This window comes from Perca flavescens, chromosome 14, assembly GCF_004354835.1.
Source record: "Perca flavescens isolate YP-PL-M2 chromosome 14, PFLA_1.0, whole genome shotgun sequence".
NCBI classification, from domain to species: Eukaryota; Metazoa; Chordata; class Actinopteri; order Perciformes; family Percidae; genus Perca; species Perca flavescens.
Window position 1 is genome coordinate 18,030,600 of NC_041344.1, and position 271,784 is coordinate 18,302,383.

General features: G+C 40.2%; 20 protein-coding genes, 1 long non-coding RNA gene and 1 other non-coding gene across 34 annotated transcripts in view; 17 read left to right on the plus strand and 5 right to left on the minus strand.

The window, feature by feature from the left end:
- rbm24a (RNA binding motif protein 24a) overlaps positions 1–6,024 on the plus strand; it is a 10,901-nt gene extending 4,877 nt beyond the window's left edge. Inside the window, exon 4 of the mRNA XM_028597587.1 lies at positions 3,402–6,024. Within this exon, the coding sequence (XP_028453388.1) occupies positions 3,402–3,747 (346 nt within the window). The 3' untranslated portion in view covers positions 3,748–6,024. The remainder of the gene's footprint in view (positions 1–3,401) is intronic.
- A 2,039-nt stretch (positions 6,025–8,063) lies between these two features.
- On the plus strand, positions 8,064–31,954 carry cap2 (cyclase associated actin cytoskeleton regulatory protein 2). Its single transcript, XM_028596812.1, has 13 exons — positions 8,064–8,405; positions 13,780–13,907; positions 14,028–14,128; positions 15,492–15,569; positions 22,490–22,633; positions 24,972–25,057; positions 25,200–25,305; positions 28,522–28,702; positions 29,639–29,802; positions 29,919–30,042; positions 30,130–30,212; positions 30,565–30,705; positions 30,843–31,954. Exons 2-13 carry the CDS (start codon positions 13,790–13,792, stop codon positions 30,924–30,926), a joined length of 1,410 nt encoding a protein of 469 aa, XP_028452613.1. The 5' UTR covers positions 8,064–8,405; positions 13,780–13,789; the 3' UTR covers positions 30,927–31,954.
- aunip (aurora kinase A and ninein interacting protein) lies at positions 31,809–34,767 on the minus strand. The gene is made up of 4 exons (XM_028596813.1): positions 34,544–34,767; positions 33,931–34,044; positions 33,554–33,710; positions 31,809–33,359 (listed from the first exon to the last, which is right to left on the minus strand). The coding sequence occupies exons 2-4, from the start codon at positions 34,021–34,023 to the stop codon at positions 32,569–32,571; spliced, it is 1,041 nt and encodes a 346-aa protein (XP_028452614.1). The 5' UTR covers positions 34,024–34,044; positions 34,544–34,767; the 3' UTR covers positions 31,809–32,568.
- An 86-nt stretch (positions 34,768–34,853) lies between these two features.
- Positions 34,854–39,985, plus strand: vps28 (VPS28 subunit of ESCRT-I). The gene is made up of 10 exons (XM_028596814.1): positions 34,854–34,920; positions 36,040–36,103; positions 36,226–36,254; positions 36,519–36,556; positions 36,742–36,831; positions 36,935–37,040; positions 37,187–37,288; positions 37,670–37,723; positions 37,802–37,893; positions 38,795–39,985. The coding sequence occupies exons 2-10, from the start codon at positions 36,064–36,066 to the stop codon at positions 38,913–38,915; spliced, it is 672 nt and encodes a 223-aa protein (XP_028452615.1). The 5' UTR covers positions 34,854–34,920; positions 36,040–36,063; the 3' UTR covers positions 38,916–39,985.
- A 702-nt stretch (positions 39,986–40,687) lies between these two features.
- On the plus strand, positions 40,688–51,434 carry mapk15 (mitogen-activated protein kinase 15). 2 transcript variants are annotated; one of them, XM_028597481.1, is made up of 15 exons: positions 40,688–41,200; positions 41,530–41,686; positions 43,101–43,199; positions 43,773–43,802; positions 44,736–44,826; positions 45,100–45,230; positions 46,019–46,182; positions 46,369–46,508; positions 46,591–46,648; positions 47,514–47,651; positions 47,875–47,980; positions 48,122–48,440; positions 48,753–48,883; positions 49,001–49,153; positions 50,448–51,434. In XM_028597481.1, the coding sequence occupies exons 2-15, from the start codon at positions 41,597–41,599 to the stop codon at positions 50,640–50,642; spliced, it is 1,845 nt and encodes a 614-aa protein (XP_028453282.1). In that variant the 5' UTR covers positions 40,688–41,200; positions 41,530–41,596; the 3' UTR covers positions 50,643–51,434. The 2 variants fall into 2 exon arrangements, with proteins under 2 accessions (XP_028453282.1, XP_028453281.1); XM_028597480.1 differs by having other exon boundaries at positions 40,688–41,686.
- Positions 51,435–52,367: 933 nt separating this feature from the next.
- On the plus strand, positions 52,368–68,128 carry grinaa (glutamate receptor, ionotropic, N-methyl D-aspartate-associated protein 1a (glutamate binding)). 3 transcript variants are annotated; one of them, XM_028597217.1, is made up of 7 exons: positions 52,368–52,515; positions 61,839–62,163; positions 62,675–62,790; positions 62,891–63,091; positions 64,589–64,717; positions 65,453–65,596; positions 66,279–68,128. In XM_028597217.1, the coding sequence occupies exons 2-7, from the start codon at positions 61,875–61,877 to the stop codon at positions 66,426–66,428; spliced, it is 1,029 nt and encodes a 342-aa protein (XP_028453018.1). In that variant the 5' UTR covers positions 52,368–52,515; positions 61,839–61,874; the 3' UTR covers positions 66,429–68,128. The 3 variants fall into 3 exon arrangements, with proteins under 3 accessions (XP_028453018.1, XP_028453020.1, XP_028453019.1); XM_028597219.1 differs by having other exon boundaries at positions 62,678–62,790; XM_028597218.1 differs by lacking the exon at positions 52,368–52,515 and adding an exon at positions 59,285–59,385.
- An 812-nt stretch (positions 68,129–68,940) lies between these two features.
- Positions 68,941–74,672, plus strand: si:ch211-199g17.9 (synaptonemal complex central element protein 1). 2 transcript variants are annotated; one of them, XM_028597534.1, is made up of 10 exons: positions 68,941–69,080; positions 70,102–70,146; positions 70,228–70,293; positions 71,633–71,707; positions 71,924–71,971; positions 72,151–72,205; positions 73,239–73,328; positions 73,435–73,498; positions 73,631–73,697; positions 73,995–74,672. In XM_028597534.1, the coding sequence occupies exons 1-10, from the start codon at positions 69,065–69,067 to the stop codon at positions 74,096–74,098; spliced, it is 630 nt and encodes a 209-aa protein (XP_028453335.1). In that variant the 5' UTR covers positions 68,941–69,064; the 3' UTR covers positions 74,099–74,672. The 2 variants fall into 2 exon arrangements, with proteins under 2 accessions (XP_028453335.1, XP_028453336.1); XM_028597535.1 differs by lacking the exon at positions 71,633–71,707.
- On the plus strand, positions 71,350–71,482 carry LOC114568833 (U8 small nucleolar RNA). Its single transcript, XR_003694330.1, has one exon. It is a non-coding gene; the product is annotated as a U8 small nucleolar RNA (small nucleolar RNA).
- A 110-nt stretch (positions 74,673–74,782) lies between the features above and the next one.
- fam83hb (family with sequence similarity 83 member Hb) lies at positions 74,783–88,115 on the minus strand. Its single transcript, XM_028597533.1, is given in 9 exon segments — positions 74,783–76,419; positions 77,154–78,826; positions 78,829–79,436; positions 79,588–80,136; positions 80,241–80,365; positions 80,511–80,675; positions 81,627–81,959; positions 82,090–82,246; positions 87,716–88,115. Coding segments are annotated over 8 exon segments (3,597 nt in total). The 5' UTR covers positions 82,213–82,246; positions 87,716–88,115; the 3' UTR covers positions 74,783–76,398.
- A 6,778-nt stretch (positions 88,116–94,893) lies between these two features.
- LOC114568331 (receptor-transporting protein 3) lies at positions 94,894–96,556 on the plus strand. The gene is made up of 3 exons (XM_028597897.1): positions 94,894–95,032; positions 95,445–95,616; positions 96,136–96,556. The coding sequence occupies exons 1-3, from the start codon at positions 95,017–95,019 to the stop codon at positions 96,479–96,481; spliced, it is 534 nt and encodes a 177-aa protein (XP_028453698.1). The 5' UTR covers positions 94,894–95,016; the 3' UTR covers positions 96,482–96,556.
- Positions 96,557–97,572: 1,016 nt separating this feature from the next.
- On the plus strand, positions 97,573–118,805 carry LOC114568001 (ankyrin repeat and IBR domain-containing protein 1). 3 transcript variants are annotated; one of them, XM_028597321.1, is made up of 21 exons: positions 97,573–97,764; positions 101,234–101,565; positions 105,709–105,880; positions 105,990–106,121; positions 106,864–107,052; positions 107,145–107,262; positions 107,408–107,628; positions 109,300–109,388; positions 109,492–109,636; positions 109,923–110,083; positions 110,618–110,706; positions 111,078–111,208; positions 111,345–111,479; positions 111,655–111,741; positions 111,888–111,954; positions 112,063–112,208; positions 113,136–113,314; positions 113,509–113,560; positions 113,723–113,779; positions 113,935–114,058; positions 114,609–118,805. In XM_028597321.1, the coding sequence occupies exons 2-21, from the start codon at positions 101,378–101,380 to the stop codon at positions 116,090–116,092; spliced, it is 3,966 nt and encodes a 1,321-aa protein (XP_028453122.1). In that variant the 5' UTR covers positions 97,573–97,764; positions 101,234–101,377; the 3' UTR covers positions 116,093–118,805. The 3 variants fall into 3 exon arrangements, with proteins under 3 accessions (XP_028453122.1, XP_028453124.1, XP_028453125.1); XM_028597323.1 differs by having other exon boundaries at positions 111,084–111,208; XM_028597324.1 differs by lacking the exon at positions 113,723–113,779.
- A 749-nt stretch (positions 118,806–119,554) lies between these two features.
- On the plus strand, positions 119,555–124,754 carry snrpd1 (small nuclear ribonucleoprotein D1 polypeptide). The gene is made up of 4 exons (XM_028597590.1): positions 119,555–119,712; positions 120,403–120,479; positions 120,834–121,025; positions 124,531–124,754. Exons 1-4 carry the CDS (start codon positions 119,699–119,701, stop codon positions 124,605–124,607), a joined length of 360 nt encoding a protein of 119 aa, XP_028453391.1. The 5' UTR covers positions 119,555–119,698; the 3' UTR covers positions 124,608–124,754.
- Positions 124,755–128,064: 3,310 nt separating this feature from the next.
- Positions 128,065–128,627, plus strand: LOC114567584 (uncharacterized). The gene is made up of 3 exons (XR_003694202.1): positions 128,065–128,179; positions 128,295–128,360; positions 128,547–128,627. It is a non-coding gene; the product is annotated as an uncharacterized LOC114567584 (long non-coding RNA).
- A 2,675-nt stretch (positions 128,628–131,302) lies between these two features.
- On the plus strand, positions 131,303–134,319 carry ggcta (gamma-glutamylcyclotransferase a). Its single transcript, XM_028597213.1, has 4 exons — positions 131,303–131,637; positions 133,134–133,279; positions 133,365–133,497; positions 133,620–134,319. Exons 1-4 carry the CDS (start codon positions 131,392–131,394, stop codon positions 133,740–133,742), a joined length of 648 nt encoding a protein of 215 aa, XP_028453014.1. The 5' UTR covers positions 131,303–131,391; the 3' UTR covers positions 133,743–134,319.
- Positions 134,317–143,970, minus strand: adnp2b (ADNP homeobox 2b). The gene is made up of 4 exons (XM_028597212.1): positions 143,648–143,970; positions 142,729–142,850; positions 138,436–138,537; positions 134,317–138,220 (listed from the first exon to the last, which is right to left on the minus strand). The coding sequence occupies exons 2-4, from the start codon at positions 142,834–142,836 to the stop codon at positions 135,509–135,511; spliced, it is 2,922 nt and encodes a 973-aa protein (XP_028453013.1). The 5' UTR covers positions 142,837–142,850; positions 143,648–143,970; the 3' UTR covers positions 134,317–135,508.
- A 2,413-nt stretch (positions 143,971–146,383) lies between these two features.
- On the minus strand, positions 146,384–153,014 carry azin1b (antizyme inhibitor 1b). 2 transcript variants are annotated; one of them, XM_028597895.1, is made up of 11 exons: positions 152,836–153,014; positions 151,892–152,035; positions 151,270–151,468; positions 150,939–151,112; positions 150,531–150,703; positions 150,177–150,390; positions 149,864–149,938; positions 149,368–149,533; positions 148,998–149,107; positions 148,009–148,226; positions 146,384–147,901 (listed from the first exon to the last, which is right to left on the minus strand). In XM_028597895.1, the coding sequence occupies exons 3-11, from the start codon at positions 151,369–151,371 to the stop codon at positions 147,826–147,828; spliced, it is 1,308 nt and encodes a 435-aa protein (XP_028453696.1). In that variant the 5' UTR covers positions 151,372–151,468; positions 151,892–152,035; positions 152,836–153,014; the 3' UTR covers positions 146,384–147,825. The 2 variants fall into 2 exon arrangements, with proteins under 2 accessions (XP_028453696.1, XP_028453697.1); XM_028597896.1 differs by lacking the exons at positions 151,892–152,035; positions 152,836–153,014 and adding an exon at positions 151,774–151,880.
- Positions 153,015–156,999: 3,985 nt separating this feature from the next.
- Positions 157,000–167,854, plus strand: atp6v1c1b (ATPase H+ transporting V1 subunit C1b). The gene is made up of 13 exons (XM_028597503.1): positions 157,000–157,187; positions 158,863–159,043; positions 159,130–159,197; positions 159,400–159,485; positions 159,705–159,799; positions 160,233–160,324; positions 160,584–160,682; positions 161,118–161,186; positions 164,895–164,987; positions 165,435–165,528; positions 165,874–165,971; positions 166,120–166,243; positions 167,598–167,854. The coding sequence occupies exons 2-13, from the start codon at positions 158,912–158,914 to the stop codon at positions 167,694–167,696; spliced, it is 1,149 nt and encodes a 382-aa protein (XP_028453304.1). The 5' UTR covers positions 157,000–157,187; positions 158,863–158,911; the 3' UTR covers positions 167,697–167,854.
- Positions 167,855–170,268: 2,414 nt separating this feature from the next.
- On the plus strand, positions 170,269–174,019 carry si:ch211-215i13.3 (brain and acute leukemia cytoplasmic protein). 3 transcript variants are annotated; one of them, XM_028598165.1, is made up of 3 exons: positions 170,269–170,595; positions 170,831–170,975; positions 172,778–174,019. In XM_028598165.1, exons 1-3 carry the CDS (start codon positions 170,457–170,459, stop codon positions 172,995–172,997), a joined length of 504 nt encoding a protein of 167 aa, XP_028453966.1. In that variant the 5' UTR covers positions 170,269–170,456; the 3' UTR covers positions 172,998–174,019. The 3 variants fall into 3 exon arrangements, with proteins under 3 accessions (XP_028453966.1, XP_028453967.1, XP_028453968.1); XM_028598166.1 differs by having other exon boundaries at positions 170,831–170,955; XM_028598167.1 differs by lacking the exon at positions 172,778–174,019 and adding an exon at positions 172,210–172,241 and having other exon boundaries at positions 170,831–170,955.
- A 991-nt stretch (positions 174,020–175,010) lies between these two features.
- spire1a (spire-type actin nucleation factor 1a) lies at positions 175,011–208,455 on the plus strand. Of its 3 annotated transcripts, XM_028597544.1 has the most exons (19): positions 175,011–175,567; positions 179,550–179,581; positions 188,290–188,550; positions 192,905–193,030; positions 195,760–195,834; positions 195,988–196,152; positions 196,402–196,488; positions 198,707–198,836; positions 200,594–200,641; positions 200,975–201,126; positions 201,837–201,918; positions 202,033–202,175; positions 205,041–205,064; positions 205,726–205,755; positions 206,656–206,793; positions 206,903–206,973; positions 207,401–207,428; positions 207,588–207,751; positions 207,853–208,455. In XM_028597544.1, exons 1-19 carry the CDS (start codon positions 175,216–175,218, stop codon positions 208,121–208,123), a joined length of 2,379 nt encoding a protein of 792 aa, XP_028453345.1. In that variant the 5' UTR covers positions 175,011–175,215; the 3' UTR covers positions 208,124–208,455. The 3 variants fall into 3 exon arrangements, with proteins under 3 accessions (XP_028453345.1, XP_028453346.1, XP_028453347.1); XM_028597545.1 differs by lacking the exon at positions 205,041–205,064; XM_028597546.1 differs by lacking the exons at positions 205,041–205,064; positions 205,726–205,755.
- klhl38a (kelch-like family member 38a) lies at positions 202,045–218,389 on the minus strand. 2 transcript variants are annotated; one of them, XM_028597549.1, is made up of 5 exons: positions 218,199–218,389; positions 214,695–216,051; positions 214,368–214,473; positions 213,640–213,852; positions 202,045–202,268 (listed from the first exon to the last, which is right to left on the minus strand). In XM_028597549.1, the coding sequence occupies exons 2-5, from the start codon at positions 216,048–216,050 to the stop codon at positions 202,207–202,209; spliced, it is 1,737 nt and encodes a 578-aa protein (XP_028453350.1). In that variant the 5' UTR covers position 216,051; positions 218,199–218,389; the 3' UTR covers positions 202,045–202,206. The 2 variants fall into 2 exon arrangements, with proteins under 2 accessions (XP_028453350.1, XP_028453349.1); XM_028597548.1 differs by lacking the exon at positions 202,045–202,268 and having other exon boundaries at positions 212,930–213,852.
- A 3,976-nt stretch (positions 218,390–222,365) lies between these two features.
- On the plus strand, positions 222,366–243,522 carry fam91a1 (family with sequence similarity 91 member A1). Its single transcript, XM_028598100.1, has 24 exons — positions 222,366–222,680; positions 223,542–223,626; positions 224,378–224,529; positions 226,133–226,190; positions 227,900–227,967; positions 228,500–228,613; positions 229,201–229,291; positions 230,049–230,111; positions 230,454–230,560; positions 230,882–230,920; positions 232,690–232,802; positions 233,211–233,320; positions 233,895–234,007; positions 234,097–234,183; positions 234,295–234,424; positions 236,278–236,426; positions 237,015–237,149; positions 238,159–238,272; positions 238,552–238,624; positions 239,352–239,498; positions 239,949–240,050; positions 240,249–240,372; positions 240,488–240,557; positions 242,869–243,522. Exons 1-24 carry the CDS (start codon positions 222,609–222,611, stop codon positions 243,052–243,054), a joined length of 2,502 nt encoding a protein of 833 aa, XP_028453901.1. The 5' UTR covers positions 222,366–222,608; the 3' UTR covers positions 243,055–243,522.
- Positions 243,523–248,322: 4,800 nt separating this feature from the next.
- On the plus strand, positions 248,323–250,298 carry lratd2a (LRAT domain containing 2a). Its single transcript, XM_028597758.1, has one exon. It carries the CDS (start codon positions 248,853–248,855, stop codon positions 249,675–249,677), a length of 825 nt encoding a protein of 274 aa, XP_028453559.1. The 5' UTR covers positions 248,323–248,852; the 3' UTR covers positions 249,678–250,298.
- The last annotated feature ends 21,486 nt before the right edge of the window (positions 250,299–271,784 follow it).

The following is a 271,784-nucleotide window of genomic DNA, read 5'->3' on the forward strand; positions in this document are numbered from 1 at the left end:
GAGAACCTTTATTTAGCCTTGAACTTTAATGACCACTGGGTTGTGTGAACATTCCAGTAAAGACACACAGACACACACACACACACACACACACACACACACACACACACACACACAGTGTGAGGACTTGTTCTTCACACACAGAACAAGTCATCACACACACCAGCATGGCTTCACGTGTGTGTGTGTGTGTGCCCGCGCTTGTGTGTGTGCACTTGTATAGTTTACCAGACCATCCCGTAGATACAGTAGTAGTGGGAAATCGGAGACAGCAAAGGTACAATCCAAAAGAATGCACTGAGCTTGATGTGTTTGATTTCGAGAGCAGTGGAGATGGGTACATACCACTGTCTGGAAGTCCTTTTTTTAAATGTTAAAATAGTTTCTGTCTGAGAAGCAGTCTCTACAGTCAATCATATACAATAGCTGCTGATAAAACTGTGCAACTGAAAGTTTGGGGGAATGTTATGCCACATTTCCACTGCATGTTATGGCATGGTACAACTCAACTCGACTCGCTCTTTTTTGGTCTTCCATGAGCAAAAGTTGTGGCTAGTACCTGGTTCCTGGTGCTGTTGTTGGTACCATCCTGGTTGAGGTTCCAAGCGACCTGAGCCGATACAAGAAGGTGAAATTAAAACACTGCAGACCACGGACTGGTCAGAGAGAACTGTCACTAGTGCGACACGGGACATCCTGCACAAACGGCCATTTTTAAATAGCAAAGCTACCATCATAAGCAACATTTTTATTTATTCATTTTTATTCAAAAATGGCAGCCTGCAAAACTATGGCATACATTACATACACTACGCCATATAATTGATGAAGTGCAGACGTTCCTCTGTTTGGTGACAAATGAAAGGATCCAGCGAGTGTTACGTTAAAGATGATGTCACAGCAGTTTTAGGCAGTGTCCCTATGGCGATCAGCTCAGAAACCCGCCTCACTGAGGGGATACTGTCCACAGTGGAAAACGAAATAAAGAAAAGCATCTGATATCAAAAGTGAGTTGAGTCGACTCGAGCCGAACCATGGCATTAGATGTTTCATTATGTCATTTATGCCGAGTCATAATAGACAGTTTTTTTTTTAAGTATAATAATTGATGCGGCAGAACCAGAGATGTCGTCTTTTTTATTCCAACAGGCTATCAAGGTCTGCTAAGCTTCATATCAAAAGACACACCAGCACCCTTGTAGTCTTCAGCCCCCAGTCAACATTGAATTATTATATGTCACACAGCTCTATTTGGAGCCACAAAAGGCTTTATACAACTTTTTTTTTCACATATGCAGTGAAACTCCCCAAGACCTGTAAACAGATTTTGAGTTTCCTTTTTAGTCAACATTGCTTTATGAAGACTCAATTTTTAAATTTAACAGGTTGAAATCAGTACCATACAGCCATTGTTGTTTGGGGTTAGATGATGTCTCTAAAATCTGCCTCACCCTGCTGAGTTTCATTAGCGCAGGTTTCAAAGGAGAGTTTTAGTGTCACAATGTTGTTTCTGAGGATTTTCCAATTAGAGTAACTTTGGAGAAAACACTTATCTTTCTTTTCTTGGGGCATTTCTGCCTTTATTAGATAGGAAAGCTGAGACGTGAAAGGAGAGAGAGAGGGAAGACATGCAGGAAAACCGTCACAGGTCAGACTCGAAACCTGGACCTTCTGCGTCGAGGAATAAACCTCTGCATATGTGCGCCCGCTCTACCAACTAAGCTAACCGGCCACAAAACACTTACCTTTAAATTAAGACATTTTGTTACTGGCCTTCAAAAATTGGTCTAACCTGTGTTTGTGTTTCACATTGACCTTTGGCCTTTACTGACAGCCATACCAAACCTCTACACTACATTGCCACTTATTCAGTTTATTTCCTCCCTTTTCTTTTGTGTGTCTATTCAGTTGAGTGCTTGTGCTGTGCCCTTGTTGTCGTTCTGTAATCGGCTTAGTCGAGGTGGACTATTTTTACATATTTCTTCCTCTCTGATGCCTTGCTGTTGTTTTGTTTTCCCTGTTTTTCTCCTGGCGCACTGTTTTCAGTTGAGATGTGGATTGGATTGGATAATGGAGTGCTCACAATAGGGTTGCCACGATAGATCCTGCCTTTCAACCTTTAACATTTTCTGCACCTCCTCTCTTCTTTCCCAATCCAGACTCAAAAAAGTGACCACCTGATGTTTATTCATGCAGACTCGACTGATTATATTTGGTTTCCGTGATTTTCTCTCAACAGAGTTTTGAGCCACGTTCATTTAAACTCACCTACAGTCACATAGCTGTTGTTTGAGCTTTCTGCAACAAATTGTTTCTGTCAAGACTGATGCTTCTCATTACATTTGAATTAAAGTGACATTGAATTTCACTCTACTTTTATCTTTAGTTAAGTGGAGGGAGGGATGTTTTTCAGGACACCAAGGATTGAAATTCACATTCAGAGCTTTCAAGTTTTTTTTTTCTTCTTGCTTCCACCTACAGTCAAAAGTTGACACTTCACTTCTTTAAACCATTGGTGTAAATTTCCAAAACTCCCCTCACGCTTGCTGTCAGACAGAGTTTCCAGACCTTATAGAGTCTGGGGGGGAGGGGGAGGGGATAAGGCTATGTCATGGAGGGCAGAATGTGCTCCCTGTTCATAATTGTTTATTTAATCAAAACATCCCTCTGGGTGCGGAGCCTAGTCCCAGCTCCCCCTGCAGCCTCCCCAGCTCTTTGTCCCGACACAGAGGGGGAAATGGCCAGCAGCGTCCCTTTTTGAAAACTGTCCAGCTGTCAAAGTGGCAGTGACATTTTCACAATGCTTCCCTGGGCTCATCTCCTCTGTCCGCACCCCCGCCCCCCAGCACTGTAAGCCTCCCCTCCCTCCCCTCCATCCCCTCCCCACCCACTCGCCCTCCAGCAGGCAGGGGGACGGCAACAGAGCCAAATCCACATGTGACAGACAAACGAGCTGCAGGTTTCAGATCCCAAACTTTTTCTTTCTTCTTGCCTCTCTGTAGCTCTGCCTCCACATCCACAAAACTGACCAAAATAGGAAATATGAGACCGGTTCCCATGTTGTAGCCCATAAAGACCATAACATCATCACCACCTCCGAATGTAATCATAGATATGTGATTTTTCAGTAGATGTGAGTGACCCAGAGGTGTTAAAAGTTTTGCTTACCTTCTAGTCTTCTTTTCCCAAAAATATTTCTATTTTGGCAACCCTATATTGTTCTAATCCCTACTAGCAGGCATTTCCTTGGTGTTCTTGACTGGTGGATTGGACTGGGGCTGGGTGGTGGGCGGGCGCTTGACCGCAGTGTGATGGAGTTGGGTTTGGTTTTTAGGGTGGGTGCTATTACTCTCAGACTGGGTGAATCAAACTAACCTGTCATATGTGTGTTTGTTTCACAGCATCCCGGCCCACTACGTGTACCCTCAGGCCTTCGTTCAGCCCAGTGTGGTCATCCCTCATGTGCAACCTACAGCTGCTGCACCTGCCACCGCTTCCTCCCCCTACATCGACTACACCGGAGCTGCCTACGCGCAGTATTCTGCAGCCGCAGCCAACGCTGCCGCTGCATATGAGCAGTATCCCTACGCTGCATCCCCTGCCGCCGCAGGCTACTTAGCTACTGCTGGCTACGGCTATGCAGTCCAGCAGCCTTTAGCCACAGCTGCCCCAGGCTCAGCCGCCGCTGCAGCAGCAGCCTTTGGTCAGTACCAGCCTCAGCAGCTGCAAGCCGACCGCATGCAATAGCAGCCACTGCAACCACTGGACATGCAGAGAGAGGAGGCCTGCACCCGGCCACAGCTGATTAGTCAGAAGGAGCAGCGAAGGAAAAGGAAGAGGGAGTGGCCTTAAGGGTGGGTGTGTCAGCAACTTAGAGGCAGAGTTGCTTTAAAAAGGTGATGATGACCATGATGATGGTGGTGGTAGTGATGATGATGATGATGATGGTGGTGGTAGTGATAATGATGGTGAGGTGGGAACCTTTTACAGTAACTTTCCAACTTGCTGTGCTTCAACCAAAAAACGAGAAAATGAAAAAAAGTCGCAGAACAAATATGGAAAGTGATATACTATTATTGTTGTTGTTATTATTATTATTATTATTATTATTATTATTATTATTATTATCATTACTATTATCATTGTAGTAGAGTACTTATTTCTAGAGAAGAAAAGCAGGAACTAATCCCTGTGGTTGGTATAGGTGTTAAACTAAGCCTTTAAGTCCTATTGCTGTCTTTAACGTTAGTTTAGGAGACTGTTCTCTTTTTTTTTTTTTTTTCAGTTATTTGATGCCCTCATAACATTTATATTTATTATTGTTATTATTACACATTGGGGGCTCTTCTTGTTCTTTTTGTCTTTTCAAGTGCAGTTTTTGAGTTAATATTCTGATAATCAGGGAAATGGAACCGTTTCCAACGTGTTAGCTATTATTATGTGACCTCTGTCGGGAAGTCGAGGAGTCGTAACTTGTCGCGTCACACATATTTGAAGAACTACCTTTTTATCTTCCTGATGCTGAATGTCCCTTTTTTACATTATGTCTTGACCTCTTGACCTATGCAAACAAATCACCAGGAGAAAAAAAACAACAAAGAAAAGAAACTGAAAATGTCATCAACTCTGACTTGATTCTTGGACTAAAGGGGGACTTGGCAAACAAAACAAACGCACTGACAAAAGGAAAGAGGTTGAAAATGGCTTCAGACAATGAGAAACACTAAATCAGTCCCTTTTCCACATGTTTCACCTACACAGACACATGCATCCAGAGTTGCACACATAGCAGTCAAAGACAAAGGCAGCACAGTTGTGTTTCTCTCTGGCTCTGGGATGGAGAGAAAGAAAAAGAGAAAGAAAGAGGGAGAGAGCAGCTGCTGGTGGGGGTGGACAGAGCCGCTCCAGCGCCACACAGACGGATCACTCTGGAAAGAACGCATCACTTGTGCTCGTTTGTTGAGCTGTCACATTTTAATCCCTGGCCAGGCCCATTTGGGAACCAACTTCACACCCCTACACCCAACTCAACAGGGTAACAGAGCCCCACAGCAGAGCCCCCACCCCCCCAGTCATGCAGCCCTGCAGCTGTCAGCACTTCCACCTCCGTGCTGCTGTAGTCTGGTGTCAGGTACACACTCACAAACACACACACTTTCAACCAAAGCCACCCCAACAACTGGTCTGCCTCATGTCTGTCAAAATCACCAGGTGGGGTGGGAGAGAACGGGGGTTTGACTCTTTGACGTAATGTTGGCCTGTGTGCCTAGATTTTTACTGCTATTTAAGTGAGAAAAAAAAACAGAAAAAAGAGAATTCTACTATTTAAGATATTTATTTTTGGGGGTTGACTATTTTGACGCTCTGAGAGTAGAGACTTAGTGGCGGTACTGTATTAATAATATTATGTACTCATCTCAAGGCATATATAAGTTATTGATTAGTTTTAGTAATAATAGAACTAAAATAATTATTATTAACATACTCAACCAAAAATGTCGATGTAGGAGTTATTTAAGATACTGTTATGTGCACTGTACTTTTATTTTTTATCTTTTCGATTCTTTAGAACATGACATGAAATATTAGCTCAATGCCTTTTGTAGGGAAGAAACTTTATTTAAATGCAGGCCTGTTTGCATGCAGATTGTACTCTGCCTCTTCTGTGTTCAGATGAGAGGATACAGTAAAAATAATAATTTCACAAAAAACAAGCAAAAATGCTGCTTTCTCCACTAGAATGTATAGTTGTCGTCAAGGTTTCAGTAGCTGTGCTTCTTTTGCTTAATATTCATCAGATGGGCTATTTTACACTGTTGGGAATTTTTATACTTGAACTATTTCTTACAAGGGAAATATGAAAAAAAATGACAAAAAAACTTTTTAAGAAAGCTTTTCATTGTCACTGGATGAAGGCATGTAAAATGTTTCTATTTAATGCAAAGGTCCTGTTTATATTAAAACCTTTACTTCAGAATTTCAACACCATTTACTTCAAATTGGAATAAAATGTTCTATATTTAACAAGCTTGGTGACATTTATTTTCATTAAGACTGCAAAAAAAATGAGGTTTCATGTCCGGTTATTTCAATGGGACTCATATGGTGATCTTTTTACACACATCGAGTAACATCTCTCTTTATTTAGCTTAACAAGGCTGTTAATGCTACCAACCTAGCTGGCTAAAAAGCTAGGCAGGTTGTGAGAAAGGATTATTACTCAGTGTCAAAGTGACAGTGTTAGCCTTGCTAGCTAGCTGTTGACTAGAGTGACCACACAGAAAGACTGTCTGTCTGTATTTTTGCTCTGCACAGAGTTGTGTCTTTCTCTGAGAAACATCTTTTAAATCAATTCATGGTGGGTTAATTATGAATCAACCAGCTAAACTTAGCTGCTGCCGCTAACACTGTCTCTTCTAGCTAGGTAGCCAGCAAGGTAGCATTAGCAACCTTGTTAAACTAAATAAAAGCAGAGGATAGTTACTGTCTCTGTGTATTTACGTCAGGAGCTAGATGGTTGATTAGGAGACAGGTATCGTGATTGGCTGAAATGTGTCATGAAAAGTGACATGAAATAAAACATTGAGACAAAATGCCATTATGAAATAAAAACAGACTTTTAAAAAAGGCTACTTTGAAATAATACATTTTCATATAAGCTCTTATAAAACTTGTATTATGAAGTGTGTGTGTGTGTGTGTGTGTGTGTGTGTGTGTGTGTGTGTGTGTGTGTGTGTGTGTGTGTGTGTGTGTGCGTGCGTGCGTGCGTGCGTGCGTGCGTGCGTGCTTGTGTGTCTTATTTCTCTGCCTGCAAGGTGACAAACACACAGATGCTGCACAGCTCCTTCTCACTGTGAAACCATTTTGAGAAGACATTATTTGAAACATTCTTACATTACAGTCACACCCACAGTTTACATGGATACATCTGACACATAATAAAGTCTCTCAGGACTCAGACCATCAATGATTCATTCACTCTCTAATCAATAAGTCACGTTATAAAGAGTGTGCTGCCGTGTCTCTGCCTTCTTTTACTCAGCTCCAGGGAGTATTTTTGTCCGTGGTGAAAAATAAAACTGTAGGTGGATGATCGTGACACAGCAAGTCCTTATGGGTGAACTCAGCTGCTATCATAGCATCTGACCTCATGATATAATAAAAGCAAAACCTGTTGCTTTATTAAACTGATGATGTAGAGCTGTAATAGAGTTCTGATGAGACTTTAAAGGGGCACCCAAGATCAGTTTACTCGTCATGGGGAGTACTACTCTTTGAGAACAGTTGTAGTCTATAATGTCTTCTGTGGCTATGAAGGTGCTTTTTAAAGTCAGTACAACTTTCTAACTCTCTATAAAGTGTTTATGAGTTGTAACAAGTGGCCATGTTAATGAACAGTAAATAATCTGCCAAAAGCTTCTGTCATCAGTGTTAAATCGATTTGGTATTTAATTACAAATGTATAACAGAAAGACTGCATAACAGGCTGGGGGTGTGGGGTCTAATACGTTCAGGTCATATCATTCAGGCCATATGAGGTGTCAAGTGGAGAAATTAAACATTCACGTCAGCCTCCGAGTTGTAATTCTTAGTCTGAGATATCAGGGATTTCTGGATTGTGATGTCGAGATCCAACTTCAGGGAGCGTTCCAGTTGAAATGTCCGACAGGGAACTCGGAAATTACAGTTCAACTGTTCAACGCTCCATTAGGCTTAAGTCAAAATATCTTGACCGTGGCTGCACCATTTTTTTTTTTTTTCTTGGTTTCTCAAATTTCAAATTCCAAAACTTAATACAAGTGCAATACTAAATTGGTGGAGAACTCCTTTAAACTTGGTTGATCTGGAGGCATTATTGAATTATCATTATTAAATTGTATTGTGTAGCCTACCTGTTGATACCAAAGACTCTTAGCATCCAGGATGTAAAAGCTAATTTGAACCTACATCAGCAGCTGATATAATAGGCTACTGCAGTTATCATGTTTAAGGGGATTTCTAAATTGGGGGTCAAACCTTGGCAGTCGATAGGGATGACTTCCCTGTAAGTTCAGGTCCATTCCCTCAGGAGAGACCCGTGTAGACTTCGCCACAGCCTCAATAACTCGTCTATTTTTAGCAGGGCTGTCTAAGGCTGCCATGTTGCCTGCGAGGTAAGTGCTTGTCCGCCCCAAAGGAGATACTGCGGCACTGAGTCACGGTCCTCTCTGCACGCTGTGAGGCTTTCAGGTTCACCGTGTTGCTTAATTAGGACATCCCGGAAGAGTCACGGTGCTGTGCGCAGCTGAGTGACGGGGCAAGAGGGGGGACTGCACGGCCGCAGCACACAGCCACAAATCCGTCCCGGGATATTGACAGTCCCAACAAAACATCAGCTGAAATTTACTGTGGACCAGAGGAGGGAGGTAAGATGTTTCTATACTGACGAGGTTCTAACTGAGTGTGAACTTTAGTTAATTTTCGGGGTGGGGCGGAGGGTTAAAATTGAGTGTCCGACTGCGCAGAAATGTCCACAGTCATCTTCACCTGCTCCCTGTGCGCCATGTTTTTTTTTTTAATATTTAGCACGCAGTAAAAGAGCACTGTGTTGATTTCGTACTGATTGTTTTCTTTCATCTCGTTTGTTCCTTTCGAGTAACTGTTATTGTTGTGGCGTGAAGCATCATATCTGAGGGGCGGTGAAAGTCCTGTCAGCATGCCAGCAGTGTGTCAAGTTTTATAAGCGTCATCTTTTGCCTGCACGTGCCTGCGTGATGAGCAACTGTAATCAGACTATATGAGTTTCAGCCTGTTAATATTATAAATTACATAGGCTGTAGATGTTTGAAGTTTAAAAATCATTTCTGACCAAACAGTTAACAAAACAATCACCTCGAGGTCCATTTAGTAGCTTTTGGAGCTTTTAGGCTATATCATGGCTCCTCCATGTTAAGGATGAGTTTGGTTAAACTTAACTTTTGAGCCAACATTGACAGGAAGTCCTCAGTGCTCAGAAAAAAATTAATTAAATGAAAATTAGTCTCGCATTGCCTATATTGTCTTTATCCACAACGTTCCGGGATTGTTCAGATGCTGCCGGAAATTCCGCCTGATGTCTTTAATTTTTGCCGGATGTCTGCTAACTTGTGCTTTATTTGTTTTGGCATTTTAAACTCCGGTCGATTTATGAAGACTATGGTTAACTGCACCTCAGATCTCTGCAGGGTAAATCCAGACAGCTAGCTAGACCTGTCCAATCTGAGTTTTCTGTTGCACAACTAAAACAACCTTTGTACATACACATGTTCCACCAAAACAAGTTCCTTCCCGAGGCTATTTTGAAGACGCGCTGGGGCTCGTGCGGTGCTAAGCGATATCAGATAGTCTAGCTAGCTGTCTCAATTTACCCTGCAGAGATCTGAGGAGCAGTTAACCGATAGTCCTCATAAATCGACCGGAGTTTAAAATGCCAAAACAAAGAAAGCAGAAGGACATCCGGCCAAAAAGAAGTACAGACGGCAAAATTTCCGGCAGCAACGGAGCAATCCCGGAAGTGGAAGGTTGTGGATATAGACTACGCAGACCTATCTTCACAGTGCTGTGGAGTAAGGTCTGGCTGCACCACACATACATTCTGGAATAGGAGAAAAAAACACTGTGTTGTTTGCATTTCTTTAAACCAATCACAATAGTCTTAGGCAGCGCTAAGCTCGGACGCAGCGATGTTGGCTCTGCAAAATAGTCTCGGGAAGGAACTTGTTTTGGTGGAACGTTTGCACCCCACAAAAGAAAACGCAACTTAAAATATCAAGTGATGTTAACTTTTCACACAATACAGTAATGTGAGCTTTTTAAATTAGCTGTATACATGGTTAAACGTAATTTGCTCTTACCAGTGTTTCGCCATGTGTACTTCGTCCATAGCAATCCCACCAATCCAAGAAAGCAAACACTTTAATCATAGTCACATTTAATTTTTATATTTGAATAATGTAGCATGTTTTTTGAATAATTATACCTAGTTGAGCCATGAATGACAATATTTGTTTTAATCAATTATATAAAATTCCAAGTACAAGAAAATTGCTTGTCCCCACGGGCATGTATGGAGGATTAAGAGCATGTTTTGAATTTAAAAAGATATTTTTCTCCCATTTTAAATGCAATGATGTTTACAACAATATCACATTTATAAAGTGGATAACATAACAAAAATACAACTAAATATTATAAATAATATTATTAAAATGTCTGTCCCCTGGTGGCACGTCACTGGTGTCACCATTTAACAATAATCCCTATTCTGAAAAAATCGGTATGTAAAAAAAAATGATTATACAAATGGATTAAATTAAATATTTTAGAGTGTTTAGCATGATTAGCAACATGTGGTTTGAGGTACTGTAGCTTCCATTTTGTAAAATACATATTTCATAAAAACTGTTACTGGTGTTACCGTCACTAGTGTTACTGCTCCTCATGGTAACACCAGTTTTAACAAAATTTACAAAAACCCATTAAGCTCTCATTTATGTGGATTTATGAAGCCAAAGTGTTAACTAATAATGTAACCTGAATTTTAAATGTAGGAAAATTAAATACATTTTAAGAATTCCAAAATGTGTTATTCCAAAAGTGGGTGTTTCTGTAAAATGACTCAGATCATCTATATAGATAGGCTGCTGTAGCCTATTAGGGCTGGGTGATATGACGATATTTCGTCAAACCAATATAAAAATGGCTATCGTATATACAGTATTTGTCTGTATACAAAAAGGCTTTACCATGTGGTTATTTTCATAAGGACTATTTATTTATTGAACAACCAGAAAAAATTATATATTGGGATAGATATCGTTATCGAGATATGAAATTACTGTACTATATCGTGATAGAAGATTTTGGCCGTATCGCCGAGCCCTATAGCCTATAATTGCATTACATATCATTTAGCCGACGCTTTTATCCAAAGCGACTTACAATTAAGTGCTTTCAACTGTGAAGGTTCAAACTCCAGACAACAAGTGGTAAGTGCAAGTACATTAGCTTGAAATAAGCAAAGCTACAAAGAGCCATATGAAAGTACAGGTTCAAGAATTCTTTTTTTTATTATCCAAGGTGTAGTCGGAAGAGATGTGTTTTTAGCCTTCGGCGGAAGATGTGTAGGCTTTCGGCCATCCTGATGTCGGTGGGGAGCTCGTTCCACCATTTGGGAGCCGGGACAGTGAACAGTCGGGATTTCGTTGAGTGATTAGTTCTCCCTCGCTGTGAGGGGGCAGCAAGCGGTTTGGCTGATGCATATAATAAAAAAACAAACAGTTAAATTAAACCGTGATTTATTTAAATCAACAACAAAAACCAAGATGCTACAGCAGTTTTTTTGTAAGTGGATATAAAATACCAAGACTTTCACCAACAGCTCATACTGATGATATCACAGCTTCCTGTTTTAGTGGCTGTATGAACGGCTGTAGCTCTTGTAGCATTAACACAGTACCGATAAAACAATTATTTGCTGAATTTACTAAAATGTATTTGTACAGTGCAGCGCAGGACGTTGAGACCTACATTTGAATACCTTACAGTAGGCCCATAGCAGCTGGCTGTGGCCCAATATAGCCCCAAAGATCATGCGTAGACATGCAGGTCAGGGTGAAGTCAGTAATATCTTTTCACTGCAGGAGCATGTGTGCTTTCTCAGCTGTTGGTTGGGGTCTTTATGTGTCAGACGCTGTTGCCCACCTGTCTGCAGGAACAGAGGGAGGAATGTGTTCATTTAGTGGGGTCTACTAATCTCTACTTAATACAACAGCTGAACATTATTGATGGATGAATTCCATTAACGGCAACATTGTGTTGTTGGTCTGGTGTGTTACTTTCTTTGTACCACTCATGGTTTAAACCCACTCTGGCTGTTTCCCATTAAGTTTCTGCAATGGCTTGAGTTTCTGTAATGGGCTTACATTGAGTGTATATGAAAAGCTAAAAGAGCATCATTGGCCATGGTTTGCATTGCAATGCAGAATTTGGCTGGTTGACAATACAATCAGTGCAAACGCTGGCTGTTTCTGTCTCATGGTTTTTAAACACATTATATATTGAGTGAGACAGTGATTAAGTTAAGTGTTTGGGACTTTAGCAAATAGAGTAGTTGATTATCTGTCCTCTATCTAATGTATACAATTATGACAACTATGGGGCTCCAACAGGTGATTATTTTAATTATTTATTATCTACCTTAATACCCTCTGCTAACCACCTTACTACAGTGGTGTACAGGTGTACTCCAGGACAGAAAATGTCTTGTTGGCTACAAGACTAACTAACTAATCTTGTATAGAGGGTGAAAAAGTGGTACCAAAATGCAAAGACTAATAATTTGATTAAAATTAGTTTATCACAGTTTAAACTCAAGAAATAAACTTGATCCAAGCAAATGTCTTGGATAGCTGCTTCATATCTGACTTGTTGTACATGATCAGTCTACATTGATGACATGCTCTCCAGGTTTCAGAGCTGTTGTGACCCAGAGAGCAGAAATAGCAGCTGAGTCTTGCGACAGGCATCTGGCACCGAGGAGAGGTTTCTCCAGAGATGACTCGATGACGCCCATCAGGACATGTTTGCTGCTCATAGCACATAATTACAAGACATAATTTACAAAGATTACAGACAGGGAAAGCAATCTAGTCTACATAGCTGCCATATTAATGTGACACATAGCCTCCTGTTTTTTTTTTTATAGATAATTTGTGAAGCAAATAAAACAGATTATAACTCACACTATTGGATTGTGTGTTGGACATAAAAGTAGCATGTGCCAGATTGGAAAGTTACCTAGCAGTAGTTTGCGTAAACATGCAGTGGGTTGCTAGATTGAATTCCACTCTGTTGACCAATTGCCTGCGTTGCCGCATGGTGAGGCATATGGCTGGTCAGTGTTAAAGAAAGAGACACAATATGGTCTGTGCCGTGTTTCAGTGGCATTCGATCACAGCTGGAGATTTGTTTACCTCATAACAGGGAGCTAACTGAGTTTGGCTACAGTCTATATAATCTTGTATGTGAAATGTCCAATCTGTGTGGGTGTCTCAAGTGTTTCATCTCTAAATGTCATCATGAGAATTTCCAGGGTCATTGAGGTCACTCTTTCAACATCAGCACAGGTGATCTGATAGAGTCACTCTGACTGTCAGACTGTTTCACCATTTTTGTGGTTATATATGTGACATAATGTCTGTATATATTAATTTGATTTGATTATTTCACTTTGACTGGAGCAGAAAACATGTCTTCCTATTGTATGTATCTAAAGGTACTGTATATTCATCAGGTATCATTCCAGGTTTTCTTAAATTTTTCCCCCACTGCACTCAATTATCTGTTTTTCCTCTCAGCCTGGCTCCAGTCTCTGTCCCTCCATGCAATTGTGTGATACGTGCATGTGTTCATGGCAGAAGTTGTAACGGTTGGACAGGACCAGACAGCTCAAACAGAGAAAGTGTTCACATAAAGCCTATTGCATTGGCTACATTTAGTTTCACTTTGTAATGACATGGGCCAGTTTTTCTTAAACAGTGAGCAGCAGCATGGGGAAGTTGAATAGTGATTCTGTCATAAATAGTGATCCTCTGATCAGGACCCAGTACTGATCTCTCACCTCCCTGTTGAGAGAGGGGAAAAAAGACAATTTTATTCTGCGATCAATGAAGTGAAACATCGTACTGTATCACAAAACTAATACCAAAGATTAGAAAGGTCACAGTACAGCTCAAGAAACAATTCTCTTTTTTTTTTTAGGTTTGTCACCATGGAAGGTTTAATGGAGAGGCTGGAGAGAGCTGTGACTCGCCTGGAGAAGATGTCCGTCACGATGCAGGCGTCCAGCGGAATGGCTAACGGGGGCTGTGTCAATGGCATCGATGGAGGCAAGTCTGTGCTCAATCATACTCAGAGGTTTGGGAGACAGAGCAACAAGTTAAACAGGCACTGGGTACATTTAAGTGAAAGCTCAACATGAGAGCAGTGATGTCTCCCTGTTTTTCCAGGTTTGTCTCAGTGTGTGGAGGCCTTTGACCTCCTACTGAGAGGTCCGATGTCCGAGTACATGAACAACAGCCGAGCCATAGGAAGCGAGGTGGAGAAACATGTAAGTTAAGTAATTGTAAGTTATGTAAGTGTTTGATTAATTCACTAAAGTCTCTGCCAACTGTGTCCTTCTATTGTTGAGTTGTCAAAATCCAGATGAAAGAAGAGAGGAGTTAATCAAAATGTTGATAGACTCATGAGTGGCCTTTTAATTATTACAGTGCAACATACAAACTGCATGCAGGCACTTTTCAGGGCTGGTTTGCCAGTCTGCTGTTGGCAAAAGCAACTATTAATGTAAACCTCAAGTTGATCACTGGCCCTCGTGGCGGCAACGTCTCATTTGAATGTTTGCCCTATCAACTTTCAATGGAACTTTCTGTGCCTACCATGGTGACCACTGGTAATGGGGAATCAGGGTTTGATGGTTCGAAGGTGGATTGCTCAAAGGAATGAGCCAAGCTATTCTCTAAAGGGAGCACAGATGAATACAAGTGGAGCAACTAGTGCAGGCAGTCTGTGCCAACCTTTACTTGATTGGATGCACATTTATAAACAAACATGGATTCTCCTGCTTTAGATCCCATTTAGAGGCATTGGAAAGCTGAAGGATAGTGATATTTGTGTATGGGAGGTCCATGGTCCAAAGTTTCCTGTCCTCTACAAAGCCAAGGATGGGAGTATAATTGAACTTTGCTCTTACTTTCATTTATCAAACTGCTAGTGGAGCACCTTTTCCTATTTGGTAATGACCCATACTCCCACTAGGACTGCAAGTGTGTGTTTGTGGTAGGCCAGTTGCCAATAATAGCTGTGTCATGTCCTTTGAATATATTCAGAACAACAAGGAGTGCTCCAAAACAGAAAAGTAAAGGCAGGCAGAGAGAGAGAAATCAAAGTAAAGTATTTCTTCCTCAGTACCTCAAAAGAAGATCTCTATCTCTGCTTCCCAACGGGGTGAGAAGGAGGGGGAGTGTGTGAGCGAGAGCCAGGGGTAGTTTCTCTAAGTTTGCAAAGCTCCTTTTATGGAGAAAGCCTTCCTGGTGGTTCCCTTGGCCCGCAACTGGAGGTCTCAAACACATACAGGACACAGCTGGCTGGGACTAACCAACACTGTGTGTGTGTGTGTGTGTGTGTGTGTGTGTGTGTGTGTGTGTGTGTGTGTGTGTGTGTGTGTGTGTGGGTGTGTGGGTGTGCGTGTGCGTGTGTGTGGCTACACTTTCTTTGTATGTCTAAGAGACAGATTCACTGCCTAGATTTCAATAAGCGGGAGAGAACCCACAAGGCGTAAACAAAAGAGAATGAAAGAATGTCATGCAAATCAGGGGACTGTAACATTGTCTTTATTCAGTATAAAAAATATAGAATGTGTAGCATGTATTATAATCCTAACCTATCTGACTTTGGTTCTTTATGATCGACAGGCGGAGATGGTGAACAACGCCCTGCAGACTCAGAGAACCTTTCTCAAAATGGCTGCCGTGCATCAGGAACCTGCACAGGTACAACATGCTGAAACCTACTGGTGATGGTGTGACAGCTGTGCGGTCACTGTTGAATTAAAGGGATCAGTGATTCCAGTGTATTTTATTGCAATCTTTATTCTTTGGCATCCAGCACCAATCCCACAGAAATTTTGTGAATGTGCACTTATTCTGTCGGGTTAAGATCAGAAAATTTGGCTAGACCTTTGATTATATAATTCATAATAAATAAAATGATTGAAACCATTACTATAGCAAATATGCCAATGTGCCAGTTATTCCTGACACTTTCCCCTTAACTCTGAGGCCTGTGCTAGAATGTAAAACTATAAGGTTTGAGGCGCCCTGGTGGCTTTACTGTTAGTCCTCCAAGCACGCCGAAGGAGGGTCTGGCTACACTGCACATAGCATTCGGGGATCGGAGGAAAATGTGCTCTGGTTTAATGAGCCGCTGCAAAATAGTCGTGCGAGAGAAAACTCAGATTGGACAGATAGTCTAGCTAGCTGTCTCAATTTACAATGCAGAGATCTGAGGAGCAGTCAACAATAGTCTTCATAAATCCACCAAATTTAAAATTCGAACACAAAGAAAGCGGAAGGAAACAGAAAATACATGCATCTGGCAGAATTTCCTGCAGCACCGGAGCAATCCCGGAAGTGGAACGCGAAGGATATAGACTTCTTTACTGTTAACTAAATCAAAACAACTTTAACTTAAACAATTAAAAACGTTATTTGATGGTGTATTATTAGCAATATAAATCATCTGTGCCAACCATCACTGTCATTAACAGTTAAAGGAGACATTATTATGCTCATTTTCAGGTGCATACTTGTATTTTGGGTTGCCACTATAACATGTTTACATGCTTTAATGCTGTAAAAACACATTCTTTTTCTCATAATGTCTGATTATACCTGAATTCGCCCTCTGTCTGAAACGCTCCATTTTAGCGCCTGTTTCTCGAAAAGCTCAGTCTGCTTGAAAAAGTGAGTTTTTCATGATGTGTATCCTTTAAGGTAACACCACTTATCGTCCCACTGTCATTATTAATGTTTACAGTATGCTCTTTGTTGGTTTTATAATAACCAACACAAAGTGGTGGAAATACAGTAATAGTACCATGTGACTTGATGTCATCGTTTTGATTGGCTGCTGCTGTTTGTGCTCACAGCAACAAAACCTTGCAGTTAACTGCATCAGGTGATGACATGCAGTTACAAATTGCATCAAATGTTTCCCATTTAACATAGAAGTGACCTGTATCTCAGTGTTGTGTGTCAATGTGTGGGTCAATGACGTGACACCTACATTTTCCGTCTGAATGCATTTTCTTTAGTTAAATATATATGTAGCATCTCTCCCATATATTTATTCACTTTAACATTTCAAAAATCATTAGTTATTTGTAATTTATCTGGTATTTAAAGGTCCCATGACTGAGAACCTGTTAAAAGTGTTAAAGTGATGGTTCGGAGTTATTTCACCCTAGGGTCCTTTGCACCATGACCTCGAGCCATACACCCCCCCAGAAGCTTTTTTCACCTGGGTCGAACATTGGGAGAGTTAGCGTAGAGTAGCGTTATCAGCTGAATAGCTTAGCGCAGGGGCTAATGGACCCACGTTTGTATCTCGTAAGTTACCCCACTAACAATGCCCAAAATGATACCAAACTTCTACACTAGTACAAATAGGTTATGCACTCATAAAACGATGGATTGGAAAGTTTGTAAGTACACCAGAAGTTTATGAACACCTGCCTGCTCTCTTCTGCTAGCTGTTGCTGCTGCTGCTACCTGCAGTTAGGCGAGTGCTTAGGGCCGTCTACAAATTACTACACCGAAAAGAAATACAACAAAAATATTTATTAATTTAATGATTAAATAAGGTAATGTCTCCAAACTTACCTCAATTATTACTTGTCTCCTGCTAGTTATACTAAAGCACTTACTTTAAAAAAAAAGTTCAATTAATAAATATTTTTGTTGTATCTCTTTTCGGTGTTGTAATTTGTAGATGTCCCTAACTGCAGGTAGCAGCAGCAGCAGCAGCTAGCAGAAGAGAGCAGGCAAGTGTTCATAAACTTCTGGTGTACTTACAAACTTTCCAATCCATCGTTTTATGAGTGCATAACCTATTTGTACTAGTGTAGAAGTTTGGTATCATTTTGGGCATTGTTAGTGGGGTAACTTACGAGATACAAACGTGGGTCCATTAGCCCCTGCGCTAAGCTATTCAGCTGATAACGCTACTCTACGCTAACTCTCCCAATGTTCGACCCAGGTGAAAAAAGCTTCTGGGGGGGTGTATGGCTAGAGGTCATGGTGCAAAGGACCCTAGGGTGAAATTACTCCGAACCATCACTTTAAGCATGTTTAAGAAAATTATTTATTTTAAGATAATTCACGGTTGCACCACATGACTTTTTTTTTTTAAGGCCTGTTGAAAATCCTTATACGTCATTGACCCGTGTCCTCCCCTCCTGTGTCCCCCAGCAAGCCAGGCTGTTCACAGAGGGATTACGCTGCTCTTTGACTAAGAAAACGCTAATACAACACATTCCCAACATGTTCACGTATAGAGAAAGGGGGGTGGGAGAGAAAGCTGTGTGTGTGTGTGTGTGTGTGTGTGTGTGTGTGTGTGTGTGTGTGTGAGCTGATATGATATCATTCCATTGGCCTTCCGTGTGTGTGTGTGTGTGTGTGTGTGTGTGTGTGTGTGTGTGTGTGTGTGTGTGTGAGTGTGTGTTTTACAGAGTTCCATGGAGCCAACCAGGAAGTGATTACTCCCTATCTGTCCGGTCATTGGTTAAGAGGCTGTGAAAAGAGCTTTCAGTGATTGTCAGAAAAGCAAACAAGGAAAGAATGAGAGTTTTACAGAGAGAGAGGGACTCACCCTAGAGAAAGGAGGAGAGAGATATAAGGGAAGAGGAGATGAAATTCTGTATCGCTGTTGGCCAAATAAACCCCAAAAACAATATGGAAAAGAGCAGAAAAGAATTGTATCAAGTCTTGTCCCCTTTCCAAGTATGGAATTGTCATAGAGCGCTTCTTTCATCTATTTTTGAATATTTCAAACACATACTAGGGTTTTCTGTCCATTTTCTACTAAAGACTTGAGATTTGAGCCTTGGACTCAAGTCACAGACATAAGGACTTTAGATTTAACTTGGCAGCTTTGCAACTTGACCCCTTTTCAAGATTTTACCTTGTCTGGAACAATAAAAAAATCATTAACACAGTGCCAGTGGGCCTTTAATAATTATCAATATTCAGGTTTTTCAGCAATTCAAGCTGAAAGATGAAAGAGCTAATTTATTTTCTTAGCAGTCTTTTGTGTTTATGTCATAATGGAATATATATATTGTGAGTGTTTATATAATCAGACAACTTAAGATGGTTGTATGAATGCAAAGTTGGTTGTGTGTGGGTTAAAAATAATGTGCATTGACAATATAGCCCTATATCTAATTGTAGGTTTGATTAGGTTGGACCAACACTAGGAGGAAAAGTTTGTGTGACTTTAACTAGTGAAGCCTCTCTTCACACACACAAACACACACACACACACACACACACACACACACACACACACAGATTACAAAGTTCTGGTCTTTCTCTGCAGCACAGCCCCTGTTGTGTTCTCTGACTTTTTATGGGCATGTTCTATATTTGAGCCTGGTGTGTGTGTGTGTGTGCGTGTGCGTGTGTGTGTGTGCGTGTGCGTGTGCGTGTGCGTGCGTGCGCGCGCGTGTGCGTGTGTGTGTGTGAGTGAGTCTCTGTGTGTGACAGACAGACAGACAGACAGACAGATAGATAGAGTGAAAGAAAGTATGCCTCTCTCTCATGTGACCTCAAGTTGGCCTGTTCATGTGTGTTAGTGTGTGTCTGGCAGTTCAGACACTGTAGACTTTCACAGTTACAGTTGTTCTCCCATTGTCGCCCTCCACTCTCCACCTTTGATCCACTGCTTGTATAGGAAGGCTCGGACGCTGTGCTATTGTAACACACTTCCCATCGAATAATGTGAGCCGACATTTTTGATCCTTTTGTCAGCTCATTCTCTTTCTTTCTGTATCTGTCTGTATCTCTGCCTCAGACAGTTGACTTCTAAGCCATGTGGCCATACATATATTTTCTTTTATCATTTTTTTGTTGGACTGAGATCTGCCTGTGGAGCAATGGAAATTATGAATCACTTAGCTGATTTAAGTCATTTTTCTTTAGCGTAGTTCAGAGATTATCATCAACTGTGCAGTTCAAACGATCAGTGAGCAATCACATTTCATTACGCTATGAATTTAAGGAGCTGCGTTAGTTCAGTCTGATTCTGATGAAGTTCTCTTCTTTGTGCTAGGCTAACTGTTTGCTGGCACTAGTTTCATAAAGCTAGCTCAGCCCAAAGGATAGCTCCTTCGCTCCCAGCAAGGTAAACACTTTGGTTTTTATAATTAAAAAAATAAATGTTTTTTGTATGGACTAAACAAATGAAATATAACATGTTAAATGAGCTTTAGAGGTGCTGGTAGGACAGAGCCAGGCCAGCTGTTTCCCTTTGTTTCCAGTCTTTATGCTAAGCTAAGCTGGCTGCTGGCTGTAGCTTCATATTTAGCTAGCGTACAAACATGAGAGTGGTAACAATCTAATCGTATTCCCTAAAAATTGTTCCTTTGAATTGTTTTGTTTAGTTTAAATAGACCCACAGTAGCACTGTATATTGATTTAAAAGGGAGTAGTTAGACATTTGTTAAAGTTTTTATTTGCTTTCTTTCTTTTTTTCTTTCTTTTTCTTTCTTTTTCTCTACAGGCATCACATGATTAGCTTAGCTTGGCTTAGCATAAAGCACGGTGGAAACAGCTAGCAAAAAGCAGGGTGGAAATGTTAGCTATACCAAACAGCACATGGACTTTCTAAGAGATGTTTTATGTAAGAACAACCTAGATGTATCTGTGCTTAGGAATATCTCTGTTTTTGTTCCCACAAAAGCTGTGGTTGAAGATTTATAGAAAACATAGCTTGTCCTGATATGGAAAATTGACTCCTCTTCTGACTTAATGCCAGCATGTAAATTTGCCAGAACATTTACAGATTACAGTGCACTTGGGAATACAGCTAATATATTTGTCTCTCTTCACACTGACTCACAGAATACAAGTCGTACTTTCAGTGGGAGCCATGATGACATTGTTGTTGTGTGATGTAGAGAGGGATAGACAGCTCTAATGGACTCGAGGAGTCGGCAGATCTCTTTTATTATTTTCACATAAATAGTACAGTTGAAACGATCAGTTGATCTATCTGTTAGATAAATCTGCAGCTATTTTGATAATTGATTTGTTGTTTTAGTCTTTTTTACATGCTAATTCCAGACTCTCAAATGTGCAGATTGCATGCTTTTCTTTGTTATTTATGATAGTAAACAATATTTTGGGTTTGGACATTTAAAGGCCTTGGGAATCCACAATGGGCATGTTTCATGATTATTGAAAACTTTATAGAAAAAACATTGAATTGATTAATTGAAAAAATAATCAGCAGAATAATCTGTAATGAAAATAATCGTTAGTTGCAGAAATAGTGGAGAAAGATGGAACAGGGTAAATATTTAAGTGCTGAAAACTGAAAGAATAAACTGAATAACGAGGGAGAAAGGTGATTGAACAATGATCCCCTAATATGTTTTTTTGTGGTTCATGATTGACACTTAAATTCATGTTACCTCAAATCATCCTTACATTCCTACTCAGCAAACCCAAGACATATGTACATATATGTACGTATGGTATCTCTATTGGACAGGGAAAATATATTGCTTCAAAGCTGCTCGCACAGAGATATCAACTGGATTTAGTAAAAATAAAAGCAGCCGGAGGAGCAGAGAAAGGAGCATCTATCTCAGCTTGTGGAGATCATGTGCATCTGATTGGGAAAAGAATTTGTTGGCAAAAAAGGAGAATGTCTACTTTTGTTTTGATTGCACCTTTGTACACACACATAGGAGCTGCATTTTCATATACACCATGACTTCACACTTCACACCAACATTTATATATATTATATACAAAAGATACACAAAAAAAACCAGATATGTTTATGTACACTCAAACACACACACACACACACACACACACACACACACACACACAAATGAACTGTGTGCTGTGGAATAAAGCATAAACTTTAGCAAAAGATACTTTACCATACATCAGGTATATGACAAAGGCTGATATTATCAAAGCAAATATACTGGCTTATCTTAATGCATGTAGCTAGGCCTACTTCATAAACAGAGAAGTGTTCTCCAACTTCTCATCTGATTAAATAAACACTTTTTACAGCTCATTAACAGTAAATGTTTCACATAGCAGCCATTTCACTGCAGATCAGAACAAGAAAACTGAAGCAGAAATTCCCCAGTGAAACATTGTGTTCCTTCCTGAATCTATGTGTGTGCGGGTCCATGTGTGATAGGTAAACTGTAAACACTGGAGGAGCGGTATGCCTTACAAGGCCAGAGGGATCTCCCCATGAACCGAGGAATGTTTGTAGGAACAGAGCGGCGGGGAGGGGAGCTGAGGGCTGGGAGATAAGCTATACTGTAGCTGAGATCTGGAAAATCCAATGGAAAAAAGCTCTGGCTAATAAAATTAGTTACTGTCCTGTAGCCTAGTTTAGGAATTACTGACTGTCACCAAGAACAGGCTGGGTATGGGTGGGCACGTAAACAACGCTGGGGTTGTAAAATCAAAAGTATTTGAAACATGTCAAAGAAGAAGTGCTAAAGAAGTGATTTTATTTAAATGTAAAATGTTTACAAGTCCCAATCTCTTACCACCCTCCCTAGCTCTTCCATCTTGCATTCTCCTATCACAGTGACATTTCTTCCTTTTCTCCTGCATCCTTCTGCCGTCCTAATTCCCCCCTTCTTCTTCTGCAGACGGAGCTGCAAGACCTGCTGAAGCCAATTTCGGATCACATCCAGGAGATCCAGAGCTTCCGTGAACGAAACCGTGGCAGCAGCCTCTTCAACCACCTGTCAGCCGTCAGCGAGAGCATCCCCGCTCTAGGCTGGGTGGCTGTGGTAAGGAGAAGTACAATTATGTACTTTCATGCACACAAACACAGAAATGTAAAGAAGAAAACACATGTAAGAAGATGCCTACTTGAGTACTTAAAGCGGTGATAGAAAGCAAAACCGATTTTACCTTGTAGTTGAAAAACGACAGTTTGGAGGGTAAATAGGACATACATAGAACCTCAAAATTCCATTGACACCTCTTTCCTCTGCAAATCTCACAATTTAAAACTGCTGCTGAAAACAGGCGAATCTCAACAAAGCTCACTGTTAGACGTCAACTATGTGGCTGTCCTTTATTTGGCTCTAGTCTCTAGTCTTTGTCACTCCCCAACATTTATATAGGCTACACCACTGACCTGAGGTCAGCTTAGTCTTCTGAATCTAGGTCACGCAGATCTCAGAAATTTTATACATTGTTTGTCTGCTATTTAATTACTAAATTCACTTCTGCGACTTTTTTATGGGAGAAATCAACTATGTAGAGGTCAAATATGGGCCGTTTTACGAAAATTGATGGCTAATTGCAAATTTTGTCCGACTGTGTGTCGGAGTTCACAAAAATGCATTCAATTTAAATCGGACACAAGCTTTAGCTTTGTAAGACCTTAGGGTTGCTGTAATGTGGCGTGATGAAATTCAAACCGTAAATATACTATAGTTATGCCGGCAGCCGGCCAGCTCCGCGGAGCCCTGGTAGTCCAGTAACCCAGAAACGGTGACTTTGCCTTGGGTATGGAGCACAGCCAGCTGCCGCTGTCTCGTCAGATTGTATGGAGCTCCTGAAGTCCAACACGTCTTACCAAATTTGCAATTAGCCATACATTTTCATAAAACTGCCCATATTTGAGCTTATATAATTGATTTCTTGCATAAAAAGTCTCAGAAGTGAATTTAGTAACGAAACATTGCAGTGTCTGAAATATGAGACCTGCTGTCTCGTCTCCAATGTATGTGTATGTGGTTCGCTCAACCAATCAGCGCACTGCTCATCTAAATATTCATGAGCATACCATATTTGGAAGAAAAACTCTCGTTCCAAATAGGGCCAAAACACAGGGATGCATACGGCCCATAGAATTGCACCCGGGCCATTTTCAGCCCAACCCATGTTACATACCCTATTAGGAGACCTTAAGGAACAGTGTTAAATACCCTATATAATCATTCTAAAAACTGACATACAACAAGCAAGTGCAACAACATACAACATAGAATGCAAGCAAGTTTACTTGACATGTTGATAAAATGTCGCGAGTACAGTATTCAAGTTTATTAAGGTCTCCTGCGATTATGTGAACACCATCGCGTTGGGCCAGCTGCTGTTCGTTTATGGTGTCCAGCAGGAGAGAGAGCGTCGGGTGGAATATACATAGCTGTAATGAATCACTACTGTTAGCTCTCTCAGTAGAAAAAAAGGCCGGCATCTTACAGACATGTACCTGAGGTCAGGGGAACAGTGTTTATCTATAATTTTCCTGTTATTACACCAGTTCTCATGCACGTACATACAGATCCCCCCCTCCTCTGCTCTTACAGTCCTCAGTCCTGTCCCAGCGGAGCAGAGTGCAGCCTGCTAGCTGCATGCTAGCATCGGGTATCCCCGAGTGAAGCCAGGTTTCAGTGATAATCAAAACACAGCAGTCACAAACATAGCGATTTCCAGCAAGTTGTAATTCCAAGTCGTCCGTTTTATGCACCAGGGATCTGGCATCGGAGAGATACAGGCTCGGTAGAGTTGGCTTGTGTGCTATGCTAGCTTTAGCATAACACTGGACCTGCAGCCCCGCTATTCCTCTCCCTCCTCCGTCTGCACGACCTCCTAGACCCGACAACAATCCACAAAGAGCCCGGCGGTCTTGCTATGACGTCTGGGATGTTGTGCGTGTAATAAAAGACACTCGAAATAGATATCTGGTCCTGGTCACCGATGTCCAAAAGGTTCTGGCGGGCGTAGCGGATGTTCGCAGAACCGACAGTAATTTGTGATCGAGATTTAATGGGGCGCCACCTCCCAAACTTGCATTGTTGGTTTTTACAGCGGCGTCCCCCCCTGCTTTGCTATTGGAATGATTCGCCCTACTACAAAATGACTTCGAAGCTGTTATATTAAGGTACAAATTTTGCATAGTGTGCCTTTAAAGAATCTGGTCAGTGTAAGATGCTGTCAGGACGGCACTTTTCAAAACAGGTCTTATCAAACATCACCCTAATGTCACAATGCACTCTTTACTCTCAAATGAAGGCAAATGTGCTGATAGTCAGATATGTTCTCAAAGGTCTGTATAGGACTGCTTTGACCTCACAGTGCTTCTGTTTTCTAATGAGCTTTCATGTCTCTCAGTGTCAGAAGCCAGGGCCATATGTGAAGGAGATGAACGATGCTGCTACCTTCTACACCAACCGAGTGCTGAAGGACTACAAGGAAACGTAAGTACTGTCCATCCTCACATCCCCTTTTGCATCCACTTCCTACCTTTGCTCCTTCCTACCTTACTACTTACGCCATGCTTCTCTCTGTTTTCATCTGACCATAATATCTTTGTCTCATCAACTTGCCCTTTTCTCCCAGCGACAGACGTCATGTAGACTGGGTGCGTTCCTACTTGTCGATCTGGAACGAGATGCAGTCCTTCATCAAACAGCACCACTCTACAGGACTGGTGTGGAGCAAGAGTGTGAGTATAACATACTTCTTCTCTCAAAGTTAACAATACACTTGCCTAAAAACAATACATTACTCCTGTAACAACTTGTGTATAATCTTAACTGTGTTTTCATTTAGTTTCTATTCGCAGGCCGTGATATTTTTTATATCAGAGCTCAAATTAACTTCCATTTTTAGTTATGGAGCCGGTTACATAAACCACTGCAGAGAGCATGAATAAATGAATGAACAAGATTCTCTCCAGTAGCTGCACAACCCAGTTCTCCATAGAGCTCACAAAACCTCTGTCACTCCCACACACACTGTTTATGGATGTCTCTTCTGGGACTTCTCTGGACTCACACTCACTAGATCACAGAGATTATGAGAGTCTGAAACCAAATCCTACCACACGCACATTACCTTATTTTATTATGTCTTATTATATTAATTCACTAAGGGAAAGCTGTAGTGCAATTTCACTCTTAACATAACAGTAGTTACATTTTGGGAAATACACTTATTCACTGTTATTTGATTAGATTTTAGATGAGTAGATCAATACCGCTCTCATGTCTTTACGGTAAATATAAAGCTATAACCAGGAGACTGTTTGCATAGCTTAGCCTAGCATATAGCAACTAGACTGGAAACAGGGGGATACAGCTAGCATGGCAATGCCCAAAGGTACATTTGTATCTCTTTTAATTAATTATTATTAAGTTTAAAAAGGACAAGTTGAGGTTTTACGAGGGATTATGTGTGGGACCATTTCTTGGCCTGAAACAGTGACTTCCTGAAATACTGGCAGGCATGTTTTACCTGTTTCAATTCATTATGCCAAGCTAAATTAAGCTGTGAGCTGTAGCTTGATAGTTGCCATACAGACATGTAGAGAGTGGTATTACTCTCTCAGCAAGAGTGAAATAAAATAAGATAACATGAAAGTACATAAGCGTATTTCCAAAAATGTGAAACTGTTCCTTTAACATTAAATGACTATGTTAAAACATTAGGTTAAGCTAATGCTCAACAGCTGTCCATGCATGTGTTTTCTCCATGCAGAAACTTGAGAGTTTGTAGTGGCTGTGTGTGTCAGCTGTTGTCCCTGCTGTCAGACGACAGAGCTGAAGTGTGTGTGAGGGACACAGTGTGTGTGCGTACAACGACGGGAGTGTGTGGTACCAACAGGTGGTCCTCAGGGTTTACTTGAATGGAGGTTTTCTTCACAGAAGAACCCCGACAAAGAGTCTGTGTACACACAGTGCGGCGTAACCTAAACCGCAAAGCTGGTCCCCCTTTAACGCAGCCGTCATCTGCTGATCAGATAGGGCTTTAGTGACACGATTATACTCTGACATGCACAGGCTGACATATGGAGGAGGCTTTACACACACACACACACACACACACACACACACACACACACACACACACACACACACACACACAAACAAACACAGACAGTCACATCAGTTATGCTTCAGATCAGGCTCATGGCAAAAAGGAATTAGAGAATTAAGAATTTCATTAAAAAAAAGACTGAAATCAATAATATTCTTATTGATTGTCATATTTTTAACAATTTCTGTCACTGAGTTATTCACGGTTTTTTCAGACTGTCCCCTCCGTGCTCCGGCAGGCAATTTGTGGCAGCACAAGTAGTACATAAGTACATTCCAGATGAGAAAATGGGGGTGTCTTTTCACCAAAAAGTAATTAACACAGTCTAAAGCAGGGCTGCAAATAATACTTTTCATTAATGATCAATCCGACAATGATTTTCTCAATGAATCTATTCATTCTTTGGTCTATAAAATGTCTTAAAACAGTGAAATCACAACTTCAAAAATCCCAAAGTGAAGTTATCAAATTGTTTGTTTGACCAACAGTCTAAACACAAAACAATTCACTTTACTGTCACATATGCCAAATAAAAGCTGCTTATAAAATGACTTAAATGATTTATTGATTATCAAGATCGATTAATTGTGACCAAATGCCCCTCAAAATCAAAAAAAGGGTCAGAATTGCCCTCTCACAAAAATTTTACGTTGTCCTCTACTTCGGACAAACCTGTTTGTGTACACCCATACACAAACACAAGCAAGCATGAACACAAAGAAGCAGTCAGACAGCTTTACAGCCATGCATGAACACACACACATGCTGGTTCTAATACAGTGGTATGCACTGAGCTGTTTAGCGTAACAGGTCAGCATTGTTCAGCAATGACATTCACGACACATGTACCTTGTGTCAAAGATCAAGTAGTCTCAGCTGTACTGTAGAAGCACGTAAAGTGACAGTTGAACCACTGTGATAGGTGTGTGTGTGTGTGTGTGTGTGTGTGTGTGTGTGTGTGTGTGTGTGTGTGTGTGTGTGTGTGTGTGTGTGTGTGTCTGTCTGTTTGTCTGTCTCTGGCAGCTGTGCAAGGTCTTCAATCCACACGTGTGTGTGTGTGTGTGTGTGTGTGTGTGTGTGTGTGTGTGTGTGTGTGTGTGTGTGTGTGTGTGTGTGTGTGTGTGCTTTTCCTCACTGTAGAAGTCGATAGATGTCTGTGCACTTTTACTGTACACGGCTCTGTTAAACCAAAGCTTCTATTTATTGTAGACACATTAAGGTGGACTAGAGATGACCAGAACACTAATTACAGGACCTGATTAGCATAGTTATAAACTTATACTGCTCAGCCAGCAACACTTTTCAAAGCCACAAACTTCATTTGAAATTCTAGCAGAGATGCAAGAAGTTTCCAAAGAGCCGAAATATTTCAGGTAAATATTTTTGGGAAATGTATATAAAATAATGCACGAGATATCTAGAATATTTCCATTTGTTGAATTGGTGTAGACCATAGTCATGGGTCTGAGCATTTCACCCAGTGTAAACATCATATAGCTTCAATAAAGAGCTGGAACAAGCTGATACAGTATGTATGTGGTAGCCTACTAACAGGTAGAGAAAGTAACAACGTTAAAGCTGCTAGTAAATAAAAGTGCTTCCCCACCATCAAAGCATCTCTTGGCACTAAAGACTAAACATTTTTTTTCAACTGCTTGTACTGAGAGGACAATCACATACACCATGGTCTGCTGGTAAAAAGACATGAATTCTTGTGCAACATTCCCCCTGCTGGAGAGATATGTTACTACAGCTGTTATTTTACAAAACACCTCTCAATAAAAGCTCACAAAGCTAAAATGCAGTGTTGCTTTCTAACATTTTTTCTTTCTCCACCCTCCAGGGTCCCATCGCTCCTCCTTCTCTCTTTGACCCCCAGTGTTCCCTCCTGTCCACCTCCCCTCCTCCCCCCGGCCCACCTCCAGTCTTCACTGATGATGACTCCAAGCCTCAGGCGGGCAGTGCGCTGGCCCAACACTCAGAGCTATTTGCCCAGCTCAACCAGGGCATGGACATCACTAAAGGTGGGTTGAAGAAAGATTACAGTATACAATATGCATGTGTACAGGGCCATACTGTAGCTACTATAGATGACACAGATGCTATTGTGTCCTGTGATATTTCTGTGAATATGGGAGGTTTTAATCAAACAAATAGGACTTTACATTCTACAATTAAACATGGATTTTTTTTTTTAAAGCCCATTCAAGCAGTTCTTAGACTAAATATTTTAAAATGTGGTTGTTTTTAGGCAGACAACTAAATTGTAAAAGGGGTTTGATGTTTTCCACAGGAACTACACCTTGTAAGGAGATACAATTTACAGAAACTGTATTGAAACTGTTCAATGTTTTGAGTTTGGTTGTTGGCTAAATTTTCTTAGATAGTGCTGAGGGAATTAGGACGGCGGAACGGCGGCGGAGTCATTAGATTTCCATTAAAGTCAATGTGTGTATTTCCACTGGCTGCAGAACGGCTGCGTTCCGACTGCGTCCCAGCTCCGGCGGTCCGCAGCCCTCCGGAGCTGTTACGCAGAGCTTCTATTTTTGCTGGACGCCGGAGAGCTCCGCAGCAATTCAGCACACGGCAGACAGTGCGGGACAGGAAGTCGAGCACAGACACAAAATAAACATCCGGTTAATTTTCAAAATAAAATACACCGTGCTCACGACGGATCATATTTCCCTGCACTACACCTTGAAAACACAGCACAGAGTCGTTTCCCCTGTACTCCTCTGGATGGAAACAAACTGTTGTTGGTTTGTGGTTCTATTCTATGTGAATTCGCAAAATCCTGACCTAGTGGGTATTGATGGACGGCGGAGCACGCAGCAGACACGCAGCGGAGCCGGTCCGCAGCCATTCTGCATTCAGTGGGAATCCAGAGTCAGCATGTCTAAAATCCTTGCTACATGCCTGCATGTGCATTAATCATTTTCCCTCATGGTTTCCAACTGTAGGTCTGAAGCATATATCAGATGACAAGAAGACCCATAAGAACCCCAATCTGCGTTCGCAAGCTACACCGACCAAAACAAAGTCCCCAGGGACTGTGAACTCGCCTAAGGCAGCCGTTCAGAAAAGACCCCCTCTGCTGGAGCTGGAGGGGAAAAAATGGAGGGTGGTACGTAAAATGTTTGCTTTGTCTTTAAGGGATTATTCCCAAAGGAAGATATACTATGGTTTTATATTGTGGTAAGTCTAATATTATTGAATGCATCTGTTCCCTTGTGGTTGCAGGAGTACTTTGAGCAGAAACACGACCTGATGATTGAAGAGACGGAGCTAAAACAAGTGGTCTACGTCTTCGGATGTAACAACTCCACCTTGCAAATCAAGGGCAAAATTAATTCCATCATCATAGGTGAGTGGTCTGAAAACCAACTGAAAATGTGTGGTGAAATTCATAATTTCTGATGATGCCTATTTTTACACGTATTGACTCTCTCAGACAACTGCAAGAAGCTGGGATTGGTTTTTGAAAACGTAGTCGGGATTGTGGAGATAATCAACTCAAAGGCAATTCAGTTACAGGTGAGAAAAACATTTACAGAATACAATGGCTTCAAAAGATGCACAAGTCAGTTATTTATGTTGAACATACAATACAGTAGATCTGAAGGATTTTAGGCTATAGCAAATGTATTCACATTTCAGAGTAACAGCAATATTAATTGCCTCTCATGGCTACCTAATACTAGTTCTGTTGGAGACTTTTTGACTTGTTGCTTTGATGTATGGACCAGCTGTGTTGTATTCTCATTTAGGTATCCCATATTTTATGTTATCCTCTGCTAAAACATCATTGGAATCAGTTTTGTTTGTTTATTTTTAGATGAGTGCAAATTATGCCACACATCAATAAATGCAAGATGTCTTTCTATAGGTGTTGGGAACGGTTCCCACCATTTCCATTAACAAGACAGAGGGCTGCCAGGTCTATCTGAGTAAGGACTCCCTCAACTGTGACATCGTCAGTGCTAAGAGCTCTGAGATGAACATCCTGGTACCACAAGATGACGAATACGTGAGTGTCTGAGATAAAGGACAAGGAGAGTGTTGGATCTCTGAATGTGTGTGAATCCAGTATTTTCCTGAATCTTTCATGTGTGTAGTTCTCATTTCACAGCTGCATTTACGGTTTTCTTCTTGGTTGTCCTACAGAGGGAGTTTCCGGTACCGGAGCAGTTCAAGACTGTTTGGGATGGCTCCAAACTGGTGACAGAACCCACTGAGATCGCAGGCTGATTAATGCGTCCTCACCACCAGCACACAAATCATCATCATTGATTTAAATCGCTCCGTCCAAGATATACAAGGGATTGCTGCAACAGATTCACTTTTGGTCCGCTTGTTGTTCCTATATTTGTGATTTCATGTCTTTATAGCACTTTGAGAGCTGTTGATTAAGGTGAACCAAAAAGTAGGTTGATTATCCCTCTCTTCAAAACACATCCCAGAATACAGAATAAATGGATATATCAGGCTTAAGTCCCACAAACTGTAACGTATTTAACTTTTCTTACATTTCTGTGCCATGGCAATACAAGCATTTGCGTAATAGAATATGTAACTGTTGAAATATAAGCAATTATATTTCAACATTATTACGACTGTACTCTATCTACATTAACTGTATGAGAGTTGAAGCACAGTTTAGACTACAACAGCAGTTTCACATTGTTTTCCAGAAAAGGCTAAAGATTACATAACCTGCACATATGACATTCAGTGGCCAACCAGACAATAATAAATTAAGTGTAGGACTATTTGGTCTGTCTTCTAACAAAACGTGTCTTAGTTTCTAAAAATGTGTATAGTGCATGGTAGTCATGTAGCACTGTTGCACTAATTGAGTGAAGTTTATGCAACACTGCTCACTATATTTTGCATTGACGGCAGATGTCACAGTTGCTAGCGTATGTACAGTATAATCAATCAGCTCAGACGAATGTAACAATGTCAGGTGTTCTGCAGAAGGCAATAAATCAATTTAAAAATAGTAAATTTAATACTTGGCTACTAGTTTATCTGAATATTTAGAAATCAAGTTATAAGCTCTGCATTTGTACACCTTTAAAGACTAACAGTAGTAGTAACTTGAGCACTTACTCGTCTCTATATTACTTTGTCCTAACATGTAGCACATGGCACCAGCATAAGATAGAGAAGATAGTGTGAACACCAGAAACGCTTTTTAAAACTTTTAATTTACATGAAGACAAATTGATGTAACTGTGTACCATTTTTTCAAATAAAATCAAAACTCAGTTCTTGCTTGTTAGTGTTATTGCAAAATAAAGCTGCACCTTGCAAGATATTTCAGCATCGTAGAGACCAAAAACAAGAAAATAATACCTGGTATCACAAACACAAGCAAACTCCAATATGGAAAACTGTAAGTAGACTGAGACATCCGGGAAAATACTAAAGATTTACAGGTAAAGAAAGGTAAGACAGTCACAGAAAATATATCAATAGTTTTAAAGTTGCTAAAAGTAAATCAGTCAAGTCATTATGCAAACAAACAAGATATATAAGTTTATAACAACTGATTTCAAGCTCTAGTAGCACAGAAAAACATATTTTTTAAAGTAGAGATCAATTATCTACATCCAGACTATATGACATTTCAAAGGCTCCTTTCAGTGTTTGATCACCATATTTCCCTGAGAGTCTTGAGAAAAGAGCATCTCGTCTTCCTCCTCCTGCTCTATCAGAGATTTGTAAGTGCTCTTTCTCTCCGTCCCAGAGCTGATGTTACTCTGATCTTTGAGAGGACTCCTGGCTTGCAGACCTCTGTGTGCTATTACCCTGAAGCCCTCAGAGTCCTGGGTGAACAACATGGCCAGACTGTCCTCATCAACCTCTCTGCAGGAGAGCTGCAGTGCTAGTTTTTTTTTGGAGGAGAGCTGCTTGGTATTTTCCATTTGAATGGTGACTCAAGGTTTGCCTTTTTATCAGCTCTTTTCCACAGCTGCTCTGGAATACATTTTCGAGGTGATGCCGTTATTGCTTCTGTCCATTTATGATTTGAAGGAGGCTCAATGTGAGTGAGAGGTGAGTGCTTTCGTGGGGACTTAAAAGACAAAAATCTGCTGTTTTCTTTCTCATCATCCACCTGAGAAGAATGAAAGTGGTTTTGAGTCGAGGTCCTCCCTTCCACATCAATCTGGATACCAAAGGCTTCCTCACTTTGTAGGCTGTTAAGGAAACTCTGCTTAGAGTCACTAAAGTTCTTTGCTGTGATGTTTTTCTGGTTAGTTGGGTAAGATTCACCTTCAAAATATTGGCTACAGGTAAGCAGCGGGTCCTGACTCCACGCCTGTGGAAGAGGTTGACTGTCACCTGTCAATGAGGATGCTGCAGTGAGCCTCCTCTTACTCTGCGGTGGGTTTATCTCCTCAAACTGCTCTTCTTCAAACTCGTACACGTTTTGAGAAGGTGTATGGCTTGCAGCCGGTTCCTGCCATTCTGCTGCTTCAGGCTCAGTCACATTTTCACTTTTCCACGCATGATCCACACAAGGCTCACAGTTATAGAAGTCTCTATCTATTTCACGTCTTCGTTTTGTCCCCGATACTACAGGGGTGGGTGCAGTTAAGGCACGTGTGGACGAGGTAGATGGTGAAGAAGGCCGCACTGGATCCATTGTTTCAGAAGTAGACATCTTATTGAGAACTTTAGGCAGAAGGTATAAACAAATGTTATGTTAACAAAAAAGAAATGGAATGTGTCAATTTATGTATTCAAGCAACTAAGTCAATGGTCTACTGCAGCTTTATCAGCTTCTGACTGATTTAGTTGAAGATGACAATACTCATGACAAGAAATGTCTTGACAGCCTGATGACAGCAGAGTTTTTTGCAACATACCTCTGCGCTGAGGTGCGAAGAAGGTTGATATAGAGCTCTGTTTGGTCTTCGGCATCTCCATTTTGGTCTGAGTAAAGTTGAGAGCCACAGCCAAATTGTATGCTCTGCTTCCAGCGAAGGGATTCAGCAGTTTAGAAATAGGACGGGCAAGTCGTTTCTGAAACATAAGATTAAATTGTGATCCTACTAATATACTCACGTACAATAACCGTGTAAGACGCTCTGGATAAGATGATATTACTTACTAATAATGATATACTGTAAGTGGTTTAGTGTGTTATTAACATCTGCTGTGAACAATGTATTAATTCACTGCGGTTTTGAGAGGTAATGAAATAGCCATTCAGTCAGAATTTAAAGCAAGTTTCCACAATTACCTGTTTAGCTTTTCCTTTCAGTTGCACAGTGTCCAGCCAAACACCACATTCGTCTTGAGCAGAGGTCTGCTCTGCTGGTTTGGAGGTCTTCATGGTGGAGAGTGAAGGACAGATCTATACAATACATTCAATAAAAATATAATGTGTGAGTGGTAGAATAATTTAGATATTTAACTGATATAATAGGAGCAATACTATAGTCCTGTAATGGTTGTGTTTTAAAGACTTGTATGTCTTTACTGTTAAAGCTTTAATGAAGATTGAGAAAAACTGAGCCACCAGCAGCTAACGTTAATCTAGATTTATTGTAACGTTAACGGTTTGTTGAATGAATGAATAAATGAATGTGTCCTACATCAACGTTTATTGTTTTAACTGATATGCAGCTTGCTATCAGTCCAATTTTCCGTTGACTTTTCTTAATATTAGCTAAATCACAGCAGCATTTTACCATCATAAGTCACAAAACTGATGTTGACCATAGATATGAATATATATAGATGTTGACTAACGCTAACGTTAACTGTCGCTAACAGCTAGGTGGTATTTAATAATCACAGCCTTACTTTGGTTCTCCATGTAGCATAAATGATTAAATCATATTTGAACTTACCTCATAAACTTGCACAGGGGTGTTTTCAACTTTCCTTTGCGCTTTCTTAAACTCAATTTACAACCTTTGGTACATAAATTCGTCCTCGTTACTGTTTGTTTGATTCTGGCGCCTCGACGATGGGCTGCCTCTGATGTTTGACTGAGTGAAAATTATTAGATGTGTCAAGCCTAAAAATATGTTCTTTACAGCAACAGCTCCTTTAAAATGGAAGATATGAATAGCCTTAATAAAGAGTACATATGTTTGATACACCAGTAATAATCTTAAAATGTATTAATGTTTAGTGAGGCACAATGGACACCTAATATTTTGACGTCTGCGGGTCCTCGCAGGAAGGTGTGTTTACATTGACGTCACACCAGTTTGCCGAAAGGGTAAGTAAAGTGTCTTTTAATTTCGTTGATTAAACACTGATATTAAAAATGTTGCCGGATTCTTACCTGTTACCACAATAATGGTCACTAATATAAACTTCAATGTTCACAAACAACTACCTGTATGGCCCAGTTATAATAAATCTTTAAGGAAGTGCTTACGAGCTAGCCTCGACAGCTAACTTCGGGCTCGCTATTTTGGCAAAACAAATATTGAAGGCTGATGATCGGCTTTCTTTAGCTAAAATGTTTTCCCTTTAGCTTATTCTCCGTGAATCAGCAAATACCTCGAGTAAAACAACGTTTTTTAACTCGCGCGGCAGCATTGTACGCTTTTGTATTGTTGTAGCCAACCTGTACTTATCGGACTTATGTTCTAAACAGCGAACACAGTCTGCCTTTTCATATGGTAACACTTATATGGTGTTTATCAGTTAAATTGAGAATAACGAACGTCAGGATGTCGCCCATAAAGCTGGATTTAAAAGAAACTAAGGTTGAGAATTATTTCTGATATGTCCCTTTTTAAAATTATTGAAACATAATTTGAACCTGAATGGTGGGGACCTGTGTAACTTGATCCAGTTAATTTATTAAGTTGCAGAGCTATAAATACCTCCTAACACATATGTATGTTTCTTGTCTATGCACCAAATCAAATTCCTTGTATGTGAAAACCTACCTGGCAATAAACCGGATTCTGATTCTGATACCAAAAAGTAGTAGATCTTATAAACCATTTGTGGCTTGGAAGTTGTATTAATGGTGTTTCAGTCTAACCGTACTCTCCTTGGATCTTATCAATATTAAATGCTAAAAGTGATAATCCAGAAAATGTCTTCTATTCATTCTAAATACCATTGAGCACTGTTTCTGTTGTTACACTACCCTGCAGTATAAAAAAGACAAGTTCCTTAATTTAACACACATTCAATATCAATAATACTTTGAGAGAAACTCACCTATAAGTCAGGACAGTCCCTACTACATATAACAACATTTAAAAAAAATTGTATTCATTAATAGTGGGAACGTGTTTTGGGTGGTTGTTTTGGTCACAATTATTAGTTATGGTTAATGGTTAGTTACTAGACACATTGTAACTTAAATCTTTTTCAGATCAAGTTCTGATACATCAGCATCATGTTCCATGGGATACCAGTTACAGGAGGGGTGGGAGGAGGTAAGACATTCAAATAAATTTAATGTCTAGAATGTTAGTTATTTAAATTGTTCAATCATCCTCCTTTCAACAGTAAATTACAATTAATGTCACTTAAAGCATGTCGTTATTTTTTCCCACAGCTCCTGCCAATAAGCCTGAGTTATATGAGGTAAATGGAACTACTTTTTAATGCTTTAATTAAGGCTTGGCAAATAGTTATTTTAATTTACACCTTAAAAAAACAACCAAATGGAACTAAAATGATCTGATTATTTTCACTTTTTCAAGTTGTTCACTGAACTGTTCCTGGAAGATAACCAAACTTACCATTTTCATGGATGCTACTTCTACAACAAATGTTTCAATCAAACTGAAAAAAAAAATAATTTGATTGCATTAGTGAAGGCCTTCACCACAATTCATGCCTTTTCAGGAGGTGAAATTATACAAGAATGCAAGAGAACGAGAGAAGTAAGTGTCATATATATTACTAATTACTAGCCTATTATGAACAATAGTAACCCAGGTATTTATAAAATATATAATTTATTTAGTCAGGAAATAGCATTGAGATCAAGATCTCATTTGCAAGTGAGACCTGAGTACAAAACAAAAACTAGTGTTGTAACACCTCCTTTTTAACCCTGTTTCTGAAGGTATGATAACATGGCAGAGTTGTTCGCTGTCGTCAAGACCCTTCAGGCTCTGGAGAAGGCTTACATCAAAGACTGCGTCACACCTAATGAGTGCGTCTTACTTACGTTTATATTTTGTGTTTAAAAGACTGAACATTCCACCTGTGACTTTGATTGTATGTGTTTATTAAGGTGCAGGAGTTGTCTGTTTCAGGTACACTGCTTCCTGTTCAAGGCTGTTGGTTCAGTATAAGGCTGCTTTTAAACAGGTGCAAGGCTCCGATGTGGGCTCCATTGATGATTTCTGCAGAAAGTACAGAGTGAGTTCTCTTTTGGAGCACAGATGATTTTATGACTCATTTGACTTTGTTTGCAAACATTTTTAAAAATGGGCCATGGAATTGTTCTATCATATTTTTTTTGTTTTTCTTAGTAAGGATGTTACTCTTATCATTTTGTTTCCTAGCTCGACTGCCCACTAGCAATGGAAAGAATCAAGGAGGATCGACCAATCACCATCAAGGATGACAAGGGCAACCTGAACCGCTGCATTGCAGATATAGTTTCTGTACGTCCTCTCTATCATATTAAACAGTCAGCGCAAATGGGAAGCTTATTTTGGAATTGTGCCAGATTAAAACTTGTTGCAGTCTTATTTAAAAAAAAAAAAAAAAAAAGAAATTGATTTAGTGGTTGAAGTGGTTTCAGGTAATTTGGCTCATCCTGTGGTTACTCATTGAATAATGTGAATGAGTGTTGCCAGCCATGTCCACTGCAAACTTTGATCTCAACTCATAAAATCCGACAAACTAATAAATCTGTGGACAGGCAGTGTGATTCTGGCAAAGAATGTGTGCCCTGTTTGTGTTGTCGCCAGTAAAAATCATTTTGGTTGTTGGTCATTGTGGAAGTTGGAAAGTATGTTGAGCATTGTCTCATTGTCTTTCAGCTCTTCATCACCGTGATGGACAAGCTGAGACTGGAGATCAGGGCCATGGATGAGGTAAATAAAAAAGTGTAAAACTTACATAACAGACAGACTAAAAACAACTGATTAACTGATTATTTTCTATTGGTCCAGATCCAGCCGGACCTGAGAGAACTGATGGAAACAATGAACAGAATGAGCAACATGCCTCCAGACTCAGAGGCTAAGGACAAAGTCAGCCTCTGGTTAGTTCCACTGGGCCACCCAGTTTACAATGTTTATGTTTAGCCTTGTGCCAGTTCAGTGTAGGATGCTTATTTTAGCCACAATGACACACACGTACATGCGTGATGATTGTGTCCACAAGTTAAACTAATACTACTTTCACTGATGAATATTCCTTCAATCCATGTATAATCATTTGCAGTAGACTATTTCTGATGGGTAAATGCTGTGGTGTAACGATTCAGACAAAAGCTGGGTCTAGAACTGTAGACAATTAAAATCCTGCTAACCTATTTCTTTTTTTTATATATATATATAATACTGAGTTTTTTAAGTGGTAGTCGTGTAAAAATATATTGTTTTTGTACCTCAGATAGATCAGAGATTGTCGGCTGTTTAAATTTCTAGATGTTGTTTTCGATTATTTGCACTCCTTATGCGTGGGGCATGGAGCAACATGTACTATTTATTTGCATCTTTGCATCTTTGCAGTTGAGAAAAACTGAATTCATGGCTCAGGGGGCTGCAAGTTGACAAGTTGTATTATGAAAAATCAATAAGTGGAATTTGACATTTCCTTGACTGCATGTTTAACTACTTTATAATCACATTTCTACATAGATCCCCAGTAGTGTTAACTTAAAGATTATTATTTGTTGGGCATTTATAGGCCTTTATTGACAGAACAGCTGAAGACATGAAAGGGGAGAGAGAGGGGGGAATGACATGCAGCAAAGGGCCGCAGGTCGGAGTTGAACCCGGGCCTGCTGCGTCGAGGAGTAAACCTCTATATATGGGCGCCCGCTCTACCAACTGAGCTATCCGGGCGTCCAGTAGTGCTAAACTTATGCCAGTCTGCGATAAGTCTTAACAGCTTTGTCCTAACTCTCATCTACCTTGATTTGTATTTGTTCTCATCAGGTTGACCACCCTCAGCAGCATGTCCGCCTCAGATGAATTGGATGATAATCAGGTGCGCCAGATGCTATTTGATCTGGAGTCAGCCTACAATGCATTCAACCGCTTCCTCCATTCCTCCTAAAGCAGCTGTCCATCAATGATCCATCTGTCTGAAATTCTGACTATATATCTATTAATATCTATTAAGTTAAAAAAAAGAAACACTCTACTTTCTCTTTCTGGCTATTAGTAGGGAGAGGATTTCTATCTGGGCAGGTTTTCTGTCTCATATCCTCCCAATTCTTACCTGCTGTTTGCTTCCTATGTCCTTTATTTATGTTGTGTACTATTCAGACTTCATCGCCTTGCATACTACACTGTGTCTGACTCTGGTACATCCTGCTGCCTGCAGCCTTGCCCACCAGGCCCGCCCTGTGCTGCAATATGCTCCATAGGCCTCTTTTCTAGACAAACCTGTGCGATAAATCCTTTAACATGGCTTTTTATTCTGCCCCAAAACGGTTTACTTCTAACTTTGTACTGTAATATCAAAAAGGTCTAATTTTATACTTAAGTTTTGCATAGCACCAACAAAGAAGCATGATACAATTATATTTGGCAAAGTCTGCACATGACGAAAAGGTTGTAACAGCCAAAGCCTTTGTATTATGGGAAAGATAAATATTTTTCTTTTCTTTTTGGTACCCTAATTCTATCCAATGCCTGCCAGTTGGGGTCAGATGAGCATTTATTTGTTCTGTATACCATTTCGTTTTTCTATCACCCATATTTTTACTGCAGAAATCTGAAACAGTTTTTGTAGATAGAATAAAAGAAGCTGAAAGACCGTCAGTTAATGGAAAATAAATGCAGCTGAAATAATTGTTTGGACTTTAAGATAAAAATTGAGTTATTTAATGATTATATTGAAACTATGGTGGAAGGACTTGTTTGTGTACATTTTCTAGCCCTTTTTTCTGCTAACATACCTAATCAATGTTTCCTTAATAAGTGAGGGTTTGGCCACGTGAAGTGGGTAAAAGTGAGTTGGACACATCCCATGCTTATTGTGCTTGCTAAATATGTTTCAGCCCTCAAACACTATTAGGGGGAACATGTTTATTAAGATGTATCATTGTAAATAATAGTTTTGATTTTTAAACAAGAGCATGTAACACCTTTTTAGAAATAAAGATGAAAATCTACCTCTAACTTCATCTGTGTTGTGCAAATAAGATCGAATTTGTTTAGAGTTTTGTCTGTGCAATGTCCAAAACTATTTAACTTGTGACATGTTTAGAAATATAATAAGGGTAGCAAGTGATGTAGAAGAAATTAAGAACTTTGCCTAAATAAAATAGTCTGAAGTAGAAAAGGTTCGCTGAATTAAATGAGTAAATATCTGGTCAAAGAATGAGTAAACAAGACTAAGAATCTGACTGAATGTTCAAATACCCAGCTCTAATACTAACTGGCCACAGGATTTTTGTCTGTTATAATTAGCATAATATAATATATTTTTGTAGGACGGGTCCACAAGACAATAAACACAAGACCCATTTTAAGTCATTAAAATGGGTGATTTGTGGTGATTTCCTATCAAATGTTCTGCTAATAAGCCCACTTCCTTAGAACTTAACGTCCCCAGTTTGCAATTCAGGGGTTTCTGTTATAAAGTTGTGGTCTCTAAACCCAAGTTCAAATGACTATTCAGTCTTTAGTAAAAGCACATTTGCTTTATTGCTTATTGCTTTGGACGTAATTGTAGACGATCGACCAAAATATGTAGCCTACTATTTTAGTCTGCACGCGGCACGCCCATCAGTTTTATTTTTCCCAGGTTAGTCATTTACTTTTGCTGCGGTTTCCTCTCTGAAGTTCCATTTAATATTAATGGGTTAGCCAGTGTAGATCACAGAGGCCTAGCTAGTTGACGCACCTTTCTGTTTTCTACTTGCTTGTTGTGAGGACTGGTCCCAACAGCCGTTCATCATCAAACAGACTCTACGAGGAACTTAATTGAAATTGGAACATTTTGATGAAGGCGATGATGAAAATGTGTACAATTATAACGGAGGTCTTTGTATAATCCCAGCGCCTCAACCATCGTCTTCAACAGCACTAATGTCCTCGAGAGCCAAATGTCCATCTCTGACTTGTACGAATGAGTGTAGCCCACCGACTGTTTGGTGTAGCAAGAAAGATAGAAAGGTGTTTGTTTTAATTCCCCTTGGTGTAGCAGGACGTGTTTGTCCCATAGACAGTATATAAGATTGTTATAAATATATAATTATTCTCGTTTATAGAGCCATGGGCGGCTCCTTTAAGAACCCGGCAGCAGCGTATTGGTTACCAGGACGACAAATAATGACAAAACTCTACGGCTCATCTGTTTGCAGCAGAAGTGTGGGAGTATCCAAACTTGCAGTAAGAATTGACTTTCACTTTGAAAGATAACAACATATTCTGTACAGTGCAGGTTAAACAGTGTGTTTTCAGTCACTAGCTAGATGAGATAGAGTTTAAAACGAACCTGCTGCTTTTGGACCAACATTGATTGATTGAACAGTAGGCAACGCGACGTTCTGACTACAACAGAAGGTCGCGTGTGGGTTGCCAGATAAGATACAAAACTACAGAAATTCTCGTTAGTTTCAAGCTGCAGCTCTGACGGAACTGGCGCCGCAATTCAGTCCTCTCTACCAACCGTTTTAACACCTGTTTCCTGGACATTCAAGACCATTGATCTCTTTCAGGAATAATCAAAGTAGGCCCTATGGTGATGCTTTCTGCATGAGCAGAGGAACGGACTGTTGAAAGAAAATGAGCAAAAATTATGAATCAACAAATGTGTCTGAGGTGGAGGACCACATTTCTCTGAAGTATGACATCAAGAAGAGACTTGGAAAAGGGGTGAGTGACTTTTTGTCTCTACTGGATTTAATGGAAATGTATTTCCCCCAGGCTATACAATGAATAACAAAACTCCTCATTGCACCTGCATTGAATTGACATGAATCCCTGTTTGCAAAAATGTTGTGAGTTGCCAAACTCTTTGAATGCTGTTCTGGCAAACACCCCTCTTTACATCAGATTCCTCTGTACATGTATATTTACCACATCTTTAAGCCCCCTCTGTACTTTAGCCTTAAGAAAAATTCCTAAAATTTTCCAGACTTAAGATCCTCAGTCAACACCAGTTTTGTAAGCAAGGGATTTATTTACTTTGGCAGGACAAACTCTTTCTTTGTAGATCAGCTGATGTGTGAGGACACTTGTTCCCTTGAGAGTCCAAATCCCTTTTTTTTCTCTCTCCACTAGGGTTGCCACTGGGCTAAAAACTGCCTGCTTTCTTTCCATAGACTGTCCACTGAGACTCATAAATTGCTGCTCTGCTTGCAATGGCCAGGTGGTGACTGCCACGTAGACACGTCATATTTTCTAACTAAATACCTGAGGGCAGATGTGACTCATGTTACACGGCTGTTGAACCTGTTTACAGTAGATTGTTGGGATAATAGCGTTCTGTGCAGTGATGCTTCAGGGAGCCAAACAATAGTAAACAGCACTGTGCTAATTGGCTTTAGAGAGACAAGTGCTTTCACAGTAGCAAAACATTTCTGAATTTATAAACTGTTTTGTTTTGAAACCCAGTTTCCCCTGTAAATGTGCATCCCTGTCTCTTCTTTTGAAGCCAAGGTTTGACAGATACAACAGTCACCAGAGTCACCAGGGCTCTGATGCACTGCCTCCAGTGACAGTGCTGCTCCTTGTGTCTCTACAATAACAGTGTTCTCTAATGCCCTGCCTCACTGCTGCCTCTGTTATGCTTGACTTCCCCGCCTTCATCAGCACCCTTCCTTTCCCTTCACCACAGACACAGAGGTCATGTCCACACCTGTTGTTCTAGGAATATGGTGATCGGAAGTGCATGTTTATGTTTATGTTTTAAAAAGGTATTGTGGGTTAAGGCACATACTCACATGTTTAGAACTAGGTGTCCTAAGATGTGACATTTTATATGCCAAGAAAAAGCAACCATGAAGAGAAACTCTTGGACAACAGCTGAATGAATTAAACATGGAAAATAAAAGACTCAATATTATTAATTCAGTCTCTATTATCTGTATGGAGCAGCTGCTTGGACCTTTTTTCTAAAATTCATGCTACGGCCCTGACCACAGTGTTTCCCCAATTTAGTTTTCTATATATCTTTTTACCTGCTTGACATCCTGCAGTTAAAACTATACTAATGCTTGACAGAATATAAGCCACCTCCTGCATGGAGAAGAGGTGACCTGATACCAGTATGTTGTATCTCTTTCAGGCTTATGGCATTGTATGGAAAGCAGTTGACAGACAGACAGGCGAGGTTGTAGCTGTAAAGAAGATCTTTGATGCCTTCAGGAACAGGACAGATGCCCAGGTGTGTGCTTGATGTGACAATGAAGTAAAGTCATTATTGTACCCTGTTAATGTTTTTCATATCTTAATGTCATATCTATGTAGCCTAATGGTTCCCAACCTTTTTGGTATGTGACCCCTTAGAAAATAAGCAATGACAACTTGCAACCCCTTGTCAATGGTTGCATACGACAACTGGTTCTGCCCAATTTAACCAAAAAGGGATTATTTAAATACAATTTCTGAAGAGGTCAAATTATCCAGCAATACACAATACACAAGGTAGCAATTACTGGAAGGTCTGAAAAAGATAAATATAATTTTGTGTGGCAAATTTGTTTTTCTTCTTTCCTATTCTGATAATTGTCTCGCAGTGGTTTCCAAATTGGCTCATTCAGGGGCAGGGCTAGACTACCCCCTGTGCAACCCCACCTTATAATGCTGGAATTGCCCCTGGGCTCACTTGCCTGTTTCAAAAGAAAGACAAGTTTGGCTAATGATTAAATGGAACAGGAGGCTTGTGTGTGCCGAGTTTATGGCCCGGCATGTTGCTTGTAGAGTTCATATCCTAATTGTCATTTTCTTCCTTTTGCAGCGGACATTCAGGGAAATCATGTTCCTCCAGGTAACAATTATAATTGTGTTTGAGCGAAAATAATAGCCAACTGACATACTTTCATTCTTTTAAATTTAAGTCCCTAAGGTTAATAATTTCGGTCCCACTTTGTTTTCATCATTTCTGTCTTTGTCCGATATGTTTCTGAATAAATGTACAAAATATTAGGGACACTTCATGATATACAGTGATTGTTGTGTCTGAGGATGCTGCACCTACTCTAACTATTTAGTCAGTGAATGAGCTCCATTGCCAATTCTACAAAAAAAAGCCAACTCAATAACCAGAAAATTCAATTTATACTCCTTTTTTGAACGCATTTACAGATAAATTGCTGTATTTTGAAAGTCTGCTCCACTGATGCTGCTACAGTAGTTGTGCTATGCCATTCCTACTCTTGTACTGTTTATTTTTCCATTACTGTTTCGTCAAAGTGAATTGCTTTATAAGTAAAAACATGCTGGAAACAGATTTTCCAGCTGTTTAGTTTCCTGTGTGAAACCCATTGAGCAATGACACTGCTGGTGCAGCATGGTAAAAATTTGACCGTAGAAAACTTAAACTTTAAAGGTAAAGGTACTTTATTATTATTATTATTCAGAAGGAGATTAACAAGGAACAGCAAACATGTACCTGTCTCACTTTGCTTTATATCAACACATTCCTGTTTGACTCTTTATCTGCCGACCTACATACTGTACGTGCAACTTTCAGCTGTGCCTCTGCCCCCTAATCAGCTGTTATCATCTTCTAGTGCTATGCCAGGTGTTGTGGTAATGGGATTTACAGTGACCAATATGTAATCTCTTTTACATAAAACTTTCCCTGTTGTGTACTTTACACAATAACTGTCCGTTGTTATAGGTCGAACAGTAGACAGGATTTTGTTTGTGTTTCTGTGTGTGTGGTTTCTGTTACTAAAAATCTCTTTTCTGTGTGCAGGAGTTTGGAGATCATCCCAACATCGTCAAACTTCTAAATGTCGTCAGAGCTCAAAATGACAAAGACATTTACCTCATCTTTGAATACATGGGTGTGTGTGTGTGTGTGTGTGTGTGTGTGTGTGTGTGTGTGTCCTCTCTGCAGTCTAATCCATGATTGTACACCAGCACAGACCTCCACGGTTTCTCTCTGGCATTTCATTTTCGGAGCCTGGTTGAAAATCATTGTGTATATGATTATGGAGGAGCATGTGTTTAGCAACCCTATTCCAAAATCACAAATAACTGACGACAATTTACAATTCAACCTTTGGTAGATGTTAATGTTGTATTATCATCCACTTTTGCTTTCTGCTTTGTACCAGATACCGACCTGCATGCAGTGATAAAGAAAGGTACCCTGCTGAAGGACATCCACAAACGTTATGTGATGCACCAGCTCTTCAAAGCTATCAAATACCTGCATTCAGGAAATGTTATCCACAGGGACCAAAAGGTACGCCAGGTGGAGAATATAAAGCATTAGTTGTGAATCTATTTATTGGTATCATAAGTGTATATGTTTTGGAATCATAAAACATATCAGAGTAACAAAATGTGCTCTTATTTTGATTAAAAGAAATCCAACTCATATTGCTGCACATATTAATGATTTCCTTTATCTTTGTTTTGTGGTTGCTGAATACTTTCTCGATTTAATAATAATCGTTTCGGTCAATTCATTTTCTGAAAATAGCGAAAGATGCAAGTCACAATTTCCTAAAGCCCAAGTTGAGGTCTTCAAATTGCTTGTTTTGTTCGACCAACAGTCCAAGATCAAATGGTATTTAGTCTACGCTGATATAAAACAGAAAAGCAGAAAGTCCTCACAATAAAGAAGCTGTAACCAATGAATGTTTGTCATTTTTGCTAAAAAAAAATGACTTTAAGGATGAATAGATTATCAAAGTAGTTGCAATTGATCAAATAATAGAATAATTGTTTGAGCCCTAATGTAAATCTAAGCCATTTTTTTTCCAAAATACTGTCTTCATGTAATCACTTTCAGTAACTCTTCCACAAGTCTGCAGGAAATTTGCTGACATGGCTACACAAAACGGCTTCTGATCCTAGAGCCTAGAATTTCATCCCTCCTTCACTCCTATTTGTCTGCTATTCCAACTCGGTTCATTTCTTTTCTCATACCTTGGTCGACCTGCTCGATTTGACCTCTCTGTAAATAAGTGAAAACCAAACTATTGTTGCCCCTGTGAAGAATGTTTCTCTTGTTTGTGTTTCCAACAGCCATCCAACGTGCTGCTGGACACCGACTGTGTAGTCAAGCTGTGTGATTTCGGCTTGGCCAGATCACTCAACCAGATCCAAGAGGACAGTGGGAATCCAGCACTGACGGAGTACGTGGCGACGCGGTGGTACCGAGCTCCTGAGATCCTGCTGGGATCCACGAGGTATCAGCTGTGATGAGCATCTGTTAGTTAGTATCTGTACTACATCTTCTTGTGCTCGTCCGTCACAGCAGTTGATTTAACAGTGATGAAGAAGGCAACATTTGAAACATTTTAATTCAGAGAAGAGAATACTTCTTTGGAAACATTAGTGTACCAGACTGTAAGAGGAATACATCTTGTGCAAAGGTACACTAAAGGCGTGGACATGTGGAGCCTTGGCTGTATCTTGGGAGAGATGCTGCTGGGAAAAGCCCTGTTCCCAGGAACATCCACCATAAACCAAATAGAGAAGATCATGAGTGCCATACCCCACCCCAGCCCAGAAGGTGATTAAAGAAATCATACTTTACTTTTAGTAATTGACAACCTTCATCACTATAAATTAATTAAATGCATTTTAATTTTCAGATATTCTCGCAATCAAGTCTGAATACGGATCTTCTGTCATTCAGAGAATGTTACTAAAGTAAGAAAAAAAAATTATTATTCATGTTGTGAAAATTTATCAATGGAGAGGTTCTTTGTTCTTTACATGTACATGTAAATCTAAATAAACAATAATGCATCTGTTGAATTTCACTTAGTCAACTCACATGTATTACTTTGTTTATACGTGAACACAGAGTGTGCACAGTTGCTGATGATGCTATGCTTCTTTCCGTCCTTGTCACTCCTGGGACAGAGCTAGTTTTGGGAGTGACGATAACATATTTCCTTCCTTCCGTTATCAGAACATGTAAATGGAAGTGGGGTTGATTACCAGCTCAGAGAGCAGGAGCAGTGATTGTTGCAGAGATGCAATGATGCAGCAGTGACAAAGCAAAATCATAGACTAAACTAATCTATCTATCTAAATCTACTAACTAATAAGCTTCAAAAGGCCACTTTGTTAAAAAAAGGTGTGTTGGATATGCACACAGACACAAGCAAACACACACACACACACACACACACACACACACACACACACACACACACACACACACACACACACACACACACACACACAACAATACTCACACATTCCACTGCCTTTCTTCCGCCTCCTGCTTTTTTGTATTTAAAGGGAAACTCCACCTATTTTACACATTAAAGTCGGTTTACAGGTCTTGGGGAGTACTACTACATATGTGAAAGAAGTTCTCCGAGCAAATTGTTAGTGGTTGGAGATTTAGTTGCATTGTGGGTAATGTAGGCGCCAGGTTTTGACAATGAAGACAAATGCATGGAATTAAAAAAATGTAACTGTACAACACAAGTCTGACGATGTTACAGCAGTGCAATGCTAAATCTCTGCAGGAGCCTTTAAAATCTCACCCTTCCTTCACCAGAACACAGGTGCCTTTGGAGGATCTTCTCCAGCTGTCTGTGCCTCCTGATGCTCTGGACCTGTTGAAAGGTTTGCTAGTTTTCAACCCAGACAAGCGGCTCACTGCTGAGCAAGCCCTCCAACACCCATATGTAGCCAGGTATGAAGAATCTGAAGAATTCAGATTAGTTAGGATGAGTAGCTGTGGTTTCCCACAAAGAGATTGTAGAGATATTTTTTTGTTTGTTTTTTTATTCTCTTCTCTTTTGTTTGCTTAGTTGAACAGTTAAAATAACTTATTCTGAATGCTTTGATCAAAGTTTGTATCATAACTTTATTACTATTTTGTGCTATAATTTATTTAAATGTTTCTGTCTCTTGAGGTTTCATAATCCAGCCAGAGAGCCAGCTCTTAACTATGATGTAGTGCTGCCAGTGGATGACGATGTACAATTATCTGTTGTTCAGTACCGCAACAAACTTTATGAGGTACAAAATGATGCATAAATGTTCAGAAAGCAACATTGATTTTAATCTTTACACAGTAGACCACATTACACACAAGTGTATTGCAAAAATATTATAATACAGTATATAATACCCTAATTGTCCTCTGTTTTTAACCTGCAGATGATACTGGAAAGGAGAACTAATCAGGGGGTGCTAAGGCTGATCCACCCAAAGGATGGAGGCTGTGTCAGTAGCATTGAGAAGCCCCATGTGAAGGACAAAGTAGAGAAGGACCCAGTGGCAGTGGATGGGTGTGGTGACCGCGGAGGGAAAACGCAACATGAAAAGACTAAAGAGACAAACGACGTTCCTTCCAATACAGGCGTCACCAAACCTGGGCCTGTGAACGTGTCAACCCCACCTGCTGTGGAGAAGACGAGTCCATTATCTAGTCCTGGCTTGGGAAAACTCACATATAACCCCATCACACATGCCCCAAGTATGTCTGAATTTTATTTTTCGCCACAGGACTGGGTATCAAACCTTAGTACTTTTTTGGTACTGATTAAAATATGTTCGTATTACATTATTAAAAAAAACAATGTTCTGTTCAGATTTGTAATCTTGCATTTTAGTTAAGAAAAGTTTTTGAATTATTGCCTGTGTTTAGACACATTCTGAATGAAAGTGATAGTTTTGGTGTAAAACATTTTTATATTTATTAAAGTAAGGTATTTAAAAAGTATTGTTTTGTTAAGTCCCATGCGTTCACAGTGAAAGGTAGAAAACACAAACTCTTTTCTTTATTCAGATGGTTTTGTTCGGAGTCCAGCTGGTCCTCCTAATTACTACCCCTCCACTGCAGCCAACAGGAAACTAGTGGGACAGAGCAGTAATGGAGGTGCAGCAACATCACCAACAGAGGGCACCAATACTGATGCAGTAAGCAACTGACCTCAGTCTACTTCCTTTTTTTAAAGTTTTGTTTTCTCTCCTACTCATGATCTCTCTGTGGCTCACCCTGTATGTTGCTCTCTCTCTTACCCCTATCCTCACTAGACCATGGACCAGATTTTCCGGCGTGGTCGCTCAGCTCCTGTGACCCACAACCGCTCCTTCTCCTTGACCCTTAACCAAACCCAGAACAACCCGTTGGTTCGCCAAGATGAGCCATCCCTGTCCTCGGGGCTATATGTTACATCTGCACGCTTGGTTAGTCCACCACACCTCAGGACATGTAAAATATGACTCAATGCCAGGATGCAATTTCAGCCTATTTTAATGCTTGATGAAATATTGATTTAAACATAGAATCGGGGTTCAAAATTAACTTTTTCATCCACTAGCCAAATGGCTAGTGAATGTTAGCTAGTGAATGTTTAGATTACTATTGTACTATTGTTATTACTATAGTTGAACCCTGCATAGAATGCATGAAAATATATGGAGATGTTAAAGCTTGGTGGCTTAAGAGATAGGCAAGGCAAGGCAAGGCAGCTTTATTTATATAGCACATTTCAGCAACAGGGCAATTCAAAGTGCTTTACATAAAACATTAAAGAGCAGTTAGAAAACAATTAAAAAACAATAATAAACAAATTAAAAACATTAAAAGACAAGAATGAAATTGATAGTGCAGTATAAGAATAAAAGTTACAGTGCAGTATAAGAAATTAAAGTTAATAAAATAGATTATTTAAAGAAAAGCAACATCAAAAAGATAGGTCTTTAGCTTAGATTTAAAAGAACTGAGAGTTGCAGCGGACCTGCAGTTTTCTGGGAGTTTGTTCCAGATATGTGGAGCATAAAAACTGAACTCTGCTTCCCCCTGTTTAGTTCTGACTCTGGGGACAACAAGTAGACCTGTCCCAGATGACCTGAGAGGTCTGGGTGGGTCATAATGTAGTAGCAGATCAAAAATGTATTTTGGCCCTAAACCGTTTAGTGATTTATAAACCAGTAAAAGTATTTTGAAATCAATTCTTTGAGGCACTGGAAGCCAGTGTAGAGACTTCAGTACTGGAGTGATGTGATCCACTTTCTTGGTTTTAGTGAGGACTCGAGCAGCAGCGTTTTGAATCAGCTGCAGTTGTCTGATTGATTTTTTAGGGAGACCTGTAAAGACACCGTTACAGTAGTCAAGTCTACTAAAGATAAAAGCATGGACAAGTTTTTCCAGATCCTGCTGAGACATAAGCCCTTAAACCCTTGATATATTTTTAAGGTGATATGAAATTTAGGTCTGAGTCCATGACTACACCAAGATTTCTTGCTTTGTCTGTTGTTTTTAACATTGTCGTTTGAAGCTGAGCGCTGACTTTCAATCGTTCCTCTTTTGCTCCAAAAACAACCACCTCCGTTTTTTTTTCATTTAATTTAAGAAAGTTTAGGCACATCCAATCATTAATCTGTTCAATGCACATATTTAATTGTTGTATTGGGCTATAGTTCCCTGGCGATAAGGTTATGTAAATTTGTGTGTAACTTTCTTTCTCTTTCCATGCAGAACCAGCGCTCCACCTCTCAGGTTCGTGAGGCTCTGCCACCGACACGGTTCAGCAAGAAAGTATTTCAGAGTAACTGTAATGTGGCTGCTGCAGGCGACCCTCGAGCCAAACTCGGCAGCTATTCCCAGGCCTATGGTACCATCAACAAGACTGAACTGGACAATCTGCTTCGAAGCCGTCCTTACAACCAGTAACTGCTGACATGTCACATGTGTTTCAACACTCAACAAGATTTGCACAAGTATGTTAGGCACAAGGAAAACTGAAAGACAACTTGGAAAAAAAAAAAACCTGAAGACTCTTACACCTCTTGTATACTATGTAAATTGTATCCACGGAGACATGTCTATCGCTGTCCGAGTCTGTAAAAATTCCACTGACTTTATATTGCATTTATCGAATTGTACCAGCAATTCATGAACATATGTATATACTGTATGTGTAGTTGCTTCAAAAAGTTTTAACTCAACAAGGCTGGATTACCAACCAGGAAAACCCCAGAACTTCAGGGGCCCTGAAGGCCCATTTTAGGTGTCAGTAGGTTTGTGGTCATTTACAAATTTCTTTGGGAACATTCACCTTTTTAGTACATTATCATTTGAAATGTTGACTTGGCTACATGTCTATCCATAGAGAGAGATTCACATGCTAAATATTCCTAAATACATTTGTGTTCTAAGTAAGTATCACAAACAGTAAGCCCCTGCTGATAATCGCCTACAAATACTTTTTGCCCCGGGGCATACTACATGGTCAAACCAGACATGATTTTTCATGTTGATCTATGTAGCTAATGACCTATTGGCTTAATGGTTTATGTAAATTAAACCAGTTGGTTTCAGATAATATGCAATATATAATATGCAAATTGTTTAAACAAGGAATTGTTTTACAATTGTGTACAGAAAGAAAACGATTAGTGTTTCTTGATTCCAGTTTATAATGTTGGATATTGACATGGATGACTGTGACAACCATAAGGTTTAATAATAAACAGAGGTGGAAATACTCAGCTCCTTGCTTTTTACCTGAAATATTTGATACTTTTACCTCTTTGGTCCTCAAACAGTTATTTGAATAAGATTATTAAAAGTCTAGAGGGCAAATTGCTTTTTGATGAAACTACCAACAACTCATGGGCCCCAGGTAGACACAGCTTTTTGTTAGAGGTAACAAGCCAAAAAGGCTGGAAACCATTGGTCTATTCTTAAACAATAATTGTATTGTAAAGGCTTACTGTATGTGTTTTTTTACATGTACATTTGAGTCTTAAGGTATTGTAACTACAGCTATCAGATAATTGAAGAGGAGTACAAAGTACAACAGTGGTGGAAGAAGTACTCTCTTATCTCTTAAGGTAGGTAAAAGGTAGAAGCAATACAACAGTTTCGAAATATTCTATTACAAGTCCTGCAAAAATTATATTATATATATATTAAATATATATGTCACTTTAATGTTGCTGCTCATATCGTAAAGGTAGTGCTTTTAACAAATATGTAGTCTATATGCCATTGCCTAATCTATGATACTATTCATTTATTTAGATTTTGTATTACTAATCTAAATATGCAAACTAACTCCAGCTGTCGGATAAACGTGGTGGATTAAAAAGTGGATAAACCTCAAAACCACTGCCTCAAAATGTTACGTAAGTAACGTTACAGTGACAGTGGTGTTATGCATCATGCAGAACCCAGATCTATTCTAGATCTTTCGATCGCAGTATTTGTAAAGCCAGTAAACTGCACAACGTTTTCTCTCTCTCATATGACACTAGCGAAAAATACTGCGTCAGTATCATAAAATAAATGTTATAATACAATACATCCATTGTCAGTTGGATAAATTGGTCATTTTGCGTAACCATGGATCTACGGTAACAAGAACACGCGGAGATTCCCACACATCACGTGACGACGTAGTGTGACGTCGTCAGCTGCTCGAGCCAGTTGTTCAGTCCAGACCGTTATTATTAAATATCCATGGTCCAGACCAGGAGGAGGAGGAGGGAGAGTTAACGTTAATGTTAATGTTAATAGCTACTCTGAAATAAACACATTAAAGGTACGTGTGTTAGAGTTTGGTGGGAGTACGTTTGCCGTGTGTGTGTGTGCGGGTGGGTGTTGTAATGTTAGCGTTATTGTATGCTGGTTGTGCGGCTAGCGAGCACCGCTTTGGCTAGCAGTTGTCACTGTCAACTGTCACAAGATAGAAAGAGGTGATTATCAGAACAGATTTTATCAGCAGAACGGCACAGCTAACGTTAGATACAGTAACCTTAACGTAAAGTCACGAAGAAAATAAATGTGGCTTGGCAGCTTAGCGCCGTAAACGTGGTGGCTAAACATGACATAAAAGATTTAACATGGCGAGCAGGGATAATGAATATCCACAGCCGAATCATTCACAGTTGATCAATATTTTTCTACAATGGCGGTCTTGCTAGCTTGGGGTTAGTATTTGTGAGTTTGATGTAACGGATATTCGCAGTGTCGCAGTGTTTATATGTGCGCTGCGTGAGGCCCAGAGGGAGGTGCGCCCTCTGCAGGTGCACCATGAAAACGAGGCTCGCTGTTTTCGATTCATAGGTTTCTGGTGTGGTTTCCAGTCACGCTTAACCTCTAAATGCATATCGTATAATCACTTTTTTTTTTTCCAGACCGGTGATTAAGTGTAGTCTCCCTAGTATTTCTGTGTGTTTGTAAATTTGTTTAAAGTAATTACATTTTTCAAGCACAAATGCCAAACATTTTGTGGTCCTAGCTTCTTAAATGTGAGAATGTACTGCTGTTCTCACTTTTATTTCATTGTAAACCTAATTTCTATGATAAGACGAATATCTTAACAATGTTGAGACATTAAATGTCACATGATGTCACATTGGCTTTTAGAAAATAGTGACAGACATTTTTTTTACTTTATTTAATAGACGATTGATCAATTAGTCTAGAGAATTATGCAGATTAAGCGAAAGCAAAAGCAATTGTTCGTTGCAGCCCTAGCCCTATTCCTGAGCTTTTCTTTGATATCAATAATGTGATCAATTTTGATTACAACAATTTATGCTTCATAGTGTATTTAGCTAAACAAGAGGTGGTTTGTTTTACTAAAATGATTTGTAATGTAGATATGATCATGGCCTAGCAGGTCTTGGTCCTTTCACTTACCTAGAGATTGGTATAGTGGTATATGTAATTTAAAGTCATGATATTGATGAGGGCTAAAACATTTACCGTTATTCTATTAACTGATTAGTAAATTGGCTATCTATTTTGGCTAACTATTTAGATAATGCTGACTATTACCTAGTTCCAGCTTCTCAAATGTGAGGATTTGCTGCTTTTCTCTAATGTATTATTTCACCTTAATATCTTTTGGACATGTAAAGATGTCACCTTGGGCTGTAATAGCCCGTTTTTACAATCTGCTGGCATTTTATTAGGACTGCAGGTAATGATTATTTTCCTTGGCGATTATTCTTTTGATTATTTTTTTGATTAATAGTTTAGTTGTTTAGTCTAAAATGTCAGAAAATTGTGAAATGTTGATCAGGTTTTTCCTAAGCCCAATATGACATCCTTAAATGTATTGTTTTGTCCACAACTCAAAGATATTCAGCTTACTGTCAAAGAGGAGTGAACAAACTACAAAATATTCACATTTAAGCAGCTGGAATCATAGAAATTTGAAGAAATTGAAAAAAACGACTCAAACTGATTATCAAAATAGTTGCGATTAATTAAATAGTTGACAACTAATCAATTGACTTTGCAGCTCTACATTTTATAGACTAAACTATTTACTGATTAATCAAGAAATGTGCTGATGAATTGGTGATGGAAATGATTATACGTTTTCAGCCCTAATATATTTTTGTAGTGGTAAATTTGACAGAAAGTCAATTGAGAAACTGTTCATTGATTAAATAACCAGACCTTTCTGTTTACTGGCTAAGCCAATGAGTAAATCCCTGCCAAATCACGGTACCTCAACTTGGGATAGATGCAATATTACAACAACAATATTAATGCACCCATATCCTGATTCTATGAAAGCCTATGTGTTGTTGCTATCTCAACTTTAGGCCTTCTTCATGAATAATCCACACACCTCCAAATATACACAGTCTCCGTTAGCCAAAAATTGTCCGAAGGATATACCTGAGCATGACGTTCATCAGCTCAGAGAGAAATAGCCTCTCGGTTCTTCCTTGACAGCTTGTTACCAGGACGTGCATGATGTCATGCCGAGCAAATTAGTTTGCTCTCCTTATAATAAAACTTTACAGTGAGGGATTCTGAATGAACATTTTCTCATAATGTTGAGGGTCATTTAATGGAAGAACAAGATGAGTAGAGACAAGCGAGGACACTAGTGGATGTTTCTGCTGTTGTGTCACCATCCAGCTGTGAAACAGACTTAAACTAAGTCCAGGATTATTCAATTTATATTGCAGCAATGGAAATAACTGCCTCATCCCATAAAAAGCATGTATGTGCTTATTCTGTTTTGCTAGTATTGGAGAGAGGGGATATTTAACATTTTGGAGACGTGTGTTTTGCTTACACTTCAGTTCTGTTTGGAAAGATTTTGAGTTCAGTGGTTTTATATTGACCAGACAAGAGAAATAAAGCTAAACTATAATCTTGTTAACACCGCCTCCTGAATATGACAACTGCTGAGCACAAGATATATAGTATATATATATATATATATATATATATATATATATATATATATATATATATATATATATATATATATATATATATATATACAGTGGGGGAAATAAGTATTTGACCCCTTGCTGATTTTGCAGGTTTGCCCACTTACAAAGAATGCAAAAATCTACAATTTTAATCATATGTACATTCTAACAGGGAAAGACAGAATCCCAAAGAAAATTCCAGAAAATCACATCATATGAATTTATTAAAATTGATAACCATCTGATGAGGAAAAACAAGTATTTGACCCCCTGGACAAACAGCAAGTATTCTGGCTCCTACAAGCCAGTTAATCTTTCTTTAAGACACAGCCCCAATCCGAACCAATTATCTACATCAAATACACCTGCCTCACCTCGTTACCTGTATAAAAGACACCTGTCAACACCCAAACAACCAGCATCCAACATCACCACCATGGGCAAGACCAAAGAGCTTTCTATGGACATCAGGGACAAGATTGTTGATCTGCACAAAGCTGGGATGGGCTACAAGAGAATCGGAAAGCAACTTGGAGAGAAAAGATCAACTGTCGGTGCAGTTATCAGGAAATGGAAGAAGCACCACACCACCGCCAACCTCCCTCGGTCTGGGCCTCCACACAAGATCTTGCCACGTGGGGTGTCCCTGATCATGCGAACGGTGAGGAATCATCCCAAAACCACAAGGGGGGAACTGATGAATCAACTGAAGGCAGCTGGGACCACAGTTACAAAAGAAACGGTTGGTAACACACTACGCCGTTATGGATTGAAATCCTGCAGCGCACGCAAGGTCCCCCTGCTCAAGAAGAAACATGTACAGGCCCGCATGAAGTTCGCCATTCACCACCTGGACGACTCAGAAGAGGCCTGGAAGAAGGTGATGTGGTCAGATGAGACCAAAATAGAACTTTTGGCCTCAACTCAACTCGTCGTGTTTGGAGGGCAAAGAACACCGAGTACAACCCAAAGAACACCATCCCCACCGTCAAGCATGGTGGTGGCAACATCATGCTTTGGGGTGCTTTTCAGCCAAGGGGACGGGACAACTCCATCGTATTGGGGGAGGATGGGCGGGGCCATGTATCGTGGAATTCTGGACCGACATCTCCTTCCCTCAGTGAGAGAGCTGAAGATGGGTCGAGGATGGGTGTTTCAGCACGACAACGACCCTAAGCACACCGCCAAAGCAACAAAAAGAGTGGCTGAAGAAGAAGCACATCAAGGTTCTGGAGTGGCCTAGCCAGTCTCCAGACCTGAATCAATTGAAAATCTTTGGAGGGGAGCTTAAAATTCGAGTTGCCAGTCGACAACCTCGGAACCTGAATGATTTGGAGGCTGTCTGCAGGGAGGAGGGGCCAACATCCCTGCCGAAATGTGCACAAACCTTGTCACCAACTATAAAAACCGTTTGACATCTGTGCTGGCCAATAATGGCTTTTCTACAAAATATTAACATGCTGTTTGTCCAGGGGGTCAAATACTTGTTTTTCCTCATCAGATGGTTATCAATTTTAATAAATTCATATGATGTGATTTTCTGGAATTTTCTTTGGGATTCTGTCTTTCCCTGTTAGAATGTACATATGATTAAAATTGTAGATTTTTGCATTCTTTGTAAGTGGGCAAACCTGCAAAATCAGCAAGGGGTCAAATACTTATTTCCCCCACTGTATATATATATTCATATATTCATTTAATAAAATATATGTCCTGTTATTATAAAGAAGAATTAAGACAGCAGTAGTATGTTGACATTCTATGCCATACCTACCTAAAGTGCAGCCATCTGTCACAAGGCGAGGTGTCTGCAGGTTTGACATAGCCAGAGCTGCTGCTGACACGGCGCGTCACCATGATCTTTTCCAGACTGCTGCATCTGCTGGCAGATACGCTGACGGCGACTTTATGGGGGATTTATCAACAAGGTGGTCAAGTGGCAGTTTTAAAACCGGACTGTCATTGGGAGTCTGTTATTGGTGCATTTTGTGAAGCAATCCTGTGAAACGTTTTCCTCCCCACAGGTTGCAAAACCGCTACCACCGAATTATGTGTCATCATGTAACCGTGACACAGCATTTTATTTTTGATAGCACTCAGTGAATGAAGTCCTGTTGGTTTGTAGCTTTTAGACAAGTATTGTGTGTGCGAAAGTTGTATACTCTCTTTAATCTTTAAAATTAGTGTTATTTTCATTTTATTTATCCTAAGTCATCCTCAATCAAAGATCACAACTTAGCCTATTACTTAAACTTGTTGCGCCGCCACATGTTTTAACACGCTGACCTCTGTGTAGGCCCCAGTGCTTTGTGCGGCTGTTCTTGTTTTGTCACTGTGTTTCCTGGTGGTGCTCAGGCGTGCACATAGCATGTTGTTTATGGGTTTGTCAAGGTATTGTGCTAGCCTAATTGTGTTAACATGGGTCTCTGGCTAGCCAACTAAGCCCCCTAATCTAATTCCCCTGGCGATAGCTATCAGCTGAAGCCAGGGATAATGACACTGGTCTTATCCATCTAGTGTCGGTTTGTCTTTTCTAAGAGGATTTAAAATCTACCAAATAATGCTTGTGAAACTGTACAAACAGTGCCTTGAACTGACTAACCATTCTTAAAAAAATTAAACTATGACTGTACAGTATTCACTTTCACCACAGACATGGAAGTGAAACTATTGTGGTTGTTGAATTGATCTTGTGCACTTGTGAGATGAGTGGCACTAACTTTTAATGTTTGTTTCTGAAGAGGCTTAACCTTTTTTTTATTCTAAAACATTGTTAGTTTTCTTTGTGCAAGACCAGGGTTTTATTATTATCAATAACATGTCTTAATGTATCAATGTCTTAAGTAGAGCATGTGAGCGGAGCAAGAAGCGGTGAGAATTTCCACTCCTTGTTCTGGTCTTAAGACACATAGCATTTGTTGTCAAAATATCAAAGGAGAAAAATGTCTCTGTTGACCAAGCCGTTGTGACTTCATGCATATTTCTTTACTGCGTGGTGTGTAACTATAGAGGTAACCCCTCCTAGACAGCCCAGTTCAGATTAATTCCGTTCTAAAAAAAAAAACCAATTGAGTCACTTTTGTTAAACATGATTTACAAGATCATCTTAAATTTTTGCTACAATTTGAGAAAATGAATATAAATAAAGACTGGGGGATAATTCAATTATTGCTTATTGAATTTCTGCAAAATCATACTTTGATTATATTATCTCATCATGTTATCATTCCACAAATGTCCAAATTAGTCATTCATAACAAGCTGTAATTATAGATTAACAAAGTTCAGGGTCCCCCCCCCCCGAAAAGTTGTTAAACCCGGTGGAAATTGTCTATTTTTTCTTTTTTTTCGACGAGGGCCCGGCTCGGGCCAGTCACAGGCCGATGGCAGCATTAAGGTAGAGCCTTATAGTTTCTGTGATAACAGAATCATTGATGAAATCGGTCCGTATCTCTCTTATTTTGTTTTATGTGATAATAAACTGAATTTTATAGACTTAAAGATTAATCAATTGATGGGGGGGAAAAAAAGACCTAGAGCAGTTTATTGCTTCTTCCATCCATATGATTATTTTACATGTGATTTCCGGCTTATTGCCCGGCCCTAACATGGATGGCAAATTTGTTCAAGACCTGAGATACAAACTTAAATGCTTTACATGGACATTGGACAGGGAGGGGATCACATGCTTTGACTGCATGTGTCACGTGACGTGATTAGTTAAGGACTCTTAGGTTTTTCGGTTACATCTCTGGGTTCACTCAGATGTGTGATGCAAGCAAACAAAACCTTTTGTAGTGTTACAGAATCCATTCAGATTAAGAGAGTGATCGTATAAAATAAGCCGATTGACTACAGTACAAACATTTCACTGACCGATAAATTAATTTTTCAAGTAATTCAATAAAAGCTGCTGTACTCAGTGTACTATATGCCCCATTACACAACCATTGTTGTCCTGAAAGCCAGGAGGGATTTCGCTCCTCAGATAATGATTGTAATCTGTTATGAATTAAATGGAGACTGTCAGTATGTAGCTCAGCCAGCACTCGCCATGTTGTCTGCTCTCTCCTACTGTACTTTCCTAGTGATGGACAGACAGGAATCATGAGGACACACACTGGAGTCTGGATGCATTAGCCAAGGCGAAATAGAGCAGTGTTGCATAACGCTTACGGTGTGGTCTGAAAAGAGGGAGGAGAAGGATAGAGGCGGTGTAAGAAACAGTAAGCATGATTTTTAGCTTTCCAATCTGCCACTGAATGGATATTTCTGTACTTTAGTTTATACATTTATACAGTTGGTGGTGGTTTGTGTGTGAAAGAAAAGGCATAAGGACTGAGAGTATGTTGCTTGTGTTTGTATATTTATGCATTATGTACACAGCTGTACTGTATACATACAGTAGCTGTACTTTAAACAACACAGGCCTGTGTACCACTGTAAAGTCTGTGTTGCAGACTCAAGCTTTTCTTTTAAAGTCAGCAATCAGGAGAATGGCTTTTTTGGCTCCTATCCCTCAGCAGAAGTTCTCTTGCAGGCTTTTTATATAAAACCTGCACAGCACATTTGAAAGTACTAATCCATAGGGGTGTGCAAAAAAATCAATTCACATTCGTATCATGATTCAAGCTCTACCGATTTGAACGAATTGATTCATAGAATTCCAAAAATCAATTCATATTTTTTTAAATTAAATTATTTTTTTAATTGTATGTCTACTGCATTCACATGGAAAAAGTAACTACATGACTACATTTAGATACTGTGAAACGTTTTCTTAACCGAGAATCGATTTTGAATCGAATCTTGACATTTTCTGAATCATGCACCCCTACTAATCAACCTTGTAAGTCTGACCTCACTTGCAGAGAGATATCTGTTTTCTAGTGTGCAGCTTTGTGTCATGCATGTAGATGCTTCATTAGCATTCTAGATTGCAATGTAAACCTGTTGACCTGGGTTGTGCAGGGGCCTGCTGGGTGGAGGGACACTGCAGTAAATGGCCAATATGTCAGGCCTCTTCCTGAAGCAAAGCAGATTAATAATACATTTGGTTACCAAGGCACCACCTGCATCCATGGTAACATTGTCCGCGCTTGTCAAGTGTGAACAGTGTTTGCCGTCTCCTCGTTTTCTCTGCTGGTTAAATCCATAAAGCCGGTGTGTGGGATTGGCAGTTTTATGTAGGTGTATATATATATATACTATTTTCTGACAGTTTATAAACCAAATGATTGATGGAGAAAGTGTAAAAAATAATCTGCAGATTAATTGATAATGAAAACAATCAGTAGTTTCAGCCCTAAGTGACATTAATTCAAGTCAAATTCTAAACTCTATTATATACACCCAATATGAACCATTATATAGCGTAGTCACCCAAATAGAACTACATTACCTGTCTAAATGCACCCATTAAATCACACCGTCAATACAAAGTAGCACATAATTATTATTTTACTTTTTTTTATATATATATATATATAATTATTATTATGCAGTGCATTGTGCAGTCAGCTCTTTCTAGGACCTGCGTTTGCTTCCAATGACTTCCATTTGCAGCCATTGCCAAAGATGTGTGTTTTCAGATGTGCCTGGATAGTCAGCCATAACAGTAACCCCTCCCCTAACTTCTTCTCAGAGCAGTGACGCAAGTGTCTCATCTGGTGTTTTTAGTGACTCTCTGACCTGTGGCCTATTTATTCCATTAGATCACAGCTGCCCACTGCTTCTCACTGAACTCATGAATAACTCATAATTTCTTTTCTTCCGACCATAAACCCAGGGTGTGTCAAGACATGTATCTCCGGTTTCATTATCAACACTTCACAGTAACATACCACATTACTGATAAATCAACACATTCAAATCTCAGAATTAAATGTTTTGAATTGAATTGATTTCAAATATTTGAACAAAAAATCTAAAAAACGAACTAACTAAATTGACTAAAATCACTTAAATCACAACCATTTCAAGGTCTTGATTACAGCCAGGTGCTCTTCAACCCCTGTAACCCCGGTCTCTTCCTGGACCTGTGCATTCTCCACTACTGCAGGTGTTGCAGCAGTCTTTTCGTAGAAAGGGCCTGTGGTGGTTGCTCTCTTTTTTTTCTATTTTCAGCCATTTTCCTCCTGATCCCCCACAGCCTAGCTCTCTCAAAGACCCTGTAAGCATGGACATTTCAGCATTGTTACTTGTTCAGCTTCTTATCAATAATACCATGTAATGACCAATCAAATTTGATTTTTAGAAGAGTGATATAGCATATTTTAGCAGAATAAAAAGTCCCAAAAAAGGAATGTAAAACAGCATAAAATGATAATATATATGATATATAATATATGAATTCGAGTTTGCGAAAACAAAAAGGAAAAGTGTTGTAGCTCTCCGCAATGCCTCTGTCCTCTCTTCCTGCAGCATTGTTTATTTGCCAGTCAAATCAGGGATATGCAGTGATTGTGTCTTTGCCAGCGTGGCCTAGATAGTGTACAATCATTTATTTTTCTCTGCTTACTTCTGGGACTTTTGAGATGTCAGAAAGATGTTGAAATTGTGTTTATATTTTTACTGCAAACATTTAGATTAAAATCTTCTTACCTGTTTAATGTATGTTTTTGCTGGATACAGATGTCTTTTAGGCAAACTAATCCTGAGTCTACGTCTCTTCTCATAGATTGTTCTAGCAGCAGAGTGAGCCTTCCCCCACACCATGTCCCAGGAGAAGAGTGGATACCCTGTTATGGGTGAGAACAACCCACTTCATAACAACGTTTATGGACCCCCTCAGCCAGGTTTCGGCATGCCCCCTCCCAACTACAGCCAAGCCCCAGGAGGACCGTACCCACCAGCAGCCGGCTATGGACAGCCAGGCTACCCCCAGGCAGGCCCAGGTTTTGCCCCTGGTCCCTACCCTCAGATGCCTTACCCACAGGGACCCTACCCACAGGGGCCTTATCAGCAAGGGGTCGCACAGCCAGGCTTTCTCAGTGACCCCTCGGGTGAGTGGTTAAACCAAAGATGTGAGGCATTTATGAATAGACTTTTCCCTTTCTAGGCCACCTTAGTCTTTGTTATTAGATACCTGAATGTATCACAGAGGCGATAAATCATGACATAGCCAAATAGTGGGCCTGTAACTCTACGAAAGTGAGTCATGTCTTTTGACTCTGCTTATGCTCCATCCACAAAAATGTACTCAGCTAAAGTCGTGTTCATTATTACTTTTTCCAAACTTTTCCTCTTTGCCCCATTAAGGTGTCTCACTTTTCCACGTAAATGGATTTACACACTAAACTGTGAATACTAGAAGAACTGTGTACATTATCCAGGTCAACAGGAAAACACATGGCTGGCTCCAGTTTAGATCAGACTCAACACAGATGACCGGGAAATCAATGAGAAGATCAATACTACAATCGCACGCAGACGCCACACACACACATGTCCATTTGTTTAGCTTAGTTGTGCTAGATTAAAAACACAAACTGTCGTCCTATTGTCGTTCACCAGAAGCTGTCGGCAGTGCTGGTTACCATGGTGATGTGCCTCCATCTTACTACGACAATGAGGAGTTCACCAACTCTGGCTTTGAAGACAAGAGCATCCGACAAGCCTTCATCAGAAAAGTAGGTCCTTTACCGTTTGAAGAAGATTAAATGTGTCTGATGAAGAAGCAAATATGGCATTGCATACAACTTCACCTGCTTCATTTCTCTTTCCCACCAGGTCTTCATGGTTCTCACAGTGCAGCTGATGATCACTTTCTCCTTCGTTGCAGTCTTCACTTTTGTCAATGAGGCTAAGTTCTTTGTGCGACGTAATCCATGGACATACTATGTGTCCTATGCAGTCTTCTTTGTGTCTCTAATCGTCCTCAGCTGTTGTGGAGACTTCCGCCGCAAGCACCCCTGGAACTTGGTTGCACTGGTAAGACATTGCCCTAATACCAAATCATTAAAAAATATGGATTAGCCACTTAAAATGATAAATAAACCAATTCACGCACAGTGTGTGTACCATTTGAATGAACGATGATTAAAATTTTTCGACAGAAAATATGCAAAGCAAGCTGAAAGTGAAAGCTGTAGGTGATCCTGAGAATCATGATCTGACCGAAGGCAGGGTTGTAGTGGAGGCTGCACGTAAACACTGTTTACCCACCTTTCAAATTCTGAAATAGAAACATACTTTATATCACTTGACACATGTTCATGCTAAACTGTGCTCCCTCTGTAAGTTCCTCCTGTAATTTCTAGGATCGTTTGTTTTGTTTTCCACTGAAACATTGTACCCCAATGTCTATTGTAGAGCTGCCACGGTTAGTCACACACACACAGTAAAGAAAATAAGCACAGCAGAAACGTCAGATAGGTAGGACCTCCGTGTTTAACTGTATATCTTAAAATGTTATACTTACGACTTAAAATGACAACAGAAATAAACAAGTTTGCCGGTTTCACATATCTCAGCAATTAAAATCAATGGGCAGTTTTCTACCTGGAAGGGATTTTTGTGTTAGAGCGACATCAATGGTGATTCGGTCTATAGATTGGTCTTGGTTCAAGATATTTTTTTGAGACAGAATCAAAAAATTTAATCTGGATCAAATTGATACGGAAATCCCATGTTTTGCTATCCAGGATCACCTGATCCATCTTACTTTTATGACAGTTTTTTAAAGGAACATTGGATTGGATCACTGTGATCCAAATAACAAATTTCAGGATTACCAAATCCTGTTTACCAGAGCCTTAAATGGAACCAACAGTGTAGCCTACTGGCTTAACAAAGAACAACAGATAAGCACAGTACCGGTTGTGATGGTCAAATGAAGCTTTGTGAACCACTGTCTTTATTTGCTGTGCTCACTAGATGGCGCTCTCTGTTCAAAGAAAAAGGTTAAATGAATGGCAATTTAATGTGCTTTCAACCCTTTGTTGAACAGAGAGCACCATCTAGTGGGCTCAGAAAATAAAGACAGTGGTTCGCAAAGCTTCATTTGACCATCACTAAGTACCGGTGGCCACAAATAGCCATTGTTTGTTTTTAATTTGAAGAAACAGAAACACTGTAATAAACAAACATTTTACATTCCTTATTTTTTTTTTTGTTGTTTACCATATTTCATTAGATGTGACATGCTTCATATATGCTTCAAATATGAAGAAATCTATATATCATCAGTAAACATTGATTCCCGGGAGCGTCCCACAATAGTCAGGATCACAATCGGATTACATGGTCTGATCTTAGTTCAGAATCCCTCTTTTGCTTTTGAAAAACCCATTTCCAAGATTTGATCCAATCCGTGATCCGAAATCCCACTGGATTACTTTTGAAAAACTGGGCCCTGTGGATATCTAAACCATGTAAAGTGGGTCATAAGTGATGTTAATTTGATTGTGTGTTTTCTTTGTCTTGCAGTCCATCCTGACCCTGAGCCTCTCCTACATGGTGGGCATGATCGCCAGCTTCTATGACACCGAGACCGTCATCATGGCTGTGGGCATCACTGCAGTGGTCTGCTTCACTGTCGTGCTCTTCTCACTACAGGTCAGAAAACGCACAAAAAAAGCTGCTTGAATAAATTTATTGAAATGTCTACAGGTAAAACAAAGTCGCTATGGTTCAAAAGCTAAAGAGAGAATTTCTTTTGATTTGTTTTTCACAGTAAAGTGTGCAACATTAAACTCAAGGCACAAATGATTGTTTCAGGTATTATGCTGCGTTCCAGGCAACCCGTAACTCGTGTTTTCACAACCTTCTACCAGTGAAAGTGCCCTGGAACGGCAGTCAAACCCGTAACTTACTACCCGTGATCTCGTACCAGATCGTTGTACTCCCAGTTACAGTTTTTGACGTCACACACACATAAACAACAATGGCGACCCCCGTTGAGGCTGTACAGACGCCGTTCATGAACAGTGAAAAGTAGAAATAAATAGACATAAATAGGCAACGTAAAGTAACCTAGATAGCTAACGTCAACGTTAGGTAGCCGCTAGCTAGAAGGGTTTGTGGTGACTTTGCCTGGAAAGCTACCAACTCGTGAGTCGTGACTTGAAGTCGTAACTTACGGGCTAAAAACTGTGTCTGGAACGCAGCATTAGTTAAACCCTCAGGCGTAACCAGGGAAACTGAGTTATTGTTTGTAAAAACTTTGGATTCCAATTGTGAAATGCATTTAAATATAAATTAATGGTTTCAAAAATGTGTTATTTGGCAATCAGTCCCATACCTTTGCTCATATATTTTCCAACATTTTTTTTCTTTCCTTCTTCACCACAGAGCAAGTATGACTTCACTTCCTGTCGGGGCGTGCTGTTTGTGTGCCTGATTGTGCTGTTGCTCTTCTCCATCCTCTGCATCTTCATCCGCCACAGGATCCTGCACATCGTCTATGCCTCACTGGGGGCCCTGCTCTTCACCTGCGTAAGTTTCACACTCTAATTGTGCCTGTGGCTGTTGCTTGTATTCAGTTTTTGGCGTTGTGTTAAAAATTCCAGATTTTGTGCAACCGTAAATGTCATATGGATGTCATACTGGAGCAAGTGCCATATATTTCATGGAAGGTATACTTTCCAGTTGGGTACTTTTAAAATGTGTGGGGTAATGGCGCCCAGTTGTCTGGATACAGTTACTAGACAGTCATCGCCATTATCTCACCATACAGATGGTTTTCCACCATTCAGTGAACTTTATTCTGCTCAATAAGTGATAATTACATCCGCAGAATGTTTAGTGTAAAGCACAAATCGGTTAGGAAAAAGATTTATGCTTAACAAGAGGAAAGTGGGACGCTAACTTGGTTATTAGTATAGTATAGTATATGACCATGCATCATGAGTGCCAAACTCAACCAAAACAGCTGGTAAAACACTATAAACATTATTATAGAGGGTAAAATAAGTCTTTTGGGACAACACAAGAGGTAGGCAACTTTAGATGAACAAAGAAGGAGAAGATGTCATAGAATGCATTTGATGAAGGCCAACCCTGCTTTCTTTGTCTGAGCCGTCTGCATTAGCAAATTATTTTGCTAGTCATTCATCTTAGATCTTAATTGTAGACATCTCTTAAAATAACTAATGCCGACCTTGTTTCTTTTCTGCAGTTTTTGGCTGTGGACACTCAGCTTCTCCTGGGCAACAAGAAGATGTCTCTGAGTCCAGAGGAGTACATTTTTGCTGCCCTCAACCTCTACACTGACATCATCAACATTTTCCTGTACATCCTGACTATTGTGGGACGCTCCCGGGAATGAGGCTGCACCATAGAGAGAACAGGAGTGAGATACAGAATGCCTCCTTTTAATTATGAAATTTTGCTAACATGCTCTATAACTCAAACTTTTTCTTCACTCAGGCAGTTGTGCTGTGGAGCAGATGCAGCATGTCATAAAATCCAGCTGAGGGACACTATTTATTTTATTCAAATCTTGCCATTAATGACAGAAGTATACTTCCTCCTTCCTTTTTATTCAATTCTGATCACTCTGCTTGCTGTTACTGCCCTCTGCTTCTACTAACACGTGGCTACATTACCTATCCCCCAACTACCAGTTTGGCTCTGCTCATACAGTGTAAAAGTTGTTATCCTGTGGATGCCTTGCTGCAGAGATTAAAAGAGAAAAATAGAGGGGAAGGTATCCGTAGCGCCTATTTATGATGCAAATCAGCTTTGCCTGAAGAGAAGTTAGTGCTAGAAATACCTTCCTCCTTCAATCTGTCTGTTTTCCCCAAACATATCTCTTCCTTTGAGTCCGCTGGTGTAAAGTAACTCTGCATGGCAACACAACTTTAGATGTGTTATGATTCTTTAGAGCTACCAGAGGAATACCTTTAGCTTGCTTGTCACATCTGTAAATAGTTAAGTGTATTACTGTATATGATTCCAGTAACCCCAATCCCTGCCCCGAAAAGGCATGCTGGAGCGATTCGTATGGATGTTGCTTTTTGGGAAAGATTTGCTCTGATGTCAAGACTTCACTTACCCAGTATAGTAACTAAACTCTTTTAATGGCAAAAGAAAAGATACATGTTGGATGTATATGACTAACATGACCATGACTTAATATCCATAAACTATACTTACAGAAAATATTTTCAAAAGGAAGAAAATGTATGTTCTGAAATGATTTCTATGATTGCAAAGCTGAGATGTCCCCTTACCTTTTTCCTTTTTGTCATTAGTGTCCTCACTAATTTCCTCTCATCTGGTCATTAACGTGAAGTGAAAATGTAGTGCTGTATTTATTTTTTCTCATTTCAACTAATGTGAAAGGTTGAAGTATTGGAATTTCTGACCACTTCTATACCAAGCTGATCCAAGTTTTCACTTCTAACGTGAAGAAGTAGATGGACGACGGATTTATAACCCATCGATTGATTGAACTTAATGTAGATAACGGGTTGCTTTGAGGCTGCTTTAAGAAAGTGTTGAGGAAAACAAACTTGCACTGTTTGGAAATTTACAAAGACTTTATTACTTAAGGTGATTGTGAAACCATCACATACTGGTTACACTCTTAAGCTAAAGGAATCAATATGCACTGGAAGCAAAAAATATACTCCCTGCACATAAACACACACATCTTGAATGCTATATTTACCATTAATAATTGAATATGTACCTTATGTTTTGCTTTTTCAACTCCTGCATGAACCTTTCCTCATTTTTCATGTGCTGATAATTCCCACTGTACAGGTGTTCCTGTTTTGGAGAGAAACAGTGTTGTTTGGCAGCCCTATTAGACTTTCTTTTTTTTTTTTAACTCTTGTGTTTTTATCTAACTAACGTGTACTGTACATAGAACTCCTTTAGTGGTTTGATGTGTATAGATAAAGAAATTGTGGGGCGTTGTAGGTCTGTTTGCATTGTACAGTATATTTGCATTAAATCAAAATGGAACCACATTCCTCTACACTGCTGTTCGCTTTTCATTAAAACTGGATACAATGTGAAGGTGTCAAAGTTTTATTCATTTACACAATCCCTTTGAAGACATGTTTCTGATAAAACTAAATGCCATAGCTATACCTTGTAAGTTAATGTATAAACATTGTTGCCATTGCATAGGTTATCAGCCATAGAGCTGAGACATTTTATTTATTTATTTTTAAATATAATGGCCCACTCAGGGCATTTCTTTACATTTCTAACCAAAGTTAAGGAATCCTTATTTTGAGTTTTGTTGTGTTCAAAATATTGCTAATTCAGCATTATAATTATTTAGTCTTTAATATTGACAACGGACTCAAAAATCAAGTAGGCCTATAGGTCAGGTTTAAGGCGTATGAATAGTGGATACATTACAGGCCCAAATTGTGACTTAAAAAATGAAATGTCCTTGAAATGCAAATTAATTTATTGAATGAAGTTATTTCCATTCAGCAAAAATAAAAAATAATGTCGATATGTAAATAATGTGGACATTTAAAATATAAATCGCAGATATGCTTTACCCTGTGTTAGTCGAGAGGAAGTTATTATTCGTTACCTCCGCCGAGTATATATATGTCAATGCCGCCGAGGAGGGTTTTTGGCCCAGCTTGTTTGTTTGTTTTTATATCAGGATTACGGAAAAACTACCTGCCCGATTTTCATGCTAGTTGTTGATGAGTCTACTTTTGTAGACAAGCAGTAATGGTTTTTCTTCCAGCCTCTGGCGACAACAAGTCTATGAAACTGTCTGTAACTGTACTTTTCCTGCTATAAATCAATACATAAATATATAGTATTTTTATATTAAAAAATATGCTACTGTGGGGGGTGCAGACGCACTGTGGCGCCAAAGGGGTTCTGGTTCCGTCCTCGTGCACATATAGGTGCACACGTCCCTTGAGATAAGGACCGTTAGGACTCTGGATAGTGAAGAAAAGACTCTTCTGGCTGGATAACATGAGCGAATTGGCAGGTTAGACGGCGTAAATTTAAGTTGAACTATACTATATATATATATATATATATAATTATAGTATCAAAAGTATACTGATTTTAAAATGCCTACAATGATTATTTTAGAAAACATTTAAATTACTGCATAAATAGCAACGTTAGCATCTGTTGGCTCTGTAAGGCTAACTTTTAATAAAACGGTGGTAACCTTATATACTGTCTATGGTGGTAACAGCATTGTATGCAGAATAGAGACTATAAAGACATGGCTTAATGTCAGTATCTTCCTTTATAGCTTGCTAATCATTTAAATATTACCGTTAATTAAGTGTCATTTTAACTTAATTTAAATTGCAAAGACATTGATGTTAGCTAAAGGAGAAAGGTTAGTTAACTTATATTTGTGCTATCTTAGCTTAAAACTAGCTATGTTAATTTTAATGTTACATTATCTCAGTTTGAGCCCATACCGGAAAATTGCTGTAACGGTATTGTTTTTAGCTAGCTAAAATCTTAGCTAGCTAAGTAAATTAATTTAAACCCACCTAACCTTTAGCCATGTATTTTATTAGGACAACCTTAAGATAATCCCTAACATTACATGGAGTGACACGTTTAGCTAGCTAGCTAGCTAGCTCAGTGGTTCCTCAACCTTTTCATTTGAAGGACCCCTAAACTGACACAAGTTAGACCACGGACCCCCATTTGATAAGAATGTTGCTTTTAGATGTTTTATTACAGAAGATATATGAAACACATTACCAAAATAGTCATACATTTTGTCATTGTGTTAGGCTACTTATGGACCCTTTTTCCTGGGGTCTCCCTCAAGGACCCATTTGGGAACCACTGAGTTAACATAAACCCACCTAACTTTTAGCCATGTAACTAATAAGGTCAACCTGAAATTTAACATAAACATTACATGCAGTGACACGTTTATCTAGCTAACATGTGCTGTAGGCACATTGGAACATGATGGGAAGTAAATGTTAAGACAAAAGTGTTTCACTTATCTAACATTTCCTTTTATTTAACAGGATTCAACATTGAGGACTTGATTAATGTTACACCAATGAATGGAGGTAAACTTGCACAAAGTACAAATTAAACCAATCTTTAAAATCCCTAAACAAGGCTGATATATTTTCATGCCCTGCTGTCAGGTGGAGGAATGCAGCAGGAGCCCAAAGTTGAACAGTTGATGGGCAAATTAAGAAGGCTGCAACAAGGTAGTGTTTGATTGACCTTATGCCGTTTTTGAATTGCTAGTAAATCAGATATTTTGAATTCTCATGTGCACATAATGAGGTACTTCAGAGGACAGTTATAGGGTAGGTATGCAGGCCAGGTCAGACCTAATAGCGACATCTTTCGGACAAAAGGGAGATGTTTTGTTGCACTTCCTTTGTATATTGGATCTTTTCCCCTTAATTTGGGACAAAAACAGTGCAGAAAATGCTTCACGTTTTCAATCTACTGCAAAGCATTTCGGTCAAGCACAAGGTAAAAACCATAGATCTATCTATGGATATATACATTGGCATATATAAAAGGATATAAACAGTGCAAAGGGACGGCTGAGAATTCACTGCCGCACACCTCCGTCTTCGCGTCTAATTGTGCCTGTGTCGCGCATGCGTGGAGCTGTGGTACGATTCTTTAATAAATCGACGGTTAGCGCATTATTTAGCTGTTGTATTAAAAGATTAACCATTTGATCAGTACGAATACTGTACTCATAATTATGTATTCGCTATTCTGTACGAGTCGGTCAGAAATTCAACTGGTGGTAGCTAACCTAGCGAAAGCAGCATGTGGAGTTAACATCTTGACATGTTAGTTAGTCTTTGTGAAGCTACACTTCCACTTCCGATGGTAAGTCGCGCAGTGTTTTTCTTTAATTACATCAAAGCCAGTTTTAAAAAAAAAGACGTGAACCGCGTATATGTGTCCTATAGTGGTAAACTGATCGTATAATGTGTCGTAACTCTTTAACACGGAGGTCTGAGATTGAAAGTAAACTGTGGGAATTTGCACCAATGAGAAGGCTGGTTGTGCTGTCCATATGCTAATGAACACGCGTTTTCTTTTAGGTTTAACAGAAAGAATAGCATATAAAAAAAAAAGATCGTTACACATTAACATAGTAAGAGTTCGAGTTTAAGCAAAAACACATTAAACTGCATGTAACAAGTAAAAGTTGAACTCGACCACGGGAATTTAAAACCGTGAGTAAGACGGCTCTACGCACTGAGCATAACCGTTCTTACGTCAATGATTTGGTATCTTCAGTGAGGTACATCCTTACCTGTTACTCCCACCAAGGAGTATCAGAACATGATGAATGGAGACTCATGAGATATGATTAATATCTCCATCTTGTAGGGAACAGCAACACCCTACAAGACCCATTCTGACAATTTTGTGAACAATAATAATATGTAAATGTTTATTGCTGTATTAGTTCTAAAAGTTAATATGTAATTGCTGAATCTAGCTTTTGTGTTATCACCAAACAACAAATATAACAGTTGTCGTGCTGCAGTTACACTGTTTGTTTTATTCAAGGTAAAAGAGCCCTGGAAGAAGAAATTAAGGAATTCAAATCTGTCAGTGACTCTTTGCAGAAAGAGCTGGAAACTTGTAAGACACAAAATAATCTCTAATAATTGTATTTGATTCACATACAACACACTTATTGTACTTGCTGTATGTTGCTAATATGTAGTCAAAAACCTACTAAAAGTATATCGTAACTGTATTTGCTATCCTTTAGACAACTATTTATGCCACATGTTATTTACCATATATGTTTATTTTATCATAGTATACTATTACTAGGCATTGTTGTTTTTACAGTACAAACTGAAGTTTACCAACTGGAAGGAATCCATAAAGAAAAAGAAGGTACATACTCAAACAATTGTACATGTGTAATTGATTATAGCTTAATAAATATGCCAATTTAAGCCATGCAGAGTAACATTTTTTGGTTGACTAGGTCTGAAAACAAATATGTCATCTATTGTATATACACAGCCAATACATATGAATAATCTGATGAGCTGTGTGATGATTTTCTCCAGAGTTGTGCAGGAAGCTGCAGTTCCAGTGTGAGGAGTCTGAGCAGGACTGTTCCAGGTGAGTTCTGCACACTAACCAGATAAAGAATATTATTTTATGTGTGTTTTTCTGAAGTCTGAACATGACCCATCAACATTTTCTTTGTGTAACACTAGATGGCAGCAACTTATCAGAATCCTGGATATTTTTTTCTTTGAGAAATTGTCTGATGTCAAATCTTACCTGTATCTTTGGATCTACTATGACATGTTGAATTGGTTTTCTTCAGTCCATTTGTACTGAATATTAAGACATTTTGCCTAATTTCCTAATTATATATTAATTAACTTTTAATAACAATGTACCATTTTAATAATGCATGCTAATTCAGTAGCATATATTGAATAGAGCCACCTCCACCAAGATGGTTGGATATAACATTAAGATATGTACCTGTGTCACTGAATTTATAAAGCCTAATGAGAGTCTGATTGCATCCTGGACATCAACAAAACATTCCCTTCACTTAAAAGACTTTTGAATTCGATATCTTTGTGGCTCTTTGTTTTTCCTTTCCTTTCCTTTTTTGGACATCAACAAAACATTGCCTTCACTTAAAAGACTTATGAATTCGATATCTTTGTGGCTCTTTGTTTTTCCTTTCCTTTCCTTTTTTGTTTTATGCTTGTATATGTTGTCTGTATTGTTTACTTTCATTGTTATAACTAATCAAATCAAAAGCACACTTTTTATATATGTGGTCATAATAGACTGCATTTAAATACAGTGTGATTGATTGTACCATACACAACATCCTTGGGTAGTACATAGCTTTTGTGTACTGTCAAAGGATTATGTGATGATGCTATGTTGTATCCAGTATTACACACAGCAGGTTAACATTGTAATAGACTTATTCTTAAGGGCACATTAGCTGTTGTCGATTTACTATATATGTATATGGGATCAAATGTTGTCATGAGGAATATGTTGCAGTCTGTGATGTACAGTAATCACTGTAAGTCTAGGGTGAAATGATGGTACTGGTGGAAATCTTTTATATTTCAAGATGTTTTTATCTTGTATTGAGTGAGTTGTGTGTGTTGTGCAGGCAGTTAAAGCAGAACAAGAAAAGTGAGGAACTTCTGGAAGAGTACAGATGTGAAATCCAGGAATTCAAGCTTAAACACCGGAAGCAGCGGTACCTATTAACAGTGCAATGATATATTACTTTATTTTTTTTAACATATTGAACAACCTTGTAAATGTCAAAAAGAAATTAACTAAAGTCAGCCCTGTTTTTGCAGGATGAAGTTTGAAAACCAACTTCATCAGCTGATAGAGCAGCATAAGAATCTGCACACTGTCTTTGTAAGTTTATCTATTTGATATCAAAATGAGTTTGACATCTATAATTTTTTCCCACATCTCTAAATTAGAATGATAAAAATGTGACTCATTGTTGATATTGTTAATGATGTTGTCCTTCAAATTGTAACTTAGACTCCAGAAAGGCTCCCAGAAGAAATAGAGAGTGCTGGGAATACGAAAAGTCAGCTGTTATCAGCTGGTAAGTACCCTCTCATAATTTATGTCCATCCTTCTGCAAGCAATGGACCTTTTTCACAGCAGACATTTTGACTTGTCATAGTAGGAAAAGCACAGCTGAAATTGATAACCTTAACGATGGCTCAATGCAGCCATCATTAATGGTTTTGAATACACCTGTGGTTTTCCTATTATGACATGTCAACATGTCTGCCGTGAAAAAGGTCTATTCAACATTTATTCTTGAACATGCATTATTATAGTGTTTTTTTTCCATGTCCAACCGCTTTGATCTCGTCTTTTTCTGTGATTCTTACAGAACAAATTAAGTTGGCTCAGCTGCACCGCCTCGATGAGGAGCTAGAAGAGATGAATAAACAGAAGCAGCCAGTGACAACAGCTGCAGAGACTCAGGAGGAGTAAAACTGTTCGTAGGTCATTTTAAAGAATCGGAGGTAACAGTCTCTTGTTTTATTTCCAGTTAGATGCACTTTGATCACTTTTTGTCAAGTGAAAACCTTAAATCTCACAAATGGCAGCTTCTGGGTTTCATCAGTCCAGGTGTTTCAGGATCCTTGCTAACATGTATGGCAAAAAACTAAAACTTTAGTTGACCAAAAATAAAAATGTAAACAGAATTTTAGTCACAATTTCAACTACAATTTATACCAGTGACATCCAAGTAAAATGTTTGCCTACCAAACTCTGTTAATTCCTGTCCTTGGCTACTTTTCTGTAAGTACTTCATGCTTTTACATTCAGTATTCTGTAAGGCATGGGTTTGTTTTGATGTATTTATGAAACCAGAAATATTTTACCTTGTTACTGGTAAATAGTGTTTTTCAAGTGCCTGTAGTAGTATCCTGTATGGTACTATCATCTTACTTAAATATTGAAATATTGTGTATTGACATAATATAAAGGTGTTAATATATCTAAAATAAAATAAAGTTTTTTAACAATGTTGTGACATTGTTAAAAACCCACACATGGGTCACATGGGTTTATTTTATGAATCTTAAAGAGCCTATAAATAAAAACAGTACAACTATTCACTACAATATACACACATACTGTATATACGTATGTGCACACAGCCACATTCAATTTCAGTTGGAAAGAGATTTAATAAACAACTTTTTTGCAGTATTTCAAATACAATGTAATACTATCTGAGGTTTAAAAAAAAAAAGAAGAAAAAAAGAACACGTTGACCCCTGTGCAAATTATTTCCCCCTAATTAATGCCAATTTGTTTTTACAGCCAAGACCACATACTTGCATATTAATTACAAATAAACACGAGGCACTTTGATAGTACACTGAGGGTGATCACTATCTAATTTGTCATTTAGTTTATCAACAAGCCCTTTTTATATTAATATGTACAATATAATCCCTTATAGCAAACAGTGTAACCCCTGAAGTGTTCATATAGCAATCAATCCTCCAATCATTTGATGTACTGTAAAAAAGAAAAACACAATAAATGGTTTGATGCCCAGTCAAGCAAGCAGCCTGGGAACTGTACCGTATAACTAAATCTTTGGTTTGCTAGTGTTTACAGACCAACAAAGGAGTTAGCAGTCCTGCGTAGGGCGTAGGTCTCAGAAGTGAAGTAACTTATGAAAGGAGGCATGGCCCTGCTCCAGTACTGCAAAATGTAGCTTCCCTTTTTTCTCTTCCTTTCCTTTATGCAGTGAACTTATTTAGAAGTCAACATACAGAGGAACAGGGGCACATTTGTTTTAAAGTGATTCAGGGCAACTTAAATGCTTTACATTTTTATTTACATGAGACAAACACTAGTACACTTACATTTTTTAACTTAACTCCTCTAACCATGAAAACCTACAGTCCCCTCTGAATGGTTATCTGACATCTTCAACCTTTATGAAGGGTGTCCAAACCCTTAATAGAAAGGCACATAACACTCTTGAGAGGGTAAAGTTCACGACTCTACTTTCTATCGAAAATCTGCCTCAACATTAAAATTAGACACATTCTCACATTCTGATTTTGTCTTACTCTTCATTCTCTATAATCTCACAGACATTTCACTCTTTGTCAATTATTCATGTCATTCCTTTCCTCTTCATTTTCTTATCTTTGCTTTCTGTTTTGGGTTAATAATAGTCCTAACTTTGGTAATACCCTTGGTGGGCCATTGGCACACAATGAATCCACAAAGACACTTTCTCCCATTCAGTTTAAAACAAGTCCCAGCTACACAGACACTTGCAGAATCACACAACACTTGTACACATGCAGTCATACACCGCCATATTTTTTAACTGGCATGGATCTATTTTCCATCCCTCAGGTGCAATATGTACTGTCTTTCTTTTATCCTCTCTCTTACTCCCCCAGTCATGTTTATACAAGTTCAGTTTTATGTTAATTGCCCTACCTTTTTCCTGTTAGGTGAAACATTGGCCCATGCAGCCAGAATGCAAGTAGATTCACTCTTCTTTCTCTTAGTCACCATATAAGGTCACAGTAGTTCCAGGTCTTGGCACATAGGCACATTCCAAACCCAATGACTTCAGTTTATTTTCAGTATTTTTATATATTGTCTTTTCAAGTTGTATTACTTTGTGTGGAAATCCAGGAAAGGCTGGTGTTGAGTACTTTGAGAGTGTCGTTGGCACACATGGGCAATGGGTGTTTTTGATCATCTTGCATAAATAGTTCCCATCTAAAAGGTGCCTCCTCCATCTTTCGTTATCCCAGGTTATTCCCCATCTATTAAGAGAACAACAGGGTTAACAGTGAATGCAGTGAACAGTTCATGAACCTCTTTCCGTCTGTCATTTACTATCAATATTATGAGGGACAGTGCTAAGTATCTTCTGCTTTTCTTAAAGACACTTACATTTAACCAGTATACCAATAAAGGTAGAACCAAATTCAATAATAACAATCATAGTTGTACTAGACTTTTATTGTGTATATATAAAGCAATGAACATTAGCTTGTCCACCAAAATTTATTTTCACAGCTTAAAAGCAGACACTATTTTAAACATTCATTGTTTGGGAATAAAAACTACTTTCAATTATGCAAACTACTTAATTATTTCTGTAATAATTATAATATACATGATTGTTTATATATATATATTTCAAAGACTTATTTCCATTTTCAAACTGACTGAACAAACTCTTAATTCAAAATCAAACATTTCGCAATACCTAAACATGAGTTTAAACATATCTGGTAATTTTTATGGCTCAGAAAGTTCCAAAGAGATTGTTGTTTCATATTTAAGTGTACTGTATACTGCTGCGTCTGACTGACTCAAACAATACAGGATTTATATTTTAAACAGCTGGCTTTTTGTAATGTAATTTAATCTAAACCCCTGATTCCCCTAATACGTCTACTTAAGTTGTTTACACACCTATCGCTACTTATGCCTTAGTTCATATCTCTTTCCCATCCACGCTGCAAGTATCATCCTTGCAGTGATAGACTACCTCAAAGCGGCTGTAGACCTTCTTTTCCTTCCTCAAACTCTCCATCCTCTTCAGCAATCCCTCCCGCTCCTGGATGTTGCCTGAGGGACGCAGAAATAGATTTTTCTTGATGGAGTTCTGTCCCTCCAGCCCCTTCTCCCCACCGTCACTCTCTTTCTCCCCTCCTGTTTCTTCTCGCTCGAGTCGGTTTTTCTGGCTGTTGGCCGAGATCTGCTCTAGAATGACTTTGGTGTCATCTCGTAGGTTGCTACTGAACAGAACAGAGCTGCCCGGGGCCTGGTATCGAGATGGGCCTGATATGCCGGTTGATGTTTTGTGATTGGCTGTGATTTGGTCGGCAGTGGTGGATTCTTTATCTCTAGCTGATGAACTCAGCTTTTTGCTTATATCTTCAGTGATCTCTCTGACCGTGCTCATGCCCCTATCGTCTCCTGAAGATTTCTTCTCTTTATCCTTGGGCCCCAGTAATCCCTTTAGCCTCTGCGTCTGCTTCTTCAAGAAGTCAAGTGTCTTCCCCTCACCCTTTCCCTCACCAAGTGTGTTGATGGATGTATTAGATCCCATAACTTTTTGCAATCCTTCCCTGGAGTCATCACGTGGCAGAGTTGAAGAACTTTGAGAGCGACTCTTTTTCATTTCACTCTTCTCTGCATCAGTAGCGTCTGTGGTCAGAATCTCTTCATCACAGGAGATCCGACGGGGATTTAGTCCTTTGAACTTCAACGGATCCTTCCTGAAGATCTTAGGTGACGGAAGGGGCTTTAGAGACTTGAATATATCCTTCTTTTGACCATCTGATGCATTTTCCTCTTTTTGAAGTGGAGTTGTCTCTGAAGGCTTCAGGTAGCTTGCAGAAGGCTTTAGTATGGGTGGTTTTGAGGAACTAAATGAAGATCTGCGAGTGAGCTCTGCCAATTTTGCAGATATGTCTATCTTCTTTGGTTCAGGTTCGGCTGAACTAACAGTTGGGATGTTTGGAGTCATTGCAGGTTTTAGGGGAGGTTTATCAGAAAGGTCTGGCTTTTTTTCAGCAGGCTCTGGGGCTTTGAGCGATAACTCTGTTTCCATTGTTGAGGCTTTTCTTTTGGCCGCCAGGTCTTTGAAATACTGCAGTCTATTTGCTGGGTCATTCATGTTCATAGATAATGATGTTGTGACATCAGATTTCTCAAAAGTTGGTGTCGTCTTTACCTCTTTGTTGGTTTTCTGAGGTTCCTCTTTTGCTTTAATCTCATCTTTTAATTGAATCCCCCTTTCCTCTTGCTGTCGCTCTTTCTCCACTTTTTCTTTCTCCTCCCTTTCTTTCTCCTTCTCCCTTTCTTTCTCCTTATCTCTTTCCTCAGCCTTCTTTCTCCACTCAAAAGGCTCACGAGACAATGACCTCCTCTTCTCTAGGATCTGGGCCACAATCGAGGAAGTGCGCACTGAGTTTAACTCCTCGTCTTCCTCTGTGGCTGGTTTTAGGCCCAGGCTACCACTGTGCATCTCTGCCTTGGATGATGAGAATATAAGCGAGGAACGCAGACGAGAGTTACGTTGAAGGAGTGGATTAACCCGTGTACGGAATGATTCATGTTTGGACAGGAAGAGATCTTGAGTCTCTTTCATTCCAACCCACCTCCCTTGCTGCAGAGTCCCTTGACTGTTGCACTCCTTGGTTGTTGTTGGGGCAGGTAAGGTATGGGCTTTCCAAACCGTGGTCTCAAGATGTCTGGTCTGGGTTTGGGGGGAACATTCGGTGGCTCCTTTATTCCAAAGCGGGGAGCTGAGTTTTCAGTGGCAGATGGCTGCTGAGATGGAGGAGGATCTTCAAATGCATCAGGCCCCAAAGGTTGAGTCACACCTTCTTCTCCACTGTCCTCATAAGTGCTAAGATAGGAATGGATTCTCCAACTTCTCATGCCTTGCTTAGCATCTGCATCTTCATCATGCGCCTGATCAGGTTGTTTGGCAAACGGTTTCTTCTCTGCAGGGTGAGGCTGTGTGGGTGAGCTCTGGCAGGCATACGCCTGACCTATGGTTGGTCTCCTATTGGTGGAATCTCCTCCATACCTTCCAGCTAATGGAGGTGCCTGGCACCCCTCAGGTCCTCTCAAGTCCTCAGATGAAAAGTATTCTCGGTTATACTTTCCAGGTGGAGGCTCCCGATCTGAGCGAAAGCTTGAATCTGAATACTGGTCAATGGAGAGTTGTGGAGGACAACCTCGAAGTCTGTCGTAGTGTCCCTTGCCAGAACCCGGCCCAGGCCCTTCATTGTAGTAATGGCTAGTTTGGGTCTGCTCCCTGTGAAGAGAATACGGAGGTTGTTAATTATTTGATTATAAATGTATTGTTATGTGTAAATACATATACTGTACACATAAGTTGGTGATGCATGTGATGATTCTAAATAATTCAGATTCCAAACAGTTGTAGATATTAAAGGGTTAACTACCTGTGAAAGTCTGTCTCATCCAAATTATTCATGACTCTGTGCTTCATGTATTGCCTCGAAGAGGAGTAGTTTTCCTGGGTTCCCTCTGCATAGCTGTGCCTCTTGAAGCCACTGGTACTTATCTCCATCTGCCTGGAAACTATGGACCTTCCCTGCTCCAGGAACGACTGCTGCAGACGAAACTGTTGCTGGGAATACTTTCCTATTGTAATTCCTGCCCCAGGTTCAATGGTGTGACGAAATGGATCGTTCCTCCGGAAAGGAAGGGCAAGGTTACGATCAGCGTCTCCATAAGAGAAGGCAGAGGGAATCTCAAGCTGCCTTCGGTAACCTGTGGGATTACGCAAAGACTGGGTCCTCTTTAAACCGAACTGGTTGCCTAAGTAACTGCTGGAGTCAGAGAGAGCAAGTGCTCCATCAGATGGGTCAATAACTAAAGGCTCTGACTGAGCAAAGAGAATGCGAAACTCTTCATCAAAGGTGGAAACCAGCTCCCCGAGGAAGAGGTGGGCGATGCAGCGGTGGATCTTCTCATAGGACCACATGAAACTGTAAGAAAATAAGAAAGAATGGTGGAGGCAATTAAAGTACTGGCATTTACAGAATGAATGAATGAGTCTTAGGGATTTAATGAAAACAATTAAATGACTGACCTGTAGTTGCCACTGAGTACAGCTTTGCAGTCAGCCAGTAGGAAACGATCTTTCACCTGCCCCTTAAATGATTTCCCCGTACGGGAATAATAGGTTATTCCTGCCACAGTCCTGACACGCAACATCTGTAAAAACAAATTTCAATCATGTTATGGACACACTTAGTGGAAATGATGTGTTATAAATAAGTAAATAACACAATAAATGCCAAAGGATAGACAACAGTGAGCCCAGTCTTTTTGAGAAAATGTAATGAAAAGGCAATCTCACAGGATGTTGGTCCAAGTTGACTTTGCAGTTGAAGACCATAGAGACAAAGTGATGGACTTCCTGCTCATCCAGTAGAATATAAACAGGAACGTGGCGTGCTGCTGCGTCCAAGAGGTCCGCAAAAAGGTCAACATCTGTAAACTTGTCCATCACCACAGCAATAACCTGAAGCAGAACAGCAAACACAATAAAACTAGTCAAGGTTTAGTCAGTGTACTATGGTCTTTATTAGTTTAGTTTTATAATTACTTTAACTGAATAGGTAATATAAAATTGCAAAATGTGAACGTTTACATCATTTGAAAGAACTTTGGCCTTGGCTGTTTATCAGCAATGGAAGATAAAACATTGGACATTTTGCTCTCAACCATATAACTGAAACAAAATGGGCATTTAACTACACTTAGTGTATCAGCAATACAATGTATGTTAATCTCTACTAAATTTACACATGGCATAGAAAGATGAATGACTCCTGTCTCAGAACCTGTCTTCTATATGCATGTTGAAAGACTGGTATGCCGGAACAGAAGAGTCACACTTGTAATGTTGTTACACTAAAAGAGACAAACATGTACTCTATACACAAAGACAGAAATGGAGGACAGACAATGACACGGCCCACATCAACAGGTTTGACTGCCTGTGACATAATGTTCATTTTGTGTTAATTATATTTTGAATTTAGCTAAAGGCCTGCCAGTAAGAAATCCGTATGCAAGGGAGTGGTAGCAAAGTTGGCAGTGGTAGATAGTAAGATTAAACTAACAATGAGATAGCATAACCAACACATACACTAGTCACTGGCAGCCGTTTATCTCAACTTTTAGTGTGATTTGTACAGTACAAACTGATAAGACAGAAGAAATGGTGTGTTAATTTTTTACATCATAGGTTTCCCACCCATCCACTTTTAGATTAGCTATGAAAAAGTATGGTATGTGCGTAGAAACAAAAGCATTGGTGGCATTTTTGTTGTTGTACGCACACTATAGCTTGGAATTTATGTACGCAGAATGCTTTGATCTTATCCTCAAATACAATTTTTTCAAAATTACCTGCTGAAAGCGAACCGGATATGTAGGTTTAAGTTTCCCATCTCTGCCTTTTACTTACCTGGCGTGCATTCTTAATGAGTCTCCTGGCCTGCTGCTTGATGCTTGGCATGTCTGGGTCGGAGGGGTTGACTAGAGTGGTGACCTCTGTGGGCCCCATGAAGCTTTGCTGTGGCAGTGGCCAGCCCAGGTCCAGCCCCGGGGCAGCCAGGTCAGACTGCATCGGCCAGTAGGTGTCGGAGGAGCCATCAGCATCCTGACGTCCCTCATGGTATGTCAGCTCTGGGACGCTGGAGGTCTGGTTGGGCGTCTGGATTGTTGACTTAATGAATTCAATTTCCGACTGTGCCAGGAAACCGACCACATCCGCGGACTGGAGGAACTCATAGTAACCCTGTTGAGCAGGATACACACTCAAATTCATGACATCATTAAACCAATATATCCGTCATTTTAAAGTATTTTAAATAAATATTCATTACATACACACATAAAAACGCTCAAGTAGAAAAATGTAGTGTTACCTGTATGTCATTTTCTATCAGAGCATCAATAGCTAGACGGTACTCCTCACGGTAATGTGGGGGCAGGTAGTTTGGGTCGAGGGGGTTATCGCCAATCGATGAACTCTGAGATCGATGTGCCATGGTTGGAGAGAGGGGTGGGGTCAAAGGTCAGGGCCTGGGTGAGGAGAGATAAGGGAGGAGGAATTTAAACCTGTGCAGAAATAAAGAAAAGCTCAGTGAGAGAAAACATTTAAAAATGTGATGGACAATGCTCTTACCAACTTATTAAAGGTCCCATGGCATGTCATAGGACCTTTTTAATATTTTTATTTGTTCAGGTTTATTTGTTCAGGTGTCTGTAGAGTTTGAGTGTTTTAGAGAAATAAAATTACATTCACATTGCTTTTGTAGTTGCAACTAGATAACACACCACTCTTCCATCAGTGATATACAATACTCATAATTCAACTAAATATTCCTCAGGGTGGTGAGAGGAAGAATGCTTTATGTCAGGATACACAGGTAGACAGATTACCTATAATGCCTTACACAAAAAGTCTATTGTTGCTGACGCCTGTGCAGTAAGTTTAACGAGTATGCACACCTTAACCGGCACACAATACCACATGCTTATACTCTGGCAGGCGTTAACAGTTGTGACAGATCTCCAAGAAAAAAAATTATTTCCCAGCCAAGGGCCACGTTTCTAAGTTTACAAGGCAAATGAATGCAGTCAGTGCAGGTTCTTCTATGAATCACTAATAAATAAGTTGAGGTTGATGGTTTGTTCTTATTGCCATTAATATTATATTTATTATACATATATTATACAAATACAAAGTAAATGCGGCACACTAAACTTAAAATAACTGTTGACAACGTATGTCATATAATATTTGACTGGATGACATTGGACAATAATAAAGAACAATACAAAGACATAGTTTGCAACTTTAGACAAAATACTTAACCCCAACACATCATCATTTTCTGTCTTCTGTTGTTCACCATAAACTAAATTTTATAGTTAGAATCTGTGATTGAAAGATAACATAACTTCTTATTCATGGCATCACACACTGCTGAATTGCTCTTTTTTGTAACGTTACAGTTGTATTAAGTAACTAAATATCCTGCTTTTGATAGCACCAATGATTAACTGAAATTCAATCTGGCTTGTGAGAAAATTACATAAAGGTAAGAACAACAGGATATAAAAAATACAATGGGAGTTAGAGAAAGAAGGGAGTGAAGTGAGAGAAAGGGAGGTGAGAGGGAGAGGTGGGAAAGGCATTTAGAGGTGTATAGACAGGTTCTCTCATATCTCTGCTCAGTAAATCTTCACGTTGGTGCGTCATGCTTCAAGTAGCTACTCAGACCTCAACCTTTAAAAATTCTGGTTCAGTCATAACACACACACATTGATTTAGGAGAGCATGAGTATTCTATTTGCTGTGCCATGACTTGAACTGCCTTAAACTTAATTGGAGGTAGTGAAAGGAACATTGTAAATATCAATTTGTGAATGTGTAATAACTGATTGTTTAAATGAGAAAGAGAGGGTGGAGAGAGTTTAGGATTCACTTTGCAGATTCACAGAATCAGATTCACTTAAGAGCCAAGTTCAACATTATTCACATAATTTCATATGTGGATGAATCAATTTATTAGATACCAATTCTCTCAATCTAAGCCCAAAAGATCAGCCACCATTGAAAAAACAAGATAGATGGAAGGCATAGACAACTTAGTTGGACAAACAGAAACTGTACAACAAGGGAGGATATACTAATTAGAGCTGCAGCGAATGCTTTTATTCATTATCAATTAATCTGCAGATTATTTTTTTTACAAGTAATCAATTTGGCCATCCAATAGTTTGTCTGCCCACACTTTAAAACGTAAAGATGTTCAGTTTACGATCACATAAGAAAAAGAGAAGCAGCAAATGCTCACAACTGAGCTGTAACAAGGCAATGTCTGGTGTTTTTGTTAGAAAAAATAGTTGGTTAACAAATAAAAATGCTGATTAATTTCCAAATAATTAACTACTACTTTCAGCTCTAATAACAATAGCTGGTTCGATCCACTTTTGCCATCATTATTTGGCATCTGTTAATCTGCTTTCAAAAGATGACGTAGACTATCACTGACAAGGCTGGATTCCATCCCACAACACAGTCCTGTGTTATTATGCACCATCAGCTGAGCCAGCCAGGACACCCCCTCGTTGATATTTAATGTGGTGCTGACAACTGCACACTGGACGGGTCATCTGATGGGGGAGATCTGGGTTAACAAACAATTCCAGTATCCAAAGTAAGTTGGTGAAACTCTTTAATATCAGGAATATACATGTGTTCCTTCTGCACATTGCGGCTGTGGTTGAAACAGGAAGGGTTTTTGACTGCGGATATATCACCATGGAAACGTACAGTCTTAGGAACTATGGTTGATTGACAGCCTGGCTAACCTGGGATCGGAGTGGGAGGGTGAGCAGACGTTTTGTAAGGTTGTACCTGCTTTAGAAGTGTGTGTGTGTGTGTGTGTGTGTGTGTGTGTGTGTGTGTGTGTGTGTGTGTGTGAGACGTGTTTTCTGTAAACTTCCACACACAATTGAGGGATCGGGGGTGATTGCAAAGGGCCCCAAGTCCTAACCCGCAATCACTTGGAGACACTGGTTTACTCAGAGGCCTGGTGAGTCACCGGGTAGCCCGGCCTGGCCTTGCCTGGGGATAACTTGCAACATAAATGTCTGTGGTGATTCATCTGCTGGCAAAATGGCTGACATCCTGTTTCCTTACTCAGTTTGAGCCATAGAAATTGGGCCTTTGCGGTTGTGCTGTTCCAATTTAAAAGTTCCATAGTGGGCAGGGAGTCGTGTTGGACGGACACGTTGCTTGCATGGAAGAATTTTACTCCTGCCAAGTTTCTAAAATGGGAAAAATCACAACTACTTTGATGCATTTTGTTTTGTTCTTTATTTTTTTTAAGACTGAGGCTTGATCTGTATACAAGTGAATTGTGCTGAGGCAGCAGTTATATGTATACCTGAGGACTTGTGATAACAGCCATGGACTGAGAGATGTGTACCTGCCTGTGCTCTTCATAATGTTAAAACCTCAGAAAAGTAATCTACCATGTGTGGCAACACAACAACAGCCACAAACAAAAACACAGCCAGTGCTTTTCATTGCCTTTCAGTTAGAAAAATAAAGAGTGGTGCAACCAACGTTCATTTTCCTTATCGATTAACTCCACCGTAGAGGAACACAGCAAACCAATGCAAATCGACCCTGAGGTGAATATGAGCTTTCAATCAAAAAAAAATTGTTATTGGTCACATTTATGTTATCTAATCATCAGCTCAGCTAAGTGGGTGACTCAAGAGCGCATTAGCACTAAACAGAGCCCTGGGGTTTCTCATTCACCCTCCTGACATCTGGGTCAGTGCAGAATGAAGCAACAGAATAACACAAGGTAAGATGCGTTGGCTAACTGTTAGGATATTCAAACAAATATTGCTGCTTTGTTTGTTGTTATAGCAACTTCAGTAAGCATCAAACAGTAGGTAGTGACATGATGATAGGGATCTTACTTTCTCTGTTCCTCCCTTAGTTATAACCCTTTCCGTTACCCACACAACGACCAGCCTGCCCTAAATGCACCATTAACAAAGCCAGTTTGAAACACTAAACCACCACAGTGTAGGCAGGCAGCAATCGACTGCAGCTCCTCAAGGCTGATAAACCCAGTATGCTGATGTGCCCACTAATGTTTGCTCACTAAGCATGAGAATGGTTCATTCTCAGCATTCCTGCCATCAGAAGAGCGAAAGAAATAATAAGCAAAGAGCTGAGAGAACATTTTTTTATCTGTCTCAACATGTGAACCAGAGAAACAAGCCTGAGGAGGTACTATCAAGTACAAACTCCAAAAAATATTTTCAGTTTTCTGTCTCGTCTCCCACACACACTCATCTGAACACTCCTCACTAAACAAGCATATATGATTGATCTGGCATAGCTCTTCGGTCGATTCATTTTGTGCAATAATTCGGTGTGAATGCAATTAGAAAAGAATACCTGAAAACAGGTTTGGAGGGATGAGCCAATACTTCTGTCAGGACCTTTCAATGCCACTTTCAGCAGATTAACACACACAAACACAGATAAGAGCAAACACAGAGCACAACTTGTCTCTCTGTATAACATCACACCTCAGCGTGACTGTTAAATCACAAAAGACAGATCAAGGTCAGGTTAATGTATACTGTATGTGAGGAAAAATGGCAGCACCTATCCTCCCTTTTTCTAGCTAGGTTTTACATAGCAGCGCTGCTAGAAAAACAGGTCCACTGAGGTCCTCGTCATCTGTTCCAACTGCCTTAAGATGTCTGCGGTTATCTTGAGTGGAAAACCCAAAAATAAAAGCATAAAAATGCTTCTACTTTGCTTCTTCACTCCCCCAGAAGCGTGATACTGCTCATACATGAATTACTACCACATACAATGATCCCTTGTAACACACACAATGCAAACAAAGCTATGAATGGGATGCAGCCCTGGCCATATGGCTAGTGTGACAAGATGAAATCTATAATAAGAAGCACACATGCAGAGACGTGCCACAAAAAAAAAAGCTTGCACTACCAACTTTTCCCCTCAAATTACAAACACATGTTGGATTATTCCTATCCAGTGAGTCACTTTGACTGAATCAAGGCTAAGCCTGTCAAGGTGAAGTTTGAATGAAAACATTGCTTGTTTGGGTCATTGCGGCAAACAAAATTGATCTGTGTGTGTGATAAAGATACTATGAGAGTCTATAGATCAAAGTATGTACGAGACGACATGTGCAGGGTGTCTTTCTTGCTCAACACACAAGGCTCCATGATTAGAGGACAATAACCTTGTATTATCTCACCAATTATCTTTAAATTAGAGGCATGTCAAGTTAGCCTAACAACATGACCTGCATTACACATGCTTGTAAAAATGTCTTTGCCTTTTCAGGCATTATTTATTACCCCTAGTTCCCTACAATGCAGTGCAGACAAAGATCTACACAGTAAAAACAGTAAAAAAAATAAAAGTAGCTGTTTTTCCTCTTTCTTGAATGTATTCAAAGGACAGGAGAAAGAGCAGCACAGTTTGTCAGTGCCAGCCTTCTGTGCTTAGACAATAACCATACTGTTCAGGTTTTGCAATGCACAGCTGCAGCTACCTGGATGACTTAATCCTCTATAAACTTCAGGCTGCTGGTGAGGAAAGTAACCAGCATTTCACTTTTTTATTCCACCCACATGAAGTAATGAATAGAATAGACACAACTAGGATACGGTTAGGAGATATTAAACCAGGACAGGACAGAATAGAATAGAAAATAAGGACAGAGGATAATAAAACAGGACAGAACAATAGAATAAAGCTATACAACAAGAATTAAATAATAAAGAATAAGTATAAAGTGTGAATTAGAATAAAACAGTAAATAATAGTGTACTAGGATAGGCTACATTTACAGTAGCCTAAAAGATAATAAAACAGGACAGAACTCAATAGAATAGAACAGACCATCTGTACATATGGTTCTTTTGTCCCATTTTGCACTTGCCAACCTTTAGGCTATTTCCACTCCGTACCTCGTAACTTTGCGGCAGAACTTGTCTCCTCTCTTTGTACCGATGTGTAGACTATCTCTCTCCCCGGTGAAACCGCCGATGTGCAAGCGTTCCCTTCCCGTCGGCGCGTCACATTCCTCAGATCGGGCTACAACTCCTTTGTGCACCCTCCACTTCCAACCTGCGAAGAAAGGAGACGCGAGGCCACACGGACTCCAGGCCCGGGCTGAGTGCTTCACTCGGCGGGGTGTGATCCTCCAGAGCCACCGCCACCATACGGCACAGAGCAGCGCGGTCAATGAGGAAGGAGCGGGACAACTCCTGCTAGGCATGGCTTTCCCACCGGTGTGACTCCTCCCAAACCCGTTGATCACTGAGAACAGAAGATCATTGGAAGTTCACTCCCAGTGGCATATTTCAAAAGTGTTGGCCTCTATGTCATGGCTGGTGTTTTATCTAGCCACAAAACTCTTTAAATGTGCCAATTTGGGCCAACAGCCAACCCATTGTTCCAATAAATCACCCTTCTAGCACTCACTCTTTAGACTGTCTTGTCTTTACTCTGTTTTGCACTGGTTTTGTTTTATCTTGGCACCATATCTTGTCTTTTTGCCCTTTAAATTGCTGCCTTGTTGCTACCTGCTTACTGTTGTCATCCCTACTGTGTACTGGATGGTTGACAAAGTTATCTGGAAGATTGGAAGTGTCAGGCAGCAGTTTAAAGCTGCACTATTTCATTTCTCCCTCATACAAATGAAAGGTTGATTTCCCAGTCAATAAAACGCACAATTTCTCAATTAAATACACTCAGCAGTTCTGCTGTTACAGCCTACTTAGTATGACTCTTCTCTTTTGTGCTCTTTCTGTGCTTGGCATTTGAGCCTTTACCATTATCCCGAAGTAATTTGCCCCTTTTTAGCTAAAGTTAAAGGGCTCACTTCTTTGGAGACTATGTTCTCTACTGAAACATTATGTAAATGAGTCACCTGCTGTTTTTCTCCATGGCAAAACACTGAATCAGCAGGCTCCAGCAGTTCCCCTTGATATATGAATCTTCTGCTACAGGCTTCACTGCTCAGTTTCTTTATGGGCTGGATTTGGGAAGCTTGTTTTTCTAAAGGCCATGAAGTGATAGTGCAGGTCATACTAGACACTACATTTCCTTTATATGAACCATCATTTGTAGATACTGGAGTTAACAGATTGTTCTCACACTTTTGGCCAATAGACGAATGACCATTTGATATGTTTCTGAATTTTCTGCTCAGGCGAGTTAATTCCAACATTTATTTTGTATAATTTGAAGAAAACGTCTTAACTCTAAACCCTTCGTCTGTTTCACTCTCTTTATTTGTCTTTTTTTTATTTACTTTTTACTGCCTCTCTTTTAGATTCTCAATCAGCCTCTCTGTGTGTCACTCAATGCATTCGAATACAGCAGCAACCATGACATTAAAACAAGGCGTAATACAGGCAAAAGTATATACGCTGTGTGTTTGTGTGCACTTGCTGTCCTTTGTCCTGAAACATGTCTATCAGATAGAACACACCTTGTTTCATAGCCCTCTGACAGCAACACACACACACGTATGAATGTGATTGTGTATTCAGTCCTACTCCTAAGGGTGTGCCTCCTGTTTGAATGCACTCAAACTGCAGGAGCCATGTTTCTGGACTCTCACATTGCTTGTTTACTCTTTTAATTCATGCAAACGTGCAACTCTCAGCTTGACAGAGATATGAAATGAGAGTAGAGTGTTTGCATACTGCTGTGAGTATGACAAGTAGACTATGATTGTGTGCAATAATAAAGAATAGGCTATACTGTGTGTGTGTGAAATGATATCCCATGAAAGAAGTGTGAGTGTCAATAGAGAGACAGAGTGTCTGCTTACATGAACAATCTCTGATAACAAACACTAGCAGGTATACAGACGCTGAAACCCTGGGTGCGGCCACTCAAAGGAATTTGCTCAAGGCATCTTACCACACCCAATGTCTTTCCCCCCCCCCCCCCCCCTTCTCTCTCTCTCTCTCTCTCTCTCCCTCCCTCCCTCGCACTCTGCTCTCTCCCTGTCCTCCTCCTCTGAGTCACCTGGCAGCCATTGAACAGGTGTACAGGTTCAGGCAGAGTCCAGGCGGCAGCTAAATCCTGGTCTGCATCTCAACATGCCTGGCAGAGGAGTCTGCATTATCTGGGACCATTTGAATTCAAACAAGCTTTATTGACATGGCTGTGAGAGTTCAATGTTGACAATATAGTTATGTATTATGCATTACTAAGGTGTTGGGCTACCAAGCCTCCAAAAGAGCTTCAGTATCAAAATCACCAATAACTTAACAGGAATTTACTTCAGTACTTGAGAAAAATACAGAGAGGTTCCTCTGCTCTTGTCTAGTCTGTCTATTCTTTCACTGTCTAAAACCTGCATCTCTGTGGCCCTGTGAGCTTTCCCAGCATGCTTTTCTTACGCTGTAATGTCACACCTGAGTATAAGGTGACTCTCTGGAGCCTGGGGCTCTGAGGTCATCTTTACACCACTGTGCTGGGAAGAAAGGTGCACACACGTCCACTTTAACACTATACAGTATACGGGTTGCTATGTATGTGTGTGCGGGGGTTGGCAGTGTTGTGTGTGTATATGGACTCTCATGCCAATGAGACGGCACTATATTCCCATTACCACCCACTATATAATGACATTTTACCTTTGGTTTTGTTAGTCTGCATTGTGTGCGGGTCCTTTATTTCCTCACATATCAAGATCCTGCAAATTAATTCTTCGAGAGAGAGTAAAACATGATCCTCAAAACGTAAAACAATAAAGTGAATGTATATATGTGTGTGTGTGTAACTAAGATACCTGATTACATACAGTGAGGAAAATAAGTATTTGAACACCCTACTATTTTGCAAGTTCTCCCACTTGGAAATCATGGAGGGGTCTGAAATTGTCATCGTGCATGTCCACTGTGAGAGACATAATCTAAAATAAAATCCAGAAATCACAATATATGATTTTTTAACTATTTATTTGTATGATACAGCTGCAAATAAGTATTTGAACACCTGTCTATCAGCTAGAATTCTGACCCTCAAAGACCTGTTAGTCTGCCTTTAAAATGTCCACCTCCACTCCATTTATTATCCTAAATTAGATGCACCTGTTTGAGGTCGTTAGCTGCATAAAGACACCTGTCCACCCCATACAATCAGTAAGAATCCAACTACTAACATGGCCAAGACCAAAGAGCTGTCCAAAGACACTAGAGACAAAATTGTACACCTCCACAAGGCTGGAAAGGGCTATGGGGAAATTGCCAAGCAGCTTGGTGAAAAAAGGTCCAATGTTGGAGCAATCATTAGAAAATGGAAGAAGCTAAACATGACTGTCAATCTCCCTCGGACTGGGGCTCCATGCAAGATCTCACCTCGTGGGGTCTCAATGATCCTAAGAAAGGTGAGAAATCAGCCCAGAACTACACGGGAGGAGCTGGTCAATGACCTAAAAAGAGCTGGGACCACCGTTTCCAAGGTTACTGTTGGTAATACATTAAGACATCATGGTTTGAAATCATGCATGGCAGCACATGTAAACCAGCACATGTCAAGGCCCGTCTTAAGTTTGCCAATGACCATTTGGATGATCCAGAGGAGTCATGGGAGAAAGTCATGTGCTCAGATGAGACCAAAATAGAACTTTTTGGTCATAATTCCACTAACCGTGTTTGGAGGAAGAAGAATGATGAGTACCATCCCAAGAACACCATCCCTACTGTGAAGCATGAGGGTGGTAGCATCATGCTTTGGGGGTGTTTTTCTGCACATGGGACAGGGTGACTGCACTGTATTAAGGAGAGGATGACCGGGGCCATGTATTGCGAGATTTTGGGGAACAACCTCCTTCCCTCAGAGCATTGAAGATGGGTCGAGGCTGGGTTTCCAACATGACAATGACCCGAAGCACACAGCCAGGATAACCAAGGAGTGGCTCTGTAAGAAGCATATCAAGGTTCTGGCTTGGCCTAGCCAGTCTCCAGACCTAAACCCAATAGAGAATCTTTGGAGGGAGCTCAAACTGTGTTTCTCAGCGACAGCCCAGAAACCTGACTGATCTAGAGAAGATCTGTGTGGAGGAGTGGGCCAAAATCCCTCCTGCAGTGTGTGCAAACCTGGTGAAAAATTACAGGAAACGTTTGACCTCTGTACTTGCAATAAAGGCTACTGTACCAAATATTAACATTGATTTTCTCAGGGGTTCAAATACTTATTTGCAGCTGTATCATACAGATAAATAGTTAAAAAATCATATATTGTGATTTCTGGATTTTTTTTTTTTTTTAGATTATGTCTCTCACAGTGGACATGCACCTACAATGACAATTTCAGACCCCTCCATGATTTCTAAGTGGGAGAACTTGCAAAATAGCAGGGTGTTCAAATACTTATTTTCCTCACTGTAATTCCCACTACCCAAAGATAACACCCAAATGATCACTGACAAGTGAGATCTAATGAGCCTGACACATCTGCATGATGCGTGTGTTATTAAATGTGTGTGTGTGTGTGTGTGTGTGTGCGTGTGTGTTTTCATGCTTTGAGCAGAGCTCGAGATCTTGTCAGGAAACAGACAAGCATTACAATCAGTTTTAGGACTGGGTGGGGCATCATCATGATCAATAAACAACTCAGGTAGAAGGAAAGTCCCCACAGTTCATTTAAAGTAAGTATGTGTGTGTGTGTGTGAGAGAGAGAGAGAAAGAGAGAGAGAGGAGTGGAGTGACGGCGTCACTACATACCTGTGACAGGTGTTGTCAATCTGATGCTATTATTACAACTGTCTTGACATGATGTTAATGATTATTCAGGAAACACCGTGCATACAGAAAGGATACAAAAACAAACAGCATTTAAAAGAGTAAACAAGGGTCTGATTTATCAAACCAGCCCGACACCATTTACATTATATGTCATTTTTGTCACCATCATGCTGTTACTACAATGTCCACTCAAAGACTGGCATAGATTATTGTTACTACATTTACAACTACTGATTAATAACAATTAGCTTGAAACAGCAACAAATACTTCATGTGAACAAGAACCAACATGCAGACTATATGCAGACATTAAATAAAAGCTATTGATTCTTAGTAAGATATTTCTTTAATAAAAAATTTAAACTTTGGAACAATTTTAGGTCCGATACATTACAGGTCTGCACTTGAGCTTTGTTTTAAACTTCACCAGATAGGATGGCTGTGCTCGGGGACCTCAGGGAGCACTCTAGGCTCTTACGGAAAGTTTAAATATCAATAATGTGGTTGAACTTAAAACCACGCATACAGAGTAATTAATGATGTCCTAAAACAGGTTTAGGTGTGAAAAGCACTCCAGAATTACAGCAAGAGATCAGAAACAGTTTGACTGTCTTTCAAAGTAGAAAGGTGACACAGATAAGGGTTTGTACCAATAACTTGGGCTTAACATTTCCATAAACTTAATATGCAGGCCAAAAGAAGGTGAACAGGACTGGTGAGATGTAAACACGCATGCAATGCAACAATGGATATCAAACACTAAACAGAACTGGCTGACAAAGAAGTTTAAACTCAGCTTGATGGAGGCACCTGTTTCAAACAACCTGGTACCTGGTCACAAGACGTTTCACCTGTATATCTGTACATACAGGTGAAACATCTTCATGGTGAAACTTTAACTTCATTTTATTTTTGATCCTTCTTTCTTTTCAGCTGGGAAACTTGTTGAGCAACAGATTGTTTAATATTAATGACACTATTTTATCCTACATTTTCATATTTTATTCTGACATGGCAAAAGTGGGTCCTCTGGGCTATAGAGGTACAGTACATTAAAGATCACAATTCATCAGGTCATCAGTATGACCCTAATGGTCTCCAGTTTTCCAGTACATATGTTAAGTATATTTACTTAATATAATACCACTGGAAAGCTGATCTAGTTTGTCTTCTTCTGAGAAATAGGCAGTGGTTGGTGGGAAATCCCATAGTGGTGTGGAGTAAGGTCTGGGAATGCGAAACTAGAAATCCCAGGACTCCTTAAATAGTACTTGTTTCCACTGCGCAACAAAAGATGGTCCACTTTAGCGTGTGGTCTGTGTGGAACAACCAGCTGTCTTATATCGCCCCCTACTGAAGTGACCTGAACTGAACCTCAGTGTGTTGGGATTTGTTATCATTTGCGTCACAAATTAAATAAAAAACTACAGCAATTGATAAAATAAATGGACATTAATGGACAGGACAATCTCATTATTATAAGCATTAGGAAAATTGGAAAATCATCAAACAACATGAGCAGATCTACAGGTACAGGGTTTTTTGTGTGTAATACATTAATATGCTATTTAATTCTGGAAGGTGCGGACGGTTTCCTGAACCAAACAGAGTTTGAGAACAGCAACACAGAGTGGAAGGCGATGGAAATCCGGTGCGTGGTGCTCACACGCACCGGATGTCAGGCAATTATCCTGGAAATGTACTTATGTTGATCCAGACTACATCTGAGTCTAGATCTAGTCTAGATCAACGACAGTCCATTTCCAGGATAATTGCCGTGCATCTGGCGACGCCTGATGTCCCTCACCTTCCACTCTCTGTCTGTTGTTGTTTGCAAACTCTATCCTCTTCGAGAAACAACAACCTTTGAGCTCGCCAGTTCATGCCAATAGCCAGACAATGACTGATCTGTTGTGCAGTGACTCTGTACCGGGTGGAGGCAGCTTCTGCCCTCAGTCATAACTGTAGTCATAACTGTAGGTTCTGACTGAACATAAACCAACAGGAAATAAGGACTGTAGATTAAAAAATGAAAATAATACATTAGCCTACATTACATTTAGCTGATGCTTTATCTAAAGCAACTTCCATTCACGCACAGAGATTGGGGCAACATCAGGAGCAATTTGGGATAAAGTGTTTTTCCTAAGGACAATTTGAATTGTAGGTTGCAGGGGCCTAGGATCGAACCACCAATCTTCAATCAAACTTTTTAGCTTGCACATAGACACGTTTTTGTGAGAGAAAGTAGTGTGTGTAGGAAAAGTAAGTATGAAAAGTTATGTGCATGCATTGTTGACATATGGCCTAAACGGCCCCTCATACTGAATCACATCGTTCCAAGCTAGATGGAAAACGAAAGTATGTTGTTAAGTTTCGTTTTCCAGACTAACAGCTGCTAACTCATAATAAATAGACTGACTGCAGAGCGACATTCACAAGTCAAACGTCGCTTCATCTCATCTACCAGAAGCTCATTAAGTATCTGATCACCGAACAACATGAGCAGATCTACAGGTAACACATAGTGTCTTTTTTTTCTTGTGTGTGTATATATGTGTGTAATAGGCCTACGTTAATATGCAGTTTAATTCGGTGCTATGCAATATTTGTTTTTGGTAAATTGAGGCCATTATGCAACGTCAATATTTAGTGTTCATGTTTGGCTATATAAAGGCTAACCGTCTTTTACATTTACATTTATTTTACGTTATATTAATTCAGATGTTTTTAATCTGAAGATGGATGAAGGGGTTTGACCCTAATGTCCATAAGCAGGCTTGACAAAAAATGTTTTGACTCGGAACAATTGCCAAGCTTCCTGCTGAGTTTGGTCATTTACCCCGGAGATCTGTTATTTTGTCAGTGCTATGACAGAGAAACCATATGTTACTGAATGTAAAGCAATTTTTTATTTGCACTTGTGCAGATTGGGTTCCTTCCTTGTGGAAGGACACTTTCGAGGAATTGTTGTACGATGACAATGAGCTGGACTATGGAGACCAGTGGAGTCTTAACTTTAACTACAGCCAGACAAACATCGTCACCAAAGAGGAGAGGAAAAGAGGCTGGAAGATCTACAGCCACTGTGCCTATGGACAGTATGTATTGTTCTATATTGTCAAAGTATCAATATATATAACTTTAAACCATATACAGTAATAAACATTCAGATCAAGGAGGATAAAAATGTGCTGTAGCCTACTGTAATAAGTATCGACAGAGTTTCTGTTTTTCTAACAATAGTAGTTGGCTGACAGCAGGATGTCTTGTTGTGCTTTCTACTCATTCCTGTTGCCATGACCGATCATATGATGATGGTGTCATAAAGATAGGTCATGTGCAGTAAAACAGTGTCATTGTGTGGAAAAGCCTGTTACTGCACCCTGGGTAAAGACTGCACTTGTTATCCTGCTTTCTGGTGACTTAGGAAAACAGCATATGATTTAACCAACAAAGTTCTGGGAAAATTCATCCTTTTAAATTGAAATGTTATTTTTACTTTTCAAAATTAGTCATAACTTGCAGGAAACGCTGCTTATCTGAGAATACCTAAGGTAAAATTTCACCAACACTGAGAAGCTCTGACTCTCATTTATTGTCTTCTAATTCCTCAACAGTTTTCAGTGTGCGTCCTGCAACAAGATCTGGCCTTCAGCACGGGTGGTGGTGTTGTTCCGTTACCGGCTGCGGGGTGACCGTGGGACAGTCATCATGCGGCCCTTTGGACAGGCCTGTCGCCGTTGCCAAGACGATGAGTTTGACCTCCCTGGTTTTTCCAAGAAAGAGGTGGAAGAAGCCTTGCTTAGGCTATTTAGAAAAATCCGGAAGAATTGCTACGAAGATGAGGATGACGAGGACGACGATGATGGCTCATCAGCAAGCTCTACCAAAGTTTGGACCAAACCTCATGAGGCGACCCTGTGTGAGGCCTGCATTATGGGCATCTGCTGTCAGGATGATTAGAAGTGTGTTCGTGTGTGTGTGTGTGTGTGTGTGTGTGTGTGTGTGTGTGTGTGTGTGTGTGTGTGTGTGTGTGTGTGTGTGTGTGTGTGTGTTTGTGTATGCGTATGCGTGTAAGAGAGAGAGAGAGAGAGAGAGAGAGAGAGAGATGCAAGGAGATATGTGTTATGTGCTGATTAGATGAGATGCTCCTTTGCAGTCTGCACCTTTTTAACTTTAAGGACCAATAATAACATTGTTCCAGTATTTGTAAAATTGTATGTCTTTTGTATTGTTGTTGTCACTACTAATAAAGTCTTAAGTCTGACCACGTTTATGTCTTTTGTATTGTTGTTGTCACTACTAATAAAGTCTTAAGTCTGACCACGTTTATGTCTTTTGTATTGTTGTTGTCACTACTAATAAAGTCTTAAGTCTGACCACGTTTTTGGTGTAATGATTATTTCATGAATTTATATATGAATATGGAAGACGAGTGGAAGAATATAACTAACTAAATGTAGGCCTACTCAACTACGTATTATCCTTGTACCTATAATTCTACTACTCTACAGTTCAGATTCAAATATTGTACTTTTTACTCCACAATAGTGATAGCTGTAGTGACTAGTTACTTTGCAGATAAAGAGGCTATTTTATATGCAAAACAAATGTTTAGTTTATTAAATATATGGGAGTTATATATTATCCTCCCCAGTTAAAAAGATCTTCAACAACATAAAATGTTGGTTATAAATTAATACATCAGTAGTTAACATGCCAGTGATAAGATACAGTGGTTCTTCCCCTTGGGGTCAGGACCTCAAGGGATTGCTGGATCAAGAGTCACAAACGCCAAAAAAGGTTGGGAATACTATAATATATATTAATACAACGCATGGTGGGGGGGTCAATTTAAGTTTATGTTCATATAGCATATACACATATTAAAACGCACCTGTTATAATAGCAGCTAAAATACAATTTCACAAAAAAATGAAAACAGTAGCTACACCAAACGAACTCAGACAACCTACCAATCAGGTGAGAGCTCTCCGTATGACAGTTGGTCCCGAGCATGCGCAGTACGATTTTCTCTTTGTCAGCCACAACAACATACTTTAGCGATCCAGTCAGTCTCGCCCCTCCGCTCTCAGCAGCATCATCAGCGTCCCCGCCGGGTCCGGTGGCAGAGAGGATGGTTCAGCGGAAAAGCAGCCGGGGATGCGAATGACAGTGATAAGATAATGGCCCGCAATTTACCAAAATTCCCGAATGTGCGACTAGTGACCAAGTGAAACGACCGTGTAAGTAAAACGGCGGAGATTTGATGTTGTCCTGCTGTAGGTAACGTTAGTTGAGGCTAAGATAACGCGCTAACGTGTACCTCAGGTTTGCTAGCTTCGGCAACGGTAGAAAGGTAGCTAGTCTGCTTAGGGTGTTAACGTTTTCCCATGGCGCCGTCACAGCCGTGAGAAAACGTTAACACCCAAGGTAAATCGTTTTTATCAGCAGTATTTCGAAAAACCTGCACCTAACACTCGCTTTCCTGTTGTGTTAGTAATTCACACAGACACTGTCAGTGTGTTGAACAAAGGAGCTTTAACCGAGGGGCCGCATGGACAGAAACATACACAGAGAAGTCGGCTGCTGTTTGTTTTGTGCTCCATTTCATGCTGACACACTTCTTCAGGGATAACCACACGAGGTCTGACCTGAATATGGAGCTGATTGACGGTGACCTAGCTAATTTTGGTAAATGCCGAAGTGCTATTGAAGTAACTTACACTATGCAGCTCTTGTCTGACTTTAGCTCCCCCATAGAAGTTTCATATCTCTTTTGACAAACTGGTTTTGTCAGTTTATACAGAAGTATGTCCATACTTTGAGGTGTCTGACTTGATGTCTATCAGATGACAGCACGTTTTGATAACTGTAAATGTACCACAATGGGTGGTATTTGTTTTAAAGCCATGTAATAGTGAAAGTAGTAACTGTAGATTTGACTGTTAAGGTGCTAGCAGGTAGGGCTTAAATGCTTCATGTACTTTAGTAAAGTCTACCGTTAGTCATAGCTTTAGCTTATCATTGCAGGACTGTTAAAACGTAAAACTGAGATACATATCAGTATAATATTAATATCTAGATATGACAGACAGCACCCCTGGTAGGACTGCAATAATTGTTTTGATTATATCTGAAAGGGTCAGTCAGTTAGTTGATTGGCATAAAGTTAATTGGCAACTATTTTTGTAATGACTTAATCATTAGTAGGCTAATTTATCAAACATAACTGCCACTCTCAATTTTCATCTTCTTAAAAGTGCGGATTTGCTGTGTTTACTGTTATTATATCACTGTTAAATGAATATCTTTGAGTTTTGGACTGCTGGTATTTTTCACCATTATCTGACTTTTATTGACCAAACAGTTAAGCATTTATTCAAGAAAATAATTGTTAATTTTTTACTACAATGCAAATAATGGATATTTACTGTATTAATCTCATTAAATCTATTTCCCTGATTAATCAATTAATAGTTTAGTCCATAAAATGTCAGAAACACTTTCCTAGATAGAGCACAAGGTAAAGTATTCAAATGGCTTGATTTGTTAAAGCAGCAGTCCAAAACCTAAATCTATTTTTTTAAAGAGAAAAGCAGCAATCTTAACACTAGAAACGTTGGAACCAGAGAATTATTGGTGTTTTTGCTTGGAAAGTTATATAATAGTTGCAGATTGGTTTCTCTGTCAATCGATTTATAAACTAACCATTAAAGTGTGAACCCTTTTCTATACATATGGAAAGCACCAAGACAGTTACACCCAGTGATGTTGAATTTTGTCTAATGTGTGTATTTCTGGCTGGGTTCTTGAGAAACCAAGAGTGCCATGACTTGAGTTCTTGTCAGCAGGAATCATCCGACAAACATTTCCAGACAACATTCATGTGTTTGGGATTCTTGAGCTCATGAGTCATTAAGTCTCGATTATCACACTGCCTAAAATGGGGAATACCATGTGTACAAGAGGCCTGTTATGTGTAGAACTGTGGTACCAGTGTAACATAAAATTGTTAATTTTTTTAATAATACAATTTTTAAATCAAAAAAGTTTATGAATTCAATAATTCATAAATATACCTTTTTATTCCTGTCTGGATTTACGGCTAATAGATTTAGTGTCCAGTCAACATGGATTGAAACACTTTCTTAGCCTCACTCCTCCCGACCACAGAATGACATGTAGGCTCAAAGAGCTTTCGTAATAGTAGATAATTGCACTGTCACTGCCAAGTACAAACCCTGCGTTCCCTGAAATTCCAAAGTTCCTCCATGTCCAGACTTCCTGTCCTTATTTAGTATGAGAGACAGAGAGAGACTGGCGGAGATACACAGAGGAGTGAAGTGAACTGGAAGTAAACCAGTGTGCACAAAACATAGAGCCAAGCAGACAGACTGACCTATTATCTATAGTAACCCCCCTCATCACCACCACCCCTTTAGATATATACTGTACACACACACACACACACACACACACACACACACACACACACACACACACACACACACACACACATACTCACACTGCTCCATGCATCACAGGAGCAGAACGTAAAAGATGTTGGCTATTATTTGCCAGTGGTTGCAGCTTCTGCGCGGGCCGTATGTCTCCGTCTGTCAGTGTGTGTTTCCCTGTCTGTCACTGCATAGAAATGGGAGGCAGAGGAGGGGAGGCAGCCAGCCACGCTATTCAAATGTTCCAGAGCCCATCCAGCCTGCGGCCAACTGTAGCCGGGCTAAAAGAGGCTCTTTGTGAGGGCCAGACAGATGGCCATAGAATGAAGACTGTAATGATACCCTCAATTGCCCAATACACACTCCCAGACACATGCACTCGCATACTCTTAACTGTGCGTGTGCGTGTGCGTGCGCGTGTGCAAGACAAGAAAGGAAATGAAGCAGAACACCGTACACTGATAAAGATATTGATTATGTGACAAGAAAGAATGTTTGTTTGTTTCACCACACATTACTCTTGTATTGCATGTTGTATTTTTTTTTTTTCATTACAAATTCTTGTCATTTAAGTAAATTTATAATTGATAGGAAGATAATAAAAGATTATGATAACTTGTGAATCTACAGGAAGTTTATAAGCTGCTACAGGAAGAGTAAACTTAACAGCCATAGCTGTGATTCTTTGGTTTAGTGCCTGAGAGGCAAAGTAAAACTGGTTTTGGCACAGCGTATTAGTGCTGCACAGTTTAACACACACTCAAACTCTAATATCTTCAGTAGCATAAAAGTATGTTAACAGCCTTATGTGGGTAATTCTTCACAAACACGGGGTGGCCAACTGTGGTAATATTGACCGTGTCTTTCATCAACTGACTAACTAGTCGATGGCTTGGATATCAACCCAACCCCTCTTGCCTGCCTTCTTTATAATTATCTCTCTGTCTTCTATCTTCTTTCCTCTCTCCCTCCGTTTTCCCCTAAGTGGTAAGATAACATCCTCACCACAACACATCAGCTGATCGATGGATGGCCTGATTAATCCAGCTGCTTTTTCTCTCTCTCTCTCTCTCTCTCTCTCTCTCTCTCCTTTCCACCTGTCTCCCTACTTCTTCACTTCCTGACTTCTGTCTTGGTTTTCTCTCTTTTTTCCTACCTTCACCTACTTCCTTACTCCCACTCATTCTTATTCTTTGCTCTCCTCATTTCCCTCTTTCCTCCTAATCAATCTTCCCCTCTCGCTTTTTACTTACAGGGCAGGAAAACACTGAACCATGTTGCTCTAAGTTGTGACCTGTGGTGAACGGGGGAGGAGGAAGAGGAGGAGGAAGGAGGTGCAGGCAGGCAGACGGGCATCTGCCACAGCTCCCTTTAGGCGGCCCTTTGCAAGCTTGAAGCCATGGGCAACACAGCCACCAAGTTCCGCAAGGCCCTGGTGGGTGGTGATGAGGCCCTGGCCTGGCAGCTGTACGAGGGCAACCCTCAGTTCAGGGACGGCCTGGACCCAAATGCGTCGTACGGAGAGCAGTACCAGCACAACACGCCCCTGCACTATGTGTGCCGCCACGCCATGACACGTCTGCTCAGGTACAAAAACAAACATGTTTTTTGGTTTGGATTGGTTGAGAATGTCAAAGGTGTTGATTGAATTCAACAGTAATTTATGAGGCTGCAGCCTGTAGTGTTGTTAAGTAGTTATCAAATACAGTTATGCAAGTGAATAACAATTAGCAGGATGTCAGCTTTAATATATTTCTGAGAGTCATCATTTTCATAATTGTGTTTTTAAGACAAAGAGGACTACTAAAGTCATGTTGACATATGCCAGACACAGGAGATGTGCATTAGCCATGAGGATCACTGGCAATCAGACAAAATTAGATCTACACAGACACTGATTAAAAAAACTGCAAACTAAAGCCTCAAAAACAAACTAGAATGAGCAACTGTGACAACGTAAACAAGAAGCAGACATGAAAAGGGCACATTTTACACATGGAATTCAGTGTGCTCGTCATGAGGAGGACTATTCAGCCTGTGAAAACATCTGTATAATGGTCTGATGGGGTTCTGGAGGAAGGTTTCTAAAGTCTGAGGAAATAACTCTAATGATGTCATCAGGGTTGTCTCTATCTCTTGATTTAGACTTCAAATTTATATTAGAAAGCATGCGGTACATACTTGGGGCAGAGTTTGAAAAACCTTGACATTTAGGAAGCAGAGAGGTTCTAGAAACTCTAGGGACTAAAAAGTCAGGATTTCTCTGCTTCTGGTCCCCCAACTTAATGAAAGTGCATTTCTAAATCGCTGCAGTGCCACTTTGAGTGTTAACCGATTTGAATTTACTTCATGGCTATTGTGCTGTAAGGCCTTTCATTGCATGCATACTTGCTTGAAAAAGGTGTACACAACAGCAAACCCTACCTTGAATAATGTCTCAAGAGAAACAAAAGAGGGGAGTCACTGAGTCTAACACAACCTAAACAAAAGGGGTCAAACTAAAAAATACTTTTACCCCCTACAGAGATAATAAGGCTGCTGGCCATGACCAAGACAGCTGATTCAGTGACTCAATAGCCGTCCTTACCTCCTCCTCGCACTCTTCCTCTCTTTAGCCCTTTCTTTCCATGATTACGGGGGGGGGTCAGAGGAAGCCGTTTGAAAAGGCCAGTCAATTATCTGTGCATCTGCATGTGTGCACACGTGCATGTGTGTGCTTTGAGGGGAGGAAACTATGACTCCACAACTGCTTAATGTGTCCGAGTTTGTGAATAAAACACAGTGAATCAATTGGTGTGCTATTTGTGTCCCTTCCTACTAACCTATAATGGGCCAGAGAGGCGTGCTGAACCCAGCGTTCTGCTCCTGATAAGTATCAGAGGAAATGCTTCTTTGTACCAATAGCTCGATTGGAAAGAGGCAAGCAGATAGATGGCCGAGAAATCTCAGACAAAATAAAGACTCATAGAGGACAGGCGTGGGCTGCTAGATGCAGAGTCCTGTTTTTTGGATTCTGCTGTACAGTATGTATATTCACCCTCTTCTAGATCCCGTGGGTTGGATTGGATAGTAATCCCATGAGACGTGCAAACTGGGAAATCACAAATAGACCTATTACAAGAAAAATGGGTGTAGTTCAGGAAGTGTAACCCTTCCTCCACAACACAGTCAGAAATATGTAAATAACAACAGTGACTTGGTTACTTATTGTGAACAATTGATTTCCTGTTGTTTGAAGAAGGCCAAGACATAAAGCAGATGTACTTTGTCAACCTACAGCAACTTTTTTTATTCCCGTGTGCATGTCTTCAAGCTATTGGAAAGGTTTGGTTCCTTCTTGGTCACACACACTACAAACAAATTCAGAATTTCAGTGTTAATTGTTGTTGTTCAGCGTGAAGCGTTTGAACTCTGCCCTGCCCTCGTCAAATTACTGTACAGTCTGAACAGCTTTGACACTCGAAAATTGCAGCAAAACATAATGTTGTTTTTTTAGTAGACTGATATTAGGGCCATCCATCCTGAACATGGGGCTTTGTGCCTGTATGTGTTTGTAGAGGTGGGGGTGTTGAGAGGAGAATAATTAGTGATTATTGCTCTGTGGGTGAATTGGCAGTGCACTGTCATTAGGGGGGAGGCTTCAGGGGCTTGTGGCTGACAGGATAAGAAGGTCAAAAGTGGAAAAGCGGGACAGCAGTGGAAGAAAGGCTGGAAGGCTACATAATAAGGAAACATTCAAACACTAATTCAATAGTGGCTACTGCAGAGGGAGCAGCGAGGGAGAGGTTTTACAACATTTATTGTGTATTCAACCAGTGGAAATCTTATGACATCCTGTTATTTTCTTCTTTGTTGAACTTACATTATTGTGAACTAGAAGGTCTTTTCAACTATTCGTGTTATACCACTGATGAAAAAGAAGCAAACTTTTCACTACAGTTTAACGTGCAGCTGCATTAGGATAATGTAGAAGTAGGGTTTCACGATTTCAATCGCAATGAGATTTGGATTTTGACTATTAAAATCAAAAGCAGGAACGGCGATTCCCTCAGTATTTTTTTGTGTGTGTCACACATTATCTCCGAGATGTTAAACAGAAATAGTCAATATTCCGCCATCCCCCCCCTCTACTGCTCTTCTTACCCACCAACACTCATCTCACAATCCATCAAACTGCCATACTTCATTCTCATGTCAACCCTCCATTGTACTCCTTCGTCCACATCTGTCTTTCTCTGAAGTATGCTTCACTTCACCTTCCCTTTCACCCTCTGATTTAAGCCTTCTTTCTGTTGTCGTTTGTTCTTTCATCTCTTACCACCTCACTTCTAAACTCAGTTTTGTCCTTATTCCTTTTTCTATTTGATTTAAAGGTGCAATATGTAATATTGTGTGTAATACTGGCAGCTAGCGGTTAAAATAGTTACTGCACTACCAATTCAAAATACTGGAGAGTGAGTCGTTTCCCCCGCCCCCTCCTGCCCAGACTCGAAGTTCACAGGGGTGGCCAGGCTGAGACCGCAGCATTCACAACAATGTAGCTAGACGCTTTTCTCACATAGCCAGACATTACTCCACAGCACAGCGGAGTAGCTAACGTTAGATGCTAGTCTCACATAGCCAGACATTACTCCACAGCACAGCGGAGTAGCTAACGTTAGATGCTAGTCTCACATAGCCAGACATTACTCCACAGCACAGCGGAGTAGCTAACGTTAGATGCTAGTCTCACATAGCCAGACATTACTCCACAGCACAGCTAAAAACACAACCACCTCACTGTCCTCTCCACACGCCAGTCAGGCACACTTCCTCGGCTTAGAATTACAATACGAAACGCTAAAAATACCATTACCTTGCCGATGGAACACACTTCATTGGCTTAGAATTACGGCAACAATCGCTAAACACACTGCAAACTCATTTACAGGCCCCCAACTCACCGTTGTCTGCTCCAGCCGCTGAAGAGGCTACACGCTGTAAACAGCCATGGGCTGCTTGCCTGGTCCTCCCGGTAACGTTAACAGTTAGCAGGATTAGCATGGCGGCGTTAGCCAGGACCAGTCGGGATCACTTTACTGGCTATGTCTCAATTGTTTTTGCAAGTAACCAACTCGGTTACTCTAGCTATATAATTCAATGTGAGTACACAAATGTTGAAATGACAAAAAATGCCCGTCCCTAGTAGCTGTGATAAATTAGCCTGAAGCTAATGCTTACCGGTTCGGGAGAAAATAAGCCAACTCTGCGTCCTTTTGGGATCCAAGCTGTCTCCATCTTTCAAATACATCTCCAATATTTACCAGGGGGTTGTTACGTCTCTGGTCACGCAACTGTTAGAAACATGCTGTTTCTTTTTTTTATGTCATGTAGAATCTATCTCCGTTGATCCTGTTCGTTTGTTTGCTGCTTTCATGGCTGTACTACCGTTACAGCTGTAGCGCGCTGGGTTTACGTTTTTACAGGTATATCTGGCAACCCGGCCTGGCTGTCAAACTGGGCCGTTGATAACAACACACAGATCAAAACATAAACATAAATTCCATCACGGAATGTAAATTTCAAAAAGAAAAAATACTGACATTAGCATTGTTGTCAGAAAAGATAGTATTTCAGTTTAACATGTTTCCTTAATATCTGATGAGGCATTGGTGTCATTTTTGGATTTATTACAGTACAAATATTACATATTGGACCTTTAATTTCTTCTTACTTACCTGCATCGTATAGGTCCTTCCTGTTCAGTAAAGAGGGGAACCCCAACAAGCGCAATGTGCACAACGAGACGTGCCTTCACGTGCTGTGCCAAGGCCCGCAAATCCTGCTGCTGCCAGAGGGAGCACTGTCGCCACGACTGGCCCGACCCCAGAGGGACGAGCAACGTCGTGCCGACTGCCTGCAGGTACAAACACGCAAACACACGGACAAACATGCATGTTGTGAAAAAAAGTGTGTTTACAAAGATGACATACAAATAATGTGTGTGTATTTGTGGGTTTCCCCGCTGCCAGATGATCCTGAGCTGGACGGGGGCCAGGCTGGAGGGAGGCCAGTATGAGAAGGCCAATGTCAACGCCACCGACAATCACCACAGCACCTGTCTACACTATGCTGCTGCTGCAGGCATGAAGAGCTGCGTAGAGGTGAGAGAAATTGTGCGGATCCCTCTGGAACTCAAACTCGCATTAGGAGGACATTGTTTTGTTTATGGCGGATCTGTCTGTGCTCTGGGTGATTGGATTTGATTTTACATCCTGTAAAATCTCTAGACAGTATTGTGCCACGCCTTGCATCAGGAGCATCTGCTCTGTGTTGCATTATTGTCAGATCCAAGTAGTGCTTCCTCCCTTGTTTTTCAAGATTTTACAGCTTTTGAATTGGGAAGAAAATCCACTTCCTGAATTGAAAGAAAATTGAGCTCAAGTCTGGTTTGAGCCGCCTGAGGGAATCCCAGATATTATCCTTTTAAGTTAAAAAGTTTAAAACGCATTTCTTTTCATTCCCTCTCTTTTCTCTTGTACTCACCTCTTCAAAAACTGTCTTCTCACACGTCAATCTTTTTCCAATTGACTAAACTTCCTTTTGACTCTTCTTGTATTTGCTCCCTTTCCTCTCCTTGTCGTTTTTTTTTTTTTTTTTTTTATCTGTGTCCCTCTTCCTTCACACGTCACTGTCTACTTCCCTTTATTGTATTTCTTTTCTGTTTTCTGCCATCACATCTTTCTCTCTTCTCTTCCTCTTGTATTCTCTTGCCTCTCACTTCCTTTGTTCTCTTTTGTTACAAGTTCCTTCAATTTGTTGTTCCTCTCCATTATCCATTTCTCTTTTTTTTTTTTTCCCATTCCTTTTGTTGTCTCTTTTCTCCCCCCTCCTCCCTCCCTGTAGCTGTTAATCCAGAGTGAGGCGGACCTTTTTGTTGAGGATGAGGACAAGTTGACGCCATGTGACCATGCCGAGCGGCATCACCACACCGAGCTGGCTCTCAGCCTGGAGTCCCAGATGGTTTTCTCTTCTTCAGCTCAGCAGTCAAACGCAGACGCACATGGTGAAACCAACCTGCTGCAATACAAAGAGGTGAGACCACAATTACGAGATCGTTTGGGGGTTTCTTGCTGGCTGGACCTTCCCCTTCTTTTATTTTTCTCTGTATCTCCCTAACATTTCAGCCTTATGAGGGACTGAAGCTTCAGGACCTGCGCAGGCTAAAGGACATGCTGATCGTAGAGACGGCAGACATGCTGCAAGCCCCCCTCTTTACTGCAGAGGCCCTGCTCCGAGCACATGGTGTGTTGAAGTTAATATTCATGAGACCTTCACAAACCCTCACAGCACTGTTGTTGTGATTGAAATATAGAGTATAGCATACATAGAGTGTGTGTGTGTGTGTGTGTGTGTGTGTGTGTGTGTGTGTGTGCTCTCTCCCCTTTAGACTGGGACAGAGAAAAGCTTCTGGAAGCCTGGATGTCAGACGCTGATGGCTGCTGCCAGCGCTCAGGTGTGACTATGCCAACCCCACCACCCAGCGGCTACAATGCATGGGACACCCTACCCTCACCTCGCACCCCTAGGACTCCGCGCTCACCCCTCACACTCACCCTCACCTCCCCGACCGACAGCTGCCTCACACCTGGAGAGGAGGGCCTGTCTTCGGTGAGACATCCAGTGATGATTTTTTAACTGGCATCAGTGTTTTAATTAACTTTTTAAAGATGCAGCAAATTTGTGTTATATTAAAGCTATAGTGTGTAGTTTCTGTCGCCCCCATGAGGATTTCCAAGTAATGAAAACAAAACTGTCTGCACGTCCACATGATACAAGCCTTAAGTGATCGCGCACCCGCCCCTACCCCTCCTCCACGCAGTTACTTGTAGCCAGGTGGTAAAAAATAGAAGAGGTAATTATCTTCACTCGAGTTTCTGCGCGGGAAAGTCACCGGATGCCACAGTCAATCACAAAACCTACTTTTGCAAATTATTTAGTTGATTAAAATCATAGTGATATTTCCCCTGGGAGCTAAATGTAGTAAACGGTGCAGTTATCAGTGTCCTGTTGGATTTCAGTCTACCTAAATGTAAAACCTGCCTTAGACCACAATATCCCCTGTATTTAAATGAGAGCCATGTGTTCACGGAGGACATGAATGACATGACTTAAAGGTCCCATGGCATGAAAATGTCACTTTATGAAGTTTGTTTACATTAATATGGGTTCCCCCAGCCGGCCTATGGTCCCCCAGTGGCTAGAAATGGTGATAGGTGTAAACCGAGCCCTGGGTATCCTGCTCTGCCTTTGAGAAAATGAAAGCTCAGATGGGCCGATCTGGAATCTTGCTCCTTATGAGGTCATAAGGAGCAAGGTTACCTCCCCTTTCTCTGCTTTGCCCACCCAGAGAATTTGGCCCACCCATGAGAGAGAGAGTGACATCATGGCTTTCAAACGAGCAAAGTGGCAGTTGGTCAAGGCCACACCCCCACCCTCAACCTTGCCCCCCCTCTCTCCTCCTCAATAGCTACAGACACAGAAATGGCACATGCTAAGGAAAGCTCATTGTGGGACTGGCTCTAGTGGCTGTAATTCTGCACCAAGGCTGAATTTCGGGAAAGAGACTTGAGATACAGTATTAGGGGACCACAAAGGTCTATATAAAAGCATCCAAAGAGCACCATGTCATGGGACCTTTAAGTGTGAAAAGATATTGCAAACTTGTCTTATTAGTTGAACTGTCTCATTTGTTTTATTATACAATATACAAGGTTGATGTCTGAACTTACCAGAGCAAAGGAGGTCATCTGTCCTCTTTCTAGCAATAAGAATTCTTTCTTCTTTCTACTCTTTGATGTTGTACATAAGCATCAGCCTCTAGTCCACTGTTGCTGTTGATGCAGGTGTAATTACATATCCAGTACCTGTCTCGCTGTCTGCCTGCAAATGTTTTACTTGCATCAAAGTGTTCAGACCTGAAGTTGTTAGACTCCTTAAACATGAAGATGACATTGGGTTGTATTGTAGGAGATGCATGGGATTTAATATTATTTGAAAAGCATGTTGGAGCTGTGTGGGCTTTTGGAAAAATGAGATAATAATATTGGATGACCGTAATATCACAACATGATGGTAATAATAAAATCTAATAAAATTTTACCAAAGGTAGGATTTATTGCAGGTCTGTTATATTGCTCTTCTTTTATATATATATATATATATATATATATATATATATACATATATACATACATACATACATACATACATACATACATACATACATACATACATACATACATACATACAATCATCTGTTTATCTTCTGTCTCCCTGCAGTGTGGAATCTGTCTCTGCTCTATCTCAGTGTTTGAAGATCCAGTGGACATGTCCTGTGGACACGAGTTCTGCAGAGCATGCTGGGAAGGGTAGGGACCCATGTCTGTGTGTGTAAATATTTCTGCATACTTCAATGTGTCTGAGCATTTATGTATCAATTTTTCTGTGTGTGTGCATTTGTGTGTCTCTCAGGTTCCTCAATGTAAAGATTCAGGAGGGTGATGCACACAATATCTTCTGCCCGGCCTATGAGTGCTACCAGTTGGTGCCGGTGCATGTGATAGAAAGCGTAGTTTCCAGAGAGATGGACCAGCGATATCTACAGTTTGACATCAAGGTAAAAAAAATACACAAAAAAAACCCCACACTCATAGATATTGATGTTCATGTTCTTATTTAGGCTCACCACAGCTAAAGGAATGCTTTTCATCCAACTGTAAATTTATTTTGTGTGTCTTTGCAACCTTGACCGTTTTCTTGCTGCATATTTGTATACATTTGTCTTTGTTTCTGTTTGTTTGTTCCTGTTTTTTTATTGGCATTTCCCAATCACTACTGCTTCTATTCCTTTTTATATCTGTGTCCTCACCCTCTCTCCCCCACCCCCCACCCACCCATTGCAGGCATTTGTGGAGAACAATCCTGCTATCCGATGGTGTCCTGCAGCTCGTTGTGAGCGGGCGGTGCGGCTCACCCGACCAGGCCCCGGGGACAGTGACCCACACAGTTTCCCCCTGCTGCCCTCCCCAGCTGTTGATTGTGGCAAGGGTCACCTCTTCTGCTGGTACACTTCATGATTTATTGGCTGTTTACACATATTTGCACACTCAACACAGCTGGAAGAAGAGGCCACTGTGTTGTAGGCATGGGCCGGTTACCGGTTTCAAGGTGTACCGAGGTTTGAAAAAGTCAAGGTTTCAAAACCACTAACATTTTCTGTCATACTGTTCCTAAGGTAAGGTAAGGACAGAAAGTGCACTTTAGAAATCCTCGTCCCTGCCGGTGTGCAGTGTGTTTAAAAATGAAATGAATTTATAGCTGTCATTGCAATACCAGGAAACTGATATTTTTTCTGAAGGTTATCATACCGTCAGATTTTTATACCAACCGATGCCTACTGTGTTGTTGACCAAAAAATGTATGCAAGACAACAATTTCTTCTTTTTTTTGTCAGGAAACGTCTTGTGTGCTTTTTTTGTTTTCTTCTTTTTGCTACCCCTTTTTATGAATTAGTTTACAAGTTGTCACGCTGCTTTAGTGTCAGTTTATTGTATTTTACTGCACCTCATTTTCTGTTTATCACCCTCCCTGTCTGCAGGGAGTGCCTTGGCGAGGCCCATGAGCCATGTGACTGTCAGATGTGGAGGAACTGGCTCCAGAAAGTCACAGAGATGAAGCCTGAGGAGTGTAAGTCTGTTTCTGTGTTGTTTGTGTTTTACTGTGTGTTACTGAGGATCATTTTAGCACTGGCACTACAACAAGGCAGTTAACCGCAGCTATCAGGACAACTTACCAGGATATGTCTAATATACTTTAATAACGTAGCAGGCTCTGAGGTGATCGATAGTTGTGTGTGCTGGAGGGTGTATCTGCAGGGCAGGTGTTGGACAAATGAGATGTTGCTAATGTGTGTTTGTGTGTGTGTGTGTGTGTGTGTGTGTGTGTGTGTGTGTGTGTGTGTGTGTGTGTGTGTGTGTGTGTGTGTGTGGGTGTGTGTGTGGGTGTGTGTGTGGGTGTGTTTGCGTGTGTGTGTGTGTGTGTGTGTGTGCTTTCCACAGTGGCAGGTGTGGGTGAGGCCTATGAGGATGCTGCTAACTGCCTGTGGCTGTTGACAAACTCAAAACCGTGTGCCAACTGCAAGTCGCCCATTCAGAAGAATGAGGGCTGCAATCATATGCAGTGTGCCAAGGTATACACATTAATCTGTTTGTCATCATTTGTGTAGATACTGAGTTTTGGTCACAGACTATTAATAATTCTATATTATTATTTCATTATTTACTGTATTTTGGTTAAAATTAACTCTGCTCTCTCTCTCTCTGTAGTGTAAGTATGACTTCTGTTGGATATGTCTGGAGGAGTGGAAGAAGCACAGCTCATCAACAGGAGGCTATTATCGCTGTACTCGCTATGAGGTCATCCAACAGCTAGAGGAGCAGTCCAAGGAGATGACTGTGGAGGTATTTACACACACATGCTCTCACTGATAAAAACATGCACACAAAATATATTCGCATCAACATACGTTTAACTGCTCACATTTCCACCTGCAAGAACTTCCCCATAACTTGTCAGATGAAACATTATTGAAGCTCATGTTCATTTGAGTGAAAATCGAGTTTCTTTTTGTTACAGGCAGAAAAGAAGCACAAAAGTTTTCAGGAGCTGGATCGTTTCATGCACTATTATACTCGCTTCAAGAACCATGAACACAGTTATAAGGTAATACACTCTCCACACATACACACACATTTACAACAATGCAAAGCTGAATTTCTAAAATAAATTTAAATGCTTCTTGAGACATACATTACAATCTGATGATTATTAAATATTGGGCATTGGTATTCTCTCGTCTTGTCTGTTAGTTGGAGCAGAAACTACTAAAAACAGCTAAAGAGAAGATGGAGCAGCTGAGCAGAGCCTTTATTTGCCGTACGTCTCTCTTATGTGAAAGAAAGTGTATGGAGTGTTTTGTTTGTTTTGTTTTAATCATAATACATTAATCCTATTTGCATTATAATACTGGCTCGTTTGGTCCAGGTGAAGGCACTCCTCCAGACACGCGGTTCATTGAGGACGGTGTGTGTGAGCTGCTGAAGACGCGACGTGTCCTGAAGTGCTCTTACCCATACGGCTTCTTCCTGCTGCAAGGCAGTACCCAGAAAGAGATATTTGAACTCATGCAGGTATGTCTGTGACATGAACAAGACTAACAACTCTAAAGCCGCTTCAGTGATCCCTAAAGACTGCTGTGTTCATTGGACCACAGGTTGGCTAAACTGGTTAGGAGATACAAAGTACTGTTAGTAAATTCTGTGGCAATCTGACCATTAGGTTTTGTGTTTCTAATACACAGATTCGTATTTTGGCCTGATGGTGATGCTAGACAACAGGTGAAGGGGTCAACACAATCATTCTTATCCTCTGAGGACCATTAATATCCATACAAATAATTTTACTAATTCAGCCTGTAGTTGAGATACTGTATTTACTTATTCATGTGGGAGTGGGTGTGGGAGTTTAGTTTTTTCTTTATTTTTCTTTGGACTCAAAGTTGAAGTTGTCTTCTTTCTCCGTTAGTTGGTTCGCCATTGTGAGTCAGCAGTAATGAAATGTAGGTGCCCGATTAACATACCATTTCTTTGCATCTTTCCTTATTGGAAGTTCCCAATTTCCGAGTACAATGGAACACCGCATAATTGGCCGTGACAAGCTCCACCTGGGCAGACCATGGGGCAGATCGTGAGAGCAACCCGTACTGACTGACGTAAAGAGTGTCACTAACTGTGCACTGCATTTGAATTTAGGGCGGGAGTTGCCCCAGACACTTAGATTGTATTACTTGGAAAAGCAGCAAATAGCAGCATTTTCATCAGTGGGACATATGCTCAATAACCATTGTTTTAACTCACTTCTTCCTCAAAATCTTAACGGACTACAACTTTAAACAATCTACAAATTCGATGAAATCCCCTGTGAGATAAAGAATACTCAAAATATACTCCGCTCATATCTTGTCTATATTTGAAGTAAAATATGAGTGGCAAATTCTTTTTTTAAATTTGATTTTCAAGTCTCTTCTTGGAAGTTAACATGTCTTTGTTTCTTCTCAGACGGACCTTGAAATGGTTGTGGAGGATCTGGCCCAGAAGGTCAACCGGCCGTACCTGAGGACTCCCTGCCACAAGATAATCAGTGCAGCCCGCCTGGTGCAGCAGAAGAGGCAAGAATTCCTGGCGTCAGTGGCCCGAGGCGTCGCTCCCAACGATTCTCCTGATCCTCCTCGCAGGAAGTAATGACAAACTCATTCACACATACTTAAAACAATTCATTGTTTTGTTTGCATCATCTTCCCTCCACTGGCAGGGATATAGAAAACAAAGAAAAAGTATAAATATTGAATCACAAACTACACCGAAACTGAAAATGTAAGTTATCTGCTGTTATCTTGTCTGTCTGTGTGAGCAAACTTTCTGTGTGTTTCAGTTACCCTGGAGGATCATGGGACTGGGAGTACCTCGGCTTTGCCTCCCCCGAGGTAAACTGTCACCATACACTGAAACTTTTGATGTGCTAACTATTTGTTTGTGCCCAGCTAATGCTATTCCCAAAACCTGCGCTTAGTGACCTACTTCAGTATGAGGTCATGCAAATGCATGACTGCGGCTGCAGCTGACTTAGTTTGCTTATGTGTGTTAAGATGGGGAGTCGTCACTCTGTACTAGGAGCAGGAGATCAAAGAGAGAGACAGTCACAGGTAATAAATCATAGTTCCTGGCATTTTGTGCATATGCATGGGCTAAATTCTGTTTTCTGTGCTGACGATTGTGACCCTGCATGATGCAAAATAGACTTTCAACATAGCTTTTAGAGTTGGTTTTGTAGTAACCCAGCTTGAATTACTCTTTGCAGGATTATGCTGACATCCAGTACCGTCGTAGACACAGGCCACGGCGCAGAGGAGACATGCTGAGTCTGCACAACCTTAGAAGCGGCAGCAACACACCAGAGACCAGCAGGAGGAGTGACAGCACAGGTCTGGCAAAGGTTTTACTATGTAATAGCCTCGAATAAGGCCCTTCATTACAAAAAAGGATTATGCAAAAGGCATAAGGTGTGTGTATATAGTATGGGGCATTTTGGAAATAAATTCAATGTTGTACTTTATAGGTACCATTGTCATTTACGTATAGCATGTACAGTATAGTGCACAAACTCTGCATCCTAATCCTCTGCCTCCATTTATAAATGTTGACTTGTTACCACACCAGATAACCAGCAAATGGGATTTTAAGTTATTGCTCCATGAATCTGGTCTGGTCCGAGCACACCGAGGCATTGATCGCTGGGATCAATTTGTTATCAAGCTTGACAAAGCAGATTCTTTTTTGGGGGCTTTTCCTTTTATTATACAGTGACAGTGGATAGACAGGAAAGGGGGAGAGAGAGATGCAGCAAAGGGCAGCAGGTCGGATTCGAACCTGCACCGCTGCAGGACTCCGCCAACGTGGGGGCGAACGCTCTTACTGGGTGAGCTAGAGGCCACCCCAGCAGTCCTTGTTTTAATGTGATATTTTGTGTTGCAGAAGTTCCAGAGAGAAGTGAGGGTCGCAGAAGAGCCCTGGGCTCGCTGGATGAAGATGATCCAAACATCCTGCTGGCCATACAGCTGTCCCTTCAGGAGTCTCGCAGAGAGCGAGGCCTGGAGGGAGGGATTGAGGGGAGAGTGGAGCTGGATCGTGGACTGGACAGAGGACAGGAGAGAAGGCTGGGTCCCCCAGGAGAACTGGGTGATGTTGCTTTGCACTCTATCAACACAGATGGTCCTCCAGGAGCCAGAGGCCCCTCCTTCCCCACTTCTCTCCTGGATCCTCCTCGCCCCCCTAACAGGACAGACTCCACCTCCCAGCCTCCCACGTCAAACTCCTTTCCCCTTCCTCCCCCACCTCCCTCTCTCAGTGCAGAGCTGCTGGAGCTGGGAGACAGCCTTATGAAACTGGGGAACATTACCACTCCTTATGATCTAGACACACACACACAGGAGCAGCTCAGCTCTCACCACACGTACAACCACAGTACACTCACTGCTCCCTACACCATTGAACCAGCTTACAGCGACTGCAGCCATAGACCAGACCAGAATGCACTGACCACTCCATATGTGCTTGACCATATCACCATTACAGATCCCAGTTACTGCCACTCCAGTGGTTATTTGGCTGAGGCTGAACACACTGCCTCCTGCACACTTGAACGCACCCAAAACCCTGCCCATCCCAGTTCATATAGCCGGGAATATGCAGCCACGTGTGACAGCACCCCAAAACCAGACTCTTACAACCCCTGCCCCGAACACAGTAGCTCTTACACTCAGGAGCGCCCTTCCGCCTACGCTCTTGAACACCCACCCAAATCAGATTTCCAGCCCCATGCCCAGTTGTGCCTCCCGTCTCCAGAGCTTGAGCCGGAGCTGCTGCTTTCACCGGTGATCCCCCCGGGGGGCCCTTTCACCCCTAGTGACCCTCAGAGTCTTGAGCCCCTGGACCCCACAGCCAGTGCCCAGCTGCTGGACAACATCATGGCCTGGTTCAACAACAACATTAACCCCCAGAACAACCCTCAGAGCCTGGCCCTCATCCCCTCCCCGCCCACCACAGAAACTGACTCCTCCCCTGACACAAACCCTGAGACTGAGACAGAGAGCCAGACCTCCAGGGACATGACCCCTGCCCCTATCTGGCAGCCCCTGGAGGGCGAGCCAGAAGCAGACAGAGGGTTGGCGAGTCCCCGTCTAGGTGCGGAGGGTGCGGAGGGTGCGGAGGGCCCTAAGACGGCACGGCCCAGCACTCTGGAACTCGAAAACAGAGAGGCTGGCGAGGAGGGTGTGGACGTAGGGTGTGTGGCTGACCTGTCGCTGGACGAAGCGCACACACACCTGTACTCGCACTCCCAAGGTGGAGACAGTCCCACACACACTGCCCCAGCCACAGAGAGAGACTTAGACCTTATCCTTCACTTAGAGGGGGACCAATCCACTGAGGAGTGGGAGGAGCAAGTACACCTGGTGTGACAGCGACAGAACGATGTAGAAAGAAGGTTGAGCCAAGTACAGGAAGAGAGAGCGAGAGATAAAAGTGAAGAAGAAAGAAAATCAAAGACTGGGAAAACTAAAGAGGAAAAATATAAGATAACAGTGATGCCTCAATGAAAAATGTAGGTCTGTGGAGTGTTTACTGTATGTATTATACTGTATCTAGAGGAGACCTAAATCCCTGCGAACTTTGTCCAGTAAAGATTATGTCATACGCATTTTTTAAGTGCTTTTGTCTGCTCTAAAAACAGACCAACTATTCTTTGAAACAAATGAGTGTTTAAAGCAAAGTATATCAACGGAGAGCTACTGATATCATAACACATTAACTGCTGCACATGTTTTCTTTTCTTATTTTATTTATTTCCTTTATTTCTCTTGTCCGTTTGTTCAGGATAAAGTTTTGGTGCTGATCATGCCGAAATCGAAACTTGCCTCGTACAGTATACTCAGACTTTTATTAACACACCGACCCAACAACAAGCCTCCTGGAGCCAAACATGATAACTGTAACCTTGGAGCTTGTTTAGCGTACTGTACAATCAGAGGGCCTAATTCAGATTTTTGGACCTTCATGCACACTGTGCCTACTTTGTTAGAGCGCCAACACACTACTGATGTTTCTTTTTGGTAGGCTGCAATGAACGGTGTGATCCATTTGTCTGCTCAGTAGACATCATGCTAGTACAACGTGCTTATCTGGATTATATGACAGTCATAATTCTTATGTAATGCTCCAGTGATCACAGAACAGATATTGGCTTGTCCATTTGAACAGGGGAGTCAATGGTCAGTCTCAGCCGAGAGTCAATAGGAATTCATTCTTGCTCAAAGGCACTTTGGGGTCATGGGTGCTTGTTGTTTGTTGTTATACCCATTCTATAAAATGATCTGTCTTTATTGGAGATGAGCTGTGTCATCCTTATTGCTGTATTTTACACCTGCTTTGGATCAGTTTTCACAACAGGTTTCAATGTAGACAAACTGCTATAATGTCAATTTTGGCCTCACAATTGACATTATAAAAACATCTTTGTCAAATTGTCACAATATTGTGTGTCACTGATATGTAATCACTGTTTATCAAAATAAGATTGCTCTCATCAAACAAATATTTAATGGATAAAACTAGATCACGTCATGTATGATAGTAGAAGAGTCTTATATTCATCTTTTTGTGTTTTAAAGGTAATAATATATTAAGTCAGTCTGTCTCTTTGTACATTGAAACTGTTGTGAAAACTGAGCAATCGGACAATACTTAACATGTAAACACTCTTTTAGTTCATTTTTAACATATCTATCCCACTACTGATGATTAGTGCAGTTGATAGATGGGAGATGGGTTGTGTTTTTACTGTAATTTATCCTTTTAATTTCTAATTATAGAAATGACATTTTTTTCCAGATGAGACCAGAGTTGTTGGGTCTGTGTGCCTTTTTTGTTTCAATCGTATTTGTTTATTTTTGTATTTATTACTGTCATTACTTTTTAAACATGCTAAACAAAGTTGCTAATGAAAGATAATGAAGAACACACCACTTTGGCTGTTGCCATACACTGAGGTTCTTGATGTACATTAGTATTGTTTGTCTTCATAACCCCGGGTGTATCTTATTTTACCTTGTCCCCAGAGAAAAGCTGCTTTGAAGATATGTGAAAAGAAATCATTTGTCTTTCCACTATAATTAACACCCATTTTATCTTAAAGTTGTTCAAATGTAGTTGGCCTTGGTTTTTTTTCTGGAAATGACACTCTGAATCCTGGGTTGTCACTCAGCCTTTATCTTTAAACTTTATTGCCCAACTTTAATGTTTACAAGATAATTAAACTGCCTGTTATGTTGAGATGTGATCTGGTGCTTTTGGGACTGAAATGATGATAATGGAGTGTTTTTAATCATACTTTCATGGCAGGCCAAACAAATGTAAAGATATTCTGGTTTTGTTCAAATGTCTCCCTCAACTTTACAAAAGGTGCCAGTTATACAGAATGTGATATGCAATTAAAATGCATCACTTACAATTAATAGTTTGAGTTTTTAGCCTGTTTGAAGTGCGAGGTCTGGAGTGCTCCACTGAAGAGATAAAACCCCTAAAATAACTCACATTTTCCTCTCCGTGTTGAACATTAAACTGTGAAGGTGCTGGACAGGTTGTATGTGCTGACGTTTAGACATTTCATAAAGCCTGCTAAAGTGCGAGGGCAGCTTGTGTCGCCCATAATATTTTAGACATGGTTTCCTGAGGAATGGTTTAATTAACATTTGTTTAGGTTGCATGGTTGCAACAGGATACACAATGGAAGAGTCTTGGATCTTTTAATTTGCACAAGCATGCTGTTAACGTGTTGCACTAATCCAGTGCTGTCAGGCAAGATGTGGAGGACTGATCAGTGTTGCTTTTATTATAATTATTATTTCCTTTTTTTGTTTTCTTGATTTAGAATTGAATTTATTGTGTCAAGGGAATGGTCCTGTGCCATTTTCTACTCCATATATAATGTTTATATTTTAACGATTCCTCAACCAACCACTTCAGAATAAAAAAATAAAAAATGAAATTGCACTTGCATAGATTATACTTGATACATTCCCAGTCGGTCCATAAGAGAGGTTAGATGTGGGGCCAAAACTGTAAATGAAAGTGTCAGTGCAAAGTTTACTCTCAATAAAAACAAATGAAAGTGTGTCGCTATGAGATTTTTTTTTAAAGTTCTCAGGGACGGTGATTTCCAAAACCATCTCAACATACATCTGCAACATTTTATACTGTACATGTAGGACCTGTTCTAGAGAGTAAGCCATCTACAGTCAGTTTCCACTGGTCAATAGGTATCAACAACATGCCAAATATGATAAGTAAACTAACACATTTTTTAAACAAATGAATATTCTGCAAATGTAGAACTTGTTTAAATATTGAACAATATGTCGATTGCAAATATTGTCTTCAGTAAGCTAAAAAAGTGATATTCTTTGATAATTTAACTCAAAACATCATGCCATGGCTGTAGGACAGTCCTACTATCAGAGACAATTGTACCATAGTGGTAAAAAATATAAAATTAAAGGTAATTTTAGCAACATCTATTGGCAGCCTGTGGAAACTAAAACACCGACAAGCCTGTGTCTTCCTCCAACTATAGCAAATCATGTGGAAAGAGGACAAGATAAATCATGTATTGGGATTTCCCACAGAAATTTCAGACATATCTGAACTCCGTACACTAGAGACACAGTAGGTAGGAGTGTGTTTGGTATGCCGGTGCCGGTACCTGCACAACGTTACTAAATTTTACTCTGCGAGTTGTTGTAAAATGCTGTCAGTTTAGTAATGTAAGTTTAAACCGTAGACTGCTATTTTATACAGTATAGTTTTTAGCAGGTCTCTGTACATGATTTCCATTACTCCACCGTTGGGTGGTGCTGTTGTGTAACGTTTCTCTTTGCTGTCGCTCATTTAATGACGTCGTATCAGCGCGACTGAAACGTAAAACCTACAACAGCGGCCTGTGTTTTCACTCGAGCGCTGTAATTTTTTTGTCTTTGGTGGAGGATTTGTCTCTACAGTCCGTCACCATCATGAAACTTGTCAGGTAAGTGATAGTGAAAAGTCGCTATTTATTTAATGCTGTGATGTGCGATAATAGAAACAACGCGATGCTGATGGATTGATTTAGATGTAAACGGAGAGACGGTGAAGAGGCGGGAAGCGGTGAACGGGATGAATGGAAGCTGTCCGGTGTTACAATGGCCGTGCTTCAGCCTCTGAAATAATACGACAGATGCATACACATCTGAGGTGTCCTTACTAATTGTTGAACTGTGGCTTTAGCTGTAAAGTCGCGCAGGTATTATGGACGCAATGTTTGCTAACTAACGTTAGCTTTAACAAACATGGCTAACTTAACATGACCTACCTGAATGGTAACTAGAAAGTTTACGCACAGGCCCTGTTATTTTTGTCTTCAAAATTAAGCAAACGCATTCAGTGGCTAAAAACCAAGCCACTGCCAGAGAGACGTTTAGTCATTTATCATTCATTCTCAAATCAAATCTTGGAGGATTTGTTATCTCTCCCACCAGAGTACCTAGCTAGCTATGTGTTGGTGCTGAAAGCTAACGTTAGCTACACAACCGGCAGTTAGGCAGCGTTAGCAAATCTCAGGCTAATCTTTGACTTTACACGGTGTATAATGATCAAATAATGTTCGTGTTGAATTGGGAAACGTTGAGCTAAAAAAAAACGATGCGTTTACACTAATCTCGTTCAATACTACTTACAGGTTTTTGATGAAACTCAGCCATGAGACGGTTACCATTGAACTAAAGAATGGCACCCAGGTCCATGGCACCATTACAGGTAAGAGCCAGCTGGAGCATTATTTTAAGTTGTGTTGGAGTTGCCCCTTGTACAGGTATACTGCAGTGAAACCTTGTTCTAAGTTCAGGTGTCATGATTCAAGTCTAGATTTCATTTGATCACAAAATGCACCCACAGGTGACACTAAACACACTCCAGTAGCCAGTTTATTAAGATAAAGCAGGCTAATACAACAGTCTGCAATAAATAATACCTCCATTAAGTTTATAATTTTAAATTGTTGAAACTGTCTCAGTTACTTCCCCTTCAGCTTTTTAATTTGAATCGATGTTGGCTTGTTTATGTTAATTTTCAAGTTTTTCCCATCCCTGTTTCCTTTCTTTTCCCATTTAGGTGTTGATGTGAGCATGAACACCCACCTGAAAGCGGTGAAAATGACCCTGAAAAACAGGGAGCCCACTCAGCTGGAATCACTGAGTATCCGTGGCAACAATATTCGCTACTTTATCCTTCCTGACAGCCTCCCACTGGACACCTTGCTGGTTGACATCGAGCCAAAGGTCAAGTCCAAGAAGAGAGAAGCAGGTATGTTAAAACAGCAGAGATTACCATAGCAGCACACTAGGCATGATATTTGGCTTCCTCTTGTATTTGAAAGTATGTATTTATATATGTGCCAGAGCATTTTGGGAGTTTTTAAAGGCTTGATTATTAGCAAACATACCTTGCAGAATATGTCTTAAGACATTTCCATAATTAATGTTTGCTCTGGGCACAGTTTAATGTTTCTGAGAGATGTCTCAGTTGTCTCGTTACGATTATGCTGTACGAACCTTTCAGAAGAGACCCGTGTCCTAAACCACACACACACTGCTATAATCTTGAGAGATTGATTTAAACTTGACCTGTTTAAGGCGAAGTATCTAATAAATCTTCACGATAGAAGCCTGACACTGACTGTAGTAAGAAAATATCGATACAAAGGAGTATCGCAATATTATGTTTTGTGAGACCGTATCGATTCAAACATGCAAAGATTTGTGGCAGGTAGCTGTTCATTTTGTATTGTTTTTAAACCCCCGACCGCTAGATAGCAGTGTTGTAATATCTTCAACCATTTGACCCTTCCACTCGGAACAAAATTCTATCCATTTTATTTGCCAGTGACATTGGTGAAGAAAATGCTGGGTGGTGACAGCCGATTAGCAGTTAGCTCTTAAAACGGAGGACTCTGACAAATGCCAGTCAAGAGCACGTCCACAGGGATAGCCCTAAACTGCCTGTGCATTGGCTGATTTATTTACATTAACATAAGCTAATGTCAACTCTGACGTAGATGCTACACTCCACTGTACCGCTCCCTCACTTGGGTGAAAGAGTTAGAGAGTGGAGACAAAGTAATGCGCCTTCACAATTATAAATTGGCTGCTTTGTCTGGCCATAAGCACACGGCACATTTGAATACACAGTTGCTAGTTTGGCTTACCGGATTTAAAGTGCTGGGATAGACGATACTTGGAACTAAGAGATTGAGACAATATATGTTAACAAGTAACTTGTTTTCAATTTAAATGAATAATTAGAAAGATATCTTAATTAGGTTAATGTATTTTCATTTATTGGTGTCACAGTTATGGAAGGCTGTGTTAAATTGCCTTTTCTGTATTGTTTTAACATAAATGGACCAGTGAAAATATTGTTTATCACTGACAGTTTTCCTGAAAATGTCATTTAAAAAAATCCCAATATGTCACATAGATTACAGTATCGTAATATATCAATATATTGATTCATAACCACTTTGTCATGCTGTGTATCATATCGCCAGATTCTTGCCAATACACAGTCCTTTAGGGCTGTACCAAATACCTTTTTTTCTTTCTTTTTTTTTTTTAAGCTTTGGTGCGTTTCAAAAGGAATATTCAGAGCTTTGGTGGCAGTGGGGGAAACCAACATTTTCAACTACGCTTTAATGCAGCTTTGGGAATAGAGAGAAAATAAAACGAAGCAAGAGATAAAGCAACTGCTTTGTTATTGCAGGACACAGTCACAAACTCCTGGGCAGTTCAGTGCTCGTTTTGTAGTGTTAAAAACTATTTTGCTGTAACGTTACGGGACTCGCATGCTGCGACTGACCACAGTAGGTTGCCATTGAGGTTGCCTTTCTCCTAAAGCTTATTCAGACTTAACTTTTTGGCAGCAGGCATTCAAAACCAACTGAAAGACTGGCCTTTTTACCGGACTGTCTGAGTGACACCGACTCAGTGTATGAATGAATGCTCAGCCAGCCATCACTGTATTGGCATTATGCACAGCCGTAACTAACGTATTACTAGGTTTACCTTTTTATCAAATCGCCTGAAGACAACACCAGGCTGCTACAGTATAACCATACAGACCTTTACGCGCCTCAGACTGCTCGCCTGTACGGTGTTTCCCACAGGTTGAGAATTTACTTGTGGTGCAGGGTGTGCCGACGCGGCGTGTGATGGCGGGGTTCAGTAATAAACTAGTCAAACAAAGGTTTAACGAAACAAAAGTTTTAACTTTATTGATTAAAAAAATTACTACATAACAAGATAATTTAGAAAAAGTATTTACACATTAAACAAACCAAGATGATACAGATGTGTATTTGTGCTTTGTCAACGAAACGGGTCAAATAAAATGTATGGGTCAGCAGATAAAATACCTGATTGTTTCCCAGAGCGGACATGTTGTATTAACAACTTCACCTTAAACAATGCTATGACTCGTACAGAAAGTTACAAGTTATTAATCTCACCCCGGTGCGCACCTCCTAACTCGTGTTAAATCGCATTAGTCTAATACTATCTCAAGTTAATTCTTGTTCATTTTGGTTATCGGTCATTGTTCACAGATTAGTGTTTTTAATCTGCGTTTTGGGGATCCTTGTGACGTTAAACATTATACATGTCTGTGTTGCACTCATTAAGATCTCCTCTGAACGGTTTCCTGTCATTTAAACAACTCTGGATTGTTTAAAACTTTTACAGCATACTTAAAAAAACTGTCAGGTGTTATTCGGGCTTGGTTGCATAATAACATTACAGTTAATGGCTGCGGGTACAGAGAACATTAAACGAAGGTATAGCGGTTAGCTCCTGTTAACTCCAAATACAGCAAGCAGAACACACTGCTGCGGAGAGGGTGAACAATCAGACTGTAAATGACGTTTGGGAGCATTCCCAACGGTGTGGCCGCAGCGGTTTATCAGTACAGATAATCTCACGGGAAGCCACAACTCCACAAGTAGCATGCACTACTACTAACATGCTACTACTGGCTCTGTGACTGAAGTGAATTGTTGACGCTGTGACATACACGCGCCGTGCGACTTCACGAGGTGGAGGGGCTGGAGGCCGCTGGTCTGTGTGCTATAAAATTACATTGTTGATGGGGGGATTTAATTCAGATTGTATCTACCTGGGCAGCTATCAAACTACCTGTAAGTAAAATAAGTTTTAAAAGAAAGTAAAACCTATGTATGGGGAACACTGACTACACATTTCTCCATTCTTGTTTGAGATGGACGACAGTGCTGCATTAATTAGCCAGCAGCTAGCGGGCATTTAGCAAGCATCTTAATCCCAACAAAACGCAGTGAATTTCAGCCTGCATGTTAAAAAAAAATAATCCTTACAGACTAACATCTCAACAGTGGTGTAAAGTAAGAGGTGCTGCCCTGTGACAGAGAAATATAAACCTTTCACTTTGTTGTGCTGGGCTACCAATGAGAGGATTCAAACCCACATTTTTTTGGTTATACCCAAAATTGTGTCAAACCATGGATTTTGTTACAATGCATGGATACCATAATTTGAACTGCCATTAACTATAACTAAGTGTACACAAGTTATTTGTCTTCTTTTATAGTGTGTCTCCTTTGTGAAAGTAGCACTAAGGTGGCTGTGTAGAATTTAAACACAGCCACCTTAGTGCCTAGTTAACTTTTTTTATTTATTTTTTAGAACCAACCCACTGGTTTTTGTTGCTTGTCCCTTGCAAATAGTTTCCTCACTTTCATGCCTTGCAGCTTTCTGACTAACTTTTTTCTGTGTCTTTTCAGTGGCTGGACGTGGACGAGGCAGGGGACGAGGCCGTGGCAGAGGAAGGGGACGAGGTCGGGGTGGCCCGAGGAGATGATCACCAGGTCGTACATTTGCAGGCCACCACCCCACTGTTTGTACAGGATTTTTTCTTTGCTCAGAGGAAACATTTTGTGAATTTCCATGTTTTCAGTTTTGTTTTTTCATTATTTTGTACATTAAAATGGATAGAGGTAAAAAGGAATACATTTGACTCTGTGTATTATTGCACCATTAGTAAGAGGTTTTGTTTTCATTACATGGCTGAATAAAATATATTTTGATGGAAATGTTAATTCCCAAAGATCTTATAAAAATGATTGCTTTGTTTAAAAAAATAAAAATAAGAGACCTTATTTAGATTTATAAGAGATTAGTTAATTAGGTGGTATAGATTTAACTAAAGCCATTATAATGTTTAATTCAAGGAAAAAAACCAAAGGCTATGTGGGTTGTTGTATTAGAACCAGAAGAGGTTTCAAAAGATCGGCATCTTACCCGGAAGTAAATAGAAAATACTACAAATGCGACGTCAGAAAATCATTCAACAACACGGGTGGCAACCGCAAATATGCATTTCCCCACCTTGTGTGTATGATGGTTCTAGTGGTCAAAATGCTTGCAGGTAATGGGTTTATGAATATCGCACTCTCGTCAAGTGTTGCGACAGCCTAGACTGCTCTGCCTCGACGGCGGCGAGACCAGGTCCCCTCATACTAGGAAGCATTTGAATACCGGTGTTGTGCCGAATACAGACTGCCTGCCGAAATACGACTGCACGCCGCTAGAGGCAATGCTGGTCATGTTGTCCTGATATCAAAACCAAGAGTAGCCTAAATAAAATGTTATTTAAAAAGTTATAACTCCCATTTTTGAGCGGGGAAATATTTGACACGAGAAACAGATTGGACATACATTAGATTACATACACACATTAATAGGACATTGCATTACACACACACATTTATCATGGATCAAGACATATAAAGGTATTCTCCGATACTTAAGTGGTGAGTATCCAGAGGAAACACTCAAGGAAAAAAACAAATTTTCGTCGGAAAGCCAACACTTTTGATGTGCAAGCTAAGAAGACATTGCACGCGTTTATTAATTTATAGATAGATTAGTTTACAGGGTTCCCGCGTTTTGAAAAAAAAACTGGAAAAGTGCAAAATCCAGGCGTGGAAAGGCTTTCCCCTTGCTGTATTTTATCCCACTTATTCCTTGTCCTTGATGTTCACCTGACAGTCACCTATATGTCTTTTAGGTAACCCATCCATTTGAGCTTGTTGGCATGGACCTGATAGGGAAGCTGACTGTGACTACAGAGGGATACAGTTACATCTGTGTAATGATTGATTACCTGACCAAATGGGTACAAGCTTACCTTCTTAGAACAAAAACGGCTAAAGAGGTATCTGGCTGTATCCTCAAATTTTTTTTACCAGTTTGAGGCTCCCAAGAGGATCCTTGCAGACTAGGGAAAGGAATTTGTAAATCAGGTAAAATAAAACTACTTGCAATGTAGCTACCCACAATAATTTGTGGGGGCAAAATAAAATACCATCAGTCACTTCAAAATTCATCATTTGTAAAGTGAGATAAATGTATTTCAGATCAACGCTGATGTCTGCAAGATCCTTGGGATAAAATGAAGCCTTTGTGTGCCGTATCATCCTGAAACCAATGGTCTTGTTGAGAAAATCAATGGTACCATACAAAGGTAAGCGAAATGGGTGGGAGTTGTGAACCTGTATCAAGAAATACAGCCACTATTATTTCTACGCTATACCAGATATACAGCATTAAATTAGATAGATAGGTATGTACAACTAAAAATACATTCTTTTCCTATCACATTTCAGAGCTCTCAGACAACTTGTTAGGCAGAGGCCCGACACATGGGACCAGCATCTAGATGCTATGATGTTTGGTCTACGGACCAAAAAACAGTCAACCACCAAATTTTCTCCATTCTATATGATGTTTGGCAGGGAAGCCAGATACCCGGGCCGTCCCAGGTCCCTGAGGAGTACATGGTATTTTTTGTTGCAAGTGATTGCTTTGACTTTTTGAAAGAATTTGTATTGATATGTAATACGTTATGATCAGGGTTCAAAATTAACACCGTTTACCAGCCAAATGCTGGTGAAATATGCAAGTGGCTGGTAGATTTGCTTCACTCACCAGCCAAAAAACCCAATGGTAATCTATTGAGTGGCTGGTAATATTTGAACATTCACTAGCCATTTTGGCTGGTAGACGAAAAAGTTAATTTTGAAGCCTGGTTATGATATTGTATACAATATTATTTTTAAAAGGTGGACAGCAGCATGGCGAGTGCTGTGGAGAATGACAGCCCTACAGAGGACATCATTAATATTGGTGATGCCCTGCAGGCTGCTCGACACACCATTGCCACAAGCCACATTAAAAACAAAAAGTCCACAAAATCAAATTTCAAGGTGGGTGACAAAGTGTGGCGGTTGAATGTGAGAAGCCAGCAGCGAAAGGGATGAAAAGTTGGAGCATGACTTCTTGGGGCCTTTCACAGTCATAGCTCTACAGGACAAAAGTGCTGATCTGGAAAGTGAGGGAGGTCGTGTTTTTCCTAAAATCAACACCAACCACCTGGAAATACACATTGAGGAAAAGGAAAGAATACCACATAAGATCCTCAACTCCACAGGGGTAACTTCAATCTCTGCCTCAATCCCTGCCTCCACCTCTACTCCTGCTTCTACCTTGAGCTACACTGTATCAGCTACCACTGATACATGTATGTCTTTCTTTCACTCTACAATATTGACACCTGATCAAACAGTTTGTCATGTAAATGTATAGAAAGGCAATTGTTTTGGCATTATTACAATATCAGTATTTTTAGCCAAGAAGCATTGTTTCTTTTATTTACCTACATTTAAAGCTATAGTGCATAGTTTCCCCCCCCCCCCGTTCAGTAATGACAATAACAATGTCAGCGCATCCACATGATACAAGCCTTCTGTGTCATTATCTTTACTCAACTTTCTGCGCAGGACGACACAATCTTCTGAACATAGTCATACTGACAAATACAGAGAGAGTTGTGTGGAGCTGATAGCCTTAATTCGCTTTGTAGCTCATTTGGCAATGGCTTGAATGTAACAGACATATATTAATATCAAAAAGTTACACACTAAAGCTTTAATGAATGTGCATTAAAGAAATATTCATAAGTAATGACATTCATTGCAAATTATGTGACAAATATTGCACTATTCAATATGCTGTGCTTATGTATATTGTTATTTTTTCCTAGGTGTGATGGATGCTGAAAGGAAAGAATCCATACATTCTTCTTTCCAAAGTTGGGCCCTACAAACTGTTTTATGCAGATATAGCAAGAACAGCCCCAAACATGCAGTTAGAGAGTGAGGTACAGGGTGTTTACATAGGGAATTTATGCAGTTATATATGCAGAAAACAGATCCTATTTGATACTGTATGTCATTTCATCTCAGGTTATTAATGCTTACTTGGAGATCCTGGTCAAAGAGCACAATGGGCGAACAAGGGAAAAAGCAATTGCTGTGGACACGTTTGCAATGACTGATGATAATTTATGATAATAAAAGCAAACTGCATAAGGTATGTGGAGATTTTACAGTACATATAGACTCAAGTATTTATTTACGCATCTTTGAGTTAGTCCTTCCAAGTGATGTATAAATATACCTTTTCTACCCATGTTTTCTAATTTTAGCTTGATCCACTGATGTTCAAATTAATCATTGGCATTGTCAATAAGAACAACCACTGGATGTTGATGGTGAGTTAAAAAGTGTCATGGTTAGAAATGTGCTTTTATTTCTGCATGTCAATATTCCCTCTGTTGAGCCTTTTCATGGTATAGCGTAGCATGTATACAAACTTTGCAAACATCTGGATGAAAAGGGTGAAAACCTATTAATGAATGTAAAAATAGCGTGGTGTACTTTTCCCCTTTGTACAATAGGTTATGCTTCCATCAGAGAAGAGGTCGTTCCTTGATCCTCTTGAAAAGCAAAGGACATGAAACACTGTTAAGGTGTGACAAGGTAACTTGTATAACACAAACACACTGTAAAACCATGCTGTAATTTATCCTTTACATATATTGATGTACTTTATTTCTGTTTTATTAAGAGCATTCCTGAGACAAAGGGGCCTCAATATTTCAAAATGGTCATGCACCTCTCTCCCTTACCCTCTGCAAAAAGATGTGACATCTTGTGGAGTATTCACATTAAAGGTTGATACAGAGATTTAAAATTAAAGGGGTGATAGAAGGACTATATAGAGTATTTCACACTGTTCCTTATGGTCTCCTAATTGAATATGTAACATTGGTTGGGCAGAAAATGGCCTGGTTGATATTTTATTGGCCCTTATGCATCCCTGTGTTTTGGCTCTATTTGTAACAAGAGCTTTTTTTCCAAATATGGTATGCTCGTGAATATTTAGATGAACTGCGCGCTGATTGGTTGAGCGAATCCCCAATACACACACATTAGAGAAGCGACAGAATCTCATATTCCAGACACTGCAATGTTTCATTACCAAATTCACTTCTGAGACTTTTTTATGTGAGAAATCAACTATATAAAGCTCAAATATGGGCCGTTTTATGAAAATTGATGGCTAATTGCAAATATGGTAAGACTGTGTGTCGGACTTCAGCGGCGGTGCTGCTGCCTCGCCGCCCGGCCTGCCTTCCTTCACAGACCCCGGCCTGCTGTGAGCTCCGTTAGGCTGGCAGCCCTGACAGAGCTCCAGGGCCTGTAACTCCCCTCTTCCTGCTAGCTAAATGGCCCGTTGTGTGAGAGTGAGAGCGCGGTCAGCGCGCTTGTTACACCAGCAATCTCTTACCACATGTTAAACACAAAGTCAGAATTCTGACTTTATTCTCAGAAGTATGGGTACCTGTAAGGGACCAATGAGAGGGAGTAACTTTGAATGATGGAGAACCACACACTGAACATGTCGAACTTGGATATAAGTGAGTTTTTGCGTAGTCGAGGGGTCCCAGATGAAGCAACTACATTACTGGAAGAACAAAAGGTGAGTAAAAGAGAATTATACGTTGGTTTGGTGCCTGGTGTTTGTAAAGACTACAGAAATGCTGCGGATATGAAATGCACACACGAGTTAGCTAGCAATGTTAGCATGTTTTTAAACTAATTGCATGTTTCTGACGTGCAGTGTCCGCTGATGAGACACTCGTTTTAGTATGAAACTCTGTTCTTTGGTATTTTTTATGTTTTAACGACCGAGTTGGATTATCACAAGTTAATTCATCCACCAATTAAACTGGGCTGTGGACAAATAGAAGTTAAATTAAGCAAATAAAGGAGTATGACAAGGAGTGTACAAAGTTACTGGCAGACATTGTATGATTTCAAGTTTATATAAATATATGCATAGGTATTTTTCTCCTTAGAATAAATGAACCTATCAATTTGCTTTTGAACCATAGTATTTAAAATGATTGAGAGATCTGGTAAATCTTGTCTAGTTGTCAAAGGTTTCAGTTGGATTGACACAGAGCCTACTTTGAAAAGGGTCGATTTGTGATGCTTAACCTTATTACCGCATTTGGCTAGGATGGGCCAGTATATAAGAAGGGAGGGGCAGGAGGGTTAAAATGCAGCGCTCTGATTGGCCGAAAGCTTTTCACTCCACTCCTCAGCGGCAGAATCAACGTCATAGATGTAGATTGCATAGAAACTGAAACCGGAGAAATGAGAGATGTAACAAAATGCGTACATAGAGAGCAGCGAATCGTACAAGCGTACTAAAGGGTCAAAATGCGTGCCGAGTACGCAAAATGCGTACATGTTGGCAGGTCTGCATTTATTTAGTTTGCAGAATGCATTTTAAAAGGGCAGAGCATCTCTTTTGGAACATCGACAAAACACATTGAGGGACTACGAAAAGTTATTGCAACCACTCTACTGGAAAACAGCGGTATGTTGGTGACACGCTAGAGTATTGCATGGATAACTTATTTTAGTTAAATCGATTATATAAGTCCTATAACAATAACATAAAATTGAGCTATTATGGTTCTTTGATTTTGTCAGATGACCTCAGTGAACTCTGCCACATCTGTGGTAACGTGGAGGGTGAACAAGTTGAGACAGTTTCCTGGGTAGCCCAATTTTTTTGTTGTCAGTAGAATTACAAAAGATTTTAAGAGAGAAAGCCTATGTAGGCCTACACTGTATGTGTTAATTTATATATAATTCTCTTTTGAAACATTTTCAGATATCCTGTGACTCATGTCTGCGATGTGCAAAATGTATCACTACTGACAGTGACTACATGTGTGATAACTCAGGACAGTAAAGTCTGACAGTCACCCAATTTGCTATACTTGCATGGTATGAGGTCTACTAAAAGTCCTGAAAAGTTTGTCTTTGTCAGCTTTTGCAATCCTGAGTTATGGGGGTGCAGTCCTTTTTTGGCAGGGGTATATGAGACCTGCCGAAAAGTGACTGCCCCCCACGCCTTTAACTCAGGACAGCAAAGTCTGACAGTCAGCCAATTTGCTATACTTGCATGTTATGAGTTCTACTTAAAGTCCCAAATAGGCGTAGTTATTTAGCTATTTCATTATTTATTTATCCATGAATTCATACTCAAAATGTATTCACCTTCGACTCAAAGACATTCATGGCTAATATCTGTGAAAGTTTGTGACACATGCTATCCTTAACTTTCACCACCAGATGTCCTCATAGAGGTCTGAAGCTTCGAGTACTCAACCTTTTTTTCGATACAATTGGATTGAAAGCTTCAGTTCGCCATCTCTACAAAATATGTCCGTTGCCAACGGTCGCTTTATGTTTTTCGCTTTTCGAAGTACCGGTTACTTATGTCTTCTGTCCCGTCTTGCTGTCTTCTGCCCAGTCTTGCTGTCTCTTCCGACGGGAAACCACGGATATCAAAATATGTCCGTTGCAAACGGTCGCTTCATGTATTTCGCTTTTGGAAGTAACTTGTTAAAGGAAAGACTGCAACTGGCAAATCCCTCTGCGACATTTTTCACTACCGGCCGACTAAAGGTAGCTAGCTAACGTTAACAAATAAGTTCGTAGAATAAAATAGCTGTTTTTGTTTTCACTATTACCAATATGGCGTTCATGTCATGTGGGAATTACAAAACACCCAAGTAGTGACGAGGTAGCTAATGTTGTGTATCTTCTATCCTGAAGATACAGTGCATGTACACAAATATGGTTAATAACATTGATAAGTTGATTAGCCTACACGTATTTGTCGACATGAACGCAGCATTGCCTTTCTCTTGAATGTACCATGGTGTCAGTAAGAGTAAATGAAACGGTAGAGGGAAGGTAGTAGTTATGCTGTTTTAAGCTAGCTAGTTGTAACCATTGTTGGTAGGCTAAACCCTGTTACTTTATTACTGGTCATATTGTCACAGTTTATTTGGTTGCGAGGTGCCCGTTTAACTCGGGACATCTCACTTATATGTCGGTTAATAGCTTAACTAACGTTACCTTACGTTACGTTTTTAGGGCGCAACTGCTGGTAACAACATCAGTTATATGGTGCGTTCTTTTTGTCCACCGAAGTCGATTTACGAGTTGTTTTCCGGAGTTACGAACCGGAAGTTGCAAAAAGAACGCCACCGAGGTCGTCTATACAACTCGTCAAGTCGTCTGAACTCAGAGGACCCCGAGTTCACTTTCAAAGGTGGCTACGTCGTGCATCACACGTAGTAAACATTGTGGTTTTCTACAATTTAAGCACTTTTGTCTTTTTTGTAACCAAATGAAGAAGTGGTACACATAGCACTGTATACTGCTACCTATAGGCATGTTGCTAGTCTTATTAGGAGTTAAATACCGCCTGATTAGTTATTTTGTAGCTTGTGCAGCTGAAATTGGCTAGAGACGCTCGGTTGCTATATGACAACAACGGCTTAAGCCGAGCCTTGAGCAGAAAGCAGAGCAGAATCCAAAATCCATCTTTTCTCCGACTCGTAGTATTGTGTGACAAAAAGAACGCAACAACCCACGGTTACTCGTTTTCCGACATGGATGTGACGTCACACTCGAGCTACTAGTGGCGATTACAAGACAAAAAGAACGCACCATAGGCTACACAGCGCCTCTCCTTGGTAAAGTGACCTGTGATAATGTATTTTACGGTGTAATATAGAAAACTAACTATTGACTAGACGACTTGTTTCCCTCCTGTTAAAATAACCCCCTCCGTTGTTAGGTTTCGTTCAGGTAGGGGGAAAACACATTGACGGGTGGACAGTCTTCCGACACAACTCGTCGTTTCCACCTAAATGGTTACTAGGCTAGTTTTAGCATCAGCTGTAACAACAGGGACAGAGTGTGCTATGCTGTGATGACCAACAGCAAACAGGCTCACTGGGGACACTACTGAAAACACAAACATAGAACCCCTCTTTACATCACAGTGAAGTAAAAGGCATTTTGTTTAAAATGCTAAATCCCTCATCGCCGTTCACAGCCTTTTGTCCTTTACCTCCTACCCCGTTTGTTTGTGTGTGCGTTGTGTGCAGGATTATGAGTTGAACTTTGGCCTGTGGGAGAAACATGTGGACAACAGTTGGCATGGTGGAGTGGCCACCATTAAATCCTGTCCAGGGGCAGAAGTGTGGGGGGTAATCTGGACTTTGAGCAACGAAAACCTCCCGAGCCTAGACAAGTGAGACACACAAACACACAGCTGTCTTTCTGTTCATGTTTGTCACTTTAACCAACCACTGCGTGGTTCTTCTCATTGTCCTCAGCCAGGAAGGGGTGAGTCAGGGAAAGTACTCTCCACTGGAGGTTTCAGTGGAGACTGAAAATGGACTCATGCTCTGCAGGTCTTACCAGATGAACAATTTCCACGCCTGCCCTCCCTCTCCTCAGTACAAACAGGTGTGTGCATGTAAACACAAACAGGTCCAAAGACAACACACTTGATATACTATGCAATAAATGATACATTACAATTCACATAGTCCAATGGTTTTGTGATTAAATTCTCTGTTTTATGTAAGGTGGTGTGTCTGGGTGCAGAGCAGAATGGACTTCCAGGGGATTACCTGAAGAGGCTGAAGGCCATTCAAACCAACAACTACACTGGCCCCTCAATCCTTGATCAAATCCAAACGGTCAAGTAGAGATTGAAAGTTCACATTCTTTACTCTTTGAAAACACCGGTTGACAAAAACAGCCTCACCACAAGGTCCATCTAGTAGTTGTTCTGAGAATAATGAGCAGAATAGTAACAATAAAATACAGTGTAGCTATTAAGCTCATTCATTCACTTTTCAGCAGTTGCAGGAGCATTAGACGGCATTTTATTCTCCATTATAACTAATCATGCAAGTAATAGTTTTATAATAATTAAATTATAAAAATGTTAATATGTAATGGTACTGAAAACAGATCTGTTTAACAGACTGTGGGAAAAGCTATAACTGGACCTTACATTTTCTTTTAAAGAAACATTTCTAAAGGTTAAAACTGAATCTGCAACCCTGTGAGGCCAGACGTTTGTAATGCATGGCCATAATGAGACATGTGGCTGTGCCACAACACATACCTCATCTTTTATTTTGAGCCGCCGTCGAACAATTTATGCATTTTATTTTAGAGCCATCACAATTGAAGACTCAAAATGTATGCGACAGGCAGAATATCCTTACATTTTATTAGTTTTCAGGGGAATAATAAACTGGTGAAACACACTCAAGACTTCCTTCTGCTCAGCATTTATTCTGCCTTTAACCAATATGTTCTATTTCTGCTGGTAAGGAATAAAGACTGGCTGAAGTTTTGCATTATTTTCCAGGTCCTTCAGTTACAGGTGAGAAAAAAAAAAAATGGGGTGCTTTAACAAATATTTAATTACAATGACTGAATCATTTATGTAAAAGGAAACCACTTTATTTGTTACAACACAGTGGCATTGGACAGAATGATAATTTGTAGGCCTACTTTTCCTAACATTTGTCGGTCATCTAGGAATTATAAAATATGTGTAAGTACAAAAAAAAAACGGTCCGGAGAAAAGAATATGGTGAACACCCAATAACTTGTTTATATTTTGTTGAATCTAGGTCAATTTCCAAAAGCAAATATGTATACTTCACAATGGCACAAATCATAATTTCATTTGACAAAACAAAAAAAGGTTCATGCAAGCAACATGGTCAGAGATGTATAGTAACCAAGAATACAGAAACCTGAAAACAAACATTTGTACATTCTTAAGAATTTGGCTTCAAAACTGCAAGATGAACATTCACCTTCTACAGGAGTTGGTGAGCAAGAAATAATACATTTTAAAATCAGTTTAAATGTAGGGGGAGGGGGGGGGTGTTCATCTAAAAGTAAAAAGAAAATAAAACTGCAAAAACAGGTCCATGTGTGTGTGGATAGGGGGGTATAAAAGAAAAAGCATAATATAATGTAAACCAAGTCTATTTTAAAGTGTGCACTTAAGTCTTGATATTAGCAGACTAGCATGATGTAGGAATCACAATTTTGTACAAAATGGGCTTAAATAAAGGGGGGCAAGAAGAGCAGAAAATCAGTGCTTGAGTTGAAGTTGGTAGCCATTGTCGAATGAAAGATTGAAACCAGCTAAATACTGTTGCCACTCAACAGTCTGACACCATTATATCTTGCAGACCGTGCATCTGTATCTTAATTATGTTCTCTGCATTCATGTGGAAATTGGGATATGGACCACTAACAATTTACTGAAGTCAAACAAAACACTACTGATGTGGTCTACATTAAGAGACTGAGCACACAGGTAACTGCATGGTGAACTGGTCTAGCGACTGTCAACACAAAAGGCCATCATTAAAGTATCTAGGTTGTTATCTTGTAATCTGGGTTTTAAATTAGGGACATCTGCATTTGTTCCACACATTTCTTAACTCAATTTCATCTGCTCCACCTGTTCCCCATCCGTAACTTTCTCATTTCCACTTTCATCCATTGGTTCTCGGCCACCCTCACTGTTTTCCATCTGCTCCGTTGAATCGGCAGACGGCTGCTCTGTGGCGTCGGCCGGCTTCTGTTCGGGGATCACGAGATTGTGCTTGACCTTGTTCAGTTCGGTCATGTTGAAGCCGAGGAAAATGGCAGCAGTGTTCCTACTGAGACTCTTCATGCACTTGCTGCGCTTCTTGCTGAAGTGGGCGGCCAACTCTGGTTTTGTGAGGGACAGCCTCTTGCACAGCTCTTCGGTCTCGGCTTTGGTGGCATAGGGGTTCAGGTTGAAGTATTTGGATATGAAGTCTCTGCGCTGATCGCCGTAGCGGCGCTCGATCGGGTTGGGTTCCAACAGCAGCTTCACTGCGGGATCGAGCTGAATCACAGGCTCTGGTGGGGGCAGTAACTTCTCATTCTCTCGCTTCTTGCGCATAGCCGCCTTTTTTTCTCGCTCTAGTTTGTTGGTCATCATGACCTCCCTCCATGCAACCTCCAGCCTCTTCTGAGACTGCAGCTCTGCTACATTCTCTGGACGCACTGCAGCAGGTGCAGCTGGAATCACACGCGCTGGAGCTATAGTTGGTTTCACAGTTGGCGCTTGTGGCATTTGGAGAAAGTAGAGTTGCTTCTGAGCTGGTTTCAGTGGCTGTTGCGGTGGTGGTGCTGCTGTAGTTGTGGGTGGTGTTGATTGTTTTGGTGAACACCGGCATCGCTGAATGTGGAGCATCACTGCCTGCTGGGTGACCTTTCCTGTGTACACACCATTGCAGTATATGCACTTGAACGCCTCTGTCTTGAGGATAGCATGAATGGTGGGTGCTACTAAGTGTTTTTGCTTCAGGTGCTGAAGGTGTTTGGATTCATTTTCAAACTTTTCATCACAGAATGGACAATAGGCACTGTTGATTTTCGCAGGTGCTGAGCAGATTTCTGGCTGGCTGCTGGGCTGCAACTTGAAGAAGATCAGGTCGAGGGAACTTGTGACCAGGGCAAGATTGACCTCTGTGTCTCCTAAGACCTCTTTTGGTGCGGTGGTGTGGACGTCAAAGTAAGGGAACAGGATTCCTCCAATACCTTTAGAGTAGACCCTGTACTTCTGCCTCAGAAAATCACAGTATGGCTTGCTTGTGGGATTGTGCTGCTTTACATGCTCAGCGAGCTGTTTGATTGAAAAGAACAAAGCTGAGCAATATAAACAATTCAGGCCATGCAGCAGGTGTTGGAAGACGCTTTTTTCTGATAGAAGAATTTTGCACGTTAGACATTTGACAGTTTTGTCTGGCATTTTCTTCAAGAATGCAGCTCGTGCCGCCACACTTTCTGACTTGGATGTGGTGGATTTTGTCTGGTGAGCGACCTCTGTATGCATGTCAAAGACATTGGAAGGGAAAAGTTCATTGCAGAGGGGACAAGTAATCCATTTCTTAGTTGGTGGTGTGGAGTTCCTTGTTTGCTCAACAGTCTTGAGGTTGGTACCAGTGCTCTGAGAGACAGGCACTGCTAATTGCAGTGGAGCAAAAGTGTACGTGGGCATGCCATTTATCTTGTTGCCAGTCGGAATCAGGTGACTCAGCAAGGACTGTGAAGTCAGCATGGTACCTTGAAGGGTGATTTGGTTTGTTGGTGCATTTTGTGTGACCACAGCAGGCTTAGATACAGCTCCTGTTCCAGCTGCCATGTTGGCCTGCAGTCCTGATGGGAGAAGGATTTGCTGCATTTGTGGAGTCTGTTGTAGTTGAGCAGAAGCAGGAGTTATAGCCACAGGTGCCCGTTTCAAAGACATGTTAGAAACCATGGGAAGCTGGACCATAGATTGTCCTTGGGGCAAAGCACTTCGGATGGCTATCGTGGCACCAGGCTGGAGCAAACCTTTAGCTTCCGCACTAGCTAGCTGCACTAGCGCGGACGCTTGAGGGGGCAGAAAAGCTTGGTTGGTTCTGGGGGCACAGATCAGAGTCGTACTGTTTGGAGTTCCTTGTATTTTCTGTAATGCCACCACAGTCTCAGTAGGTTGGTCATTGCTTGGTAAAGCCAAGGACTTACTGTTCAACATTTGAGGTTGTTGTGGTTTAGGAGCAATGCTTGGAAATGTCACAAACATGCCATTCCCATTAGGTGTTGTTTTAATTGTGTAGTTCTTGTTCTCATAAATCATACTCTGCACTTGTGTACTGACTGAATAGTGGGATGGCTCAACCAGCATGTGATGCAACATTTGGTCTAGGCTTCCAGCGTTCACTTTGCACACCTTACAGCAGTAGATCTTTATCGATGAAGTCCCTTGAGGGTGTAATCTGTAACCGATATACTGTTCTGCCAACCTGTCCAGGTGCTTGAGAATTATGTGCTTCTTCATCCCAAAGATAGAGGAGTTTGGAAATCCACATTTTCGACATTGATACCGCTCACTTCCACAATGGGTGGGTTGAGGCCCTCCCGTCTGCCGTTGTATAGAGTTGGCATGGAAGAACAGCATGTGCTTCTTGAGATACTTGGGGGTTCCAACGAAGACACACTGAGCACAGGGTGCTAGTGCACAGAATGGCTGCATGTATCCATGGCAACGAGAGACATGGCTCCTGAAGTTGTAGATGTTTGTAGAAGAGTACTTGCACAGGGTACAGCATAGAGGTCGAGACCGATAAGGCCACTGAATAGAAAAATAAACAGAGTTAAATTTGCAGTGTGCACTAAGTATTTAACATTCATACCAAGCTACACATCTTAACAAATATGGAATGACTACTTTCCTCTTTAATTTTAATCCACAAGACAGGTATGAGTTTACTTACAGATCAGTAACATTTTGAATTTTTTAACAAATACTCAAACTGGCAAATAATCATTCAAACGTGTCATATTCACCCTTTTCTTTAGTCTTTTGTATCCGTAGGTGATATCATCCCAATCAGTTTCCTGAAAGGCCTCTTCTTCATCGGAGTTCTTCTCCGAGGTTTCATTGAGATCCTGCACAGTAAACACACAAACAAATCTTAAGCAGAAGTTTCACAATGTAAACTAAATGTATGCATTAGAAGACATACATTCAAAGTTGTTCAAGTAAATAAGGCCATTTGGCCTACAGTTTAAATAATAGCAAGGCATCATACAGTATGAATTTATTATATATGGAATGTTTAAGTTTATACTGTGCACCTAGCTTAAACTAATTCAGTATAATTAAAAAGCCCTGCAATAAATTCTACCTTCATGAAAGTTATAACGATAAGTTACTGGTGAAACTGCAGTCTGTATTGAACTGTATTGCATTATGCTGAGGTTTCCAATATTTTGTCCACCCCATTTATATTATGGGTAGAGTACAAATACATATACACAATACAAATACACAAATTAAATTCTGTGTAATGCAGCACAACAAACTACAGAGTCCAAAATTACATTTAAATTGAAGCAACACCTAACCTAACCTAATCTCCAAGAAGGTAGGATTCATTTTATTAGACTCTTAGGTTTAGGGGAATGACCCTAATAAACTGACAACTGAGTGCATGTTTCACAAATACATTTTTAACCTGAAAAGTTAGAAGCAGCCATTAGATAATCGTGGTGGAGTAAAAAGTACTTCCCTTTGAAATGTAGAAGTATAGTCACACAATAAATCAAGTACCAGCGGCTCAACCCTCAATTCATCTGCACCTCTGTGTTAAACCTGTGCGCTCATAGATGTAGTGCAATTGAGAAAGTTTAACTTGACATGTATATTGACTGTCATCCTGCAGATTGAGTTTTAAATCATGCTACAAGCTACAAGTCAAGTTCAAAATCTCTGCAAAAAAAATCTTGTAAATCTAATCTAATGTCGCCATTGTGGCAAATTGTGTGGTAGTTTCCTTAGCAAGGCTAGCAGCCCCGACCGGCATCCTTCTACTTCCTCCCCGCCTCCCTCGCCTGCTGCGGCCGACAACAATCCACAAGCGCCCGCTGGTCTGGTGGAGGTCCTCCAGAGGGCAGTTCATGCTTTCGCGGCGAAATTTTTGAAGTTTATTCCCCCCTCAAAAATAGTTAATGGAGCAACCAAAACGATTGTGTCATAACCAAGCGACTTACTGTCGCACAGTAGAGGAATTACCGTATAGTACAGGAGAAACTTTCGACTTACACTAGCTGTTTAAGTTTAATTACTAATGTTAACTAGCATGTTAGTGATCAATAATTAGCCTGTGCCTATGTTATCTCCTTACATATACCTACGCTCTCCGTCTCTGCAAGATTGAGAATGATTGAGATTTCTCTTGGCACAGCTACCAGAAGACTTACAACTTTCAGACAGGTTGCTCACGTCACATCTACAAGCTCAGTTGGAGGCTGCGCAGTAAGGCCGGTTACACACTGGATTTTCTAATACTGCACCGGTCAATACAGAACGAAATAGTCTGTAGCCTATTTTGCCGTCAATACTGCCAACGTTGTCTTTGCTGTAATCAAATCAAATCATATTTAACATGGCATTTCATTTTATCAATGGGAAACCTACATGTGTCCAGACAAGCCTAGCAGCAGCGGCAGCGCGTCAGACACGTTTCTGGTGTGTAAAGACAGAAAAATCCACGCAGCCGCCATGTAACCGCTGCGGTGGGGTGTTCCTGTAGAGCCCACTGCTTTGATTGGTTCGTAGAGCGCAAAAACGGCCATTGATTATGATTGGCTTGTGGGGGTACAAGAATGCCCATGTTTTCTTCTGCTCTACTTTACATCCTATTTTTGGCCATCTAATGGCCATTTTCCACAGAAACAACTTTTCTGCAGATGTATTTCTGTGTAAAAACCTTGCTAGCTAATGTTGCTAATTAATCATTTCTATTTTAATAATGTAATGCTGGTAGCGAAACATTTTAACTCGTTTAAAAATTGTCAAAATTAGTTCTCTTTTGTGTGCCACAAATTACACCTTGGATACTGGAGACAAATGTTGGGCATGGCTGCCCTTTTTGTCCTAATCAACAGAGTAGTACAAAGAATGTTACACTGCAGCAAGTGTAAAAGGAAGTCAGGTGGGTGCTTTCTAAAGGGGTTTGCGTTACCTGGCGCATTTTCAATCTCAGCTGTCAGCTTAACAAACCTTATGTTGTGCCTTATTACATATGTGCCTTATTACATATGTTGTGTTAAAATTAAAAAGGCATTTGTTTCAGGAATTTATTTATTGTGTTTTGCTTTTGCAACTAAAAGCTGCTTGAAAGCAGGTTTGTTTATTTCCTTGTCCCAGTTGGCACATCTGGGTGACGCAGTTGAATGAGCGTTGAGGCTTTTTTATAGTTGTGTGGAGAATCGACCGCGTACACCCGCAGACCCCTCTGCGTCTACACTAGACCCTACGCCGTAGCCTGACGTGCACCTCTCGAAAAATGTAACTATACGTCGCAGCGACGCACGTCGCTCAGCCGTGGCTTGGTAGCATAATCAACATGAAATCAAGGAGAGAGTTAACTTTTCCTGCTAAAGATTTCCCACCGTGGCCAGAAAGCACAGGGGAGACACTTTGTTTCTCTCACTATGACTCTAGAGCTAAACGCTGTCACTCTCTCACTTCTCCCTTGCTCTATCAAGCACTCCACACCCACACAAGTATAAACATCAGGCCACTTATGTAGGCTACAGCAAAAGCTCTGCGTGGAGCCTGCGCAGGACTATAAAACGGCCTTTAGCGTTTTGGTTACATTTCCATTCACTACAACAGTGGAGCAACATACCTTCCTTGTCTTATACACAGCTTTCTCTTCGTTGCTGTTGTAAGCTGACCGGAAACCTGCAGGCAGATCTTCCAGCTGTGCAGTTTCATTTGTGCTTGTGTGACTGGCTCGCACGGCAATCTGCTTGTTGTGCTATCCTCAGTGCATGTTGCTAACAGCGTATGGCTAATCTAAGTGCCTGGGAGGAACTCACGCTTGTGAACTTTGGTTCCACATTACGTGCATCAATCTACATACAAAATAAAAAATGCTCAATCGGCAACTAGATAGCATTATTACCAGTCTCCCAGTTGCATTTTTTGCAATTTTACTGAATATCGACCAATAACGATCGTCGGCTGATCAATCGGAGCATGTCTAGCATCAATAGTTGTTGAATTGCTTGCTAGAAGCAGGCTAGCTAGTTTTAAGATTGAGTTGGTTCCAGTTACTTATGTTAATGTAACACTATTCAATTGTTAGTTTGTCCCACTTGTTTCATCGAAGTCACAAATAATGGTAAATTGATTTAAGAATTTGACAGAACACAAGGTAAATTGTACTTCCAACTGAATGCGTAGCCACTGATTTGACTGACACAAACAGGACAAAACAGCAGTCTGTAAAGTTACTGGGCAAAACAAAGAAAAAAGAAGGTCAGAAGCTACTGGGCATTTCTGGTCTGCCAACCAATGAGCTATGTGTGGCTGCAATCAGATACGTCAGTATTACAAGATCCAGGTTAAATTTTGGACAGAAACACGGATGACAAACATACATTTATCACAACTATAATTACCATAGTGTTTGTAACTGTTTAAAGGTCCCATGTCATGAACATTTCACTTTGAGGTTTTTTAACATTAATATGCATTGCCCCAGTCTGCCTATGGTCCCCCAGTGGCTAGAAATGGTGATAGGTGTAAAACGAGCCCTGGGTATCCTGCTCTGCCTTTGAGAAAATGAAAGCTCAGATGGGCCGATCTGGAATCTTCTCCTTATGAGGTCATAAGGACCAAGGTTACCTCCCCTTTCTCCACTTTGCCTGCCCAGAGAATTTGGCCCACCCATGAGAGAGAGACATCATGGCTTTCAAACAAGCAAAGTGGCAGTTGGTCAAGGCCACACCCTCCACCTTGCCCCCCCTCTCTCCTCCTCAATAGCTACAGACAGAAATGGCACATACTAAGGAAAGCTCATTGTGGGACTGGCTCTAGATGATGTAATTCTGCACCAAGGCTGAATTTTGGGAAAGAGACTTCAGATACAGTATTAGGGGACCACTAAGGTCTTAATAAAAACATCCAAAGAGCACCATGTCATGGGACCTTTAAAGCTATTATAAAATGCACAAATATATACATTTTAAGCCAACTTATCTTATATAAAAGTGTAAATTACACTTAATAGCTTTCAATCAGGACCAAATATTAAAAGGCACCTTATTTCCAAAGATAAAACATACCTTCAACAGGTTTTGGCAATCTTCCAGGCCGATCTCACCTAGGATGTTTTTCACCGCCTTGCGACCCCTTCGGATCTTGTCAATATTTCCAACTGGATACTGATACATTATTCCTCACAAGCCTTGTAGAGGAAAACAAGCTTTAATGTTATGGAGCAAAACAAAAACAAAAAAATACTTATCTTTTTTTTTTTTTTCTCATTCATAGTCACAACATTTCCCAGTCAAGGCCTAGAAAGTAACCACTATTTGAGTAAAACAATGTTTCCACTTTTTACTGCACCACCAAATATAGTACAGTTTGGTGAATGGAGACTGTATAAATGAAGAATAACAAACAAAAATGCACACCGAGGGGAGAATGGAAAAGGTAAACACAATCAATGCAATTAGCTGTGGTCAGTTAATATGTGCAGGACAAGCCTATCCAACGTTTATTATGTTAAGAAAAAGTTGTGGTTTGCAGTTTTATAACGCCATACTCCTATAAAAAAATAATATAACGTTACTGTAGTAAGAATTGAGATGCTAAATAGTAACTGCAACATACTTTGCTACAACAATTAAAACATGACTGCACATAGATATTGTCTGCATAAGCATTGTGATATCCAAATAACATAACAGTTAAGTTACTGTGCAACAGCTAATTTCACACTTAACGATAAGTATGTGATAATATGTGATTACGAACCATTCACTGATGGTTAAGAAAAACTTATTTTAGCGAGTTAAAGTGTTTGATTTAGATCACCTAACGTTACAAACTAAAACCTTCCCGTCCATGCTAACACTGCTCAGTGTGTGCTTGCCACACTGGAGACATTAAAAAGACCCTGATAGCACGCGGACAGCAATAAGCCGGCCACGCCGCTTCTTCCTACTTGAGGATGCCCACAGCCACCTCGCAGATATTTACCTCGTATAATTTTCGGTGTATGTTAACGTTGACGTTAGTTGTCGCTGTGCCACCTCCGACAGGGCTAACGTTTTCCACTTCCACCGGCCGTCAACTGTGTGTCGGTGAGCTGCGTCAGCGCTGCATATAGATACTCATCCGAGCAGCATCCTCTGTCCATACACAACGCTGTATGAATAATATAGTCAAATATGAATGATGATATTTGCGAACCACCTCCAAAGATAAGTTATTTTTGGTCCCGCTTTTGTCCCTTTCTTCCCCTTAATAAGGAAAAAATGGCGCACAAGTTCAGGATCTGACGTCGCAGTCCTCATTTGCATACTGCACAAACTGACCAATAGGAGGCTTCCCAGCATAAAAACTAAATCAATTTTTATTCTTTCACCAAGACTGTCAGCCATTGTTCAAGCGTGTCCAAGTTATCCATTTTATGTTCCTGTTTTTGAATTAAATGTAATAACTGACTTGTTAATTGGACTTTTGTATTCTACAACAGATAGCTAGGTCGGGGGGCGTGGCTACTGCGACCCCCACTGGCAGTCACGTGTTACATGACTAAGGCTATCCAATGAGCTGTCGAAAAAATGAGCTAAATGGGTGGGTCCATGTCTTATGACGTCATATCATGCTACTTTTTTTAGCCAATTACATTGAACCACCATTTTGATAGGAGAGGAAGTGAAATTGATAGGTTAGATGTGTTTTAGCTAGCATAGCATAACGTTTTAGGACTTTTTAATATTTAACGATTACAGAAAAACAAAATGGCTAGTTACCATCGCGTAGCAATTTATTCCAATGACGAGACCTAATTTTAGATTTTTATGGTCAGTCATACCTACTTAGAGTAGATTCAAATCTTCTTTACATTAACAATCTTATGTTCGGCCACCTACCAATTTACAGACATATTCACTCTTGCAGGAGTTGAGCAAAGTCTGAATTACGGCCTACCAAATAAACTTTACGAACAAAGGTCAGTTTGTTTGGAGATAAATCGGCAATTCATCAAAGCAACAATTTGACATTACTCCAGGTTCGTCTTGGACTCATTTTCCTGCGTTATCAATCTATCGCACCATTTTTAACCACAGAATACATTTTATTAGCTATTTCACAGTACCACAAGCCCAGATGTTAATACAGTCCTTTAGCCCCACCAATACATGCTGTAATTGCCCATTACAATTCGCCCACTTATTCAATCCCTAACTTGACCACTAGAAATGTTTTTCGAAGTGCTGTTGCATGAAGCAGTTTATTGTAAAATAATGTAACAACCTAATTTAAAAGTTGACTAACAAGATCACATCTAGCATTTTTTCTTCTGGTCAGGCAATGCAAACCAGGATGATTTAATTTTCTAGGCATACAGAAAAACATGAAGTGTCAACAATTATAATGGCTGTGCTGCAGCTGATTGCACTACAACTGAGTTAGATGACATCATGTCTAAACCCAAAGTACAACGGGAGAAGGGATTTTTTTTACTGTCAGATTCCCTCATGTCAAACCAATACATGGTTATGCCACCAATCACAATCACCCACTTAAGAATTCATTCATGCTTGCTCAAAGTGAACAGGCTGTAAACCAAGTTGTCCTCAAGTCATTTCAAATCTATCATCTCTGTGTTGTAAACATTGTAATTTGTATTTTGCTCTGCTTGGCAGACCAGTAAATAGTCTATTTTATTATTGCCACCACTATCAAACACAATGACTGAGCATGTGTACAAAGTGGACAGTCCACTTTGTACACATACTCACTGCATGTCACCATGGTCAGAAAGTGTTTTAATTCATTGAGAAGCAGAGGAAATCAATGGCTTCACATTAGACGTGTATTCATTAATCGGTCCTTAATATTTTAATAATGTTGAGGCTCCGAGTGAGCGATGGCTAGAGCTACCTACTACAGTATATGATAGCAGTACATTGTGCTTTATGATCAATCAAGCAAGGATCTTATTGGAAGCTTTATAAGCAGGTGAGAGCTGAGTGTCTTCTTCAGCGATAGACCGGACATGTACGAAAATGTACATGCAGTAATGGAAAATTACCAACATTTCCCTTGTCCTCTCTAGCCAGCAGGTCACCCTGGCAACCTTATCTGAATTTCCACCTCTAAATTTCTTTAATTACTGAATTTACAGATGGCTGGTTAGTTTGAAACAGGCTTCAGAACCATATATAATACTATAATGTACAGTGCCAAGAGGACACATTGTAGATACTGAGCTCTTTAATTACTCTGTAATTGAATTGGCATTTATTGTGTTTGTCATCAAAGCACATGCCGGTTTTCTTTAAAACACACAGCAGCAGCCCATGTCACTGATTAAATGCTCTTTTCTGGTTTAAGATGACACTGTAGTGCTCTGCTATCTTGTAATATACATCTAAAGTGATTTACAGATCCAATCATCTTTGGAAAATACATACTATCATCAAAACACATTCAAATACTGTACTAATGTACTATTAGATTCAGCCGCAAGGGAGATCTCATTCCTGGCTGCAAAGAAAACAGCCTAAGCAGCCCTAAATCTGGATTAGATAGTTTCCAGGAAATTCAACTACTGTGTAATCACAACACACACCAGACCCATAACAGATCAGAAACATTTGTTTTGGAACTAGGTTGGCAAACCGTGAAGATTTTATCCAGAATGTGTAGGAAGCTATAACTGTTCCACCCCTTACACCAAAGATCACACATACACAAGACAAATGATTTCAGTCAGAAATGTATTAAATTAATCACTTTCATTACTTTAACAAGCACAATTTACAGTCAAAAACAGGCTATGGTCCATTAGTGCCTTAGACAAGTAAGTAATTAATACATTAGTCATTTTAACACACAAGGGCTGGATTCTTTAAAAACTGCAGTTAAGTCAGGTCACCTTTAATATTATCAGACATAGCTGTACAAGAGAGTGCATTATGCCCCTCATAACTTTAGAGACATGAGGAAAAGTCTGGCATGTTATTTGCCATTTGCACTGCCTCAGAGGTCTGTGTACAACTAGCATGTCTTTCATGTGAGAGCTATAGACATGCAAGTCCACATCTGCCACCTACAGATTCGTTATGTTTGAGCACTCATCAGAAATGGCTCCTTTGCTGGTTTTTCAGATCCTGGGTGAACAAGGACCAATCCCTTGGAAAGAGACACTAATATGAAGATCTGAAAAATCAGGGTCGCGCTAAATGTCACAGTACTTATTTAACCTACAAAAAAGTTGTGCATTTTAAACCAGATTAACCTCACTCTATTAGTGGCAAGGAGTGTACTATGTATGCAGTTCTCTGTATTCAAGCTATAGCTCAGCGTAGAGAGAATCTCCCACAGAAATTCCTTCATGCCTTTCGAGTAAAGGGAAACCACTGAGGTCACAAATGGAAATCACAGCACACTTAATCCATGTAGCGTTAAAAAACACATCAATATTTTATAAACACTGTTAGATGGGCCACAGCATAATACCTGGGCAAAACACACTTAAAGATGGAGCTTTAAATTTGCCCCATAATATCTGAATCCAATAAATAAAAATGCATTGATGTGAGCTGCGATAAAGAAATAGGTTACATTGTCATAATTTCATTTAAACTATGCAAAGTGAGGGGTCTGAAGTACAGAATCTACAATAGGCATTGATTCTTTTAAACACTTCAAAAATCATCTACAGACAAAATGTATTGGTGTTGAACAGACGGGTTTTACACGACTGTCAACAGTAATCAATAGAGAACATGATTTAAATCAAGTGTACATTTTGTAAACTGATTTAGGAAACAAACCACCCCAAAAATGTTTGGGGGGGTCCCATCTCCAAAGAGTCGTCCATTTTGTTGCATAATGTCATTTGAGCTGGAGTTCTTTTAGCTGACTGATTTTAGAGGGAGGAGCGAGAATGAGAAAATTATCTTCCAGATCAAATTTACCAAACCAATTTAGACAACCAATTGTTTCCCATTTTGAGGTAAAAAAATAAAAAATAAAGTCAATTTCCTGGAAGAAACAATAGACTACTGCTAAGGTGGCTGGAATGTTGACCACATTCAGCCCATTGTCCCAAATACCTCGTTCACCCCTCTTCTCACATTGTGAAAGCAGAAGCTAAGGAGAATCTGTGCAATATAATACGGGACAGGGGCAGAGGGTAGTTACGCACTGTACTGGACCATGGAGAAATTCTTCATGGCACTGTCCAGTGCCACACCAGCCTCCTGCATTTCGTACCTGTGGACAACACAAAGCATCAGAATCAGTTCTCTGTAAGTGTATCATATCCTTACTTCATCTGGATTAGTGGTGAGCCTTCACATGCTAACTCACTCTATACTCACCAGTCACAGGTGGAGACAGTGTAGTAGACGGGCAGCTGGGGGGGGCCGGAGAGGCAGGTGAACTCCTCCAGGCCACACACTCCCATGTTGGAGAAGCAAAGCCAGTCTCCCACACTGAGCTCAGGCAGCAGGCAGCGCTCCACCACCTGGTCCAGCTGGTCCAGTGACGGGCCCCACAGGCTGCTGGGATACACTCCCTCATCAGCACACCGCACATGCTGGAGAGAAGAAAAGTGTCACCCTAAATGAGCAAGACCATCTGTCACAGGTAATGACATCTCTACTGCACATGTAAAATATACTCCTAATTATAGGAGGAGAGCAATATCTACAATCACAGTCTGATGCATCAGCCAATATAGCAGACTACAACTGTTAGCATCAGGGGTCTGGGGTATATGAAATTAATTAAAACTGCCCTGAAGCACCAGAACACAAATTCTACATCACAAGCCATCTTTGTTTATTTTGCCCTCCATTATTAGTTAACTACAGCTCCAGTTTTATTTTGTAGAGTTGGAGTCATTTTATGATGATTGTGAGGTAAACACAGGTGCATAGGAGAGGGACAAGTAGGTCAAAAGCTGCAAACAAAATCCTGCACACTGTCTAACTTGCAAAAGATACATTTATATTAGCGACGTTTCGGTACAAGACCTTCATTAGGCAAATGATTGTGAGGTAAACAGAGCGTAGAAGAGGAAAATATTGAACTGTCACTAGCGGTCCTGATCTGGTAGGGTGTACAGTTGGGTAGCAAACAGCTGTTTGTGAGTCGCTATCAACCTTTTTGACCAATGTCACATTGTAGGTTTAAATACCTCAGCTTTGTATGAAATCCCCAGAACCAATGTAGGGTCTTTACACTGGTCAATATAGTTCACCAGCAATTATGATCCTTCTTAATTCTTAAATAGTCATAATGCATGACCCCTTTTCCCTATTAAACTAGAGCTGCTATCAGATTCTTCATTCAGAGGCCTACTGACCTTGTGCACTGACGGGGCAGCGATGGAGTTTCCCAGTAGCTTGCAGCTGAATGGGCCATAAACACCCTCATTCATGTAGTACAGGAACTCAGTATCTTCATTGTTCACACCTGTGTAAATACAGTGGTTGACCATGTCAGAAATATAGAACATAGTGCATTATCTACAAACCGAGGACTTGACCTCTGATGGTTTTGTTATGATTATGCCACACCCATGTGTAAAAAACTTGACAAAAAAAAAAAAAAAAAAAATGAGAACACAAAATGTTTTTCTTTTCGAAAACTGCATATGATTATCAGCATATATTCACAGTCAGAGTGCAAAGACAAGTGTATTCCAGTCAGATTAAGAGGATTAAGTAACTCACCTTGAGCGAGGCTGTCCCAGTGGCGGGCAACCACCTTTTTGCCGATAACGTTGACAGCCAGGCTGAAAGCCGAGGCCACGTAGAAGCTGCCTGGCTGGGCCAACACTTGCACACCGGACAGTGGGGGGAAGTAAGCATCCAGCAGCGGCCTGACTGCAGACTCAACCTGCACACATAAAGTTAAAGCAAATATGCATTCAGAGGGCATTTCCAGATAAAAACAAACATGCAAAACTTTAGTTGTAGGCATTAAAAGCTGAAATACATTTTTCCATGCACGCTGTTAGTGAGAGGCAAGTGATGCGTTGATTAAGCTACAAATAGATGGCCGAACATCCAGAGTTGAACTTGTACTTTTTTTTTTTTTTTTTTTTTTAAAGGTTTATATTTTCACTTGTGTTAATCCGTTAAGGTAAGTCTTTGCAGAACCTGTTCATTGTCATTTGACAGTCCAATTACAGCATTCCCAGATATAACGCAGCCGTTTAGCACTTACCAGTTTGAGCTGAAACTCTGAGCCAGTAAATCCACCACCAATGTCCAGGATGTTCATGTTGAAGCCCAGATCCACCTGAAAGGAAACAGCAAACCGTAGAAAGAACAAGGGATTAAAAAGTTATTTAGGATACTGAAAAAAAAAGTTGACTCATATCTACTAAATTAATAATTTCATATTCATGGGGTGGCTGTGGCTCAGAGGTAGAATGGGTCGTCCTTCCAACCACAAAATTGGCAGTTCGATCCCTGCATGTCAAAGAGTCCTTCTTAATGAAAAGAAATAATGAGAACATTTTCCAGACAGTACCCACCCCCATGTCAAACACACAGCGGGCATCTGACAGCGCATGGGTGTAGGCCTGTTGCAGGTCTTGGCAGGAGCTGGGGATATGGAAGGTCACCCCAACCACCTGGACTCCAAGCTCCTTGGCTGCTTCCAGCAGGTGCCGGCAGCTCTTCAGAGAGAAGCCGAAGGACATGCTGGTCTCAGCTGCGTGGGCCTTGGTGGTCAACTGCAGCAGCAACCTAGGTGAGACCAAAATAAAAAGGAACATCAGCCAGAGATCAAAACATGAAAGAACATCCATCTAAGCAAAATAAGACGTCTTTGACATCTTTAACGGCTTTCCCAATCTTCTGAGTTTTTTTTCAGGTTTGCTGCCTACTTTGCACTGGGGTGTAGGCGGGAAATCTTGGACAACTCTGCCTCATTTTCGCACACAAGATGCTGGATGTTGTTCTTGGCAGCATGCTTGATGTGTGCCAGCTGCTTGCAAACGCCTGACAGAATGATGTTGTCTGGAGGCACGCCGTGCTCCAGCACCAGGCTCACTTCAGTCTGTGGAAAAGTGGACAAACACTTTAGAGAAATGAACGCAGCAAAGTCTAAAAGCCCCATAAAAACTAAGTACTAAGTGTGTTGCATACGTTGAAAGGATTACAGTCATCAGCTGACTAGTAATCAATTGAGGGCTTGAAATGTAACAGCCCCAAAATGTCAATAGCTTTCACAAAAGGGTGAAGCAATGTGCAAATAAGCTACCTAAATTTGACTCTGTGAAGTTTAAGCTTACCTTGTTAGCACAGATAAAGCCCAGGCCCAAAGATGCCAGCACCTCAATGACGACGGGGCTGCTGTTGCACTTGACTGGATAGTAAGGCTGGAGCTGTGGCACTACGCTCTGCCAGCATGCATGCTGCCTCATCAGGGCACCGAGGTCACCCACCACAAACGCACTCTTCTCCACCTGGGAACACAAGGAGGTGAAGTCTGCACTGAGTACAAAAGCAACTGGTCAAACCTGCAAAGTGTTAATGACCGTGTCATAAAAGCTATTTGAAGCTTTTTGAGAAGGACTTCCACTGCAACCTGAAGCCATAAAAAGAACTTCATGGTGAACTGACCTGAGCCTGCTCGCAGATTCGTCCGTCAATAACATCTTCAAGGGTCACTCCTCCCTCCAGGAGTTCAATGATGTAGCTGGGTTTGTCAGCGAGTCCTTTCATCTCAACCGTATTACGCTAAGCCGACAATCATAAAGAACAGATAAGCAAATCAAGGGGTCACGACTGAGCCAATGGGGTCCTGCCGGTATGCAACAAACTAGAAAAGGAGGGAGAAAAAAACAAAACATGACTATTAATATCACCACAATAAACTTTTTTACAGCAATTTAACCAGGTAAAATACACAGGCATACAAAGAGGATGATGAACTTTTACCTAGATTAATTTCCACGTTTAAAATCAACAGCTACACATATGACTGTAGTTCCTTTGGACACACGTTATCCCATTCTTTTTTGCATAATTAGAAAAGTAGTAAACTCCACACCTCACTGAGCTTTTATCAAAATCCATACTCACCCTAAAAAACACTTTAAAACAAATACAAACGTGTTTACTCACATCATGGTTTATATGCCAAATTCCACCCAGAATACAATGCCCCTGGACTTTGCTACAGGTATGTGCATGTAAGTCAGCATGCTTCTTTGGTGTGTACAAGACACAGTGAGTCACTCACATGGACAAGTCAGGAGACGGACCTGTCCCGCTATCAGCTAGGATCCCAAGGTGGCTCAGCGTTGAAGTCAAAGTGCTCCCGGTAAAGAGCCGCCCCTAGGCCCCCTGGGTAGCGCTCATACACCTGTGCAGAGACAGGGGAGCCCTGAGGGACAAACACATAATATTAGATTTGAACATAGGAAATACACTTTAAACGAAAGGCATGCACCATGCGGTTATCAAAAGTGAAATCACATGAAATGCAGTGTCTTTGGCTAGGCTAGACTAGGCTTGTCGGCCATTTCCGCTATTATGGGTTCACATTTGTTGTCACCGTGGTCAACATTTCACCGGCACAATCGATAAGTGTCGTTGTTTATTTTAAACCAATAAACACCCATTATATTATTCCTGACTGACTGACTATTTTTAATCACGATTAGTCCACATTATTATGACATAATAAAACACGCGAGTGTGCGCGCAAATAGTGTCAGAACTTTACAAATGACCCATTATTACAGTCACAAAAACAACATGAAATTTTATACCGCACACTTCATTAACATTTACATTAAACACGTAAAAGTGCAGCTGTATTTAACAACACCATCGCGAGGAAACGCGCTGCTGAGATATTCTCGGCAACGGGAGCGCTGCTAATGTTGAGCTGGCTGTTGACTGTACGTCGTAGGAAGAAGCTTATGTTAGCACTGCATTTTGTTAATAACCCCCAAACAAACCCAAACACTGGCACAATACAGGAGTAAACACTAAACTGAGGTGCTAGGATCGCTTCATAATTTACTAAGACCATTCAATTTAACATTAAGGCATCTCAACTACACTAAATTCAATGAATCGGTCTGTCATGTGTGGCTAGAAGGCAGAAAGACTAGCCCGCCATGTTACGTCCGCTTGCTAAATCCAAGGAACTCAACCCAAGTATTTCGCTTTACTTACGTGAGATAACGGCCAGAATGTTTTGGAAACTCGTCTTTTCTTTTTCGGCGGAATTTTTAAACAGTAGTGGGCACAACGATATAAGAAAGAAAGAGAGCGGTTTTTGCCATATGTGTAGATGGACGAGCTTCGGTTGAGTAGCGTCTTCTCTATCGGTTGATGGGCGGAGGACTACTGAAGACGAGCAGAGGAAATGGAAAAGGTAATCAACGGCATTGGGCGGGGCCTAACGCTCAGTTCCACCAATGAGGTTTCTGCATTTTTGAGAACATACCAAATATGTATTTCCGAATATCTTACAGGCCGCCGTAGATCTGTGATGATGTTTATTCAGGTTACATAACCATAAACTTCCCGTAGATGGCTACTCGATTTAGTCAACCAGCCTAAGACCTCAACTGCTCTTTTTTTCACGAGACACTTCAGATACACTTGTTGAACAATCCCAGCTGCCCAAGACCACTAATTCTACACAGTCCACTCACAGCTATAAAAAAAAACCTATATTTAAGCATAATGCTTAACAAAATGCTAAACAATGTTTTCTTAAAAAAGCCCCCATTGGCGCAATTTCTCACAGTGACACTGCAAAATTGTGAAACAGTGGTGGAAGAAGTAGCCTTCTCATTTATTTTACTTAAGTAAAGTAGCCATACTGCTTTGAAAAATAATCTTGTACAAGTAAAACTGCTTCATTCAAGATTTCAAGTAAAAGCACAAAAGCATTAACAGCAAAAATGTACTTAAAGTATTAAAGTAAAGGTACTTGTTGGGCAAAATGGGCCCTTTCAGAGTTATATTATAGTACCCAGAATGCCCAGAATATATATCGTATGACTTATATACAATATATATATACATCGTATATAAGTCAAATATATACATTATTTCACCACTGTAAAGATAGGCTATGCATTTATCAGTGTGTACCAAACATAAAACCACTAATTTTGGAATATTATTACTGATGCTTTGACACACAAGCCGCATTTTAATGTTACAGCTGGTGAAGCTTATGGTGAACCTGATTGTTATACTTTACATAGGCTGTTTAACATGATTTAGCATCCTGGCTCAAGCTGTCTTTGATCATACACGTCTTCAGGATATTTGTATTTTTGTATTGTTGGCTCTTCTCACTTCTCCTTACTGGTTTCAAAACATCTCACCAAAAGATTGCTAAAATATGGCCTTGTTTTATGTCACACAATATGCCTCTGTCTAGGTAGCAGATATTTTGACATTCACTGTGTTCCTGCTAATGTCTCACACAATCTGATCTGGGGGATTATTAAGATTCAAGAGTTTATTGAATGTTTTGTTGATTAGTCTTTAAGCCACACTTGCCAACTGTGATAATTGAATAGTTTGTGCTATTCAGTTTGATGGTAAGAAATTCATTTTGAAAAAATTTATCTCATTAAGCATGGTGGTCAGGAGTTCAGTACAACACTGAATGTCTGCCACAAAAACTCAGCCTGCAGCCAGCCTTAGTCGTATGACTTGTATTTCTGTGACATTGGAGCAATACGCTGCATGGCTTCATCTATGTGTCTGTCTGGCTGTCCTATAGCGTTTATCTATCTTTGTGTGTCCGAGGGACACTGTATACAAAACAAAGTGGCCTAGAAAAGTGCCTAAACAACAAGGAAAGTTCTCTATGAAAGCACTCTCACGCTGATATTTTAAGACGTTTAGCTGACTGACCTTCCGGTTCAGAGACCAAGTGACTGGATTAAATGTATGGATTCATGCAGTAGCCTACAGTCATGCTAATTGCCATAAGGTAGAAGAAGAGCTAATCAAATTGAGCCCTGCAGTTCATATTTCTGAGAAAGAAGATATGGCTTCTAAATCTATTTGGGACTAGTGGAACAGTCAAGTCAAGGCTTATTTGTAAAGTAATTGTGTGCAGTGTAATATATATATACAAAATAAAGTGCTTTACATAGCTATAACTCATAGACAAATGACAATAAAAACAAGGTGTGCATAAAAGCAAGCAAATAAAGTATATTATGCTTCAAAGGTCCACGAGGATAGGAATAAAATAAGATTTTGTGCTTCAGTTCTGCTAAATTCAGCTAATTTTAATTAACTTGACTGTCATCAGGAAGGAAACTCAATTTGCAGCAGAAGTTAAGGATATAAACAAACAACTGCATCCATAATCAATTCTCAACACTCTGGCATACAAACAAATAAAAAATAAAAAATGTTCCCAAATTATGAAGAGTTCAGTAAGACAGCTTCCTTTAAGTAAAAGGAATGTTGGAGCTGGGCAGATATATCCACCAGTATCAGCTATTGTCATAGTATTGGTAGGCCAGGCCTATATGACAGACTGACAGCTGATAAGTAACAACAAAATACCAGCAAATAAATGCCAAAAACATTTTGTCATCATTGTTTGTCATCCAAAAAGTACTGACTATTAATAACTATTATTTTTCAGATAGGGATGTTAACAATGAACTGTTTAACCAAACGGACATTTGCATGGGCGATTTTAGACCCTTTTTAGGGGGGCTCAAGCCCCCCTAAATTTCATCTCAGCCCCCTTTAAAAATAATTAAAAAACCTTTTTTTTTAATCAATTTTGTTACTTCAAGTGAGAGTTTGCAAACTTGTCTGTAAGTGACAGACAAACAATTACAGGTTCAAAGGACTTGAAACTGTTTTTATATCCTGTGTGGCTGTTGCCGATGCTATGCACCTGTAACCCAGTCAAGGAAAGGGTTAACAGAAACTAGTGTTGGCCAATCAGAGGTGGTTGTGCCAGACTCCCACCGTTGACTGAGTCTCTAGCTAATCTGTCAGAGGGAGAGCAGGATGTGGTTGTAAAAATAATCTTAAAAAGAAAGATTAGAACCCAAATTGAAACGTAAGCAACTAAAATTGTTGAATGTTTGTGTCAATTGGTCGTTATTACTGTGACTTATACAGTGTCAGGTTTAGTTCCATCATAGTGTCAAAAAAACGATAGCTGATGTTGTTGTTCAGTAGGGAGGGGGGGTTAATACTTTTGCAAGGCACTGTATCCGTGTCACATTCTCATTAGGGGCTGAGCCCCCTAAAAGTCTGATCCTAGATTTGTCCCTGAGTGACAGCCTGTAGGAAGAAACTGTGTCTGGTTGTTTTGGCGAACAGTAGTGATGGGCAAATGAAGCTTTGCGAACCACTGTCTTTATTTTCTCAGCTCACTAGATAGCACTCTCTGTTCAAAGAAAAATGTTAAAGGAATGGCAATTCAGTGTGTTTTCAACCCTTTGTTGAACAGAGAGCGCCATCTAGTGAGCTCAGAAAGTAAAGACAGTGGTTCGCGGAGCTTCATTTGACCATCACTAGCGAACAGTGTTCTGTAGGCAAATTTGCATTTCTCTGCCGACTCATAAGTAACGTTAGCTAGCCGACTTTTTAGGTAGCATAATATTTAGTTGAGTTAAGGAATAGCTACAGGCTAACTAATGGACTTTTGGCATTAAGCAAAAAAAGTTCAACTTACTGTATAAAATTACCCGGATGATTGGCGACAATTAGCCTAGATTTCAGATAAACAGAACAGTCTGGTAAATTCAGAAAATAACATCACTTACCTTAAACCTTAAAAACCAGGACAAGACAAAACTTAAGCCATTTACGATATTCAAATATTCAATTCAAATCTAAGACGATATCTAGTCTCATATCGTGATATATCGATGTATTGGCGCAGGTGGATGCTTTGGAGACAGGCTCGGAGACAGCTGCTGATGGACTTTGTCGGTCGCGCGAATGGGCAAGCGGTTCCAGGAACCTGGTTGTGTCTGACAATGCGTGCAGCATCTTCTCATGTTTTATTTGCTTGGCAGAAATGCTTGCAATCAATGTCAGGCTACTAGTTGCTTGAAGTCTGAGATAACCACGCCCCCTTCATTTGACTATAACAGATGAAAAAGAGAGGGAAATAAATTTGTGTGGACTTATGTAATAAAAGTCCCCTGAAATAAATAAATGTGTACAAGTCTCCTGAAATAAATAAATAAAAGTGTTGTAATTTTTGAATTTCTTTTAAAAAGGTTAACATTTTGAACTATATTGACTCATTTTTATATACATATCTATTACTATTTCTGACTTTATGACTTTTCTGACACTAAACCTCACGAGGACTTGTCACGTGAAGGCAGTGTAGTGCGTAGCAGCTTTGCGCAGTCGCACAACAACTGCCCCTGATCAGCTGACTGGGAGATGCTGTGTTGAAGCACCTTTGAGTCGAAAAGCTGTTATTATCTGCTCTATGTATGGGAAGCTGCGACTGTTTAATTGATTTACACCGTGTGGACCAAATACTGAAGCCATTAAACACGCCGGTAAGTACGGAAATACACCAATTATTGACATCGTGACAGCGTGAGACTGCGATGCAAACAAGCTCGTTTCAGCAGCGAGCTAACACTGAATTTAACCATATAGCTACCAGGTATATTAAGCTAATACAATGAGTGATTTTAAGTGTGAATGATTAACAAATCAAACCTAAAGACCAGCAGTTAGCCATGTGTTGTTCATAGTGTTCAATTAAGAGGAGGATCAGTATTTAACATGTCCTCTGCAGCACAGACACTGGTCATATGACCGTCAATCAGCAGACATGGAGACCTGCCTGTCTCTGCTGTGCTTTACTGATGCAGTAACCAGTGTGTGCAGTGTTCATATTACAATTAAGGGAAATGTGACGAAGTTCATGAATCCGATGAAAAGAGGAACAAAGCGCTTTATACTGTGACACTGATTCATGGAGGGTCAGTTGTGGAAAAGTACTCTTTACTTTAGCAAAGGTAGTAATTGCATGTGAGAATACTCCGTTACAAATAAAAGTCAAGCATTCAAAATATAATTTTAGTAAAGGTTTCAAAATAGTATCAGCAAAATGAACGTAAATATCCAAATTGAAAGTACTCATGCAGAATTATAGTATCCCTTGTGTATTATTTGATTATTAATGATGCATTAACATGTAAGCAACATTTTTAATGTTGTAGAAGTTTGAGGAAAAAACGATTTTTTTTAACTACTTCAAATACCATTGGGTATTTTAATGTGTACAAAGGCATCCTTTTTATTTGCCTATATGTTAAGCATATGTTTTGCTTAAAATCTCGACATCCAAAGTAGCAACACAGGTCAGATAAATGTAGTGAAGTAAAAACTACAATATTTTTTTCTGAAATGTAGTGAGTAACGAGTGGAAATATATATTCAGTAGCATAAAACTGTAGTACTTCAAAATTGTACTTAAGCACAGTACTTGGGTGAGCATAGGCCTACATATGAATGATTTTACGACAATGAAGATGTGTAGCATATATGTGTGAAATGCTACATTTGGCTTTAATTAAAAAGAGCTGCAATGTATCTCCAAATGCAAACTTAGACCTTGTTACAATTCTGTAGCCTCCAAAGTTCTCTGTTTTCTCTTTGCTGACAAGCTATATCATTTTCCCATTATTTTGAGTTGTCTAGGTAGTGCGACATCCAAAGTCCTTTATCACGCCATATGTCATTTTATTGTCATTTTTCACACCATGTTATTATAGATATATATTACTGTGTTGTGATATCTGTGGAAAGTCAGCGGAGAAACTGTTTGACAAAATAACCTAACAAAAGTGACAAATTAAACAATTAAATGCCTGACAAATCTAAGTACTTCATGATATTGATGTAAAAATCATTGAAATCAGTGAAGACTCATTTGAAACATTGCCCGCAATGGCCCAATACACCCAGAAATGTTCAAGTTACTGTATATTTACCATAGTGTACATGATACAGCAATAATTCAGACAGCTGACTGACATTCAGTCAGTGATGATGATAACATATACCATGAGATTCTCATGGTATACATTTTAATCATCACCAATTCTCTCTACTAATACTTTCCCTCCCTCTTACGGAGGTCAGAGTCAGCGACAGAACAGCAGCCCTGGAACAAGTCACAGCAGAGTTCTGTTAATACTCCTTCTTTTTCTCCACCCTCAGTAACGTCCTTTCATCAAAGGCCCAGTGGACAAACCTCTTACCAGCAGCCATGACAGAATTCTGGTTGATCTCCGCTCCGGGGGAGAAGACGTGCCAGCAGACCTGGGACAAGCTGATGGTGGCCACCACGCGCACAAACAACCTCTCGGATAACAACAAGTTCAACATCCCTGATCTCAAGGTCAAACACAGCAGTCATGTGTATTTCCCACCACTAAATCCTTCCATAAGTAGTCTAGCATATTTTTGTGTGTTTGTCTCTAACAGGTCGGAACACTAGATGTCTTAGTGGGTCTGTCAGATGAACTGGCTAAACTAGACACTTTTGTGGAAAGGTAAACTTCTATGTGTTATTTCTTAGCTGAAAGAGTTTGAAAATGCCCTCTGTATCTTCTGGGCAGTAGGAGACAGCTTTTAGATAAACCAATGTCTAATTTTAGTACACTTCTGCCTCTTGTTGACATCTATTGCTTCTGTTTATTTGGGACCCCTTGTTTTGGTCTCCGACCCTTCTCCTCACCCTGTGTTGCATTTCAGTGTGGTGAAGAAGGTCGCTCAGTATATGGCAGATGTCCTGGAGGACAGCCGAGACAAAGTGCAGGAGAACCTACTTGCTAATGGAGGTAATGGCTGTTAACTTAATCATCAGAATGGTGACGGACATTCACTCTCTTGGTGGTGGTAGAAAGTAACAGCCAGCGTGATTTTGTTGATTAAACTCCAGAAAGACACGATGGGTTACTGTGGGTTCAGATATACAATCAATATACAGCACAAAGCCTATGGAAATGAAGGTGAATAGTGCCAATGACTTTAACTTTTTTTCCCCCAACACTCTACAGTTGACCTGGTCACCTATATCACCAGATTTCAGTGGGACATGGCTAAGTATCCAATCAAACAGTCGCTGAAAAACATCTCTGAGATCATCTCCAAGGTAAAATCTGCTCACTTGTAGACATAATGTTTGACTATTATGCTAACTGTTCTTCTTTTGTACATTTTTATTTTAATCAGGCAATATCATTGAGGCATTAAGATCACTTTTGCGGGGCGAGTCTAGCTCACCCAGTAGAGTGTGCCCCATGTAGGCTGAGTCCTTGACAGCGGCCTGGGTTTGATTCTGACCCACGGCCCTTTGCTGCGTATCATCCCCTCTCTCTCCCCCCTTTACTATCTGAGAACAACAGAATAAACAACTACAGAGAACACACATAGCCAGTAACACAAACAGCATCATAAACAATTGCATATAAACATAGTTTGATTTTGCCCACTCCTGTGATCAAAGATTATGTATTATGTTTTGTGCAGGAAATGATCCTCACTGAAGTAATCTATAGTGTTCATCCTCTTCTTATGTTATCTAGCAAGCAGCTCAGATAGACAATGACCTGAAGGCCAGAGCTTCAGCCTACAACAACCTAAAGGGAAACCTGCAAAACCTGGAGAGGAAAAATGCGTGAGCAATATAATAATAATAATAATAATAATTACTGTATGTTGTCTGTAATTTTTACTACAGAAGCATTAACTACTGTGGCACTTTTTAGCTTGATCACACAGGATTACCCTGTATTTTATCTTTGGCTATTTTCCCATAAAACAGAATGACGTTAAAATCATGTAACATTTAAAATTGCTTATTAAACATATTTGTATGTCTTCCTGAGAAAAATTCCAGTTGCCTGACAACCTGAACTGCATGTGTCGTCCTTTAGGGGGAGCTTGTTGACCAGGAGTTTGGCTGACATAGTTAAGAAAGAGGACTTTGTACTGGACTCAGAGTACCTGATTACCATGCTGGTGGTTGTCCCAAAGCAAGTACACTTACATCAGTATCTATATATTCAATATGTGGTTAGAATCTTCTCATCACATCAGAATTTTCATCAGAAGGTTCCCTTCTGATTACAGCTACATAAAAACAGTCTGGAAACTGATATTTATTTGGAAAAAATATTGATTTAACATTTTAAATGTATAATGTCAGTAGTAACGTGGGGTAGTTTACACTTGTTTAAGAAGACACCAATTGAAAAGAATTTCAGTTCAGGCCCATGTGGTGTTTTCACCCTCATAACTGAATACATTTTGGCCATGGAAATGGTCAAATTGTAATGCATTCAATTTCAAAATAAAATGAAAGTCAGCTTTTCTTTTGTCTAAGAATATCAGTATTGGTATCAGCCCTAAAATGTTATTTTGAGATGTAAAATACATTGCTGTTATCTTCCCCTTTCTACCATCTCCAGGACAAGCTATGTTGACTGGCAGAAGGAGTATGAAACCCTTGCAGAAATGGTTGTGCCACGCTCCACAAAGTAAGGATAACTAGATTATTTAGTGTGCATTTTTTTGACAAATGTATCATTGATCAACCATAGGAAGAACACAGTTTTGCTCTGTGATGTATCTGAATTTTTCATGAATGTCATGCACTATGCCACATACTGTACAGACAGATATAACAGCTCTGATTTCCCTATTCTTGACAGTTTTTATTTTTGTATCAATAGACAGTAATTTGTGTCCGTTTTAACTTAAAATTTTAATACAATATTATTTTTTTCAGAAATGTCTGGGACCAGACTTTTTGCCTTGCTTTATCAGTTTGTGACCCTGTGTCCACTAAAGTTGCTTTAGCAAGGTTTAGGTTTTGGGCTGTGACTCTGATTAGAATTGGAAACATTTCATGGTTGACCTGTAAAAAGCAACTGACTCATATTGAAATAGAAAACATAATGTGGTTGACCTGCAGAAAGAAATTGACCTTTTGCCAACAATGCCAGATGATTTCAGGCATTATGTTCGGGCTTTTGAACAGACGTGGCTCATTGTGGTGTGGTATCCTAGCAACCTGTATTTCCAGAACAGATATGGAGCACCATCTACTGATGTGAGCTGTAAACCGGAAACCTCTTACGTTTGAGCAGCTAGGGCAGGGATTAAGAAGCCAGTGAGGGATCATGTCCTTGTTGCTAAGAAGAGGTAGCTGGTGTAACCATGGGCCTATCTTGCACCCGGCGCAGCGCAACGCCCGACTCAAGTGTCTTTGCTAGTTTACAACTGACGCAGTTGTCAATTTCCTGTTCAGCGCCCACATCGTTTAAATAGCAAATGCACCTGCGCCCATCTTTGCGCCCATGGGCGTGCTGGTCTTACAGGGAGGTGTGTTCAGGGGAATTCTTGGCGTATTGTTATCTTGAGGCAGCGGGAAGTGATCGCGCCATTGACCAACAAAAGTCAATAGCGCAGCATTTCATTGTTATTTTAACAGCAAATTAGTAAAATGTGCCTAGGCTTATGCACAGCGCGTGCACACTATGTTTGTTACACACACGCACAGGGAAGCGCAGCAGCACACAAACATGCAAAAGATTACAAATAAAAATATTATGGTGCAAATCCGCCATCATAATAGCGATGCGCCAAAGTACAAACGCGCCTTGCTTTTAAAGGGAATGGGAGATGACACTGATTGGTTAATTGCACGTTACGCCCAAAACACACCTATGAATTAATGAAGACACTAAGTACAACCCTTTTGAACCATGCGCCTGGCGCACAGACCCTTTTTTCCACCGTCAAACTAGCAAAAGTGGTTTTGGACACGTCCTAAACGCACCTGCACCCCGTGTGCTTAGATCGTTAAAATAAGGCCCATTTGTATCGAAGGAAATCAGGGTGAAATCAGCTGATTTGGTTGAGTTTATTTTTGCTGATCAATTTCAAGCTGGATTGTTGACAAATTCCCAACCATCTTGACGGTGTTGATGAAGGGAACAGAAGCCACTGGAGAATCCAAAATGGTGTATGCTATCATACAAGCTTTGTATACTATGACCCCGCTCTACAGGAGTATAAACTGAAAAGAGATAAGGGATGGTCAGTAGATCGACAAAGAGAGGTTGGTCTAAACATGTAAGCATATATTACATGATTAAAAGACTTATTGTCTGAGGTAGGAGGGAGCACTATGATGATATATAATGCGATATAGAAGTTTGTCAACCACCACAGATTTTCGCCCTCTCTTTAAAGGTCCAGTGTGTAACGTTTTTAGTTGTTCATTATCAAAATCTTTGTTGCCCGTTCACAAACTTGTCCTTTTTCATGAATATTTACCACCACCATCAATTCCAAGTATTCCTATTGGCTTGAAATTTTACATTCGCATGAACTGGGGTAGACACTCCATGTTCATGCGCCATCTTGAAATACATTAGCCGGTATTGGACATACAGGATTTCACTGCTCCGCCTTTCGCGTTTTTGCTGTCACATCATAAACTCACAGGTGCTGCTAATGCTGCTAATGGGTATCGTAGCTTCCCGGCCCCGGGAAGTTTGAAGAAGGAAACATGGAGGACCACACGTATTCAAAATCCAAATGTCAGGAACAGGAGTCTTCTTCGCCCAGAAAAAGAAAAAGGATATTGAAAAGAGCGAGAGACCTGTGTCATCAGAAAAAAGCGTGAAGGCTACCATAGCTGTAATACGTACTTTGAACTGCGTGGCGCGATATATGATCTCAACGCTAGATGGGAGAAATTCCCACACATTGGACCTTTTTAAAGCAACACTAAAGAACTTTTCCCGCTTTGGTCCCCCTACAGGTTGGAAGCGGAATTGTCCTTTACATTACATTCGGGTAGCAGATCTGTAGTTTGAATGAAATGGACAATGTAATGTAAAGGACTATTTCGCTTTCAACCTGTAGGGGGACCGAAGCAGGAAAAGTTCTTTAGTGTTGCTTTAAAGCGCCCATATTATGCTAATTTTCAGGTTCATAATTGTATTTTTTTTTTAATAAAATTTTTCATTTTAAACAATAACAACAGAACATACAAACACACTTGAACAAGAACAACCCCCTCTCCCACCCCCCACCCTCCGTGGTCTCGAGGAAAAGAAAGAAAAAACAAACAAATAAACAAAAACAGAAATCACACCTTGCCTAGTCTCCCTCCTCTACTTCTTGTGATGCTGAGGTCATTAGGACTGATTCTTGTGCTGCTGCACCTTTCCATAGGTCTATTATCGATGACTTGGCTTTGTTAATCCTTGCTGTAGAGAGCTCAAACATAACTATGTCTAGAAAATACACCAACCACTGTTTTATACAAAGCGAGTGGGGGGAGCCAGCGCTGAGCTATCATTTTCTTGGTCGCGGTTGAGCCAGCTAACCAAACTTTCTTCTGTCTCCCAAGCAGGTGTAATTTATAGTCGTCATTAAGTAACAAAACAGTCGGGTCAGTAGGAATTCAACATCCTAACACATCAGATATTATTGATGTTGTTTTAATCCAGAACTCACGCACCTGTTCACACTCCCAGACCTTGTGCAGGAAAGTTCCAGTTTGTTCAGGTTGACAGAACGTGGCATAAGGAGTAGGAATGCCTTTCATAATTGTATTTTGAGGTTGTACCAGAATAGGTTTACAGGGTTTAATTTAAAAAAACAAAAAAAACCACCATATTTTTGTGTTACTGCACTTTGCTGCAGCTCCTCTTTTCACCCTGATTTTGACCAGCTCACCCGGAGACTGAAGGCAGGATACATTCAGAAACCCGTATCTCACTCATAACAACATGGATGTTTTTTTTTTGTTTGTATGTGTGTGGAAGCACCAGAGACACAAAATAACACTCCAAATCCCAGAAAAAGTGTTTTTCTTTCATAATATGGGCATTTTAACACCTCTGGATGTTTTGGGCAATTATGGGAAATATTGCAATTACTATTACTAGCGATGTTGGATATAGACAGGATTTTTGCATAATTATAAGATAAAACTTTATTGCCCATTCACACGGACATTTTCCATGCATCACATGCTCCAACAATGGACCGAATAACATCATCAATAATGATATTTATATTTTACACCAAGTAGTGTGGGTGGTGTACACAGTGTAAAGTCTAGGTAATACTGTGCTTATTTTTGTCACAACAAGGTCCTTTTGTATGTGAAAACGTGCTGAAATGTATCCATCTCTTATGTTAATGTGTCATCTCCTCTCCTCCAGGCTGCTGTTTGAAGACCACGACAGCGGCCTGTTCAGCGTCACTCTCTTCAGGAAGGCTATAGATGACTTCAAGCACAAGGCCAGGGAAAACAAGTAAATTCATTTATATTTGGAGTTCCTCTTGAGCTGTGTTTCAGTTTTAGCCATTTGACAGATTTTCTTTTAATTGCGGATCATTTTTCTGTTTTCCCTGAATGAGGAAAATGAACCACAAATATAAATAGCGTTAATGATACCTCATTATTGAAGTAGGCTACCTATTTGTAAACGCAGGAACTGGCTTGTTATGCTCTAAAAAAATATTTTATAATAATCGGCACTCGACAGTCTCTCCAATTAGCACGACTGAGGGATCTCAGTGCGTGTTTGTGTCTGTCTGTATGTAGCCCATTTTCAGGTGTGTGTGTGTGTGTGTGTGTGTGTGTGTGTGTGTGTGTGTGTGTGTGTGTGTGTGTGTGTGTGTGTGTGTGTGTGTGTGTGTGTGTGTGTGTGTGTGTGTGTGTGTGTGTGTGTGTGTGTGTGTGTGTGTGTGTGACCTAGGTTTACAGTTCGTGATTTTCAGTACAATGAAGAGGAGATGAAGGCAGACAAAGAAGAGATGACACGTTTGTCCACTGACAAGAAGAAACAGTTTGTACGGCTGCCGTTTTCTTTACAAACTACTGACTAAGTAGGGATGGAAGAAGTTAATAGAGCTCACTATGTTTCGGTGAATTAGATATTTAGCTGCTTATGTTTATTTCTTTATTTAATGTTTAATAAGAGTATACACAGCCCTGCAGCTTGTCTTATATGTAATGGCTGAAAGACTAAAAACCAATGATCATTTATACTATAAGTCTGTCATCATGCTTACTGGTTATTTATATGGAGCATCTAATTAAAAAAAACACCCAAAATGGGAATGCTCCATTTCAGCCAGTTGACAAGTATTTTATCTTTATTAGAAACTTTTAAAATGCTGTTTCTTTCCACACAGGGGCCTCTGGTACGATGGCTGAAAGTAAATTTCAGTGAAGCCTTCATCGCGTGGATTCACATAAAAGCCCTGCGCGTGTTTGTTGAGTCAGTATTGAGGTAAGCAAATGAAGACCCAGCACCTTCCATGAAACGCCCTCCGTAAACTTCATCAGTCTGTGACTCTTTCCATACTTTGGTAATCCATCCATTCATTCTTTCCTTGGAAAGATAAAAGACGGCCTGACAGACTTCTTGTGTTTCATAGATATGGGCTGCCAGTGAACTTCCAGGCCATGCTGCTCCAGCCCAACAAGAAGAACATGAAGAAGCTGAGAGAGGTGCTCTCTGAACTGTACAAACACCTGGACAGCAGTGCTGCAATCATTGATGTGAGTCTCCTTCACACGCTCTCTGACAGTGGAATTATTGGAGGAAGGCAGGTCCAGCTCTTTGACTTTTATGATAACAGGGTCCTTAAGAAGATTACATCATCCCTTGTTCATGGTCTTGGAGTTACTAGTTGTCACTTCAGGATCGAGGGACTAAATCACCCTTTGTGTCTGTTGCCATTGGCCTGTTAAACATACATTTTCTTAACTGGACTTGACTTGGCTGCAAACCAAATGTTTCCCTTGTGGAAAAAACTATAGATTTTCTTAGTTTTTTTGTCATCAGTGCAATGTATTATTTCATGTTTCAGGCATGCAAAATGCTTCTTTTTTTTTTAAACAGACATGACTGAAATTTAAAAGATTAAGTTTCCTTCATGATCCCAGAAAACCTGGCTCATTCATCATGTAGTAGTAGTAGTAGTCGTTATTGTTAGAGATTTTCCGATACCATTTTTTTCCTTCCTGATTCCAATACTGGAACTACAGAGTACCGATCCAATACCAGTGTGTTAAAAAATTATATTTATTTTCTGTTCCGTTTTTGTTGGGAGTCGCACATGCGCAGTACCTAGGTCAGCACTACAAGCCAGTCAGAAGCAGAGTATGAGGGCGTGCCATGCTAGCAACTAGCCTAGGCGAGCATTATAACGTGTGTTACAAAGTGACGTACGTTTGTCACGGAAGTAAAGGCTGGACTACAATAGTAGTAGTAGTAAAACAACAGTTTGTGAACAGTGTTTTCTCTGAAAGATGGTAAGTCCCTTTGGGGTGGACTTTAACTTATTACATGTACAAAAATATATATAACACAATAAAAGAAAGGGAAAAAGCATAATATGAGCACTTTACGGAGGAGCCCACTTGGGAGGATTGGAGGCAATCTGTGACTATTTTTTATTTTTTTATTTATTATAGGCTATTAATAAACATATATAAATATCTATAAAGTAAATAAAAATGGGATAATAAATAATATATATATAATAAATAATAATAATATAACACAATAAAATTAACAAGCCAACAGAACTGGGCAATGACAAATTGCAAAGTGTGTAGTTTACCATGCTATGGAAACTTTGCACTGCCTTATAGGCCCAGAAACAAAGAGGCTCTGGCAAGCTCCTAGATGGTTTTATCAGCACTGTAAATACATTATTTCTTTAGTACACCAAACTCTCCCTCCTCCTGTTTCCTCCTCCCTTGGATGTAGTAAAAAACTACACAGAACAATTGTATTATTAAACTCTAATGGGAACTTACTGTAGTATAAGAAAGAATGTATTGAAATATGGATACAAACAAGAATTATGTATGTGTAATTCTTCCGGCGTCTGTGTTGTGCCTGCAGGCCTCTATGGACATCCCAGGACTGAACTTGAGCCAGCAGGAGTACTACCCCTATGTTTACTACAAGATTGACTGCAACCTGCTGGACTTCAAAGTCTAGATACATTGCTGCCATTATCATCTCCCTCCCTGTGCAGTAGTATTCTGATGTGACTTGTTCACTTATCCATGCTTTGAGTTATTTCCACCCTGTTTTTCCTGTGTGTGTCTGTGTGTGTGTGTGTGTGTGTGTGTGTGTGTGTGTGTGTGTGTGTGTGTGTGTGTGTGTGTGTGTGTGTGTGTGTGTGTGTGTGTGTGTGTGTGTGTGTGTGTGTGTGTTTTTTTTTTTTTTTAATAACGTTTATGTCCTCCCATACTCTTTCCCTCCCTCATGCTCATGGTACATTCCTGGGTCCATATTAAATACACTGTTGAACTTCTGTTCTAAATATATTGGCTGAAATATGGGCCGTCTTCTTTATTTGTCACTTTCTCTTTGTACCACGCTGTAAAAGTGAATAGCTCCCTAGTGTGCACCCATCAAAATGGTTAACATTCCCCATCAAAGGTACTATAAAATGTTGCATTTCTCATGTTTCTTTTTTCCTGCTGCCCTACTTTATTCAAAGCAACAACAACAAGAACAGTACGCGTGGGGGAAATGGGAAAAAATAAATGTATGTTAAATATAGTATTTATTTAAAGCCTTTAAATCAGTGAATATGTTATTGTTTGTTCAGTTTTTGAAAGTGATGTGTTTTAGCTCCATGTAAGGAATGTCTGTTTACAAGTAGACCATCGTTTCGCCCCACTAAAGCTGTAATCCTGTGAAATACTGAGATGAATCATTTTACAGTATAAAGAAGCAATATGTTTGCTGATTGTATGCTTGTATAATTTCTGCATATCAAGCCGTTTAAGAAAAATAATGATAAAGGTCTATGTGCAAATATAGTTATACAGTATAACTGAAAATTACACCACATATTTAAAATAAATGTGAAAAATAAATACTCTATGTGATATATACTTGACTTTTGCTCACTGTTCTTTTTAACTGCAGAATAAAGTTGATAAAGTCTTTTCAGGCTGATATAAACCAACTTCAGCATCACTATCAGTCCCATATAAGGCGAAGCACAATAGAAAATCACTTCTATTGGGCATCATTTAAAACCTAGACTTAAGAGGACATATATTGAAAACATATTGGAAGCAAACAGTTTACCAGAACAGATTCAAATATTTGCTCAAGATTTTAAGTTTTGAGTCACGCTCGAACATTTGTTCTCTGTTGTGCTACAGGTTCGATCCAGACAGCAAGTATATTTGGGAAACATAAGTAAGTCCACATGGAACTTGAAGTACAAAAGAGAGATCTTTTTCACCACGGAAATTATTTCATTTTGAAATTAAGGTTTACCTTTGGGGGCTACGGAGCTAGCTCAAGAGTTTTGTTTTTAATTTCATATCATATCTCAGTTTGGTACCCCTTTCTAATAAAGCTTCCTTTAAAATGGGGTTATACGTTGTAACTAATGGCTGTATTATTGGTTAATAAATTATTATAATGGATCAAACCATTAATAAGAACAACTTTGGGATTACCAAATGATGAAAAATCCCTTTAGCTGGTGTTTATCCTCCTCTACACTTGCTTTGTTCCCCTCTTTGATTAACCAGGAAGACTGCTCCAATGGATCGTAAATGTTTTATTGACTACTATTAACTTTTTAATTTACAACTACAGATTGGATGGATTGTTGTAAAAGCTCTTTATTACATGCTGAAAGTAAAACTTTCAAAATCTATCTTCTTTTGTGTTGCTTCTTAAAACCACTTTCTTATGATTACATTTTAGCAGACAAACAAGTGTGTGTATGTGTATGTACTATTGGTATTTGTTGGAGTTTTTGTAATTTGTTCTTGTGATTTGTCTTGAATTCTCCCTGTTGACTTAAATTTTCCTATTTATGTTTGGATTTTTTGGATTTTTTAAGCACTGTGTAATCCCTGAAGTGCTAAATAAATGAACCATAATTTTCCTTAATATATCATTTTAATGACTTAGGTTTTTTTACATTTTATAACAGAATATAGCTTATTAGAAAGGGAAAAACTCTTCACCCTTTATAAATGGATTTATCATCATTTATAACTGCATTGTTACCAAATATATGGATAAATAGCCTATACCTGCCAAAGGGATTTTTCACAACCTGGCAACTTAGAAAAAAATCTATAAAAAAAACAACCTAATAGTGATTGGTAGCCTATTACGTTATTTAAACTATCCTCTTTTGATTTTTCACTATTATTTTACTCAGTATGAATCAATTAATTATTCTTAAAAATGACAGAGCACATAAACAGATAGCCTTCTGAATGACAATATTGTGTTAATAATATAGTGTGTTTTCATAGTAGTTATAAGTATTGATTAATAGCTAGTGTAGCCTACATTAATAATCAAAAAGGTAAATGTTCTCATCTTACTGCATTATATAGGCTATATATTACATGCTTGTATAGGCCTGGTTCTTATAAATGCGAAATAAAGGGACCCAAAGTAAAGTGTTAAATTTGTGATTTTGGTTGGTGTAAGTGCATATTTGCGTGATGATGATGGTGACACGAGCTGGAGTTGATATCCCTCACAGCCTATCAGCGGTCAGACTGGATGCCGTTGGATGACGCAGATATCTCCGGCGTGTGTTAATGCTGATCAGCTGCTGTCTGTGGAGAGCAGCATCAACCAGCAGCTGCTCCGACTGATGATGGAGACGGAGACACGGATGCAGTAGAGCTCCTGCGAGAATGGTGCGACTGTTGTTAGACAAACCGAGCCGTGTTTAGCCCGTGTCAGCTGCACCTGCCGTGGATGATTTTTCCGATGGGTTGTGGGGGGAGTCGGGCGGACGCGATCATCGAGCCGAGGTACCATGAGAGCTGGACCAGAGAAACAGAATCGACGTGGCTTACCAATACGGACGTAGAGACCTCTCTACCAGTAGCAAACAGTAAGAGCCTTCACCTCTGTTTTGTCTGTTAACATCCATTGCATGTAGCTACCATAGGCCACATTACAACCTCAGAATTGAGAAAATAATACAAAAAGGATCACAAGAAAGCTAAATGAACCACTCGAAACCCAGCTGTCAACTCCCTGACATAGCAGTTTTGCATCTCCACTATTGTCTTAATGTTGGTTGTGTTTCACATGATAACCTGTAAGCCCTCAACTGTTGTCCAAAGGTAAAGCTCTGGAGGCCAGTCTGAGGGAGAAGAGGATGGTGAACACAGGCACCCAGTGTGGGAAGCAGGCCCTCACATCCACTGGCTCCAACCACCAGAGGAGACCCAGGCGCTCCTTGAGTGATGTAGGTGACACTGGTAGCAGGTATTGGCACGTCTAACTGCTAAATATGAACACCAACAGCCTCTGTCTTTGCACACATGGTGACGTTACAGGATATGAGACCTAGTAGCATGGCATACCTGTCCTCTGACATTACTTCTTCTCATAATATAGTGTTTGAAAGTCCTTCTGCTAAATTGCTCTGCAGAATCAACTTTGTGAAAAATCTGACTCCAGTTGCCAGTAGTTTAAAATATATTTATACCAAGTTTACTTTAGATACCACATTTCTCAATTTAACATCCTTTTATAGACTCTTCCAAATGACTGGAGCAAGGTTTTAGTGTAGGAAGGACGGCCAGCAGATATTTGTCTCTTGTGATCTGAGATTATGGTTGCGAGATGAACTCTGAGAAATACATTCGCAAAGTTATGATTGAGGTTTGCCTAGAATGGCTTTATAATATTTACAGGCAAAATTTTCAGGAAGATACAAATGTAGACATACACAACAACAACAACAACAACAACAACCATAACAGTATCTTTAACAACAGTAACTACAATCAGTTGGGTTATGTAAAGTAAGTAGTGCAAGAGAGCATGGCAGTGCAAAGAATGCTTGAATAAATACCATGGATAATAAGTTACTCAAAAACACAGAAGTGTAGAGCTGAAAGAAAAAGTTGAAAAAAGCAAATAAACTATTTGGATGAAATGTGAGGATTTGCTGCTGTTCTTTGCCATATATGACAGTAAACTGATATTTGGGTTTTAAACACTACTGGACAAAAGAAGCAATTCAAAGATTTCACTCTAGGGAAGTTGTGAAAATAAGAATTAGTTTCAGACCTATGGAAGTATATTTACGCTATATTTTCCTAAATATCTTAAATATCATTAACAAAAAATGTACCAGTGCAACACACATGTCTCCTTACTAAATGGTTTTATTTCTTAATGTGCATAACAGTGACTAACGTTTTGATATAAGGACTCTTATGAAGATGTAACCTTACATCGAAACTTTAATCACTGTTTTACACCTTAAGAAATAAAACCATTAAGTAAGAAGACATCTGTGTTGCACCGGCAAATTTTTTGTTATACCTTAAATATAAATGTTTGGGTGTCTGTTGGCCATATTTCTGTAGCTGTACGTACAAACAGTAAACACTGAGAATGATAAATTGTCTAAAAATATTCTGGATTCTATGGAATATAACATTTTCTTTTAAGACTATTTTTTGGGCTTTTCTGCTTTTAATTTTGACAGGACAGTTAGGTGAGAAAGGGAAGACATGCAGGAAATCATCACAGGTCGGATTCAAACCCTGGACCTCTGTGTCGAGGCATACCCCTCTCAGTATATGTGCGCCTACTCTACCCACTGAGCCAACCCGGCCACCTGTTTGTCTAATCTTTTATCGTGAGAGCTAATGCACAAAAGACGCTGAGCCCAGATGCTGCTTTCTGCAAATGTATGGGCTTTAAACTCATGAATAGCAGACAGAAAGAGACAGAAAGATAACACTGTATATACACTTTTATTCTGCATGTTTTAAATTCATTATAGTTATTGAGGACTGTGTTGCAAATGGTTTTTGTTCTGTACAAAACTCATTTAACATTTCAAAAAGATCAAAAAAATCTAATCCTCTGACCTAATAAATTACATTTTCAGCGACTCAAAAACATAGACTGTTGTGTTTTATTTATTTAACCTTCCACTTATGGGCAGACCTTCAGTGACTCAGATCTCAGTTGGCTATCGTTGCCCACTCGCTCTCTGTCCAGCGTGGTGGCATTTAAATGACATTCAAAACTCTTACATCTTTTCACAGCAAACCACTCGTGACTCCAAAAGGAGGGCATCAAAGGAGGCCGGTGCGTTGTCTAAGGATGGGCAGCTCGTCAACATCAACAGTAGTGGAGAAGCTGAACCTGGGAACGTATGTGGTGAAAGATGAAGAAAAGCCAAGATTCTGTGAAGAAGAAGAGGGTCGGAGCTGTGTAAAAGTTCACCAGAAGATGGGATGGCGAATTACAGAAGTGTGTGGATGATGTTTGCCAGGGACTTTGGTCGATCTCAGTGATTTACAACATAAGCCCCTGCATAATGTCTCCATCCAAAGATCTCGGGATGCTGCATCTTTGTTGTGCCATTGCAAATGCATGCGTGAAGTGAAGCAGAGAGTGGATCACAAACAGTGTTCATGCTCTCCACCATGCTTTTCTCCCATGCTTATGGCGCCGGTCAGGGAATGACCCACTGTGCTAAGCAAATTTTAAATAAAAAGACCGTCCCATATGCACCTGATAATCACAGTCTGCACATCAAATGTTTTCTGTGTGGGGCCTTCCTTAAGAATTTGCTTCAGTTCTTTGTGCAAGTATATTCTTTTTGTTGTGAATGAAAAATTATTATGCTGTTTAACCTCGGTCAATGCTGTAAAGAATTTTCATTTAAAAGACCCTGAAGTGCTGTTTAGAAACTGACATCTGGTTTGACACTTGAAGGTTGAAGACTGTCTTTTCCAGCCTTTGCAAGATAAAAAAAAAACACACCTGCATGTGCCTACAACTCATCTTGATCTGAACTGCTCCTGTTTTCATTTTGAGAGTTTCTTTTATTCAATATTGTGTTCTCTCACATTTTATTTTATGTTATATGTCACACTTTATCATTTACCATATACATGAGTATTGTAATGATGAGTCATTTGCGTGGCTTACACTGATATGCATGTTTAAATCGATCTTTAATTGATTCAGCATTGATGGCAAATGTCTCTACCCAAACATTATCAAAAGCAAGCTGTCTGAAATAAAACTTTTTGCTTATTTGGTACATGTGAAAATAGAAAAAGAAGCACTAAGAAGTACACTCAGGAGGTGATTCAGGATGTGTCATCAGGAAAATGTTATGGACAGTAGATGGCGCCGTTGACCAGCTGAGGTCTCTTGTGAGTCTGACCTAACCGTTTCTGATTGTGATAACTGTTGCTTGTCAAGAGTTGTTGATGATTTACTGAGATGATAATGTTGAAATGTGTATAGGCCAACTTTTGTGATGGAAAGCAACATTTAAACATAGGATCTAAAACTTTTTTCTTCTTTGAATTAAAATTATTGTCAGCTTCTTAAGTTGTGAAACTCAGAAAGAAGTGAGATGTGCAGTAATTTCTCGTTAGCTACAGGCAAAGCCTACAGCAGGATTAATTAGCCTATATCAATAGGCCAATATCTTGCTTCATGTTATTTACTATGAATTCATGGATCTGTTTCTATATACCTTACATATCTTTTAGATAATACACTTATTGCACTGTCCTTTACCAAGCATCACATGCATTGATAGTAATTTAATTTGTTTGCTATCACTCCTGGGCTTACTACAAAACATTTTTTGTTTAAATAGCATGAATATGATAATCATGTAATCTTTGTAGGTTTATCCAAAATCCATTCAGAAAATGTGTAGGTTAGATTAAGAAAATGCCAATAATAGACTTATTTTTTTCCCATGGAATAAAATACATCACCATAGTCTGTTAGATCTGAATGATAATGTAACATGATAATATAAATAGGTAATGACAGGTTCAATACAGTAGTATGCAAATGTATACTAATCAGAACAAATATTAGCTAGGCGTTATATCTCAGCAGGAGATATTTACTTAATTACTCAAGTAAAGTTTTTTGCACTAGGCCTACAGGAAATAGGCTTAACGACATTTCAATCAAACTGGTGTTGGATTGTTTTGATAAGATATCTCAAAAGTTTAATAAACAATATTTTTTTATTGTGCACTCAAGGCAATAGCCTATTAATCACACTGGTGCTGGTTTATTCATTTTAAGAATAGCCTTTATCTGTTTTTGCAAATGAATTTGAGTAGGCTACTTAGTTACTTTCCACCTATTCAGACCATTATAATAACACTTATTGTTGTGTTAACACAATATTATTTAATAGCCTACGGATTTTGGACTACACACCTGATGGCGGAAGCTCTGTGGTATATAAAATGACCATTTCCGACAGGACAAACGAGTCATGCGCAATGAGCCGGCTGCCGGGTCGGCGGGCACTTAGACCAGGCGGAACGTGCTGCAAGCTATCTGTCGTTCAGTGATCAGTTGGTGCTTTTCATTCTCATCGGAGAGAAAACAGCTGATAGAGAGCTTAACGTCTGAGTCTATGTAGCCGAGTGACTCTGAAATATTAATTGCGTTTCTTTTTCTCTCTAAATGATGTGGTTATAATGAGGTGAGGATGGCCAAGCGACCCGGGACGGACGACGGGATGTTGACTTCGCCGACCAATGCGACCATACTTCAGGATTCTTCCGATTTGAACACCGGGGAGGTGAACATGGACTGCAGCGACGGAGCCGCGGAGGTCTCATTGGAAGAAATCCTGAAACTGTACAGCCAGCCGATAAACGAGGAACAGGCATGGGCGGTGTGTTATCAATGTTGTCGGACTTTAGCGCAGAAATCTCGGAGGAAAAGCTCCAAGTCTGCCGGTGCTTCAGCCGTCGACTATCCGAGGAGGATTGAGGGACCCGGGGATGTGAAGATCGGGAGAGACGGGACTGTGAAACTGCACTTTGAAGACGGCACAGGTAAACGAACCATGTGTCGGGATTTACACAAACATCTGTCTGGTTTGAGTAGCCTAACTGCGCAGCTAAAACGACGAAGACTGCTAGCCCAACAGGCTGCCAACAATAAAGCCTTTTCCTTCACATCAGTCGCAGGCCAAACGAACGGAGCATCCCTACAAAGAGGCCATATTGTTGTGACTGTCTGCTTCAAGCCATGTGGTGAAATTTGTTTACAGACGCCCGATGCGGTTATTAAAATACATCACTGATAGGAAGCTGTATTATCAATTATGAACCTACAGTTTTTATTATTTTTATTTATTTTTTTAATAACTATATGATCTAATATTTGCATTATAAACGGGGCTAATATTATTGCTTCATTCAAACGGCTGGCTCAGAATGACTGCTGGTTTGTGTTTGAATGATGCTCCGCAGCGGTCAGTTGGCAACAGTAAACAAGGAACCATGTGAGGGATTCAAACTGCAGAGCACCTTTGGCCCAGTCCAGAGCAAAGCAATACCAGCATCAAGACTACAGTGAAATACTGGCAAAACAAACGAACCCAGATGACTCATATTGCTGCCTTACAGCCCCATTATTTGTGTTGTGACAGTTGAGTAAAGGCACAGATTAGTGGGGGCATCAGAGCAGGTGCTTGGTGTGGGCTAAATGCACCTGGCAGATTTTAAACACTATGGAACCACGTTTTAATATAGTTTGGTAAAAAGAGTAGGCCTAAGCTGGAAGCTTGCATGCACATGGGCTGCGTAGATCCACAAAATTCTGATTAGTGAGTTCCACTTTCCTGCTGTTTTGTGTTCCCACTTGACAATTTGCCTCAGAGGTGAAACGATGACTAGATGAGTTGATCAGTCCATTGACAACAATTTTGATAAGCCATTAAGCACAAATGCCAGAATTTCACTCATACCAGCTTCTCAAATGCTTAATATTTGCTTGTTTTCATTATCTAAAAACCAGCAATGTGAAGACCCTTTTCACTATATTCTGACATTTTATAGACCAAACTATTAATTGTTAATGGAAAAAATTTTTTTTCCAATGCGCGCACACAACAACAACAACAACAACAACAACAACAACAACAACAACAACAACAACAACAACAACAACAACAACAACAACAACAACAACAACAACAACAACAACAAGCTACCTGTCTGGCCTCGTGGACAGGAACAGGCAGAATATATCCAATAGGCTAATTCCAGTCTGAGTGACTTGGACCCTGCTATCTTGTAATATAGTTGATTCATAGATTTACACTTGGGGTTGCAAGCTGAAAGCAATCAACTACTGGAACAACTACCATTACTCTGGGTCTCAAAGGCTTTCTCCAGTACACCAGGTGCAACGAGTGTCTCAAAACCTTTTAACTGCATTCCATTAATATGTGAGAGATGAAGCTGGGTGTGGGAGGAGGTGTGGCTGTCAGCATAGCTTTGGCACTGAGGTTTTATCCTATCTCTCCTGGGAAGTTATTAGCCACCTATTCTTCTTATTTTCCCCTCCCCTGTTTATACCCCCACATAAGATCTCTCTCTTGAGCTAACCCCACAGTCCAGCTTTCCCTCATCTCAGCATATTTAACCAACCAGTTATGTTTGCTGTGTGTGGAAATTACACTCTCAGTATAAACTGCTATAATTCAGCCTGTGCTGCTGAAAGAGTCTTGACACTGCTAAAAATGGAATAAATGTGATGATTAGAGGCACAGACTTTAGAAATCTGATGAGTTTGGAGATTACGCAGAGTCCTTTGCTGTTCCTCTGCCTAGTGGCTGAGGTATTTTGGGACAGCTCGGCCATGTCCTGATTCTTATTAGGCCTGGTGATGAGAGAGACGTGAGACCTATTAAGCTTTCAGTAGCTCGGTGTCGGTAGCCAGTTTCAGAGGTTGCTACCAGCAGAAAACCAATGCTTATGCACTCTACGTATGGCCTGTACATGAGTCAGTGACAAGGTGGTATTTTTTGGCCAACACCCAGACCACCTCTTCAAGTCACTCTTCCTATCTCACTGCTTGTATCAAGATGTCTTCTCGAGCCAAACACTGCAGGAAGTGTGTATTTTTGTGAAGCATAGTAAACAGAATCAAGCTATTATATTATTATAAGCAGCACGGAGTCCAAGTCAAGTATTTATTTTTGGCTCAATTGATGCGAGATCCACGCTTCTCCTGCTGCAGTCCGATCAATTCACACACAGCGCGGGGAAGAATATGTTCAGTCCCTCTCCACTTTGCCTAGAAAAGGGCCTGAATAAAGCCTGAATGCTGCATCCAGATGATGCTCTTGTTTACACCCAATATTTTCAATGATTCATATACAGTGCAGAGGATTTGGTGCATGTAAACTGGAATGTTATTCATAGTTGATCTGGTTATTATGTCATTGAAGGGGTTGGTTTAAATAAGGATTTACAATCTCTTGTGTATTTATTTCTTAGATTAGAGTAGAAATGGGTAAAAAAGCCTTATGTCTACCCATCTGCATCGCACTCTCTGTGAACCCCTTTTTCAGCAGCCCACAGGTTGGCATTTCTCTGAATAGGATAGTCTGGGGGACACTGCACACTGCTCCAAATATGCCCACGGTGACTTACTTGCTCTAGGAGAGACCAGGGCCCTGGCCAAGCCATCTCTCCTTGGCTGGGACAAACAGAGGATCTAGTGTTTACCAAATGAGTGTTGGTGGATGACGGTTTATTTTTTGCTCCCGTCTGTTAGGTGTAATTCATAGTGACCTGCGCATAACTGAGCTACACTATGAAACAAGTATTTTCTGTGAATGTCTCCTTAAGCTCTGTATAGTAAAAATTCATAGTATGCAGTCGGACTAGTCCCTTTTTTTTTTTTTTTTTTTTTTTTTTTTATTACTCAATCATTTCCTCAATTGATGGAATTTTAAACTGAAATGGCACTTATATTAGCATTCTAAGAGATGACATGTCTGGCCAAAGTGTCTTATTTATATGCAATGAACTAATTTTACACTCTGGACTGGTGTCAAAGTCTGCAGATCTATCTCTCTATTTGTACTTTCACCCCTGACGTTACTCTTACTGGCAGTTACTCTATGTTCCAGTCACTATTTCCTAGTGATTTAGCTGTCAAAAGTAAAAGTGCATGTAAAAATAATGTGTACTTTTTTTTTTTAAGATCATTTTTTGGCCATTTCCACCTTTTTAATGGATAGGACAGCTAGATATGAAAGGGGAAAGAGAGGGAAGACATGCAGGAAATTGTCACAGGTCAGACTCTAACCCTGGACCTTCTGCGTCGAGGAATAAACCTCCTGTATATGTGTGCCTGCTCTACCAACTGGGCTAACCGGCCATGATATTCTGTGTACCTTTGAGCTCTTACATGAAAATCCAGATGTACAGGTGTGCTGGAAAAGCCAGTATCAGAAGAAGAGATAAGCTTGTCAAAGCATTCATTTTAACTTTTGTCCAATAAAGGAAAGTGAAACTTAAGGTTGTTCCCGTCCGGTTCCTGTAATTTGTTGTTAAGAAAAGGCTTACTTAAAAGGTCATGGTTAAGGTTCTTTATTTTGATTTTCCATTTTGAGAGAGGGCAATGTCTTTCTCCCAAGTATGAGTCACAGTCATATCCCTATAGTCCTATCCCTATAACCAGCCCCCAGTGGCAGGTTTTGACACCTTAGTTTGCCTCAGGCAGTGTTCAGCGTCTGCAGAGAAAACATAAATCATTAATTTATCAGTAGTTTTACAGACGTCTTCAGCGCTGGCGAGCAATCATGCTTTTCAGCTCCCGCTAAATGTAGTCTCGTCTCCATTCCCAAGTTTAATATTTTATGTTTTGTAACACTGTATGGGGTGTGTTTTCTGTATTTTAAAGAGGTCTTGCACAATTACAGAACATTTCCACAAATAATTTAGAGGGTGTGTTTGCACAAATGAATAACTATCCAGTGTTTGAGTGTGAGTAACTCTTAATGTTCTGTCATTACAGATAAATACCAACCTGCCCCCACGTCATTGGAGGTGAGTTTCACATGACAGTCAATTTAATTGCTACAAGTTCAGTTTTAGAACAGAGTTTTTGTTTTCAACAAGTACTGGTAGAGTAGTTTGCTATTATTTGTGGTCATGCAGTTTTATTTTTTTATTTAAACGAACGTAAATTCAGTTATCAGATTAAATTTTTTCCACACCACAACTGTCATGCATTATTTAGTTCGCTAATGACAAAAATATTTCACAGCTTGCCCACCACATGAGCAATTGCACCACAAGTAGGCTGGTGCGGCCTCTGTGTTGCAATGATATTGACAGCCTTGAGAAAAAAATGTCCTCTATATCAAGCCAATACAGAAGGACATTTAAATGAACATTAACTGATTATCACTGCTGGTGAAAAGGGATGGTATTTTCTTGTGTGTAGTTTTTTTTTTTTAGGAACTGGTAGAAATGTAGATAAGCCAATGCTCAGCAGCAACAGAACGATAAATTGTTACCTATCCAAATGTAAGAATGACAACCTTTCAAGTGTTTGTCCCAGCGTTTGAGCCCTGACCTGTGATGCACACGAGTAAGTGGGAGTGAGCTCTGTGCACTCTCTACTTTGTTCTATACTTATTGTGTTTGCTGCACTTTGATGCCGAAGAGAGACTTATAAGAATTAATAATTAATTAAGAATACTTAAGAGAGACTACGACTTCTCTTTTTTTATTAAATGCATTACTTTCTATATTATTATACACTCCTCATCGAAACCACGTGAAGAGGACGCGTGTCCAGTGTCTGTTAGGCCAAGCAAGGTACACTGTATAATCCTGGGAGGAGAAGTCTCTCTTAAAGCTTTATTATGTGTACATAGACTAATTACACAGAGAGTCGTCTGTCAGCTCTGAGCAGTCTGATTGGCCTTCATGTTTGCATATTAGTTCATGTGATCGTGTGTGGTTATGCATGGCATAGTTGGACATATCATTTCTCTACCTCAGCTCACTCTTTCCTCTTCTTTTTACACTATATTTTGCTGGTTGATGCTGGGTTGCTACTTGCATCATTAGCTTTGATTGTACTATGTTGTATCATGCCTTGTTGTTTTGTTGGAATTGGAAATATGCAACATCTTGCACAATGGCTATTTGTGCATCAGCATGACAATCCCACAAACACAAACACGTGGCCAAACCTTGAGGACACACCTGTTTTTTAAAATTTGTTTTTAGTCTCATGCTAAAAAACAAAACCATGGCAATGTTGGCTCGTCAAGTCCACCATTTTGGTCCAGACTTAAATATCTCTACAAACCTTCATGGCAATCCATCCAATAGTTGTTGAGACATTCATGATCCCCTGAGGATAAACCCTACTGATTTCTTTTACATTTTAAACATAAGCATGTTAGTATTATTATGAACATGTTAGCATGCTAAAGTTAGCATTTAGCTTAGATCACAGCTGCCTCACAGCAGAGCATAGCTGTAGTCTTCCCTGTTTGATTTGTGTTTTTATGTGCTCAATGTAATTTAATGTTCTTAGACAACATTAAATGGAACTATAAATTCACCCTGGTACTTTTCCTTGGCCTAATTATATTCAGATCATTTGGAGTAAATTGATTTAGTGCACGCAGCAACTAACTCAAACACTGTTTTACTCTTTTGATTGATAATACACAACAGTGCTCTCCTACTTGGTCACATCTTGGCTATAGACCTGCGTGCCTCATTTTTTGACATTGTGTGTGTTGTGTTTCAGTCCCTTGTGTAAGTGAGTCTGCCAACTAGCAACCCTTGAGTCTTTTGGAGCTAATCGCTAGCCTGTGTGGAAGTGACCCACTTTTCCTTCCTCACTTCCACCATAGAACCTGTGCTGGGATAATCATCAATAATCTCAAACAAGATACTGATTTGTTACTTGCTTTAAATCTGGTCATGAGTAAGCTTCTCTCTTGTGGTGCTTTATTGTCCCCTTCATGGCTGGTAGTAAATATATTCTTTGAGGAAATTTGTGTGAGATTTGCACCTTCTGTTGTAGCCTTCAGAACAAGCTTAACCCAGTTGGTCCTCAGTTAAAGGTTAAGGTGAGATTAGTTGTAGTATCCTATTATAGTTCTCTAGTTTTTCAGGTCTGCTCGGGTCCCTGTAGCATCATTTTGGGCCAAGACCATTAGTTTGCCAGCGTCCTGCACGAGGCTAAGCCTTGGATTTTGACATGGCTCCTAATAGTTTTAGTTGTCGGTCAGCAAATTGCAAGTCTAAAAGTTTATTTTCTCATTCTCCAAATAATATGGACCTGTCATTCACCAAGTTTGAAGCGTTTAGTCACAGATCAATTTTTTTCTTGTTTCAAAGTTAAATTCCAGATTCAAATCACCATACTTATACTTTTTCCAGACTGTTATAGGTTAGATTTATTTGGCTGTTTGGCTCAGATTCAGCAGAGCAGTGCACATTTTTTTGCATGTAAAAAGTGTACAGTAATGGTGTGTGTGTGTGTGTGTGTGTGTGTGTGTGTGTGTGTGTGTGTGTGTGTGTGTGTGTGTGTGTGTGTGTGTGTGTGTGTGTGTGTGTGTGTGTGTGTGTGTGTGTGTGTGTGTGTGTGTGTGTGTGTGTGTGTGTGTGTGTGTGTGTGTGTGTGTGTGTGTGTGTGTGTGTGTGTGTGTGTGTGTGTGTGTGTGTGTGTGTGTGTGTGTGTGTGTGTGTGTGTGTGTGTGTGTGTGTGTGTGTGTGTGTGTGTGTGTCTTTTGAGTCCACACATATAGTAGTCCCCTGGAGTGATTGGCACCCAGTTTGGTACCTGTATGCCTGACATTTACCAGTGACCTAGTTGTTATATCCTGCTTTTATCCTAATCAATTGGTTTTTGTGGCATTGACAGCTACACTTAAAAGCTTCTCATATTACAGCTCCCTAGGGTTACATTTCTGCCTATACTGGGATATTCACAGCAAGCACTTAACCACAGAAATGCAATTTATTGAGTAGTCTGAGCTCTTTGTTGGGTTATTCTATTTATATCAACCACAGAATAAATCTTTTTTTCATTTTCTTCTGGTCCAGTCAGGCCTGAGAGATTAATTGAATTTCCTTTCAGTCTGTCAAGTTTACTAGGTTATCAGCTCTTTTATCACATATGTTCTCAGTAGCTGTTAGAAAGTCCGGTGTGGTGTTTGGATTACGACAATTGGGTTTTGTGAAGAGCATGTTTTTCTCCTCACAGAAGCTGCCTTTCAGATTTGTGTGGAGTTTAGAACCACTGTGGGTATTCTGACGACATTTTAAGTCAAACTGTTGACTTAACTGTTGTTCTGTTGCAGCTGATGAATAATTGCTGTAGTGAAATAAACTAGACTCTGTGGGTTTGCTGTTTTGGGAGGATCATGTTTTTGGCACATACAAAAACTGCTGTGTGCACCACCATGTAATCCTAAGGCTATTTGAGTTTTATCTGGAGATGCCTTTTGTTTAAAATATATTTTCTCTATCTAACCTGCATCTCCAATATCAGCTTTTATGCCTATATCACCCTGGTAGTTTGAAATGATGACACGTCAGTGATGGCTCTTTGATGCACCGGGACATTTTCTTAGTCCTCAGCTGACTTCATATATTAATGCAAAGCGGACAGTTTTTGACCAGGAGATATCAATGGGCAGCATCGTGTTCTGTTCTGCTATGAATAATGATGCTTCAGACTGGAGGAGGCCCAGAATCCGCTCCTGCAGTGAAAGACCTCTAGATTTAGCACTGGTTATGTAACTGTCTGTGTTGTGATGGCTTTGCTCTACTACTGCAGCAAATGCTGAAGGCTGCTTAGCTGACTGTTTTGTGAACTCAGATGGTCACAGTGTTGCCTTGGGCTGCAACTACAAAGGCAAGAATGTGATTGTGTTAACTCCAACCAAAAAATTATGTCAGGCCTGTTTGCTTTCAAATGAATAGTGTTAGTACTTTTTACACTTTTCATATATTTGAAAAAGGCTAGAAAAGGATCAGTTTTTATGAAGCACATATTGTCATGTATTTTGGGCTACTATAGGATCCTTAATTGACATACACCGGATGGATTATGGGTAACATTAGTGTCCGTTGGTGTTAGCCATGCTGCTGTAAGGACATGCTGTTGGGCTAATAAACGGTAAATATTCCGTCGTAGTCCGGGTTATCATTGTTAAATCTAGTAACATGAAACCGTGAAGAATATAACTCATATTGTTCACAATGACACTTTAGCACTCCTTCCTCCCAGACGTGCCCTAGCTTTAACTCCAACTTAATCTGAAGTCCCCTGCGATGGTGCAGATCAGCATGTCAATTCATCAGCTCTAGATGTTGGCATATCCATAGACATAAACATGACAACTGATATGTATTGACAGTTAATTTATGGAAAACTAGTAGTAGTTGTATTTTTCTGTGTTTTGAGCTGTGTGGTAAAAGACTCGGCAGCACATAAGCCTGACCCCATTATGGTTGCTCCTCTTGCACTGCTTGTTGAGCCATCTTATACAACGTAGAATATGTTTATATTTTTTGGTTTAGTTTTTTTTTTGTAGGATTATTTGTCCTTTCAGTTTGCCCAATATGAATTAAACTGGCAATTAATCAGATATTTTCTTCATTTATTTAACCTCTGTCTAACCGGAGGTAGTCATATTTAGAATTAATCACTTTTCATTGAAATTCTGGTCAAGAAAGCAGCACAAACGGTAAATGCATGAGTTTTAGCCTCATGCATTGAGCATTTATTCTCATGAGTGACCAAACTTGCTTGCTTGCCTGTCTGAGCTGTTTGGCATGCGAGCACACCAAACAGATGTTTTTAATTATATGCCCCTGGTAGTCAAAAGGCCAGTGTTTTGCTAAATGAACAGCTTGACCCATTTTATATGGTTAAGTGGCAAAAGTGCTCTTAATTTTGAGTGGGCACAAATGTTATTAGAAAGAATCTTTCTGTATTCATTTTGTATGATTCGGGCGCTGCCCGAAACGTTAGTTGTGTGGCAAGAACCTATCAAATTGGAGTGCTGTCCTCGTAGTTTTATTTCTGATTATTCACTTTTAGGATCCAGTACCCAGCCTTCAAAGCTTTCTAAGTATACACGCAAGTTGAGCGTGCCCAGTCCTGTGTTTTTTTTAATTTTATTTTTATGATTTTTATCCATCATTTGAAGTCTTACTTTTATAGAGTTTAGCTATTTTGTACTGTTATGCTGGCTAGCTGTAGCAATTAGGATTTGATGTGAAACGCAGCGTTCCTTCAGGAGACAAAGGTTATTCAGGAGTAAAAAATTCTCTTCCTATGTGTCATTGATTCACAAGATGATGTCTCTGACACGGGTCTTCATGTGAGAAGGAGATTCTGTAGTATAAAACAACTCATTGTTGGAAAACGAGCAATGATGTCATGCACACTCTTGTTGGCATCAGTATTTGTTTGTGGAGCGTGAGAAGCGTTGCTTCCGAGGGAGGAATATTCAGTTTGATTTGGGAGATAGATAGATAGATAGATAGATAGATAGATAGATATCCATCTATCTATCATACATATACACATATATCTTTGGGATAGATATCCATCTATCTATCCCAAAGATATATGTGTATATGTATGCGCACCCAGATGACTCATCCTGCTACATTTCAGCATTTGATGCAAATGTAGGCGATTGTCTGTGTCACCTGTGGTTGTCCAAGACCACAGCGATGGGAACATATGAGTGTTTCATCCACCGTGGCAGGCTTCCACCTATCCTGGGTGGAGCCTGGTTTCAATTAGCGGTTTTGCTACCAAGCATTTCTGCCTGTGCCTGAAACCCAGCAGTGGATTTTCTGGCTGTTTTCCCCCAACTGTTTATCCGCATACTTGTTTCCCCTCCTTCTTCCTCTGCTTTGGCTCCGTGCCTCATTCCTCTGACTCACAGGTCTTCAAGTGAGATTGTGAGGTATAATTAGAAAACCTAGCTGTAATTTTTCTTCTTTCTTGGATGCTGCTGGCTATCGATACTTGAGATGTCTTTTCCTCATTCCACCTGCCATCAGCTCATAGTGGACTTGATGTCATTCTTTGACGAAATCACGAAGCTGTTGCAATACTACCATGTTGGTAGAGTTATACAGCCTTCACTTGCATTTGTTTCTAGCCATTCATATCAGGACTAAACTGTATTTGTTGAATTGAGTCTAAGCTGTTATTTATGCTCTGGAGTGCCTAAAGCTTGGACAGCATAAACCAGATTATTGTACAGGGTTCTGTAATTAATTAGCCGTTAGCCGTTCTGTACCAGGCAGTTGATTATTACAAGCCATTTTTTGTTAGCAGAGAAATTGGATTTAAACCGTAACGGTTGGCTTAATCTACCCATGCTTTGTCAGTATAGCAGATGTCCCTTTAAATGGAAATCTAGTGTAATGCAACTGCTTAAATTACACATGGACACAAGAGTATTTTCCACACTTAAATTTTGTTAATTCACTGTACCTGGTCCAGTGTAAATCCTTGCGTCCCTTTGGCCCATGAGTGACACCCTTTGTTCTGTCTGCACAGCATTCCCTAGTCTCCGCCCACTACAATGCATGTTGTCCTACAGCTGGATTATAAGGTTACATAATAAGACACTTAAGGAAAAGGATATATATTTTGGCCCTGGGACAGGATTATCATCTGCACACACATATGGTTGATACATGATAAGGAGAGGAAAAAATGGATCAATAAGTTGGTGTCAGAACATTCAGAATGCTGTTCCTACTTTCACAGTATTTGTATAATTGGTTAAACTGACAGGTCAGGGATTGGATCCATAAAGAAGAAACCTACAATCCCATAGCATGTTCTAATGATACAAATTCAGAGATAGACCTACCGTCATGGTCAAAAGTGTTGTACACTTAACTCTTTTGACAAGACGAACATAGTGAAGCAATACAAATGTTGTTGTTTATATTTTATTTCTACCAAGTTTTATTATACATGAATTCTCTCTCAAGGCTCTTGTGACTTTAACACCACGGACATGAAACAACCCAACACTCCTGTTATAGACATGACTGTTTTCTCACCTTTTGTAATGGGGAAAGCTAAAGCGGTAGAGACAGGCCCTGTTAGTCAGGTGATGTAGAACTGTGATGTCTACACCATTTTAAATGCAGAGATGAAGAAAACGTAGATAAATATGGAAGTGGATACTAGCTTATAATTTGAATGTAATAGGCTCCCATTTTCACTGTTAAATATAGAAACAATGCAAAATGTTGAGAAATGTCATGCTATTTAGAAAGATCAATGTGGAAAAAAGTATCTATAGGAAACCCCTAAGTGAGTTTAGTCCAAATGTGAGGGGTGGCACTTTGACTCTACAGTATGTCAGTTATCTAATGATTTTCTGCCTCTGTACACCACAGCCCAGGTACTATTGTCTGGTACCTCACCCAAGCATAGCCAGTCATGCCTGACAACACCAGCTCCACCCACATCAACACTGTTTTATTTGGACACCTCCCTTTTTCAACAATGTCGCTCCATTCCTTTCTGAATAACATACAGTACAGCAACGATGTAATGCAGCAGTGAGTTAGCCCATCATTTTATTTTTATACCTCAACAAAGCAAATTCAAAATAGCTTTGAGGTGTTGCAAACAAATCGATTGAAGCCAGCAGTTTTTATCCTCATTCAAATCCTGTGCAAATCTTATAGCCACAACAGTTGTACACTGACATAACTCTCTTGTTGGATGTTGTAGAAAACGATGATGAAGGGCACTCTATAATAGATGACTGGAAATAAGAAAAGGGATGCAAGTATATTTTCTTGCTGTCTGAGAGTGCACTGTGAAGCTGTAGTGCTGTATTTAGGAAAATACACATGACTGACATGACCACGGGGAAAAAAAACTAACTTCAATGGCAGTTAAAATATAAGTGCTGGAAGTAGTTGAAAGTGTCAGTTAAAGCTGAAGTCCTGAAAGAAAATGTATTCCAAGTGTAGAAACTAAAAGCAATCCTTCCTCATGAACTTTTCTCCTGTGTAGAACGTTTAGCTCCTCTTGCATCCACTTGTAGAACGGAGATCAGTGGTTTGATTAAATCAGGATGGGACAACTTGTCATGCTGCAGTGAAAGAACAACTTTGTCTCGTTCTAAACCGGATGGTTGTTTGAGACATTTTGGAACAAGCTGCAAAAACAAAGGTCATACCCTGCTTGTTAATATGGGGAAGCAGTGATGAAATAAAATCATCCCCAGATTATGGTAATAATCACGCTGTTTGGAGGAACACTGTGGCCTCGTTTCACATCTGGTATGAGGACATGAACTGTCTTCTTGTCCGTTCAGGTAAATTGAGTTTGTTGTAGATGTAGTTGATATAGAACATTGTGGCACACATAACTGCAAGTGCAAAAATGTCAGTGGACAGGAAAACAATTATTTTACTACCTTGCTAAATTAGAAATGTCCCTCAGCTTCCCTACCCAATTGTCAAGCTAAAGAACCATTAATGTGTGTTCATATACTAATTATTCTTTTAATCTTTCATACCTAGCTTAGAAGCAAAACCTCTGATAATGTGGAAGGCAGTGGATGTCAATCTTAACTAAACCCCATCCTGCACAGTTATTTTTTTTCTGTAGAACCTGCATTGAAAGGAACTCTTGTATTGGTCCAAAGTCTATAAAATTGATATTTTCCAGTACACAATAATAATCTACACCATCCCATTTGTCCATTGTCCCACAGGTTATTGACTCACTCGGTGTCATGATTTACAAAGCTCTGGACTTTGGCCTCAAAGAAAATGAGGAGCGTGAACTCAGCCCGCCGCTGGAGCGCCTGATCGACATGATGACCAACACCGAAGAAACCGAGAGTGACCCCTGTCCTGACGAGGGCTACGAAGCCACAGAGGAGGAAGATGAGTGCGAGGAGGAGGAAGAAGAGGAGCCCGTCTCTGCCACCACCACAGTCACCAGCATTCGCAGCTATCGAGACCTCATCACGGTATGTTCTTGTTGGGGGGGGGATTGCGGACTGATTTTTTCAGTCCAGTTTCTTCAAGTTTCAGTAAGCGGCAACCTGAGATACATCAGGTGAGTTTCAAACAAAAGTACAATCCTCCCACTCTGTCACACTCCCATAATAAGTCTATAATTTACTGCAACATTTTGATCAGTCATGTTTCTGAGGGATCAGACTGACGGATCTAAGTTGTCATAGGCGTATTAAATGTTCAGATTTTTCTTTTGCTTTGACCATTTCCTCCTTTTTATCCCATTTTTTACATCAGATCTGTTAAGGGAGCAGTGCATCCACATGCAGTCATTAATACACCTCCAAACATATTCCCTTGAGGGAATAACTGAACTGCCCCTGGGAGCGCAAATTCATTCCCTAATTTACCGACGTGCGTAGTGGAGGGAAAAGTCTGCTGTGCGTTGGGTGCAAAATAGGAATGATGCATACATCGGTGTACAGAGTCAATTGCGCTGGGTGCAAGTCTGTTTGCTGCCAGTGTGTGTCTTGCCTTGCCTGGCTCCTAATTTCTCCAACAATCATTCTCTTGAGTGTAAACTGCAATATGTTGGTATGACATGGCTGGAGTAGATAACTGCACATTCCTTGTACTCTGTCAGGCAGAGGTAGGTTGGGTCGATAAGAATTCAGCAAGACGTGAAGCTAACAAAAGATGACCCAACTTGTGAGTGAAGCATCCCACTAAAACAGGAATAGTTCAGACATTGAATGTGCTGAATGAGTTTCCTCATTGCTTTGGTGAAATGTAGTGAATTTAGCTGTCAATCTGGAGTTTGGATTGTAGTCTATTTTTTAATTCTGGCTCATCAAATGCTGACATGTGAGGTACATACTGATATAGGTAGAGTCTGTGATTTTGGAGAAAGACATTTGAACAAACAAATAACCCCTCCCATCAGTACTCCTTCAAAACATTGGCATGTACCAGATTTAGCATCCCTCTGGCTGTCTTTCTCTGTACATTCATGGCACAAGCACGAACAGAACTTAGCTTGTTTCCCATTTACAGATCCAGGGCTGTGCATAAACACTGGATTTTCAGTGCACGCACAAAACGGACAACTGTTTATTGGATTAGAATCACAGACTCCACCTTTTCCTTTTATTTTTTTCAAAAGATAAGGTTTCGTGCTTGATACAGATTATCGTTTTTAGCATAACAGTGGAAACCACTGATGTAGCGGTATTTTTAGCATGGACATAAAGAGTCCCTTCTCACGCATCATTTTACCTGTGGATTTTTCTTTGAGGAAGATGACACTTTTTGCTGAGTCAGACATTCCTGTGGCTAGCCAAACCCATCAGGAGAACATGAGAATATGTCACTCGTCTGGTTTTCTCTTTTGTGTCGACAAAAATAGAAAGAAGTAAGATTCCTACTTCATTAGAAATTTGCATTGGTGCCAGACTTTAGTGCCAGTTCTAGTTTAAGTTAATGGGTCGGGCATTGCATGTTCCACTATAACCCATCATATGTGTTGTTTCACCTTTGAGTGAAGAGTGCTTCCACAACATACAAATAAAATACATTATGTTAGGTTGACTGATGTTTTTTAATCTAAATGTGCACATTTGTTTTCCTTGCTGCTGGTCTGCAAACAGATTATGATACATGACCAAACGGGGCAAATCCCGACACTTAAATCATGACCATAAGATAGAGAGGCTGTAACGTAACCTTTTCTATCACTCACCAACACTGCCTGTGTCTTTTACACCTTCACCAGGATTATTTCTTACCAACGGGGTTTTATCTCCAAATTAATGGAGGACCTCTCAACAGAGATATTGCTGGCTAACCTTAGCTAAACAAAGTGCAAATGCTGAGTTAATTCACTAACACAGTACTGTTTAATGATAAAGATCTTGATTCACTGAGGCATATAAAATTTGGCAGTTAGTGCCACCTCATGATGATGATGATTATGATGATAATAATAATAATAATAGGAAACACTGATAGAGGTGGCTAACAGTTTGATGGTTTGTTAGTTATTGATAACAAAATGCTCTATTACAATAAAATGCATGTAAAATGCTAAAGGCTTGTCACCAGTGATGTATGTGATGAGTAATGACTGTTCCTTCATTTTAAGTTTCCTTGCTTTGTGTCACTAGACATAATTTGGCAGCTCATCCATTACTCTGGCAGGCAGTTTGTGTTATCTTAAACAATCGCAGTCAAATACCATATGGGTCAGAGCTTTATGGTGCATATGTGATGCTAGTTAGAGGCAATGTCTCTTCATCTGGACAATCCGGTTCATGCTGTTAAAAGCTCTGGTACTGTTTTTAGCTATGCTAGAAAAGATCCTAAAACTAATGATATTCCCATCAGCCTCAGCAGTACTTTGGGTTAAGTGCTTATTAGCAAATGTTAGCATGCTAACATGCTAATCTATAAGATGGCGAACATGATCAACGGTATACTCTCTTAATATGACATGTTAGCATTGTCATTGTAGCCAAGTTAGCATGCTGATGTTAGCATTTAACTCGAAGCACTGCTGTGCCTCAGCTGCTAGCATGACTATAGACTCTTAGTCTTGTTAGTACAAGGTTTTAGCCTGACAAGCCAGACCCACATCAAGATGTTAGGTCTGGGAACTCACCATTAGCAGGGCCAAAGTCAGTCTACTGAAAGCCTTTCCACTCCCTATTAAGCCCCATTGTATCGAATTTGGTTGCAGTTTCACCAGAGTTCCACTGGGGGTGATCGCGGTCCAGTGCAAAATGAATGGGACTCTATGGAGCTAGACGGCTAAATTTGTCTCTTTCGCCTGATTGCCGTTGAACAATCTCAGATTTGATTGTAGTTTTTGCAAGTTCAACATGGATTATAGGTCGAAAGATGAATGAACGAGTACTTACATCCTTTTGATTTCTTACAGGTTGAGTCGTTGTTGCCCATAACACGCTAGCATTCTGCTAATGAATGCTGATTGGTCAGTGAAGGACTGATTACGATCGGAGATCCCGCTTGACGGCATCCAAAGCAGAACCAGATTTCAGTGAATATTTTGGCGTGGTCTTTAAAACATTAGCAAACCTCTTTCTAGCATGTGTATTAACAGGGAGAGCCTTACCTGTTAGCTGTGTTGTTGAGAGAAGAAAGGAAGCGACTCAGAGTTTGCCGTAAAGCAGTATCTCTGGCTGTATATGTGTATGACGTCATTGACATTTTTAAAAGGCTTTTTAGAACAAAAAAAAAAAACACTTTAAAAAAAATATAACACCCAGCAGTGTGTATTTTCTTAGCCTCCTCTTTCAAATGCAACATTCAAATTACTAGACAAAAAATTATATCCTGAGAAAAGTGGATTTTGAGGGTTATAGCTCCATAGAGTCCCATTCATTCTGCACTGGCCTGTGAGCGCCCCCTATACGGAACTCTGGAACTGCAACTAGTTCAGAAGCCAGAAGTAACGAGAGAGTGAAACTTCTTCCCTTATTAGAAATTCTTTGGCAGGGCTCAATCCGAGGGGCGGGATAAACGGTTGTCTTTCAAATTCCCTCTGGACGCAATAGGATAGCGCTAAAACCAACTAGAGCAACGCTAGTTTTGCCATATCCGGTCGGCAAAATTCCGAACACATTTTCCTTTTTTAAGAATGACTTCAGTGAAAAGCTTAACTCCAAGTCTTCCAGAGTCACGGCCAAAGCCGATTCGAAAGACCGCTGTTCGCCACCAGCAGCGGCCATCTTCTTTGTTTTCAAGTAGCAGGGAATTCACGCGGAAACGTCACAACTCTGCTGTCATTATGTTAAGCCCACCCACCGACTCTATACACTATGTGATTGGCCTGACTAGAGTTTGGTTTTTCCAGCTTGCAAGCCAATGAAGAGTTGCTAGACTGACCCTGGCTGCAAATTAGATTTGCTGCCACTAGGGTGCGTCTAGATTGCTAGGCTAACAAGGTTTGGGTTTGACCGAAGAATTTGTCAAGGATTTCAACAGATAGAAAAGCCTATATTATCTTTTTACATGTTCACCAAATGGTGGGTATTTCTCACCATTTGAATAATTGTAATAATTGAATAATTGTAATAATTGTCTCTATGTACATTCTTGATATGCATGTTCTTGTTTCAAAATGTAATAAATAATTGATCACAAAAAGACTCACCTTGCTTTAACTATATAAGAGATCTATGTATGCAACAGTTCCACATGGCACATTTACGTTTTGAGTGTAAACAAAAAAATGTAAATTGATGTGAATTTTTTTTTAAATAAATAAATATGGTCCCTTTTTTAAAGTATCACTATATATAACTCCCCTATATATATAACTCATTATTTCCCTTCTCTCCTCTACAGCTATGTTCTTCCCACCTGCCCAGCCCATCAGACGCCCCCAGCCATTACCAGGCTGTGTGTCGTGCTCTCTATGCCGAAACCAGGGAACTACACACCTTTTTGGAGAAGATAAAGAGTGCCAAGGAGGTAAGAAACTGGCTTGTGACATCTGCGAGTTATTGATAAATTTGGTGAGGATAAGTAACCGTCAAGTTGAAAACTCTAAGATGCCATCTGCTCACCCTTTTTCTTTACCACAACCATTGAACATGCACTTGCATATGAAGTGACTCACATTAAGCTATTTCAGAAATGGTAAGTAACCTCTACACTTAATTTTAAATAATTATCACTCATCCACATTCCCGAAGTTGGCTTATTTTGTCCATGAGTCATACTTAAAACATTTGACTCATTTGCACGTCTCAAATCAAAATATGAAAGGAAGTAAAAGTGATAGGGGAAAATTGTGCTTGGAGGCACAGAACAGATTAGAGAAAGTACCAAACTCTCTTGTCCCTGGGGGTTACCACTCTGCTGCTTGGTATGTGGACGTACTGTGTAGAATTAAATTGGTTGAGTTAGGATCTGTAAGGCCAACAAGCCTTTTAACACTGGGAAAAGAAAATACCAGAGTGATGCCCAGAAACTGCACAATAACAACAAAACAGCCCACAAAGTGGTAATGGTCCAGAAGGATTGAGACTACGGTGGTGTCCCTGTATGTCCTCTTTGTCAGACCAGTTGGAACTCATCATTGATTAACGCTACTTGGCATGACTTACTCTTCATCGACATGAATTGGCATCCTGTTTCCGATTTAGTATCGGTACTGGAGTAATGGAGTCTGATTGGTGATGGATTCCCTATAGAGCTTCTTGGAGACCGCATGTTTTAGACTATTAACCGTTAACTGTTAATCAAGATGTGCTCATTCTTCTTAATCATTAATTGAAAATGTGTCAGCATGAAAACATACTATTAAAGAAATACACCATACAAGATGTCCAAAAGCAGCTTGAGCAAACCCAGATATTACAGACCAGCATGTATGTGTAATTATAGTCATAAAATACAAACGGTAAGAAATTTCTGGATGACGTGAATATTTTGTGTGTGAAAGTGTGGTGCATAAACTCAATTCTTAAATAAATTATAATAAAGGTCCTGTTACACTTGCAGAAATTTTAATGCACAACCTTTTATAAAGTCTTTAGAAAAGTGTAGTACAGAGCTGGTGGGGGAAAAAAAACCTTTGCCCTACTCCACTCAAGTATTCAAAATAGAATTAAAATCTTGTACACTCTAACAAGTACACACTTTGTGTCCCCTGATTGGGTTGAGGTTTAGAGTTGATGTAGTCACATGACTTATTCCATAGCTGGTCAGACGGTGTAGCTTTGCTTCACAGTATGTATGTACACACTCATGCGATATGTCCTGGCTGTGTCCTCTGCAGGAGGCGCAAGTCATGCAAACAACCTTATGTAATATATGGTTAGAATCAAGTTTAACCTTATTACAGCAATTTAAGAAGCTTACAGGAGTGTGGGGGGTGGGGCACCAGGGTATAGGGGCTGATTTGCACTCCCTGTAGCACTGAATGTCACTGGAAAGTTGCTAATAACTTAATAATCATACTTACTTATCATGTGTGATACTATGCGTATATTTTTACACATAGTATCGCACATGCTTAAAAATTAAGAGCCTAGTCTTTCTTTCAGATTCTCTCATTGTTGTTGTTTTTCTCTTTTCTGTCAGTATCTATCAGCTTCTTTCTGTTGGATTCCCTTTTCTGTTCTGCCAGTCTAGAGATAAACCAAATTATTATGTCATTTGTGGTGAAAGGTCGCTAATGTTAAGGTAAAGGGTAAATTGGCAGGCAGCAGAAATGCATTTGGATATTGGAAGAGAAAGGTCACATCAATGGAAAAAAAGATTAGGCTTAGGAAGGAGGAATGAGTTTCAACAGTAAACACAGGTGTGTCGTGTGGATGAATAGATGTGTAGATAAGACGAAAAGCAGCTGCAGCTGTCAACAGACGACCCTGTAGGATTTTCGATTTTTTTAACCTCATTTATTGGGCTTTTTTGGCCTTTAATTGATAGTACAGCTGTAGGGGGGGGGGGGGTGGACATGCAGTGGTAAGGACTGAGCCTTGGTACATAGGGCGCACGCTCAACCAAGTGAGCTACTAGGGTGCCCCAGCTTTTCCTTTTTTTTTTTTTTTTTTTTTTTTTTTTATTTATTTATTTTTTTTTTATCTGAGAGTGATATGGTAGATCATGTTGGTTTCATCTGACCTAAAACAACAGATAAATCAAAACTTAATTTAGATTTTTATTTATAATGGGAGTATAGTATTTGACTGTGCATATGATAGAGGAAATTTAAAAGTGTCCTTGTTCTTTTGGTGGTGTAGCTACTAGAAAAGCAAACTGTCCCCTGTCATGATAGTCAGTGAAAAACAACTCAACTGAAAGAATAGTGTGACAGCAGAGTAACTGTTCACAATATCTACAGGCAGCTGACAACAAGGAGAGCAATCCTTAACCTTACCCAGTTTGACATTTGAACTGGTCACCGAGAACTTTCAATAACTAGCTTGTGTAGTGATGATTCAGCAGGCGGACATTAATAGCAGCCATTAGTTGACTATTGGCTTCTTTTTTTCCCCTCTGGTCCGATGTCGATTAAAAAAATTAGACTGATATCGACACGCTCATGTGAAACATTCAATGTGGCAGTTTGCCAGTTACCTCAACTTAATTTCAGCCAGTACTGTGAATGCAGTGGTACAACTTTTGAATATCATGACTTTGAAACTTTTTTTTTTTTTTATTATGTTTTTCTTGTCTGCTTTCTTGGCCAGAACCTTCGAAAAATGGAAGGCAGTACTCGAGGGGACCCTGTTAAAGACCTTGATGAGCTGCAAAATGCAGATTGGGTAAGATCTTTTTTTTTTTTTTTTTTTTTTTTTTCCTTTCCTACACCAAGCACCAATAGATTTAACTATGTGATCAGGTGTTTGTAATTACAAAACATATGTTCTGCAGTATTTTAATCATATTGCATGTTTTATTTTTTTTGTCCCCACCAGGCACGGTTCTGGGTGCAGGTGATGCGAGATCTACGAGATGGTGTTAAATTAAAGAAGGTTCAGGAGCGTCAGTATAACCCATTACCCATAGAATACCAGCTGACACCGTACGAAATGCTGATGGACGACATCCGCTCCAAACGTTACAAGCTGCGAAAAGTCATGGTATGGGAAAAGTCAAGATAAGCATTTATTTCTATTTCATTAAGCTTTTTTCTTTGTTTGGAAAAACTCTAGACCTAAACCCAACCATGACATGATTAGATTTTTTGCTTACGTGTTTTTCCGTGTTAATAATGGTTACATTTGTTAATGTTCTTACGTGGCAATGGTAATTTCTCTCTGCAGATTTAGACAACTTCTACAGTGCAGGTATTAATTAAATCCTCATCAAATTTAACAATGTCATTCCAGGTGAATGGAGACATCCCGCCAAAGTTAAAGAAGAGTGCACATGAGATCATTCTTGAATTCATCAGGTCGCGACCACCTCTCAACCCTGTGAGTAGTACACAACACCGTGCCAGTATGTCAGAAGATATGTTCCCCAAACTTAGTTCAAAGTGCCCTTACAGTTTTAGTCTATACGGTATTCAGTATATAATACGGATACAGTGGGGGAAATAAGTATTTGACCCCTTGCTGATTTTGCAGGTTTGCCCACTTACAAAGAATGCAAAAATCTACAATTGTAATCATATGTACATTCTAACAGTGAAAGACAGAATCCCAAAGAAAATTCCAGAAAATCACATCATATGAATTTATTAAAATTGATAACCATCTGATGAGGAAAAACAAGTATTTGACACCCTGGACAAACAGCAAGTATTCTGGCTCCTACAAGCCAGTTAGTCTTTCTTTTAAGACACAGCCCCAATCCGAACCAATTATCTACATCAAATACACCTGCCTCACCTCGTTACCTGTATAAAAGACACCTGTCAACACCCAAACAACCAGCATCCAACATCACCACCATGGGCAAGACCAAAGAGCTTTCTACGGACATCAGGGACAAGATTGTTGATCTGCACAAGGCTGGGATGGGCTACAAGAGAATCGGAAAGCAACTTGGAGAGAAAAGATCAACTGTCGGTGCAGTTATCAGGAAATGGAAGAAGCACCACACCACCGCCAACCTCCCTCGGTCTGGGCCTCCACACAAGATCTTGCCTCGTGGGGTGTCCCTGATCATGCGAACGGTGAGGAATCATCCCAAAACCACAAGGGGGAACTGATGAATCAACTGAAGGCAGCTGGGACCACAGTTACAAAAGAAACGGTTGGTAACACACTACGCCATCATGGATTGAAATCCTGCAGCGCACACAAGGTCCCCCTGCTCAAGAAGAAACATGTACAGGGCCGCATGAAGTTCGCCATTCACCACCTGGACGACTCAGAAGAGGCCTGGAAGAAGGTGATGTGGTCAGATGAGACCAAAATAGAACTTTTTGTCCTCAACTCGTCGTGTTTGGAGGGCAAAGAACACCGAGTACAACCCAAAGAACACCATCCCCACCGTCAAGCATGGTGGTGGCAACATCATGCTTTGGGGGTGCTTTTCAGCCAAGGGGACGGGACAACTCCATCGTATTGAGGGGAGGATGGACGGGGCCATGTATCGTGGAATTCTGGACCGACATCTCCTTCCCTCAGTGAGAGAGCTGAAGATGGGTCGAGGATGGGTGTTTCAGCACGACAACGACCCTAAGCACACCGCCAAAGCAACAAAAGAGTGGCTGAAGAAGAAGCACATCAAGGTTCTGGAGTGGCCTAGCCAGTCTCCAGACCTGAATCCGATTGAAAATCTTTGGAGGGAGCTTAAAATTCGAGTTGCCAGGCGACAACCTCGAACCTGAATGATTTGGAGGCTGTCTGCAGGGAGGAGGGGCCAACATCCCTGCCGAAATGTGCACAAACCTTGTCACCAACTATAAAAACCGTTTGACATCTGTGCTGGCCAATAATGGCTTTTCTACAAAATATTAACATGCTGTTTGTCCAGGGGGTCAAATACTTGTTTTTCCTCATCAGATGGTTATCAATTTTAATAAATTCATATGATGTGATTTTCTGGAATTTTCTTTGGGATTCTGTCTTTCACTGTTAGAATGTACATATGATTAAAATTGTAGATTTTTGCATTCTTTGTAAGTGGGCAAACCTGCAAAATCAGCAAGGGGTCAAATACTTATTTCCCCCACTGTATCTGATGTATTTTCAGTATTCAGTTTGGTAACATTTAGAGAGTGACTCGTGGTAATCATCATCTGTTTCAACCAGATTGTTGTCATTTGTTATACCAGCACACTGGCATTCACAGTAGAAGCCAAATGATTCGGTGTGAACGATGGGAAACATAATGTCACATGCATATCCATCATCACATGGTGGTGTTGTTTAAGTGATAAACTTTGACTAATAGAAGTGTTAAAGGCCTAATGCAATTACAAAGTGTGTGTGTGTGTGTGTGTGTGTGTGTGTGTGTGTGTGTGTGTGTGTGTGTGTGTGTGTGTGTGTGTGTGTGTGTGTGTGTGTGTGTGTGTGTGTGTGTGTGTGTGTGTGTGTGTGTGTGTGTGTGTGTGTGTGTGTGTGTGTGTGTGTGTGTGTGTGTGTGTGTGTGTGTGTGTGTGTGTGTGTGTGTGTGTGTGTGTGTGTGTGTGTGTGTCCACGGTGATGGCAGTCAAGTACTCACTTGGTGTACTCATGACAGGTTGCAGCCCGTAAACTGAAACCCCACCCACCACGTCCCCGGAGCCTGCACGAGCGACTGCTGGAGGGCATCAAAGCTGAAAGGAAGCTCAGGCCAGTCTCACCGGACATGATCCGCAGAAGCCGCCTAGGTGAGCCACTAACAGTTGCACACATTGACATACCTGCGCAAATGTTCAAACTATCTACTAAACCTTTTTGTTTTATCTCAAGAAGCCCTGTGATTGTTTCTAATCAGTGAGCGTATGTCTGTTAACTTTCTGCTTTACGAGCCTAACCCCTTCACTCAGGACAAAAACGATTAACCGTGTCTCAACCACATCCATCATGATTACTCTAACAGACCTCTTCCTACTTCATTTAATCAGAAGTGTCTTAGTGTTTAAACAAGGATCCCGTTTACTGCAGCAGCGAGTCTCGAGTTGTTTGCTAGATCTGCACTGCAAAAGTAAGAGTTGTAGCTACTGGCAAATGTACTCTTGGACTGATAAATTCTTTGGTTTGAACTTAATAATATGATTCCGGTATGTCATGCTGCTCTTTTTGGTTACTTTTATAAAAGCAATGCGTTGAGGTAAATAATCCTTGTGGTATGCAGTCATCATAAGCCAGTTGGATGTAATGTTTCAAACCATTTAAGGCTTTAATCAGATAAAAACAGCAAATATGTTGTCTGTGTGTACTGTACAGTGCTTCTATGTGGTAAAACAAGATACCTTTTGTAAGGGGATTAAGGGGGTAATATGGAGCAGTGGTTGCATGATCAAACGTATGGGAGGCTATATATCCTAAACATAATATGGTCTTCATAATGTTAGATTTTCAGAAACTGTCTATATTTGCGAATATGTCTTATAAACTTGGATGATTCATTGACTTCACTGTGCATTTTAACTCATGGATTTCTCTTTCTCCTATTTGCTCCCATTTCCTTTTTTTTTTTTTTTTTTTTTTTTTTTTTTTTTTTTTTAAACATGGGCATATCTGTCAGTCATGCGACCTCTTAGCATGTCTTACAGCTTTGACTCATCAGGTAAAGTTTCACGTCACCTATTGTGTTCCTATTGTCGTACCTTGTGTTTCATTCCAGGCTATTTTTAGGGTTAGCTCCTGCTTCTCCCTGAGTGTGTGAGTGTGTGAGTGTGTGTGTGTGAGTGTGTGAGTGTGAGTGTGTGAGTGTGTGAGTGTGTGCAATCTAAGATCAGACAGATCAGTGTGAAATGGTCACCTTTGTCTTTGCTGGGAGGCAGAATAAAACCTAAAGCTTCAGAGCAGGAATCCTCAATTTTAGGCATGTCATTATGAATGATATAAGCTTGACAGCGTTCCCAGGATATAGTAGTTACTGACAGGGACCATCTGTGAGTTAGGTGATGAGGCCATAGCCATTGAGCCAGAGCCAGTATGGTGAGATTACAGATCATCACTCTGCCCCTGCAGCCAGTCTGCCCTGCTCGTCACCCTAATCCGCTCTCACTGAGGAACATGACAAATTGCATAACACTGGTGTCAGCAGTCTACCTCCCAGATGATTGTTTGAATGGCAGATTACCGTCTTAATGTAGCACTACACACTACTTTCACAGGATGACCACAATCCAGATAGGAAGAACCTTTTGCACTGTGGCTGCACTCATTGTTATTCTCTGCTTCCCCTGGCACTTCCCCATCAATTACCACTCCCTCTGTGCTTTCCAGCTATGCACAACATATTTGTGTGAGCATAGCCCACAACTACACAGCATCCCCTCAGTAAACCCCTGGTCTGACAGATGCTTATTGCTGTCAAGTCCTCCCTGTGGTACTAGTCTGGAGTCAGGAATTAAAATATAAATGTGTGTGTGTGTACTCCTACTTACGGTTATATTCCCCTTTAATTCCTTCACAGGTGCAGGGAAAAGCATCAGCACTCCGCAGGACTTGTTCCGCAGTTCAGGTAAAGAAGCAATGTCTCATGTGTATGAAGCCAGTATCAGTGGTGTCGTCTTTTGGCTTTTTGTACCAAAATACATAAAGATTTTTTTGTCTAGTTTCCTTCATTTAGATAAAATGATTGAAGAGAAATCTGTAATATAATAAGCATATGGTTGGGGCTTATCTTGGTCACCATGTGGCCTGTGTATACTGACTCTGTGGTATCATGAAGTAACAGTACAAAGACACCCATAGTTTACAAAGGAGGCGTGATGGCCAGCTGTTAAGATAAGATGATTCACTAGAATTTATTGTTCACTTGTAATATAAGTTAAATCTTATCTTTCACCCGCAGACACTCCTGATGCGCCCAGGAAATTGGCCGTGAGCACCCAGTCTCTGGCCATTGGCACCCTGGGAGCCAATCAAGGTGGAGCGCCCCTTAGCCAGAGGAAGAGGCTGCTCAAAGCGCCCCCGCTGGCTGAGTTGGACAGCTCCGAATCTGATGTAAGATGTCTGACTCGTATTGTCCGTGCTCATAAAATGATAATCTCCCCTAGTCTCGCTTTGCCCGACCTTCCTCCACAGCGCTGCGGAGCAGGGCCTGGCTAGTCCACACAGCATTCCGGGATGGAAGAAAAACATTATCTAGTTTATTGGCATTTCTTCAAGCCATTTACAATCGTCATGGGCGGCGCTAAGCACCGGGCAGAGCCGCTGTGCCCCTGCAAAATAGCCTCGGGAATGAACTTGTTTTGGTGGAACATCTGTACGTTCAAAAGTTGTTTTAGTCATACAACAGAAAACTCAGATAATAGTAGATAGTATAGCTAACTGTCTGGGTTTACCCTGCAGAGATCTGAGGAGCAGTTAACCATAGTCCTCATAAATTGACTGCAGTTTAAAATTCCAACACAAAGGAAGCGAAAGGTACCGTACATCCGGCCGAAAAGGGTGAAATCCGGCGGAATTTCTGGCGGCAACGGAGCAATCACCGATGTGGAACGGTGTGGATATAGACTATCACCCCCTTAATCCAGTTCCAAGTTGGCAGCTTAAACTATGTTGATGCAGTATCTCTCAACTTCACTATCCGTGTCTCCAAAAGAAGAAAGTCATTGGATTTATAATAATTGGATTTATTTTTGCCATGCAATATTCCAAGTCATTTAAAGCAGTATCACACAACTAAATCAGTGTAATTTTGTGGTTGACAGGAGGAGCCCACACGGAGCAGCTCCAGTATGTCCACGTCTTTGATGGAGGACACGTCACCCGAGTCTGTCACAGGGAAGAAGGGTATGAGCTTACTTAAACATATTGTAAGATATTACATTCTGCTTTTTGGCCACTTCAAACATAAGTTGTCTTCATTATGTTCACATGTTGTTCTTTTTTGCCCCATGTCTCCAGCTCCTCCAAAGTTCCTGCCGGTCTCTGCCACTCCACAGCCAGACAAGCGTCAGTCTCCACAGAGGCGGCACTCTATCGAGAAGGAGGCCCCCACCAGCGTCTGCCCGTTTGTACCTCCATCCAGACAGAGCTCCAAGTCTTTGGTATGTAAACTGTGGTAGCGATCTCCTTGGATTAACTATTCACAGCCTGGATGAATGAATTGATGAAGCCTCTGAGGTTGATGACAGAGCTTCCTGCATCAGTTGCAAATAATGTATATTAGGTAATAAACTAAGATAGTCAAATTTATATATTTTCTTTATTTGTATAGCTAAGATTATTCTCCTTTTTTAATTAGACTTCTCTTTATTGATCCCTTTGGGATGACTCCTACAAGGAAATTACATTTCCAGCAGCAGATTTTAGCATCTTACAAAACACTCTTTAAATAGAAAAAAAGATGGATAATATATATAAAAATGCAGTATAAGAATAACAATAAACTTTTTTAGCTAAATATTTTTACCAAAATAAACAAACAGTAAAACAACAATAAACTACAGATAAATAAAGATAGATATATAGATACAGTACAGGCCAAAAGTTTGGACACACCTTCTCATTCAATGCGTTTCCTTTATTTTCATGACTATTTACATTGTAGATTCTCACTGAAGGCATCAAAACTATGAATGAACACTTATGGAATTATGTACTTAACAAAAAAGTGTGAAATAACTGAAAACATGTCTTATATTCTAGTTTCTTCAAAGTAGCCACTCTTTGCTCTGATTACTGCTTTGAACACTCTTGGCATTCTCTTGATGAGCTTCAAGAGGTAGTCACCTGAAATGGTTTTCCAACAGTCTTGAAGGAGTTCCCAGAGATGCTTAGCACTTGTTGGCCCTTTTGCCTTCACTCTGCGGTCCAGCTCACCACAAACCATCTCGATTTTGAATAAATCCCCAACAGTGTCACCAGCAAAGCACCCCCACACCATCACACCTCCTCCTCCATGCTTCACGGTGGGAACCAGGCATGTAGTATCCATCCGTTCACCTTTTCTGCGTCGCACAAAGACACGGCGGTTGGAACCAAAGATCTCTAATTTGGACTCATCAGACCAAAGCACAGATTTCCACTGGTGTAATGTCCATTCCTTGTGTTTCTTGGCCCAAACAAATCTCTTCTGCTTGTTGCCTCTCCTTAGCAGTGGTTTCCTAGCAGCTACTTGACCATGAAGGCCTGATTCGCGCAGTCTCCTCCTAACAGTTGTTCTAGAGATGTGTCTGCTGCTAGAACTCTGTGTGGCATTCATCTGGTCTCTAATCTAAGCTGCTGTTAACTTGCGATTTCTGAGGCTGGTGACTTGAATGAACTTATCCTCAGCAGCAGAGGTGACTCTTGGTCTTCCTTTCCTGGGGCGGTCCTCATGTGAGCCAGTTTCGTTGTAGCGCTTGATGGTTTTTGCGACTGCACTTGTGGACCCATTCAATGTTTTTGTAATTTTCCGGACAGACTGACCTTCATTTGTTAAAGTAATGATGGCCACTCCGTTTGTCTTTACTTAGCTGATTGGTTCTTGCCATAATATGAATTCTAACAGTTGTCCAATAGGGCTGTCGGCTGTGTATAAACCTGACTTCTGCACAACACAACTGATGGTCCTATCCCCTCATTGAGAGAACACCAAGGATTTGCAGCGCTATCAAAAAAGCAAAGGGTGGCTACTTTGAGGAATCTAAAATATAAGACATTTTTTCAGTTATTTCACACTTTTTTGTTAAGTACATAATTCCATATGTGTTCATTCATAGTTTTGATGCCTTCAGTGAGAATCTACAATGTAAATAGTCATGAAAATAAAGAAAACGCATTGAATGAGAAGATGTGTCCAAACTTTTGGCCTGTACTGTATATAGTACTGTGTATGGTATTGTGTTATTATACAGTTAATAAATAAATAAATGACATTTAGCATAAATTAGCAGTTAAGGGCAGTTAGTGTCCAGGTATGTATGTGAGTAGATTATTAATAATTTATTGCACAGTGTTCTGTTCTGTCTTCTTTACCCTATTTCCTCCTCCCCCCCCAAGTGAGGAGTTGTACTGTTGTAATGTAATGTCTCGGATATCAGCTTCTCTTATCAGTCAAAATGAAAATCCGTCAGCTCAGTAATAAAATGTAACAAAATAAAATATGCTAAAAGAGTAAAAAGTGGTTAAGTGCAGGCATACATGTGGAACTGCAGAGTTTGTAGAGTAACTACTCGTACACATAACAATTCAAATGAACTCTAAGACTACCAAGACCACCGTATATATCTGTTGTATTTACTCCTGTCCTGTGACCGGTCATTCATTTGCTATGAGGTCATTGGTTTTCTGAGTAACTCTGCAGCGGTCGTATGATTCTAGTGAGGTTGATGGATGTAATTGAAACCACAGGACAGGCCGATGTATGAAGGGGATTTAGATGGAATTGGTTCATTCTCACCACTTGCTAATTTAATGACAGACCTCTGGCGCCAAACCAGTGGCCCTGGTTTCAATCATCAATAAGAAGAAATATGCTTAAACCCTTGGAGGAAACAGCTGTCCTGGGGATAGTTGACACACTATTGTATTATATATTTATGCCTTTAATGGTAGTGATTAAATCCTGTCTTGCCTCATTTAAAAATGAGAATAATTAAATTTCTTTGTGACAGATTGAGGTATGAAAAACTCAAACATTTACAGTTTTCTACTCACCCTTTTCACGATAAAATAACGAGTATTTTCCTTTACCTGAAGCTGTGTTATTTTCCTTTTTTGATACAAGCACATGCTCAAACATGCGTGGCCTTTCACATAGATACATAGAAGTTGAGTTTCTCTAGTAGATGTTAAACAGTAAGATCTTTGTTGCAGTTCCCCTCCCTTTCTGGTACTTGTATTATATCTCATTAAAATGTTTACACTGGATACCTGTCCAACCCCAAAGACTTACTTGCAGTCATTTCCTATTTTATATAATGCTGCAGCGGATGGCGGATCCCAGCACCAAGGTAACCTGGTCAACCTTCTGTCTATCCATCCCCATCCACCATTTAAAAATTGTGCTTCATAATATAAGAAGACCAGAGCGGGACAGATTAGGGGAGAAACACGAGAGAGTTGCTATGCTAATCATGACATTTCACATACGTGTCTAATAGGTTAAGATGATGAAGTAATAACATTGTACATCCAAAAGGTCAAAGGTCAGGTTCACTGTGACATCATAATAAATAAAGCAAAAACGCTTTTCTGGCCATTCTTCAACACCATACTCAGGAACAGAAGGGAGATATTTGTTTGGATACTGAATTGATGACACTAGTGCCCACCTTTTTAAGTGGGTGTGTGGAGTCTGGACAGACTGGTTGGTGGAGGCATACAAAGGCGAGGAAAAATTCTAGTTCTGTCATGGGACTTGGTGTTATGAAATAAAATTTCATGCAACACCAGATGATATATTAATGGTACAAGCTTGTGCTAGGAGAGTGTTTTGTGAAATAATGAGTGAACATTTTGAAAGTTGGCTGTAAATAATAATCTGGCAGCCTCTCAAAAATATCCTTTTAGATCAATCTTTTTATTAAATTGTATTAAGCATACTGTACGTGTTTAGCTTGTTAGAATATAAGCTTCTGTTTGAACGTCCTGTTCCCTCTGTCTGCTGGTCAGGTGCAAGCCGCCAGTGGTGCTCAGGGCACGGTATGTTAATGTTACTGCATATCATCAGGCACATACTGAAACACTTTGTGGGGGGCCCATCCAGAATGCCATCTATTTTAATTGTTTTAGTTGAATGGGACCTTGTGGTATGACCATTTGTGTATGAACGGGAGATCTGCGGCATACTGAAAATAGCTTGGGGAAGGTTGGACAAAAAAAAAGATCTGTAAACATTTACTGCAAAGTCTGACATTTTCTAATCTAAGCCAACTGAAGTACAGTGAGAGTAAATGATTGGTGAAGAAGTTCCCTGAGCAATTTTCACTTTGACTTTGGGCACATTAAGCTACTAAGTTCAAAAGATGGCTAAATATGTTGAAAATGTTAAATAGACTCCCAACTATGTCACAAGTCTCCTGGCGACCACAGCTTACAGCTTGCAAATTGGTTGCATGAAAAAAAATGCTTATAAAACAGCCATAGTATTGTTATAGGTCCATCGAGTAATGTCAAAAGTAAAAGGCATGGTGCAAAAAGAAAAGAAAATTCACCATGTTGAGCTGGCTGACTTTAAAACTTAGAAATCTTATCAGATATCTGTTTTTTAATATGGACCTGTGATCGGGAATTAAGTAAATTTGATAGCCAAAAGCTGTGGACCACCAACATGACTGGAGTGTTTCATTACCAGCATGCTCTGCATTTCCTGTTCATTGTCACACTGTCATGTCAGAGGAAGCATCATTTGTGGGTCACAGAGAGCATAGAAAATTGGTGTTTTTGCCTTCACCATCTCACTGCATGCTTGGTCTTTTGGTTACGTGGGTGTGCAATGGCCAGTAGATACCATCACTCCTTGCTGTTGCACTGTTTTGGGTAATCTGTTTCCTAATCTGCATATGTAAGGGTAGTTTGCTGATGTGATGTTTTTCCCTCCAGGAGGAGTTCTGCTACCCGGTGGAGTGTCTGGCGCTCACTGTGGAGGAGGTGATGCACATCAGACAGGTTCTGGTCAAGGCCGAGCTGGAGAAGTTTCAGCAGTACAAAGAGATCTACACCGCCCTCAAGAAAGGAAAGGTAGACACCACATACGGAGTTTTTGGGAGTGATAATTTCCCTCAGTCATCAATTCAATGCAACATATTCTATGTATCTTCTTCACCTCACCTCATGCTTTCCTCTCTAGGTTTGCTTCTCGTGTCGGATGAAGAAGTTCTCTCTCTTTACCTGGTCCTACACCTGCCAGTTCTGCAAAAGGTAATTTGAATCACTAATACTAGAACTACTCAACTTAAAGGGGAGCTCCACCAATTGTACACATCAAAGTCTGTTTACACATATTGGGGAGTACTACTAGTTAGAAAGGAAGTGAGCTTACCAGACCTCTGTAGTCCACTTCTCATCTAAGCTTGAGGCTAGCGACTCGAGACTGGCCGCTACTAGTTTAACACACTTGAATCTCCGACCCAACTGTCTCTGGTTGTGTTGCATTGTGGGTAATGAAGAATGTGTGGAACAAAAAAGACAGAATCTTTGGTTCTGCTGCATCAATCCTAATCCTTTTGGTTTTAAACGGTCCACCATGAGTCTAATATTGTTATCGGAGTAAATTGGTGGAGTGCTGTTTAAGTATAGTGTCCATTCAGTAATGTTCAACATAACAGCTCATTTTTATCTTCTCCAGGCCTGTGTGTTCCCAGTGCTCTAAAAAGGTAGATTGCTGTTGATTTTTATTCAACACACTTTTGAACACTCACTTTTTTGAATTTGTTGACACTCTTGACACCTGCTGGCATCAACAGGTCCTCCATTTAAAAAAAAATCTAACATTTTGTGTATCTTTTTTTTATTTATTTTTTTTTTTACCTCAGATGCGACTGCCACCTAAGCCCTACTCCACCTTGCCCATTTATTCTTTGGGCCCCAGTGCTGTGTCTAAAGAAGAGGCAAGTGGAGCGTTTGCCCCTGCTGAGCCAGAAAAGCACCCATTTGGGTCTGGACACAGCAGACAGAGCCAACGCAGAAGTGTTTACAAGTATGTTATTATGGAACTCTCATTTCTTTTTATATACTGAGGAAATCTAGTGAAACTGTCATGCTTTTTCAGATCAGTTCATTGTTTCTTTCCGTCCTCAGGTCATCTAAGCAAAGCAGCAGTAGTAGCAGCAAAGATGGCCGATCACAGGACGAGCCAGAGCTGCCCAAGGAGTTTACTGAGGACTGGGTCACCATGGAGATCTGCGTAGACTGCAAAAAGTTCATCATGGAGATCATCTCCTCCAGCAAGCGCAGCCTGTGCGTGGCCACCAAACGTGCCCGTCTCAATCGCAAAACCCAATCCTTCTACATGTCCTCGTCTAACTCGGTCAACTTTAGGCCGTCTGAGCGCGCCATCAATGAGGTGTAGAAAGCGGGACTGCCCTGTGCACTTTTCTTCACGCCTCTCCCAGAGCTTAGTTGTTCAATGAAGAAGAAACAACCTTTTAATGAAGCCAGTCCATCCCACCCCAAAGTTAGTAAAGGTTATTATACTTTACCCCGTCTCAGGAAAAGTTGGCACGCTATGATTGGTCATGACTGGTCAGGACTGTATCATAGTTGCCAGATAACAAAGGAGAGCCATGTTTCTATAAGTCGGTGATCTTCAGGACACATTGGGTAAAATGGTTAAATTAAAGGTGCTGTAGGTAGGATTGCGAAGAACCAGGACTTAGCCAAAAAATTTGAACGTCTACAACTTCTCAGTCCCTCCCCCCTTTCCGCTAAAGCCCAAAACGGTCTCCTAAGCAACTCCCCCCACAAGGGAGAATGAATGCATGTGCATGAGCAGTCTTAAGTCTTACCTACTGCACCTTTTAAGTTGCTGATGTCGCTAGTGTGAACCAGGTAAGATAATGTATATTTGACGCGAGCGTGATTAGATGATACAGAAAGCCAAAAGCTGCAGTGATAATGTGTAAATGGTATAACGGCCCGTCCCTAATCTTAGCTAATAAATGCATTTTCCAGTTCCTGTTTACTTCTAGCACTCAGGATGAACAACAGATTGTCTTTTGACAGAAATGCACTGTAGATCCTCCTGTCAGTTTTTTTTGTTGTTTTTTTGTGGTAGACCTCTGCCACTCCCCTGCCCCCCGCTCTTATTCTTCCAGCAACAATTATGCCAAATGTTACATCATTCATTTTTTTAGCCAGTTTAAATGCATATTTACTGTTCTCTCATGTTGTAGGGATGACACGTTGAAGGGCGAGAATAGTCAAATTATTTTTCTGGGTGGGGTTTTAGCTATGAATTTTAATGTATATTCAATTCTGTGCCTAGTGCCAACATGTAATTTCTTTCTTTGAATGCCTTTTGTAGTTATGGTGTGATAAACTTAATGGGGGACCTTTTTTAGGGTAGTCCAAGGTTTCTTGCCCTTTCCATGTTAAAAGCTAGGCAACAGAAGCACAGAAATGTAGGGTTATGAATGTGTACATGCTGTATATCTTAATTGTTCTAAATTTAATATAAAAAAACTTAACTCAGTAGTATAATTTTACCATGTTTTAGGATTTCTGCCTCTGGAGTTTATTTGAAATTCTTCCCTGAAACCTTTATTATTAGTGTTATGTTTGTGTCAATATTAAAATTGTATTTCTATTGTATAGTTTATAAACTCCTCAGTGTTAAAATATTCTTGTAAATTGCACTTTTCTTGGACCAGTTTATTGTTAAGGTTGGGTTCTTGTCTTTAATAATAATTAAAATCTTGTTTTTCACCTCTTGGGGTGTGTGGGGGGGTGTCCACAGTGCCATTTCCCAGAGTTCCCCGTGAATGAAAATGTGTGTGTGTGAATGGCTGCAGATTTTTTGTGTGAGAATGGAATAATGGCCAAAACTAATCACTCCATTCATTGAATGTAGGCAAGTATATAACTGTCATTGAATATGCTTTATGAACGTGTTATTCCTCTCAAAAGACTTTCTCTCTCTCACACACACACACACACACACACACACACACACACACACACACACACACACACACACACACACACACACGCGTTCATATAGTGTGTTTTGTGACCGTTACCAAATGAATACAAAGCCTAACCAGCTTGTTCAATAACAATGCCATGTGCCAGTGAAACCGTACATCTGACCAGTTTTATTTTAGACCTCTGTAAGGAATGTATGCATGCTGTACTGTGATCAGTTTGTTTTTATCAAAAGAATTCTAATAAAATCGTCATGATTCATACTTTGACTCATGCAGAATTTAAAGCCTGGTGTTAAATTTAGTTTCAGGGATGTGCAGTATTGGACAGCAGAGGGGGATGGAGGTACAATGAGAGGAAATCCTTCTGTTGCACTTCACATCACCCTGTGGTCTTGGGGACATCAGGTGGTGGAAGGTGTGTATTACAGTTTTAAGTTACCAGTTTTGCCATATTCAGAATTGATGTATCCGATTATGCTCATTGATTGTTGTCATACAAACAATGTTTGCAGTTGACCAGATGCAATAGTTATCATTTTAGAAAAGTACATTACATGTCAAACACTTAGCAAGTAGTACTATTTTAACTTAATCTAATAGTTTACTTTTCTTATTTTAGACTTTTTTTTTTTTTTTAAATAAGTATTAAAACATAATTCACAATGTTAAATTGTATGTTGCTTATTTTTACTGAAATGCTACTGTATGTTTCTTCTCGCTTAGTAGCTTTCAGAATTAAGTGAATTTTCAGAGTACTGAAAGTTAAGTGTATATATTGTAGCCAATTGTGCATTATTGCCAAAACAATATCAAACAAAACCTTTTAGTTGTAGCTTGCACCTTATTTTCAAATTAAAGTCATACTGTATCCGAAGAGGGTGATGTATCTGGTCTTTAGTAGGACTTTTGTGAAAGAAAGGCAGAATCTCTTAGCATTTCTTCTCCACCTCTGGCCGTATACAGGTGCAAACCTTAATCCCCCTGTCCATCACATTAATACAGGGGTAAAGTTACAGACTGGGAATAGACTATCTCACATGGCACAGCAGGGAAACCCTCGCTTTCTCTTTAATGAGAAAATAAACTAATCTATATTTTTCTAGTTATTGAGATCTGAGTCTATAATCAACAACTAAAGGGCCTTGACACATTTGTTTAAAAAAGGAGAAATGGGATTTTACTGATTGATTTTAGGTTATATTTTATAATCTATTTCTTTGCACGTGTTATGTAGCGTAGGGTAAGCATGCATGTTGTTCCTATGCATATAATTCTTCTAACAATTGCTACACACACACACACACACACACACACACACACACACACACACACACACACACAGAGAGAGAATGGGCTACAAATGAAATGCTATCCCTTGATGTGTTAGTAACGGACACTGAAAATAACCTGCTAGGCCACTGGCTCTCTGAAGGGTGACCCTCACACACTGGTTTCTATGGAAAGACCGCAAGTAAACACACACACACACAGTCTGAATAGGCTGTGGATTTAGCAGCAGCTCAATAAAAAGTTTCACAGGGTGTTGTTCTGAAATGCTGCTCTGGCTAACTGAGTTGAGCATATGACATCTGACTCCGCTGATGGCAAGCTATTCATAATGGTCAGTCGTAATTGATTTAAACTTCAAAGTTCAATGTTTGAGTTTAGACATTCTGCTGGCTGTCATGCATCATTCTGCACAGTTTGTCTTGATGATAATTTGGTTGGGCATCAGGTATTGAATCCACACGCAGACATATACATAGAGGGTTATTGTGAGTCATTCAAAGTGACCGGGCTAACAAGGAGCCATTTAACTCTGTCTGGGCTTGCTAATGTGGAGTGTGATGAAATTCCCCTTTGGTCGCTGCTCCTGGGCAAGTTTTAATGTTTCCCCACTAATGGGCAGGGATTACAATGTATAAGTGAAATCTGATCCTGCATTTCTTCCCCTAAGGTCAGCTTCACCGGATGACTGCATACAATCAGGCCATACCATGCAAACAGTGAGCCTCTCAGGGGGGGTAACTGGTAACTAGAAATTTTGCCTACATGTGTAGCTCTTTATAATGAGAATGTGGCCGGAAGGGTCAAGAGGTTGGCAATCATACTGTGTACATGTATTGTTTTAATGCCAGCTAAACAGTTTCTAAATTTTCTATCATAATTCCTATAATACTACACCAAAGTATATTTGTTGCATTTGTACTTCATGATGTATGGAGAACAAATGTGTCACCTGATAGCCAGCTAACATGTTTCTGTGCCTGTGTCAACAATGTTTCCCTTGGGTATGATAGCAACATGACTCAGCCAGTCATGAAGAACCATTTAAATCTGCACCAAGTTCCACCAAAGACCAGTAAAGCAATAACATTTGTACCGCTGTCCAAAACAGATTCATTATTTGTTCTCCTGTGCAGAGAAATTTAAAGCACTAAATTAAGAAATTGTCTTTGCAGTATCCCCACATACATAAATTACTGTGTTCCTTTATAAACCAAGTCGCAAACAGGGAAATCAATATTCAAAATAAAAGCATAGTGTATAATAGGAAAGAAAACATTTTAAAGAAAGAAAGTCAATTGTGCAAGTAACCGCAACACACTTGTCACTTGATCAGTGATGCAATCTTAAATAGACTGACTACAGGGATGCGTGCCATGCATGATCCAATTGGGTGATAATGGGGTTGCCATGGCAACTGTTACCAGGGGTAGGGGCTGGAGCACAACAATGAATGTATGCTCCATAAGGACCAAGACAGAAGTAACAGTAGTTCCATAGTCTCATTGTCTTACATTTTCCTCCGATACATTATAGCTTTTGTTCTCGGATGAATAAAAGGTTGATTTCATATCAGTGGAAATCTTTGTGAGAAACCACCTGCGGGTTACATGTGTACATGTGCCCGTTGTACAGGCTGCAAACCCTGAAAATCTTCCCCACACCAACACCATTTCCAGTCATAGTTGTCCTTATCAGGTCACTGCAGCATCCCATACCCTTGCCTCAAAGCCAGCATTGTCACATGTCCTTACATCAACATAGCTGCCTGTGAAGCCATTTTCTTTATCCAACAACAACTGCAACTGTGGTGAAATTAAAAGTAAACCACCACTGAAATACACACATTTTGGTGTTTATAGTGCTGCAACTAATCAAAAAGTCTTTTAATTATTTTTCATGTTTCATACACTACATAGTACACTACAGATGTTGCAAGCAAAAACATTCATGAGACAATTATAGAGAACATGCTTCGTTGGGGGTTCTCAAAGTCAGCCAGCTAAATTGGAATAAAGTTGGCCCAGATCATTTTGTTTAAGTGAAATTGTGCTTCTCATTGACATTTCAGCGAGTGCACTCTGATAGAAGCATGTGGGTCAAGGAGGAATGTATTTACTATAAAGTGCAAATTATATTGGCTATCTGATCTGTTATTTTCACGGAGTTAACAAGCAGCCATTCCCTATGTATTTAATTGTTAGAGGGAATTCAACTGCAGCTGCCAGGCAGTTGTATGCTGTGTATAAATGTCTGGGAAATTAAAGCATTAACACTTAGTTACCATCAAACGCGCGCAGCCATCTACGGAAAGAGCTTTTTGGATTAGCCTATGTGTCTGAACAGCTGCTTGTTGTGTAAGCATGTCTGCCTCTCGTCATCTCGTGGGTTCTCAGTTCAGATCCACCCCAGGTGTCTTAGGGATGACACCTCTGCTCATCTGCTGAGCTCCCCTTTGATTCAAATGCAAGTTAGCCTGGCCTAACGTGCTGCTAAGTTATGGCAGAGACTGAGCTGCATGAAGGAATGCAGTCAGTTTAAAATGGTTAAAGTGGTTCATTTGTGTAGTTGGTGGGTCATGGTGGGTTGGGTCTGTTAGAAACACAGACTAGCGGCAGGGAGCCGTGGTCAAATAGCTTGTACGGCAAAGAACCTTTTGAGGTCCAAACGTCTGTCTTGGGGTCGTAACATTCGAAGCAGTCGGAGTCCTCGATGACATCGTGGCCGTTGAGGATGCGTCCACCGGTGACATACAGCTTGTTGTTGATCACTGTAGCGCTGTGATGCATCCGTCGCTCCTTCAAGTTCTCACACTTGACAAATTTGTTGGCTTTGGTGTCGTAGGCGATCATTCGCCTGGTGTATCCTGGAAATTAGATTTTCATTGAGCACACTTTAAAGAATACGTCTGGTGGTGATGTTTTATATTTTTTCAACAAATCCAATGAAAAGACAAAAAACAACCATGACTGTAAAGTAGTTTACAGTATAAGTATCTAAAGCCTGATTTAGTTTATTTCTGTGTCATAGAGCTCCATTGTTTTTTCGAAAACTATTAAAAACACATCACTGAGTCACACTGGGAAACATGTTCTTTTATGACTACTGTAGTTTATTTTGAGTCTTTATAACGTTTGATTAAAAACTACAGTGCCCAGGTGTTGTAGGAAGTTATACCCTTGAAAAAACTGAAACTATATATTTGAGGTGTTTTTTTATTTTATTTTTCCAAGATTTACATCTTCAGTAGGAAGCAATGCCAGAAACAGATTTGTAAACACCTTTAAAAATCCATTAAAATTCCCATCTACTGTAAAGATGTTAATAACTACATCTATAATGTAAAACTGTGCAGCTGGGGGAACCATTCTCTGAGCTCACCTCCTATGATGTAGATCTTGTCTTCAATGACAGCAGCAGGAGCACAAACATTTTTCACCGTCCTTGTTTCTAGCCTGGACCACAAGTTGCGAGAGATGTGATACACCTGTTGACACACCACAAACATCAACAGACAGTCAACCTGTTTACTGCAGCATCAACTGACTGCTTGTGTGACATTAGTCAACTAGTGAATTTCAAATTTTCTATCTGCAATTAATGACAATTAATTCTATTTAAGGCCATGTTTGTATTTGAGTGGCAACAATGCAGTAATTGGACTGTAACACTGATTCAATGCAGCTAAAATGAGAAATCTGACTCTACCTGAATCAGCCTGACTGGATTCTGCATGGCATCCTCTCCTCCAAAAACATAGATCCTCTGATCACTGGCTGCAACAGCTGGATGCAGCACTGCTGTGGGCATTGGTGCCATGGCCTCCCATTGATTAAACATACTGTTATATCTCTCTACTGACTGAGAGATCTTCTTGTCTACCCCAATGCCTCCTAACACAAAAATAAAGTGCAGATAGGACACACTTTGGTGGGCATATCGTGGCTCCAACATGGGCTCAGCAGTTCGCCACTGGTTGGTCTTCAGGGACAGTGTGTAAACTGTGGCGCTGACTGAGCTGTCACCTGATGTCATGCAGAGGCTGAGCCCACCAAGCACATAGAGGATGCTATGAATACACACATATGCAGCTTTGTAGAGGCGCAGGGGGAGCTTGGCCAACCACTGCCAACGATGAGTCCTTTCATCATATAGTAGGGCTTCTCGTGAGGTCTGCTCATTGTTTTTGCGTCCTCCAACCACCACCAGTGTTTCTCTGCAGGTGTAACGTCGTGGTGTGGTCCAAAGTGGCTTGAGCTCGCGGCTACACTTGGTGCTGACTGTAAGCATGAGGCGGCGCACTGACTCGATTATTTCCGTACAGAGGGTGGAGGACTGCACCAGTGGGTCATTGGCAATGAACTGGAAGAGGTAAGTTGGATGGATGTAGCGAAGGCGGACTTTCTTGAAGAGATCATGGATTGCGCCACGTCGTGAAAACGGGTCATGGTGGATCCATGCCAGGAGGGTCTCAAACACTTGCTCCTCCTCAGCACAAAGTCGGTCGTCTTCTAGGTAACACATGAGCTCAGGAAGAGACAACTCACAGAAGTCCTCTGTAGCAGCTACATCAGAGAAACACCTCACAGCCATCTCCTTCGCCCTCTCCCTCAAACTTTCACAGTGAAGGATCTCAGAGAGTCGTATCATGCTCAGACAGTTTTCTGGACTCAGCTGCTCCTGGAGGAACATGGAACAGGCCTCAAAGAGTCCTCCATAGTGAAGCATGGAGGCTGCCTGCATGAGTGGGAGCACAAACTCCATGGTGATAGTGATGCAGCCTGTGTAGACATAGTCCACGATGCCACTGAGGACATTTGAAGAGATTCCCTTCAGATTCACTCGGGCCTGACTGCTCTCCAGAAAGTTGCTGCAGAACATGGCGCGGAAGTATGGGCTGCTGGACACCAAGACGTTCCTGTGGCAGGGGATCTCCTGGTGCTCAGTGCAGAGCAGGACATCTGTCAGGATACGCTCCTGACGGAGGATGTTGAGCTGGGCAAGAAGGTGGGAGGGAAGTTCTGAGTCTTTGAAAGAGAAAACTTCTCGTGGTCTTAAGGCCATTCTGTGGAGAAGGAAAAGAGAGACTCTGTGATCGTAGTGTTGTATTTCTAGAGTCCATTGGAAAGAGATGGTTGACAAAAACGCAGGCATACTCTGACATTACACAGTTCTATTAAAACATAGATAGATATATATATCCATACCATAGAGTTCACTAAATAACACATTATTCATCTCTACATCTCATTTGTTTTCCGTAAAAAATAAAATAAAAGTGGTTTTACAGGAGGTGAAGTGCTGGACTCTTTTTTTGACCCTACAAAGGGACTTCCTGGAGTCTCACCGTGAGGTTGCCAGGAAGTCACCATTTATTTCTGAAAATTTAAAACTATTCCTTTAAGGTCCAAAAGTAGAAAGTGATGTCACTTCAAAAAGATCTTGATTGGATCTACCAATAACCTACCAAATTACACATCTCGTCCTGGTGTTTTTTTCTACCAGGACAGAAGCTGGTGTTTCAGCCAATAAGGTAAGGTTAGTTATTTTTAAACAGTGTATTATGCATTATGCTTTCAAGGAATGTAGGGATTATAGCATTATTTTAAATTTTATCTGGCTTTCACCTTTGCCCTCAAACTAACCATGCAGATTCCTGTGATAGCAAACACTTTAATTTATCAGCTCACTCTCAAACTCTTAACACTTCGGCTGAGCAGCTGTCCTTAATGTGACGATTACTGAGTCACTGATTTCTATTTTTAACCCCTCTAAATTAGCTTGATGCATCAATGAAGCATTAGGCCATATCTCCCTTATCAAGCAGCCCATCACTGCTAACACTGACAGAACCGTGTCAACAGACCATCTGTGTCTGTCTCTCCATCCCCTCTAAATGTCTCTCTCTGGACCGCTCCTTCCCTGACTTTTTCTGTTGCTATTTTCTATATGTTATGTTTTTCCTCCACTATATTCCTCCTCTCTTATAGTGTCAGTCTGTCTCTCCCTGGTTGGAGGGCTTGTGATGGTTTAAAGAGTGGTACTTATCATGGGGCTACTAGCAACACTAAGTCTTCTAATGACCCCATGTGACAGCTACTGATTTACTACCACTTACGGGGCCCAGCCTGGCTGATATATTTGGACCTCTGATCATTATTGTACATTATGAAATGACAACTAATGTTTTTTTCCTCAGATTTTACACAAGACCTGCTGGTAGAGACCAAGATCTCCTTATGATCAATCAGAAAACTTGAGTCACACTCATGCATAGATAATATTCAATAATTTGGAATACTTTCTAGTCAGTCATCAATGTTTATGGCAATTTACCATGTAACCAATATGGCTTTGTGTGCTCTCTTATGAGAGAGATTATATATATATATATATATATATATATATATATATATATATATATATATATATATATATATATATATATATATATATATATATATATATATATATATATATATATATATATATATATATATATATATATATATATATATATATATATATATATATATATATATATATATATATATATATATATATATATATATATATATATATATATATATATATATATATATATATATATATATATATATATATATATATATATATATATATATATATATATATATATATATATATATATATATATATATATATATATATATATATATATATATATATATATATATATATATATATATATATATATATATATATATATATATATATATATATATACTACTCTAATACTAATAATCTCTCTCATAAGAGAGCACACAAAGCCATATTGGTCACACACACACACACACACACACATATATATATATATATATATATATATATATATATATATATATATATACTTTGACCATGAAAAAATCTGATTCCTTAATTTATTATCAAAACAAAATATTCCAGTAATGGTTATTTAAGTTATTGTAAATGTGGCACACCTGGGAAATCAGAAACTAATATATATATAAAATTATTTATATATACTGTATACAGTATATATAATAGTTTCTGATTTCCCAAACTTGAATAAGACCATTTATGATCAAAATCTATTAATACAATTAATGCAGATACTGAAGCAATTGCTGAACAAAAGAACTGAAAGAAACGTGCTGCTGATGAACCTGTTGCCAGTACATTAGCAACATCTGTGACTAAGTGAATCCTTACCTCCTGCTCAGAAAAAAAAATAATATCCACAATGTCTGGTCTGTCTGGTCAGAAAAAAAGTATCAGTTCCAATCAAAAGAGGACCAAAACATTATCCAGAGAGAAAGTGGGTAGAGTAGTCATAGAGAGAAAAGAAGCATGACACAGAGAAACGACAAGGCTGTGGAGCTCGCCATGAGGCCACTGTGTACATTCCTACAGCTAAGAATAGTATCCCAGGCCACTGTGACTCCAGCCGGGCCTCTCATGTGACACAGGGCTGTTTGGTACCCAGTTGCCAGCTTAACAGCTCTGCCAGGGTCCAGTGGAGAGAGTGTTTACATTCAGGGGAGGGAGAACCATCATAGGTTCCTGACTCAGCCATCGAGCCCACCCAAGCTGGTGGTAATCAATGTGTCCCCAAGCTGCTAACCCTTGTCCATCTTCCTGTGCTGTTTAAGTCCTCCCCTCCTCCTCCTCCATCATGTATGTAACCCAGGCTAAGTGTAAATATAGAGCAGCGCTGATGGGCCAGCTTGATCAGGAGAAACAGCTGTAAGAACAGTTTGCGTCAAGATGTGGTGCTGTTTGTGTGCGTTGGTTCATGCACAACTGAAGATGACTACTGTTACTACTACTATTACTACTACTACTACTACTACTATGACTACTTCTACTCACCTGTTTACGTGTCAGTTATCATGTGGCCATGTATGTGTCACGTTGCCAAATAGCACACAAAACCCTCAATCCTGGATATAGTGGAGATGTATGTACTGTGGTCTCAGTGACATATTTGGACAATGAAATCAAGTTGTGATTGTATTTGAGGCCATTGTTTGATAATCCATATGATATTTTTTTTATTATACTACTCCATTCTAAAAATACTACCCCATTAAAATAGAATAATACAGCATGAAGAACTCTTTGACTGATACAGAGTTTCCAACCTGGGGGTCCCAAGATAAATCTGATTTTAAGATAATTGCAAAAATATCCTTACCAAGTCATTTTTGCTTTGTCCTGATTTGGTGACACTCGTGGTTACTAGTGGTCACCGTGTTTTTCCACTTGAACACTTTAAATGTGAACTAGCACCTAGACGGACTGTTTACTTTGCATTAGCAGTAACTTAATGCAACTCTGATAAGGTATTAAAAAAGTGAACAATAAGGGAGGCTATAAACAGTACAACTTATGATTATATGCACTGTTTCCTACAAATACCCAATTTTGAATCCAGGGTGATAATGATGGACTCCGCCACTAACAATGAAAAAACAACTACAGACCCTTTCCAAAAAATTAGAATATCATGGAAAAGTTTATTTATTTCCATAATTCCATTCAAAACGTTAAACTTCCATAGATTATAGATTCAGGGCCCACAACTTAAACAATTTCAAGTATTTAGTTGTTTATTTGTACATAATTTGGGCTTCCAGCTCATAAAACCCACAAAAACAGGATTTCAAAAAATTAGAATACTGTGGTACTTTAAACGATACGTCAATCTTCAATACTTGGTAGGGAATCCCTTTGCCTTAATCACTGCCTCGATGCACCGTGGCATTGAGGCAATCAGCCTGTGGCATTGCCTGGGAGTTATGGAAGCCCAGATTTCCTTGATGCTTGCTGTCAGCTCTTCTTTGTTTTTGGGTCTGGTGCCCCTCATTTTCCTCTTGATAATACCCCATAGATTATCAATGGGGTTTAGGTCCGGCGAGTTGGCTGGCCAGTCAAGCACTGTGATAGCATGGGCATCAAACCAGGTTTTGGTGCTTCTGGCAGTATGGGCAGGGGCCAGGTCCTGCTGGAAGATGAAATCTGCATCTCCATACAGATCCTCAGCAGGAGGAATCATGAAGTCCTCTAAAACTTTATGGTAGACTGATGCGGTGACCTTGGATTTAAGAAAGCAGAGTTTACCAACACCTGCACTGGACATTGCACCCCAAATCATGACTGACTGTGGATATTTCACACTGGACCTCAAGCAGCTTGGATTCTGTTCCTCACCCGTCTTTCTCCAAACCCTTGGACTTTGATTCCCGAATGAAAGGCACACTTTACTTTCATCGGAAAAGAGGACCTTGGACCACTGGCCAACAGTCCAGTCCTTCTTATGGTGATTTTTTTCACAGTATTCAAATTTTTTGAAATCCTGTTTTCGTGGGTTTTATGAGCTGGAAGCCCAAATTATGTACAAATAAACAACTAAATACTTGAAATCGTTTAAGTTGTGGGCCCTGAATCTATAATCTATGGAAGTTTAACGTTTTGAATGGAATTATGGAAATAATTCAGAAAGGGTCTGTATATAGAGAGTGAATACAGAGTGTGAATACAGTGATGGCTATTGCTATAAAATATCGACCATAGATAGCATCCAAAACGGAGTTTGATAATCTTAAGGATGCCAGTGCAGTGAGACTACTTCTACGTCAACTTGTTTCGAATTGAAATGCCTTGATATTATGGAGGTGTTTAGCAGTGTTATGTGTGGGTTGCAACCTATGTTAACAAAATTATGTTTTTTTATGTTTTTTGTCTAATATCTATGTCTACCTTCACCTCTTAAGGCCTATACACATTCTTCAAATGAAACAACCTGAGAAGGAAAACTGCTCCCAGCTCATATCCACATTGAAAACAGAACCTCAGACAAAAAGTCACAAGTAGACATTGCTTCATTCTAACGAGTCAGGAGCCAAAAAGGCTGGGAAACAGTGATAGGGAGGAACAAGCGGTGTACTCTCATGCCTTGCTGAAAGATAAAAATTACTCTGGATAGAATCTTTTGTAACATTATTTAAAGTCACTGATCTGCAAGATTAAAGGAGAAATTAACTACACCTCCTTTGATGTCATAATCTGATGTTTCCACTCATACCTTCTGGAGAGAGATATGGTTCTGAGGCATTTAAGGCCTCTTTTTCCTCACAGTTAATATCTCTAAGCATTTCTTTATCTCACAAAGGGGGCTTATCTTCAGCCCCTCTCTTACTTGTACTCCTTGCAGTACAAATAAGTTTGTTTAGCGGCATATGACAAGGAACTAGAGTTACATGTGGATAGGTTGAATGACAAAGCTGCAAGAAAGTGAGCTGTCAGCAAGTCAGACATCATGACATGTAAGCACACGCAGCTTTGGTGGACTCTGTCACACAGTGAAATCCTACACTCTGTTACCAGTTAGTGACAGATTCATGCTAATAGGTAATGGTGTGCAGACTCCTTCAGGGGCCAAGTTCAAAATCTGAAAAAAGACCAGTTTCTTAATAAATTCAGGTTGAGGTGCATTGCTCTTTTGCTTCATTTTACTGGCTTAAAACTTCACTTTCTTGATCCACTAATATTCCTGCTGCAGAAAAACTAAAGATGGCTTTGGGGACATTTATTTAAATCCACTGACAGAGCTCATTGAAAGTGTGCAGTGGTTAGTCTTCATTTTGCACTTTTAAAAAAAATCAGATTATTTTTGGAAGGTATATTTAGACCGATGGTTTTATTGCAAAAATAAAGAATGCATGACAAATACGGTTAAGAGCATTATCAAGCACCATTCTTGTTATCTAGCCTATTTAATGTTGTTCTAAAGTGGTACACAAACCTTCGGCTATATAACATATTCCTCAGAGCCTATAGACCTCCATTGTTGTCCTGAAACTAAACACATCAATGAGGCACACTGGGTGCATAAACACGGGCACTGTTGTTTATTTTGAGTCAATCCCACATAACCGAGTGCCAAATGTGTATTAATCCATGACTGAAAATAGTCCCTTATAGGCTGCACTATTTACTGCTGTTTGAGTAATGTTTGCTAAAAACTACCGCTGTTTGAGGAAATTCGATAGACTTTACAAAAAAAGAGTAGCGTATAAATAGGCTATAGGTCTAACTCATCGTTCATCAATCATTTTGGGATTTATTACAGTAAATATATGACATATTGGAGTTTTAAGGATTAAAGCTGTCGTCTGAACGTAATGGGATGGTGGACCAACTGTTGGCTTATTCTTTTCATTAGGTTTGTATAATAATAAATAATAAGAAAACAGACGTCATTTGAGGCGAGTTTTTGAGATGCACGGAGAACACTATTTTACATGACATAAATAAGGTTTGATAGTCCCATCATCTCACATTTGTCACTTTGCTCTCGAGCTCCATTCACATCCAATGTCACGCCTCGACAGGAAGTGACGAATGTAGCCACGAGCGTGACGAACGGCTTGTTCGAAAATACAACAAGGAAGTGACCCTTTATTGTAAAGGAAAATAATCACTGGATAAAACTTCACTTCAAGTCGGGGGTCGTTTCGCTCGGTTGTTGGGTATCGGGGGGTAAAGTCACCGTGGACTTTCCCGAGAGCCCGTTTCTGATCGTCTCGAGGGATTCTGCTTTTAGCCAGCTAGCTAGCGATGAACACGGACGTGGAATTTCACATCAGGCAGAATTATCCATGGACCAAGCTCCCAGCTAATGTCAAACAGGTACCGTATTTTAACGTTTTCACAGGGCAAGTCGAGAGGGGAGACCGCTGTGTCGTGGGGGATGGACCTGTCAATGTCACCGCGGTGCACTCTGTCCTACAGCAGCTGTCAGCGTCGCACGGCTCGCTAATCTCCTCTGCAGGGGCTTCACCATTCAGCCGGAGCCACAGCTGGCCATCTTTACATTATAGCCCCTAACTACACTGGCATCACATGACAGACCTTTTGATAGGTGGCGTCACATGATTTTAGCGCGTGGACGTCAACTGCAAATATTGCATTTACACCATTGCGCTCAATGTGTTAAATTTTAGACTTGCAAGTTGCAATTTCGAATATTGCGAAGGTTGTTTAATAATAGTCTGCATAAATCCCTCCTCCTGCATACGTTGTGCCTTTACGCCAAGTGTCGTGGTGAAGTGGAGGCGGGTTTATGTACATAACGTTACAGCTGCTTTGTGCTGCTGTTTGAGCTGCCTGCCTGTAATGACTGTGTGCATCCTCACCAGTGATGGATTTCCAAGCAGAAAAAGTGGGCAACTGCTCAGAGGCCCCATACCTCCAGGGGACCCAGACCTCTAGGCATTATTGTGTGTCAACTGATCTGTGCCTATATAACTGAAAATATGAGGGATGCACAAAGTTTTCAGAATCTTATTTATTATTTTATAATGACACCGACAAAAGAAACTGAATTTAATGTGGATGGGTTAATTGGGGTGAGAAATATTCCAGTGTGGGAAATTATACATATTACATAGACAGTGGGAGGAAAGTGTGGTTAAAAGCGGCCCAGTAATTCATTTGCAAGTTAATCCAGCCATGATCCTCACCTGTGTGCTGTGTGTTTTTGCTCTGCAGAGTTTGGGGAACTCTCAGCGCGAGTATGAGAAACATGTGCTGCTGTACAGCATCCGCAACCAGCTTCGATTCCGCAATAACCTAGGTGAGTTAAGTTTGTCCCTCGTGGCAGTGCTAAACATACTTGTACTGTAGGACACATCATGATTAGTTGTGAGATGAAAAGACAAAGGGCAAACAAATCTTCTTGCATTAAATAGCTCAAGAATAAGGCATATGAGTAAGTTTATGGACTGACCAAATGTATGCCCAGTTTCCAGTATATCAGGTACTTCTAGCTAAAACGAATGCCTACGAATGCCCTGCAAAAAATAAATCATTATTTGGACTGTGTTAGCCTTAACTTATTGTATTTAAAAACTGGCAGCTTAGTGTAAATTGCAACTGCACTAGGCCCGGTCAGTTTGCAAACAAACATTTTATATCACAGGTGTAATACCTGGAATCACAGTAATACTTGATTCCCCTCTTGGTACATGTGTATGAACAGGTAATGCAGATTGAGTGATATAGGTTATAATAATCTGTAATATGTCTTTTAAAATAATGTGCAATAGTCTCTAAATATCTTTAATAAGAAACACTTTATGTGATTGTCTTACTTCCCTTGTGACCTTCTGAGCTTGTTCAGCACTTGACCAATATCTTTTTTTTAACCTGGATTGATCTGACCACTCAGCTGTGTGTGTGTGTGTGTGTGTGTGTGTGTGTGTGTGTGTGTGTGTGTGTGTGTGTGTGTGTGTGTGTGTGTGTGTGTGTGTGTGTGTGTGTGTGTGTGTGTGTGTGTGTGTGTGTGTGTGTGTGTGTGTGTGTGTGTGTGTGTGTTTTATGAGCAGTGCGCCACGTGAGGAAAGATGAGCGCAAATATTATGAGGAGCTCCTGAAGTACAGTCGGGACCACCTGATGCTGTACCCCTACCACCTGTCTGACATCATGGTCAAAGGGCTGCGAGTCACTCCGTTTTCATATTACATAGGGATCATGGAGGTAAGCCACTTCTGCTGCATTGCAGGACAGAGAAGGGAAGATGGGTGTTTGATGTGGAGAGCTTCTCATGCACCTGGAAATCTATCTTTGTACATACAGTACATAATGGTGATTACAATCACAATTGCACCTGTGCTTTCAGATCAATGAGCTAGGTAAACTCAAAAGCAAAGAGTGGGAATTCTTGTTGTGCAGCACCAAAAATGCTCTAATTGGTTTGGAAACATCCAGTCTCTGTTCATTTAACAATGTCTCCTATTTTGGCATCCCTGAAAACCACTGCGGAAATGGCAGTTTCAGACAAAACAGGGACTCTAAGATGCCATTATAATAAGAAGGATCTGAGCTTTTTACAGCCCCTTGCTGCCATGTTTATTACCATATTTCATGGTACACCTGAATAGATCTACTAAAAAGGTATCCTTTTGTGCAGCTACACATTTACTGTGTAGTCAGTATGTATAGAGTAGATATGTCTGTATGTCATTGGCTAGCATTAGTAAGTCATACACTTAAAATTAGATGTCAATTGCATGTAAAAAGTAAAAAAAAAAGGAACATAATGTGAAACATGGCATACATTACCACCATTATCCAATATATTTAGTCAGTCTATAAAATATTCTGCAGTTTTAGAAGAGCATATTGTGTAATGTCTATCCCATGTTGATAACTTGGCATCAGTCAGGCACTAGGTGTCAGTCAGTGTCTAGTGAAGCCTCATGTACTACCAGCTCAGGCAGACACAGAGGACTCATCCCAGGACAAACACACCCTGAGAAAATCATGCTGTTTGCTCTGCAGTCAGTTTGGGCTTTGTCTGCATGACGGCTCACTCTCCCTGATAAAGGCCAGTCTGTTGTTTGAGGCCGGCACAGTCGGGCTCACAAAGCACCAGCCTCTCTGGGACTTTGACCAGCCAGTTCTCCTTGACTTCCGACATTGTCAATTAGATATTAGATTACAAAGACTCAGCTCATGTGTTCACACGGCTGGTAGTGTAACCCATATTACATATTATGATTATGATTTCTTAATAAAAGTAATGCACCTGCAATTTGGTTACCTTTGTTTTGTTGCACTTGAAGCTGATTACAGATATATGCATTGTGTAATTTCTTTGCATAATGCCCTCAGATGTATTTCCTTAACTTCAGCACCCTGTGTGTTTACACAGAGAGGGTGTGTGTGCAGATCCTAGCCGCCACATTTGATTGTTCCACATTCAGCATACTTCCCTTTTCATCAGAACAGACTAATATGCCCAGTGCTTTCTAATGACTTACCTTATAAACATGAATAAAGACGAACCATTTAGTTTTCAGCTTTAGCTTATACTTAAAAAGGCTTCACCCACTTTCCTATGCAAGAACTTGACTGAGCTTTAATTGTGGCCATTGAATTGCCAAAGGCAATGTCATATTCTGATAATCCGTCTTAAGCACTTAATGAAAATAGGGTGTAGAAATTAGCACGGCTGCCCAGATCTGCTAATCCTGTTATTAATCAGAGGCAGAGGGACATAGGAAGGGAAAGAGGAAAATGAGTTTAATTCTTTTTTTCCCCTGTCTCCTTTATCCTTTCTTTTTTTTTACACCTCCAGGATATTATGAACAGTGAGAAGAGTTATGACTCCTTGCCCAACTTCACTGCTGCTGACTGTGAGTTCCTTCCCCCTTTTTTCTCAGTTTCTCCCCTTCTCTCCCACACTGTTGAAATGAATGACTTTACTGGGGTTCTGTGTACCTCCCACTTCTGCTCTTTCTGTGTCTCTCTCTCTTTTTTTTTTTTTTTTTTTTTTTTTTTTTTACATCTTTCCCAGTTCTTGTTTTTGAAGGGCTGTCAGTGTATGAGGTGGGAGAACAGTCACAGTGAAAAGATGCAAAGTTTTCAGAAAGCTTAAGGATTTAATAAGGGTCATGAGGTCAATGAGAGATTTTTAGTTTTTCTATGTTTTGTATCATTAAAGTGAATATCTTCGTATTTTGGATTGTTAGTCGGAAAGCAATTTGAGGACGTCATCTTCAGCTTTAGGAAATGGTTTTTTTCTGCTTTTGTAAAACTGTTTTTTAACACAGAGCATTTCAGAAGTAAATTTAGCCAATCTAAATGTTTTTTAGTTAGGTTATTTTTGTCTGTTGATAAAGATTGGCAGCTGGATGCCAGCCTTTTGGCAGGAATATCATATGTTGCTCATATTTCTTGACAGATGCAGCTCTGTTTTTTTTCTTTCCATTTGCTGGTTTTCATGGTTTATGAGAGAAATGGTTTACAAAACCCACTGACTAGCATTACTAATCCACCTAAAACATGTCTTTGTATTTCCATAACCAAACCAGAGCACTGGCCAAGTCATTTGAGGATTGCCTGATATATATCCCAATCCATGGTGAATCAAAATTACTTATTTGCTTTTCTGATATGTTACTATGTCACCGAGGAGCTGTGTTCCTCAGAAATTATTGGGAAGCCCGTTTCCACTCCAGTCAAAAGTTTGGCCTGTGAGTGACTGAGTCCTGGCTGTACAGGACCTTCATGCTGTGGAGACAGAAGGCTGCCAGTGGGCCGTCAGAGCTGTGCTTGCAGGGGCTTCTCTCCTCTAATCTCCCTGGAGGAGCTTTAGAAGTGTGTCATGCAGAAGTGGGTGGATGGAGAGGCAGTGAGAGTGTGTGTGAGAGAGTTTTACGTGGGCGCATGTTTGTGTGTTGTGTCTGTTTCTCTGTGAAACAGCAGGATACGCATGTAGGATTCTGCTGCGTTAGAAGGCTGAAATGTGAACATCCCTGACTGGTCCCTGTTTGAACTGGCATCTTTCCCAGCCCATTTTGCTATGCCCCTTCCAGGCCTGTGCATCATGGGCTAGAGGAGGGGGCAAGGTGGGATTTATGCATACCTCTACCACTATACAGGCTATGAAACGTTTGCTTTGTGGGCCAGAATGAATTACAAATAAAAATCCATGCACTCTGTGTATGTTGGTAGATGGATTAGAAGTGCTTGTGTGTATGTGTGTGTCAGGATTGTCTCAGAGAAGGTTTGTGGGTATTTGTGTTGACATACTCCCTTTTGGATGAATTTGGATGAGTCACTGTTGCTACTCGTCAAGCTTCTTCTGTCTCCAAAGTAACTTTCCAATATGAAGTTTGGAATATCCAGAAAAACTAATTCTCAAACTTCTGTAATTTTTTTGTTGTAATTCTTTTTCTTTTTTTTTTATCCTCAGAGCCTGTAATTGAAAAAATGCCAGAGACACTTGCAGCTGCGCTCCACCCAGATTTATTTGCCTTAGAGCCACAATTACCAGTTCATGGCCAGTTACTGAGGCATGATTAAGTTTGACTGACTTGCTCCTTTTCTCATCATCCCACAGGTCTGCGGCTGCTTGGCATCGGGAGAAACCAATACATAGACCTAATGAACCAGTGCAGGTCTTCCAAAGTAAGACATGTTTCTAATAAAGCCTTTTTAAATGTTCATTTATAGAACAAAACGTCCTACATTAGGCTCATTTATTTGTTCTTGTTAGCACATTTGGTGTAAAAATGCATATGAGATGGCCAGATTGGCTCAGTGGGTAGAGCAGGCGTACATATACTGAGAGGTTTATGCCTCCACGGAGAGGTCGGAAAAGCCCCAAAAAAATAATCTATAAAAAAAATAAAATGCATATGGGAATACTGATTTTAGTATTTAGTCCAGCTGATTTTGAATATTTAGTCCAGCTGTACCTTCCCTGATTGGCTGGTCAACAACAAACTGCATAGCAATTCTGTGTGAATGTGCAGACACAGCGTCATACATGTGACTATAATAGCCAGAAATCACCATTAACAAAACATTTCTGCATAGTTTGGAATCTTTTTCCACCATTGTTTTCAAAATTACAATATTTGCGCTTAATAGCCATGTTATTCAGATTTCAGTGACTCAATCTCACCTCAACTGCTTCCCCGTTTGTCTCCTTTGTCAGAAATTCTTTCGCAGGAAATCAGCGCGGGACCTGCTACCGGCCAAACCAGTGGAAATCTCTGTGGAGCCATGGTGGACGGCACATACGGGATACATCACAGAGGATGATATTAGGGTGAGCTTTGCTTATTTTTTTATTCCTTTTGATGATAGGCATGCGTTTAGATATTTAACTTTTAGTGAAAGCAGGCTGGGATGGATAAAGTGTGAGGAGAGAGGACAACATTCACATTTATCCACATTAAAATATTTAATTTCCTATCAAGCAAATAGATTTAGGAAGTTCCAGTTTATTCTTTTAATCCTCTTTTCCTTCTGTGTACATTACATGTATCCTTTTATCTACAAAATAAGGGAGAGAATAAAATTACTTTTACCCTGAGCTTTCATTGAAATTCATACACGTTAACCACCAAGCTACAATTGTTCATCCCATGAGCCCCTGCACTGCATGTGGAGAGCTCACCTGACTGAAAATAAATATCTGCCAAGTTCCCAACAGTTCTTCTCCCCTCCACGAGAAAAAGAAACACTGGAAAACAGTCAAAGGAATCCACACAGTTATTATATGCAAATGCATTAATCCTCCCAGAGACTGCAATACCACAGTTGTTCACTGGAGGGGATTTCTTTTTATTTTTTATAAACAAAGCCACATGTACAGGTATGCTCTATTGTTGTTTTTGTTGTGTGTAATTACAGATCTGTTCTCCAGGAGAGAAGAAAGCTATTGATAAGATGATAGATTCTGGTCCTCAGCTGGCTGGATCAACAGAGTACAATGTGGTCTTAAGTGAGTAATCTGTCACATGTTATGTTCCTATTTAAACAGGATGTAAGGGTTGGAAACGAGTTGCCACAAAAGAGATACTTTGTTAATTGATTTACAATCATTTTGCACCAACATCTCACACCAGTATATAAGTGCAGAGCAGACAGGATCATTAAAAAGTGCAATAGCAGTTGGCGACAGAGAGTTGTTTGAAACTCTGTTGGATTTATTCTTTCAGCTTGGTTTTATATTTGCCTGCTGGTACAGCATAAACTTACCTTCAAAATGTAACTCAGGAAAATAACAGTAATGGGATTTTTACATAAAATTCAAGAACAATTTGCATTTGGTGGCATTAATGGATAAATGAGTTTTCATCTTTGAAATTCAGCTACCAATGGGCAAACATTTTTTACAGCTAAAGTGTGGACATAGTGGCTAATACTGATGAAGCACAGGGACTGAGGTTGTGTTAATGCATACTAAATGTTATTTAGAGCACAGTTTGACAGTCATGAACCTCGGCCACTGGAGTGCTGGGGACCGAGTGGAAACAAATACAAATAAATACAGGGCAATTTGAATACAAGAAGTTGTTCAAATGAAATTTGATCGGCATTCTCATATGTGCAATTTGAAAGTTGTACGCATAATCAAAAACTACTATATAGTTTGTATTGTAAGATTAGTTTTTCTGAAAATGGCAACAACGATGTTAATGGATACTATGTCAGTTATGCTAACAGACTATTATTGTATGTTTGTTTTTTTATTTCAGGCTTGTACAACCGGGGCTTCATCTACTTGGATGTTCCAATATCTGATGACAGCTGCATCTCTGGTACATCTGTGTGTGTGTGTGTGTGTGTGTGTGTGTGTGTGTGTGTGTGTGTGTGTGTGTGTGTGTGTGTGTGTGTGTGTGTGTGTGTGTGTGTGTGTGTGTGTGTGTGTGTGTGTGTGTGTGTGTGTGTGTGTGTGTGTGTGTGTGTGTGTGTGTGTGTGTGTGTGTGTGTGTGTGTGTGTGTGTGTGTGTGTGTGTGTGTGTGTGTGTGTGTGTGTGTGTGTGTGTGTGAGAGACATACAGTATTTAAAAGAACAATTTAATTTCAAATAAAAAATAAATAAAAAAAAAACATTTGTGGACATGTTTGTACAGCTGTTTGTCACTGTTTGTGTCTTTCAGTGCCTCCGCTGGAAGGTTTTGTAATGAACCGCGTCCAAGGCGATTACTTTGAAACGCTTCTCTACAAAATCTTTGTGTCCATTGATGAGCAGACAAACGTAGCAGAGGTAGGCTTTTGAAATGTGTTTTCGCCTGCTGTGCTCATTGAACGTGTGTGTGTGTGTGTGTGTGTGTGTGTGTGTGTGTGTGTGTGTGTGTGTGTGTGTGTGTGTGTGTGTGTGTGTGTGTGTGTGTGTGTGTGTGTGTGTGTGTGTGTGTGTGTGTGTGTGTGTGTGTGTGTGTGTGTGTGTGTGTGTGTGTGTGTGTGTGTGTGTGTGTGTGTGTGTGTGTTGTGTGTGTGTGTGTGTGTGGATCAACTTTTCAACCAAGATTATTTTTTTCTCTCTCTCCATCTCTTTCCTGATCCTTCCTACCCTTGTGCCTCTCAGCTGGCGAATGTGTTGGAGATTGACTTGGACTTAGTGAAGGTAGGTATCCACTTGCTTCAGAATGTGAGAGTCCTATTGTAATGTAGAGATGAATGTACTGTTTTTCGGAAGAGAAAGCTCTCCCTCCCTCCAGGAGTCATACCTGAGGAGAAAGGGGGGAAAAAAAAAAAAAGTAGATCTGGGGAATATGGCCCCGCTTTCTACAATTGACACTGATAAAACAGGGAGGTAATTTCCTCTGGTTCCACTGTGGTTTATAAGATATTTTGAGACATGCTTTCTGCCTCTCTGTGTACTTGAAGGCACACAGTGTAGCAGAGAGGAATAAAAAACAGCCTTTTTAATTTTTTGCCAATTGATGTTTTGTAGCCAAATATTGAGATTTAAGTTTCAGTTCCTTATTCATTTGAATGTGATTTCCAGTTACTTTAAATTTGAGTAATGGCAATTTCTGCACAATTTGGCTGTTCTGCAAACACACTCACACAGACGTACACCTAAGAGATGGACTGTGACACACACACCCATTGTTTCTGGTTGAATCCATCATGCCCCATGACTCTACCAGAGAGCTAAGCAGCACCATTCCAGTTGAATTGGTGCTAGAGTTTGACCCATTTTTCCCCAGTTTCCTATTCACTCTCTATCAGACATGGAGCCAAGCTCCCTCTCAGTGTAGCGACCTCCAGTGTGAAGAGCTGAACTTCCCCTGTCCTTTGGTGTCATTCCATTCCCGCTGCTGTAAAGCAGCATTTAAAGGAAGTGCCTGAAGGCAGCGGTTGCAGCGATTCTCCAGGAGAAACTCTGTAACTTCAGAGATGATTGAGATGTCTGAGAGGTCTCCTTTGTGCAAGACAGACTTTTCCCATTAGTTCGTGAGTTTAACTGTCTCTTGTGTTAGACTCATGGCCTGAGTCACTTGGGGAAAAAAAAAAAAAAACTCACTTAGCTTCTTTTGATATGATAAGAGGATGACCTAAGCTTGCACCTCAGGAGTGTTGAGGTGTAGAAAGCAATCAAGCCCACTATACTTGACTGCGGTGGCCTGTTCAGCCTGAATCAAATATTTAAAGGCAAGGCAAGTTGACGAAAAAAAGCCAGCCAACTGTTTAGTAGAAATGACAGAGTTAACTTTTTCTTTCTTTTTTGAATCGGTTTGAGTCACTAGATGTTAAGTCATGACTTTTTTTATGTAGATTCTGTTGGGCATTGAGAGAGCATCTCCCAAAAGAGTATTCATCTAGTGTTTAGTCTCTTTTAGAACCTCACAAGTCAACATTGACATCAGGAGAATCTGACTATGTGATAGAGAAGCACTCTTCTTATAACCAGCGAACCAAGTCCATTAAAGTGGTTATATCTTTTGGACTACACATTCATCCATCCTTCACATTGTATAGACAGTTCTGAATTGCATACCTGAATAAAAGTAGACTATGTAGTGTCTGTTATTTTGACCGCAGCTAGTATGGAGTTCTGTAGGAGAAAAACAATCTGTGATTAAAAACGTCAAAGAGCAGCACTTTTGAGCTGTTTGAGATGTACCAGCAATCACGCAGGAAGAAATCTATTGTAAAAAGGAAAGCTACCATTTTTTCCCGCCAGACATTTTACTGTGAGTAAGTGGTGCAATCCACTTTTTCGCTTTCTCTTTCATTCCCCATTCTCATTGTCTTTCCCCACCTAAAGTATAACTCACCTCAATATTGAACGTCCAGGAGGGTGACCGGTCACAGGTTGATGATATACGACATTGAAATCTGAATTGTTTGTATCAAAGGTCTTTTGTACTGTTTTTTTATTATCAGAATGCAGTTTCCATGTACTGTCGCCTTGGCTTCGCTGTAAAGAAAGGTCAGGTGATCAGCTCAGACCAGCTCCACCCCACCTGGAAGAATGCCCCATCTCTCAACAGACTCAAGTATGTAAAGGCCAATATCAAACCATCCACCACTTCTTAAAAAGCACTGGAAGTGGCACCATATGTTGAACCATGTTTGCCTGTTAACTTGTATTATTTTAAGAAAATCCCCCCAAAACAATTCAGTTAACGAAATAATATTTTTGTTGTTTATTTTTTTGTTGTTGAATGAATTAACTGTTTACATACTGGCATGTTAGGATACTTACTGTCATGTGGGAAGAAAATTACAGTTGGGGTCTCCCGCTTCCATTCGTCCACCTAGTAAATCATTTAAGCTCTCCATCAGGAGAAATAGATTTTTCTAAATGTTAAAATATTTAATTTCATTTAATAAACCCCTACACAGGAGGCCTTGATTGTGGTGAGATTGCTCTTTTATTTAATCACTGTGTGGCTCTGTGTTAGGAGCACCATGGACCCGCAGAAGATGCTGCTGTCCTGGGAGCAGGGCAGTCCTGTCATGGAGGGGGGCTCCTCGGCCACCGACACAGACACCACCAGTCTGGAGGACCAAGGTATGTGTAGCCTCACGCATACACACACACACACACACACACACACACACACACACACACACACACACACACACACATAGAACACACACGCTGCAGAATGCAAATGAATACACATCTTGATGTATGCACACAAAGAACTTTCTGAACAAAAGTGCTTTGTGTGACTTAAGAAGTTTTGATGCAGCAGTGCTAATTAATCCGAAAGAAAGCTCAGTCATGCTTTTGAAAGCAATTCTCACATTAATAGGTGTTTGTCTAAAAAGGTTTCATTTGTGGTCTTTGTTATGCATGTTAAGGCAGCACTGTTTGGGTTGCTCAGACTAACAAATTGGATATTATCAAAGTGGCTATTCATCAACCACATTTACATGTTAATAATCAATTCAAATTATTTGATAAAAAGGTATGGTTTTGGTTGTAAACACATATTAACATACTAACTATTGTTAACTTATTAATAACACATATCATATTCTCATTTTATGAGCCAATCAGTTGTGCTATTATATGCATTAATGTTGCTGCACAGAGTTATTGCTCTTGTTATGTCTTTTATTTTTCTGTGTCACTGTAGCAGACACAGGAAGCGTAAGCAGCCTGAGCATCCCAGCTGCACCAACAAAGAGGATCGCCTTTCTCTTCGACTCCACTCTCACAGCCTTCCTCATGATGGGCAACCTGTCTCCGGTTAGTTACTGAATGTGGACATGAGAAAACTTTCTCAATGGTACAAGGCTTAATAGAGACAGAGTAAAGTATCTTTGTCCTTCTATCAGAACCTGAAGAGTCATGCAGTGACCATGTTTGAGGTGGGTAAGCTGTCTGATGAGACTCTGGACAGCTTCATGGCTGAGTTAGAGAAGGTGAGACCAGCAATGGAAACAAAGAAAGAATAGTAGAAAATAAATGATAGCCTTATGTGTACAAGCGCACAGACACTCTACTTGTATTTATTTCCTATTTTCTGTCTCCAGGTGGAGAGCACGGCAGAGGGCGAGGCCCAGCGTTACTTTGACCATGCTCTGACCCTGAAAAACACCATTCTTTTCTTGCGCTACAACAAAGAACTCACTCAAGACCAAGGACCTGATATCCCAAATATAGGTAATTATACAATTGCACCCTCTTTTTCATCCCCTTTATTGGTAAATGTATGCACGGTCCAGGCGCCATACATCTCTATACATGTGATAAATAGGCAGCTTGAAGGCCAGATTTGTTTTTGTATATTTTTTTTTTATGCAGTTAGCATGCTGGTTTTGGTTTTAAGTTCTTACTGCCTTTGCAGCCTTAGCAGCAAGCTAATGAAATAGAAACTCTTATTTTCATAGTTTACCTAGCTTTGTAGTTCGTTTGTTGCCAACAGTTGACATCATCTGTGATACAAATGCAGCCAACATTTTGTAATGGTTGCTTCAAAATCACTTTCATGTCTGCAAATATCAATCACACACGAATATTAACGTGAGAGCTGAGACGTACAGAGTGAACAGTGTGTGTTTGTGTCTAAATGTGTGTATGACTCAAAGCACAACTCATTATTTTCAGTGACAAAATGTATTTATTTATGTAAATATTAAAAACCATGAGAAATTCAGTTAAAAGCAATTCTCATAAATCAGCAGCTCTTCTTTCTCCCAATTTTCATCTTGACTCCTCTATATTCTGAGCTATCATTACCACAACTGTGGCAAACAACTACTGTAAATGACTCCTATTCAACTACTTAAGCTTGCTCTGTGGTATTCAATAATAAATCAATAAGTAATGAAAACGTTATTTTATTAGAAATCATGCAGCCCTAATTTTCATGTGAAGGTTGTGGATAAGACTGAAAACTCTTCTGGAAGCAACAAAGAGGAAGTGGGTCTTCTATTTGTGCTGCTTTTGGCAAACTTATGTCACTCTCTCTCTGCTGTCTTTTTTGCCCCTTACCTGTGTCTAAATAGTTTCTTTTGAATATGTTCATATTATGCCAGTAAATCCAGAGTGAAGCTGTATTGTTCTACTGGTGTCTCTAGGGGGAGCAGGAGAGAGTGAGTCCTCCAATGACGACAAAGCAAATCTCTTAGTTTGTTGCAACTGTTGTGCCACCAGATGCTGTTTGTTTGGTTTGGCAGAGTGCCTCACTTGTGATTGTCTTATCTCAGTTGTCCTCAGCTGCTGCTCCAGGCATCTGCTGAGGAGCGAGAGCACTGAGAGCCCACAGGCTGAAGCTGAACTAAGCTCACAATGATACAAATTATTATAATAATAAATTATTGTTGCATTACAAAAATCAACATCCAAGCCTCCTCTAGACAATACAGTAGGAACATGCAGTCTCATTGCATATTGTAAATGGCGTTTCTTTGCATCTGCGAAACTCGACTGTACTGATTTATCCCATTAATTATCAACATTAGCACTTCATAGACACCTCTTGCCTCTTAGATGTATATCTAGAAGGCAAGAGGTGATTATTAAATCCACAAATGCCAAGTTGACACTTCCTCTACGTCCTTTTGAGAGGACGTTCATTACAAGTCACGTTGGAGACAACACTCTTCTTGGCATCACGGCTATAAAGACTCTTTATTGTGCTTTCTGGAGTTCCACTGCTTCAACCCAGTTACTGTTTGATGTATCCACACTTGACAGATTCGTTTCCAGGATCTTTATTTACAGTCTTTCTATGCTCCTTTTCATTTCAAGGAATAGTTGTCTCATGTCTGTCCGGTGTGTATATATAAGGCTACAGCCAGCAGCTAGTTAGCTTAGCTCAGCATAAAGACTGGAAACCTGGGGAATTTCTATTCTTCTACTATCCATGCACTTACTTTAGTCTTTAGTCACGTCACAAGACACAAGAATGCAAACTATGTACATAGTACATGCATACACCTACTGACTTGCACTTGGATCCCAGCCTATTTTGTATAGAAGTTGTAACTGGCCCTGGTTTTTCCTTGAACTAGGTTTCCCCTTGGACATGTTGCGTTGTGAGAGCCTGCTGGGTCTGGACCAGGCCACCTGCAGCCGTGTCCTTAACAAGAACTACAAGCTGCTGGTCTCAATGGCGCCGCTCAGCAACGAGATCAGACCCATCAGCAGCTGCACGCCTCAGGTATGACGCCTGGAGGGAGGGAGAGCAGAGGGCATACTGTGCATCACGCTGGGATGTTGGATCAAATGTTGACTGTCTTAGAGTTGTGTGTTTGTGTTTAAGTCGACAGTTCATGTGTTTGTGCGTGTGTGCTCTGTTTGGTTGCATTTGCCCTCTTGCTGTGTGTACACACTTGTGTGCCTGGAGTGATAAATGACTGTGTGTATGCTTTGTGGGCACTCAGCCTGCAGTTGCCCCCAACAACAAGGCTACACAAAGAGAGAGAAAGGGAGGGAGGGAGGGAGGAAGGAAGGGAAGCAAGGCTCATGAGTAATTCCTCTGCCTGGCCACACTCCAGCTTTCTAGCTGAGCTCAGAGAGACCGAGGGAAAGAAGTTAAACTCTTGTTGTGCCATTCACGCTGCTGTGTATTCTCACACTGCTGGGACTCGGTGAAGTGGAATTCAATGAATACCCTTCTTTGTTTTCTGCTCACATCTCTAAAAGCCGCTTCAATTTGTGATTCTCCGACAGAAGAACATTGTTGTTTATTTAAAGTATGTGTTCATGTAAGAAATGAAATGGGAAAACAGTTTGTTTCTCCCTGCAGCACATTGGACCGGCCATCCCTGAGGTGAGCTCCATCTGGTTCAAGCTGTACCTGTACCATGTGACCGGCCAAGGCCCGCCGTCTCTGCTGCTCTCCAAAGGCTCCAGACTCCGCAAACTGCCAGAGCTATTCCAGGTTAGCCCAAACTAATAATTAATCAGGTAGGTAGGTTTAATAAGTGTACTGTAGGTACACTGATAAAGAGACTGTATAAGCTAAAGAAAGCTCTTTGAAGTCAGATAAGAAAAGCCCTATATGTGACATTTTGAGCCCAATTAAAGATGTATTTGGACACTTTTTCATTTCGTCGTTAACTTCTGCCCTTTCTTATTTTGGCCTTCTTTTGACCGCAGTTACAGTTGGTAATCGGAGCACTGGTGGTAAAATTCAAAGCCGTTTCCTTTGTCCCTTTCAATCTTCATTTCATAACAAAGCACCTGGCGCATCACAAGCGCAGTCATACCATGCACCTGCATTTCCCCTCCTCCAAGGCTTCCTGATGGTCTTGGAATTGTTTAACTATCTTGGGAATGTGGGACAGGGAACAAAAAAGAATTTGATGAAGTACATTCTCAAGGGAGGACCAGTAATATCATGCAAATGGGCCAACAGTCTACTTGTCATTTTATTCAATTGAACTGTTTTGCTTCACAGTGAACTTAACTGTAGGATTTTTTCACAGCTGAACATAGTTACCAAAACAGAAAAGAATAAAACCTTCATTTCAGGGATAAGCTCTGAGTCAGTTAGTGAAAGCCTTGCAGGTATCAAAACATGTAAAATCCGCTGCCGGGTGGAGGTTTAATTCTTTTAATCAGTTTATGTTTGGCGTAGTGGAAGGTTGACAAGTTGCCATGTTAGTATGAACGGAGGAGTGATGTTTCCTCTACTTGGACTTTGTTTTTGACTGAGATATGTAATTATTGTTGTAGAGGACATGCATACTGAAACATTTCCCTCTACCTTGTGTCAAGAGTCAAGTTTTATATTCTATGAAAAGCGTTCTTCTTATTTATCATTACTCAATATGGTGAGTGATGAGCTATTGTACTCCCATGATGCCATACACCGTCACGCCACAGATGCTTTCCGAGATTAGCAGCGGTGGAGGAATCCTTTCCTTAACCCGTTTTTCTCCGCTCAGGTCTACGACAGGTTGTTGATCACCTCCTGGGGTCATGACCCCGGTGTCGTGCCTACATCCAACGTGCTGACCATGCTCAACGATGCCCTCACACACTCTGCTGTGCTAATCCAGGTAAACACACGCACACACACACATACAAGCTCCAATTTTACGAAGAGGTTGTTTGGCGTAATTGCTTGAATCTGAACTTGTCAGCATTGCATCATCTAATGTTATGTATCTACTCCGTGTGTGTGTGTGTGTGTGTGTGTGTGTGTGTGTGTGTGTGTGTGTGTGTGTGTGTGTGTGTGTGTGTGTGTGTGTGTGTGTGTGTGTGTGTGTGTGTGTGTGTGTGTGTGTGTGTGTGTGTGTGTGTGTGTGTGTGTGTGTGTGTGTGTGTGTCTCTCTTAGGGTCACGGTATGCATGGCCATGGAGAAACCGTTCACATCCCGTTCCCCTTTGATGCAGAAGATCTGAAAGGAGGTGAGTAATTATACATGGATACAGCTTTAAAATCACTTAGTAACTGACATCATACAGCCTGTATGTTATGCTAATAATTGCTAGTAATTCAGTGAAAGGTTTTTACATTTATTTGCAAAGAACGTTATTTTACAAAACTGAATATGGCGCCTTTTTATCGGATGTTACGTAATTGGCACAGAATGAGAAGTGATGCTAAAATAAAGGGAAGACGAATACATTTCTACTCTTTATTTTAGCATCACTTCTCATTTTTTCATTCTTCATTCTGTGAGCAGGGTCAGGGAGGTAAAAGCCAGACTTTTCTTGGGTATACAGCAGGATTAACATATTAACCGATAATATAATAATACAATAGTAATATCAATATTAGTGTAATGTCACGGCCATGTTGTGCGTAAATGATTAACCTCAGTCAAGCTGTGCTCCTTTCTCTGGTGACTCAAATATTCACTTTTTGGCTTTGAAGGGTTTAACTCGTCAAACATCATAAAAAGGAATAGAATCCTGTGAAATCCTTCTCTTGTGAATTTGTGTGTGAAGCTTAACACTAACACTCATCCCCCTAATACATTTGCTGTCACAATATTACACCGTCTGGAGAAACACATTTTATATGAAAGCTATGCTACGCAGCTATTAATAGAAGTATAATAAAGAGACCTTTTTATCAGTTTCAGTGCTGACCTTAAGCATCCCTCCTATTGTTTGTTTTCTTCCTGTGCAGAGTTCTCCTACTCCAACATGTGTGTGCACAAGGCGCTGAAGAAGCTGAAGGAGAACGTGGACTTGGAGCACCAGTGCGGCTACATCACCATGCTCAACTCCAACAACAGGCACCGTCGGAGGACCAGTGACAGCACTGAGTGCAGAGGTAGGGGAAGGGGAAGTCTTTTTTTTTTTTTTACCGTGTGCACATGCAGATGTTTGCATGTGAGAGACGAGACCTATAGTTGAATTAGTAGCAATGTCCTTGCCTCTGATGGCCATTGACACTGATGGTGCAAATTAGATAAAGATTGCTCACAGTCCAGTTTAATTATTCTGTTTGTTTACCTAATTGTATCCCTTATTGTGATAGCCTTTGCTAATGGATGTGGATCGAACAGTATTAGCCTTTGCCTTTGAGATTTACTGATTAAATGTTGCTGACATAATTGATCACAGATTTTATTTAACTTTAACTTTTTTTGCACAGTTTTTGTTAATTGACAGACCTTAATTGAATGCTTGAATTAACTGAAAGGCATTCAAGCTGTAATCTAGCTGTGAAACAACCTCACTGTGACGTAATGCTGATGGAGATGTGTTGCCTTTCTTCAAGGCGACACCCATCTAGGTGGAGGCCTGGACACCAACGGCAGCACTGAGTCCTTTGAGCTTGTGACAGAAGAAAACAACGGTGAAAGCAAAGGAAAACCAGACAGTAAGTCAACTTTTTGGTTAATATATTTCTTTCTTTTTCTATTAGAATTCCTTCAAGTTACTAAATCCGATGTTTGAGAGTTGGAAGAGACGGTAAAGAGCAGAATGGGAGACCAGCATGTCTGTGTTAATTGTATTTGTGTCATGTTGTAATGTATGTCATCACCATCTCTCTCCCTTGCCAATCCCTTTCTTTTAGGCCTTTCATCTGAAGATGAGTGGGTCCCTCTCGAACTGTGCTTCGGAATGCCCCTCTTCAGCTCCGAGCTAAACCGCAAAGTGTGTCAAAAAATTGCCTCGCACAAACTGTGCTGCAACGAAAGGTACAAATAAACCCACCCAACATCCTCAAAGATTTTACTTTTGTTTAAAGCATTGAGAAAAGTGTAAAGACGTGTGTTGTAGCGGCGCTAGACTTAAGCTCTGTTGTTGTTTCAGCCTTCAAGAGCTACTTCACTCGAGCCGAAAGCTATCCCTGAAGGTGTTGAGCTTTGTTCAGTCATTCCAGGTAAAAACACTCTGCTGTGTCTTCAGGTGGCCACTTGAGAATACTCACCAAAAAGAAATAACAATGTCTAGTGGAAATATCAGCAGTCAGGAATTTAATTTTACACATCGAGTGTTAGAATTAATCAAGATTAAAGATTGATTCCATTTTTAAAAATGCGTCTTATATAACTGTTGGTTTATTTGGGTTTAGAAATAGCAGTACAATTCCACAGTACGGCATTATGAGAGACGAGAAGGTTTTTTTTTGTGCAATGTGAAACACAGTGTGGGGGGAACCATCAATGTGTCTCTTATCTTGGACCACAGATGTAAATTAATTGTATAGCACACTCTGGTACAGAGCCTGAACTGTGCATGGTCCCTGACAAATAAACTAATATCTTAAGATAATGAGATATTTAACACGCTTCACATGAAAAAACAATGTGATTAATCTTCTTTCGTTAAAGAATAAATATGAGCAGAATGAAAGCGTATTTACCATTCTTGAGATAATGAGATAATTAAATCATGATTTGATATAACGGATTTAAAATAATTACCAGGCACCATGACTGACCTGGCAGCTCTTTCCTTAAACATTTTGTTTTGAATCAGTATTGGTTAAATAATACAGAATACTATTCTTCCACAGTTTGATACTGTACATTTGCTAACCCCATAAAGATATTCATCATGAGATGACCCACAGCCAGTTTGAGACTTCAAATTAAATGTAAATATAGCGACTAAACTGTTTTTATTTAGTTTAATTGGAAAAAGTAAAGCATTAACATACCAAACATAAAGTAAGTGTGTATTGTACTGTACATGTAGTGTCCTGGAAGTTGAAAGGAGAAACAAAAGGACATGGGAAAAAACAAACAAAAATGCAAGACAATAACCATAGTTGAAATTGAGCGCAGTAACACAGAGTTATGTGAGGATTGGGTTGAATTAGAAATTAGATATTCTGTTGATTTGCAAATGTTTTGATTGTTGTTTCAGTCTGCGAGGATGTGTGTAAGGGTGAGGAGTGAGAGAAGAGAAAAACAAAATGAAGCAGAAAGGAAAAACTATTTAATAGAAAGTGGAAGAGCACGGTGAATGATGTTAGTTTTAGTTTAAAACGTTAAAACATCCTGTCTCTTTTGTGTCACAGAGCTTCCTGATGTAACTGAGCCTTCTTACCCTTTCTGCATATTTTATACACCGATTTTAAAGACCATGTTGCAGGTTAACCACCACTGTTGATTAATAGGTACATATAGCACTCAATATATGTATATAATTGTTAAAGATGTCTACAAATAGTGTTAAAGGCCAGTTTTTGTCAGGTTTTTGGTATTAGTGGGTTTTTTTCCGCAATTCGGCGATGACGTCACGTTGGGGAGACGTGTATCAGCCTAGTACTGTAACTATGGTGACTGACTGGGATGAGGAAGATGTGTTTTTACTGTCAGTGAGTAGCACCAAAGAATTTCTCCGTAGACCGGCTTTGGTAGCACCAAGTGAAAGTCAATGTTTTATTTATATCTAGGGACAGTGATCATGTCTTTAGTTCAGCTAAGTACCGATAAACTTATCTAGATCTAGAAAATACAAGGCATCGTGCTAGCTATGTGCTAACTTGCCAGTCCCACCTGTGAAATCACCCGATGGTTGTAAACACATAGATATGATTGATACCATGATTAGATATCTCACGTTTTGATGGTAGCCTACTAGCTCCAGTAACAACATATTTGCCTGGTGTTTATTTATTACTTGGATGGGGATGCTGTTCAGCTTTTTTCTAACGCTACGCCGACGTTTCGCCAACGTTAGCGCAACAGCGTTAGCCTAGCCGGCTAGGTAAATATTACAACTGCCTTCGGAGTTTCCTATATCTGCGTCCTCGTTGTCAACATAAGACTTGTGTGCTCCTTTTGTACCATAACTTTATTGAATGAAACGTTAAACTTCGCTCCTACGAAATGAAGAAACCACTGTAAAAAAAAGTACAAATTTTTCGTATTTTATTTCGTTTTGTGATATCCATTGTATTTGATGTTGTTGGGTAACAGTTTAAATGTTTATTACCAACAAGCAAATTGCAAAAAGTCGTTAGAAAATAAACCCTGCAACATGGGCTTTAAGCCACATGATTTAGTGTTTAAAAATGCTGATGGATGTTTTATAAAAGCGGCCATATACTGTAGTTTAATCAGACTGGAACCATTCTACTTAGCCTTTGCCAACTTTTTTGTCCCAGGGAAATGTATCCTTGTCCCACATATCATCCATTCTGTCTAGTGTTCTGATCTGTGACATTTGCCCTGTGTTGGCAGGACGGCGTCCAGCCCTCTGACCTAGACAGTGGCGTGTCGAACCCTCTCAGTCAGCCCCCGGCGGAGTCCGGTGTCCCCCTGCCCGCCCTCAACCTCCTCTTCAAGGACGGGCAGTTGAGGGAATGGAGCGGGCGGGCCCCTCCTCCTTTGGACATCACAGCTCTGCAGAAGGACCAACCCTCATAAGCCCCCCCCCCCCCCCATCATCTCATTGAAAAAGACCACCCTTTCACTGAGGAAATTGTCATTCAAACCCTGCATCTTGTCTATCAGTATCCAGTTGTTGGAAAATTAGCCCCGCCAGCACTTTATTCACCTTTCGTATGATGAATCATCCTTCTGACAGAGTTGCCAACACTAGTTTGAACCCCCCTAGCTGTTCCCCTCTGTGATTCCTCATATTCTTAGCAGGCATTGTTATCTGTTGGAGTGGTGCTATTATCACAGTATATAACGGTGATGCAGGTCAACAGCATATGACCTGTAAGGCCATTTAACTGGAAACACTTGCGCTGTTCTCCACCGACTATCCCCCCCACACTACCCTTCAATCACTGGATCTTCTGTGATCATTGAGAGAGCAGAGTGTAAAGTGGTTAATAATTGTATAGTGTTTTAAAAATGACCCACAAAATAAACGAAGTGTTGAACAGACATCTTCAGGAATCATTTGACAATATGCATATTCTAGGACCAAGTTTTTGGACTTCCCAGACAGAGTCCAGATACAGACCCCGCTGCCTCCCTGTTGCTGTTGTCTCACGTTAAGTGATCTGATGCATGATACTGTTGCACAACTCGTACCATAAAAGAATACTTTCGTACTTGTAGTCAATATTGGGGGCATTTATTATTTGCACTGTGCAGAATTTCTCCAAACCTGTGGATGAAGTCATGTAATTTCTTTTAAAAACATTGGATCCCTTGTAGTGCACACATGGTTTTAGAGCTCGCATATAACACAAGAAAGTGGTTCATCTTGGAAATTGACCGGGCATCAGAGAAACTGCAGTTTTTTTTATTCTTTATCATTCTTTCTCAGTAAAAGAGAACACCAAAGACCATTTTCCTTTCTTGTATAATGATTTTTTTTTTATCTTCTGTTTTAATGTCCTTTTTATTTCGCTGCCTTATCGCCGTCAGCCAATCAAAAACTACCAGGTCTTTGATCAAATCTCTAGATTTGATTTGCTTATCTTTTTTTTCACCTTTTTTCAGATTTTATAAATGATATTGATGATATTTGAATGAATGTTTGTAACCAATAAAATCAACAACATTTGGCCACAAACTACCAACCATTGCCCATGTTCAAGAATTCGACAAGATTAACCAAGTGTACCTAATAACTGGAACAGTCAGGTCTGTGTGACCCAGGCCTGTTGCCACTGATGCCTGCCAGTATCTCTCCCTGGATCCATTCCAGTTTGGTGCAGTGCACTCTTGGCCAGCCGGCCACACTCTCCAAGGGATTCTGTTCACACCATGTTTTGAAAAAAGGGGTTTGTAGTCTAGAGAGTAAAAGGCAACTTCGCTGTGAAGGCAGTCACAGACCCATGGGATGGAAATGCTAATGCTTCGCCCAGCGTTTCAGAGCTGTGATGGCCCAAAAAGTGTCTGAGGTCTGTCATGAATTTTCAGTGTGGCTCCAACAATATAGAGTACTTTTTATTGCATTTAGAATGCTAACCTATTTTGTTGATTATTTCTTTTTTTGAAGGTGTCTGCCTCCTGCAGTTTTTGACCCACTTATGGTTGTTTCTAATGACGTGATTCTGAAATAGAAAAAAAAAAAAGACTAACATGAGGTCCCGTTGAAGCATGATGACTGTGTACAAACTGTTGTGTGTATGTTGTGTATGCGTGTGTATTGTACACCTCACTATTGGTGTGTTTTAATACACGCCTACCTTTCACAATAAGAGCCCGTTCCCATCCTGCCTGTCTGTTATCTAGTTGTAGTTGCTTGGTCATCCAAAATATCCCCCATCCTCTCCCAGGTATACATCCACCACAGTGTTTAAAAAAAATGCTAGTTTTATATGTCAACCTATATTATAGGGACTATTTGTTGTAGCTTGTTTAATGGGACTGTGAATAGCATTGACTGACTGAATAATGATGATGCTCTTGTAATTCAATGGGTTAAAAAAACAGAAAGTGACATTCCTTCAACATGCCCTTCCTCCATCCTTGCTTCCAGATACATGTTATTATTACAGTATAAATAAATATGTAAAAAGTATATGAAAATATAAATAAATATGTAATAAGAACAAACTTTTTCCTCCCTAAAAATGTCTCAGTCTCATTTTTCCTGAGCTGTACTTTTTATGTACTGTTTTATATCCCCGATTTCAGCCCCTACTGGCTCTGAATTGTAGCCGATCACATTATATGATATTAAGCCATACTTGGTAGATGTTTTTCCTAGCCAGGTGGAACAGATGGTGTGCAAGGTGCAGCGGTCCGGATGCTATGTCCATTGGCCTCAAGTACAGACTTGTTCAACCATCCTTGTAGATTTAAATGAACACTTAGCTGAAAAACAAGTCTGATACATGGATGTGAAGCCTTTAAATTTTTTTTTAAAAAGATACAGCATGAAAAACCTACATTTTTTGGGGGGGGAATTATAGGTGTAAGTCTGTGGTTGGCTATGCCCCCAATGGACAGGTGGAGCCCCACCTAATTGACTATGTCTCCTAGGCCTTCCTGCTCCAGTAATTTCCCAGCACCAAAAATTACAGTGTGTCACCGGGGTGCACCACGGGTATAAACTGGGTCATGTCACCAGAGGATAAGACGCTCCAAGAAGCGGTCAAATAGGCTGCATGTCACCACTCTAACAGTTCATTTTTTGTCTAGCCCGGCACTGATGCTCGGGGAAATGTGTAATACATTTGCTGAATTCATTCTGCAGATTTGTTATTTTTGACTTCCATCATTGTCAAACTGTAGTTGCTGCAAGGCTTTCTGCTGACATGGGAGAAAAGACGTGAATAGAAGAATACTAACAAAAGGTTGTGCACATACACAGTACATATAGACTGATGAAAGTTCAGGATTGTGAAATTATACTGGCCCCTTGAACACTGAATTTGTGCTGCTTTATCATCATTCCAAGTAAAACTAGAAGTACAACATCTTGGATAACGTTCCTTTGTATTGCATCATTATGACGTCAGTTCATGATGCTATAGTTCATCCGTCCTGGTGTAGGCTGTCATAGATGCCCACTTTTGTATTGAACTTACCTGGAGTCAAAGAGAACTTGTAAAAGGGTATCTGTGTTGCCTAAGGAGACAAGAACACTGCTATGTTAGCAGCTCTCTGAGGCTGTACATTGTATGCATGCTGTACTGTATGCTAACACGCTCACAAGGACAATGCTAACATGCAGATTCCTAGCAGATATGCTTGCCATGTTTGCCATCTTAGTTTAGCATGCATAAGCACTAATCTAAGGTACAGCTGATGGGAATGTTCTTCATTTTGAAGGCATTTAGTCAACAAAAGTGTTGGACCAAGTGCTGGTGCTAGTTAAAAGGTCAAGGCATTGCCAAAGTTATTACAATTCATCCTGAATGTCTGTACCAAATTTCCTGACAATCCATCCAATAGAAATTTCACTCAGAACCACAAATGTCAACCTGGTCAAATGTCAAGAGGTAAAGTTTAGGACCAACAAAGTCATTAGGATAAATTATCTGGGGATCATGAATGTCTGTACACAATTTTGCGCAAATTTGTAGATGAGATAAGTTGAAAATGTTTAGCGGATAAGATTTGATGTGTGCTGGTGGTGCTACAGGAAACATCAGGGGATTAAACAAAATCATTAAGATTCATCCTCTAGAGACCATGAATGCCTGCAAAAAAAATCCATGAAATAGTTGTGGACCAACAGATGGGCCTTGACACAGTGCCACGCTTCTTGTACAGCTAAAATTGTTAAATGTTCGTTCTGTCTTGACTTGGAAACCTACATTAAGACATTTTGATTTGAACCCTGTGACCCAGGTTAAAACTTATTAACCAGGGAAAACATTCAGTCCGGATTAGTCAGAGTTGGAAATCACACAGCGTGATCCTGTGCAACTCTAAGAAAGCTCAGTCTCTTAATTAACCTGATAGTCTTAGGGAGTGCTGCCCAAAAGCCTCCATGCTAATCTGCTGACTCCACTGTGGCCAGTGAGGCCAGTCTGCCTGTTTAAACTATATGAATGGATCAGAATTAGATTTTTTTTTCTGTTGAGACATGTCCTCTATCATATCTACTGTACTGAATGACTTTGCATTCAGTTTGTAACTGGCCCCGCAGTGGGTACTCAGCTCAGTGTTATTGATCTGCTCTGTTAAAGTGTGTCTGTCTTTCTTCTTCACAGAGTTGAACAGTTGTTTCCATTCACAGCTTTCCAAACATGCTCTTACCCCTTAGCATCTCTCCCAGTCTCTCACTCACAGCCATACCATTTCCAGGACAGGTGTTTTCACACGGAGGCTGCTGCAGCGTGTGCCATTTTGGGGGCATACTGAGCCAATTCCCCTTGCTGCAGTGGTGAGAAAATAGCCCATAACTGAGAGCAAGTTGAGGCAGGCCACAAGCCACTACAAATGTAATGGAGACATTATGGTCCCACCAGGAGATGGAGATGGAGATGGAGCAAATGACTGTGCAGCTTCAGTTCATTCAAGGACAAAACAGTAAAATATGGCAGATGTTGGACACAGTCCTCCTCACTGTGTAGGGTTGTAGTTCGTAAACGATCCACATTCGGCTAAACCAGGATGGAGGTTTGCCTACTCTGCATGTTTTCTATACAGTGAGTTTTTTAACACAGCAATTTACAAAAAAAATATAATCAATACAAAAAAGATTAAATAAATAAAACAAAAAATAATGATAAATAAAATGAACATAACCAATTAAAGTAGATAGATAAATAAAAAATAAGCAACAAAACAAAATACAATAAAAATGACCCCATAATAAATCAATAAATAAAATAAAAAAATAACCAACTAAATTAAAAAGTAAAAAATGAGCTAAAAAATGAATTCAATTAAATAAAAAAAATCGGTAACTTACTAAATTAAATAATTAGCCAACTAAATAAATAAATAAAATACAAGAAAACATAGATAACTAATTAAACTGAGTGTACTGAGAATACAAAATTCTTTAATCTTCTATAAATATAATCCTAAAGACCTACATTTAAAAAAAAAACACGGCATTAGAGCATTCAGAGAAAAATAACATCAATTTAACACCAACATCAAGTTTCTATTTCATGTGATTAAAGCAAACTATAAAGTTGCATGCTCAAAACTGTTAAGACAAAGTCATAACATTTATATCAGCATTTAGGTTAAGTGTAGTTAGGAGATGATTAGCGGATATTAAAAGGTGCGGTGAAGAAAATTACGCGCACTTCCGCTTTAAAAGCGTGGCTGTGTGTAGCTGGAGAGAGTCGCTGTGGCGATGCCGAGCCCCGGATCTGCCTTCAGTAACCGCCGGCCTGATCTCTGCTGCACAGTGCGCAGTGTAGACGCCGTCATCACAGTGGACTAGTTCACCTGCGGAGTAGACAAACATACCACCGACGATTTGGATTCGAACTGTCATTTTTTCCTATAGGCTATATGGCAGCCGGCAGAAGGAACTTTACGCAGGGAAACAGCAGGTGAGTCTCCGAGGCTACACCTGACGGATAATTCACCTCGCTGGATTTGAAACCAGTTTGTATTCTCCTCCCAAGTCCACTTGTTGATGGGGCACTATAAAGGCTCTCCCAGCAGTCACACCGCGGTGATATAGCCTACTTATGCGTAAACTGGATAAAACCCTGTCCGACGGCAGGGCCAAAGAAGTTTTAAATGGTCCTGTTTTGTGGCAGATGGTGGTGATGTTTGGCGACCGGTAACCGCTCGCGTCATCAGATCGTATTACACAGGCTGCTACCGGGGTGAGGTGCGGCATGGGGAACCAGATGGACAAGCTGTCACATTTAAGTTACGCAGAAGTTCCCACAGTGGACCCGAACGGCGTGGACACGGAGGAAGGTCCGCGGATCGGCGTCTCCTACATATTTTCTAACGACGACGACGACCTGGAGGAAGGCTGCGCGGTCGATGGCACCGATAAGGACCCGAATCAGGAAGAGAAACCGTACGACCAGCGCGACGAGGTGGAGTGCGCCGTCTACAACAGAGATGAATGCATTTACGAGAAGAGCGTCAAGTCCGCCAACCTGGAGGTTTACTCCCCGGAGAATCTACTAAACAAATGTAAAGCAGGGGACCTGGTGGAGTTTGTTGCTACCGGTCAGTTCCCGCACTGGGCTGTGTACGTGGGTGACTTCCAAGTGGTGCACCTGCACAGAGCCGAGGTGAAAAACAGCTTTTTGACAGATGCAAGTCAAGGGAGGAGGTGTAGGGTTGTGAACGACTTGTACAAATTCAAATCTCTGGGTCCGGACATGGTGGTGCAGAACGCGATGGAACAAGTGGGCTTAAAGGACCAAGAGCTGAGCTGGAGGAACTCCGAGTGCTTTGCCGCCTGGTGCAGGTTTGGCAAGAGGGAGTTCAAGATGGGTGGGGAGATACGGATAGGCAAGCAGCCCTACAGGCTGAAAATATCCATGTCCGAGAAACATTCGCACATGTTAGAGTTTCAGAGTTTGGAGGACATGATCATGGAGAAGCGGAGGAACGATCACCTGGGCAGGACAGCCGTGTTGCAGGAGCTGGCCACTCACTTCAGCAGCGTGGAGGAGATCAAAAGTGAGCCAGGCGCTGACTGATGGCTGCCCTTATACTGCTCTCGAAAAAAATTGATTTGCAAGTAGAGTAGCCTTTCTCGAACATTAACTGTTACACCCTGCTTTAATCTATAGCAAGCCTTTTTAATTGGGGCACACCTATCACTATCTCTACTCGAATATTGTCATTTCAATTGTTTTCACGCGAGTCTATAGGCTATCACTGTAATTGCCTTAAAGCCACAATCCCCATCCTCAGATGCTTAATGGCCTAAGCAATTATGAATTACATTTTTGGGGGAAATGTTTTAATTTGATTGAATTAGTTGATAGGCCTGTTTGTAGCTTCGACAGCCCCTCTACAAAGAATGTATAGCCTAGTTTTATAAAAGCTTTACACATTTGTCTCAAACTGTCATGATTCTGAGGGACTGCTGTTCTATTCATGGTGTGTCCTGTTATTTGATCCTTGTGTGGTTTAACTTCATCCCTCAGCTCACCCAGACGGAGCTGCTCGCTGAATACAAGACGGATTATTTCTGCCTTTAAGGGTGATTCTCACACCAGCACATGTTGGAGAAAATGTTGTAGTGCTTGTGTTACACTGATCAAAGTCTGTCTTACCCAAAGTTCAAGTAAACCATGACTCATTGTCTCTTTTGACCCTTCTGTCATATTGTTTTACTTGCATGCGCAATAATAAGAATTTCATCAATTTCTTTTGTATCAATTAATACTGAGAACAGTATGTGATGTGTTTTTAAAATGCTCGTTCTGTCATCTTCATGCAATCTCTCAAACTTTAGTAGAAAATAGTTTAATTTCTTGGGTTTAAAAGGTTTTTGAAAATCAATACAGTATTGCAAAATAAAATATCGCGATACTCAAGTGTATCGCTTTTTTTTTTTTTTTTTTTTCTTACACCCCTACAAATAGCTCACATGTAAGTTAGGTGTTTCTCAGTCAAACCGCTTTCTTTCTTGCATGATTTTACACCATATTTTACATCAGGAAAGTCTCTGTGACTTTCCAGTAACTAGTTGGTAGTTTTTAGATTTGTTTGACTTTTACTAAAGTCACAAACCAGTTTTACCTTGGTTTTGTAGACTAGAGTTATTGGCTGGCTTGGAGTCTAATCCTTTTTTTTTTTTTTTTTTTTTATAGTCTCACAGAGTTGCCTCACTTTTAGTTAAGGCATTACCACGACCTATAATGCTACAAGTCTGTTTAAAACCAGACTGTTTTATCTGATATATCAAAGTGTATAATACCTGCTTCCTGTGCAATTCCACAACCAAAACATAATCATACACGGTTTTGATAACTAATTGTTTGGTTCCAGCTTCTCCCATGTGAGGATTTGCTGCTTTTTGTCTGTTTTATATCCTTGTTAAATGGATGTCTTTGGGGTTTTTGATGTTCGACAAGCAAAACAAAATATTTCAAAGATGTCACTTTGGATACTAAACTGTTCAATCATTTTTTTTATTTAATAGACTAAAACAATTAATCAATTGACCAAAAAAAGCAATCGTCAGATTAATCAATTCTGAAAGTAATTGATATGTGTAGCCCTACCTCATTCTACAGCGCTGTCACTATTATGAGGAGAATGATTTTGATGATTCCAGGGGCCAACAGCTGACAAATTGTATTAAAATCATAAAGGGGGGGCTTAAAGCAATGTTCCTCCAGGGACCCACCATTCCCAGATGCGGTCCCGCCGACAGCTCATAGTCTTAATTAGCTTTGTAGCAACTCATTTGGCAATGGCTTGAATGTAACAGACGTTCAGTGATATAAAAAAAAGTTACGTACTAAAGCTTTAAAGCTGTGTCAGCGCTGGAGTATGGTCTGGATACACTGCTGATCTATTCTGGGATAGGGAAGAAGGAAAAAAAAAAAACGCTCAGAGTTGTTTTTATTTCTTTTAACCAAACAAAATCATCTTTGGTGGTGTAAAACCCTTGCAAAAGACAGCGAAAAAAGAGGGATTAAGCCTGACAACGTGGATATCAGGCTTTATCCCCGCAATGTACATCCGGGGAGCCAGGCTAAATCGAATGTGACAAATAATAAAGGCGGACAAACCTGCTGAATTAACAGTGTGTTTGGATGAAACACTTTTTACAGTGACAGAAATGCTACTTCATTATCGTTTATATTAGAACTACAATGGATGTTCGCAGCATTTTTAGATCATCTGCCACCTTTAATATGGTGGCAATATTATGGTCTCCTCAAGGAGTCAGACCATAATATCATTAAAGGTCCAATGTGTGGGGATTTCTCCCATCTAGCGTTGATCATATATCACAATCAACTTTCTTGCACCACGCTGTTCAAAGTACGTATTACAGCTATGGTAGCCATAACGCTTTTTTCTGATGACGCCGGTCTCTTGCTCTTTTCAATATCCTTTCTTTTTCTGGGCGAAGAAGAAGACTCCTGTTCTTGAAATATGGATTTTAAATATGTGTGGTCCTGTATGTCCCTTACTGGCTAACTTATTTCAAGATGGCGCATGAATATGGACGTCTACCCCAGTTCATGCAAGTGCAAATGTAAAATTTCAAGCCAATAGGAATACTTGGAATTGATGGTGGTGGTAAATATTCATAAAAAGGACAAGTTTGTGAACAGGCAACAAAGATTTTGATCATGAACAACTAAAAAGTTGCACACTGGACCTTTAAACTAAAGTTGTTGTTGCATATAAAATCCACTGCATAATGTTTGGAGGATTCCAGACAATATTTGTTTTAGCTACAGCCCCAAATAATACGAGGGAACATTGTAATGTTTTTATAGCCTCACAACACTGTATCAATAGAGTGCCCTGATGATGGCAGTGATAAGCTTGTGGAAACCTATTCTATCTGCAGTTTTCCACAAGTGATTCTCTTGCATCAGAAACTGTTTTGATTATGTTTTCTCATTTTAATATATTCTAATGGTTTATTCCTTTTGAGAGAACTGAAATGTTACTCCCAAGGCTAACATTCATTTCCGACTCAGAGCTTTATATGTTAGTTGAAGTGAAACACATAAAAAAAATTATCAAATATTTTCAGCAATTTGCAAATGATTACAGTTTTTAAACGGAGCAACTGTATTTTTGCACACAATTGTTACATGTATAGCAACAGAATGAGGAAGCGGTAAACTCACAGCTTAAAACCTATAGCTGTCTGACCTACAGTTTCAAATAAGTCAGACTATTTAACTCGAAATCATCTAGGACAGTCTGTCAAAGCTATAAATATCCTTTCATAATGACCACAGGGAACAATCAGACTTAAATGCTACATATGGTAGGGCATGGTACGTGGCTATCTGGCTGCGTTAGCCTCCATGTGCTGTATTTCCCAGCAGTTGCTTTTGATATTCCAGTGCTGTAACCAAATTAGGACACAGTAAACTGTCCTCTAGGGTCTTGTCAAGTTCAGCCTGTATTAAACCATTTAATATTGAACAAAGAGTCATTTAACAAGACAGGAGTGCAGCTGTGCAGATGTTACTGCTATAGCTGCAAAGGGTGTTAATCCTTTTTTAGCATCAGGAAATACATCCTGTAGGTGAGGTGCTGTGCGTTGCAGGGTACTTGAGATGTTTGGCTTAATTTGAACTTTATGACAGATGAACTTGAGTGTGGGGAGGCAAGGTTGGTGCCTGCTGTTTGGGTTTGTTTCTGGATACATCGATCAATGCAGTGTTGCCCAAACTTTTTGTTTGCAACCCCTTAAAATGAGCAATCTCTACTTGTCTCGACCCTTCATCACAGGTGCTCTCCTCAGTGTGAACATGAGCTGTTGTCTTCCTCAAGCTGTTTAACTTAAAGGCCTAAAGAGGTGAAAGTATCTAGCATCTGACAAGAAAAGGCAGCAAAAAAAAAAGAAGGGAGATAAAATTAGCATAACTTTTGTTATTTACTTACTCGTATCAACACTGTTTAAAATCTCATTTTCATCTTCTTTTGTCTATAATGACATTTTAAAAACCTCATTATCTTTAAGTGAAAAAAAATCTTCAGGTACCATAAGAGTTTGAATTTGTTTCCATTCCAAAAAGCGGACAAGAATTTTCGAGAAATAAGTGGCTTTATCTTGAACAAAGACTGAGGCATGTTGCTGCACTTGAATTAAGAAAAATTTAATTTGATTTTAGAAAATACTTAAACAAATTGATATACAGTACATTAGAAACAAATAGAAATATTGTCACTGCACAAAGTAGATGTTTGGCATAATCAATATTTTCTTAAACAATGTATCAAATGACAATTTAAAAGGCGATGATGTCAATAGTGTGTTAACCACTTGTTTCGCCTGCCCCAAGTGACCAAAATAATCTGTTATTTTAGGTTTAGTTATAAGCAAAAAATCACTTGGGAAGGAGGAGATTTTTAGTGAAACTATCTTTTGGGATCTGTGTGTCCTTTGTTTGGTGGTCTTATGCTGTGTTTTTATTGACTTGGGAAGCACTTGATGACACTTGGAACAGAAAGATGCTTTAGAAATACACGCAAAATCCTAAGACTTGTAAAAGGTCAGCTAGATAGGGGACTAAATAGGTATGAATGTGCAAGTCTTCCTGCCTCCTGCTGCATGCTCGAATTGGCTGCCTGTACGTGATGCACAACCTCTAAATTAATATCAGGAAGTATGTTTTATTTTTATACAGAGTGTTCCTCTTGTAAGATCTGGGGAGGGTGCACTGTGCTCCTACAGCTCTTGCAGTGAAGCAGCATGAACTCTCCCGGGCCATTCCTCTTGATGGGATGTGAAAGCTTAGACAGGCAACCCAATTATAATCAGCTGTCAGCGCTCGCCTACAGGTACATCAGCCTGCTTCTGCTACTACCTAGGTTTTGTGTCTGTAGGATGTTGATTAACTGATGAGATTAGTTGTATTATAAGAGAGCAGGGAATCCATATTATTGTCCCACTGTGACTGAAATACAATAATTTGCTGTATATGTGAGAGATGGACATGTGAGTGAAGAATATAAAGTAACATTTTAACAAGCCTTGTTTTGTGTGGAGCTAAATCACCCATGTGGTGGTGACAGCCAAAAACAGAAGTTTAAAAACCTGTTTGAGAGGCTTGTCTTACGGTGGTCCATTTTTCATTCTCATCACCACCACATGGGTGATTTAGCTTAGGAAAAAAAAGAAATGCTCCAAATTGTTCTGATATTCAAACACTAACAAAAGACTTGGCTCACCATTAGACCAAAACATAATACTTAAAATGTGTTTTCTCTTCACAAAAAGCCCCAAAGGCTTTCAATACAAGAGGCTGCATATAGTTTCAGTTTTTGAGCTCAGGGCTTTCTATGTGGATTTAGTTAATGTGCATTATGGTGGTGGAGGCAACGGTGCTCCTTTTCCATCTGTAAGGTCGTTTTTGTACAGATAAAAACAAATAATATATAGATAGATATAACACATTGATTAGTGACCTCAAAGGTGTTGGTAAGTGGATTTTATTCACTTTGGACACAGCCAGGCTAGCTGTATCCCTGTTTCCAGTATGTATGCTAAGCTAAGCTAACCAGCTGCTGCTGTATGTTAATATTTACTGTACAGATATGAGAGTAGTTTTGATTTTTTTCATCTAGCTCTTGCCAGGAAAGCAAATAAGTATATTCCTCAAAATGCTGAACTATTCCTCTAATGATCAAGAAGAGATATCAATAGTGCTGTTGTTTTTTGTTACCATAAAATTACAGGCATGTCACAACCCCATAACTACATCTCAATACATTTCACAATGCAGCTGTAAAAATAGCAAGGTTAGTAGAGAAATGCGTGTGTTGAATTGGTGCAGCTAAGGTCATTAAAAAGCAAGCATGCACACTCTCAGACACTTGTAAATGTTTTAGGATTCAAGTCCCACTCCCTTAGTGGCATAACCTGTCTGGAAAAACAGAGAGGATGTTGGGTAAAGTTATGTGGTTACACCTGCTATGCTGGGAGTGAGTTAACAGCCACCTACCATAGCAACACAGCCTCACTGCCAGCAAAACTCGGCAATGCCTCAAGGACAATTATTACACTGTGACATCATACTTGTCATGGTATGTTGACGAGAAACACTTTGAAAGGAGGAATGACTTGACAGTTTTATTTCCATTAACCCAAAAAAGCACTGGTATGGTGGGTAATTAGACATTTTTCTTTAGAGCAAGACTTTGTTAGCCTGGCTCCACCCTCCTACTACTTTCGCTCAATTTTCATTTCAAATTATTTATTTATAATATTTGCTGAGTTGTGTTGGTGGCCATGATGTTGTGGCCCTCCTCGCCACGGGGTTTGGGAAAAGTTAGATTTTCCAGCTCGCTCCGTTAGTGGTGAAGGAGTTGGCTAAGGCTAACGCTAGCGATGCTAATGCTAAATATATATAGCATATAGTTGTCGGTCTCACCTCTTGTTGCACATGCGCATGACATACGTCACGACCAAGCGTTAGCGATTGGTTATGGCAGATCCAGAGTTTCTCTGGGCAGATCCAATAGTTTTAAACTTCATCAGAGTAACCGCCTTCAAGGAAGTTAACACTTGTTAATGGAGAGTGGCCAGACTTTCTGTACAAATTAAATGTACGAGAGTCTGGTAGGACCAGGCTAAGACTTTGCAGCCTTTGCTGAAGAGCAGCCAATGTGGCCACACGCAGCAATTACAAGATGCAAGTGAAAACTATGTAACAGTAGCACAAATAGAGAGGAGTCAAAGTCAGCAATCTGACTGTTAAACAGCAATATCTGTCTAAAGTTTGCTAATGCTAGCTATCATAAGCCTAGTGGTTATACCAGACCGTGTAAGGCCATAGCAAGTCCCTGAGTGTATTAAACTGAGCAACATTGGGTTTTATTGCTAATGAATTCAACTTTTCATTGTAAGACGTAGAATGTGTTATTTTTTCTTTCAAATGTTATAGTCTTGCATTAAAGCAAGAATGAAAGACAATTATGTTTTCTATGACTGTCCATAAACACTTTCAATTTTTTTTTCTACTTGCATTGTTGTTGAGCTAATGTGTCTATAGCGATGAGGTTTAGGATTCATGAAAGTGTTTTTCACCAATGAGCTGGCTTTAGCCTCTGATATATTCGCAACACTTTCTTGGATTCAATTTGTCTACCTCTTAACTTTTCCATTTCCCATTACTGGGGTGGCTGCCAGAGTATTTTGCCCAAAATGTTGCCCAAAGCTGTGTTCTTTCATTTGAGGTCCACGGTCGAGTGGAGCAGCTGAGTGGCTTGAGATGCCGAAGAGGCAGGTGGCTTCATTGTCTGCCCGGGCTTTGTTTATCTCCGCTGTTGTCCTGTTTTTTTCCCATGGCAGCATTCTCTGGCAGTGGTTCTTTAAACTGATTATTTTGAGATGATAGGGCTTTTTGTTTGCTAGGGAGCACCCAAGTCACATTAATTGAGTTGTTTTAAATGATCCCAGTTGGTTTCCAGGTAATTTGCATCAGCTAAGTAAACACAAGCAATTCAAGTCATGTTTATATAAGCTTTTAGCGAACAGGCTTGTCAAAGCTGTACACCTTTGACTAACATGATGTGTAGCGTTAGATGTATCAGTATCACAGCAGTTTTATTTATTTATGTTATGGAATACTGAAATTCACTTTGCTGCATGAGGTGAGGCCGGGAAATCAAGAGCAAATTTACATACTGTAACCCAACAACACAGGCTTTTCTCTTCAGGGTTAACGCACCATTAAGCGGCTAAATTAAAGGACACAAGAGCAGAGTGTGTGAGTCAAAGGACGCGGTAGCCCAACTATTTCTTCTTATCGCTCCCTTATCTGTTGACACAGCTGTATATGCAGGCAGAAATCGGCTTTGAAAGGGCAGAACGCCTTTACAAATAAGTCTTTTGTGTGAATGAATTTCATTATTTTTTGTGTATTTTATAAGGACACCAGACTTTTCCCTTCATCAGTTCAATAAGCAGCTCCTGTCTGAACTTCTGGATGCTTACATCATTTACTTTGGCAATCATTTCCTAGTTATGGTTAAATGACTTTGCAGTTGTTTCAAGCTATTGAGTACTCATGTCTTCAATTCTCCTTATTTCTAATTATCCTTGATTGAAGAGTCCTTCTTTCACTCAAAGTGTCTCTTTAGTTCTGCCAAGCCGTGTGTAAAATTGTGCCATACAAAGATTAGTCTGTAATTCTTCTACTAATATAACTATGATCTTATTTAGTACAAGCTTTAAGTCTAAACTGAAACATTTACATGCTGCTGGTGCTGAATAACACCAGCTATGAATCAAAGCTCTGAGTCATCAACTGATGTTTTGCATAAATCCCAGACTGTGTGAAGTGAAGGTGCATCTCTGGAGTGGTCTAAACGTAATTATCTATGTGTGAATCATGTATAAATATGCAATATGTTAGTGTGTCTGCCACATCTTGGGGACATATTAAAGCTGAACATCCATTTACATGCTCATTATTACAGCCTCTGCACAGACTGTGTTGGTTTGAATCCCTCCTGGCCACAGTTGTTCCACAGTCTAAAATAATCAGCCCTTATTTAGAGTCTTCAGAGGCATTAGAGAAAAGTTTACAAAGTGTAAAGAGCAGGAAGGAAGTACTCCAAAAAACCAATTTGCATTCTGCCTCTCCTGCTCCTTGTGCAGCTTTCCCTTTAACAAACAAATTAACAACAATTTTCACGAGGCTGGCTGAGTAATTACTTGCTCAAAGTACGATGCTCTTGAAAGCACAGAAAATTGTTGTGCAACACATTGCCAATTTTCATATTAGTTATGAATGCATTTAAGACTTTTTAATCACTCAGTTACTTTCAAACAAAAAGTACTTATTCAGAGTTCAGTTGAGTGTATCCTGTCTAGATACATCTGCTGGCTTTTGGCCAAGTGATGATTGATATGTGTCTATACTGATTAATATAGGGCACAGTGCACTCTCATAGTAGCATAAAGGAGAAATTGTTCCTTTACAAATGGAGAGTGTTTTTCAAGGTTATTACCCAAATATTACAATCGTCTTTTATTGGACTGGAAGAGCACATGATGCAAATAGGCCATAATGGCATCTTCTCCTGAGCTGAAAGGGAGCATATTGGTTGTATTATTTTGATGGCGGATGGAGTGTAGTAGATGGGTAAATTGTTGAGTGACAGCCCCTCTCTGCAAACAGCTGAGGGCAAGCTCTAACTAGCACATGCCAGCTGTCTGGAGATCTGGGGACCAAGGTGTTTCTCCAAAATGTGTGTCACTGTCCTCTTGATTGCACAATCGGAGCAGGATGGCAATCGATCATTCTTGGAAGCTGATCTCGGGTTGTTTTTCATTTCTCACCTCAGCAGTTAAGGTCAAGATTTAGGGCGGCTGAGACGATCCAAGACTGAAGACTGATGGTGTATAGAAAGAGGAGAATTCTAATTTTAAGCTTTAGTCCAGGGTGCCCCCGTTGACTTAATCAGCTTTAGGAGCTGGCAGTCTGCTCCCTCTCCACAGAGCTTCGCCTTACCTGACTTTTCAGAGAGGCCCTTTGCTCAGATCAAGTGTCAGTATGCTGAACTTTCTCTGCTAATGATTTCACAGGCGGTCGAGGTGCTGTCACCAGCAGCTTTGCAAAAAGAGAGAATTGACTCCTCTGGTATGGTACATAATTCTGCAGTGCTAAATGCAGGGAGGTCAGCCAGCGTGTTACATGACATATCAGTATTCATGAAATTTTACCCTCTCTTGTTTAAACCCCTTGGCTCTGTCCTCCTCGATCTGGTCACATCTGGAGAGCGCATTCGGCCAAATGAGCATCCGCGTTCTAATAGCTGCTCATTTGCATAAATGTAGGGCTTCCAGATGCCAGCAGCGTGGCAAGTAGGCTGGGTCACCTCTCCGGCATGTGTGAGTGAACTCTGACCGCCATTGTGGCTCTATTTCTGTGTATGAAATTTCATTTATTCAAAACCCTTACTTTAAAGTAGCTAAAATCAATATTATTATAGTAACGAATAATGTATGCAAAGTTAAATAACCATTTTACTGTGCAGTTTCCCTCATCTCTAAGGAGCATATTAGCATCTTTGGCCCATTGTTTTGGTCTTACGACCCTCAACTTACCCACACCTCTGTTTTGGTTCAATCACGTCCCTCTCAGCAGGTCGTTTTCAGCTAAAAAAAGGCTCTCATTCCCTACTGTAAACAACCTGCCCAGCACCAAACAACAGACAAAGTGCGTTGCTATCTGGTTAACATAATGGAGCATTTAGAGCCAGATATTTCCCCCGGGAGCTAAAAGAGAGTGAATATTGGACATACATTGGTCAGGTGGCCAGAAACACAAATGAATGCTTAATTTGCTCTGCGACTGCTGGATGTGTAAATACACAAAAAAAGTTCAAACAAGTCTAACAAGTTCACCACATCAACCCAATGGTTATACAATTATAACAGTGTGGACATTTTTTTTTTTTTCTGCTACTCCCAAGTAGCAAAATAACAGTTATTGCAGCTTTAAATTTCTTTCAAACATCACTGGATGACATGAGAGGGGTGAACCTCATTATTTTGTACTCCAAACTGTGTTAAGTGTGTGTAGAGGAGAAACTGACAAAGACACTTTCAGATTCATGCCTCTGGTGCTCACCATGTGGTCCAGCTCCTGCACTGCAGTTGCTGCCAGGCAGGTGCAGAGCCCTTTGAAATCCTAACCTTAAAACACAATACTCACCCAAGGCTGGTACGATGGAGAAAATGAGCTTGACAATCAGGCTTAATCTCAGACAAATGTAAAAAAGAGCCTAATTAGAGGACATTATTCATGTAAATTGACTGTACTTGCAGCAAAACCGTTTCTAGCGGTGGATTTAGGATAAGGATTGTAAAATAAGTGGTAGAATGTGGTAACCCAGTAACCCACCAAATCAATAATAATTCACTGATATTTAGCAGAGGTGAGGTACACTACACAGGTACGTGTACTCTGTATTTGTATTCACAGTATGTGTAAAGCCGAGAATAATGAGTTCACACTGATGAGGCGCATTTTCATCACTCTCTGCATGGTGTGTCGGCCAAAGCAGAGGAAATTCCAGTGCGTCAAGAGGCTTGATTATGATAATAACAGTGGCACAGAAAACAAAGGTTCAAGTCAGCTGCGTGGGGAGGGTGAAGCTAGAGTGCCTTATACTGATTAAGGGTGTTTGAGCAACAATGTTATGTTAGAGGGAATGTTAATAACAGCGTGAGGAGTCACACAGTGCCACAATTTGAAAAACAAGTGTGCTCCAATTACACTGCAAAGTGCATATAGCTCATATGAGTTTATTTAGATGTTGCATACTCCACTGTGAGTTGCACTCACTGTACATTATTGTTGATATTAAACTGATATACTGAGGCTATTTTGCTGTAGAGGAGGTTAAACATGTAACAGTTATACAGCTTTTCCTATTCACTCTCCATCTCATGGAAGCACATTAGCGGCGTCAAATCTGCTTTATCAAAAAAACACAAGGAAGCCTGCAGGGTTACAGAGTTACATGCTCAGTGGTCTACATTGTTTGGAAGCAAAAGGAAATGTCTGTTATTGTTTGCTTTGTTGTTATTGCTGGTTTTATTCCTCTAATTTGGTTATTATCTCAGTTTTATGAGACACAGTTTGCAATGTTTGTTTTGATAACTGCTACCGAACAAATAAACATCATAACTATTATCATTGTCCTCACACGGACATATTTGCCGATCGGTCTTCACATTCAATGCCTCTATCGCAGGAAGCCGCATTCATTCACAACTCAATAAGAGTATGCTGGAGCTCTCAGGCCCAGCAGGAAGCAGGTTATGAACCCGATCATTAGGCAAAAACTGCATTGAGGTGCATTTGCAGGGATTGTACAGAGCGATGCCATCAAGATAACTTACCTGTCCTCGGCTGCCTGACTCTTGTTCTGTATAGGATGCAATCTTAGAATGAGGCTTGCATCCTCTATACCCGTACCCCCACCCATCAACCTCTCCCTTCAAAAGCAGACATATGTGTCAACCAAGAGAAGGTCCTCATGTTTGCTGAGGTCAAAGCCATCTGTCAAAACGGCGAGACGGCTGACTGGCTCCGCGGAGGTAATTGGTAGCATTGCTGCCTTCTAGGAGAAGCTTGACAAAAATCTTGCCATGTCTCAGTGAAGTTCGTTCAGGGAGCACAGGCTCTTGCTCCTCTGATAGCTGGTTATGCTGAAAATCAAACACACATGCTGAATGTGACAGCATATGAAAGAGACACACAGCTGCTATCGGGCACAGCAGCAATGAAAGGCAGTTGACTTTTTTTGGTCCAGATGATATAACCACTCCATACAAGAAGCTTTTATATGCCACCCAAATGCCCAGAGAAGTCAACAGTTGCAATTATAAATTGGGGGTATAATGAAGGTTTAAAGGAAGGCCAGGCCTGGGGTTTTATTGCAGTTAACAATGGATATGTATGACTAAAGAGGTGGTTTGAAATGTGACATATTTGTGACTTAGAAGTCTCCCCTGGAGATGTTTTAGCTCCAGGTCAGGGATAATTTCCAATCACATTTCAAGGCCAATTCTATGGTTGCCAGGATACAGACCTTCATATAAGGAGTAGTTCCAGTCAGGCTTTATCAATAGACTGTTGGGGGAAGTAGTGAAAATCAGAACGTACTTCCAACAAGGAGATTGTGTTTCCTTGTCAGTTAACAGAAAATATCAGAAAATAAAGCACTGATTTTATTTATTAGCCCTGCTTCTAGCCACAGGCAGCTGTTTTTGGCAAAAAAAAACTCTAAAAACGTACTGTGCGCTATTGGCCCAACACAAAAGGCCGTTTTATGGTTGTGCATAAAATCTACAGCATACCCCTGCAGACCCCTCTGCGTCTACGCCGGACCCTACGCCGTAGCCTGATGTGCACCTCTCGAAAAATGTAACTACACGTCGCAGCGGCGCATGTCGCTCGGCTGTTGCTTGGTAGCGTTGCATTTCCCCCTGACTCATTTCCTGGTTCTTCTTCTCCATAAACAACATGAAATCAAGGAGAGGGTTAACTTTTCTTGCTACAGATTTTCCACCTTGGTCAGAAAACACAGGGGAGGCACTTTGTTTCTCTCACTATGACTCTAGAGTCGGTACTCGCTCCAAAGCTCTCTCACTTCTCCCTCGCTCTATCACCCACTCCCCACACACACACACACACACGCCGGCTCGACGCACACACCATCATTTAATAATTTATTTAGAATTGTTTATCACACCTATTATATTCAAAACATTAATTTTTTTAAAGAGCCGTTTGTGAGCCAAAAGAGCCGGCTCTTTTCAGTGAGCTGAGTCAAACGAGCCGGCTCACGAAAAAGAGCCGGAATGCCCATCACTAATAAATAGGCACCTTTTTGCTGACTTTTTAAGATCATAATGTGTCAGTGTTGTGTTTTTAAGTTCTCTACAGCTGCTTGGAAAGATTGTTTACTTTAATAATAAACTATACTGTAACCTGTATGGCTCACTTTTCCAGCTAGATCTCTGCTTAGTGCCAAACCTTTTAATCCTCACAGTGGGGTTGGCTCAGCGGTAAAATGGCCATAAGGTGCGCACTCATATTCCCCCTTTAAAGTTTTGTTTTTGTGCAAGTTGTCTTTATAAAGTGCTGGGGGTTGGCAGGCAGAATGAAATTAATGTCTTGTCAATTTCCATCATCACATTCCCACAGTCTCTCAGATCGAGTAGGTCCATCTGCATACTGGCTTAAAAAAAACCTGTAGAGATGTTTCTCAGCTTTGCTCCTGACAGATGAACAGCAAGCCGAGAATCTTTTGACCTTGGTGCGCCTGAAGGACTGTCCCAGCTCTCTTGATTTTGCCCAACAGGCAGGTGCTGGACTGCTCAGAGGCCTCAAGCAGCTGTATGCGATGGCTTGGAAAGGTGTGACCTTCAGACAAGTGCAGGCAACGGCAGGCTTGTGGGATGTGGATGCTTGGAGGTGGGCTGCCTGGTTGGTCAACACTTAAATAGACACCTGCGATTCTCTGTTCATGCCATCTCATTCTCTCTTTTTAGGTTCAGTGGAGAGTGATTGCAGGGGAAGAGAGAGAATGGCAGGAATGGGGGAAATGGGGGACAAAGGGGACCAGCAAAGATCAGAGACACAGGGGATGTAGGGAGCAGCAAGAGAGATGGGAAAAAGAAAATCTGGGAGATAATCAGAGCTAGCAAATAAAAGAAAAGAGGTTTCTAAAAGGTGGTATGAGAGGAACGTTTGTGAGTCACAGTGGCCCAGTCATGGTGACCATAGGGACAGCTGTGTTTTAACAGGAAACAAGAGTGGCTTTATTCTCACTGTTATGTTACCACTACAGTGCATTGCTTACACAGGGGAAGAAGTTAGGTGTGTGATGCAGTGCTTCCTTTTGATAGAAGTGTAGGTTAGCGTTTCACAATGACTGGATGATTCAGGGCTTTAATGTGCTGTCTCATTATGAATCATCACATTTATTTTCACAATCAGTTCCCTTTTTTTTTTAATCTTCTGTTTGCAAGTCAGCCTTGAAAACTGTCTTGCTATTAACCTCAAACTCCTGAGAACAAATGGGAACAATAATAAGATGTAAAAATCCCCTAATTTAACACAATTTGTGTATGCACCTGCCTTAACATTTGAGTTCCTCAGCACTGTGCTATTCAAACCCACAGAGAAGGAGAGCATGGTGACGGCTTTGTAAGCTTTCTGACGTGCTGATATGCTTTCCAGCGCAAATGTAATTACGGCCTGACAACAGGCAGAGGCCCTAACAAAAGCCCGATAATCAGAAGCTGGTGATCGGAGCATGCAGCTCATGACCAGGAGAGGCAGTGACGCTGAAAAGTAATTAAAGTCACCCACAGAGTGGAGCCATGCAAACTGAACTCCCAACGTGCTGCAACACCCCTTCTTGACTTCTTGCTGTTCTATTATTCTTGCTCTCCTTTTTTCCCCTCATTTTTGTTTCATTCTCTCACATCCTGCTGCTGCATTTCTTTCTGACCCCTCCCTCCCAACCCTCGGCTATCATCCCATAAACTCCTGTCTTGCTTTTCTATCCATCTGTCCATCATTCCTCCAGCCTTTGAGTGTTTTTTCTCCTCTCCTTCCATCACCCACTGACTCATGAATGCAGCAGCTACCTGTTATGTGCGAAAGCAGTGAATAAATGGACCACAGCAGCCCTTAACCCTGTACCACACACACACATATGCTCGTTCCAAAGTTAAATCGATTTTACCTGAAGCTTTTATTTTACAGTGCACTTTTGTGAGTCATTATGGTACCACTTTTAAAGGCCATGTAGCTCAAATTACTTAAGGTAAACACTTTTAGGTCTATGGTTGGTTCTTTGAGTCTGCATACATGTGTATTATATCTATAATGTATTGCCTCATGTACATCTTCTCAAATGTCTCAGATGTGTGACCAACTTTTCTACTAAAGCAAGCGGTGTCTATCTAATATTACTTGCCGTGCGTGCTGCAGAGTGCAAGCTTATCTCCAGCTAAGCCTTTGTGCTATGCAAAGGAGTGAAAGATTACCCCCTTTCACTGTTCCCCTGTTCATAACCCCCTGGCTCAACCGTGGGGAGCTCAGAGTAAATGGAGAGAAAGGGAGGAGGCCATTGAGCAACTATGTAGATTGGTGATTTAATCCCTTTTAATGTTTGACACAGTTTGGGTACTTTACACGGACTAGTGTCTATGTGTGTACTGTAACTAATGACAATTAATGAATTAAACTAATGTTTAAGAAGTAAGTGCTCACAATTTCTCCCACTCAGAGACAAGCTAACCAGCCAATGAACAGAGACGTGACATGGTGATGAGCCAATAGAATGGGCATCAGTAGCCCAGTAGTAGTAGTAGTATGAAATGAGATTGTAGACAGCATGTCAGGGGGGTTTAATCCCTCCCCTGAGGATCAATGAAATTCAGTTAAATTACATGCAGCATGCTTTTCATATTGTCAAAAGTACAAGCACATGAAACACAGAATGATGTGGGCAATGGTGGAAGAAGTATTATTTGCCTAAGTTATAGCTGGAATACAATTTAAACCTGGTGAACATAGTGGAGCATTTGACAAAAGACACAGATATAGTAGTCTATATCCTCGTTGTTCCACTTCCGGTATTGCTCCAGTGCCGCAGGAAATTCCGCCGGATGCATGTCTTTTCGCCGATGTCCGTTTTCTTCCGCTTTCTCTGTGTTGGAATTTTAAACTCTGGTGGATTTATTAGGACTGTCAATGGTTTACTGCTCCTCAGATCTCTGCATGGTAAATTGAGACAGCTAGCTAGACTATCTGTCTCTTATTAAATGTTCTCTTACTGTAGAAAGTCGTTTTTGTGTAGCCAACGTACTTTTTGGGGGGTATTTTTAAATAATAGGTAATTTTACTTGTCCTCAAGTATTGTACTACGCCACATTTCAAGTCGCATCCGTTACAGAGTGAAAACAAAAGGCACATGAAAAAGTCCTGATAAATTATGTGAGAAACAGGAAGGTGATAAATCAGCTGAGGTGCGGCCGCAGGAGGGTAGAGCAACAGAGAGTATAGACACTCACTGATTAGCGTCATTATGCGTTATGGTTAGCGTTATTGCAGCAGCATTGTTAAAAAAAAGGTTGCATCTACTTTAATCAAGCAGTGATTTATTGCACCACCCGGCGAGTACGCTAAGTGACTCAAATCAAACTCACCTAAGATGTTTGTGTCATCAACAGGTGCAGGCTAGGTCTGGGTAATTGCTAAATGCTAATGGTGCATCATCCAGTGGTAACTTCCGCGTTCATTGGGGAACTTTTACTTTTAGTGAGGTGTGTGAGGACTTTTGCTGTTTGTGACAATAATGTCCGATGTGACTGCAGCGCCTCATTCAGCTCAAAGTGTTTGGAAATATTATTATGAACCCAGAGCAGATTGAGGAATGACGTTCAGACAGGTGAGTACAATGACAATCAAAGGAATGTTGCAACTCACTGTACAGATGAGAGCATCAGCAACCAAGTTGCCTTGCCTTGTGTGTGCGCAACGGGGTGTGTACAAACTGTGCATCTTTCCTTATGCTGTGATATGTGTGTTTTGCTGTGATATGTGGCTGCAGGCAATGTGGAGTCTATATTGTTTACATATCCGTTTGGCTGCTTTGGTGATGTTTTATTGAGCTGTTACATCTATCAAGTGTAAGATTGTTTCATTTATGTGGCTTAATGATGATTGTTGCACCCGCCGTGGTGCGTTCAGTTTTGTTGAATTGTTTTTTTGTCTCTTTAGGTTAATTCTAGTGAGGCTACTATATTTGTAATTGTTAATCAGTTGTATATAGGCTTATATACACATGTCGCAGTGACTCATGTCACTCGGTCATTACTTGGTAGCATTGCATTTGAGTGTAAATCCTAACTTGCAAAGTAACTAGTAAACTGTGGAGACAACAATATTCCCCATTAAAATGTAGTATAATAGAAGTATGTGTCCATTCCACCACTGTTAAATGCACAGAAAGTGGCATATTATACAAGCAGGGCAAGGGTTATGCTGCTGAACTGATTTGTGTATTTTCGTACAATGGGGCGATGTACTCAGACTCTATGTACTCAACATCTTATCCACGGGCTTGAAGTGAGCAGCAAGTTGGCTAATGGGCATCATTTTTAGAATCATTACAAAGCTCTCAGTGGCAAGTAAGACCACAAAGGCTGCAGCCACAGCCACTGTATACTCATTTAGATGTTCATTTTCGACATGGCCCTTTGTGGCAGAGCAAATCCCTTTACACTGTGCTTTTTGTTTGATTTTGAGCTAATCTCTTGCCCCATTTTCTCTTTGCCATCATTAAGGAAAAGTGCTGATTTATCATTTAAGAGGAGGTTAGGAATTAATCAGCTTATATGTACTTTATATCCTAAACACCCACACTTAATAATACATGTAATACAATAATACGGGTCTTCCTGACTGGTTTAGTATTTACAGTTCTCAGTGCACAGTGCTACAGGCCAATATCCAAACTTCCATTCATGTCCTTATGATGTCAGCTGACTCAGTTTTGGTCCTATTGGACCAGCTATGTCCTTGGAGCACCACTCTAAACAGTTAGTTTGAAACTGTTTCTTCCAACTGAGGAATATTTCCATATTAAGAACACTAGTGTCAAAGGGTGAGTTGGAGATGATCCATGATGATGTTTGAGTAAGAAGGAGCTTTACCTTCTCCAGGCCGTTCAGAACTCTGCTGCAAGGCTTTTAACTCCCATTTAAAAAAAAAAAAAAAAAAACATCACACCTGTTTTAGCATCACTCCACTGGTTACCTGTCCAGTAGTCCAGAGGTCATTAGGTCAGAGGCTATTAGTGGTTCCCTGCACTCATTTTAAAACTAGAGGGGATCGATCAATCCAAGCAGTGGCTCCTAGGCTGTGGAATGTCTTGCCTCCCTCTACGTTGTGTGAATTCTGTTGAATCTTTTAAAAAGCAATTGAAGACTCTGCTATTCAAGCAGGCTTTTAGTTAGTCAAGGGTTTTTATGGTTGTTATGTTTTCTATTTGTAATTCAATTTTATTGTGAAACACTGCGATTTTTTTTATCTGTGAAAGGTGCTATACAAATAAACTTTACTTACAGTTTTCATATTTTTGGAAGATCTTTTTACCTTTTTATACAATAAATAATCAACTAATAGCTGGGCCCAATTACAATTCATACCATGGATGATCTATAGGAGGAAACTAAAGTCAGGTATTTGGTACGTTGGCACTGTGCCTTTTTAAACAAAGCAGCCCTGAAAGCACAAGCTACCTTTCGGCCCTTGAAGCATGAGTGACATGCAAGAGAGGGTGTTTTTGAGTGACAACACTCCACAGGATGACAGCAGAGTACTGCTTAAATTTCAATATTTCCCAGGAGACAAAAATCCAACTGTGCTCGAGGAGAGAACTAGAACATTTTATTTTTGCCTTGTTGTTTTCTGTCTTGATTTCAGTCTTTATTAAACCAAAATAATAAAATGTAATATTGTAACACATAAGAAAGTTCTTTCTGATGTCATTTCCCTTTGAAAAGTAGGTAAATATGGGGGGCAGGACATCCCTGACAACTGTAAGCTGTAAGTTGTGATCTTGGTGTTTCCCACGGGGAGTTTGGATATTTTTGCTTCCAGGTTTCTCTCAGAGCCAAAAGATTTAGTCCGATCAGAGTGTGTGAGATTGTCTATTTGTGCTAGTCTTGTGATGGTCTTTTTGACGCGTCCTTGCCCTCCGCAGAATGCATGCTGGAATTAGCTTGACCCTCTCATGACTTTGACCAGAATATTCAGAATTGGCGCTATAAGTACAGAATGTCTGAAAAATACATTCAGATTATTCCGAACGGTCTCTCAGTATGATCTTATGAATGACACAAAGCTTTCAGAGAGCGCTGTGGTACACTCCATTGGGCCCATTAGCCGCAATCGGTGATGTCAGTGTTGACACTGCAGCCCCAGTGCACAAAGTCAGTGGCGGAATAACGCCTTTCTAAGAAAATGGCAGCGGAACATACAGGGGAACTCGTGGATGAAGTGACATGCAGCCTATCTCCTGTGTTACTGCAGCTATTGGAGACAAATGGGTATAATGATGAGCTCATGTGGGATGTAGAACACATGCTGCATGTTTGGCACTTAAAATCGATCGCTTCTCTTTGTTTGGTCTCTTTTACCTGCATAAAATACATCAATTTTAATCAAGCTCAATAACCACTGTCCTTTGATATCTAGTACATTAGGAATGATAGACGAAGGTTAATTAAATAAGAATATCATATTATTGTGGAGAATATGATTTAACATTTGAGGGCACAATTTATATTTGTCCCCTTCAGTCAAATCTCAAAGAACATTAATAAGGATCTTCAGTGTGTGTGAGGAGATAAAATACCCTGTAAATTAAAATTGTACAATACGTGTATAATCATCCTTGACTTACACTACACATTTTTGTGCAGCAGGGGAATGCTTTTAGGCACTGCTGAGAATTTTCGGTGTTAAAACTAATTTTTTTAAAATAGCTATACAGGTGTTTTTATTCTAATTGTCTGATCTGGCGACATCTATTTTTTTCTTTTTTTGTTAAGATAGATTTTTTGGGGCATTTTTAGGCCTTTATTTTCTCAGGACAGATGAAGACATGAAAGGGGAGAGAGAGGGGGAATGACATGCAACAAAGGGCTGCAGGTCGGAGTCAAACCTGCGGCCGCTGCGTCGAGGAGTAAACCTCTACATATGTGCACCCGCTCCACCAACTGAGTTAACCCGGCCACACAATCTCAGTCCAGGCCAGGAAGGGCTGATTGGTTCCACAGACAGATGGATGCTTTTACAACCAAACAATTTTGGTCTGCTGCTGTTTAAACCCCATAAAGCCCAAATCTGAGGTTGTATCATGTTGTTCGCCTCAAATAAAAACATGGGTGGGAATGCATTATTATGGGACTGTCTATTGTTTAGTTAACAATGACAGCTAAATGGTTTATGATGATGAAAACCTCAGTGATTAGATGTTCTTTAGTTATGCAGATTTCATCAGAAGCATTGTTCCTATACAGATAACCCGTACATGTTAATCTATGAAAAAAGACAAAAATACATCCTTTTTTATTTCATTTCTTGCCTTCGGCACTGTGATTAATCCCATACCATCAAGTCCTCTAATCCACCTGTTCCTCCTGTGAAAGAGGATAGTTCAAAGATGAAGAAAAACCTGGCCAGGTGCATGAAAACACTGCCCTCCCTTGGACTTTTGTTGTCATGACACGGTCATCATATACTGAACAGTCTATAGTCAAGAGGCTGATAGGAGGAGTTCCCTCAAGAGTTAATATTCCATAAAACACAGAATAAAGTAAGATTAAGCATTGTTTGTTTGTCCTATTATGTCTCTTGTATTTCCAGGTAGGAATTAGGGCATGTACGTCATACACCAGTCAGAGAAGTCATGATAAACAAACCGTGTAAACCAGGCCACCCATGTCATCAGCATATTTTAATGTCATGACAATGTTTTTCTGTTTCACTTAATGTGTCGGAGTAAAAATAACGATGATAACACAGAGCCCTGAGGGGCCACTTTAATTGAAACACTGAATACTTCCACTTATTGCCAATGGAGATTCATGCTGTCAGAGAAAGATGAAAGATTATACTATTCCATGTTTTTTACTATGGCAACAACTAAGAATTGTTTTCAATGATGATTAATTTGCTAATTATTTTCTTGTTTAAAGGTACCCTGTGGAGTTTTTGACCACTAGCAATGTTTTTATGAGTGGGCCCCTATTTTAATTGTCCTTGTGTTCACAAACACGAGCATGTGGGTGCCACAATACACATTCCTGCTAAACAGGAATTTAAACAATGCAGGTTTCAAAACTTTTAAGACATTTGGCTTTGTTTTATAAAGAAGGAAATGCATTCAACATATGTTAGACCTCAAGGATTCACAGAATGTGTTTTAGTAACACTGAATGTAAAAATAACTTTTGTTTGTTTACAAGAAAACTCCACAGGGTACCTTTTATTCAGTTCATTGGTCCATATGTTAAACACGCGAAAATAGCAAAAAATGTCCATTGCAATTTAAGGTGACAACTTCAGATGTTTTGTCTGGCTGACAGTCCAAAACTGAAAGATATTTAATTCACAATGATATAAAGAATATAAAAATATTTGATTTTTAAAAAGCTTAATTTTAGTACAGAAAAAGAATTGTCATCATTTTGATAATATCTGTTGCACTTTCTAAAAAAGGTATACTTTATAAATGTTTTTTTTAACTAATGGCTTTATTAAAGGTACTCTAAGCGATGTCACGCAGTCTCTGTAGACAGTCCAGGGTCCACAAACGCCAGCAAAAACAAAGTGGTCCAACCTGGACCATGCAAACATACACAAACTGTGTTCCAGTGTTCAGCCAATAATGGACAAGAAGGATTGGGGGAGGGGGGGAGTTAGTGCGCTGAAGCACAGAAGGGAGGGAATGGGATGAAGAGGAGGAGTAGGAGGAGGAGGGGGGAGTAACGAGCTAGTCTTTGTTTTGTTTGAAAATACTTTGAACGTCAACAAGAAGTAATG

Excerpts from the sequence above, each read along its gene's own strand:
- cap2 (XM_028596812.1), top strand. The coding sequence starts at position 13,790 with ATGGAAGGTTTAATGGAGAGGCTGGAGAGAGCTGTGACTCGCCTGGAG. Across the intron at positions 15,570-22,489 it reads TGCATCAGGAACCTGCACAG|ACGGAGCTGCAAGACCTGCT; the intron begins GTACAACATGCT and ends CTTCTTCTGCAG. Across the intron at positions 30,043-30,129 it reads AATTAATTCCATCATCATAG|ACAACTGCAAGAAGCTGGGA; the intron begins GTGAGTGGTCTG and ends TGACTCTCTCAG.
- aunip (XM_028596813.1), bottom strand. The coding sequence starts at position 34,023 with ATGAAGACCTCCAAACCAGCAGAGCAGACCTCTGCTCAAGACGAATGT. Across the intron at positions 33,711-33,930 it reads TGAAAGGAAAAGCTAAACAG|AAACGACTTGCCCGTCCTAT; the intron begins GTAATTGTGGAA and ends CTTATGTTTCAG. Across the intron at positions 33,360-33,553 it reads CTTCGCACCTCAGCGCAGAG|TTCTCAATAAGATGTCTACT; the intron begins GTATGTTGCAAA and ends TTCTGCCTAAAG.
- vps28 (XM_028596814.1), top strand. The coding sequence starts at position 36,064 with ATGTTCCATGGGATACCAGTTACAGGAGGGGTGGGAGGAG. Across the intron at positions 37,041-37,186 it reads ATTTCTGCAGAAAGTACAGA|CTCGACTGCCCACTAGCAAT; the intron begins GTGAGTTCTCTT and ends TTTGTTTCCTAG. Across the intron at positions 37,894-38,794 it reads AAGGACAAAGTCAGCCTCTG|GTTGACCACCCTCAGCAGCA; the intron begins GTTAGTTCCACT and ends TGTTCTCATCAG.
- mapk15 (XM_028597480.1), top strand. The coding sequence starts at position 41,597 with ATGAGCAAAAATTATGAATCAACAAATGTGTCTGAGGTGGAGGACCAC. Across the intron at positions 46,509-46,590 it reads ACCCCACCCCAGCCCAGAAG|ATATTCTCGCAATCAAGTCT; the intron begins GTGATTAAAGAA and ends TTTAATTTTCAG. Across the intron at positions 48,441-48,752 it reads CCCCATCACACATGCCCCAA|ATGGTTTTGTTCGGAGTCCA; the intron begins GTATGTCTGAAT and ends TTCTTTATTCAG.
- grinaa (XM_028597217.1), top strand. The coding sequence starts at position 61,875 with ATGTCCCAGGAGAAGAGTGGATACCCTGTTATGGGTGAGAACAACCCA. Across the intron at positions 63,092-64,588 it reads CCTGGAACTTGGTTGCACTG|TCCATCCTGACCCTGAGCCT; the intron begins GTAAGACATTGC and ends TTTGTCTTGCAG. Across the intron at positions 64,718-65,452 it reads TCGTGCTCTTCTCACTACAG|AGCAAGTATGACTTCACTTC; the intron begins GTCAGAAAACGC and ends TCTTCACCACAG.
- si:ch211-199g17.9 (XM_028597534.1), top strand. Across the intron at positions 71,708-71,923 it reads GCAGAAAGAGCTGGAAACTT|TACAAACTGAAGTTTACCAA; the intron begins GTAAGACACAAA and ends TTGTTTTTACAG. Across the intron at positions 73,329-73,434 it reads CTTAAACACCGGAAGCAGCG|GATGAAGTTTGAAAACCAAC; the intron begins GTACCTATTAAC and ends CTGTTTTTGCAG.
- LOC114568331 (XM_028597897.1), top strand. Across the intron at positions 95,617-96,135 it reads AGCCACTGTGCCTATGGACA|TTTTCAGTGTGCGTCCTGCA; the intron begins GTATGTATTGTT and ends ATTCCTCAACAG.
- LOC114568001 (XM_028597321.1), top strand. The coding sequence starts at position 101,378 with ATGGGCAACACAGCCACCAAGTTCCGCAAGGCCCTGGTGGGTGGTGAT. Across the intron at positions 107,629-109,299 it reads GAGAGGAGGGCCTGTCTTCG|TGTGGAATCTGTCTCTGCTC; the intron begins GTGAGACATCCA and ends GTCTCCCTGCAG. Across the intron at positions 109,637-109,922 it reads ATCTACAGTTTGACATCAAG|GCATTTGTGGAGAACAATCC; the intron begins GTAAAAAAAATA and ends CACCCATTGCAG.
- snrpd1 (XM_028597590.1), top strand. Across the intron at positions 120,480-120,833 it reads GGTCCATGGCACCATTACAG|GTGTTGATGTGAGCATGAAC; the intron begins GTAAGAGCCAGC and ends TTTCCCATTTAG. Across the intron at positions 121,026-124,530 it reads GTCCAAGAAGAGAGAAGCAG|TGGCTGGACGTGGACGAGGC; the intron begins GTATGTTAAAAC and ends GTGTCTTTTCAG.
- ggcta (XM_028597213.1), top strand. The coding sequence starts at position 131,392 with ATGTCCGTTGCCAACGGTCGCTTTATGTTTTTCGCTTTTCGAAGTACC. Across the intron at positions 133,280-133,364 it reads AACCTCCCGAGCCTAGACAA|CCAGGAAGGGGTGAGTCAGG; the intron begins GTGAGACACACA and ends CATTGTCCTCAG. Across the intron at positions 133,498-133,619 it reads CCTCTCCTCAGTACAAACAG|GTGGTGTGTCTGGGTGCAGA; the intron begins GTGTGTGCATGT and ends GTTTTATGTAAG.
- adnp2b (XM_028597212.1), bottom strand. The coding sequence starts at position 142,836 with ATGTATCAGTATCCAGTTGGAAATATTGACAAGATCCGAAGGGGTCGC. Across the intron at positions 138,538-142,728 it reads ATTGCCAAAACCTGTTGAAG|GATCTCAATGAAACCTCGGA; the intron begins GTATGTTTTATC and ends TTTACTGTGCAG. Across the intron at positions 138,221-138,435 it reads ACAAAAGACTAAAGAAAAGG|TGGCCTTATCGGTCTCGACC; the intron begins GTGAATATGACA and ends TTTTCTATTCAG.
- azin1b (XM_028597895.1), bottom strand. The coding sequence starts at position 151,371 with ATGAAAGGACTCGCTGACAAACCCAGCTACATCATTGAACTCCTGGAG. Across the intron at positions 151,113-151,269 it reads GAATCTGCGAGCAGGCTCAG|GTGGAGAAGAGTGCGTTTGT; the intron begins GTCAGTTCACCA and ends TTGTGTTCCCAG. Across the intron at positions 149,108-149,367 it reads CTGGGACAGCCTCGCTCAAG|GTGTGAACAATGAAGATACT; the intron begins GTGAGTTACTTA and ends GTATTTACACAG.
- atp6v1c1b (XM_028597503.1), top strand. The coding sequence starts at position 158,912 with ATGACAGAATTCTGGTTGATCTCCGCTCCGGGGGAGAAGACGTGCCAG. Across the intron at positions 159,198-159,399 it reads CTAGACACTTTTGTGGAAAG|TGTGGTGAAGAAGGTCGCTC; the intron begins GTAAACTTCTAT and ends GTTGCATTTCAG. Across the intron at positions 164,988-165,434 it reads CACAAGGCCAGGGAAAACAA|GTTTACAGTTCGTGATTTTC; the intron begins GTAAATTCATTT and ends TGTGTGACCTAG.
- si:ch211-215i13.3 (XM_028598165.1), top strand. The coding sequence starts at position 170,457 with ATGATTTTTCCGATGGGTTGTGGGGGGAGTCGGGCGGACGCGATCATC. Across the intron at positions 170,596-170,830 it reads CTCTCTACCAGTAGCAAACA|GTAAAGCTCTGGAGGCCAGT; the intron begins GTAAGAGCCTTC and ends TGTTGTCCAAAG. Across the intron at positions 170,976-172,777 it reads GTAGGTGACACTGGTAGCAG|CAAACCACTCGTGACTCCAA; the intron begins GTATTGGCACGT and ends ATCTTTTCACAG.
- spire1a (XM_028597544.1), top strand. The coding sequence starts at position 175,216 with ATGGCCAAGCGACCCGGGACGGACGACGGGATGTTGACTTCGCCGACC. Across the intron at positions 198,837-200,593 it reads GATCCGCAGAAGCCGCCTAG|GTGCAGGGAAAAGCATCAGC; the intron begins GTGAGCCACTAA and ends ATTCCTTCACAG. Across the intron at positions 200,642-200,974 it reads GGACTTGTTCCGCAGTTCAG|ACACTCCTGATGCGCCCAGG; the intron begins GTAAAGAAGCAA and ends TTTCACCCGCAG.
- klhl38a (XM_028597548.1), bottom strand. The coding sequence starts at position 216,050 with ATGGCCTTAAGACCACGAGAAGTTTTCTCTTTCAAAGACTCAGAACTT. Across the intron at positions 214,474-214,694 it reads ATCCAGTCAGGCTGATTCAG|GTGTATCACATCTCTCGCAA; the intron begins GTAGAGTCAGAT and ends GTGTGTCAACAG. Across the intron at positions 213,853-214,367 it reads CAAGATCTACATCATAGGAG|GATACACCAGGCGAATGATC; the intron begins GTGAGCTCAGAG and ends TCTAATTTCCAG.
- fam91a1 (XM_028598100.1), top strand. The coding sequence starts at position 222,609 with ATGAACACGGACGTGGAATTTCACATCAGGCAGAATTATCCATGGACC. Across the intron at positions 226,191-227,899 it reads CAACTTCACTGCTGCTGACT|GTCTGCGGCTGCTTGGCATC; the intron begins GTGAGTTCCTTC and ends ATCATCCCACAG. Across the intron at positions 227,968-228,499 it reads ACCAGTGCAGGTCTTCCAAA|AAATTCTTTCGCAGGAAATC; the intron begins GTAAGACATGTT and ends CTCCTTTGTCAG.
- lratd2a (XM_028597758.1), top strand. The coding sequence starts at position 248,853 with ATGGGGAACCAGATGGACAAGCTGTCACATTTAAGTTACGCAGAAGTT.